This window comes from Rhinolophus sinicus, chromosome 12 (assembly GCF_057876585.1).
Source record: "Rhinolophus sinicus isolate RSI-liver-muscle chromosome 12, RSI-T2T, whole genome shotgun sequence".
In the NCBI taxonomy this organism is placed as follows: Eukaryota; Metazoa; Chordata; class Mammalia; order Chiroptera; family Rhinolophidae; genus Rhinolophus; species Rhinolophus sinicus.
In genome coordinates, this window is record NC_142512.1 from 25,880,215 (window position 1) to 26,162,826 (window position 282,612).

At 44.1% G+C, this 282,612-nt stretch overlaps 14 protein-coding genes and 1 long non-coding RNA gene across 15 annotated transcripts; 6 read left to right on the top strand and 9 right to left on the bottom strand.

Annotated features, from left to right (window-relative positions):
* Nucleotides 1–3,031: 3,031 nt before the first annotated feature.
* On the bottom strand, nucleotides 3,032–17,166 carry HEATR9 (HEAT repeat containing 9). Its single transcript, XM_074320015.2, has 16 exons — nucleotides 15,914–17,166; nucleotides 15,563–15,678; nucleotides 14,274–14,323; nucleotides 12,888–13,069; nucleotides 12,510–12,636; nucleotides 12,244–12,300; nucleotides 11,997–12,053; nucleotides 11,271–11,328; nucleotides 10,782–10,912; nucleotides 7,507–7,689; nucleotides 6,791–6,883; nucleotides 6,570–6,689; nucleotides 5,442–5,515; nucleotides 4,942–4,993; nucleotides 4,414–4,500; nucleotides 3,032–4,186 (listed from the first exon to the last, which is right to left on the bottom strand). The coding sequence occupies exons 2-16, from the start codon at nucleotides 15,648–15,650 to the stop codon at nucleotides 3,803–3,805; spliced, it is 1,743 nt and encodes a 580-aa protein (XP_074176116.2). The 5' UTR covers nucleotides 15,651–15,678; nucleotides 15,914–17,166; the 3' UTR covers nucleotides 3,032–3,802.
* An 842-nt stretch (nucleotides 17,167–18,008) lies between these two features.
* CCL5 (C-C motif chemokine ligand 5) lies at nucleotides 18,009–23,897 on the bottom strand. The gene is made up of 3 exons (XM_019732476.3): nucleotides 23,641–23,897; nucleotides 22,311–22,422; nucleotides 18,009–18,518 (listed from the first exon to the last, which is right to left on the bottom strand). Exons 1-3 carry the CDS (start codon nucleotides 23,714–23,716, stop codon nucleotides 18,431–18,433), a joined length of 276 nt encoding a protein of 91 aa, XP_019588035.3. The 5' UTR covers nucleotides 23,717–23,897; the 3' UTR covers nucleotides 18,009–18,430.
* A 21,259-nt stretch (nucleotides 23,898–45,156) lies between these two features.
* Nucleotides 45,157–47,995, bottom strand: CCL16 (C-C motif chemokine ligand 16). Its single transcript, XM_019732472.3, has 3 exons — nucleotides 47,807–47,995; nucleotides 46,442–46,562; nucleotides 45,157–46,030 (listed from the first exon to the last, which is right to left on the bottom strand). Exons 1-3 carry the CDS (start codon nucleotides 47,880–47,882, stop codon nucleotides 45,898–45,900), a joined length of 330 nt encoding a protein of 109 aa, XP_019588031.3. The 5' UTR covers nucleotides 47,883–47,995; the 3' UTR covers nucleotides 45,157–45,897.
* Nucleotides 47,996–49,651: 1,656 nt separating this feature from the next.
* LOC141568794 (C-C motif chemokine 14-like) lies at nucleotides 49,652–52,788 on the bottom strand. Its single transcript, XM_074319416.2, has 3 exons — nucleotides 52,596–52,788; nucleotides 50,563–50,677; nucleotides 49,652–50,118 (listed from the first exon to the last, which is right to left on the bottom strand). The coding sequence occupies exons 1-3, from the start codon at nucleotides 52,669–52,671 to the stop codon at nucleotides 49,989–49,991; spliced, it is 321 nt and encodes a 106-aa protein (XP_074175517.1). The 5' UTR covers nucleotides 52,672–52,788; the 3' UTR covers nucleotides 49,652–49,988.
* A 1,647-nt stretch (nucleotides 52,789–54,435) lies between these two features.
* Nucleotides 54,436–60,825, bottom strand: LOC109447854 (C-C motif chemokine 14-like). Its single transcript, XM_088802079.1, has 4 exons — nucleotides 60,671–60,825; nucleotides 57,204–57,345; nucleotides 55,345–55,459; nucleotides 54,436–54,900 (listed from the first exon to the last, which is right to left on the bottom strand). Exons 1-4 carry the CDS (start codon nucleotides 60,671–60,673, stop codon nucleotides 54,771–54,773), a joined length of 390 nt encoding a protein of 129 aa, XP_088658205.1. The 5' UTR covers nucleotides 60,674–60,825; the 3' UTR covers nucleotides 54,436–54,770.
* A 374-nt stretch (nucleotides 60,826–61,199) lies between these two features.
* LOC109447853 (C-C motif chemokine 4) lies at nucleotides 61,200–150,455 on the top strand. Its single transcript, XM_088802080.1, has 10 exons — nucleotides 61,200–61,279; nucleotides 72,480–72,556; nucleotides 72,719–72,847; nucleotides 124,136–124,260; nucleotides 128,091–128,192; nucleotides 128,401–128,455; nucleotides 131,427–131,610; nucleotides 147,835–148,888; nucleotides 149,370–149,484; nucleotides 150,030–150,455. Exons 8-10 carry the CDS (start codon nucleotides 148,813–148,815, stop codon nucleotides 150,115–150,117), a joined length of 279 nt encoding a protein of 92 aa, XP_088658206.1. The 5' UTR covers nucleotides 61,200–61,279; nucleotides 72,480–72,556; nucleotides 72,719–72,847; nucleotides 124,136–124,260; nucleotides 128,091–128,192; nucleotides 128,401–128,455; nucleotides 131,427–131,610; nucleotides 147,835–148,812; the 3' UTR covers nucleotides 150,118–150,455.
* Nucleotides 64,985–69,851, bottom strand: CCL15 (C-C motif chemokine ligand 15). Its single transcript, XM_019732544.3, has 4 exons — nucleotides 69,501–69,851; nucleotides 67,036–67,083; nucleotides 65,661–65,772; nucleotides 64,985–65,305 (listed from the first exon to the last, which is right to left on the bottom strand). The coding sequence occupies exons 1-4, from the start codon at nucleotides 69,595–69,597 to the stop codon at nucleotides 65,218–65,220; spliced, it is 345 nt and encodes a 114-aa protein (XP_019588103.3). The 5' UTR covers nucleotides 69,598–69,851; the 3' UTR covers nucleotides 64,985–65,217.
* LOC109447851 (regakine-1-like) lies at nucleotides 92,227–95,020 on the bottom strand. Its single transcript, XM_088788990.1, has 3 exons — nucleotides 94,865–95,020; nucleotides 93,002–93,116; nucleotides 92,227–92,564 (listed from the first exon to the last, which is right to left on the bottom strand). Exons 1-3 carry the CDS (start codon nucleotides 94,932–94,934, stop codon nucleotides 92,471–92,473), a joined length of 279 nt encoding a protein of 92 aa, XP_088645116.1. The 5' UTR covers nucleotides 94,935–95,020; the 3' UTR covers nucleotides 92,227–92,470.
* LOC109447847 (C-C motif chemokine 3-like) lies at nucleotides 108,093–111,652 on the bottom strand. The gene is made up of 4 exons (XM_019732546.3): nucleotides 111,375–111,652; nucleotides 110,352–110,557; nucleotides 109,004–109,118; nucleotides 108,093–108,541 (listed from the first exon to the last, which is right to left on the bottom strand). The coding sequence occupies exons 2-4, from the start codon at nucleotides 110,416–110,418 to the stop codon at nucleotides 108,409–108,411; spliced, it is 315 nt and encodes a 104-aa protein (XP_019588105.3). The 5' UTR covers nucleotides 110,419–110,557; nucleotides 111,375–111,652; the 3' UTR covers nucleotides 108,093–108,408.
* On the bottom strand, nucleotides 130,580–132,765 carry LOC109447849 (C-C motif chemokine 3-like). The gene is made up of 3 exons (XM_019732548.3): nucleotides 132,245–132,765; nucleotides 131,453–131,567; nucleotides 130,580–131,031 (listed from the first exon to the last, which is right to left on the bottom strand). The coding sequence occupies exons 1-3, from the start codon at nucleotides 132,318–132,320 to the stop codon at nucleotides 130,941–130,943; spliced, it is 282 nt and encodes a 93-aa protein (XP_019588107.2). The 5' UTR covers nucleotides 132,321–132,765; the 3' UTR covers nucleotides 130,580–130,940.
* A 2,133-nt stretch (nucleotides 150,456–152,588) lies between the features above and the next one.
* Nucleotides 152,589–154,336, top strand: LOC109439840 (C-C motif chemokine 4-like). The gene is made up of 3 exons (XM_019720059.3): nucleotides 152,589–152,762; nucleotides 153,246–153,360; nucleotides 153,963–154,336. The coding sequence occupies exons 1-3, from the start codon at nucleotides 152,687–152,689 to the stop codon at nucleotides 154,048–154,050; spliced, it is 279 nt and encodes a 92-aa protein (XP_019575618.3). The 5' UTR covers nucleotides 152,589–152,686; the 3' UTR covers nucleotides 154,051–154,336.
* A 2,109-nt stretch (nucleotides 154,337–156,445) lies between these two features.
* On the top strand, nucleotides 156,446–158,203 carry LOC141568909 (C-C motif chemokine 4-like). Its single transcript, XM_074320077.2, has 3 exons — nucleotides 156,446–156,625; nucleotides 157,109–157,223; nucleotides 157,830–158,203. The coding sequence occupies exons 1-3, from the start codon at nucleotides 156,550–156,552 to the stop codon at nucleotides 157,915–157,917; spliced, it is 279 nt and encodes a 92-aa protein (XP_074176178.2). The 5' UTR covers nucleotides 156,446–156,549; the 3' UTR covers nucleotides 157,918–158,203.
* Nucleotides 158,204–168,093: 9,890 nt separating this feature from the next.
* Nucleotides 168,094–170,241, top strand: LOC109447850 (C-C motif chemokine 4). Its single transcript, XM_019732549.3, has 3 exons — nucleotides 168,094–168,852; nucleotides 169,337–169,451; nucleotides 169,995–170,241. Exons 1-3 carry the CDS (start codon nucleotides 168,777–168,779, stop codon nucleotides 170,080–170,082), a joined length of 279 nt encoding a protein of 92 aa, XP_019588108.3. The 5' UTR covers nucleotides 168,094–168,776; the 3' UTR covers nucleotides 170,083–170,241.
* Nucleotides 170,242–194,608: 24,367 nt separating this feature from the next.
* Nucleotides 194,609–197,932, top strand: LOC109447852 (uncharacterized). The gene is made up of 3 exons (XR_002137424.3): nucleotides 194,609–194,747; nucleotides 196,601–196,701; nucleotides 197,786–197,932. It is a non-coding gene; the product is annotated as an uncharacterized LOC109447852 (long non-coding RNA).
* A 1,868-nt stretch (nucleotides 197,933–199,800) lies between these two features.
* On the top strand, nucleotides 199,801–230,505 carry HEATR6 (HEAT repeat containing 6). The gene is made up of 20 exons (XM_019732543.3): nucleotides 199,801–200,041; nucleotides 202,253–202,360; nucleotides 204,506–204,646; nucleotides 205,105–205,220; nucleotides 206,036–206,150; nucleotides 207,611–207,712; nucleotides 208,886–209,023; nucleotides 210,950–211,248; nucleotides 212,052–212,229; nucleotides 217,258–217,464; nucleotides 217,847–217,946; nucleotides 219,728–220,083; nucleotides 220,940–221,062; nucleotides 221,410–221,496; nucleotides 223,796–223,930; nucleotides 224,662–224,784; nucleotides 225,534–225,658; nucleotides 226,058–226,154; nucleotides 227,216–227,420; nucleotides 229,119–230,505. Exons 1-20 carry the CDS (start codon nucleotides 199,823–199,825, stop codon nucleotides 229,658–229,660), a joined length of 3,516 nt encoding a protein of 1,171 aa, XP_019588102.3. The 5' UTR covers nucleotides 199,801–199,822; the 3' UTR covers nucleotides 229,661–230,505.
* Nucleotides 230,506–282,612: the final 52,107 nt, after the last annotated feature.

Consider the following 282,612-nt stretch of genomic DNA (forward strand, 5'->3'; position numbering starts at 1 on the left):
TGGTTGAGAGCCCACTGGCCCTTGTGGGAATTGAACCGGCAGCCTTCGGAGTTAGGAGCTTGGAGCTCTAACCACTTGAGCCACCGGGCCGGCCCATCATTTTAATTTTTTAATTCAAATTTTTATTTGTTTACATTTAGGTACTTGTTTTTTGTATTATAAAGGAATTTTAACATTTATTTTGTAACATCATAGTACAAGAAATTTTATGTAACAAATAATTACAGAACACAAGAACAGATACAAGGTACAAGAAATTTTATGTACCAGTAACAAATTTACGATATTTACACATAGAAAGCCAAGAACTCTTTGCCATTACAAGTTTGTCATAAGTTCAACAAAACCGATTATCATATTCCAGGGTATTTTGTATTTGGATATCGTTATTGATTTCTAGAGTTACACTTTTAACTCATAAACATAAGTAAAAGAATTAAAAAACATTTATATAGATATGGAATTAGTACTACCATGTTTCCCTGAAAATAAGCCCTAGTCAGACAATCAGCTCTAATGTGTCTTTTGGAGCAAAAATTAATATGACTATAATATAAGACCCAATCTTATATAAGACCGGGTCTTATATTAATTTTTGCTCTAAAAGACGCATTAGAGCTGATTGTCCAGCTAGGTCTTATTTTGGGAGAAACATGGTACCCATGTATAAAGCGCATCCTTATTTTCCCCTCAAAAATTTGGGCAAAAAAAATGTGCATTATACTCAGCAAAATACGGTACTACTTGAAGTTGGGATAATTGATGTTCAAATGCCTTGCAGGAATGGCATCCAGAACTGTGGTGGAAGATTTGCCTTAGAGGAGAATGCCTCTGGCATTGTAATTGGAGGTGAGGATAGGTGCTGATGCTGATGATAATAGTTACAAATGACTTAACATTTATTGGGAGCTTACTGTATGCCAGGCACTGTTATAAGCAATCTATGACTGTATTAACTCTAATTCCACAACAGGTGGTATAGGGAACACTTCACAGAAGAGGTGAAGAGAGGAAATGATTTTGATTGCCACTGGGAAGGGGCTTTCCAGAGGGTACAGTGAGGAACAGAGGCATTGAGGTAAAGCAACTTGCTCAAGATCACATCTCTTAAATGAGATCATATAGCAGAGGTGGCAGGAAGTTGAGGTAATTTCATCTGATGCCTTTTTTTTTTCTTAAGAGAAAATATAATGGTTATTAAGAGTTGGGGAAGTAATATGATGGAAAATTTGAAGAGACTTTAGGAAATGTGAGAATAGTGAGAATAGTGAGGATAGTGGTTGATGGATGGAGTCCAGGCTGAGTAGGAAGAAAAGTAAGAGGCGGCTAATAGGGAGAATGTGGGGAAGTCAAGGGCTTAGTGTTATTGATGAGATTCAAAGACTGGTAGTGGAGATAAAAAGAGCAGGATAGATTGAATGTTTGGATCAGAAAGTATATGTTCACGATTTTGGAGATGGAGCAGTTCCTGGGGTGACAGGGTAGGTGTGGCCATGGAAGTGGGTAGCTACAAAGAATGGAAGCCTTTTAGTTGAGATCAAAGACTTGAGGAGCGGGGTGTTGGAAGGGACACCATCAGGGTAACAGTAAGCCCAAGGTTTAGGGGTTTAGGCAATGAATGAGAGACAATGGGGAAGCTGGTTGGAGAGCCAAGACCCTCAGAAAAACGATTTTTATATGAAGGTGAGGGACAGTGGTGACACTGGTAGGGAATGTAGGAGGATGAGCAACACGAGTTTTCAGGAAGAGGCCAGTTCAAGGGAGCCAAATTTCAGTTACAACAGAGATCGATGAGAATGTTTGAAGAAGAGGAGGGAGGGTATAGAGGACCTTCCTTCTTTTTTTCCTTCCTCCCTTCCTCCCTTCCTCCTCTCCCTCTGTCTCTCTCTCTCTCTCTCTCTCTCTCTCTCTCTCTGTCTCTCTCTGTCTCTCTCTGTTTCTCTCTCCCCCTCTCTCCCTCTCTCCCTCTCTCCCTCTCTCCCTCTCTCCCTCTCTCCCTTTCTCCCACTCTCCCACTCTCCCATCAGAGGGAGTATCCAGAGATTCCATTAGAGAGGAGAGAGAAGAGGGCTGACTTACATTTTGGGTGGTGTCCAAAGATCATTTCCAGCAGATCGTGATGGCTGAGAGGAGTGGGCGTTTCAGAGCTCCAAGAGAAGCTGGCCACAGCTTGGCTTAAGCATGTTTCTAAGAGTATTGGATCTAGGTGGCTTTAGTACTGGGCAGGCTCTGGTACACTGGTGGCGTACCAGATGGTGAGTGCTCTGTGCAGACCTTTATGCTCAGTGCTCTTAGATCTGGTGAGGATTGGTGAAATTAGGATGGAGGTGCTGCCGAGCAAAGACTGATATTGGCCAAATAATAAGACGTCCCCTGGAGAGACCCAGAAATAAGGAGGACGAAGGGTTGGAGATCTGTGGGCAGGATTTTGCAGGAGTTGAGAGTCTGAATTATGTAGTTAATAAGGCCATGTTTGTGCCCACAGGCTGTTAAGGCCCAGGGAAACGGGTTAAATTGCTTACTGGCCCTAAGGTGCAGAGTGGGCAAGAGAGGAAGATTGCTTTCCTATCTTTGGTCTTTGTGCCACGCTGTTAGAGGCAGTGTGCTTATACTCCAGACTAGGGAAACTACTCTTTCGATTTTTCTTGCAACTCTCAGTGAGACAAAACATGAATCTGGAAGTGGTGGGGAGATAAATCTGAGTGACACACTGTGCTGGATTCACATGAGCTGTTTGGACTACTCTAAAGCCTGGAGTTTGGGGAAGTGGAAGGGAGCATCTGCTTAACCTTTCTTTGCTTGGGAAGAACTTGATCTCCCATTAGATCACTTCAATAAGATTGGGGCGTAGTTGGGGGTGGCAGGACTTTTTAAATCTCTGGTTTTCACAGACTTACAGACAACACTAAAGAGAGGAAAAGAGAAAAGTTCCCATTTGAGTGCTTACTGTGTAATGCCAGGCACTCTTATTTTATGCTTTGTATTTTTGTTTAATCCTCATATGATCTCTCTGAAACAGTACATGTTATCCTCTTCATTTTGTGGATGAGGAACAGTCAGAAAGGTTAAATAACTTACCAAGTCAATGATGGACCCTAGCATTAGATTTCAGATTGCTGACTCCAAAGTCTGGGCTTTTTTGTTTTCCTTGGTGGAGGACATAGCTTGTTGCGATTGGTGTGGCAGGTGCTATTGGCAAAGGGAAACTGAAGCCTTCAGTAAACAGAAGGGAGAAACTAAGGCAGTTTGGGAGAATAAATAGGGTCTGTCAAAGGGAATGGCCCTGAGGTAGGTGGAAAGCAGGTGTCGGAGAAGAGACAGCAGAGAGGGTGGTTGGTGTTAGACTACAGCCTAATTATCTCCTGACCACTTATAGGGAGGTGGGGGCGGAGGGGGGGTTGGGCAAGTTAGCGAGAGGAAATGGCCCGAGTCAAGCTTTCCAGGATTTTGTCCTGTTTTCCCTTCAGCAGCTGCCCCTGGGCAGAGACTCAACTCTGTAGCTTTGTCTCTCCGTTCTGGGCAGAGACAAGGGCTTGATTTCGGGAGGCAGGCTTGCCATCCAGACCAGCTCTGGTTCTGTCCCCGTCTCTCTTCCTCATGAAAAGGACATGTGACTTGAGTGGAAGGAACACTTAACCAAGAGTGAGGAGACCTGTGGCAGTGCAGCTTCTGATGAAGTGAACAGTAGTGGTCGGCGGAGTGATACTCGTTTATTCGTGGAAGAGAAGCATAGGTTATTTCTACAGGGGAGCCTGGAGCATCCTTAGGGAGTGAGTGTGGGGGCCAGGCCCAAAGAACTGACCTACTTGGGGGTTTGGGCAAGGATCTGGAGTGGTTTCCTGATCCCTGGCGCCCAGGACCCTGTGGCCTGTGAGTTGTGTTCTAGTGGTTTAGAGAAACAGGATGGGAAGGCCGCGGTGAGGTAGCAGGCAGACCCTTTCTGGGCACTCAGCATTTTCTGTTGTTCCAAGGAGGCACTGGCCTTTGCAACAAAAAAGGGGTTCAGCTGTGCGAGTCGAAAATCTTGGATAGTTAACTCTTCTGGGTTCTCAGGCTTGTTCTGGAATCTCGTAGGCTCTGCCTTCTCCTGGGTCTTAGGTGCCTCGAATACCAAGAGAGCCTTGTTTTTCAGCTTCTTTTGGATCCAGGGATTAATTGAAGCCAAAAGGAGGAGTGTTTCTTGTAGCTGCATTGAAAAAAAGGCCCTATGCTGGCTCAGGCTGGGAGGAGAGTGGATACCCAAGGGAGGGGGGGCTCTGGCCACATGCCACTGTGGCCCCAAGGAACGGGGTCAAGGGACAGTGTCTGAGGGCTCATTCTCCTCTCCTCCCTCCTGACAGAGCAACTATGGTTGGGTAGCAAAGGCTTGGAAGAGGGGTTGAGAGGAGGCAGAGGAGTGCAGGAATGACTTACAGTCTTCTTCACAGACTGGTTCTTTTCCTCGTCTAGCATGTCCAGGAGCAAATGGAACACTTGTGGACTGCGGATGCCCAGGGCGCCCTGGCAGACGCAGGAGACTGCTAAGGAGCCAGCCCCAGGAAGGTGCTCCCTCTGTGCTCTTGTCCCTTCTAGTGCCCCTGTGATGACCCTGTGGTCTGGAGAGAGGGGGAGATAGGCTTCCCAGCTGAGGTGTCCCTTTCCTGGTCTGTTGGGGCCACTGCTTTGGGTACCAGTGTACATTATGCACCAGCAAGAGTCAAGAGACTTTCTGCAATATCTGAGCAACGCCCCTCACACCCATCTCCTGTCCCTTATCCCACCCCACCTCCAATCCTGAAGAAAAGGTTACTTTGAACTCATGGTAGGGCTGGAATTGTAAAATAAGCAAGTGAGCAAACAGCCTCCCCAAACTTGACAGCCCTTTCTTCCCTCAGGAACTCCGCGCAGTTGCCTGCTGCCCCTGCCATCAGCACACCTGGTCAGAAGCAGAGCTGGCCTTACCAGAGAGACGACTGCTTCCTGGCGTGCAATGGCATTTGAGTTCATCAGTTGCCTGTGTAGAAGGGAGTGAGTGTGTTGTGCTCCAGTTAAGGGGCAGGGAGAGGAAGGCTGGTTATTTCTTACAGCCCACAGCGAGTTGGGCGTAAGGCTGATGAGTGGTGCTAATGACATTCATTTCTCCCTCTTGTTTCTTGGGTTGGGAGGGGAAAGGCAGGTACTATAATTTGCTAAATGACAGACCTCACATCTGTCCAGAACTTGACCTTTTACAAGTCTCTTTCATGTCCTCATCTTAATTTGAGCTTTAGAGCAACCCTGAGTGGTAGGTGTTACCAGCCCCATTTTACAGGTGAAGAAAAGCCCAGGGGTCAGAGTGGCTTGGCCAGGGGCCTAGGCAAGTGAGCGCTGAGAACTGGCATCAGGTTTTCAGCTCCCTGACCCTCTGCCCCCTTCCCTCAGGCTAGGGTTTGGCTCTGGCAGCTCCTAGTCAAGCCACTCACTCCTCCACCAGGTTCATCATCGTAGGCTTCATCTTGAGCTCTTCCACAGTGTCAGCCACAGCCTGCCTCACAGCCTGAAGAGGGATGAAGGGTGGGTAGCAGAAGGAATGCAGGGCAGTGCCCTTACGTGCTTTACAAAACTTCATTGAACGTGTACTTTGTGCTACATACAGTTCTTGCCCTGAACTCATGGTCTGGTAGGCGAAGCAGACAAGTGAATAGGCCATTACTCTACTGTTAAGTGTTACAACAGAACTAAGTGTTGGGTGCACGTTGGAGGGTCTCCTAACTCAGTCTGGGAAGATCTGGAGGTAAAGGCTTAGCAGAAACCTGAAGGGTGAGTGGGAGTGAACCAGGCAGAAGGCTGAGGGCGGGGGGGTGATTTTCCAGGAAGCAGGGGAGAACATGTACAAAAACCTGGAGGCAAGAGAGAGCACAGAGTTTAGGGAACAGAAAAGAGTTCATTTTAGCTAGGTGCCCAAACTGGGACTCCTCAGAGTGGGGCACTCTGGGACAACAGGTATACATCAGGACAGGGTCATCTAAGCATCGCTGGTGTGGCTCTGGGGCAGAGTGGGGAGAGGTGAGTCGGCCCTGGCAATGTCAGCCATCCTGAGGGCGTTGGGGAGCTACTGAAAAGTTTTGTGCAGACGTGAGACAATTTGATGTACATGTTAGAAAAATGTCTTTAGAAGTTCTGTGGCTGCGTTTCTAGTAGCTGTTATAAAGACAAAAGCAAGGGAACACAGCGGAAGGCAGATGCTGTTTGTGGTGATTTCGGAAAGCTTCCCGTAGGAGGGGTTGTTTGGACTGGTCTCAAAGGAGCCATCGGAGTTGACTAGGCAGGAGGTGAGAGGAGTGACTTACAGTGGGGGTGCATAGCATGCGGCAGTTTCCACCTGCAGAGGAGGGAGGGATGACTCGGGGGCATTTTAAGCTGAGAGAACTGCCTGTGCAAAGGCAAGGTGGCTTGAAAACGGGGGGTTGCATTAGGGAAATGGGGAGTGGGTTAGGACGATTGTGATACTTTGGGGGGCAGTGTGGTGGGAGCCATAGCAGGGGAGGTCTTCAGAGAAGATAACCGACAGCTTTGGGCTGCCTGGACTTTGGAACTTGGGTCTCACTTACTGGGAAGGGCTCGTTATAGGTCTTCACCCTGAGCAGGTCAAATAGGAGTCCCTCCAGCCCGTGTGCCTGGATCTTTTCCAGCCCGATGCTCTTGAGCATCTGGGTGGCTTCAAAGCGGTGCTGAGGTGGGGGTGGGGGGAGGCGGCATGAAGGACAGCCTTCCTTCCTCCTCCCCCTGCCCTGCCCTAGTGCTGGAGAAGGAGGGGTGCTGGACAGCTTACCTCCATGACGCTGGAACGGCACAGCTGGTCTAGGGTCGCCCTGATGACCGCAGCTGAGTGCACGCACATCACCGTGACCAGCATCCTAAGTGCCTGTGGGGGCGGGCAGGACAGGTGGGCTGTGCAGGGTCAAGAAGCATCCGACTGGCTGCGCAGATAAGGGCTGAGACCAGAACTGGTGGGGCAGGTGGGGTCCTGTCCCTCGCCTCGGCCTCTTGAGTGAGCACATGTTTATGTGTACGCATACAGAGGGTGCCAAAAAATGTACACGTTTGAAGAAAGGAAAACTATTAAAATTGTAATACTCAATATACACCAATAACAGAAGATGGATACAAGTCACGTTTGATTTCTGCAATGACAAGAGGTGCTCAAAGTGGTTACCATCAGCGTCCAGACACTGCTGATGATGGCCAACTACTGCTTGAGCAGCGCTGACCAAAGTGTCCACTTGCGTACATTTTTTGGCACCCCCGGTATATGCACATACATAAATGAACACTCGTACAAATCAAATATACACAGACACGTGTACACTTAGTCCCCATGACCCCATAGTCATGCATATACACGTTCACAAACACACAGGACCCTGCGGTGCTCCCTGCGGAAGTTCCTTTTCTCTGGGATGAGCACAGCGTCCAGACCCCCTGGAAGTCAGCGCTGGCCTGTTTCCCCGGTGCTCCCCAGGGAGTGCAGCCTCCTGCCCCTCACACCTTCATCCTCTGGGTCATGGGCCCTTGGCACAGGCCCTGCAGCAAGAACTGCCGGGCTGCGTTGCTGCAGGGCCTCAGGAAACCCAAGCACAGGGCTGCCTCCACGGCTGTGGCCCTCGATGACTTCTGCATCAGCAGCTGCAGCACAGCTACCAGCTTCTCTTCTTCCCCGACTGGCGTCCTCTGAGGAAGACAGCAGGAAGACAGTACGTCTTTAGCCGGGCTTGGTTAAGAGGGCGATTCATTGCTGCTTCCAGACCATTCTCCCTGCTCCCTAAAGTGAATCTCACGTCATTAGATTATTTTACCCACTTCCCCTTCGTTTTGCTACTTGCTCCTAGGCCGTATCCTCTCATTTTTCTAGGCCTTCATCTTGTGGCTGGATCAATGGTACTCTTTCGTACTTCTGCTGTCTTAATTACTGGCGTTAAAAAAAAAATACAAGTACATGTCATTGATCCAGCTCCTCTCCTCTAGTAACCTTGTCTTCCACTCTGTCAGCCACTAATTCCCAGAGAGACCTCGTCATTACCCATTACTGTAACTTCTCCATGATCTCCGTTTCATGGATCCCGCTCTCTGACCACCATCTCCTGTCTTTCCAGCTCACTTCCCAGTATCAACTATCGTTGGACTCCACAAAGACTACCAACCATAGAGCACTTGCCTCTGCTCCTCACCTTCCCTCTTTACCCAGCTTAAATTCCACGGTCCTGCTGTAGTAGCTTCCCTGCCTCACTCAATTCCTTTACCCCCCTTCTTGCTTCATTGTGTTCAACTCTCCACTTAACTCTGTGCCTGGAATAAAACACAGCCATGATGACTGACCTTGCTTTAAATGTATGAACACAAACCTCACGCAGACCCTTAATGCTGCCTGCTAAGCATCCTGTTTTTATCTGGGCAACTCTCTTTTCCCACCTTCCCATTCACACCCTTTCCCCTGGTACCGCTAACACTTCTTCTCCATTCTCACTCTCAGCCGATGACCTTGCTTCCTACATTACTGAGCAAATAAAAACAACTAGAAAAGTAGTTCCACAGACACTTAGCACCACTTCTATCCAGCTTTCAACACTTGCACTCATGTTCTTCCTTTCCACTTGTTACTATGGACTGGGGCCATCTAAAGTCAGTCTTTCCACTTGTGTGTTAGATGTCATCCCTTCTCACCTACTCAAGAGCATGGCTGCACAACTCTTCCCATTCTTTTCAAAATTATCATTTTTCTAACTACTGGATCATTACCCCATAGCATAGAAACACGCTGTTATTTTTCTTTTTTTCTAGAATCTCCCCACCGTGCCAACTACAACTTTCCAGCCAACTTGGAAAGTTGCGTCTTCTTGCCATATCTAATTTCTTTCCTCCCATTTTCTCGTAAACCCACTCCAGTCAGGCCTTCATCCTCACACTGTACCAAGATAGTTCTTGTTAAGAGAGTCAGTGATTCCCACATTGTTGAATCCATGTATCAATTCTCAGTCCTTATTTTATACAGTTGATTTGTCTCCTTCCCTTGATAAAAGTTCTTCGCTTGATTTTCAGAATACTACACTCTTCGTTGTCGTCCTACTTATTGGTCACTTCTCGATACTTACTGATTCTTCCTCTTCTCCCTGACTGCTTAACATTGGGGCGTCCCACGGCTTGATTCCTGGTTCTTTGCTTAGCGATCTCATCTGGTTGAATGACATTAAATGCTATCTACATGCTGACAACTCATAATTTTTTTTTTCTCTAGTTCAGACTTCTTTTTTAAAGTCCAAATTGTATATCCAACTGTTTCCTTGCTGTCTCCCTTGGAGGTCCAACAGACATCTCAAACATAACTTGTCCAAAACTGGACTTCGGATATTACCTCCACACCTGCTCACCTGCAGCTTTCTCCATCTTACTCGATGACTGCATCCTTTAGTTGCTAGACCAGAAACCTTGGCTTCATCCTTGTTCCTCACTTTTATAGCTCACATTCAACCTGTCAGCTTTACTTTTAAAATATATCCAGAATTTAATAACGTCTTACCAACTCCACTGCAACCCCCACGGTCCAAGCTGCCACTATATCTCACCAGGATTGCTTCAGTATTCCCTGCTTTGGTCTCTGCTTCCACTCATGCCCACCCCTCACTCCCAGCTGCCTCCCATCTTTTCTCAACATAGCTGTCAGGGGGAAACTTTTGAAATACAAACTTGATCATGTTACTGCCTTGTTTAAAAACCTCTAATGGCTCCCTATTCCACTCAGAGTAAAAGTTCAAGTACTTACAGTTGCCCACAAGGCCACATGTGATCCAGTTTCCTGATTCCTTCTTTGACCTAACTTCATTCCCTGCTGCTTTCTCTGTTCCCACTCCACTTCGGCCACACTGACCTTGCTGTTGCTTGACATGCCAAGCATGCTCCTGCCTTAGGGCATCTGCACTGATTGGTCCTCGTGCGGGAGTGCCTTCTCTCATCTATCTGCAAGGCCAACCCCGTCCGCTTCATGTCTTTGCTCAAAGGACACCTTCTAAATGAGGTCGTCCCTCTCTTCCATGTTTAAAATGGCAACCCATCCCCATCCCCACTCGGCATTTCTGATCACACACATCTACGTCATTTTTCTATTGTACTTGTTACCTCTAACATACTATATAATTAAGTTGATTGGTTTTTACGTGTCTCCCCCCACTAGAATGTAAGCTAGCAGGGAGCTGGTAACTTGTTTGCCTGTTTGGTTCACTGATGTATGCCAAGGGCCTAGGAAAGTGCCTGGCACATGATAGCTGTTTAATTCCTATTTGTTGGGTAAATGAATAAATGAAGAATTCTGTTTCATTTGGAGCAGTGATAGGGTCAGAGTAAGAGGAACCCAAAAGGCAAAAATCTTGAGTCATTAGTGTCAGCGGACTCTCTTGGTCCCTGTCCCCTCTTGACAGAGGTTTTCCTTTAATAGGTTATTTTAGGGATGATAATGATGATGGGTACCACTTAAAGAGCACAGGCATTGAACTATGTATTTTACATACATTATTTCATTTAATCTCAACAGTGCTGTAAGATAATTATGATCTCTGTTTTAGAGATGGACAAACTGTGGCTCTGAGAGCTGGCTTTTCAGAGGTTGTATGATTGGTTAGTGGCTACGCCAGTGCTTCTGTTCAGGGAACTCCACAGGAAAATGTCTTTCCCATCCAAGCCAGGAGCTCGGCTACTTTGCCCCCGACCTTGCCCCAGCCAGCACCATCAGTTACCGCGTCCTGCCTTGCCCCGATTTTTGATCTCCCAATCACCTTGTCTTTGGGAACAGCAGCCCAGGAGTTCAGAGCCACTCGGAGCCCCATCAGAGTATCCATCCTCTGCCTCTCATTTTGCCCCTTCAACTGCTTGATGAGAGACTGGATCACGTGCTCATTCAGGCAACCTGGACAGGGAGGGTCCCCAAGTCAGGGCAGAGCTTCAGGGCAGAGCCCGCTCCCTTCTGCCAGGATCCATTCGAGTCCACTGCCCTCAAGATAGAAGTTCCAAGTACTAGGTCCCTAGGTGTTGACTGTCTTCCCAGGATACCAGCGCAGCTGGCTGAGCACGACTGCAATTCCAGGAGTCCCCTCTTCCTCCCTCCCTCACTCTTCTTTTTCACTTCACCTTCCTCTCTCTGCCAAATGCTAGGTTGGAGTAGGTATCCTCTCCACTCCCTCTGTCCTTACCCCAAGGGGAAAGTGACTGCACTGCCTCCTGTCTCACCTCCCCTAACTGCCCACCCACGGAGCAGTTCTACTCACCCAGGATGGCCAAGGTGCGACAGGCCTCAGACTTCACTTTCTCTGGACCAGTTTGGGCCTGATTTAAGAGGCAGGTGGTGGAAGTATGCCGTCACGTGATAGAATGTTAGAGCTTTAAGAACCTCAGCTTTTCATTTTACAAATGAGGAAACTGAGGCCCAGAGAGTGACCCGTCTCTGCTCAGACACAGAGTATAGCCAGGATGGTGCAATGGAAGGAACACAACTTGGAGGTAAGACTTTTGTTCACATACCTATGTGGTATCTAGTAGCCACATGGCCTTGGGCAAGTCACTTGGCCTCTCAGAGCTTCCATTTTCTCATTAGAAAAATGCAGATACCACTACCTATTCATAGTATTGCAAGATTTCAATGAGATTACGGAAAAGGGTGCGTGCTCTCCATTATAAATTGGCACATAAACATCAGTCATTGATTGAGTTGAGGTAGAGAATGAACTCAGTCCCAGGTCTCTCTGGCTTTTCAGTTGGGTGTCTTTTCTGTTAGACGGGATCTTCAGATTTCCCCTGCCCCATCCTTTTAGATCAAGCTGCCCTTCTGAGAAGCCAAGGGCATGATGGCAGCATGCTGAACACTGGCGGCTCTGTCCGCCGGACCTGACCCACCGTCCTTACACCCTGGTCAGCCTTGTCTGCGCATGTGCCCACGCTCTGGACACCTCGGACCCTGTTCCCTCCTCTTAAACTCCATGTAGCCGCAGACTCACCACCTGCAATAGTGCCTCCATGACAAACTTGTCACCGATGCCCAGGCACCCCAGGGCCTGCAGAACGGATAGAAGAAGAGGAAGAGATCTTGCACACGACTTCAGGAGTTAGCATCCTCTGGACATAGCTGGAGTTTGTTCTTGGAACACCACCCCATCCCCACCCTCCACCTCAAGCATCTTTCTACTCTCCAGCTCAAACAACTGCTCCCTGTAACCGTGCTCCTCCTCCCTTGCCACTTCTCACCTGTGCTGCATAGAACTGCTCATCCTCTCTGGGAGAGGTCAGGCTTTTTGTGAGTTCCTGTCCATCCAAGGGAGCCCGTGGAAAGGAAGAAAGAGATAAGCATAGCTGTGAAACTTCAAACTGAAAGGAGCTCATCCAGTCCAATCCCTTTTCCTTCCCTCCATTTCACAAGCTAAGATTGAGGGCTGAAGGATGGTGAGAGCCCACAGTAAGGGCACCCACAGGAAGGGAGTCTCCCCATCTTCCCTCCAATCATGGTCCCTGACCTTTAATCTTAGCCACTTCAGGGGGTCTCCAGTAGCGTGTAAAGGCTCGGATGTTGTCTGAGATTTTATAGTCAACTTGATCTTGGGAAGATGAACCTTTTGGATGGGGGTAACCTCTTTGAGGTGCCTGTGTGAGAAATTGCACAGGCAGCCTTGGTCCTCGTGTTCCCTCTCCCTCTTTACTTCACAAATCCTTTTCTGCCCCTGGTCCTCAATCCAGCTCAGAGATGGGACCAGAGGAAGACAGATGAGCCTCCTCCTACCTGAGGGTCCTCTCTGGCATTTGTGGGCTGACTTGCTCTACTTCCTGCCCCACACCCCTTCCTTCTCTTTCCTCTCTCCTAGAAGGTGAGGAGAATAGGGAGGGGCAAAGCACACCTAGGGTGATCTCTCGCTCTCTGCAACATCTTCTGGGCCTCCCGTTCCTGTCGCTGATCATACAGTGTGTGCCAGTGTGTGTAGAGCTCAGGCTTCTTGAAATAGCAGGACGGTACTGCATTGGGCGTGCTCGGATGCTGCCTCCAGTACTCTGGACTTGGGGGAAACTCTTCCTTTGGTATCTGGTGGGGTGTGAGTGGCAGAGTAGTCATAAGGGTCTTACTCAGACAGGAAAAGAGTCAGGGTGAGGGGACCAGGTGAGAGAGATGCCCTCCAGGCTCTTATCTAAGCTGGTGTCACGGCGACCTCCCACCCCACTGTGTGACTCAGGCAGGTTACTTCACCTCACCAAGATCTCAGGCTTCTCATCTGCAAAGGGAGCTAATAATCCCTGTTCTGTACCCCTCCCGAGGTTGGTGGGAAAAACCAGTGAGATACAGATTGTGCAGCCATTGTTGGTCTGTAAGTCAATCTGAGGACACAATTTGGTTAGTTGAGGATCTCGAAGCACTTTGAAAAGGTCACCTGGGCAAGGAGATGAAAAGGCAAGGGGTGAGTGAGATGTGGAGTAAAGGGGGGGTAAAAGGCTACTGCTCATTCATTCAGGTATTCAGGAGATGTTTATTGAGTATCTACTGTGTGCCAACCACTGTGCTAGGTGTTGGGGATGCGGTTATCATCCCTGCCCTCAAAGAACTTAACAGTACAGTTGGAAAAACAGGATTTCTTCTAATAATGTCTCGTACGCATTTGTGAACCTGCAGTTCTGATTGTGCGGAGGGCTGTGAGTGGTCGGGCTTTCTCTGGAAATTTGCTTAGGACCCATTCCTGTCTTTACACAGGCCTCTGAGTGAGAAGCGTCAGCCAGTGGGCCCCGTTTGGTGATGGAGATCATAATAAGTTCTCAAGTGATTGTCAACGATTTTAGAAAATTTAGCGTTAGCTCGCAGTGAGTAGAGTTGTCAGAGTTAGTAAACACCAAGCAAATGAAAAACAGGATGTGCAGTTAAATTCGGATTTCAAGTAATGGATGCAATATTTGGGACATATTTATACAAACATCATTCATGGTTTATCTGAATTTTAAATTGAATTTTATCTGACACTTATGAGGATCCCTATGTTAATAAAAGTGACGCATTATTAAGCACTGCCTGCAAAGCCCAGGCTTTGTGGTGTTATAGCAACTGTACACAGCGAGCTGGGCAGGGGAAGCTCCTGAGGCTCAGGGAGGGAAATGACTTGTTCAAGGTCACACAGAGTTAGTGGCAGCCCCAGGGTGAGTGTCAGGGCCAGTTCTGTGAACTGGCCCTAATGGGAAGGGGCAGTCTGCTGCCCCTCCTACTTTAGCAAAGCTCCCAGGGTGGCACAAGGTAGGGGTCTTACTTGGTGGCAGGACAAGGACAGATAAACAGGAGCCGAGGCTTTTCTGAGTTCTGTGGTACAAATGAGACAGCAGTTACAAAGGTGGGTTAAAGAATCATCCATTCAGGCATTTATTTATTCAGCATGTAGTGACCACTCGTACCAGGCACCAGGGAGGTAAATAAGGCATAATTCCTGTCCTGAAGGGGCTCATTGTTTTCTGGGACCGTGCTGCTCAAAACGGGGTCTGCAGAACAGCAGGATTGCATAGACTGGGAGCTTCTTAGAAATGCAGAATCTCAGGCTCCCCCCCAGTCCACCCCAGGCTGACTGAGTCAGGATCTGCATTTTAACAAGATTTCTGTGCACTCTGAAGTTTGGGGAACACCGGTCTAGCAGAGTGGTTCCCAGCGTTGGCTGCGTTAGGATTTGGGGTGGGCACTTTTACTATGCCTTGGCCCTACGTAAGACTAATTGAGTCAGGGGCCTAGGTATTTTAGAAAGCTCCCCAGAGGACTCGAATGTGTAGTGAATGGTGAAAATTCTAATGTGCATCGGTCTCGTTTAGTGGTTCTCTAACTTGAATGGGAGTGAGACTCACCAGGAGAGCTTACTAAGTCAAGTACACAGTAACAGATGGCTACTAGACTTGGTGTGGGGATCTCATTGTCAGACATATAAACGTCGAGTCGCTGTGATGTACAGCTGAAACTAATACAAAATTGTACACCAGCTTAAATGAAAAAAACAACACAACCCCACAGATTTCTGGGACTCACCCGCAGAGGATTGATTCAGTAGATGGGGGGTGGGGTCGTCTGAGAACTTGCATTTCTAACAAGGTACTGCTTGAGAGCCACTGGACTAGCAGGTGAGACAGAACTGTTCTGTTACTGATTAACAAAGGGAAAGCAATGTGAAAACAGATAAAGGCACAGGTGGTATAGGTGAGGGGCCCCTCACCTGGCTGGGAGGATCCGGCAAGGTTTCCCTGAGCCTCCAGTCCAAGTAGGGGGTTAGCCAGATAGATAAGGGAGGAAAGAGCCGTAGGCTCATGAACAACGTGTGCAGAGCCGTGGCAGTGAGAATTGAGTCGAGAGCAGGGAAACACAGATACCCCACCTTAGAGGGCCCTATCCTGAGACTTACCTTGAGGGCTGTAGGGAGCCATTAAAGTGTCCACGGGCCTGCCCTGACCCTTCCCATGGGTTTGCTGAATTCCCCCAGGCCCCTGCCTGGAAGTAGGACTCAGGGAGCTTTCCTTTTCTGGCCCCAGCCCCTGATTCCGTTCCTGTCCATTCCAACCTCACCTTTGTTCCTTCCTGGATATTCCAGCCATGGGTACTTGAGCATTGACCTGGAGATATCAAAGATATCGACTGAAGGTTTGTAGTCCATCCTCTTCTCCTGGTGGGGCCAGAGGGACCTTGGGCGGGGTGAGGGTGGTAGTGAGATACACGGCCTTTGGGGGAGTGGTCGCACAGCTAGGGAGACCTGTCTGTGCGACCACAGGAGGGACGGGTGAGGAGTCTGGGCTTTTGGAGATAGAAGCTTCCAAGTGCTGAGCAACCAGATCTCCTAGGTAAATAGAACCCTCTAGTTCTGTTCCTGAGCCCCAGCCCTGGCATTGACTGGCCCGTGGATTTAGCTAGTTATTTTACCTCCGGGAACGTCAGTTTCCTCATCTAAAAAGTGGGAAAGTTATGCCTGTCTGGCTGACCAGATGGGATAGGGTGAGGCATAACTTCAAATAGAAAGTCAAAGCATTTGATGAACTGACAAGCTCCTGCAAGCCCGTGGTAGGAGGAGGGGTGGTTCTTATGATTGGTGGGTCGTTAGGAACATGTCAGAGATGGGAAGGGCCCTCTTATACACACACTTCCCCCCTGGGCAGCAAGAGACAACTCTTAACTGTGGTAAAGAGCTGCCGTTCACACCTCCTACTTTTGCATATGCTGTTTCCTCTGCCTGTCCGGCCTTTTCCACCTGTTAAATACTTTCTCAAATCTTTCAAACTCTATTTAAATGTTACCTCGTTTCTTCGCTCTCCTTTCTCCCCCAGGCACCCTGCCTCCCCACATTCAGGCATAGTTCCCCTAACCCCCAATGCACCTACAGCCTTTTGTATACTTGCTTTTCTTTTAAGTGTTGATAATATGTTAAATCTGCTCATAGGTCCATCCATCGTCCTCACTTGACTGTGAACGGCCTAAAAGTAAAGATTGTGGCTGGTAGCTCATTCACTCTTTATTCCACTCCCACCCACTTCCCACTGCCTAGCATAGCGCCTGGCACATAGCAGGCAGCTCACTGTAGCAAGAAAATGGGGGCCACCAGTCATCAGATACAACGTCACCACCAGGAAACTGGCATCTCGTAGGACGTCCTGATGTGCTGCACTGGGAAAGACAGCCTCGCTCCTGTGATATTCCTGCCAAAAAGGTTTATCCTGAATATAGTTATGAGGAAACAATCAGGCAAATTCAAATGAAAAAATAGTCTACAAAAGTCTGATTTGAACTCCTAAAAAGCATCAATGTACTTAAAGACAAAAAAGTCTGTTAAAGGACACTAAAAAGAAATGGCAGCTAAATTCAATTTGTGTACTTAGTTGTATCCTGGATAAAAAAAAAAAAGCTATAAAGGACATTGGGACAATTGTGGAGATTTGATCATGGACTGTTTATTAGAAAATAATGTGTCAATGGTAAGTTTCCCGGGTATGTGATATGTACTGAAACTCTTAGGGGTGAAGTGATATCTCATGTGCAATTTACTCTCAGATTAAGAAAAAACTGCATATACCAACCATACATGCACACACATGTGCGCACACACACATGCACGTAGGTAAATCAAATGATGTAAAATGTTAATATTTGAATCCAGATGGGTATATGGATGTATTCTGACAAACTTCTGTAGGTGTTAAATTTTGCAAATTAAAGATGAAAAAAAAGGGTGGGCTTTGGCATTAGACCTGGTGGGTTTAAATGTCTATTGTAACCTCCCCACCCCACCCCACCACCTTTTATTTATTTATTTTTTACTTTGGGGCTTTAGGTAAGTTATTTCCTTCTCTTGCCAGGGTTTTCCCAACTGTAAACAGCGCTACTGATACTGCCTACCCCAAAGGGTTGTCATGATGGAAGATGATGTGTGCAAGGGGCTGACAGTGCCTGGCACATAAGGACCTCCCCGCTGTGCGGGCTGTAAATACCTATTGTCAATACCTATTCAGGTGAAGGGACACATAGAGGGGAAGGTGGGAGTGCTCCTAGTTTCTCCCCTCCCTCCCCTCCCGTCCTCTCCCCCTCCCTTCCCTTCCCTTCTTTCTTTTCTTTATTTGAAAGAACTGAAGTGTTTTGGGATAGCCATTCAATCTCATTCCAGGAGCAGGAATGTAGTGTGTCTCCCACTGGGGATAAGGTGTAGAGTAGACTAGGGTGGAAGGGGAGCAGAGTGGGTGGCAGGGCCAACCGCTGTCTAAGGAACAGGAAGGTACTGTGGCAGGGAGTGAGGGAAATTCTTGAGGACTTGGGGGTGGGGATGTGGTGACTGTTGGTTCCCCCAGAGTGGATAAGCCACTGGTCACTTTACCTGCACTCATCCCTGTGGTCCCTGTGCTCCCAGCCTTGCTCACTGTGCAGGGCCATGGCCGCCAAATCTAGGGTGGATACCAGCCCTGGACCCCTGCATGCTGAGCACTCATGAGGAAGGAGGGTTCCCGAGAAGGAAATCAAACCAGGAGCCAGCTTTGTAATTGCTTGGAGAATTTTAATAGAAAGCTGATTTTTCACCTTTGCCAGTCAGCCTATCCCAGTGAGGGGCCGACGTGGGAGCTTTGGCCATGGCACTTGACCACAGAAGCCCCGTGTTCCTCCCTGTGCCTCCAGAGGCACGCTGACTTCCTTCCTGATCGCAGAGCCATGGCTGAGCTGAGGAGCCTGACGCTCAGAGCCTCCGCACTTCCTGTGCACAAGGACGAGCCTCAGGAGCTCTTGGCGGCTTCGGATGGGGGAGGCTTTTAGAACTGCCGCTGTGTGGTGGAATCCAGCCCTCTAAGGAGCGGGTGGGAGTAGGCGATTGGGGAGAAGCATCCTACGCTGGCCGGTTAGGACGAGAGCAAGAAGCAATAGGGAACCTTGCAGGAGTTCAGCGTCAAGGTGCCCTCCATCCTAGTTCATCTCCAAAGAGTTGATGTACTCCCTCACCCATTTCTTGTCTGGGTTGGCACACACCTGGCGATTTTTCCGGGTGATAAAGCTGTGAGAGAGGAGAAGAAGAGAGTGAGACCCGGTCGACACTAGTCCTCCCAATTTTGGTAACGAGACTGATTGAGGCATAAGGGGGATGGTGGTACGGGGTGGGTCGTTTTTGGAACTCCATAAGGTTGTATCTGTGGCTTTTATAGGAACGGGCATTTCTTTTTCTATTGGTTCAACGGGCTCCAAGCCAAAAGCAGCCTTGTGTGTATTAACCCACACACAAACATACAGCCTAGAGAGCTCAGGGGCTACGGGGCCTTAGCGATACAGGAGCTCAGGGTTGAGTTGGTTAACCAACCAGCCTTTTCTCAGCCCTTCCTCTGTTTCAGACCTGGTGCTGGGTGCTCACGATGCAGAGAAAAAGAGGGGTCCTCCAGAAACTGAGTCATGGCTAAATAAGTGGGAGACAAGAAGTGGTAAAACAAACCTGTCCTTTGGCTTTAGCTAACCCAGTGCCTGGCATGGGGTAGACACTCAACAAATCAATACACCTATGCACGCATGGGTGAGGGAAAGAAGCCCATGAACTTGGGTCTTGATCTCACCACTGACTAGTTGGATTACGTTGGGCAAATCACTTAGGGCCTTTGAGTCTATTCACTTACCTCTAAAATGTGAATAGAAATAATTCCTGCTGTGCACAATTATTGTGAAGGTCAGTTGAGATAGTGTGTGTGCAGTAGTTTTGGAAAATACCATACATGTGTTGTTATTGGAATGCGGTGGGACCTCTGCTTTAGGGTGGCTCGGAGACCAAAGGTCCTGGTACGGGACACGATGGCTCAGAGAGGGTGAGGGCCCTGAGACAGTGGCAGTGTCAGAGCACGTGGAAGCACAAGGAACCTATGAGAGCCAGCGGCCTTATTTCTACAGCTGTTGATGCTATGAGTTGGAGGTTTAAAAGGTTGGGGATCAGGGGCTCAGTTTAGCTGCCTGCCTCACCTATTACTGGGAGTCTGCTTCTATTTGGGGGAGATCTTGGGCCTGGAAAGCAGTGCTTCCAGTTAACATGTTACTTTGGGGCTAGTCCTGCCTACTTGGTCCTTTCTCAGTTTGGCTTCTCCAGGATGTTTTCAGACAGAGTGAAGGCTCAGGTTGTCTGGTGAGAATGAGGGTTTCTTGGTCCCTTTTTGTGCTCTATCATGGATAGTGTTTGCTCTCAGGGAAGCTGCTTCCCCTTTTCTGAGCCTGACTCAGAGCCACTTGACCATGTCTTGCTCCCTCCCTGGCGTGTACAGAAGAGAAAGGGAATAGAACGGGTATTCTGGGCCCCTGTGCCTCCTAGGGTTTGTTTTCTTACTTGGGGTGGTGAGACCTATAGACCCAGCCCTTGCCCTTGTTAAACCCAGTGTCATACAGGAAATCCTGAAGACGCACTATTTCTTTCCTCAGCCGCCGTGGCCTGTGGTCAGGAAATGAAAAGGCCCGGAAACCAACATCTGGGGTTAGAGTTGCTCAGGCCTCCATTTTCTCCTCCTCCCTGTAGAATATGACCCTGGAGAGTTGTCCTTCCTTGCCAAGCCTTCTCTCCCTGCCCCCACTGTGGGGACCTTGTACTTGCCTGACTTCCCTCCTACTTCTCTTCCTGCTCAGTCTCTTTGGGAGCCTCTGCCTTCACCTGCCCCTTGAGAGCTGCTCAACATTGCTGCCCTCGTCTGTGTGCTTTCCCAAGTCTCTGGCCCTGGGTCTAGCACACAGTGGGTGCTTAATGGATGTTTATTGAATGAGTTAGTGCATGAATGAATTGCATTCACTCATCAAGCTGCACTTGTCACTTCTATGTATATAATAATACATTTAGAGGAGAAGGACGGAGATGATAAATTAACGCTTATCAGGCACCTACTGTGTGCCAGGATAAAGATAAAATATTCTAATTTTATCTTGCATGTTGTTATTCTCACTTTGACCCAGTGGGGGAAATAATCTTATTTGACTCCGCTTTACAAATGAATAAATTGAGGCTCAGAGATGTTACGTGAGGGGCCCAAACCCACACAGCTACCAGTTGGCAGAGCTGGGACTCGAACAAAGGCAGACTGGCTCTGGAGCCAGCCCAGGCTGTACTATATTGCCACTCTTACATTGAGAGACCCCTTCCTCCTACTAAAGAATGTCATCTCTCTAGCCCCAACGCTCTTTCCTCAGCTCCCAGCCCTCTGTCTCTCACTCCCTGCTGGGCATTTCCACAGGGTCATCATTCTGGTTCCTTGGCTCTTTCCTCTTGAAACAGCTCCAGCCATCTAGGTTGAAACCTCAGCGTCACCCTCCACCCCTTTCTCTTCCTTGCTTCTGACTTCACATCACCTGCCGGGCTGGCGGATGCCACCTCTGAAGGCTCCTCGCCCCATCTCTCCTTCTCTTCCCTTCCCTTCAGTTACTGTTCAGCCTTCAAGACCACTCGCGTGGATAACAACAGGACCCCTGTTTACTCAGCTTGCCCTTTTCCAGCTCACGCCACACTGGATGGCACTGACGCTTTTGCTTCATTGTGCCAACACTCAAGGCCCTCAGTGCTTTACTATGCGGAGGCTCCATGTAAACCAGAGGAGAGCCCTGGGGACGTTTCCTCTGCCTGAGGGACCCAGTCCCTCAAGCTTTTCTCTGCCAGTCTGTTTCCAACTCCAGTAGCACACTTTGCAGCATACGTCCCCTGAATCCCTTCTCTTAACCCCAGAGCCGGGTGTATTCCCTTTCTCCTTTTGTAATGTTCTTATGCAGGATGTCCTTGTCACTGTGTCTGTCTTCTCCTCTTATTAGACTCTGAGCCCCTTAAGGGCAGAGATGGTGGTTTCCTAACATCTGCCTGCCCATAATTGGTGCTCAAAGAAGGACTTTTTTTCTTTTCAAGAATAATTTGTTTTCAGAAATAAAATTAGTAATGTTCAACATTACCAATTACACTTTGAAGGATTCGTCAGAACCAAAAGCCCCCTCTGAATACCTATAACTTTGCCTGAGTCACAGGAATGTTTGGATGGAAAAAACTTCACAATTCTATAAGAAACTCCATGATTGCCCCATTTAAATTCTTTAAGTCTCTATTGTCTTAAATTTCTTAAGCAACTATCACTAATGATCTTGCAATTGTAGCAAGTAGAGGCTTCAGAGAGAGGCTCTATCTCTCACTTACTGTGCATCTTTGGGCAAGTCGCTAAACCTCTCTGGGCCTCAGTTTCATTATCTGAAACGTGGTGGAATTATGCATACCTGTCAGGGTTATTATGATGACATATAGAGAGAATGCATGTAAGACATTTGACACATAGTAGGCATTTCCTAGTTAGTAGGGAGTGTTGTATTAGCTTGCATAGTTAAAGGAGCATCTCATTTCAGTATTCCCCAATCGCTGTCTTTTTTTACACACTTGACTACAACTAAAGCCATGACTTCTAACCTCTCCTCCCTAGTTCCAGAGATTATAGGTGGATTTAATTGGTTATGGGATATGGGGGACTGTGGCATTCTTAACTGGAAGGGATGAGTCAATCTTCTTCATGCAGGGGAATTGCAGACAAAATTCGAGTAAGAGCCACATCCGTAAAGCTCGGAGACATAACCTAGTTCATCCGAGTGGGGAGGATCCTACAGGAACACCTTATCTAATCCTTTTACAAGATGGCAGGGGAATGGGAAACTAGAGAGGGAGGAGCTGTGGCTATCTGAGCGGCTGGAGGATGGGTGGGAGTGGATAGGGCACCCTCTCAGAGGGCTGCTGGGGGGACTGGCTCTGCAACAGAAGGCGTCCCTTCCTCACCCCCCTGAAGGGTTCCACAGGTCTGATACTTACACGACTGCTGGCAGGGAGCACTTGCTGCTGGTGTAGAAATACTCCCGGAGGTGGGCACGGGGCAGTGTGCGGGAGATGTAGGCAAAGCAGCAGGGTGTGGTGTCTGAGGCATCTGGGAGAAGGAAGGAAGGAGACCCATGTATTTATTGCCAGTGCACACTGGCTACTTTACATGATTTATCTTGAAGAGACGATTTATCTCCCTGTGGCTGAAACTGAGGCTCAGAGAGGTAAAGTCACTTTGCCGTGGACACACAGTGACAGAGTGGGGAGTCCAACAAAGGACTGAGAGGATCTCCCCAATCCCTCGTTTAATCCTTGAGCCTAGCTCGTAGCCTTCCCTCTACACCATCACCCCATGCCTTTGGCTCTCCGGACACGTGGGGCCTCCTCCTCACTTGTCTTTGGCCCTCTGCCTTTAGTCTTGCTCGCCTAAGATCCTCAGTGGATTCAGAACTTAGTTTCTTTGAGACCAAGGGTCTGGGGAAAAGCTTCCAAAACTCAGACTTCGTGGCTCAGGCAGGACTTCTAAGAGGGGCCTCAAGATGCATATTGGATCTTGGGAGCCTCTAGCTGAGGCATAGTAGGAAGCACTGTAACAGAGAAGGAGGACGTGCTGTTGGTCAGTTAATTTAGGATGACCTTGGGAAGCGTCAGTTGCCGTTTCCCAGCAGAGCAGGAGTGTTTAAGAGCCAGACAGAACTGGGTTTGAACAGCAGTTGCCCCACTTCCTAGCTGTGTGACCTTGGCAATTTACTTAATCTCTTTAGGTCTCTGTTTCTCCATCTGTAAATCAAGGACAGCTACTCCAACAATAGTTGTAAGTATTAGATAAGATGATACATATAAAGCAATTAGCATAATACTTGACCCATAGTAGGTGTTTAATTAGCTTTCATTATTCTCTCCCAGGTCCCCTTTATTTTCCATCTATGAAATGGGGGGAAATATGACTGTCCCAGAAGGGTTTTAGTTAAGTGCTTATAAGTTTCTTAGAAACCCTGCTGGTGTTAGGCATGAATTAGTCATGTTTTGAGGTCAGCTTGAGCTGCCCCTGCCTACTAATATCCCTAGCATCTGTCCACAGTCCGTGAGCACCTGCCAGCTTGGGGTGTAGACCCTGAAGATACAGAAAAGTTAATCAGAGGTTCCCTGCCATGAAGTGGGTTAGGGATCTATCAGGGACAACTGGACATCTGGGAAAAGCAATAAGTAAGCATGTAAAAGTCATAGGGTTCAGACAGCATAAATGCTAGCGTTGAAAAGAGGGCAAGGTCTGGGCTAGCCAGAGGGTCTGACTCTGGGCCTGGTGGCCAGGACCTGGACTTACATGGGGAGGCAGATGCAGGAGCGCAGAAGGCAGCAGCGGCAAGGACGACAGCAAGGGCAGCTGCGGACACCTTCATGGTACCTGTGGACAGAAGCTGTGGGAGATCCTGTGCTGTCTCAGGATCCTCTGCAAGGATTTTCTGCAGCTCGGGCCGGCACTTTATAGGGAGGCCAGCAGAGCGGGGGCGCCCCCAAGGGGAGTTTCCAAAACAGCAGCCATGCACTGGCTGATATCATAAGTGAAATTGCATTAAACAGAAAAGAAAACTGAAATAGCCTCCGGAAATTTGAGTCTCCCTTTGTCATTCTCTGTCTCTTCTCCCTCACCCCACCCTTCCAGAATGAGCTCATGAGTTCCCCCTTTGCCCTCAGCAAGAGCTAGAACAGTGCTGGTGGTTGAAAACCTCTTCCTCTGCTGGCATTCTCAGCTTCATCTTCCCAGGCAGGGGTCCTCCCCAGAGGTCAGGAAGCTGCTTCCTTGGGAGCGGGAGGAAGTACAGTAAGGACAGGACCAGGAACAACTGGTGTTTACTTGGTTGCTTTCAAAGTTCTTTCTGATGAATTACAGGTCTGTATCTTCTCTCTTTTATCTATGGAAGGATGTTATTTATGAGGTATTTTATTGAGAAAGGGAGGGTCCTCCGACATATAGTCCCCAAAGGAGGTGAGAGCACCCATCCTATGATTGGGGCAGTGGGTCTGAAGTGGGCATTGATGACCTTTTCACCAGGTATGAATTGGAGTGGGTCTTGCTTTCATAACCCCTGCATGGTCACCTCCATTTACTTGTTGAGCAATCCTTGGGAAAATTTCTTAATGTCTTTAAGCATCTATTTCCTTGTTTATAAAATGGGATAATTGGTTACATGTTTGTTGAGAAGGGGGCAGGAGAGAGAGAAAGAGAGAGAGAGAGAGAGAGAGAAGAGAAGAGAGAGCTTATGCTACACACTATAATTATTAGCCATTTGCTGAAGGCTTACTGTGTGCCAGCCACTATTCTAATGGTTTTGCATGTGTCAGCTGTTATTATGCCCATTTTCCCATTTTAAAAGAATGTAATCTTATACCAAGAACATTTTCTTCTTTTTTTAAATTGATTTTTTAAATTAGTTTCAGGTGTACAAAGCAACATAATAGTTAGACATTTAAACCCCTCATAAAGTGATAACCCACCCCAAGCTACTACCCCTCTGACACCTTATATAGCTGTTACAATATCATTGACTATCTTCCCTATGTTGTACTCTACATCCCGTGACTATATATTCCTACATATTTAGTTATAGTTGACATTCAATATTCTCCTACTTCAGCTTCAGGGGTGTAAAGCACATTGGTCAGGCATCTACACAGTCTATGACGTGATCCCCCTGATAAGTCCAGTGCCCATCTGGCACACACATGATCTTTACAACGTTGTTGATTACATTCCCCATACTGTATCAGTTATCAATTTGTATTTCTTTTCTTTTTTTTTAAAGATTTGATTGGGGAAGGGGAACAGGACTTTATTGGGGAACAGTATGTACTTCCAGGACTTTTTTCCCAAGTCATGTTGTTGTCCTTTCAATCCTAGTTGTGGAGGGTGCTGTTCAGCTTCAAGTTGTTGTCCCTTCAGTCTTAGCTGTGGCAGGCGCAGCTCAGCTCCAAGTCCAGTTGCCGTCGCTAGTTGCAGGGGGCACAGCCCACCATCCCTTGCGGGAGTCGAACCGGCAACCTTGTGGTTGAGAGGACGCGCTCCAACCAATTGAGCCATCCAGGAGTTCAGCGGCAGCTCAGCTCAAGGTGCCGTGTTCAATCTTAGTTGCAGGGGGCGGAGCCCACCATCCCTTGTGGGACTCAAGGAATCGAACTGGCAACCTTGTGGTTGAGAGCCCACTGGCCCATGTGGGAATCGAACTGGCAGCCTTCGGAGTTAGGAGCATGGAGCTCCAACTGCCTAAGCCACCGGGCTGGCCCCAATTTGTATTTCTTAATACCTTCACCTTTTTCACCCTGCCCTCAACCCTGTTCCCATCTATTACCCTGATAGATCTAGTACCTATCTGGCACCACACCTAGTTATTACAATATTGTTGACTGTATTCCTTATGCTATACCCTACATCCCTCTGACTACTGTATAACTGCCAATTTGTACTTCTTAATCCCTTCCCCTTTCACCCATCCTTAACCCCTCTCCCATCTTAAAGAAGTCCCTCTAAGATTCTTTGTAATACTGGTTTGGTGGTGATGAACTCCTTCAGTTTTTTCTTGTCTGGGAAGCTCCTTATCTGTCTTTCAATTCTAAATGACAGCCTTGCTGGGTAGAGCAATCCTGGTTGTATGTTGTTGCTTTTCATTACTTGGAATATTTCCTGCCACTCCCTTCTTGTCTGCAAAGTTTCTGTTGAGAAATCAGCTGACAGGTTTATGGGGGCTTCCTTGGAGGTAACTAACTGCTTTTCTCTTGCTGCTTTTAAGATTCTCTCTTTGTATTTAACCTTTGGCATTTTGATTATGCTGTGTCTTGGTGTGGGCCTCTTTGGGTTTATCTTGTTTGGGACTCTTTGTGCTTCCCGGGCTTATATGTGTATTTCCTTCAGCAGGTTAGGGAAGTTTTCTGTCATTATTTCTTCAGATAGGTTTTCAATTCCTTGCTCTCTTCTCCTTCTGGTACCCTTATAATGATAATGTTGGTACACTTAATATTGCTTCAGAGGCCCCTTAAAGTCTCCTCAATTTTTTGGATTCTTTTTTCTTTTTGCTGTTCTGATTGGGTGTTTTCTGCTACCTTATCTTGTACATCACTGGTTGGAGCCTCTGCTTCATCTAATCTGTTGATTACCTGTAATATATTTTTCTTTTCCATTATTGTATCCTTTATTTCTGACTGGTTCTTCTTTATGGTTTCCATCTCCATTTTTATGCTTCCTATCTCTCTGTTGAAGTTCTTCCTGAGATCATTGAGCATTCTTATAAACAGTGTTTGGAACTCTGCATCTGATAGATTGCTTCTCTCCGTTTCACTTAGTTCTTTTCCTGGAGATTTGTTCTGTTCTTTTATTTGGGATATGTTTCTTTGTCTCCCCATTTTGGCGGCCTCCCTATGTTTATTTCTATGTGTTAGGTAGGACTGCTATGTCTTCCAGTCTTTGTAGAGTGGCCTTATATAGTAGGTGTGCTGTGGGGTTCAGTGGTATGATCTTTCTGGTCACCTGAGCCACGCACTCCAGGTGCGTCTCTTGTGTGGGTTGTGTGTGCCCTCCTCTTGTAGTTGAGCCTTGGTTGATAATTGCACATCAGTGTGAGGGACTGACCCTTGGGCTCACTGGTTGTGAGGACTGGCCTTGACTACAGTGGAAGAGTTGTTGTGCAGGAGCTGAACCTACGGAGCAGGATCTGCCTCAGCAGGACTCTGGTGCCTGCCCAATTTGCCCCTTAGGTGTGTTGTACTTGGAGGCAGTTGGGTGATTTTCAAAATGAGGCAGCTCATTTTGAAGCTGGCTACTGGGGGCTTAGCCCCAGGACCACCTTGGAGGGGATCCACTGTAGGTCTACTTCAGCCACAGCCTGTGTTCCACCCGGGGCCAACCAGAGGGAACCAGAAAGAAATACGATGGCTGCTGCCCATGCTGTGCTTGGAAGAGCCTTGAGAGGCCAAGCCGTGAAGCAAGGCCAGCTGCCAAGAACATTTTCTTGTTAGCTACATACGTAGTGGTGGCTGAGGGTGGCTGAATCACTCAGAATGAGAAGACCTTTTTTTTCCCCTTTTTTCCTCACAATGACTTTATGGCAAGGTGGTTATTAATCTCATTTTGCAGAAGCGGAAGCTTAGCTTCTGCAAAAGTGGTTAAGATCCTTAAGGTCACACATCCAATATGGTGTTTCTGATGACCAGGCTCAAGTTCTTTCCACTTACTCACATCAGTCAGGCAGTTAACAGTTATTACATCCTCTCTAGGTGCCAAGTGCTGTTCTAAGCTTGTCCCAAGAATCCTCTCATTCCCTCCTCATTTACCGATTAACAATAGAAACACAGTTTGGGAAGGTATGGCCATCTCATTTGAAGAAATAAATTGCATACACCTCAGAAACATGCATCTATCCATGTAACAATGTTGTGCCTGTTTTAACTGTTCCCTTTACATAACCCCCTTAGTTACCAAACATGTGGGAGGCTGTGTAGCCTGGTGGGTAAGAGCAGGGACTTTGGTGTGTCTCTCACTTGCTAGCTAAGTGCCCTTGGGCAAGTTACTTAATCTCTCTTGCCTCAGTTTCCTTATCTATAAATCAGGGATAATAATAAGGGCCTCTCCAGTACTTTTGAGACAACTAAGTCTCCATAAATGTGCTCATGCTTGTAAGCTCTTAGTACAATGCCTGACACATGTTAAGTACTTAATAATATTAGCTATTATTATCATAGATAATTATTAAGACTAATAAAATGGCAATCCCTTTAAGGATATTCTATAGGCTTTTCAGCAATGCAGACCAGACTCTAATTAACAGGGATTAGTGAACTCCATTACAAAGTATTTTTAAGCAAATTTGTCAGTTGAGGCTCAGAAAGGTTAAGTGCCTTGCTTAGGGTCCCGTAGCCCTAATGTGTTAGAACTCAACACTGAATCCGAGTCTGGGTTCATGGACTTTCTACCACACCACGTTGTTTTTAGAGAAATCCTGAAACTTTTGCTAAGGTTCAGTTTTTCCACGTGAGCTCTATTTCCGTTTCCTTTTCTTGATATCAGTTTTCCTCTTTGAGGAAGAAAGGAAAGCATTTTCCTGGATACTAAATTTGCTGAGTTGGGACACTAGCTAAGGAGAGAGGTGAGCGGACCAGCCCACAGATGGACTAACATAGTCCTCATCTGTAAATCCGTGAACCTTTCTGCAGGGAGTCAGAAAGGTTCTGTTGGGTAGGATGGTGGGGTTGCTGAGCAGGAATAGACAATGGGTACATCAGGAGTATTTTTCTTCCTTTTGGGTGGTTCCAGTGGATTTTGGGAGGGGGGTGCAGAGGAGGGAGAAGAACCTAATTGTAATTCCATTTCTGTCACTCACTTTATCCTGCACAAAATTCTCCGGCTCTAATGTACCGATTCCACGAGGAAATCAAAGATCTGTGTAAATTAAGCAGTACGGTACTTAGTACAGGGGTGTTCAATGAACGACAACTACCGTTATGATTCAACCAGCATTTTATGTTCCTGAAAGCTAGAAACACCTGCCTCTCTGACCTTCCGCACTTGTGGTTGAGAGGATCAAAGGAAGTCACGACGGTGGCCATGCTTAGGAGACTGTAAGATGCGGTACAGACGTCAGGAAGCCGTCTCTGCCCTCCCTGTCTGCCAGCGTGCTTGGTTTCCACCCCTCTCTTGTTGCTTACTCACTGCACAAGTTGTTGCTCGGCGTTACTGTGAGCCAGGCACTAAGTCTCTTCCCCTATAAAGTGAGACATTGCTTCCAACGTGTTTTGGGTAATGCAGCCCTTTAAGAATCGAATGAAAGCTGTGAACACTTCCCACAAACATGTGGAGTCCTACACAGACACACGCATGTCATTTGGCATATAAGAGGTTCATAAACCCTGCAGGCTCATTGATGGACCTCTCAAGTTCAGAGGGCAGGTTCTCATCCACCTTTATGCCTCCTGCACCCTCTTTCCTAGCATATTCCTCGCTAAAACCAAACACACTTTCCAGCCTAGTGCAGCCCCTCCCCTCCCCTCCTGGCCGAGTCTTCCTGTTTCCTCTTTCATTCACTCTTCCTAAGCTAAGCTGGCTGCTTGCCCAGCCCCACACTGTGACATTGGGAAACCGAAGGCAGACAAAGAAAGTGAAACCTCATACCAACTGGATTCCAGGCTTTGCTCAGACCTGGAATTCCCCCTAAGCCCATGTGGGGAGCAGTTCTGGCTTCTCTGGCTGCTTAAAATAAATGTCCAAAGCTGGGGCAAGTCCCTCCATCCTCTAGGAATCCCAGCGTGGGCTCCAAGAGCAAAGCCTGAGGCAAAGGCATTGCCACCTTTGAGCCTTCATTTCTCCCATCTGAAAACTGGACAGTTGCTCCTTGGTTGTGTTGCCCCTGCCCCAGCCCCCCTTGTTTACAAGTATAAATATTTCCCACTTGTGTCAGTGATCTGCTGTCTCACCCTTCCGTGTTTCTGTGGACCGGGCTTGGGGTGGGTGCTCCATTAATGCTATGGGAGGAGCTGTAGGAGGCAGCAGTGTGGACATGACACTGGCCTCCCAGCAGGCTCTGGGGACTCGCTCCGGTCAAGGCAGGATTTGAACCCCTATCCAGGACTCTTTCTGCCACATGCTGCCCTTGCCTTTTGGTCCAGCTCTAGATTGTTCTTTCGATGGCATTCTGTCCTGCGCCTCTCCTCCCACCCATCACCTCGTGTGCATTTCTCTAGGTCAGGGGTTCTAACTGTGACAACTGTTCTCATCCTTCTAACCAGATTCAGGCTGGAGGGTTGCAGCTCAGCCTCCCCCACTCTTCTCACCTTTACCACACGGGACATTGGCTGGGTGCCTCTGCTTGTTTTCTGCAGCTGAGACCACACGTAGCATGTTTGTTGTTGTGCTCACTGGCCTTGGGTTAATGGAGAAGCCTGCCACACGGTGCCTTGGGGTGCGGGTCGGGTAAGGCAGCCCTGGGAGCGAGGCCTGGGGGAAGCATCAGTTCTTCCAAAATTCCTGGGTGATAGATGATTCCAGGTCCTACTCTTTCCTCCTGACACTTTGGAGTCTGTTTTTTGTTTTTGTTTTCTTCTGCACAGTTGTCAGAAGTGTCCTTTTTCTTTGTTCATATGCCCAGAGCATCACTCACCTCCCTTCTGCTGCCCTCAGACCCCAGGAGAAAGCCTGGTGAAGAGGGTCAAACTTGGGGTTGAAATCACACAGATCACTGACTCTTTGTCTGTCTTTGGACAACTGACTAGGTAACTATTCTACACTTTGGTTTCCTTTCTGGAAATGGGACAAAGAGCACCTAGCTCCTAGGACCCCTCACAGAATTAAATGAGGCACCATTCCTGGCAAAAGTAAATGATGGGAAAACCATTTTTTCCCTACCTTTGCTCAAATGTCCAGGCTCTAGCATTTCTTTTTCTTTTTTTTTTTTCACATTACATTTTGGGGGTAACACTGGTTCATAACATTATATAAGTTTGAGGCGTACACTTCTATAATATATCATCTCAGCGTTTCTTCCCTCCATGTTTTCCTCTCCCGATACACCTCAGCTCAGTGTTAGGAGGCATGAGGAGCAGGTGCGCGGGAAATGACGGGGATTTTCCGTTAGCTATTAGGCAACGTGGTAGACACTCTAGGCACTATTTCTCTTATTAGGAAGAAAACACATAGGAAACGGTGATGACTCAGGCCTGTCCTGAGCCCTTCCATCCTCTGTGCAGCAGACTTCAGAGACTCGGCTCCCATGTTCTGTCCTTCATTGGATTTCCCTGTCGCTGAGCCTGGCCATGGAGTGAGACAGAGTCCCACCTTCTCCTCTCTGGCTGTCCCTGCAGGCCAACATAGATCCTTTCAAAGAGTTTCAACATAGACCCTAAAAAGGAAGTGACACAATTTCAGAATCTTACAGGATTCTTGAGGTTGTGATCTGGATTCTGCCCCCTTTTGTGAGCTAGGTCTGGGAAGCCCCTTGGTTTCTTGCCCATTGCACCCATTGTCAAGGATGTGCGTCCCCAGCTTCTTGCATCTCCTCTGTGCTGCCTCCCCCAGCTCTTAGGCCAGCAGAGCACTCAGACTATAACAATAGGGACCTTAGAACCTCTCAGAGGCACCTGCATTGTTGATGACTTTCACCCTACGTGAGGAAGTCCCCTTGGAGAACTTCAGTCCCCCTGGAGAATTTCCTCAAAATGGGATTTGGAAATTCTGTGCCTTAGTCATTCTTTACAGAGGCAGCTTTTGGCAGTGAACAGGAGAAAGGACTGGGAATTAGGAGACCTGAGTTCTAGTCCCAGATCAGCTTCAAACCTGGTTGTGAGGTTGTGGCAAACCTCTTGCCCTTTGGGGAGCTCAGTTTCCCCATCTAGGAAATGCAGTTTTGACAGTATTATTTCTGAGGCCTTTCTCAGTTAAACGATACAAAACTGAAGGATTTCTAGTATACTGAAGGAGATTTGGGGCGCAGGTGTCCCATTGCTCCTAAATTGGTTTACATCACTCCTACGGCTAAGGCTGAGGGGTTATCATTATCATCCCTTCTCTCCCTCCTGTCCTTCCAAGGCCCTGGACTCACCTGACCACTTAGTTCATGAAGTCCATCCATTTGCCGTCTGCTCTGCCCTTTCCTCCACTCACTCCTTCATTCCTTCCATTCCTCCACTCATCCATTCATTGATCTACCCATTCACCTCTCCATTTGTGTCATTCAAAATTCTTTGTTTAGAAGCACAGGAAACTTCGGCTAACTTAACAGGGAGGTAATGTACTGGGGGTAGTGTTGAGTAGCTCATAGAATGGATAGAGTATTGGAGAATCGGACTTTGGAAAAAGGACAGGTGAGAAACCAGGGAAGCTCTGGCCTTTGGGCAGCACGTTCTACTTGACTGTGTACCCTGGGGGAGAAGTGATTCCACAAAAGGATGTCAAGGTGATATATGAAAGGGGAATGGATGCTGTGTAGAGAAATAAAAAAAAAAAAAAGCAAAATCCAAATTAAACCAATACTCCACCCTTTCATCCGCCCATCTATCCATATACCTGCCCATCCATCCATCCATCCATCCATCCATCCATCCATCCATCCACCCACCCATCCACCCACCCACCCACCTGCCCATCCATCTGCCCATCCATCCATCCATCCATCCATGCATCCATCCATCCTCTCAGCCAGCCAAGCAATATGCTTTTATCAAGCATCTGTCATGTTCCAGAGGCCATGCCAACCACCCATTAGAAACCTCCCAAGAATCTCCTCACAAAGGACGTATCTATGGATCTAAAACAAAGATGAGGACCCAGGGAAAAGAATTCATGTATATCCATGTATTGGAGGGTACCACACAACATTGCTAGGGACATGGTGACTCATTCTGGATGTGGGCAGATGAGGGATGGTTTCTGTGGGCCTCTCACATCGCCAGGAGGTCGCTAATCAGGGTGCAGAACAGAATGTGGCCAGGATTAGGCACCAGAGACTCTGGGTCTGCCTCTAGTCTCTGTTCCTCTCTAGCAGAAGACAGACAAGCCACACCTCGTTTTTCTTACCTGTAAAATGGGAAGAATGAATCTGAGAGACCCTGTGGTATTTAACTCAGAGAAGTGCTGTGGGGGTGAAATAAGTTAGTGAATGTAAAGGCACTTTCCAGGTACAAAGAAAGACAACTGTTTTCACGTCTTACTTGTGTTTCTGGAGTGGCTTATACGCCCTCACTGCCCAGTAACCAGTGGTAACCATGGAGAGGATCTGTTGAGGCTTTCAGTTCCTGAGGCTGGGGGAGGAATTTCCAGAGCAATCACTGCTACCCACCTCAGAGAAGTGGATGGCCAAGGCTCTGTGGGCCCCAAGTGGGCTGGAAAGAGTCGCTGGGTGAGTGTGTATGTGTGGGAGCAGGTCCTGGTTTCCTGTGGGTGGGAACGAAGTGACGAGAGGCAGCCCTAAGCCATGTGGGTGGCCCCACTATTTTCAGTTCACAGTAGAACGGAGCTGGGTTCTGTGAGATGTGGCTGAGCAACACAGGAGACCACAACTGAGGTCAGAGGTCAAAGCACATATCATCTGGAGGGATTAGCTCTGGACTTGGGGGTTACAGGTCGTGATCCTGGGTGAGGTGTGTCAACTCTCGGAGTCTGTTTCCTCATCCGTGAAGTGGGTGTCGTGCCTGTAGGATGCAGCCTGTTGGTGGTGCTGGCTCCTCTTTGTCAGTTGTCCTAGGACGAATGTCTGGGCCAGGCACCGGCCTGCCTGTCGGCCCCTTGACTACGGTAGTCTTTCCAGCGAAAGATCTTTTCCTCATATGCACTCCTTTGCTGCCTTTCATTGTTGGTGAGCTACACATAGCTGCATCCTCTCTGGAGGGCAGTTTGGCAAAAATCTATTAAAATTTTAAAAGCACATATTGTATTTAACAAGCACAAGAAATCCTACTTCTAGGGATTTATCTTCTACACATACACACGTACAACATGATAAATACAAGATATTCATACTTTGTAATAATGAAGATTGGAAACAGCCTAATTGTCCATCCATAAAGGACTGATTAATTCTGGCTCTTCCATTTAATGGAATGTAAGGCAGCTACTAAAAAGAGTGAGGTAGTTTCTACATGCAGATCTGGAATGATCTCTGAGATACAAGCAGAGGGGCAAGGGACGGAATGGCTTATGTAGGATGCTACATGTGTGTGAAAAAAAAGTAGACTCATCTATTCTTGTAAACGCATAGATTCTCTTTTGGAGGCTCGTAAGAAACTGGTAACAGTTACCTTCCCTTCTCATCAGAAAGGGTGATGGGATGGAGCCCTGGGGACCGAGGTAGGAAGGAAACCTCCTTTTCACTGTACACTGTTTTATGTTTTTAGAATTTTGTATCCTGTGCATGAGTCTGGTCTGTTTATAAAAAGTCATCTGGCAGGATGTACCCACGTATCTGGGAAAATTCCCATGGAGTTTTGGTCCCAGTCTTAGAGCCTCTTTTTTCCCACAGTCCAGTGAAAGATCCAGGTCCTCTCAGCGGGGTTCTCTGAGGTGGCATGACGGACCCAGTGACTTATTCTTGCTTTAGCCCCCTCACCCCACCCGTCACTCCATCAGGGGAGTGGGCTTTTAGAACCACACTTGGACACCAAACATACAGCCTTACGTGCCTTCTCCCCAAAGAAGAAGAGTGACATTTGATCCCCCAGGAAGGAGGGGCAGATCATTATCTCCTCTGACAGAGGGTGTTGCACGTAGTGGAAACAGCACAGGCTTTGGAGTTGCACAAGCTTTGGTTCAAATTCCCGCTTCTGTTGCTTACGCAGTGAAAGCTTAAGAAACGGCCATGATCTTGCTTGACAGTTTCCTCATCTCTAAAATGGGCTGACTTCTACTGAACTCAGACGAGTGGGCAGGCGAGGTGAGGTCACTGTATACAATGCCTGGCACGTAGCAGGTGCTCAGTGGATGGTTGCAGTTGTGCACACTGTCACTGACCTGTGCCACCTGCTGGGGTCCTTTATCATGAAAGAGGGAAGAAACAGTAGTGGCTGGAACATTCAGCACACACTGATGGTCCTCCTGACACCTCCCGGCCTGGCTTGGCCCCTTGCCCAGTAAAGGTGAGAAAGGCACAGTGCCTGCCTTTCAGGGGTGCATGTTCATTAGATGGTCTGAGAGAGCCTCACACATGCAGTGGCCTCTATAGCTGTGAGATCTGGAGGCAGTGGGGTTTGCCCCAAGGTGCCTGTTTGCAGATGGGTCTTGGCGCTGGTATTCCCAGTGGGGCGCTCGGGAAGAGGCTGACTCAGGAGGGAGCAGGGGTTCTGGAGGCTGCTCAGTGAGAATGGGACTTTGGACAAGTGGGAACCTTGGGAGCAGCCTCCCCCATCCTCAGGGATTCTTGCATCCTGGCTGCACTGATGACCCTGCAGCACACCGGTCTTTCCTGCTACATGGGAATTGTTCCAAAAACACGTTCGCCTCCCAGTTGCAGATACATAGCTCCTTCTCCCAGGATGGGCGGTGGTGCAGAGCATGGGTGTTCCCAGTAAGGCAGACCTGGGTTTGAGCTTTTGCTGGGCTGTTGATTTGCTCAGTTGCTATGTTATTTATTTTTGCTGAGCCTCGGTTTCCTTGTCTGTCAAATGGGGATAAAATACTACCTACTGTTCACTATGAGGATTGAAAGAATTGTATGAGGCATTATAAAAATGTTGTTTTAGTAGAGCTGGCTAAAGTTGTGCTGGTTGCTCTAAAATGAGGGGAAAAAATCTTCTTAGGGAAGGAATTACTCTTTGGCTTAGGGAAAAATGCTTAATGGTCATGTTTGATTATAAAAGGGAGACTCCCTACTTCATCCCATTCCTACCTGTATTGTCTAGAGAGGGCTAGATTGTTCTGCATAAGGAAGAAATAGGACTGGGAGTTGTTCATGATCAGTGTAAGCGTTGGCCTGGGGTTGCAAGGGGGAAGAGAGGAGATGTCCCAGGTCTTGGGAAGGAAATCAGGTCAGGGAGAGATTAATTTCTTCAGGCAAGGACTGGCCAGTGTTTTTTGTTTTTTGTTTCTTAAATTTATTTTAAATGTGCTTTTCCAGGATCCATCAGCTCCAAGTGAGTTGTGGAGGGCACAGCTCACAGTGGCCCATGCGGGGATCGAACCGGCAACCTTGTTGTTAAGAGCACTGCATTCTAACGAACTGAGCTAACCTGGCCAGTGGATTTTTAAGGCAGGGATTTTTATGGGTAATATCCAATTTCAAATTCTTGCCTGAATTATTGTGTACTTCATTCAGAACCTATCTTATGCCCAATTTCCAGTAAACATCGATTGACACCCCGTAGCTTACATCAGTGTTGTTTTGGGCAATGAAGGAATGAGGGCCCTGACCACATGGGGTGAAGCAGCATGTGAAGAAATAGAGAATTCAGTGGAAGCTGGGAATTGGAGGAAGAGGTGCCAGGATACAACACGAGGCTTTAGTTCTCCTTGGGGAACTTGTGGATGGGGGTGAGACTCGTGACTGCTTGTAGTATCTGAGATAGGGAAAGGAGTGAGTTTTGGGAAATTCTGGTGAGGCTTCAGATGACCCCATAGCAATGGCTGCCAAGTGGGTTGCTTAAAAAGGATTGAAGGTCTAACTAGTACATTGTTTTGTACACCTGAAACTAATAGAAAAAAAAAGATGGAGGACGTAGTGAGACTCAGGTCAGTGAGAAGTGGGTGGGGTGGAGGCAGCAAGTGGGGGACCAGGGGCCCTGGCCACACCCAGAGGACACACCACAAATTTCCCCAGCTGTGGCACTGTGGCAGTTAGAGGCTAGGTGAGATGAGCCACAGCTGAACACGACATGACCTGAAGCCAGCGGGTGGGGAGCCCTGCTCTTACCCTAGCCTGGACCACAAGGCTGCTTAAGTGCTCTCTGCATCCTGAAGCCATTTTGGGAGGTAAGAAACAGCCCCGACAGGGAGTCTAAACTTCACATTGGCCGTGAATACTTACCTGAGGCGCTTTATTTCAGAGGAGATGGTTTCCCAGTGTTTCTTCCACCATTGGTGGGAATTGATATTCCAGTATGAGACCAGTTACTGAAAATAAAGAGAACTTTTTTTTGTATATCTAAGTTGTAACTTGTACATTTTTGACACTGCCATGTGATTAATGCTGAAGAACCACCCACATTGTTACTTATACATACAATCCTCCAGCCACAAAACCACCCGCTTATATTGCAGTCACACTAGCCTACGTGCTGCAGACACTCAGACCACCAGCATTTCTCTCTTCAAAGCTTTGTCAGTGCTTCTGAAAACAGAAGGGAAGCCTGACAGCTGGGAACCCTCCCTTTTATGTCATGCAGCTGTCCTTTGATGGCTTCCATCTTTAATGAGACCAGGCTGGAGATTCTCAGAAAGTAGGATGGGGAACTGTTTTGTTAAAGAAAAAAAGGAGAGAAGGGAAGGGAAAGGAAAGGAAGGGAAGGGAAAAAGAAATGGAAAACACAGGGGCTGAAGGTGACTCACAGTGAGGTGGGGCTGGACCCAGGCTCATGGGGTATCAGGCTCGATTTTCTGCTCACTGTTCTGTAGAACATGTCTTCCTCTCCCCCCACCCCTTTCTGTTACATGGGGCATAATGTTAAATGATACTGTGGGGACAGAGCCACAGAAAGCAGTTTCCAGGCTCTTGGCCTCACATAGAAAGCTGCTGGCTCAGGTAGTAAATGGCCATCAACTGTGATTGGATGGCCATCAGCTGTGGCTAGTTGGCCATTAGCTGTAACCAGTGAGCCATTGGCCACTAATATAACTGCTGTGGCTACGCTAGCAGCAAATGGGGGGCTAGCAAGAAGATGGTGGCTGAGCTAACTGTCGTGTGGGGTACAAACCTGCTGCAGGCTGAGGTAAGTCTGAGCCTCAGCCTCAGACTTACCTCAAGGCTTATTGGGAAGATTGAGATGATAAGGAATTTAACAGTCCTGGCACCTTGTAAGTACTCAGTACGAAATAGCTGTTATTATTTTGATTAGTCTCTCCCATCCACTTTACTTTTGGTTTCTCTTTTTTTCAAATCTCTCTCTTACCTCCACTTTCTCCATCAGTGAAAAAGTGAATGATAGTACCATTAAGAATCTCTACTGTGAGGAAATGGGAACTTTCCAGGTGGGAGTGAGGGGCTGGCCATAGGGATTGTCATGACCCCACATTTTGGGCAGCCAAGGCAAAGCAGTGTGGACTTTCTACCTCCCTCACCTCCTGCTCCTGAAAACTGGCTCCACCACTTACTAGCTGTCTAACCTTGAGCAAATAAATGGCTTAACGTTTTTTGAGCCTGTTTCCTTGTTGGTCACATGGGGGTGATACTATACCTGACGTAATGTGGCTGGGCTAATTAATCGGCATCCTCTATGTCACGGGCCCAGGAGAGCGCTTGCTTGGCACACGGCCAGTATCAGCTCGTGCAGCTGCTTACATTGAAATGATGGCGCTCGACTGGTTCGGCCAACGACCCGGGAGTCATCCTTGACTTTTCTTTCTCTCACCCCTTTCCTAGATTGGGATCCCCGAGAAGCAGACCGCGAGATAAAGATTTGAGTGCAAGTAGTTTATTGGCAGGGGACCTGGAAGTTCCAGTAGGGAAACCGAGAAATGAAACATAAAAGGGAAGGAAGCCACCGCAGGGTTCTTTAGGGAGCAGATTACCATGTATTGGGACAAGCCTGCTGCAGCCTCAGAGCAGTCCCCCCGCTCCCTCCCACCCCAGGGGCCAGAAGCTGAGTGATTTGCCCACCAATGCTTGTAGGATTCTAGAGCTTGACTGGAGAGGAAAAGCTGCCTCCTCAGGCCCCTCCTTCCGCCAGCTGTCAGGGCCTCTGTTATGCCAGAAGGCAAGAAATAAGGCAAGAAAGGAAACCAAAAGGCAAGAAATAAGGCGAGAAAGGAAGCCGGTGGGCACCCTGCCAGTCCCGTGGCCAGCAGCCACTGGCTGCTCTCCAAGCCCAGGAGGGAGGCGGCTAGAGGTTGCTCTGTTGTTCCCCTTCAGGATTGGGTTAAGGCATTCTGTGGTCAGATAAGAATCATATGAAAACCACAGTGGAAAAGTGGTTTGTTCCATATCTACTCTTGTGTCAGCTCCAAGTACAGCTGCATCTCCGTCCTCTTGGCAGTGCCAAGGCCACCATTCACTTTGCTGCTGGTCAGGCCTGTGGTTCTGGCCTCCTTCTCTCTCATCAGTATCCTGTTACCTCCACCTGGGCATCGGAGGAAGGGCTTTCTATTTTTGGTTGAAAGAGGCAGAAATCTGATTTAAATGAGCTTAATCAAAAAGGAAACGTAATGGCTCATGTGACTGCAAAGTGTACAAAGTTCCAGGCTTGCTTCAAGTCTGGCTTGATCCAGAGGCTCAAACAATGTCATCAGAGGTTTCTTGTACTCCACTTTAAATCTCTGCTCCTTGAGTATGTCGCTCCATTTTCTCCTAAAAAAACAAGCTTCCTTTATTCAGAAGTGGGAGAAAGGGACAAAGCTGTAGGTTGGTTGCAGCTTTCATCATTGTAGCTCAGCTAACCCCCTCAGCTAAGTAAAGAGCAAGCTTCTTGCTCTAAGTGTTCATTGCCAACCTTAGAGAGGTACTTGGTCTGGCCCTTGGTTGGGACTTTATGGGTTGTGTACCCAGTCTCTACAGTTAGGTGTGGGAGTGGCCCTGGCGACAGACAGTGCCATCAGGGCCACGTTATGGTCAGAACAAAGCTGTGCATGTTCGCTGTGAGGGGCGAATGTGGGGTAGGGTGCCCTCACCTCTGCTCCCCGGACTCCTTATTTCCCATAACACTGCCAACAGGGGTGTAAGGACATATCAGACTACCCTGAAAATTTTGGGGAGATGTGGGGTGGTTTATACTGCAGCAATGCCAATAACCTAGAATGAAATACGAGGTCTGACAATTAAGTTGGTGAACTTGTTGTATTACCGGAGAGTGGGCCTTCCTCGGCATGGTGTCCAGGTTCTTGGTGTCTTGAGCAAAGAATTGAATGAGATACAGAAATAAAGTGGTGAAAGAGCAGTTTATTAGAAGAAAGAGTACACTTCAAAGAGGTTGAAGCGGGCCCAAGCAGTAGAGGGTGGCTCAAGGGCTCATGATTAAAAGAATAAGTACACTCCAAAGGGTTTGGAGTGGGCCTGAGCAAAGGCAAGGCTCAAAGGGCTCAGACTGGGGAGGACTTGGAGTTTTTATCCCTTTTTTCTCTAGAATGGGCTGTTCCTTTCCAGGCTTGGGACCACTTGATTGACACCTGTGATTGACAAGAGGCTATTACCTCATCTTTTTAAACTGTGCATGTTCCTTCCCAGAATTCAGTCTGTTATAATATTAATGAACGCCCGGGCGTGTGCATGATATTATAATGATGGTATAATGAGGCCCAGGTGAAATGAAGGTCGTTGTGGCCTTTACTGAGCAGGTGTGAGTGAGCAGTTTAATCCAGTTGGGTATTTTGCACCCGTTTGTTTCCTCAGGGGTAGATAATTATAGTGAGAAGGGGAAGTTTTGGGTGGAGAGGGGAGGTCTTTTGGGTGGTCGCATTCTGTGGGTGATGGACGTGCAGGAATGCAGAGACCTGATGTCTATCTCTAACTGTCTGCCTTGTTTCCCGCTTGAGAGACGTGATCCCCATAAAATCTCTGGGAATTTGAGGGACAGGAGGTCTTTCCTTCTGTATCTGCTTCCTGCTGGGCAGAGGTGTAGAGCTGTCCCTACCTATTGGGGGATTCATGGAACTGTCACCCTATCTGATCTCAGATGAGAGGAAGGGTCTCAAGATCTGCCTGGAAGACCGTGTTGACTTCTTTGGTGGGGACTGGTAATCTCGCTGGGGTATCCTCTGGCCCCTGAATGAGGAAAAATAGATTTTGGTTAAACAGAGTCAAAATGTGGGCCCAAGAAGCAAGACCCAAAGCCATCCATGCAAGGTGGCTGTGTGACAGAAATTCTATTTAGCTTCGTGGAGCCTGTGGTCTTGTCCTCTGGTTAATCCAGTCATTTAGGTGGTGGTGTTCACCCAGGAGCTGGGTCTGGAATGGCCTGGAGCAGGGGCAGGGGACTTCCTATGATTCAGGCTAGGAACAATCATCTGTTTAAAATTAAAAAGCTGATTTGAAAGGTGATTAAGATCCGGAACCAGGGAGCTAAGAAACTGGGGGAAAGGGAAACTTAAAATCCCTATAGGAAAGAAAACTTAAAGGGTTTTCAGTGGGGGCTACTAGTTGGCCCGTATCAGTTGCAACACTTGCTAACCTGTTTTGATATCAGAGGGATTGTTCATTATGAATTTGTACCAAGTGGGCAAACGGCTAACCAAGTTTACTATTTGGAAGCGCTGAAAAGGCTGCGTGAAAACGTTAGATGACCTGAACTTTTTGCCAACAATTCATGGCTCTTGCATCACGACAATGCACCAGCTCACACGGCACTGTCTGTGAGGGAGTTTTTAGCCAGTAAACAAATAACTATTGGAACACCCTCTCTATTCACCTGATCTGGCCCCCAATGACTTCTTTCTTTACCCGAAGACAAAGGAGATAATGAAAGGAAGACGTTTTGATGACATTCAGGACATCAAGGGTAATACAATGACAGCTCTGATGGCCATTCCAGAAAAAGAGTTCCAAAATTGCTTTGAAGGATGGACTAGGCGCTGGCGTCGGTGCATAGCTTTCCAAGGGGAGTACTTCGAACGTGACCATAGTGATATTCAGCAATGAGGTATGTAGCACTTTTTCTAGGATGAGTTCAAGAACTTAATTGTCAGACCTCGTATTAGATATCTTCTGGTCTCCCTGTCACTTGGAGTTTCTTTCTGTTGATCAGTCTCCTTCCATGTTTCCTGATTTTTTTCTCTTGTTCTCCAGCCATCTCTCCTCTTTTCTCTGCTTTCCTTTCTCTCACTTCCTGTCCAGTTTGTATGCCGAATACTTTAGCTTTTTGCTTTTGTTTCTTTTCTCCCTTCCAACCCATGTCTTAAATTGCCATGTTCCATTCACTCCTAAACAAAAGCAATTCCTTTTTGAAGAACAACTTTTGGTGCCAGCTGCTAGGGTAATTGGCGTTTTCATCTAACTATATCACCTTCAGATGAGGTCAGCCCTGGGCCAGAAACTGGATCAATGGGAATTCTGTGGGCAGACTTATTGTGATATAATGGAATTCACTGGGGAGCAGGGGCTGGCTGCATTTTAGTTTATTATTATGTGTCGAAACTATAGCAGCTCCAGATAGAGGAATTGGCAGAATTTCATCACTGCTTGTATCCAAATTGAAGATCTTTTTGTCAGATAACAGACAATGTGCTATTGGTGCAACTGGAGTTTAAATTCTACCCATCTTGATGGTGAAGGTTATTAGATTTCTCAACACCTGAGTGATCAGCAAATGTAAGTTGGAGATGACACCATGACAGATTTTGTTGTATGTTTTCATTATAGACATAGCCCCTGTGGAGATTCAAAGTCACAGCCAAATATGTCGTATGGTACGAGGGGCAGTGAGACGCACCCTGCCCTGCCCCACTCAGCTAGACTTGCTGATTCCCGCCTGCAGGCTCAGGTGCTCCGTGGTGAGCAAATCCAGGCTGACTTAAGGTTACCCAGGGGCTAAGAGGCCTTTTTAAAGTTAGATCCTGGATGCAGTGCCCTGTCACTGGTCCCTGGGCCCCAAGTCACACGGCTCACTCCCAGGTACCTAGTGTCACAGTTGCCACATAAAAGGGGCTCAATAAATAGCAATGATTACTATGCCCTGTGTCTTCCTTTTTCTTGTCATGGGTTCCAGTTAAAAGGACATGGCTCCTACTTTGACTTTGGTTTTGAGTTCCTGTTACTTGTTCTCCAGTGTTCTGGGAGGACCGAGATCCTGTCTTGCCCTGAATTCCAAGCCTGAGTCTTTCCCCGGTGTCTCTCCATCCGTCTACCAAGGGTGTGTACCATTTTGCAGGATCGGGCTTCTGTTCTCATTTCAGTTATAAGATCCTAGTCGCTGAGTGGTTCCCAAAACTTTCTTAAAGACCAAGAACTGGTCTTGCTCTTGACACCTCTTTCCAGGAGCTTGGACCCCAGACTCTGAGGGTCCCCCTCTGCCTCCCCACTTCCCCGTCCAGGCAAGTGTGCCTGGTATTGTTGGTCTGTCTGTCTGGGTATTGCCTGCCCAGAAATTCTGTGGGGCTGTGCTCAGCTTGGCCCCCGGGGCTCGCTGTTTGCCTGAACAAAGGCTCAGCCTTGTCAATCCCTAGGCAGGATCCTTTGGTAGCCCAACAACGCTCTGCCTTTGGCCTGTGAGGCAGGACCTGGTCCCAGTGCCCGTCTCACCTTGTAGGGCAGGGCATAGGTAGGGTGTCGGGGGGAGGACTTGGTCTCTGACCTTCCTCATACTTACCTGCCTGAGAATTGGCTGAGAACCATCAGCTGTCCACGCATTTATAATTCGTATCAGTCCCATCCTCCTCTTTGGTGAAGTCATTGGAAACTCTTGATGATGATAAAAACAACTCAAATAATCGTTAGTCAAAACAATCATTGATATTTATTGAGCTTTCGTTTCCTCGGTGGCAGGCCCTAAGCTAAGTGCTTTAACTGCATCATCTCATTTAATTCCCATAGCAGCTGTATGGTTCTGGTCCAATTACTGGTTCCATTTTATAGGTAAGGACACTAGGGCACAGTGAGGTTAGTCGCGTTGCCTGATGTCATGTAGAGCTGGAGTTACAATAACATGTCGTGTGCCAGGTATACTTTATCTTATTGAAGCTTCACACCAACTCTCCTGAGAAAGGTATTATTCTTCCTCTTCTACAGAGACCCCGAAGGCCGCCTTGCATAACAGACAGATAGATGATAGAGAAAATGAATGGATGAATCTGATTGCAACCACATGAGAGACCCCAAATCATAGCCTTCCTGCCAAGCCTTTCCTGATTTCCTGTGTTTCTCTGATCCAAATTTCATCTCTCGGAGATCAAGTCCCATTCTTGTACTTCTGATTCCAGCATCGAAGGCTCTGATTTATCAGGCATCCCTTATTTTACTTGTGGTGACATTTTCTTTCAGGACTTTAAAGATGTTGTTTCATTGTGATCGCTCTGGTTTCTGATAAGAGTCTTAGGCCCTCACTGCCTAGACAAGGGGGTGATTGATGAGGCATGGGACAAGTGAAAGTGCTGTTGGCATAAGTGACAGAAGCCAAGATCTGCTAACTCCGGCTCACGTAAACAAAAGGGGGATACCCAGATGTTCATGGATAGATGAATAGAAAACCAAAATGTGGTACTATGGAATGTTATTCAGCCCTAAGGGAATTTTGACTCATGATACAACATGGATAAACCTTAAAGACATTATGCTAAGAGAAATAAGACACAGAAGGACAAATACTGTATGATTCCACTTATATTAGGTACCTGGAGTAGTCAAATCCAAAGAGACAGAAAATGGAATAGTAGTTACTACGGGCTGGGGAAGGGAGGAATAGGAATATTATTTAATGGGTACAGAGTTTGAGTTTGGGACGATGAAAAAGTTCTGGAGATGGATAGTGGTGATGGTGAAATGTGAAAGTACTTAATGCCACTGAATTGTACACTTAAAAATGGTATATATTTTTTACCAGACACAAACTAGTACTGACCTAAACCAACAAAAAGTTATTCCAGAGGTGCTAAATGCCACCGTGGCCTTTCGGGAATTATAAAAAAAAATAAAAAAATAGAATAATGGGAAGAATGCTAGGTCATCTCCTGGAACTGAAAGACTAGCTAAACCTCCAAACCTCCAGTGGGGACAGGAAACAGGGCAGCTACAGGGACTTGAGTGCAAGAGTTCGTAGACTTCTTCCTTTGGGAAACTGCTCCAACAACAACCAGCAACCAGTTTCTCTGGTCCAAATGCCATCTCTGAGAAAGACTCTGATTGGCCAGCTGTGGTCAGGTGGCCATCAGGGTACTTTAGCTTCAGTCTGAATCCAAGTCATTGAATGGCTTGGGTGGTTTTCAGAATGATCGCTTCTCCAAATTTATTTGTTTCTCTTAATTATATAACTTTAATTGCCTGATTTTTGTTTTGCTTTCACCACAGCATTTTGGGGGAATGTTGAATTTTGTTCTGAGTCAGCTTCCTGCTGTTGAGCTGGAGGCTGAGGGGTAATGAGAAGGGGAGATTGAGTATGTACATCTGGCCTTGGTGCCATGTAAACTCTCCAGCCCCCAACTTTGACAAAATTCTCAGGTGAATATTGAGAAGCCCCTGTAAAAACTGAGATTAAGTTTCTTCCATTTTAGCAGGAAGGAGGCAGGAAGTTAGGAATCAAGTTGGCATAAAGGAAATTTTCTTTATTGAATGGTTGAGTTTTGGACCAAGATTTTTACCCCCAACCTAGTCCAATGCCCTTTCCCTGCCCTGAAAAGCTTAGTGTAGCAACTAGAGCGCTCACCTCTTCTTTTGTTTTTGAACTCTCTGGGGGATGTTCAATGTCACCAAGGTTGGGGGGTGGGGTGGGCGTTGGGGAGACCAAATCTCGGAGTGGGTGGAAGTGGGGATCTAGCAAAGCCTCAGGCAAAAGGGACAAAAATCATTAGTATATGAACTTTCCCACCCTGGTCTGCTAAGAAAAAGTTGTTTTAAGAGAAAAGAATGATAGAAGAAAAAAGAGATCTAGAAAAAGGATAAAGATGGACAGGACAAGCCAGGAGTTCTGTGGGGCTCTTAATGAGTCAGAGGTCAGAGATGGCTGGTCCTAGTTGTGTAGATGGCTGGTGGATTGGTGTGAGGGGAGGAATTGAAAGCAGAGCAAGGAGAAGGGTATGAAAGATGTTTTTCTGTGTATTAAGAATGTAGGTCTGCTCACCTCCCTTAACTGGCTGGCATTTCCTCCAGAGATTGAAAAAATATTTGAAATAACTTTGTTTTTGGATCACTGGCTTGTTTCTCTGAATGTGACTGTTATTCATTCACAAGGCTGCCTGCGTTTTCGTTACACTTTTCTTTCCTGAACCTGGGCTTCTCCTGAGGCCCGATCATCGTGGGGAGTTGAGGAGCTGGGCTTGGCCTTTCTATGATCTAATAGATTTAAACTGGGCCACATTCTTGGGGGGTAGCAAAGGTAGGCTGGGATCTTCAAGGATATCTTTCACCCATTCCTTTTCGGGATCGACGCAGATCTCTCGGTTCTTTTTGGTGACGAGGCTGTGGAGGCAGAGTTAGAGTGTCATGGGTCATGGAGGAGAATGGGGGTCCAGTCCACACTCCCCCACTTCTACCTCACCTGGGGCTTACCTAGGCCTCCCCCATCTGGTCTCCTCAGAGGGCCACCCTCTCCGGCCTCTTGACTTCATCAACCCTTCTTTTGGCCTCTTCCCCACTCAGCCTAGACCCTCAGGCTTGCGTTTCATTATACCCACCATTTATGGGGCAACAGAGCTATAAGTAGCAAAATCAGGAATTAAACCCAGGCCTGTCCTGTGAGATTCAAAAGCTGAAGCCTTTAATCACTAACTCTTCTGCTTCCAGCACGGAGACTTCTTGGTTGTGTGCAGCCCATTCTGGCCCCAAATTCCCCTTCCTTCTCCACAGAAATACCTGGAGGGAAGTGCTTACATGATGGCTGGCAGGTAACAGTTGAGGGTCTTTCTGTAGCCCACCACCAGTTTCCTTGGTAATACTCTCTCATGATACTTCACGCAGCATTTGGGTGGAAGGTTCACTGACTCGGGAATTTCTGAGGGAATCACATTGAAAGCTGAGCCAAGGAGGCAGAGAGGGAGCCCATGGCGGCCCACCTCCACCTCCCGTCCACCACACCCCACTCTGCTGATGGCAAAACCATCTGTCAGCAGGGACTGATCACAGCTGGTGGCAGAGCTTGGAGTATCTCGAGAGCACCATTTGGCTGATCCATGCTTTGGGTGAGCCATTTTCTCTTCCAGGAAGCCTGAACCCATTGCATTGCACAGGCCTGCTTGAACTTCCCAAAGGGTATTGTTGCCCCCCCCCCCGCCCACCCCCCCGCCTCCCCAGGTGCACCTCTGCACAAAGTGCCCTTCATGGCCTTGGTTCTCAAAGCAATGTTTACAAAGACCAGCGGTAGCCCGAGAGTGTGTGGGCACATTACATGGTGTGCACAACCCTTGCTCCCCCCGAATATTTATACAGGCGGAGTTGGGCCAGACAGCACGCCAAGTGTAGGCTTAGGGAGAAAAGAAGGACTGGGGCAGCTGAAGGTGGGTAGGTGGAGGGACTGAGTGTCTCAGTCCTTTCCCTGTCACCAGGTCTTCATAAATGATGGTAGGGCCAGGGCGTGGGCAAACCTTACTCTCCATAGCTCCCAAGCATCCTGTATCCAAAACCTTTTAACCCCTTTCCTCTTTTGCACAGACTTTACTTAGACCTAGGCTGGGGGATGGAGATGGGGGCTATGAAACCCTAAATGGCCACTTAGGCATTCCACTGGGACTCCTGTTGGCTGCCTCAGTCTCAGCAATCTGTGCCTGGCACTGGGAGGAAGGGGTGTCTAGGGTCAGACTCCTTTTTCCCGTGCTTCGCCCCAAACGTCACGTCAGCCTGCCTCCCCAGCACCCTTCGTCCTGCTCTCCCAGACAGCAGCCTTTCCTCATCCACTTGCCTTGCCTGCCTCTTCATTGCATACGTTCACTATTCTCTCTTCTGTTACTTCCTTGGCTTCTCCTCGTAAAGGCTTGATGTAACCTTCAAGTAACCTTACATCAGAGTTACTGCTGACGTAACCTTGACTCAGCTTCCTGGAACCGCCCAACCCCGGAAGGACCTGGACCACACCCCAGCTCTACTTCCAAAAGGTAGTTTGAGGACAGCAGCCCCACATGCAGAGGAGGAAAGGCCCCCAGGGATGATGACAGACACCCGACAGCACTCTTGGTGTCACCTCGATGCCAGCTTTCCTGTTCCCTTTTCTCATTGCTGCCCTACAGGGACAGGTGGACTCACTTGACTGAGAAGCAGAAGTGGTGGTGAGGGTGAGGGTGAGCGTGAGGAGGAGGAGGGCAGCCACAGAAAACCTCATCCTTGTGGTGGGGCCGTTCAGCTTCAGGGGAGAGCCGGGCAGGGATGTTCCTTCTTGCTGCTGGTTGTTCTGTCTCTGACCTCTCAGGTCTCTGGACTCTGACCACTTCAAAGCAAGTGGAGGAGGAGAAACCACGGGCCTCCCTCAGTGTTTGTGGAAGGGAGGGCGATGGAGGGCGGGACCTGGGGCAAAGGTGAATTCAGTAAGATTCAAATTCATGTGAAAGAAAGGACAGAGAGGGAAGAGGTGGCAAATGTGTGCCGTGTGCCAGCTACCCTGCATACCCTGTTTTACTTATTCCTCACAGTTTTGACGTAGAGATTATTTCCATTTTACAAATGAGCCCATTGAGGCTTGGAGAGGTTAAATTGTCCAAGGTCACCTGGGTAGGAGGCAGATCGGCAGTACTGAAAACCAGGTCTGTGTGATTTCACCACTTAACCTGCCACTGTCTATATGTTGGGGAAGAAGGAAGGAGGGTCGAAGTGCCCATTTCCCCAGGTGATCAGTTTTTGGGAGGGTGAACATAAAGCAGGATTAGAGAGCACAGACTGAGGCAAGGGTAGGGTTTAGTGGCCTCGGAGAGTGATGTCCCCCCATCCCCTGTCTAAGGACACGTCACAAACTATGCTACTACTACTCCAACAAGACAATGTGCCTGGTCCTTGGGTTTCTGTTTTTTGCTGAGGTGTGTGGCTAATTTGTCCGTATTCTCATTAATCTCTTTGGACCTTGGACCCTAAACCAGCTTTAGGTCTAGTTGGTTGATCCCTCCTGGTGTCCTTAGTATGGGTTTGTCCGGCTTGCCACCATGGCCAATGATGGCCAGCAGAGGGCGCTACTACACCATGAGTCTGACAACCTGCGCCTTTCTCCGCGAGTCCCAGCTGGGCCCTGTGGCTTTGGCTAAGGCTGCCCCTGCCCCTCAGCATCTTCTCTCTGCAGGTGCCCATTCCAGGAACCAGCTCCATATTGAAGGCAGCATTCAGAGGAGAGATGGAAGATATAGCGGATTTTGCTGTTGATGGACCGTGAGCTTTAGAGGGACGGGGGTGTGTTTCAGGAGAGGAGAGGGGAGGGAGGCAGGGGCAGAACACGGAATATGAAGATCCTTATGGGGCTTGCTGTTTGGCGTGACTGCTCACAAACAGGGAAAAACATATAATGCATTTAGTCCTGGTGGGTCGAAGGCAGTTAGTGGTAGTGAAACTGGCTTTTCGTGAGGATAAGGAGGGTGTGTATGTGGGCTACTCCCTTGACCTCTGTTTTTATGGCGGCAAGGAGGTCTGAGGAAACCTGCTTGTACCTTTAGCATGCAGGCCCCTCTTGGCCCTTGTCTGTGGAGGGCTGGGAGGAAGAGTGGCGGTTGCTCCTACCCTGGGCACGTTCTTACTCCAAGTATGTAGAGCTCCTCATTGATCCCTGAAGATGGGTCCGAGAGCCTTTGGGAGCAGCTGGGTGTTATTCTTGGAGCGTAAGCCTCCTCTTCATTCCTGTCTCATTCCATCCGTCCGTCCGTCTGTCCGTCCGTCCATCCATCCATCCATCCATCCATCCATCCATTCGTCCGTACATCCATCCATCCATTTTCTGAGCACCTGATATGAACCAGGCCTTGGGGGGGATACAAAAATGAGTCAAACAATATAGTTCAACCTAATATATGTAAGCGGACAGGGAAGAATAAAATATGTCCATGAATCATTCTTAAGCTTTATACTTGTAAAGCTTAAATAAGATAATGTACATAGAAGGCACTGAAAAAGTGGTGTCTGCTATTATTGCACTTATTTATTGTGCAAAGGTGGCCCTTTCCCTGAGTGTCTTTATCATATTCTGCTCAGCTTCCCACTACGCACATTGCAGGCCTGACCCCTTTTTCTCACCGGGTTCTGGCCAAACTTCTGCAGAGCGAGGCTTGATGCTGAGGGCGCCACCCTGGGTTGGGCTCACCAGTGTCTCAGTTCACCGCCAATGGGTAAATTCAGCAGAAATGAATGAGGGCAGGGGGGCATGATTGGTCTTTAATTCAAGGCAGGGCAGCTCCCAAGAGGTCGCTGGGGCTGAGAGTTGTGGGGGGTGGGAGGGTGGCTTGGCCTCTTCTCTTTAAGATTCTGAGTTGTGCTCTTGTCCACTACGTCCGGGTCCCTCAGAGCTCCTCAGCTCCTTGATGTAGTCTTGGACCCAGGCATCACTGGGGTTGGCACAGATGGAGTAGCCCTTGATGGTGATGAAGCTGTGGAGAAAGGGAGACGGATACAAACCAGAGGTCCAGCCGCTGGGAAGCGAGAGCTTGTTCTCCTTTCCTCACAGCCCCTTACCTGACCTAGGCTGGTTCTCCTTCCTTTGTTAGAGGCGGCCCAGGGCCATTCTCCTTTCTGAGACCTGCCCCTCAGGGCCCCTAGACCCTTCTAGTCTTGCTGTCCCCGTCCAGGAAGTCCCTTCTGCCTTCTGTTCCCCTCCCTTGAGGCCTCCCCAGCTGTAGGGTCAGCTTCTTCCTGGCTCCCCGCAGGCCCCAGATAGGCCAGAAGGCCCCCAGGTTGCCCCTCAGCTTCCTTTCCCTGTGTCTGCACACCCGAGAGGCACCCTGCGGAGTCCCCATTCTGCATCCTCCCTGCCCGCTTTTGCCCCAGACCCTGCAGGCTCCATCTCCCCAGGGTGGTGTGTGGGTGCCACCTACACAACTCCAGGCTTGAAGCACTGGCTGCTGGTCTCATAATAATCTGTAATCCGTTGACGCGGGATTTTGTTGGTAACGTATTTGGAGCAGCACTTTGTGGGGTGGTAAGGTCCTCCTGTGGAGAAAGCATGGAGGGAAGCTGAGGTTGGGCCCTTTGTTCAGGGCAATTCCTGCTGCTGCTTCTGTGCCCCGAGGGGTGGGAGAGGGCTGGCCCTGCAGAATTTGGAGAGGGGGCCCTGGAGGAAGTCAGTCCTCTCGTCTCCCTCTCCCTCTCTGTTCTATGACTCTGGGTCCTCTTGTGTTCCTCCTCCATCAGCAGCCACCCTGCTTCCCATTCTTCAACCCTCCCGGAAAGACTGGCTGATGACTCAGCTCCAGGACTGAAGGGCAGCCCAGCCCTGACCTTGTCAGCCAGCACGCGCGATCCCTGTGGGCACACTTGCAGAGACACTCCACATAGGAGGGATACTTGGAAGAATTCCCAACAGGGATTGGGACATATACCATTTGGGAATGCAGACCCAGCCCCTCCACGTCCCTCCAGGAGGGGAGGAGGCCCACACCAAGCCCCAAGGACAACGGCCGGGGAGTCAGGACCCCCAGATTCTAAGCCCACCTTGCGTTTGCTGCTTTTGTGCCCATCACCCCTTCCTTCCCTTCTGTCTCCTCATCTGCCAAGAAGTCTGTTGGAGTGGATTGGGGTTTTCTTACACGGAGTTCTCTGGGGCTCTGGGAGCTTCAGGGACTGTTTTGGAGGTACTGATACATTTGAGAGGGAGTAGGACCCCATTCAACCCTTTTATCTGCTTTACATATTGGATCCCGGTGTAAGCTTTTGCTTGAAGGAAAGGTTTCATGGTCTAACATTTTTTTTAAAAAAATCACTGGATTAGGTGATATTTCACTTATTTTCTCATTCTGAAATTTCATGACTATATAGGAGGTGCGAGGTGACAGCAAAGCCACACCAAACTTAAATGATAGACATAACAGGAAAGATGTTTTAGACCCAGGGCTCTGTACAAACAAGCACCTGCTATGGTTACGGGTGGGGTGATTGGGACGTGCATGATGTGTGACCAACCTGGACAGTAATGCGAGTGGCCTCAGGGGTCACCGAGGGTAGCTGGATGCTGGGGTGGAAAGGGAAAGGCATGGTCCTCCATTCCAGGCAGTGTCCTCACTCTCTGAAGAATGAATAAGGGGTGACCTGGTCCAGAGACCCACTCCCACTGCATTCCTCTGAGCTGACCAATGACTTTTCAGAGAGGCAAATCAAACTGTCCACATTCCCATTAATGTTAGACTAACTTTATTTCAACAACCTTCTGTGTTTCCCCTTAGTTTGCAAAAAGGAAACGAGGTGAAATTGAAGGGTGAGGAATAGTTTGGTTTGTAAAGGCAGATCATCCTAAGAAATAAGCTGAAAAATAAGCTGCACAGACTTTACTTAGACCTAGGCTGGGGGATGGAGATGAGGGCTATGAAACCCTAAATGGCCTCTTAGGCATTCCACTGGGACTCCTGTTGGCTGCCTCAGTCTCAGCAATCTGTGCCTGGCACTGGGAGGAAGGGGTGTCTAGGGTCAGACTCCTTATTCCCGTGCTTCGCCCCAAACGTCACGTCAGCCTGCCTCCCCAGCACCCTTCGTCCTGCTCTCCCAGACAGCAGCCTTTTCTCATCCACTTGCCTTGCCTGCCTCTTCATTGCATACGTTCATTATCGTCTCTTCTGTTACTTCCTTGGCTTCTCCTTGTAAAGGCTTGATGTGACCTTGAAGTAACCTTACATCAGAGTTACTGCTGACGTAACCTTGACTCAGCTTCCCCGAACTGCCCAACCCCGGAAGGACCTGGACCACACCCCAGCTCTACTTCCAAAAGGTAGAGTTTGAGGACAGCAGCCCCACATGCAGAGGAGGAAAGGCCCCCAGGGATGATGACAGACACCCGACAGCACTCTTGGTGTCACCTCGATGCCAGCTTTCCTGTTCCCCTTTCTCATTGCTGCCCTACAGGGACAGGTGGACTCACTTGACTGAGAAGCAGAAGTGGTGGTGAGGGTGAGGGTGAGCGTGAGGAGGAGGAGGGCAGCCACAGAAAACCTCATCCTTGTGGTGGGGCCGTTCAGCTTCAGGGGAGAGCCGGGCAGGGATGTTCCTTCTTGCTGCTGGTTGTTCTGTCTCTGACCTCTCAGGTCTCTGGACTCTGACCACTTCAAAGCAAGCGGAGGAGGAGAAACCACGGGCCTCCCTCAGTGTTTGTGGAAGGGAGGGCGATGGAGGGCGGGACCTGGGGCAAAGGTGAATTCAGTAAGATTCAAATTCATGTGAAAGAAAGGACAGAGAGGGAAGAGGTGGCAAATGTGTGCCGTGTGCCAGCTACCCTGCATACCCTGTTTTACTTATTCCTCACAGTTTTGACGTAGAGATTATTTCCATTTTACAAATGAGCCCATTGAGGCTTGGAGAGGTTAAATTGTCCAAGGTCACCTGGGTAGGAGGCAGATCGGCAGTACTGAAAACCAGGTCTGTGTGATTTCACCACTTAGCCTGCCACTGTCTATATGATGGGGAGGAAGGAAGGAGGGTCGAAGTGCCCGTTTCCCCAGGTGACCAGTTTTTGGGAGGGTGAACATAAAGCAGGATTAGAGAGCACAGACTGAGGCAAGGGTAGGGTTTAGTGGCCTCGGAGAGTGATGTCCCCCCATCCCCAGTCTAAGGACACGTCACAAACTATGCTACTACTACTCCAACAAGACAATGTGCCTGGTCCTTGGGTTTCTGTTTTTTGCTGAGGTGTGTGGCTAATTTGTCCGTATTCTCATTAATCTCTTTGGACCTTGGACCCTAAACCAGCTTTAGGTCTAGTTGGTTGATCCCTCCTGGTGTCCTTAGTATGGGTTTGTCCGGCTTGCCACCATGGCCAATCATGGCCAGCAGAGGGCGCCACTACACCATGAGTCTGACAACCTGCGCCTTTCTCCGCGAGTCCCAGCTGGGCCCTGTGGCTTTGGCTAAGGCTGCCCCTGCCCCTCAGCATCTTCTCTCTGCAGGTGCCCATTCCAGGAACCAGCTCCATATTGAAGGCAGCATTCCGAGAAGAGATGGAAGATATAGCGGATTTTGCTGTTGATGGACAGTGAGCTTTAGAGGGACGGGGGTGTGTTTCATAGGAGAGGGGAGGGAGGCAGGGGCAGAACACGGAATATGAAGATCCTTATGGGGCTTGCTGTTTGGCGTGACTGCTCACAAACAGGGAAAAACATATAATGCATTTAGTCCTGGTGGGTCGAAGGCAGTTAGTGGTAGTGAAACTGGCTTTTCGTGAGGATAAGGAGGGTGTGTATGTGGGCTACTCCCTTGACCTCTGTTTTTATGGCGGCAAGGAGGTCTGAGGAAACCTGCTTGTACCTTTAGCATGCAGGCCCCTCTTGGCCCTTGTCTGTGGAGGGCTGGGAGGAAGAGTGGCGGTTGCTCCTACCCTGGGCACGCTCTTACTCCAAGTATGTAGAGCTCCTCATTGATCCCTGAAGATGGGTCCGAGAGCCTTTGGGAGCAGCTGGGTGCTATTCTGGGAGCGTAAGCCTCCTCTTCATTCCTGTCTCATTCCATCCGTCCGTCCGTCTGTCCGTCCGTCCATCCATCCATCCATCCATCCATCCATTCGTCCGTACATCCATCCATCCATTTTCTGAGCACCTGATATGAACCAGGCCTTGGGGGGGATACAAACATGAGTCAAACAGTATAGTTCAACCTAATATATGTAAGCGGACAGGGAAGAATAAAATATGTCCATGAATCATTCTTAAGCTTTATACTTGTAAAGCTTAAATAAGATAATGTACACAGAAGGCACTGAAAAAGTGGTGTGTGTTATTATTGCAGTTATTTATTGTGCAAAGGTGGCCCTTTCCCTGAGTGTCTTTATCATATTCTGCTCAGCTTCCCACTACGCACATTGCAGGCCTGACCCCTTTTTCGCACCGGGTTCTGGCCAAACTTCTGCAGAGCGAGGCTTGATGCTGAGGGCGCCACCCTGGGTTGGGCTCACCAGTGTCTCAGTTCACCGCCAATGGGTAAATTCAGCAGAAATGAATGAGGGCAGGGGGGCATGATTGGTCTTTAATTCAAGGCAGGGCAGCTCCCAAGAGGTCGCTGGGGCTGAGAGTTGTGAGGGGTGGGAGGGTGGCTTGGCCTCTTCTCTTTAAGATTCTGAGTTGTGCTCTTGTCCACTACGTCCGGGTCCCTCAGAGCTCCTCAGCTCCTTGATGTAGTCTTGGACCCAGGCATCACTGGGGTTGGCACAGATGGAGTAGCCCTTGATGGTGATGAAGCTGTGGAGAAAGGGAGACGGATACAAACCAGAGGTCCAGCCGCTGGGAAGCGAGAGCTTGTTCTCCTTTCCTCACAGCCCCTTACCTGACCTAGGCTGGTTCTCCTTCCTTTGTTAGAGGCGGCCCAGGGCCATTCTCCTTTCTGAGACCTGCCCCTCAGGGCCCCTAGACCCTTCTAGTCTTGCTGTCCCCGTCCAGGAAGTCCCTTCTGCCTTCTGTTCCCCTCCCTTGAGGCCTCCCCAGCTGTAGGGCCAGCTTCTTCCTGGCTCCCCGCAGGCCCCAGATAGGCCAGAAGGCCCCCAGGTTGCCCCTCAGCTTCCTTTCCCTGTGTCTGCACACCCGAGAGGCACCCTGCGGAGTCCCCATTCTGCATCCTCCCTGCCCGCTTTTGCCCCAGACCCTGCAGGCTCCATCTCCCCAGGGTGGTGTGTGGGTGCCACCTACACAACTCCAGGCTTGAAGCACTGGCTGCTGGTCTCATAATAATCTGTAATCCGTTGACGCGGGATTTTGTTGGTAACGTATTTGGAGCAGCACTTTGTGGGGTGGTAAGGTCCTCCTGTGGAGAAAGCATGGAGGGAAGCTGAGGTTGGGCCCTTTGTTCAGGGCAATTCCTGCTGCTGCTTCTGTGCCCCGAGGGGTGGGAGAGGGCTGGCCCTGCAGAATTTGGAGAGGGGGCCCTGGAGGAAGTCAGTCCTCTCGTCTCCTTCTCCCTCTCTGTTCTATGACTCTGGGTCCTCTTGTGTTCGTCCTCCATCAGCAGCCACCCTGCTTCCTATTCTTCATCCCTCCCGGAAAGACTGGCTGATGACTCAGCTCCAGGACTGAAGGGCAGCCCAGCCCTGACCTTGTCAGCCAGCACGCGCGATCCCTGTGGGCACACTTGCAGAGACACTCCACATAGGAGGGATACTTGGAAGAATTCCCAACAGGGATTGGGACAGATACCATTTGGGAATGTAGACCCAGCCCCTCCACGTTCCTCCAAGAGGGGAGGAGGCCCACACCAAGCCCCAAGGACAACGGCCGGGGAGTCAGGACCCCCAGATTCTAAGCCCACCTTGCGTTTGCTGCCTTTGTGCCCATCATCCCTTTCGTCCTTTGTGTCTCCTCATCTGCCAAGAAGTCTGTTGGAGTGCATTGGGGTTTTCTTACACGGAGTTCTCTGGGGCTCTGGGAGCTTCAGGGACTGTTTTGGAGGTACTGATACATTTGAGAGGGAGTCTTGGGTATAGGACCCCATTCAACCCTTTTATCTGCTTTACATATTGGATCTCGGTGTAAGCTTTTGCTTGAAGGAAAGGTTTCATGGAAAGGTTTTTTTTTTTTTAAATCACTGGATCAGGTGATATTTCACTTATTTTCTCATTCTGTAATTTCATGACTGTATAGGAGGTGCGAGGTGACAGCAAAGCCACACCAAACTTAAATGATAGACATAACAGGAAAGATGTTTTAGACCCAGGGCTCTGTACAAACAAGCACCTGCTATGGTTACGGGTGGGGTGATTGGGACGTGCATGATGTGTGACCAACCTGGACAGTAATGCGAGTGGCCTCAGGGGTCAACGAGGGTAGCTGGATGCTGGGGTGGAAAGAGAAAGGCATGGTCCTCCATTCCAGGCAGTGTCCTCACTCTCTGAAGAATGAATAAGGGGTGACCTGGTCCAGAGACCCACTCCCACTGCATTCCTCTGAGCTGACCAATGACTTTTCAGAGAGGCAAATCAAACTGTCCACATTCCCATTAATGTTAGACTAACTTTATTTCAACAACCTTCTGTGTTTCCCCTTAGTTTGCAAAAAGGAAACGAGGTGAAATTGAAGGGTGAGGAAGTTTGGTTTGTAAAGGCAGATCATCCTAAGAAATAAGCTGAAACAAGGTGGCTTAGATGCCCCCCCCCCCCCCACACACACACACACTGTTGCATTTCCCCTCGGGCCATACCTTAGCAATGCTGCTTGTGTAAGGCTGACCCTGGAAGCAGGCAGGGCCCGCATCTCAGGAGACAAATAGACAAAACACTATTTCCCAGTCTCCCTCGGGATAATGTCCCCCAAATGAGGTGGGCCAGTTTTATGCTTAATGGCAAAGAGAAATGAATTGAGGGAGTAGAAAAGCAAGCTGGCCTCACTCCATGGTGGGGAGGGGGACTGGTCCTGAGGAGGGTGGGGATGAAATCAGTTTAAGAAAACACCAGAGCTCCTCCTAGAGCCCCTCCTCCTCATCTTCCCAGCAGCCTTATCTCTGCTTGTTTCCCCACAAGGACCAGGTTGGAAGGAAATCAAGGCATTGCACTCACTTGGGGTAAGTTCACTTTTGGACCCTTGGGGGATGGTGATGATGATGACGAGGACGCAGGAGATGGCAGCTGTAGAGACCTTCATTCTTCTGTGGAGGGAGCCGCTGCAGGAGAGCTGGCCTGGTAGGCACTTCTGAGGCTCCTGGGCAGAAGAAGTGTAGAAAAATGATCCTTGAGGCAAAATATTTTTATAAATAAGGGAACTGAAATGTCAAAGGGAAGTAGAAGGCAGTGGATGCCTCAGCGATGTCATATCCTGCACGTTTGTTGAGGGTGGAGTCAAAACTTGGGCAAGTGATGCATGCTCTCGCTGCCTCAGTTTCCTCAACTGCTGATACAAAGATGAAATGGGCTAATATTCATGAAGCATTTGGGACAGTGGCTAGTGTGTAACGCAACCATGATATAATGTTTGCTACATAAATTATCTACTGAGCATTTCCTCACCCCAGAGTATGGTGAGGGGCTGGTGATGAGACTGGGAGCTGAAGGTTCTGCTTAAGAGTTGAAGTGAGGATTTCCTAGACCTGACATGGGGGGGCTCAAGACCTTATCCTGTTACCCCAAACCCCACCCTGATCTCCAGACAAACAGATCCTGAGTCTTCAGCCCCGATGTGGCTTTGTTCTGAGGCCTGGAAAGGGACACTGGACACATCCCAGCCTTGAGATCTTTGCTAAATCTGAGACATTGGCCCCCACTCCCCATGCTTGTAGTCTATGCCTAAGGAAGGGCTTATATCAAAGGGTTAAACTTATTCCCGCTAGGGATGGGAGGCAGTTTCCTCCCTGAGAGCCACCTCTGCAGACTCGCGCTCCAGACTCTGAGGCCTTCACCATGCTCTTCTTGAGGGCACACGCCCCATTCTAGTTGCTGCTGTGGTTAGAGAGCTGATTACAGCCTCTCTCCTTGACTCTTCAAAGCAGGGAGCATCTGTTCTTTATTTTTGTCCATTCACGCAGAGCCTAGTGATTTACATAGCAGGTGATTTATAAATATGTGTTGTAGGAGAAGGGTGAATAAATAAATCGAGCTGGTCTAAGTATGTATATCTCACAGGAAGTAGATGAATTCTCATGCTTAGGTGCTACGACACGAATTTATTAGGAATTTTCTGTACTTGGTGTCATCAATAATAACTCTATTTAAACACCTAAAATCAAATGATAACAATTGTCATTAGGAACACTTTAAGGAAACAAGTTGTTTCTGAGAAAAATATGAGTTGGAAAGAAATACTGTTCACTATTTTATTTTTGTGGATGCTAGCCTACCTGCCAAGTTGTTGCTAGGAGCTTTATAAGAAATTCCTTTATTTTTCCAAGCTGTTATTGAGTTCCTGTCTACATTAGTCTGGATATGCTAATTGCTATAACAAACAACCTCTAAATCTCAGGGGATTAATTAAATATAGTTTATTTTTTTGCTCATGTCACAGTCCAGAGTGGGCCAGCAGTGAGATAAGGGTGTGTGTGTGTTGGGGAAGGCTGTTTCATGCACCCATTTAGGGACAAACCTTCTTCTATCTTGTGATGCCACCATTTTCAACGTAAGTCCTCTAGGTTTCTTACCAAAGGGGACAAGCAGAAAGGGATTGGAAGTTTTCTATGGGCCAGTTCTGGAAATGGTATAAATTACTTTCACTTATATTCTATGGCCAAAGTGAAGTCACCTGGCTCCAACTTAATGACAAATGTATGAAAATATAGCTCATCTGGGTGCCCATAAGGAAAAGGGAGTAGGGTGTAGTGACCACATCACTTCTTTGTCACAATATCAAATGCCAGGTACTGGGCTAGCTTGGAGGGTGGAAATGAAGATGACCCTGTTCTTAGAGGACTCGTAGCTTAAAGAGGGACTCAAAAAGGTAAATGAAAATTGCAATCCAGTGGGATGAATGGAATTTGGTAGCAACATAATTAATTAGAGACCTTAAATGTTCTTCTGTTGCCCACTGATGAGCATGCAGTGCCTCTTTAAAAAAATGTTAAAAATGTTTTTTAAAGCAACAACTATACATTGATTTAAAAAATTTAATAATACAGAAAGCGTATATGGGACATAAACTTTTCTGAGTTCTTGTTTGCCTGAGAAGTCATTACTCATTCTTCACACTTGACTAGTATTTTTTGCTGGGTATAGAATTCTATGTTGAGAATATTGAGAATATTTTGGGGGGAACTTTTGTTTGCACTGATTTGATTTTTTCCTTTTTTTTTAAGGAAAATTTGAGTACTTATTATGTATCCTTGTTTTTCCTCTTTTTAGAAGATTTTAGTATTATTTATCCTCGTTTTCTTACTTATTGGCATGAAAAGGTGATCCAGGCTTATCTTATACTTTGCCCCCACTCTGGAATCAGCCATTTCTCTAATGAGTCCTGCTTCCTGTTAGTGGAGAATGGTTTTGAGAAACCAAGATCTGGGTGCTTAAGACACTCATGCTTTGGGAGTGGCATTACTTTTAGGTCTGAGCTCTCAGTGGAGAGAACTAGGAACTATATTGAGGCATATATGCATAAGTGTGTGTATAAATGTGTATCTATTTCTGGTATATCGATTTCAGACATTTATAGCAATTTCTATATCATCTGTCTAGCTATATGAAAAACCGAAAGTTTATACCAGTACATTCAATTCCAAATCAACACCACAGAGTTTATTTTTGTCTTTTCTTTCTGTATGTTTTCCTCCCTACTCTCGCAGTGAGAAACCGGGCTCCCATTAATCTCAATGTGTTTACTTCTTTTCTCTATCCCCTGTATGTAACAAATCTTCTGGCCACACTGGCTATATTCTCAGTCCCAGCCCCACTGGCCTGAACCATGTGGGTCCAGCCCTGGTGGAGTCTTGGCCCACACCAAGAGAAAAGAGAATGAGCTGTATTACTTTTTCAATCTTGTTTGTTGTTCTAAAAGAGAATTAGTAAAAATATGGCTGCTTCCATTCAACCTTTTATGCCTTGATTTCTGTGCAGCTCTATTATAAAACTTCTATACAACTTTTAAACACATTTGTTTTCTAGCTATTTTGCACAACTTCCAAGATTTTTACGTTTAAAAATTCAATTTTGATTGTCAGACTTATTTAACCATGTTTACACTTTTGCCAGTTGTATATTTCTTTTATAATTAAGCAGCTTTGAAAGGTAAGTGTGGGGACAGAGCCCCAGAAAGCAGTTTCCAGGCTCTTGGCCTCACATAGAAAGGTGCTGGCTTAGGTAATAAATGGCCATCAACTGTGATTGGATGGCCATCAGCTGTGGCCAGTTGGCTGTCAGCTGTAACCAGTGAGCCATTGGCCACTAATATAACTGCCATGGCTATGCTAGTAGAAAAATGGGGGCTAGCAAGAAGATGGTGGCTGAGCTAGCAAGAGCAGATTGCAGAGAGGCGGATGCTGCAAGCGAGAATATAGTGATATGACTCCCCCATCTATGGCTCCGTGGGTGTTCCTTTTTGGCCTCACCATGTCCTGCGTTCTTATGTGGGGAGCGGGAGCAGAGACTCCACAGGCCGTCCCACATGACACATGGCACAGCGAGCAGGGTCTCCCTCATGACAGTAAGCTTCATCATGAAAAAGTCAAGTGTCAACACAAGTCAAGAATTGGTCTCTGTTGTTCGTCCTTGAAAAGACAAAGAAGATTCATTTTATGAATTATTTGAATTTATTTTTTGGTTACTAAAGAACTATGTGCTTTTTATAAAAATGGCAACAATGCTGCAGTTACAAAGTCAATAGTGAGAGCTCCTTTTTAAATTTCCACTTCACTAAGAAGCATCCACATTACCTGGGAACTTGTTAGAAACGCTGATCCTTTAGCCTCAGACCTACTGAATTAAAATTTCTGGGGCTGGGAACCAGCAATCTTAGTTTGGCTAGTTTTAACAAGCCCGCCAGGTCATTCTAATGCATGCTAACGCTACAGAAGCCCTGATCTGTGAGACATACGTAGTTTTATTGTTCTTCATGTTACGTGTATTATGTTTCACAGATGTTGCGTTTTTCACAAATTGAAAGCAAGACCTCCACCAGCGTTGCAGTGGTCTGGAACCAAACCCACAATATCTCTGAGGTATGTATGCCAGTAGTACGGCTTCCTAACTGGTGTGCTTCAGTACAGTGGTGTCATCAGCCCTTGGGGAGCCTGACTGGAGCCTAAGGAGGCCTATGTCCCAGGCTGGTTGATCTCAGTACAAACAACCTCATTGTTCTAATCCAGTGTTGCACAATTTGGCTATTTCGTGATGAATTAGATATGATTCTTGCATACAGATGTCATATCTTCTTATTTTCAGTCTTCTCTATGCACTGAAATATTCTTGAAGGGCAGGGATCTAGTTTGTTTTGTTGTCATGGTTTTCTAAGGCCCACAATGTATAACATACAGTAGTCACTCAATAATTATCTGTTTGAGTGACAATAAATACCTGTTTCAGGATTTCAGGAAAAAGGAGATAGGTTCTCTGACTGGGATAGTGAGGGAAAATTTTATGGTGGCACCTGAATTGAACCTTGCAGGATGGGTCGAGTTTTGCTGGGAAAAGTTGGGATGAGGGGCGTTTCTGTCAGAGGCACCACAGAAAAGAAGGAAGCAATAAAAACATTCTGTTTTTGAGGACTAGGATGTAAGAATATTTAGAGTATGTGGGTCTCACACAACTGACCCAGATGTAACATGCCATTATCTCCTCTAAGACCTCAAAGACCTTCTGTGATTGACAGATGCTTGGTCAGAAAGGAGACTCTCAGTTTCCATCCTTCATTTCTTGTCAGCTGCCATTGTCATGACCCAAAGGCTTGACTAGGAGACACCTGGTTCTCTGCCATTCGTGCTGCTCAGGTGGTCTGTGCTCTCCATTTCATTCTAGTGAGCTAACAACTTGACCAGCCAGAGAACCCAATGAAACTACACACATTCCCCTTAGGTCTAGCACAGTTTAAACCCAACAATTTTCACCAAGGCTCTGAAACAGAATCTCTACCGTGTTTCCCTGAAAATGAGACCTAGCTGAACAATCAGCTCTAATGCATCTTTTGGAGCAAAAACTAATATAAGACCTGGTCTTATTTTGCTATAATATAAGACCAGATCTCTAATAATAATATAATATAATATAATATAATATAATATAATATAATATAATATAATATAATTAATATAATATAATATATAATGTAATACATATAATAAATATAATAAATAAATATAATATAATAAATGTAATAAATATAATATAATTAATATAATACAATAGTATAAATATAATATAATAGTATAAATATAATATAATAGTATAGTATAAATGTAATATAATAGTATAAATATAATATAATACAATAGTATAAATATAATATAATAGTATAAATATAATATAATAGTATAGTATAAATGTAATATAATATAATAGTATAAATATAATATAATACAATAGTATAAATATAATATAATAGTATAAATATAATAGTATAATATAATAGTATAATATAATATAGTATAAGACCCGGTCTTATATTAATTTTTCTCCAAAAGACGCATTAGAGCTGATTGTCTGCCTAGGTCTTATTTTCGGGGAAACATGGTACAGAGAAGCCAAAAGCTGCTGTTGCCATCACTTAATCCTGTATTCCAGGGCTCAGTGGGCTGGTGTTACAATCCAAGTTTTTTGAATTCAACAGAATACAGTGAAGTAATGAGAACAACAGGAAAGATCAAAACATAGGCCAGAACCCTGAGCATCTGTGTTTGCCTCTTTCACCTCCCCAACGCCCATTGAAATGACAGAATCAATAGGAAAACAAAAATAAATTCATAGTAGCAGCAGGGGATCAGAAAAGATGACATCAGCTGACCGTAAGGTGAGAACTTCCTGTTCTATATAAAGGCATCAGCTTGATGGCAAAACACAAGGAGGCTGAACAAACTTACATCCTCATATAGGTAAAGGAGAAGGTTATTGAAAAAACAGGGTAACACAAAGATCAGAGTCAGTGGGTGTTAGGAGAAGATTAGGCTGAGAGAAGCTATAACCTTGCCAGTCCCCATTTCAGGACAGCCAGGTGCAGGGTTGGCCCTAGGATAAATTATAAGCACAGTTCTCTCTATAAAGAAGGATATCTGTCTGCTGTGGGAGCCCTTCAGAGGGGACAAGGGGCCAGACAGAATCGGGCAGTACCCTGGATAATTTCTCGTCAAAGACAAGAAGGCCCATGTCTCTCCACGCCTTAAAAATGAAGCTCTCTGACAACCTCAGTGAAAGCCTGACCAGTCCCTCTCCTTCCTCTTCACCTACCAGAGCCAGGGTCCCTATAATCAGCTTCTGCACTTACAACCAAGGAACTAGGGATTTCCACTTACGCTGTGAAAAAAGGAAGGCATCCATGAGGGAGTGAAATACACTAAGACACTCTTCCCCTTCACCTGTCCATCACCAGCGAGTACGCCTACCTATTTACCCACGCCTCCTAAAATGGTATCTCTAAGTGAGGTCCTAGGACCACCTGCATAAATATCACCTGAATGCTTGTTATGTACATCTGTGCTTTAACTGTTATCCCCAGCCATCTCCTGCTTATCTCTCTCCTCCCAGATGATGGAGTAAAATAAACGTTTCCAAACTATAGTCAAACCTTCAAAGATTAGCTATTTTAGTAGGAAGGATGAGTTATGTTGTGAATTTGAGTTGAATCTTTCTGACATTATAGTAATTTCCAGCTTTAATCATTGTCTCAGGATTTTTTTCTAGTAGTAATTTATTATTATAAAGGATATTTGGTTATCAATAAGTTTTCTTTTCCTGTTGATTTCTTATGGCAAATCACCCAAAAAGTAAGCATAGGTTCTAAACATTTTTTTGAATAAAAATTTTGTTGTTGTTCAGAATTCAGTGCTTCTGAACTTTAGGAGACAGTTGACCAAGATTTACTAATTATAAATGTAAGTGTATAGGCTTTAATAGATATGAATATAAAATTGTGTTAACTCCACCTTTAAATGTTTTTCTTGATGTTTTTGAACTTTAAAGAAGACATCTTTTAGGAAGTTATATCTATTAAGGAGAAACATCCAGAACAGAAATAAGGCAACAGGATGACTGCATGCCTTTCAATGCGACATTGGAACATCGTTTAAAAGACCCACCCCAGGATTTTTTTAATTAGTTTCAGGTGTATAAAGCAATATAATAGTTAGACATTTATACCCCTCACAAAGTGGTAACCCTCCCCCACAGTCTGTTACCCTTCTGACAGTGTGTATAGCTGTTACTATACCATTGACTATCTTCCCTATGTTGTGCTCCACCTCCCGTGACTGTGTGTGAATTTAATTATAGTTAGTTATAGTTGACATTCAATATTTTTCAACTTTAGCTTCAGTCCCAGGATTTTTTACATCTGTGAGGGAAATAAACTTTTGACTGATGTTCTATTTACTATTGATCAGGGCCCAGACTATGTGAAAATACATGTTAACTTATAGTTTTGTCCAGTGCAGATGCAAATGGTTTTTATCCAGTAAAAAGATCCTAAAAGTTATAGTTATATTGCCCTATTAGATATTAATCTGTTTTTCTCTAAGTTAAACATTTCAGAATGCCATCCCTAACCAACTCTGTAAATCTCTGTTCCTCAGATGACCTTTGGATCAGTTTTATGGTTCCCTCATTAATGGGCTAAGTACATCTTTGATGATATTCAATCTGTACTTGAATGAGTCATGTTTTTAGCTTAAAAAAAATTATGCGATGGTGTCTCATTTTGGAAAAAATCCCCACAAATCCAAAATTCAGCAATTTTTACATTTCTTTTTCCTCTTAAAGTTCAAGCAAAATTAAATTGGATATGTTCTATTCATGAATAGTTTTTTTATAACCAGAACAGAAGAGTAATTGTTGCTTTTAAAAAAATAATTTGTCCAAGAAACTCCTAGGAGGTGTGGTAGGAGAGATGGACTTGGGTGGCTGGCACCTAGTATCTCTTCTCCTTAAGCAGTATTTTCCCCAGGCTCTTTTCTCAGAGCTGGTTCAGGCTCTTCAAGCATTTCTGAACTTCTTCATCTCCGGGGTTAGCACAGACCTTCTGCTGCCCCTTGGTAATGAAGCTGGGGAGCAAGCGGGAGAAAGGTGACACAGTGAGGGGGAGGGGTATGCAAATGGGGAGGGGGAGCCCCATTTTCTCGGCCCGCTGATTCCCCATTCAGCCCTTCTTGTTCCTTCCTTTCTCTGCTGTAGGAGTGCAGGGTATCCCTTCGCTGAGACCCTCCCTCAATCTGAGACTCCCTTCGTGACTTCCAGGAGTTGCCTTGGGCAGACCATCTCATAGCTGATGCTCTATAGGAGCCCAGTGAGGACAGAAGCCTAACCCTTGACCTGGCAGGATCCAGAGGGTGGGACTTTTCCTATATCCATCCATCAGGTCCCCCCTCCCAAGACATGGCTGGTGAGCTTGGCACTTACATGACAGCAGGCTGGGAGCACCTACTGGATGTTTCAAAATAACTTTCCATGAATACGCATCGGATTTTTCGTGAGGTGTAGACATTGCAGCAATCAGCAGGACGGTGCATGCCTGCAGCGAGAGAAGGGCCATTTAAGGACTGAATCTCTTTTTGAAGAAAACTAGATCCTTCCCCCCCTTTACTCCAAAGTACTGGAGAGGGTGAGAAGGCACAGGATTCAAAGGGGATATTTTTCTCCTCTACCAGCACTTGCTGGCATCTTCTTGCTTCACTCTCCCCAGGCTTGAGCTGTGTGTCTGAGGGCACTCAGGCAGGGCCACAACAGGTCCAAGACCATTTCTCCCAGAAGAGGAAGGGTTTGGCCTGTCCGGTGGCTCAGGCAGTTGGAGCTCCGTGCTCCTAACTCCGAAGGCTGCCGGTTCGATTCCCACATGGGCCAGTGGGCTCTCAACCACAAGGTTGCCAGTTCAATTCCTTGAGTCCCGCAAGGGATGGTGGGCAGCGCCCCCTGCAACTAAGATTGAACACGGCACCTTGAGCTAAGCTGCCTCCCGGATGGCTCAGTTGGTTGGAGTGCATCCTCTCAACCACAAGGTTGACAGTTCAACTCCTCGAGTACCCCAAGGGATGGTGGGCTCTGCCCCCTACAACTAAGATTGAACATGGCACCTTGAGATGAGCTGCCGCTGAGCTCCTGCTAAGCTTGCACTCCCAGATGGCTCAGTTGGTTGGAGTGTGTCCTCTCAACCACAAGGTTGCCAGCTCCATTCCTTGACTCCCGCAAGGGATGGTGGGCAGCGCCCCCTGCAACTAAGATTGAACACGGCACCTTGAGCTGAGCTGCCACTGAGCTCCCAGATGCCTCACTCGGTTGGAGTGTGTCCTCTCGACCACAGGGTTGCCAGTTCGATTCCTCGACTCATGCAAGGGATGGTGGGCAGCGCCCCTTGCATCTAGCAATGGCAACTGGACCTGGAGCTGAGCTGCGCCCTCCACAACTAAGATTGAAAGGACAACAACTTGACTTGGAAAAAAGTCCTGGAAGTGCACACTGTTCCCCAATAAAGTCCTGTACCCCTTCCCCAATAAAATCTTTAAAAAAACAAAAAAAAGAAAAGGAAGGGTTTGAGCACCCTCTTCCCAAGGTGAGCCGATTCCCAGACCAGCCAGGTGGAATAGAGGTCATTTGTGGAGTAGGGACCTACAGCCCATTCTGATCTCCCTTGGAGTTGTTCACCGCCCTCAGGACACCTCCCCTCCCACCCTGCCCCCGTTTCACCATGCCCTGTAAACGAGGTGGATTGAAGCCACTGAGCAGATCTATACCCACCGGCTGCTTTTAAATATTATATATGTCATAACTAAACATTTACCTTGTTGATGTATTGAGGGTTCCAGCCGATCTATCACCATTTTGAGTTCTATTTGGGAGGAACAGACAAGGAAGGAAGAGAAATCAATGAGAGGTAGCATTGCCTCAGTATCTCTACCTGTTTCATTCCTGAGCCCCATTCTCTGATAAGGAGCAATGATGGTGGAACATTGGATGCCTGTCTAGTTTATAGACCCGCCTCCAGACCCGTTTTCTCCATTAGAGCCCTGAGATTTTTCAGGGAACTTTTGAAAATGTTTGAGGCATGAAAACATTCTATTGACTTTAAATACAAAAAGCAAACTGCAAACCATGAATAAATCAATAACATCATTATATGCTACAGTCTATAATGCTTTCTGCACATTTCTGGAATCCACAGGGCTCTGGAAACAGAAAAAGTTTTCATTAACTGATTTGGTGGCACAATGTCACCCAAAGTGAAGTGAGGCTATTGACAGTCTTTATCCTATTAGCATAAATATTTGCATGTGTTTGCTGCAGAAATATGACTGTTTGATTAAAGTATGCCTCCCAGACTCTGCCAGGAGTGTTAAGTAATGTGTTACCTCTTTAAAAGTATTTTTTATTTTTTTGAATATGTAGTAAAATGTCCATAATATAAAATTTATGATTTACAATTTTAACTGTTTTTTTTTTCCCTTGGAAGCTCTGACCTTGTACCCTATACACGCAGTGATCTAGACCTGCTAAATTAGTATAAATATTTGTATGTGTTTGTTGCAGAAACATTGTTGTGTTTGATTAAAATATGCTTCCTAGACTCTGCCAGGAATGTTAAGTAATGTCCAGTTATGTGTTACCCTTTAAAAAATAGTTTTGAAATTTTGTTAGGTAAATTAATGGAAAATAGACCTGGCAGGGATTATCAAAGAGTTTAAACTTTAGTTATCAGATAAGATAAGGAGGAATGTGATCAAAGCTATAAGAACAAAATTAATTGCTATTGAGTTGTGAGGAAGAACAAAAGATGTGTACTTTAGACCGAGCTGGTCAGATTTTAACCATTTTTAAATGTACAGTTCAGCAGCATTAAGGACATTCACATATTGCACAGCCATCACCACAGTCAATCCCTGGAACTTTTTTCATCTTCCCAAACTGCAACTCTGTACCCATTAAGCAATAACTCCCCATTTCCTTTTACTCCAACCCCCAAGCCACCACCATTCTACTTTCTGTCTCTGAATTTGACTACTGTGAGTTATATTAGTGGAATCATACAGCATTTGTCCTTTTGTTACTGGCTTATCTCACTTAGGATGTCTTCAGTGTTCATCCACATGGTAGTATACGGCTGAATTTCTGTCTTTTTAAAGGCTGAATAGTATTCCATTGTATGCATATACTTTGTTTTTTTCTCTCATTCCATTCCTTTGTCGATGGGCACTTGGGTTGCTTCTACCTTTTGGCTATTATGAATAATGTTGCTATTAGCATGAGTATACAGATATTTCTTCATGGACCTGCTTTCAGTTCTTTTGGGTATATATCCAGAAGTGGAATTGCTGGATCATATTGTATTACCTTTTTAAAACCTGAAAAATTCTGCATTCCAAAATACATCTAGCCCCAATGTTTGGGTAAGGATTGTGGACCAGCATTATGCTAAGTAGTCAAATACAACGAAATTTTTAGCTCATTTCTTATATAGGTACATATGAATTATGTTTAATGAGGCATGTATGTACACTTCAATATGCTTGGTATGATGTGTTTGGGGCTTGCAAAATAAACTCTTAAATGGTCTTGTCTTTCTATAACAGCTTCCTATCTGGTGCATATCCTAAGTCCACCACTTACTAGTTGTGTGATCTTGAGCAAGTCATCTAAGGTTTCTATGCCGCAGTTTTCTCATTTGTACAATTAGAATAATATAATAATAATCAAAACTATATAAATTGCTGATGGTCTGTTTCAAGTGTTGTTAGGAAGGGCCAATGTTTTAATGTCTATAAGACACTCAGAACAGTGCCTGCTTGCACAGGCAGTATTAGATAATTATTTGTTAAATAAATGAATAGAATGGTTAGGTGGACTTGGTGAGTCCCTTGCCCAGCGTGTCCCATTTCCTCTCCAAAATGGTCATTTTACACTAGATGATACATGATAGTTCTAACATCGTAGGGATTCTACGCTTCTTTTACAAATTTGCAATTTCACTACAATTCTTTTGAATCCAGCACATAGTAGTCCAATATCAGCTAAGAGAAGGTATCAAATATTTCTGACCATGAAAAGGAAGAACACTGTATACAGTTTTCCCCAGGGATCAAAGACTGCAGAGAGAGGTCTACACCCTACTGCTGCTGCTTGTAAACAAGTACTAAATTCATATCCTTATCTGGACTGGGGAGTAGTCATAGGAGGACAAAGGTGTCGCTCCTCCATGGATTTCAAGTTATCATGGACCTGACCACCAGTGAGAAGGCTCACTGAACTCACCATGGTCCAAGGATCCGTGGACCGGGGATCCATGGGCTGGGGATCCGAGGGCAATAGCAAGGACGAGGAAGGAGAGGGCAGCTGCAGAGATCTTCATCTTCCAGGTGTGCAGGCAGAGCTGGCTGGAGGACTCCTGGGCTCCCTGGAACCGCAGCTCTGCTCTTGTATTTATAGGAAAGGAAGGATCAGGAAGTCACCAGGCGAGGTCAGAATGCGATATAATCAGCAACGTGCTAGTTCTAAAAAAGGGAACGAGGCTAGGAATGCAACAGGAAGTAGAGGGCAATGATGACTTGAGGCTTTCCCAACTGCCCAATGGATACAGGCAGAAGAAGGTCAAAATTTATGACAGAGACCTTAGCCAAGGCAGGAATCAGAAGACCCTGCGGGAGGAGCTCTCACATCCGATGTGGGTCATGAAAGCCCTTGCAGGAAGAATTCTGTGTTTATAACAGAGCTCTCTGGTTACAACAGCCCCTCCCCTTAACTTTTTCTTCCTCTATGTCAAAGAACTACCTTCTTCTTGCTCTCTCTTCATAAACCTCAAGTCTGCACGTGCCAGGTTGGAATCCTTTCTTTCCTCACCAATAAATCTTCTTTTGTGGAGGGGACTCCCAGTCAACTTTCTGTTTACGGTGGACAAAAGTGACTATTTCGGTAAGGATCCTTCCTCTAGGAGATTCATGTCATCCTCTAATCAGTTTTTCCCTCAGGGGTTAACCACCTTCAGTTACGAACATAGCCCATTATCAGAGGTGACCACTGTTGGGAATGCTCTGACTTGTAAATCCCGTCATGTGATTCCTCACATAGAATCTTTTATTTTTATTTTTTTTATTTGGGGAAGGGGAACAAGACTTTATTGGGGAATAGTGTATACTTCCAGGACTCTTTCCAAGTCAAGTTGTCCTTCCAGTCTTAGTTGTGGAGGGCGCAGCTCAGCTCCAGGTCCAGTTGCCAGTTGTTAGTTGCAGGGGGCACAGCCCACCATCCCTTGCGGGAGTCGAGGAATCGAACTGGCAACCTTGTGGTTGAGAGGATGCGCTCCAACCTACGGAGCCATCCGGGAGCTCAGCGGCAGCTCAGCTTAAGGTGCCGTGTTCAATCTTAGTTGCAGGGGGCACAGCCCACCATCCCTTGCGGGAATGGAGGGGTCGAACCAGCAACCTTAGGGTTGAGAGCCCAAGCTCCAACCAACTGAGTCATCTGGCACTGGCCCATGTGGGAATTGAACCGGCAGCCTTCAGCGTTAGGAGCATGGAGCTCCAACCGCCTGAGCCACCGGGCCGGCCCCCTCGCATAGAATCTTGATCCTTGACTCCTCTCTTTGTTTCACATCCCACATCCAATTTATTAATAAACAATGTTGGCTCTACTTTCAAAAATATGTCCAGAACCTTATTATTCCTCACCACCTCCAGTCTCTCCACTTGGTCCAAGCCACCCTTGTCTCTCTCATTGCAATTCTTGCAAAAGCCTCTAACTTGACTCCTTGGTCTGCCCTTGCCTTTCTTCAATTTATTCTCCACATTGCAGCCATAGTGATCCTGTTAAAAAAGAAATGAGATCAATTCAATCATCTTTGAAACCCTCCAATGGCTTTTTAATCCCACTCAATGTAAAGCCCAATCCTCATAATAAATTACAAGCTCCTGTGTGATCTGGTCCCTGTTTGCCCTCTGTTTTCATGTCCTACTAGTTTTCCCCTTACTCATTCTGCTTCGGTTAGGCAGATTGAATCAGAGATTTCTGTTCCCTCTGCCTGGATCATTCTTCCCTCAAACATCTGTATTATCTTCTCCCAACCTCCTTCAGATATTTACTCAAATGATATCTTTTCAGTCAGTCTTTCTGGGACACTGCATCTAAAATTATAACTTCCCCCTGCCCAAATTTCTTTGATTTTTTTCCTCCTGAGCACTTAACAGCTATCTAAAATATTACATATTTTACTTCTAAATCTTTCAGCGTCTGTCTCTTCTTCTGGTACATAAACTTCGTGAGAGCAGGGATTTTGGTATCTTCGTTCCCTGTTGTTTTCCTAGTGACTGGTATATGGTAGGGTCTTATCTTAGTCTAGGTTCCCCTGAAAGCAGAGCATGAGAATAATTGGGTGAGGCTAGGTAATTTGGGGTCTTCCCAGGAGCAGGAGTGAGGGACTGGACCCATTGGGGGGATTAATGCTTGATGCTGTTGGGATGTTTTTGAAGAGCCTTATAAATGCATCTCAGAATATTTTGCCCCAGAGGAAGAAACAGGAAGCATTTGTCTCTTGGCTTTCATCCTTGTGGCATTAAAAAAAAAAAAGGCCACTTTGACAGTCCTCTCATCAAACAGTGGGGTCTATGTTCTCTCTCATTGAAATGGACAGGGTTTGTGACTATTGTTCGTTCAATCGATAGAGTATGCCATGTGACCTCTGCGACTAGGTTGTGAAAAGCCATGGAGCTGCAAGGTCATTCACTGAGACACTCACTGTTGGAGCGCTGCGCTGATGAGCTGGAGGCTGCCATGCTGTGAGGAAGTGCCGGCCACATGCAGGTGTTCTGGTCGACAGTCCCAGAGGAGCATAGCCTTCAGGTCCTCCCAGCCTAGGTGCCAGACATGGGAGTGAGAAGCCCCTAGATCTGCTGTTGAATATAGCAACTACCCTCCACATGTGGCTACTGAGCTGTTTAAATGGGGCTAGTCTAAGTTGAGATGTTCTGAAAGATTTCAAAGATTTGGTGCCTCTGCCCATGAAACACATCTTAATAATTTTTTATGTTGATTACATATTAAAACAATGTTTTGGATGTATTATGTTAAAGAAAATATGTTATCGAAATGAATTTCATCTGTTTCTTTTTGCCTTTCTAATATGGCTACTGGAAAGTTCAAAATTACATATGTGACTTGCAATATGTTTCTTTTGGACAGAACTGTTCTAGGTGACTCCCCGTCCACTGGAGTCACTCCTTGCCATCTGTGTCTTCCCAGGTGAGGCGCCAGGCATCGTGGAGCAGAGACAAGCCATCCCTGCTATGCCCTGTGTGAATTTCCGACCCATAGAATTTGTGAGTAGAATCAAATAGTTGTCATTTTATACATTAAGCTTTGGGTGGTTTGTCACACAGCAGTAGATCATGGGAACAACCCTTCAAGGCCAACAGTGGATCAGGGGCATTCATTCACTCACACTTCTGGTTTGCTCATGCACGTGTGTTGTGTTCTTGCAGGTGTTCCGCACCTTAGGATCAGAGAAGCTGCAGGGCAGGAAGCTCGAGTTATGAAGTGCAGGCTGAGGCAGGACACTCACAAGAAACTTATGTAAATCTAAGAAAAGTGACGACTGAGCTGTGGCTGAGGTAAGGGGTATGGTCAAAAGGATACGAAGTGGTACACAACACAACCCACCTCCTGCTTCCCTCCAATACGTTCGTGCCTTTATTATGTCTCATCCATGACAAAGCCCCCTTCAAGATGGTTGTATTACTTCTTTCAGGTTCAGTGGTACCTATGCTGTGTCCCCATACTAGTGCGTCTCCACCACCCCCATCCTTCCCAGGAATCCAGCAGAGCCTAATGTTGCAGGGATAGGAACCACAGATAGATCACTGAGAATCATGGAGAGAGGGGCCAATCCTACATCAACTCCTTGGTTTTTGTGTGTTTTAGCCATTAGGGGTATAGCATCAGTTACTGGCTTCTGGATCAGTACATACTCTGTATTCTGGAGAGGTCCCAACCCTAAAGTTTGCTGTTCCCGTAGCTAATTTTTTAACAGCCCCCCATTCTCTTGGTCTGGATGCTTCTGGGTGATTAAGTATGTGGTAATATCAGTGGATCTCGTATGCCCAACTGACTCCCATCATTTGCTATGAAATGGATCCCTTTGCCTGAGGCAATGTACAAATACCATACTGTCTGATCAGATATTTTGTAAGTCCTTAGATGGTTGGGTTGGCAAAGGCACTGCTGGTAGAGAAAGAAAACCCGTGTCTGCAGTGTCAATTCTGCTAAGGTTGGATTGTTCTCCCAGGCAGGGTGTGGCAGGGGTCCAAGATAGTCAACGTGTCAGTGCATGGCTGTATTTTCTCCTTGAGGGTAGGTGCCGTGTTCAGACTTGACATCTGCCTCTGCTGCTGGAAGCTTAGGCATTTAGCAGTGGCAATAATTCAGTTGGCTTTGATGAGAGAGAGCCCATGCTGTTGGGCCCATGCGTAGCCTCCATCCTTGCTGCTCTGTCCATGGACTCAGTGCACTTAGCACTGCTGTAGCTGAGCGGAGAGGCTGGCTGACATCCACAGACAGGACAAGTCATTCTATCCATATGCTCCCTGACTTTCTCCTTGGCCGTGAATGCTCTCCATTGGCTTCCAAGCCCCTTTAGTCATGAGTCCTTGCCCAGTACTTCCAGGTTGCACATGTGTGAGTATTGAGCGGCCTCCCATATGTCAGCATCAGAGAAGGTCGGATACAGGAAAAGAGGGGTGTGCATGACGGCCAAGGTGAGGTGCTGTCAGATTCTACTCACGCAGAGCTGGACAGAGCCTGCGCAGAACTGGCTGTAGTGGTGGCCAGAGTAAGCGATGGGGCAGATAGAATGGAAGAGGCATCCAGAGGTGTCTGACACAGCACCAGATACATGTTTGTTCAGTGAAATAAAAAATGAAGGAACAAATGTCTGATTTCACAATATACTGCCGCAATGTAGAGAACATTTTGTAAGTGGTTTTCGTGCACTTCCTGAGTCTCTGATTACCCCCACCCCACCCCTTCAAGCCTCACTGATGACATGTAAGAATTAGATCAGCTCTGTGGCTTAGCGTGGCCTAACCAAGGGAGCAGGCCGTGATACTCCGCGTGTGCTGCTCAAGGCTCAGAGGTCTCGCAGGCTAATAGTGACAACAGCCAGTGCTTACTGAGCACTTATCACACTCCAGGAACTTTACCATGGAGCTTGCTGGCATCACTTCACCTTGTGAGATGAGGTGTCTACTATATGAGGTGCTTATTATAATTATTTCATAATATTGCGTAGCACACACCACAGCTTCTTCTGTTTCAGAAATACCCAATATCCTGTTATCTTGGCCTGTATATACCACTCTTACCACATCTTATGACGTGTGCTTGCACAACATGTTTGTCTAGTATAAGCTGAGGGGAAGTGGACATCAAGGGTCAGCATATTGGTGCTGAAAGTTCCCCTCCAGAAGTAGCCCACCTTCTTTCTCAGACCCACACTTAGTCAATGGACATTTTCTGCTGTCACCTTCAACTTCCCATCTCACAGCTTTCTTATAGGTCCAATTTGTCATGTGTTTATATACTGGGCTTGTCATGAAATTTCAGAATAGCTGTTTTGTGCCCAGGTCCCTTTTGAGGAAAGAGGCCTGAAGTTGTGGTTCTTGCCTGCGTGGTCATTGTTCCTTGAGTTTCTAAGTGAAAACCATCCCAGGTGCCTGACCTCTTCCGACAGATGCATGGTGACGAAAGGAGGTCCCTCGAGCTCAGGTTGTTGCCCCAAACAAAGGAGAGGTCATGTTCTAGTTCTCTCTCAGACCAGCTGCGCATCCTGTTGGGAAAGGCAGTTCGGTGCGTGCCGTCTTTCAATCCCTCCCAGGTCACATAAGCGTGGCCTTGGGGATGGAATACTTCCTTCCCCAAAGATGAAGAGCTGCACAGCTGTGCTGGGCTTATCATCTTGTGTGGAAATATCTTTGTTCTGGACTCAATGCGTGCTCCTTTTTTTTGCGGAAGTGTGTGCGATAGATGGCACCAGGCCAACCGCAGTACACGATCTGTTCCCGGCAGGGAGGGAATGGAGTGCTTCTCTTACAGCATAAGAGGGATGCTTGCAGATTATTGCCCTACGCTGGCCGTAGGGTGGTACCCGCTGGCCATGGGGGACTGACACTCACTCTGGGAGCTGATCTTGCTCTGTAAGTGAAGTGTTGTTCCGTCCAGTGCCTGTGTAAGTCAGTCTTTCGTGGCAACTCCGACCCCCACAAATCATGCAGTAGGTTGACGTCCTGGGACGACTGCTCCTGGAGATGGACAAGAGGTGGCACGTGCTTCACACATCCCGACTTTCAAAGCACCAGGACTACTACTATATTGAGATCCTGGCAAGAAAGGACTGTGCCCTGGCCCGCATGCTTTGGAGAGCGCTTCATAGCGCAGACATACACAAAACAAGCGTTATCAGGGAACACAGAGGCTCCTCCGTGTTTGGGGATGTGGTACTCAGGGCTGGCCCAGCATGACCTGTAACTCGAAACGTCCACTCTTGTTACAAACACAAATTCATGCCTCAAGGAAAAATGCTTCTCCAGCTCCCCTGTCCGGTCCTTGAAACGAATCACACCTGAATCCAAATGCTGTGAAGGGTGGAGCGGCTGCCAGCACTGGAGACAGATGCTCCTTTGTACTACAGGGAAGATTGGAGAGGCAGAAGCCTTGAGATAAGAGAAAAGATGAACCAGTGAACTTGTCACCGTCTTTCCTCTCAGACAACACGAATGCTATACATTTTTTTTTTTTTCCACACTCAGAGTTTATAGACATTGTAATTTCATTAATTACACCTCCGGGGAGTGTTATGCAGTGCCTCATGCTAACCTGACCCAGGATTGTTGGAAGAAGTGACATTTAGCTGGGAATTGAAGTTGAGAGATTAGCCAAGTGAGGGGGGCAGAGGAAGAGGGGAGTTCCAGGAAGAGGGAACAGCATGTGGGAAATGCTAGATGCAAATGAGGGCTTGCTGAGTCTGAGATGCTGTGAAGGCAATTCGGGGCAGCTGGGCAGACAGCAGCAATGGGCCAACAGCAGGAGAAGAGGCTGACATGTTAGGTAAGGGGGGCCATGCGTGCCAAGGTCAGGCTTTGAACTTGATTTGCAGTGCAATGGGAAACCATCGCAGAGTTTTAAGCCAGAGGGTGGCACATTCCAATTTTGGATTTAGAAAGTTCCCTCTGGCATCAGGAATAGGAGGTTTTGTTCAAAGCCTACAGCTGTTGTCTAGGAGAAAGGAGAACAGCTTGTACCATGGTTGTGGCAGTGTGTCGGAGAGAAGGGGTGGGGCAGAGAGACATTTTGGAGGTGGATCTGACAGAACTCACTGATAAAGATGTGAAAAAGAGGAACATGTCAAATGTGGTGAACAGGTTTTGGGTTTAGGCCACTGGATGGCTGGTGGTGCCTCTTCTCTCCACAGGAGGGGACACAGGATGAAGACGTTTGTAAGAAAGATGATTTCAGTTTGAGTCAAATGTGACTTACTTTGGTAAATGGGACAATAGAAAATGTGACGCAAACAGAAACTTGAAAGGTGTTGGCCCATTGAGACATGCTATTTTTCTCCTTAGAACATTTCTGCCATTTTGTGTACCAGCCCATGCTAGCCTCTTGAAGGGTGAGAGACCACATGGAGAGAAAGATCCCCAGAAATTCCTGCTGTCCCTGCCAGGAGGTCATGCTAGACCATGAAACCCCAGCTAAGTTGGCCCAGATCAGGACAACCATCGATCCAGCCCATAGAATTGTGAGAAACAATACATGTTAGCTTTTAAACAATATTAGTTTTTTAATTGTCTTTGTTTTTAAAAAGCAGTTTTAGATTTACAACCAAATTGAGGGAAGGCATATAGATGTACCATATACCTGCTGCCCCTGCACGTACACAGCCTCTCCCCACTATCCGCATCCCCCTCCAGAGGGGTGCATTTGTTACAGTTGATGAATCTGCATTGACACGTCATTATTACCCAGAGTCCATAGTTTACATTGTGGTTCACTCTTGGTGGTGTACATTCTATAGGTTTGGATAAATGTATAATGACATGTTTCCATCATTATAGTATCATACAGAGTATTTTCACTGCCCTATAAATTCTATGTGCTCTGCCTGTCATGTCCCACTGTCCTCCACCCCCAGCAACCACTAATCTTTTTACTGTCTCCAAAGGTTTGTCTTTTCCAGAATGTCGTATAGTTGATATCATACAGTATGTAGTGTTTTCAGATTGGCTTATTTCACGGAGTAATATGCACTTAAGATATCGCCATGTTTTTTTCATGGCTTTGAGAGCTCATTTATTTTTAGCACTGAATATTCCATTGTCTGGATGTGCCATAGTTTATTTATCCATTTACCTACTGAAGAACATTGTGGTTGCTTCTAAGTGTTGGCAATTATGGATAAAGCTGTTATAAATATCCATGTGCAGGTTGTTGTGTGGACATAAGTTTTCAACTTCTTTGGGTAACTACTAAGAAGCATGACTGCTGGATTGTATGATAAGAGTATGTTTAGTTTTGTAAGAAACTGCCAAACTATCTTGCAAAGTGGTCGTACCATTTTGCATTTCCACCAGCAATGAATGAGAGTTTCTGTTGTTCCACATCCTCGTCAGCATTTGGTGTTGTCAGTACTCTGGATTTTGGCCATTCTAATAGGTGTGTAGTGGTATCTCATTGTTAACGATTATTTTAATTGACTAAATTTTAGGGTGATTTGTTATGCAGCAAGAGCTAATTGATAGTTTCCTCTTTGGGCCATGAAGTTGCCTAATCTTCTTTATCAGTTTGCCGAAAGTGCAAGTAACAGTTCCTTATTCAAGAGGAAGCTTATCGCTTTTTGTTGTTATTGAAGTAAAATTTACATAGCATAATATACACCATTAACCATTTTAAAGTGTGCAATTTAGTGGCATTTACTCCATTCACAATTTGTGTAGCCATCACCTCTATCTAGTTCCAGGACATTTTCATCACCCCGAAAGGATTCCTTGTACCCAGTCATTCTAATTACCCTCTCCTCCAATCCCTGGCAATCACTAATCTGCAGTGTGCCTCTATGGATTTGCCTATTCTGGATGCTTCCTATAAGAGGACTCGTACTACATGTTGCCTTTTATGTCTGGCTTCTTTCACTTAACATAATGTTTTCAAGGTTTATCCATGTGTCAGTACTTCAATCCTTTTTATGGCTGAATAATACTCCCTTGTATGACAATACCACTTATTGTTTATCCATTTATCACTTGTTTGGTCATTTGGGTTGTTTCCTGTTTGTAGATATTATGAATAATGCTACTATGTACATTCATGCATAAGTGTTTGTGTGAGCATATAGTCACGTGTCTGGGTAAGGTTGGCCTGGTAGAATGAGTTAGGAAACATTTCTTCCTCTTTCATTTTTGGGAAGAGTTTGATGTGTTAATTCTTCTTTGTGTTTGGTAGATTTCACCAGGGAAGCTATCTGGTCCAGAGCTTTTCTTTGTTAGGAGATTTAAGCTTATTGCCTTTAGTTAAGCTACTACTTGTTAAGGACTCCTGTAAATATTAGTAAAGATGCTTTTATTCTAGTTGGGGTGGAAGTGGAGAGGACTGAGAAAGTCCCTGCCACTGAGAGCTGTGGAGCCTTAGTGCCCAATGAGGATTTCAGAGGAAGAAGAGAGAGATCCCTTTAGGTTAGTGTGATGAGAAAAATTCATGAAAAGGGATAGCATTTGAACTGGGTCTCAAAAATGGGGCCGAGACTGTAAACCATTTCAAAATGCAGAGAAATGAGGAAGAACATTCTAGTTAGAGGTGACTACAAAAAGGGTAATAAATGCAGAGGGTGCCAAAAATATATATACACATTTTGAGAAAGGCAAAAACTGTATTAAAATTGTAATACTCAATATATACTGATAAAAAAGGTGACTACAAGTCATGTGTATACATTTATTTGGCACCCATGGTGGTTGTAATAAGACCTGAACCATTAACTGTTTTAAGTGTTTTACAAATATTTTATAATTATATCCTTACTACAGTCCTGTGAAGTAGATAACAATTGCCGTCCCCTTCTACAGATGAGAATATAGGGGCACGCAGTAGTGAAGTAATTTGCCCACACAGCTAGAAAGGAGCAAAGCTGGGATTCAAACCAACGTCTTCTGATACTAGAGCTCACCCTTTAAGACAAAGGCATGGAAGTGATAAAATTTGAGGCATGTGTTGGACCTGTCTGTACCACACACATAATGTATAAACAAGCGCAAACATTTAGCAGGGTAATCAATACTTTAAGACACTTCCTTAAAGTACATAAATATTCTAAGATCACGAGGCTTTTTTTTTTTTTTTTTTGAAAAAGTAAAGTAGGGGGCTTTACGTATGCTTATTTTTTCCCAGCATCTCTTTTTCTTCGGAAAACTCTGTCCTCTTATTTGAGGGAACTTCTCTGCCCATGTAGCTATTAGGTTCTATGGGCCTCTGTCAATCCTTTGTCACAGGAGTGTAGCCACCTCCCAAGCTCAGCAGTTAGGGTCCTTCCCCTTCTGATGAAGGGGAGAGGCAGTTCCCTTGAGGTCCTCTGGGTAAAGCTGCAGAAAAGCAAGGGAAGTCAACACCAGAGTGTCTGGAGTCCTTTGCCCTGGGGCCAGTGTCCTTGAGTCATGTCTCTGGCATTGGTTCTTTTTGGGAACATAAACCAATAAACTACAGAGGGTGCCAAAAAATATATGCACATGTTAAGCAAAGAAAAAAATATTAAAATTGTAATACTCAATATATACCGATAACAAAAGATGAAAACAAGTCATGTTTGACTTCTGCAATTACAAGAGTTGCTCAATGTCCATCAGCGTCCAGACACTTCTGATTACGGCGAACCACTGCTTGAGCAACGTTGGCCAAAGTGGCCGCTTGTATACATTTTTTTGGCACCCCTGGTATTTTTGTTTTTCTCTAGGACATTCTGTCACATGGAGCTAAAAGTAAAAGAGCTCCCGTTCCCCACTCCTGGACTCTTTCTTATTTCCTGGTAAGGGTTCTGACTTTCCCTCCTTCGGTTCTCAGATCCTGACCTGTCAGAGGCCCAAACAAAACCACATGAATTCTTGATGTGTCCAGCGTGGTTTTAATGGAATAACCCTGTCTGTGTTTCTTGCAAGGCTGTGCTACCAAATCTACACTAAGCACTAGAGCCCCATGGCTTCCTTGGGCCCCAGAGAGCTGGGAATCAGGGCAAAGCTTTGAGCCTCTTCCTGCATCTGTACACCTGACAGGTGTTCAGAACTCTGGAAAGTGCTCATCTTCACTTCTTCCTCTCAAAAAAAAAAATAAATAAATTATTGAATACATGTATAAATAAGTGAATAATCAATGAATGAGCCAGGTTGGAACCTAAGTTTGTGTGATTCTAAAGCCTTTGATTGTCCTATTATGTCTTATCTATGTACCAATTATTTTAACAATAGTTACCATTTATTAATTCCTTACTATGGGTGGGACCAGGACTTGGGTGTGGTGAGTGAGATTGGCCTTGGACCCAGTAATTAAGATAAATAATATTTTAATAAAAAACATTTAAAAATCAAAATTAATTCCAAAAAATCCATAATGCACAAAATATCAAAATTTTAAACAAAGACAGGATCTGTAACAGTGCTATGGGAAGCCATATTGGAGCCGAAGGCAAAAGGAAAAATCAGTGGTGGGAACTTCCCGTTAGAACATCCACCCACCTGTCCGTCTGTCTATCTGCCCACCCATATACCTATATATAATACATATTTCTTGAGCACCTACCATTTGCCAGGCCTTCTGCTTGTCACCAAGACTACCACGGAGAGCCAAAGGAATGTGTCCCTTTTTTGGAGACAAACATTAAATAAATAATCACACAAGTAGATATATACTTGCATATTATAATAAATAATACAATGGAAAGGAATACGTGGAGAGCTCAGAGAATGCCTCTCTGGGAAGAGAACATCTGTGCTAACTATTACTAGGTTGGTGCAAAAGTAATTGCAGTTTAAAAGGTTAAAAAGAAAAATGGCAAAAACCACAATTACTTTTGCACCAGCCTAATATAAAATGAGCAATGTTAGGTAGGTTGAAAAGCAAGGCAAAAATAAATATAGGTAAGTTAAATAGCTTGGTCAAAGGTCCTGAGGCAGGAAGTCCTAGCACATGTCAGGCACTGAGTGTGGCTGGAATCCTGAGAGCAGGGGAAGGGAGAGACAGACAGGGGTGGAATTGCACAGGGCATACACGGGCCATGCTGTGGGCCTGAGGTTTATCACGAGGACAACAGGAAGCCTTTGATGTGTTTTCAGCAGGGAAAGCACGATCAGCTTTACATTTCCGTAAATTCCCTCTGAGTAATGTGTGAAGAATGGATCCAGGAGGCCAGGGGTGGAGAAATCAGGGAGGAGGCTACTGCTGTCCTCCCGATGGAAAAGACCAGGGCTGGGCTCAGCTGTAGCCACGCGAATGAAGAGGAGAGGCTCTCTGAATGAGGGGGCGACCGGCTGGGACCTCCAGCTCATTTGCCAAAGTGGAGTGGGGAGGGGGCTGAGAACCAGGTGCTACTTACTGCGATGAAGACACCTGGAGGAGGAGCAGTGCCACATTCCCACACAGGCGGATCCATGTCTCAGTTCCCTCAGTTCCCTTGGATCACTCAGCTACCAAGTGGGAGCAGCCTCCCCCAGCTGCGGCCTGGTGCTCAGTGGGCAGCCAGTCCTCTGTGGAGTATGTCCAATAAGACACAGTACTTCAAAGACCCAGCCTCACTGAGTCTGAATGCCCTCATCCCTAAGTGGGAACCTGCGCCAGAGGATTATGGGGGGAATCAAATGAGATGTTGTCTGTAGAGCGCCTCACAAAATACCTGGCATGTGGTAGGCGCTCCACAAATCTAAGCACCTTTTCTCCCTCCTGTGACCCAGATGTCTCCGCTCCCTGGTGGGCCAGTTGGCAATGGGCTGTCTGTAGGATTACAAGTCTCAGGTTTGTGTTAGTACCCCTGGCAGCAATCCTCTCTTCCCAAGCCCTGTCTAATACTGTTTGGCTCTTACCTGTGCCTAAGAACTCACGGCACCATTCATTCTTCCCTGACCTCGCTTTTATCCTTCCTGGAAGGCTTGGGGGCCCCAAAGCACAGGCGCCACCAGACGTTCCCCAGCTCATGGCTGATTCCTGACTTTCAGTTTCGGCCTTTCAAAGACTGTTTAAAAAAAATGCTCTGGTCAGTCACTCACACTTTAGTATGAAAAGAGGCTCAGAGAGCTGATTTTAGGATGGTGTCGAAGTGAGAAGAAAATGGAGTGTACCGGGCAATGAAGGATTGAGGCTGTGGAGATGCCCTAAAGAGGCATTGTAAGAGAAAAGGTCAGCTTTAAATACCTGCCACACCCAGAGAGCGCTGGTGCTAGTTATCAGGACAGACCTGTCAAATAGGAACTTTCTGGTTTCCTTCACCTTTTATTTCTTTCTTTTTAAATTTTTTATTAGGGACTATTGGGGAACAGTGTGTTTCTCCAAGGCCCATCAGCTCCAAGTCATTGGACTTCAATTAGTTGGGGAGGGAGCAGCTCAGCTCCAAGTCCAGTTGCCGTTTTCAGTCTTTAGTTGCAGGGGGGCGCAGCCCACCATCCCATGCGGGAATTGAACTGGCAACCTTGTTGTTGAGAGCTCTGTGTTTTAACCAACTGAGCCATCCGGCTGCCCTTCTGGAAGCTCAGCGGCAGCTCATTGTCTTCCAAGTAGTTGTGGAGGGCGCAGCTCGCTGGCCCATGTGGGAATTGAACCTGCGATCCCATTGTTCAGAGCTCACCCTCTAACCAACTGAGCCGTTTGGCTGCTCCCACCTTTTATTTCTATTGAGATGAAATTCACACACACAAAATTCACCCTTTTAAAGTAGACAATTCAGTGGTTTTTATATGCTAACAAGGTTGTGCAGCGATCACCATGATCTATTAATAATTTCAGGACATTTTAAAATCACTCGTATTGGGAGGAAAAGCTTTTCTTTTCTACCGACATAGTTCCTAGAGGTCAGGAGCCTGCAAATTAATTGACAACATACAGATTAATGTTTATTATTCATGTGGGAATACCCTATAAAGAAAGTAGTTCCCTGAAAAACTGTGGGGTAAAGGTTTATATACCAGTTTAATGGGGGTTGGGGGAGGTTAGGGTTTCAAAGGATGGAAGGTTCTGATGAGGTTGGTTTATCCAGTTTTACTGGAATGTCCCTGGATGTGGGATTTGTGTCATCTGACTATGGTAAAGCTCTGCTTTAGTCAGTAAAGGAAGTTCAGATAAGATTTCTTTCTACATCTGTTGTAGCACAGATATTTTCACTTTAAAGTATTCTTGGTGGGTCATTGGTCCCTTCACCCAGCCAAAAGAAATCCTGTACTCGTTAGCAGTCACTTCCATTTTCTTCTCCCCCCTGCCCTTGACAACTACTCATTATTTTCTGTGTCTATGTATTTGCCTGATCTGGACATTTCACATAAATGCACTCATACAAAGCCTCACCTTTTCTATCTTCCAGATCTCCAAACCTGAAAGGGTCAGAAATGTAAGGAAGTATGAAGGTTGAGTGGGGGAAGCCCTCCTTCCCTGACTGCAGGCTTTCTACCTGCAGGAGGTCCAATGTAGGGAGTGAAGGAAACCTTGTCATTGAAGCAAGGTGGAAATCAGAATTTCACATGGGATTGTAAGTTTTCTTTGTTTATTTTTATTGACACTGTGTTTTGTGACTTAGGTGACTGCAGAATGGTTGGTATTATTTGAGAGCAACTAAGAAAATCATGGGGGTCTGCATTGAGTTTTATCCAGAGGTAGAGGGAAAACTAGCTCTCAGAATTCAAAACATAGCAGGTGACCAAAACTAAAGTTGCTGTGTAGTTTGCTCCCAAAGTTGTTCCTGTTCAAGATATCAGTGACACATACACAGGGCCTCTGTTATATGACGTCTGACAATTAAGTTTGCGAACTCATCCTAGAAAAAGTGCTACACACCTCACTGCTGGATGGTCACTTTTGAAGTACTCCCCTTGGGAAGCTATACACCCACACCAGAGCCTAGTCCACCCTTCAAAGCACTTTCGGAACTCTTTTTCTGGAATGGCCATCAGAGCTGTCCTTGTATTACCCTTGATGTCCTGAATATCATTAAAATGTCTTCCTTTCAATATTTCCTTTATCTTCGGGTAAAGAAAGGAGTCATTGGGGGCCAGATCAGGTGAGTAGGGCGGGTGTTCCAATACAGTAATTTGTTTACTGGCTAAAAACTCCCTCACAGACAGTGCTGTATGAGCTGGTGCATTGTCGTGATGCAAGAGCCATGAATTGTTGGCGAAAAGTTCAGATCGTTTTCGTCTAACTTTTTCATGCAGCCTTTTTCAGCACTTGCATATAGTAAACTTGGTTAGCTGTTTGTCCAGTTGGTACAAATTCATGATGGATGATCCCTCTGATATCAAAAAAGATTAGCAGCATCGTTACAATTCGCGAACATAATTGTCAGACTTCGTACATACATCACAGGACGTCTCTCTTCCTGGGAGTGAGACTGATGGCAAGTGCTTACCAGTGGTCTGCAGCTGGCCTTCTCGAGGGCTGCTCCTGGGCATGCGCTGGACAGAGAAGCTCCGTAAAGTTCCCTGAGACCCTTCTTTGGGCCCATTTCTTCTTCTTTTTTTTAATTTAAATTTGTATGTCTTTCTTTATTTTTTAAATTAAAGTTTATTGGGGTGACAATTGTTAGTAAAGTTACATAGATTTCAGGTGTACAATTCTGTATTACATCATCTATATATCACATTGTGTGTTCACCACCCAGAGTCAGTTCTTCCATCACCATATATTTGATCCCCTTTACGCTCATCTACCACCCCATTTCTTAAAAAGCACGGCCAGGCTGGCTTCAAGCTTCAGCATCAACTACGGCAGCCCCTCCCTTCCCAACTTGATACCAAAGCGCTTCCTGGCTTTGGGCTTCTAGAAGTTCAAAGAGGAATGCAGCAGAGTTCCTGACACACCCAGCCCCTTCCCTGTCCTAGAATTGGCTTTCTCCAAGCCTTTGGTAATCGTGTCTTTCCAAAGTAACAAACATCTCTGTCAAGTAGACACATGACTGGATGATTGCTCCCGTTTTTCGCAAAGCTGTACAGTAAAAGTCAAGTCCCAGGGTCTGAAGGGGTGGGCGGATGAAGTTGAATTTTATGATTTGCGCCCCTTTTCCTTGGCAGCAAGGCAGGATTTAGGTGAGGAGAACCCCGTTCAGTACTTTTCCACTAGCATGCCCCAGCACTTAAAAATCACCCTGCCTTGGGGCGGACTGGTGGCTCAGTTGGTTGGAGTGTGTCCTCTCAATCACAGGTTGCGGGTTCGACTCCCTCAAGGGATGGTGGGCTGCGCCCCCTGCAACAGCGACTGTATTTGGAGCTGACCTGCGCCCTCCACAACTAAGACTGAAAGGACAACAACTTGACTTGGAAAAAGTCCCAGAAGTACACACTGTTCCCCAATAAAGTCTTGTTCCCCTTCCCCAATAAAGTCTTAAAAAACAAACAAAAAACAAACAAACAAACAAAAACCATCCTGCCTTTTGTTTCAGTGGAGCTGAGTTCATTCTCTCTCCTATTGCAATAGTCTTGAATACAGTCTTGCTTGCATAGTTATCTTGTGCTATATTTTACTTTGCTGCTGCAAGTCCCAGTGGTGGGGATGGGTGGGACCGGGCATCTGTCTCATAGCTGCTTGCCCACCGATCTCCGTAACTCCCACCCACTTCTCCCTCTTGCTTTCCCCAACTGCCACCCAGATCTCAGCGCCTCCACTGCTACTTCCTCCTATACATGTCCTGGATTCTGGCCTCCTAAGCTATGTTTGATCTGTTTATTTTCCATCTCCCCGAAATTTGATGAAAACTCTAGATTATAAATCTTCCCTCCTGCCATGCATTCCTTATCTTGGGTTTCTTCAAAAGGTTTTGGGCGTAAGGAGTTCTAAATATGGGAGATCTATCTGCCACCTTGAATTGAACAAATCATTAATTACCAACCTGGCCCTAAGTGTTCTTTCTCTTTGTGAAGAGATCTTTGAGCCCACATTTCTGGCCAATGAATAAGAGCCTATCAAAAATATCAGAACAAGCAAAGACTCACCTACCCCTACAAGTAATGAAATAAACTAATAGCAAAGGAAAAGAATCACGGGAAATTCAGTTTGTAGTGCTTTTCTCTAACAGTAGAGATGTATTAACTTCCATAAAGCAAAAAGTAGTCCAAAACTCTCCATGCAGTCTCAGTTTGTCCCCATTTGATGACTCACTGGTGAAATACTAGAGCCCCTCGCAGGTCATTTATCCACTTACTCATTTCTTCCTTCTTTCATTATTAGTTGTTGAGTAAGAGGGTGGGAAGACACACCACAAAGTAACACAGTGTGCAGGCACAAAGCTAGCTTATGGAGGAAAGGAGGCTTATGGACAAAGCAAGGCTCTGTCCCCCAGAGGCAACATTATTCATCCAGGCACCCTTCATGCACTGTGGGGAAGGCTTCTGGAGAGACATCCTGCTCCTGACTTGCTTCACAAATCTATAGGGAAGTTCGGATGGGGCGGGAGAACCAGCTGGTCCTGTAGTAACGGGAGCTTTCTGGACTCGTCTTGCCGGGAAGAGAAATGTATGGAGCTTAGATGCCAGTTGCCCAGGGATGTTTGCCTACCAGTGTAGGTATCACCTTGTCTTAGATAGTATTTTAAGCTTTGTGCGTTATACAAAGTCTTTGTCACACCTGCTCAACTCTGTACTTATAGAACAAAAGCAGCCATGGGCGACATGTGTTCCAATGAATGGGCATGGCTGTGTGCCAATAAAACTTTATTTACAAACATAGGCACCTTGCTGGATTTGGCCCCCAGGCCATAGTTTGCCAACCCCTAACCTAGAAGCCTGGTACAATCCTGCTGATCCAGCTCATTTTTAGGTTAAGGTCAGGGTGGGAGATGCTGCCTGGGCCATCAACAAAGGGTTTGCCTTTCCTAATTCACCCGTCTAATACTACTCGGCCTCATGGAACTGACAGTCTTGTGAGGGACAAACACTTTAAAGAAATAATTACATATAATATATAGGATTACAAAGTGTGATAAGAGCTATGAAGGATTTTGTTAAACAGTATGATTGGAGACCAAACTTACACTAGGGGTTAAAGCAGATCCGCTCTAAGAAAAGATCATTTAACTGAAACCTAAAGGGTGGGTGGGTGTTGGCCAGCTGAGAGTGGGTGGAATTGAAACCCGAGGAGAGAGAATAACATATGCAAAGGCCCTGAGGCAAAAATTAGGATAGTTCATTTGAGGTAGTAAAAGAAGGTCAGTGTGGCTGGCGTACCAAGACAGGAGATAGGGTGGGGCAGGGTGAGCCTCAGGAGACAGGCAGGGGCCCAATGATGGGGCATCTGGCAGGACATGTGATAAGGATTTTGGATTTTATTCTAGGTACAATGGGAAGCTCTTGGAAGATTTTTGGGTAGTTGCAGTGGAGAATAGAGGGGATGAGGGAAGAGTGGGGCATATTGTGGTCATCAAGGTGAGTGATGAGGATGACCTTTGTCGGTGTGAGTTTTTTCAGGTCTGTAGTAACGTTTTGTGTGTAGGAAGCTCTTTGCAGTTACTTTGATTTTGAAATGAACACTAGCTTAGTAGGGCAATAAATATAAAAATTAGCTTCCCATAAGCCTTCTGCTTTACCCGTCTTAACCTAAAGCAAAATTTAAAAAGTCTCGATTGATGCTTAATCATGTGGAATAGACTGCCCTTAAACAACCAGTACTGTTTATGACTTTGTGGATTAAAATTTTGTGAACAATTTAAGCTGCTTTTATTAGTTTAACATATTGAATTTTTAAAAGTACTCCACATGTCTGATCTAACACTCAGAACCTTCCAAGGTGCTTCACTCTTGTAAATATAACAAATTAAACTTAGAAAGAAATCAAGTTGTGTTAAACATTCCCATATTCTCTGTTAACTTAGCCAAGTTCTCTTACATCTTTCCATTTAAAATCACCAGTACAAAATAAATTATTACACATTTTTATTGGAATCACAGGATAATCTGTTATATATACTCTGATTTGCCATATTAAAAATCTATTATAAGTGCTTTAAATTCCAAATCATATAGATGATTCTAATGATTAAAAACTTATTCCTAATCTTTGCATGTGAGTATTAATATTCTGGGCCTGATCTACATCTTTTTATCTATGTTTAATTATGGCCTATCTGAGGCTTACGCTCTAGGATACAGTGTTATTATCTTAAAGAAATTGAGATTACTGGGCCAATTATTTATGGTCTCCTCCAGATCACCCTCCCAGCAGCAGAGGTTGCTTATTGGCCAAAAGGGACTTGAGACCTGGGCCCGTGCACTTCAAGGGTGATTCCTCTCCACTGTGACTGGGTCCTTGGAGCTCTATCTTAAGAATTGAAGTGACAACAGGAAGCTTGGAGTTCACTTCTTGTAAAAAATGTAGGTGTTGTATAGGTTCTAATTATACCCTTGAGCGATTCTTCTGTGTGAAATGTGTAGACAGAAGCCGGCATCTTCACTGAGGATGGAGAAAACATGGCTAGGCTAGATTTTTTTTTTTCATTTCTTTAGTTGTTTAGGGCATTTATTACCTTCCCCTCTGGTACTAAAGACATTTGGATGCCAATCCATTAGTCCTTTAGATCTTTCTATAATTCTTCTCTTGGATCTGTGTGGTTGGAATTTTGCATTCCCTACTGAGGTTATAGCGAACTTCCTTCAGCCGTTTCTTTCTGCATAATTGAATTCTGAATTTTCACGGTCTTCCTGAGTGCCTGGGCACCATTCTCAGATGCCTGATTGGAAACTGTGTACCTGGCAAATCCTCGTTCTGTTCTGAGGCACATCGTGAGGTCAGGCAGATGGGAGCTTGGATTGGGGTGTGGTGAAGAAACCAAAGCGGATGGATTTGAGAGAGATTTTGGCAGAACTGACAGGATTTGTTGATGGATTGGATGGGGGATGAGAGAGAAGAGTTGCAAGGATGACTTCCTGTTTTCAGCTCGAACAGCTTGGAGAATGGAAATTCTATTTCCTGAAAAGGGTGGTTTGGAGAAGAAGCACAGCCCATGGCAGTTACAGTTTCGCATTAACAGGACACTCAGTATTCGTTCAGCTTTTCACAGGGCCAAGCACCCCAGATAACTGAGGGGAAGAGCCACACCTGAGTGGCAGCGTGAGTGAACTGCCATTGTACTCTACTCTCTGGAACCTGTCCTGCAAAATTCATTAGTGGCTATACCCCAGCTGGGAAGAAGCACTCTACAAGACAGAGTTGTTCCAAAAATTCTCTCCTGGAAGTCCCCTCCTTTTTAGACTTGTTTCTGAGCCTATGTGACCTCATTCATTCATTCATTCATTCATTCAATAGTTTCCAGTGTCTACTCTATACCAGGTACTCTTGAGGCACTGAGGGTAGAGCAATCAACAAATATTTAAAAATCTCTACCCTCATGAAGCTTACATTCTAATTGCAAGGAGACAGATAAACATAAATAAGTTAATATGCCATACAATACAAATTGATAAGTGCTATGGAGTTAAAAAAAAAAAAACAACAAGTGGGGAAGGAGGATGAGGAATCGCGGGGAGAGGGAGGTGCTATAGCATATAGGGTGTTCAAAGAAGGCCTTCCTGATAAGGTGGCATTTGAACAGAGACCTGAAGGAAGCTGACCAGATGTGGAGAAGGAGTATCCCAGCAGAAGGAACAGGCGCAAAACCTTGGGGCTGGGTCCTGCCTGTCTGGGGAGCAGCAAGCCAGGCATTGAACTGGAACGGAGGAAGCTAGGGAAGAAGTAGGAGATGAGGTCAGATGGTATGGGGGCTGGTGGGCAGAATCTTGCAGACATTGTGAGGACTCTGCCTCTGAGATAGGAAGCCATTGGGGGTTTTTGAGCAGGAGAATGGAAAGACCTGACTTATGTTTGAAAAGTATCATTGGCTGTTCTGTTGAGATTACAAGCATGGAGACCCTTAGGAGGCTATTTCAGTCATCTTGGTGAGAGACAATGGGTGGTGGAAGAGCAGCGAAGGTGCCAATGAGTGCTCAGGTTTTGGATGTAATGAAGTAGATCTGTGAGGTGCTAAAGAAAGCAGAATCGTGGACGTTCTTGGCTTCTCACAGGGCCAAGCACAAAATCATAGATTTTGTTCTAAGCAGCTGGAAGGATGGAACTGCCATTTACTGAGACGGGGAAGATAAAGGAGAAATAGATTTGAGGACATTCAGGACTTCAGTTTTGGACTAGATAATTTTGAGAAACTGTTAGACACCTTAGTGGAGATGTCTGGGCTGGAGAGGTATAATTTTGGAAGTTGTTAGCATAGAGGGGAGTCTGGCTGAGATCACCTGGGGAGTGGGATTGACAGAGACCAGTTAGGAGGAACTATGTGGCCTTTATAGTAAAATGGGAGTAATGAGCTCTACGGCATAGGAATGAGGGGACGGTTAAATGATATTGTGTATGTAGAGCACTTTGCACAATTCTTAACACACAGTAGGTACTTCTTTAAGCTCCTTCCTTCCCTCTGTAGGTGGACATGTTTACCTTGCTGGTGGCCAGGTGGCTGTGGGTTACCTGTATGACATGAGTCTCACATGTTTGTGTCCCTGCTGCTCAATCTCTGTCTGCAGCCATATTGACCAAGCTCCAGCTTTAGGGAAACTTCTGTGCCCAGCAGTTCACTGCCCCTTCACCCCTGTGCTCTCTCCCATCTTTCCCAGAGGCCCCAGGCTTTCTCCACCCTCCTCATTGATTCTTGTCCCTTTGGCTTTGGGATTTGAGCTCCTCAGAAGCTTCAACCACATTTTAGTGTGAATGGAAGTGCGAAATTTGTTTTTCAGTTCTCTGGGATTTGAGTGAGGGAATGAGCCCAAGAGCATTATGGCTGGAAGGACTGGAGTTGGGCCTCAATGGGGGAATGTGAGGACACCAAAGATAGACTTTGCTAATTTCCTAACTTTGTCCCTGACAGTAGATTGTACCACTAAACTCACAGATGTACTGAGATCGCTGACCGATAGTATCAAACAGCATCCCTCTTACACAGGGCTTAGGATTGAAGCAGAAAGTCATGATTTGTCTTCCCCAAGGCCTGAGTTGGAGGGCAGGACCACACCAGAGTCCCCGAGTCCCCTCTCCAGTATTCAGCAAGTCATGTCTCAACATCCAAGAGCAGAGTATAGCACCTTCTGCCTACCTCCCTTTCCCTCGTACCCCACAGACTTCTGCCTTGTGCCTGGCTCTGTCTTTAGTTGGGGTAGTGGTAGGGGTTGGTCAAATTTCCAAAGTCACGGTCACACCAGGAAGCAGGGAAAAGGGCCAAGGAAGCATCTGAAGAGACTGCAGGACTTTAGTAGTTGGGGCCAGAGGCTTTGGACAGGGAGGGCAAGGAGGTGCTATTTATACTTGGTCTTAAAGGGTGGACAGAGAAGAAAATATTTTAAATGGCTGAGAAGGGGGGAAGAGCTTTCAAGAAAGGGTGAGCTGCAGCCCCTTTGAGGACAAAAGGAATATGGAGGTGTGTTAGGTGTGTGCCTCAGATATCTACTTCACATGCAAACAAACAATATTTAACATGGTTTCTGTATTTTCACACTGTTCCCATCATCTAAGGCCCTAAATAAGGAGTTACTTGTTTTCCATACTCTTGAATCTAACTCTGCCCCCATCATTCCACTGTTTAAATTAGTTGATACTGAAATGTTTAGAATAGCACGTGATGCATAATAAATACCATGGAGGTGCCTGTACAATAAAAGAAATAACCAGGTCGTCTTGCAAGAGAACAAATTCAAACAACCAAGTTCCCTTTCTCTAGCACAATTTTATTTCAGCTGGGTGGCTGCAAAGGGAAGACAGGTGCTATCCTTAGGCCCCAGAGGTGGGGTATCATGGCAAAGCTTCAGGAGAAAGCAGAATTCATCAGAGCATGAGAGCACAGAAAAGCAAGAATGGGCCTCAGTTCATTCCAGGACAATGCCTGGGACCATCTGGGGCTGAGAGAGTTGGTTGGGGCGGGGAGGGAGCTCTGTGCCCTGTTCTCCTGTTCCCTAGGCTGTGATGGCCCCACGGCTCCCCGATCACTTTGACTTCTGGTCCAGGTGTCTGATGTGCCTCTGCACCCAGGAATTCCTGGGGTTGGCACAGAACTTACGCCCACCTTTGGTAAGAAAGCTGTGGAGCAACAAGATGAAGGATGAGACAGTGAGGGTCAGCAGCTGGAAGAGGAGCCCACTCCACTACCCCATTCTCTTCCCAGTTTGAAACTCCTCACCCCTCTCTCTGCCAGACATGGCCCCTTGCAGAGCTAGTCCCCACCCTTACTGCCCACTGCCCACTCTACTGCCACCCAATCTCTGTTGTTTCCCAGGGAATCAGTGAAGGCCCCACCAGGCAGCCCCACTTCCCTTCTTCCCTCCTCTTTCTCAACCCTTCTCTAATCATGGGGACCAACTCCCATCACCTCCCTGCAGGCCCAGCTCAGGCAGGGAAGTCCCCAGGCCACCCCTTAGCAGCCTCTGCCTAGAGTCCCCACCCCCTCTTGTCTCTCCCAGGCCTCACTGGTGCTCATCATTTGCACCCCCTTCCATTGTTGGCTGGGTTGTACTTACATGACCCCTTCTGTGGGGCACGCGACACCAGTCCTCTCATAACCTGTCACTGCACGGAGTGGGAGTCTCTGAGAGTTGTAGGAGAAACAGCAGCGAGGCATGTTGTCAGCTAGTTCTGTAAGGTAGAGAGGACTGTATGATGCTGAAACCTTCTGTACAGGGAAGCTTGGACTTGTATCGCTATTCTGGAGAGAGAGATTGGGGAGGAGTGAAGTGGGAGGAAGAGACAAGACAGGAGCCCCCAGGAGGGAGCGTGGCCTGGCCCCTTCCTGGAAGCTTTTCCTTCCCATCTCTTAAATTACCTTCCTCTAATATCTCTTCTCCCTCCCCACTGCCAGCCCCTTTTGACCTCTCCTTCTCTCAGACCCTCCCCAGGGCTGGGATGTGCCTCTGTGGCTATAGTGTTTCAAATTTCTGGCAGTCTTCATGCTTTGGGAGTAAGAAATCAGAATTCCTTGGAATTCTCAAAAATCATAAATTATTCTCTATTTTCATAATACTTTATTTTCATGTTTTTAAATACATTTTTAAATGAGTGATGATATAGTAAACAGTGAATCACTTTTGCACAATAAGGTTGTACTAAAAGTTTCAGAGGTTTTCTGTAAAAAAGATGCAAGGTTTATTATTATTATAATAAATGTGACAACATTTATATTCAATAACGTGCTGAAGGTTCTCCAGCACATATAGATATTTAGTAATGGAAAACATGACAGAAGGGAACATGAAAACAGAATAAGTGGCCAATAAAAGTCATTTCAAAATGGCAAAAATACTACAACTATCTAATAATTAAAATATTTAAAAGTTGGAGATCCAAGATGGTGGAGTAGGTAAACACTGTGCTTGTCTTCTCCTGTGATCACATTAAAAGTACAACTAAACTGTAGAACAATTGACCTGGAGAACCACCTGAAGTCTAGCCGAACAGAAGTTTTATAACTAAGGATATAAAGAAGAAGCTATGCAGAGACTGGTAGGACGGATGGAGACGCAGAATGGGCCAGCCCCAAACCTCCATGTAGCGGTTTAGAATTGGGAGGGACATATGGGGAGAGACTGAGTTGTGTGGCTATAGAGAGAGGACTGGAGGGACAGTCGCCATTTTCCCTGTGTGGGGTCCCTCTCCTGTGCAGCTGGCAGGCACGTGCTGTCTTTCCTGAGTTGAGCCCTCCCCCTATGCCCATGGCCAAATCTGAGTTTGAATTGGTCTAGTGAGCTCTGCTTGCTCCACCCTGGTACATAAAAATGGCAAATAATATCAATGGGGCAAGTACTGTGCATATTGATTTATATGCCAATGATTGTTTTGTCTAATAAAGGCCTTATTATCCCCACGTAGCATATGAAGAACTTAAGGTTCAGGAAGCCTAAATGAGGCAGGGCAGGGCACACGCTGGCCGGTGTAGAGCTTCCAGACTGAGGTTCCCTGCAGCAGAAGTGTCTGTTTCTGCCCACCACTGTTTTCTAGCATGTTGATTGAATGGGTGACACAGAGTAGGCTTTTAATGTATATTTGTTTAATAAATGAGTGAATTCAGTTTAAATCTATGTCTTTCTGACGTAAGCCAGTTTTTCTTCTATTCTGTTTTGCTGTTCTCTGGAGAAAGAATACCAAACCAAACAATACTTCCATCTGCTACTACTATAGGTTTCTACTGCGGGTCCGCTGTATGGCTTACTCCCTGATGTGGCCTATCGCCATTCCTACAACAATGCTTTGAGAAAGTATTACTTACTGTTTTCCAAGGACCCCTCAGGCCGCTTTTTCTGGACCACCCACACCTCTTCCCTGCAGCTCTCTGCCTCTCGCCACTGTGTGCTCTTTGTTCAGAGGGATGAAAGAGCCATGGGTCTCACCTTTCTTGGCCTCCGAGTGGAGAGTGGCAACAGTGAGGAGGACGGCCAGGAGAACTAGGCTGACCCTCATCCTTCTGGCGGGCGACTGGCTGCAGGAACAGGCTGGACTGAGGACTCCTGGGCTCTCTGACTGTTTGAAGTCTAGGCTGTGAACCTCTTTTATAAGAGGTAGCTGATCAGGAAGTCACAAGATAGAGAAATCCAAGGCTGCACGAGAGTTTTGTTTCTTCAGAATTGTGACTGTTGACATATCTAAAATATGAGAACTGAGTCAATTTATTAAAAGAAAAGAAGAAGGCAGAGAATGACCTAAGTTTCACATTTGGCTGGCATCTTGAAGGTGGTAGTTGGGGAAGCCCAGAGGCCAAGGGCTTTGGGGTCGAAACTGCCCTTCTCTCCTGTCCCTCCCCCAGGAACCTGGTTAAGCCTCCTCCGTGAGCCCATCCTCAGGTGTGGACCATGAGTTCAGAGGCCTGGGTGACTGTCTCAGGTTCAGCAACTCCAGGGCCCAATAGGACAGGGATGTTGGGGTACTATGCTATGTCCACCCCTAGCACAAGGCCTGGACTCAGGCCTAGTGGGGGCTGGGAGTAGGGAGAATGGACCGGAGGGGATCCTGTGATGGCTGGGCCTCACCAGCCAGGATTGGACTGGAACCCCTCCCCCAGGCTGGGCTGGAGGCCCCTGCCCCCTGCCCAGCACAGGGAGCTTGGTCTGATCCTTAGCACCCACGGACGGTGTACAGGGCTCTCCACTCAGCCATGATGGCTTTGGAGACGGGAGCCCAGGGACAAGTTCCCTCTCCCTTGAGCTGAAGGAGCCAGAGGCAGGGCAATGAGGCTGTGCCCTGTGGTTTGGGCTAGGGCAGGATGCAGGTGTTTTCATCCCTTCCCTTCCCTGGAGGTGACTCAGGGGCAGTACCCATTGGCACAGCTCCTGGGAGGCATCATTCACAGTGCCGTGATCAGATTTGTGCCACCTGGAATGCAGTTCTATAGAATACACAACTTCCCACCCTCAAATGTGTGCTGCAAGGTCTCTGCACAAATGGTTTGGTGACTGGGAGGTACTGCAACCAACCATCCTGGGGGTTCCTAGGACGTGGGACTTTCAGTGCTAACACAGACATGAATTGGTCACACAACCTCTCCCCAAATTCAGATTAAGCACTTGTGTTTTTTTCCCCAATATTTTTTTTATTGTGGTAAAGTACACATAATATAAAATTTACCATTGTAATCATTTTTAAGTGTACAGTTCAGTGGTACTAAGCACATTCATATATTTGCATCCATCACCATCATCCATCCACAGAACTTGGTTCATCTTGTAGAACTGAAACTCTATATCCATTAAAAACAACTCCCTAATCCCCACTCCTGCCAGACAGTGGAAATCATCATTCTACTTTCTGTCTCTATGAAATTGACTATTCTAGGTACCTCATATGTGAGTGGAGTCATACAGTATTTGTCTTTTGGTGACTGGCTTATTTCACTCAGCATAACGTCCTCAAGTTTCACCCATGTTGTAGCATATGTCATAATCTCTTTAGCTTTTAAGACTGAATAATATACTATTGTATGTATTATATATACTTATTTTGCTTATCCATTCATCTGTTGATGGACACTTGGGTTGCTTCCACATTTTAGCTATTCTGAATAATGCTGCTATGAACATGGGTGTACAAATATCTCTTTGAGACCCTGCTTTCTGTTCTTTTGGGTATATACATATACTCAGAAGTGGGATTGCTGGATCATATAGTAAATCTGTTTTAAATTTTTTGAGGAACTGTCATACTGTTTTCCACAGCAGCTGCACCATGAACAGTGCACAAGAGTTCCAATTTCTCCACGTCTGTTTTTGTTTAGTGTTTGGTAGTAACTATTTAATGGGTATGAGGTGGTATGTCGTTGTGGTTTTGATTTAAGCACCTGTGTTTTTATCAGTTTTATATAATGGGGTTCCAGGTGAGTTAGCTTGCAAAGAAAATGTTCTACTAAAGAGAAAAAAATTAAACCCCTGTTCTAAGGGAAAGAGTAGAAACTTTTGAGCTAGTCAGAGGCATTGGTTTTAGTTCTGAAATCTACCACTTACGAGCTATGGGACCATTTGAGTAACATAATTAAGCTTTTAAAGTTAGACATGGCGACTGAAAGGAATACGTAACATAAACGATCTACGTGAGTGAAGTCTTCCTTACATGTCCATATCGAGGCCTTCCTTGCGGCTGCTATTCATTCATTCATTAGATGTTTATTGAGCTTTCACTGTATGCCAGGCACTTTCTAGGCCCTGGGGATGCAGAGACAGATAAGAAAGGCAAGGCCCCTGCTCTTCAGGTGCCCAAATTCTAGTGGGGGAGACAGACAAATAAGGCAGGAGGAGATGGAGTTAAAAGTTAGGAAGGAGATAAATGAGGGTGATGTAATAGAGCCTAAGGGTTGGGTGGAAGATGTTTAATACGCTAGTCAGGGGAGCCCATTCGGAGAGAGTGTCATTTCAGCTGGAACCTGCTTGTTGAGAAGGAGCCTGACTTGCACAGATCAGGGAAAAGTGTGTCCCAAGTGGAGGGAACAGCCAGGGCAAAGGGAATGGGCCTGGTGCATTAAAGGAACGGACAGAAGAGTATGTGCCTGGAGAGAAGAGTATGAGGGTGAGAGTGACTGGAGCTGAGGTCCATCGTCCAGGTCCTTGGGGTCTGCTGACTCAACAGTTTGCCTCACATTTCACCACCATCTCATTCACATGGGCACTGCAGGTGGTGGCAAAGCAAGCCAGTGTGGCTCATATTCCAGTGGGGCCCTGGGTAGCAGGTGGGTGGATTTGACATGAACACTTGTCAGTTTCTTTAAGGGAAAGCAAGGAAGAGAAGACCCTGAATTCCTCCCCGCTACTAGGTTGATGGAGAGGGTCTAAGCTGCCTGCTTGCTCCCAAAAAATCAAGAGCATAAGGGAGAGAAATTGGCACCTAGATGGATGTCTCTGATGGCTGTCTTTCTCTTCCCTGCAGACAGTGGGCTAGTGAGTGCTCACTGGAAGGGGAGAGTGGCAGACAGTGGCCTTTGTCCCCTTGGCTGGCAGAACATTAGATGTGGGGGTGCAGGGGACACATAGGGGCAGGAGGATGGAAGAAGCTGACTGTGGCTGACTTGTACCATTGCTTGGGTCTCTCTGCCAACTCCTGGGCTCCTTAGTCAGTTATTGATGATACAGAGTCATCTGTCTTCGAAGCAACATGCACCCTCCTTCTGCAGCTTGACTGACTCGACTTCCCCTGTTCAAAGAAGGGCTGGAGTGGGGGAGGGCGACTTGGGGGAAGATTAAAGCTCAAAGTTTCTTTTAGTTTCTGCACACTGGTGCATACAACAATGGTGCCGGCTCACAATCGATTGTAGGTTTAGTTTCCTCAATTTTACTCTCTCTTGGCTGATCCTCGGGTCCTTTTGTTAAATGCTGAAGATCAGATACTTTGTCTAGAGCCCTTTCCAGCCCACCCTTCCTCAGATAGATGTCTGTGCTCCCAGAGAGGGAAGTAGATCAGTCCAGCCTGACGTGTGGTAGTTGCAACCATGCTGACTTGCAGTGGCCACTTCCTTTTAAAAGTGCCAACAAAGGGTTTCTTACCAAGAATTGCATAGGTAGAGAATCTTGCCCAGAAGAGAGATGGCTGACCACTCTCAAGTTTATGGGCTCCGTCTTCTTTCCCCCTCTTTTCTGTAAAGCTTGTTGCTGTTTGCTTATCTTCAATATGCCACAACCTCTCTGCCTCCCAAGAATCCAAGATTATCTGGATTCTACTGTAGCTCTACTGTACGTTGTCTCAACTGCTACAAAGGTCTTCATCCAAGCAAGGAATGAAATATCATACAATTTACCTACCCATGTCGGGCTGCAATTTCTTTTTAACTATGGGAATTAATGACCTTTCTAGACTGTAATGGACAGACAAGGGACAAATATAAATAGGAGACCAAGTGTTCTGCTTGTCTCACTTCAGTTAACACTATTCAGTTAACACTCTTTGTTTATTCATTAATTCACTCATTTACTCATTCATTTATTCCATAAATATTTACTGAACTCATGCTATGAGCTGAACACTGGCCAGGCACCCGAGATTTAGCCATGAACAAGATGCATAGGATTTTCTGTGAATTTAAGCAAGCAATGAGCCTTTGGCACTTTCTTTTAAAAACAAAACAAGGCAAAACAAAAGGTGTCATGATTTATTACTTAAAAAACAATACTATGGAGAAATTTAGAAATACTTAAGCAAAAAGAAGTCCACAGAAATCCCCTGTGATCTCACAGTAACATTTTGAAATGTATCTTTGTCTTTTTGCTATGCATGCTTTCTCCCTAGATGGGATCATACCAAAATACAAAAACAAAAACAAAAACGTTCAGAAGGTCACTTTTTTAAGTTTAGTACATTTTGCTTTTTTTTTTTTTTCATTTGTAGCCTTCGTATGGGTGTGTGTGTGTGTTTGGGGGGGTCATGTTTACTAAGGTATAGTTTAAATACATACAAAATTGACCATTCTAAGTATACAGTTTGATGAGTTTTGGCAAATGTATAAAGTCATGTAACCATCATCACAATCAAAATTTAGAATATTTCCATTACTCCAGAAAATGCCCTTGTCCCCCTTTTGCTGTCAACACCTGTCCTCATCCCGACTCCTTGTCAACCACTGATCAGATTTCTGTCCCTATAGTTTTATCTTTTAAATAATATGATGTAAGTGGATTTATTCAATATGTAGCCTTTCAGTCTAGATTCTTTTGCTTAAGACTATGCTTGTGAGATGTATGCATGTGTCAGTAGTTGGCTTCTTTTTGTTGCTGGGTAATATTCCATTGCATGGATGTATAGTCAGCTCTGCTGTAATGCTTATTTAGAAAACATGAATTTATTCCAATATGATCACTATATTAGGAAGCAATTTGAGCATAATATAAATTCTTCCATTGGCTTACGTTAGATTCTATCTGTGAAAAACACTGGATGAACAAGGCTCACGGGAGTACAGAAAACACACACATTTCACATGCCTACCAGCTATTTCAGTTCACCACACATGTTAGGAGCCACATCCATTTACAAGTGAAGGTACAACTTTCTGATTTCGGATTACCCTCCTTCTACCACTTCACAGTAACTCACAAGCTGCAACCCTTCTGGCTCTCACGTCCACAAGCAAGCTTCAGGTCCTTTTCAAAGTAAAGTGCCATATTTTTGGTAGCATTTATGTTAACTATATAACGTGTAAAACTATGCTACCATGGTTATTAGGTTCCTATTTTGTAATGCGTTCCTGATGAAGTGTGAGTGTGGTGCCTAATCCCGTCTTCCCCTTAGCCCTGTGGTTTTTATTGCACCATTTTGCATTGTACAGTGATTTTTAGTAACGCATGTGTCATGTTATAGCAGAACTGACTTACCACAATTTGTTGATCCATTTAACTCTTGATGGGCTTTTGAGTTTTCTTTTGAATAAAATTTTGGGGATGTGTTGAACAAAACTGTTATAAACATTTGTATATAAGTCTTTGGACATAGAGGTGAAAATAGTGGGAAGTCAGAGGGGGCAAATGTAAAAGTCCCGATGAGCATGGAGCTTGACCATGGACTTGGCATGGCATTCACGCTTCATTTGTACCCCAACCTCCCAGCGACCTGTTGTGTTCAGTGACACCAGGACATTTATTTTGAATTCTAATAGTAGTAAAAAAGGATAATGGAGAAAGGGAGAACATTCATTTCTTTTAAAGCAAAATTGTAATGTTCAATGTACTTAGGTATGTAATATAGCTGTTATTTTCTTATTAATGTGCTCTTGATGTTTAAAAAACACTAATCCTTATACAAGCTGTGTATATCTTTTCTAAAATTGGGGAAGTAGTTGAGAATTTCCTATCTAAGTTGCAGAGTTCTGGTGTAATCTTATGAGTGATTATTCTCCTTCACTTTCTATTTGAAATTTTCTGCGTAATTTACCAACATGCTGACTGGACTTTATCTTGTTGTGTCAAAAAACTCCATGGCACAGGCCCCCTCCAGAGAGGCCATTCCCTGGAGATGGGTGGCCTATACTTCTCCCCATCCCTCCAGTCTATCGAAGCAGGATATTGAAGAGAGGGGAGAGGAGAGTAGGGCAGGGAATATTATAGCTTCACCACTCCCATAAAGGCAGTTTTATTTGTGGAGAGTGGAGAGAAAAGAGGAAGTCTTCTCAATATCTAGTTAGATTCTACATAGACACTGTATTTGTTGCTATACCGTGAGTGTATCTGAGTAGGGGTGAAGGGAAGGGGGAGAGATGGCAAGCAGAGAGACTTTGCCTGCACTTTGACTTTTGGCTTGATGAGCTTAAGCAAAGTGAAGGTGGGGGTAACAGGTAGAGGAACTTGGGTCATCTTGCTTTTGCCCACCCAAGAGGATGATCTCTTGGTTAGCTGGAAGCAGCATGCCCACATCCCAGGACTGGGAATGTCGGGTTAAATCTGTTGCAGATGGGACAACACTTTGGGAGTTAGGGATCTGATGGTTAAGAGCATAGGACATGAACCCACATAGCCATGGGGAAGTTAACCTAAACTCTCTGAACTTGCGTTTCCTCACCTATCAACTGGGGCAATAACAGTATATGTATCATAGTAATATTTTGAGGACAACATGAGCCAATGCATGAAAGTTCTTAATTCATATTAAACTTAATAAATGTTAGGTCATGATCTTTAAGAAAGCTTGATTTATTTTAAAAATGCGAAGATGCACATGAAGGGACATCTTGCTTTTTTTGTTCATGTAAATTGTTGATTTTATTTTAGGGACTATAAATTATGGTTTAATTTATAACATATTATTTCAGCTTTGGCTTTCCAGGATGCTATTTCCATTGTGAGGTGTATTTCATGACAGTGGCACATCCTCTCTTTTTTCTGTCTTTTCTCACTTCTGCAATTTTTTTAAACTTCCCCTTTCATCCCTCCTAATCAGGATTGTCAATGTTCAAGAAAACAACTAACACAATGGCCAGAAGTTCAAGGCTTTCTTTTCAACAAATGAAAGCACTTATATTATTAAAAAGGTTATAACATAGTGCAAAGATCAAATATTTGTTGTAAAATGAATATTTATATATTCTTATTTGTTGATGAATTTGGTCCAATATCTAGAGAGAACATTTAGCACAATCATTCAATGTCACCTTGAAGCACTATGTGATTTCTATGTACTATGTGATTTCTTAGAGGAACCCTTCAATAGAAAACAATTCAAAACTACAAACATATAATAAAGATGAAATAACTCAAATAAATAAAAATTTAAGTATGGAAGGCTCCAAAGTTTGATTAGTGGGAGGTAAGGATTACACCCATAAAAGAGGTAGCTTCTGGCGTTGTGGATGCCATTCTTCTTGCTCTAATCCCTGCTCTCCAATCTACTGAATGGATTTGGCTCTTTCTTTCTGGACGCTTCAGATTCCTGATGTACTCCTTGACCCAGGTGTCACTAGGGTTAGCACAGGCCAGCTAACCTTTTTTAGTTTGGAAGCTATGGAGAGGGGCATAAAGATTAAGAAGGACCTAGCCAACAGGGAAACTTCTGGGCCCTTGGTGGCCCCTCCATCCCTCTTTCTGATTTAACATCTCAGGGTCTGCATTTTCTCAGGAATCAGCACCCCTACCTCAGGGTCCCCAATTTCTCTGAATATCTCACGGGTATCTCTTCATACATCTTCCCTCCTGCCATCACTTCTTACCCTCTTCTGTAGTTGGCCAGCTTCTCCTGGCTCCTTGCTGGCCCTAGACTGGCTCAGAAGATACCCGAAGGTCTCTTCTGTACCTGTGATGGGTGCAGAGATCTGGGTATTCCCAGGATGGTGCCCAATCCACCTCCCTATACTCATGGGGGCTGCTCCCCTCCTTGGGGTTTCCCAGTATCTCATCCAGGAACAGGAAGGACGAATGATCCTTACACAACACTGGGCACAGAGCTCTGGCTGCTGGTCTCATAAGAATATGCTAAAAAATCTTGAGGGATCTTCTGGGGGGTTTAAGACGAGCATCAGGAGGCTGGGGAGTCAACACCGACTGTAGGAGAAGGTGCAGAAAGAGACTGAGTCATTGAAAGCTAAAGAAAAATCAACTTCTTTTCCCTGCTCTCCACCCCCAAAAAGATCAGAAGGAACTAGAAAGACAAAACATTTCTTAAAGTTGGGGAACTCAAATGAACTGGGGCATGTGCTTTTTTCCTAGAAATTACCCCCTCCCCCGCCATTTTCATTCTTACTTTTTAAGGAACTTAACTCACTAAAATGTCTTATTTGGCCTCTGATATATACATGGTGTGTGTGTGTGTGTGTGTGTGTGTGTGTGTGTGTGTGTGTATGTGGAAATGCATCTAGTACATGATGTCACAACACAACAGAGATGAAGCTGGGATATCTCTTATGTCACTCAAACAACAGGATTTTGGGGAATAGCTGACATAAATCTAAACTTACCTGCACCAATGGGAAATAAATAGACCTGGAGCATGCCTCTTGCCAATCATTCAGGGAATTTGGCCTAAATTATCTTATCTACAAAGTGGAATTAACCTCTCCTGCTCTCTCTCTCTCTGAACCACTTGATAGAATATGATAATCTGGACCCTTTTGCAAAGATAAACCAGGGTGCTTCAAACCCCCACGTTGAAGTGCTCTGTTTTCACTCACGTGATCTTTGTCATCAGGGCATGTTTGATATAGTTTTTCCCCAGGGCCAGGGAGGGTGCCACCTGGCAAAGGCAGGGTGAGTGACAGGCTCCCATGGTATGGAGGAGGTCTGGGAGCAGAGAACCATGGTGGATCTCAAATGCCTTTAGGATGCTGGGCAGACAGGATTCTGAGCATGAGCATCAGCACAGCTAACGCGAGGGGTGGGCATTTGTACCTGGCACCTCCTTCTTGGGTTGAAGCCATTAGCCCTTCTCTTTATGGAGAGCCTCGTGGTGTGGGAAGATGGAAACGGGTGATTGTAGAGGGAGATTTTAATCACAGTGTTGGTGTCATGCTGTGAGTTGCACAATCCAAGGGTTGTCAAAATCCTTTGCTTAGCACAGAGTAGTACCTACAAGCTAACTCAATTTCTCCATTCATTGGGGGCACGTCTGAGGAAAATATTTGCTCAGTTCATTGAAGTTGTTATGAAGAAATGATTTCCCTAGTTAGTGGGTGATCAGGAGTGGGTATTGCCCCAGGCCTCTGCAAGAACAGATATGTCTGTGAACTCTGGGCCGACTGTTTCTCTCCCATAGATGGGAATGTGCTGTTCCTTCCCAAGTGCCCTGACCACATTGATGTGATATAAATAATGATGTCACAGGCCGTCCAAGTCATAAATAACCCGCACCATCTGGGCTGGAAGAACCACTTCTAAGATGGCTTCCTTAGTCACATGTCTGGCGCCTGGGCTGGGATGGTTGAAGGTTGGCTCAGCTGGAGCTGTCAACTGGAACATTCCACATGTGGGCCTTCCGGGATGGCAGTCTTAGGGTTCACAGGCAACACTTGCCTGTGAATCAAGGTGGAAGCTGCACGGCCTTTTATGACCTAGACATAGAAGTCACATCACGTCTGTTCCACCAGAATCTACTGATCAAAGCCGCCACAAGCTTGTCTAGATTCAAGGAGAGGGAACCTGGATTCCACTTCTCTATGGGAGGCATGTCAAGGAAATAGTGGCTATGTTTGCAAATCACTACAGTATCATTTTACCAGTGTCTGTAAATATTTGTATCAGTTACTTATTGCTGCTATAAAAAGTCACCACAAATGTAGTGGCTTAAAACAACATACATTTATTCTTTTGTGGTTCTGGTGGTCAGAAGTCTGAAATGGATCTCACTGGGTTAAAAGCAAGGTGCCTGCTGACCTGCATTCCTTTTTGGAGGCTCTATGGCAGAATTAATTTTCTTGTCTTTTTTGGCTTCTAGAAGCTGCCCACATTCCTTGGCTGCACCAACCTTGTGATTGCATTGGACCCACTCAGATAATCCAGGATACTCTTTCCATCGCAAAGTCAATTGGTTAGCAAGCTTGATTCTTCCTTGCTGTGTAACATAGCATGTTCACAGGTTCCAGGGCTTGGCCCACGGGCATCTTTGGCAGGGATGGGGGGCCAGGTATTATTCTGCCTACCACATTTCAGTCTACATCTTTAAAATAAAGATTAAAAAGCATAATCACAATACCATTGCTTATTTTCCATCTGTATATCCTCCTCAGTGAAATGTCTCTTTGTGACTTTTGCCCTTTTTTTTTTCCTTTCCTCTTCTTCCGCCTCGCCCACCCCACTCCAGTTGCCTCCCCCGCTCCACTCCAGTTCAAGCTGTTACTTCTCAGTCTAGTTGTGTGGAGAGCTGTCATTCACAATCTTAGCTGTAGAGGGCGCAGCTCACTGGCCCATGTGGGAATTGAACCAGCGACCTCCGTGTTGGGAACACAGCACTCCATCCACCTGAGCCACCGGGCTGGCTCCCATTTTCTAATTGGATTGTTTGGTTTTACTGCTGAGTTTTGAGAGTTCTTTATATGTTCTAAATACAAGTCCTCTGTCAAATATATAGTTTGCAGATATTTTCTCCCATTCTGTAGTTTGTCTTTTCATCTTCTTGACAGGGCCTTTTGAAGAGCCAAACAAAAATTTTGACGAAGTCCAGTTTATCATTTTTTTCTTTTATGGATTATGCTTTTGGTGTCAAATCTGAGAACTCTAGGTCCTAAAGATTTTTTCCATTTTTTCCCCTAAAAGTTTTATAGTTTTATGTTTTACATTTAAGAGCATGATCCATTTTGAGTTAATTTTTGTGTAAGGTGTGACCTTGAGGTCAAGGTTCCCCTCCTCCTCCCGCCTCCTCTCTCCCCTTTCTCCCCCTCTCCCTCCCCCTGCTTCTCCTGCTTCTCCTCTTCCTCCTTCTCCTCCTCCACCCTCTTCTACTTCTTCTTTGCCTATGGATGTTCAATTGCCCCAGCACCATTTGTTAAAGAGGCTATCCTTTTGCCATTATTTCTTCCAAAATGTTTGGTAGAATTTGCTTATGAAGCCAGCAAGATATGAATATTTTTTTTTTTTGGCAAAGAATTTTAATTACTGATTTAATTCCTCAATAGAACTAGGACCATTCATATTTTCCATATCTTCTTGTTACATGGTCTTCTTGTGTCCATAAATTATATTCCTGATGTGGGAGAAAAGAGATGACACTCCAAAGGAACAGCAAAATTTAGCAAGCGTATACCAGCCTGAGCTGGGAGAGTAGCTTGGGTTTCGATTTTGAGGGTGCTTCATCAACAAAGGCAGAACACAAGGCTGGATAGGGGTTGCTTATTGACTTGGGGGTCCTCTTTCTGGATAAAGGCTATAACTTCCTAACAAGGATCTCAGGGGTTGGTGCAAATTTGCTGCCAGGGAAGCTCCAGAAGCCCGGAGAAAGCAATGGCTCTTGCTGAATGAAGTTAAAATACCTGAATTGCCATGAGACATGGGAGAGGAAGGGATGAAAAAAGTTCATGGAAGTGGGCATGCTTGAGTAGACATAGTATGTGAGGCTGGAAGACCCACCAGATTGTGTTACATGGAAAGGCCCAGAGGACACACTATTCACCAAAGGCATCAAGATTCACTGGTGAGAGGGATACTGGCGTCTCTAACGAGTTCAGTGATGATCTCTCCTCTGTAGGTTAGGCCTGATGGGAGTGGTGGTGTCACAAAACTTGGCCCATTGATGGCAACAGGAATGATGCCCTCCCTCCTTGCCTCTTCAAAATCACATCTTTCATCAGTTTTGTAAAAATTTTAGTCATTATCTCTTCAGATACATCTGCTGTCTCATTCTCTCCTCTCATTTTGAGATTCCAATGAACTGCATAACAGATACCCTAGTCTGTCCTCTGTGTCTTCTTATCCTCTCTCTTGTATTTTCTGTTCACTGTTTCCCTTTGCTTCACTTTGATGCGCTTTAACGTCACACAACATTTCTTCAGTTGTGTTTTAATCTGTTGTGAGTTTTTATTTCAGTGATTGCATTTTTCAGTTCTGGAATTTATTTTTAACTTTTTCAAATCTGCAATGATACTCACGGTAGTTTCTAGTTTCTTGCCGAAGAGTTTCAGTTTCTTTTGTGAGGGATTTGTTGCATTCACATCAGGGATCATGTTAAAAAAAACTTTCAGGGTTTTAGATTTTCTAGACCGTGCAGCTGTCTGAAGCTGGCCTCCTGTCTGTTCACGGCTTGGTTCACTTCTAATTTACTTTTACTCCTAGGGCATCAGCCCATACAGAGGATGATTTCTTAAGGTCCCATCACTTGGGCAGCCCTGGACTTTCAGTTTTCCTCCAACCTGCCGAGACTGTGACAGGTTCAGCTCACCGTCTTAGCCACCTCTTCCAAACTGCGAACAACCTCAGTCTAGAAGAGGTCTCTAATACCAGGCTCACATCTATGGATCTGTCCTCTCTGAGATCTTAAACCGATAGTTCCTTACTCCTTGTTTGCCTAAGTAGGTTCTCCCTTATCAGGGCATTGTGCATTCCTGGTAAATTTGTTTCAGGTGGAGCATGGCACCTTGAGACTACGTATTTCCTAGTGGTTCATTAAGTGTGTGGGACTTGCTCTAGTCTGCAGTTTTGATCCCAACATTACTAGCTGTGTGACCTTAGGCAAGTGCCATAAGGACACTGAAACTCTGTTTAATTATGTGTCAAAGGGGGATAATCAGTATATACAACACAATGATATTTTGAAGATTAGACATTGCATATAAATCCCTTAGTATTGGTTCATTGTAAGTCCTCAGAAACTGTTAGTCTTCATTCTTAAGAAAGAAGACTTACGAAATTTAGGAAAATCCATAAATATGTATGATGCCTTGCTTTGGTGTTTATTTAAGTGGCGGATTTTCTGGTGCATATGAATTGCATTTGTTTTTAATACTATGCTTCTTTTTCAGCCTATGAGCAGTGTGTGACCGGGTAAAGCATGGGGTTACTGGAATGATGGCCATCCCCTTTCTCTTGTCTGCCCTTCCTACTTGGATGTCTCTAATCATTCTATCTCATTCCTTCCAATCAATAAAACTGGTTTATCGGGGGGAAAAAAACACGAAAAAAATAGCCAGAAGTCCAAGATATTCTTAAGAAACCAAAAAGGATCTTTTTTTTATTCTGACAATTATAACAGAGTAAAGGGCTCGTATGAAGTCAATAAGCATCTGTTGATAGGTTTGGTCCAATGTCCACCCAGAGGCAGGCGCGCAATCATTCACCGTCACTCTGAATGTGAGTCAACCACTGTGTGACTGAGAAAGGGTTTGGGGATAAGAGGGGGTTACATGATTTCTCAGAGGAAGCAACAAATGAACACAACGATTTACAATACTTAAGACACTTTACGATTAAAGGAAGATTTCAGAACGTGCTTAGGGGAGGGGGGAAGGACTCATGGGAAAGGGGACTTCTGGGGTTACGGGGGGCATCCCCGTATTTCAGGTCTTGCTGCCCACTGGAGTACTGAGCTGCTGGTCCACTTGGGGATTCTCCTTCATGTTGCTGATGTATTCCTGAACCCAGGCGTCGCTGGGATTGGCACAGAGATGCCGGCCCTTTTTGGTGAGAAAGCTGTGCAGAGGGCAGAAGGATTATACAGAGGGTGAGTAAGGGCATAGTTGATCACCTGTGTCCCCTTCATCCTCCTCCCTGCGGGCAGCTCAGGGCTAGTCCGCCTTATCAAGGAACCATTCCCCAAACCTCAGGGACTTTCAGTCCTTCTCTGAGTGGTTTATGGAGATAACCTAAGACCACCTCCTTTCTGCTGTCTCTTTCTCTCCTCTCTTCCCTCTACTTCTGGGCATGTCTTCCCTGGCTTTCTGCAGGCCCCATTTCATGGCAGGAAACACAGCCCCAGCGGTGTCTGTGTCCTTCATACACAAAAGGCCCCCGGAGGGTTGGGCTGTCCCAGGATGGCTCCTTATTCACCAGCCGGGGCCCTTGTGAACTGCTCCCCACTCAGACTCCTGTGGACACTCCCCTGTTCCCATGTCGTGTGTCTCCCCAGGGGTGGGCAAGGGGACTGCCACTTACATAACACCATGTTTGGAACACTGGCTGCTGGTCTTAAAATAGGCAACCACAAATGTGCGGGGGATCTTCTGGGACACGTAGGAGAAGCAGCAGGTGGGTATGATGTACGTTTTATCTGTGGGGGAACAAGGACAACAGGAGTTGCTCAGAAGCACAGGCAAGCCCGAGAGGCTCAGGAAGACGTAGAGAGAGAGCACCACTCAGCCATAAGGCGTAGAAGGAAAGGAAACTGGAAATAATTTGACTTTTGTTTGTTTCTCATTAATTTCCTTTGTCTTGTCTGTGGATTTGTCTCTTCATTTTGGTGTCCGTCTTACTCTACAGGGAACCAAACTCCAGATAGTCTACTCCCTTTTCCTTACTCTCTTTGGGGAAAATTTGTTTTCTAATCCATTAAATCATAAGATATGAAATCAGACAATTAAGTTGGTGAACTCATCCTAGAAAAAGTGCTACATACCTCATTGCTGAGTATCACTACAGTCACCTTCAAAGTACTCCCCTGGGGAAGCTATGCATTGATTTGAACACCTAGTCCACCCTTCAAAGCAATTTTTGGAACTCTTTCTAGAATGGCCATCAGAGCTGTCGTTGTATTACCCTTGATGTCCTGAATATCATCAAAATGTCTTCCTTTCAATATTTCCTTTATCTTTGGGTAAAAAAAGAAGTCATCGGGGGCCAGATTAGGTGAGTAGGGAGGGTGCTCCAATACAGTTATTTGTTTACTGGCTAAAAACTCCCTCACAGACAGTGCCGTGTGAGCTGGTGCATTGTCGTGATGCAAGAGCCATGAATTGTTGTCGAAAAGTTCAGGTCGTCTAACTTTTTCACGCAGCCTTTTCAGCACTTCCAAATAGTAAACTTGGTGAACTGTTTGTCCAGTTGGTACAAATATAATGAATAATCCCTCCGATATAAAAAAAAGGTTATAACATTGTTGCAACAAGTTTGCGAACTTAATTGTCAGATCTCGTAGCTGAGGGAAAGTAGGGACAATTCTTGCAACTCTTAGAAATAGCTAAGGTGATTCTAAAATTTGCTACCACCAATAGGATCTAAATAGACCTAGATTCTACCTCATGCTAATAACCCAATAAATTAGACTTTAGTGATCTCATCCAAAAAGTAGAATAAAACCTCTCCTAACTCCCATCCCGCAGCCCAGATCAATAGACTTCTTTTGAACCCTCTTGAAGAAAACAAGTGTCATTTTGAAACCCCATTCGAGGTTCTCTAATTTCACTTAAGGGCGGTCTCAGGCCAGAGCGCTAGGAAGCTGTGGTCTGACTTCTGGCCAGAGTGTGGGGAGCAACTGTTGTTAAAGGAAAGTGGACAGCAGACTCACCTCTTTGATAGGAGCAGAGGGCCACGGTGCAGAGAAGGATAAGAACGGTGGCCCCGAGGACCTTCATGACACTGGGCAGGCAGAGGACTGAGGGCAGAACTGAGGTGGGGCTTTGGAATTCACTACTGCTGGCCTCCTTCTGAGATCTGCTCTGTCTTCCCTCCGATAGGCAGCCCCGGGCAGCGGGGAATAGGAATCTGAGGTGCCTAAGCAAGAAACTTTAAGTATAGTGGTGTCATGTGAGTTGTACAACCCAGGTTGCCTGTGGTTACTAGAGAGGTTTAGGGAACATACAGGAACGGTTCAATTGCTCATTTAATTGGAGTGCTTATGAAGAAGTTGTCTCTCCAGATGAGTGACCAGCAGTTGGCACCGTCCGGAGATCATGCTTAGCTGTTTCCTCTTCACATGACAGATATCTGTCTGATATGAGTGGTCACAGCTTTGTTCCATAGAGTAGAGTACTCTAACTCTAATGGACTTCCACAATTGTTCCATGTAAATGTGACATGTGTAATAAGCCAAGCTAGCCACACCATAGATGCAAGAACAAAACTGGAAAGCCCGGAGGTATAAGAATAATAAAAGTAAGGATTCACTTTCCATTAATTGGTCTATTTATCAAATATTCACCATAGGCTTCCAGTGAAGTCTGGATAGAACACTGGATGTGGGTCAGCAATCTTAAAAATGTCCACACTCTTTGACCCAGAAACTCTACTTCTCATAGTCTAGCCTATGGAAATGAACTCACAAATGGGGATCATTTAAGGGACAATGTTGTTTGGTGCAGCTTATCGATAATCAAATAATTGACACTAAAGTACCTACTCTACACTGTTGGAATGATAAAGTGAATCCACGGATGGACCATTAGCCAGCCTCTTGAATAGCATGCCATGAAAATACTTGATTTTTAGTATTAAATATTAACAAGCAAGATACAAAATTTCATATGTAATTTTATTTCAAAAATCCTGGGGAGAGAAAAAGAAAAAAACAGAAAGAAATAAAGCCTCCCACCTGTGCCTATCTGTTCCAGGTTGTCTCTCCTCCACATCCCCACTTCTCTCCAGGAAGGAGGAATGACTGACATTACACGCAGATGGGAACGCTGGCTCTTAGTATCACCGTGACCAACAAATTTGTGATAGATCTGGAGAGAAGTCAGGGAAGCAGCAGGCAGTGGGTTGTCTGCCCTAACCGTGAGGGTGGGCAGTCAAGAAGCTGAGAAAAGCCAAGCCAACTTGTTCCACCCTCTGAGGGGGCCGGCGAAAAGTTGATGTTGATGTCACAGCTCATGGCTGCAGAGGAGGGCACAGAGGGAGCCAAGGAAGCTAAGTGTTGCTTCTCTCCCTTGAATTTTTGTTTTGAATCTCTGCCTCTGTTCTTATTCTCGGTCTCTAGCTCCCTCTTCAGGGAATACAGCTATGAGAACAGTTGAGTCTTGTTCCATCTCTTTTGGAGAACTTCATCTGGTCCGCCTATGATTCTGTAAATCACTCAGAAGGTGGAGAACTGAGAGGCATCTGCCATGTGGCTCATCCTAGGAACCAGCGGGACCTGGCATTTTCATCTTGTTAATGACTGAGTTCGGCCTCAGTTTCCCAACATAAAATGGGTCCTAGCCCTCTTCTGCCTGTCAGACCCAGAGACCAGGATAGATAAAACTCCCTGGGAAATAGCCCAGGACATTTTGAAACCTTCTGTGAAGTTCTTTTTTTTACTTTCACCTAGGGAGTCTGAAGCTATAGGACTTAAGTGATATGGTTTAGACATCTGTCCAGAGCATGGAGACACAACTCTAAGAGGAAGAGAGGATGAGGGTTGAGAGAGTCTGTGGTACATACCATAAGACTTGTGAACTGAGGGCTGTGGTGAGAACATGTCGGCAAGGCAGCCATGGAGACCTCAATAACATTGGGCAGGCAGAAGAATGTGGGCAAAGCCAAGACAGGACTGGACATTCACTGCTGACTCTGTCCTTCTGGGGTCCAACCTATGTCCCTACCTATTTTTTTTAAATTTATTGGGGTGACAATTGTTAGTAAAATTACATAGATTTCAGGTGTACAATTCTGTATTACATCATCTATAAATCCCATTGTGTGTTCACCACCCAGAGTCAGTTCTCCTTCCATCACCATATAATATATGTCCCTACCTATTTATAAGTGACTCTAGACCATGAGGAACTAGAGCCTGGGGATGGCCAGAGGGGAAGTTGTTGCATGGTGTCATGTTATGAGTTGCACATGCCAGGATCCCTGAGTCACACTAAGTTTCAGGGTATGCAAGAATTGCTCAATTGCTCATTTCTTGGGGCTGATTGTGTGGAAACATTTGGATAGTGAGAAGATGTTAATGTCAGAGCTGTAAGTACATGGAGACATCTACAGATTGATTCCTCCCGCAGAGCAGATAGGCTCACTTCAGCTCTCTGACCATGTAGGGTGACATCTGTGGTGATGTCACAGCATCCTGGGCACAAAGTCACACTTAAACCACACCGTGGGTAAAAAAGACCATTATACCATGTTTATGTATCAGAATGCTTCTAAGGAAATGATTAGCCAATGAGGGGAAAGCCAGGAGTTGTTATCACCGGGGTGCCAAGCTTAGCTGGTTCCTTCTACCACGAACAGCTCTCTCTATGAACTTCACCATTTCCTTCCCCCTTCTTCAGAGCAGACACGTCTAATGTTCTTCACAGCTGTTTCGTCTGCACAGATGTGACATATATAATGATGCCACAGCGTCTTAAGTAGCCTGAGCCATGTTTGATCCAGACCCAGATGGACAGAATGGAATTGGGAAGCCTGGGCTGCAGGCATCACAGGAGAGATGAGGTCAGCTTTTTCATCGCTGTTTCAGTCATTAAACATTCACCAAGTCCCTATAATATGCCATCACTAGATTTAACAGTAGGACAAAGAAATGAACGCTCATATATATGGGGTGTCTATATAGATCAGGAGCCTTAAATGTCCTTAGTTTTTGACCCAGAAAGTCTACTGCTAGGAAAATAGCGTATAGAAATGACATCATTTATGGAGAAAGATTTATGCACATCAATATTTGGTACAGTTTATTTATAACAATCAACATTTGGAGCAGGTCCAAATGTGCTACAATAATGCATGGTAATATTAATGCACCGGGATGAGTAAATCAGGCAGCTCTTAAGAATACTGGAATGGTTTAGAAAAGCTTTGTAATGTTAAGTATAAATAAGAAAGCTACAAAATTACATCCCTATTGTGATTACAATAATGACCCTCCCCCTCAACACACAGTAAAAAAAGAAGTAAAAAAGGGGAAGTAAGCAAACAGAACTAAAATAAGCCTAGAAAAAAATGCACTTGAAAGAAATCCAACATGTTATAGTGGTTAGGTTTGAGTAATAATTTTTCCTACCTTCAAGGAAAGAAGTTCTACTCAGAGTATGTCTCAGAATTCGTAGATGCCACCCTAAGACAAGAAGACTGTAGTGGGAAACCTCCCACGTCCTTATTTGCACTTGCCTTGCTGTTTATCCAGCTTTCAGAAACAAATTAAGTGTTTATTCTTTTCTTTATTTTATTAACTCTTACTACTTCTGGGGGGTGATCTGCAGTTCACATTACACGTCATGTGAAAACAACAATTTGAATTAAAGACATTAGTAACATTGCTTTGTCTCTACTCCTATGAGATTTCCTCCTGTGCCTGTATATGAGACTTTGTGAAGATGTGATGCCTGAGCAGTAGCAGCCATTTTGTAACCATGAGGCGATAAGCCCAAAGAAGAAAAGCCAGGAAAATGATGGGGAAGGGGAGATATTTTAAGAGTTCTTGGTGACATCATTGAACTGCCCGCCAAACCCTGGGAATGCTATCTTGACTTTGCCATTAGAAAATAAAATGTTCTAGGATTTTTGAGGAATGAGGACTTCCTTTTTTAAATTTATTTACTTTCACAGTTTTTCTTTCTTTCTTTCTTTCTTTTTTTTAAAGATTTCATTGGGGAAGGGGAACAGGACTTTATTGGGGAACAGTATGTACTTTCAGGACTTTTTTCCAAGTCAAGTTGTTGTCCTTTCAGTCTTAGTTGTGGAGGGCGCAGCTCAGCACCAGGTCCAGTTGCCATTGCTAGTTGCAGGGAGCACAGCCCACCATCCCTTGCAGGAGTCGAACTGGCAACCCTGTGGTTGAGAGGATGTGCTCCAACCAACTGAGCCATCCGGGAGGCAGCTCAGCTCAAGGTGCCATGTTCAATCTTAGTTGCAGGGGGCAGAGCCCACCATCCCTGCAGGACTTGAAGAATTGAACTGTCAACCTTGTGGTTGAGAGCCCACTGGCCCATGTGGGAATCAAACCGGCAGCCTTCGGAGTTAGGAGCATGGAACTCTAACCGCCTGAGCCACCGGGCCGGCCCCTACTTTCTCAGTTTTTAAGGGCTAATTATTATTACAAGAGGTAATATGCCAAAATTTATTTAATTGGGGGTGGCCAGTTAGCTCAGTTGGTTAGAGCGCGGTGCTCTTAACAGCAAGGTCGCCTGTTCGATTCCCACATGGGCCACTGTGAGCTGCGCCCTCCACAACTAGAGTGAAACAACTACTTGACTTGGAGCTGATGGGTCCTGGAAAAGCACACTTAAAATAAATACAAGTTTAAAAACAATTTATTTAATTGTAGGCCATTTTTAAATTGTTTCGAACAAGCTGTGACAAACATCATTACACATACAACTTTCTTCATCTTTGTGTTTGTATCCATAGGCTAGATCCCAGGCCGAGTGCTTTGCTGGTCAAAGGGTAAAAGCATTTTGAGGCTCGTCATTCATAGTATTAGTTCCCAGTTAGCCCAGCTAACCCAGGGACCAGCTGTTTTGTGTAGGTCTCCCCTTATCCATAGTGATGCTAGATATGCCTAGGGGGCACTCACCTGGGCCTGTCCTAGTACTTGTGGCCGAGCCCGTACAGACATTTCCTCCACTGGAGGCAATGTGTGGCTGGACCAGCCCTTGTGGTCCTTATTATGATTGCAATATGCCCTTCAGCAATAACCATTAGGGAACTTTGAAAATACAAGGTTTATTACTCCCAAGTTCTGAGGCCACACTCCAAGATGATAGAATGTGGACCTGGAGTTCTGCCATTATTGGATCAAGGTGGGAAGCTTCAGGTTTTATAGGGTCACTCTTTATTGGTGAATTTGAAACAAAGTGGAATTGAAGGGAAAAACAGGGCCAATCAAGTGGTCAGTTATCTAAAACACCCAGGGCTTTGTAACAGGGGAAATTCATAGGTAGGGCAGCCTTCCTTTTTTTCTAGTTGTGCAGCTGGCAATATGTTGATTCAAGGTGGCTATCTTTGAAATGGATGCCTCAGCAATCAAAAGCTTAATGTCAGGCACTTATATTACAACCAGAAAAGCGAATTGTCAGGTTTACACCGCACAGACCTATTTTGAGATTCAGTGAATGTCTGATGAGTAAGCCACAGTCTGAAAGGTCGGCCTCCATCTTGCCCCTTCAGTAGCTGAGGCTTCCCCAGCTCTGCGGGGTTGTCCTTCTCAAGACTCTATAGCATTATCATCTATGTCCCACGTCGGCCATTGGAACTGCTGGGGTGGATATCAGAAGGTTCAACTCTTTGGGAGAATTGCTTGATCTAAGATCTGCTCTTGTGAGAAGGCTCCAGCTAACCGGGTCTCAGGGTCACACCAGCATCTCACCTCCTCTCACGGTGGAAACCATTTCCTTATCAAGTAAGCAACCAAACCATTTTTGCAAATAACTTGAGCTCTTGTGGTCACCCAAAGCTCTCTCTTGGCTTATGCAATTCACAGCATGACACCAACCCCATAATTAAAATCCCTCCCGTCAGTCTCCCCAAGTTTCCATCTTTTAATGCCTCAAAACTGCCTTAAAGAGAAGGCATGGCTTAGAGCCCGGAAGGAGGCAGCAGCTGCATGTCCCCTAGTCCCAGCTGTATTTGGCCACCACGTGAGGTCACACTCGGCTGCCCAGCATCGTGGAGCTCCCCGTGGCTGTCCTCGCTGCCCTGCTTCTCACCATGGCCCTCTGTTCCCAGACCTGCTCTGCCTCTTCTGAGTCTGTCCTCCCTTATAGTTTTGCCCTGTCCCCCCACTCTTAGGCCATGACATGGATCATTGAGACCCTCTAAATAGAGAACTTCTGAGGGGTTTCAGAGACTACTAGTTCCTGAGGATAATTTTCTTTCCCAGGGGGCTTTAGCAATTCTGTCTGCTCTGGGAGACAGAATGGGGGTAAGCCCCATTTTATGGATGGGAAAGTGGAGGCCCAACTGGGGTTTTGACAAGAGATAAAAATCTGTGTTCTGCTGGCTCCCAGTGGTATGTCCTTGGCTCGCCTCATGAATTCTAGATGGAACTCCCCAGTGAGAGACAGAACAAAGAAATAGTTTTTTCGGAAAATTAAATTCCCTGTAGAGAGACAGAGAGACCCAACACCAAAACAGAGAAAGAGAAACACTGAAAGAAAGAGAGACACGTAAATAAAAATGTCAAGGAAAACAAAAAATGCCAACTTCCTCCTGGATCCCTTTGTCCCCACGTCCCCACCCCCAGCAGTGCTGTCTCCTCCCAGTTCTTCCTGACCCTCAAGGAGCAGCTGGCTTGCCTTTTCTTCTGAACAATGACTCAGGATCTTTCTGTCCTGAATCATTGTTGGCGCCGACATGCCAACCAACCGCCTGCTGTTTCTCTTATGTCTCCTGGTAGATTCTGCACAAATTTGTGGACTCTTATGAGACCAACAGTCCGTGTTCTAAGGGCCAGTCTTCCTGTGCACCCCTGGGGAAAGAGACAGGGAGGTGACTCGGTCCTCTGAGACCCATCAGAGTGCAGGACCCCTGCCATGTTTTCTGACCTGGTCTGGGTCCTGCCCCTGGGCAGAGGGAAGAGAGGGGAAGAGTGACAACAGGAAGTTGGCTTTCTGAGGGAACTGTCATATGAGACACAGGGAAGGTCTGTGAACCCAAAGGTTAAGAGGAAATTTTATGAGTATGTAGACAGTCTCTGGGATGTCTGGGTCACAGAAGGAGGGAGGGGTCATGGAGGGCACAGGGTTCCCCTGCTGCATTCCTCAGTGTGTAAGCCTTCCACCTTGTCCACAGCTTCCAAACCAAAGGACAGCGGCAGGTCTGTGCAACCCCAGGGAGGCCTGGGTCCAGGAATACATCACTGACCTGGAGCTGAATGCCTGAGTGGCCTACAAGCAACAAGGAAGGTGTTACATCTCTGGGTAGGTTTGGGAGCAGGCACTTGAGGCAGGACAACGACCCTGGAGCTCTGGAAGCCGTTTCTTCTACAGTCACACCCTCACCCCCGCCATAATCCGGGGCCCTCCTTAACCTTGATTTTAGTTTATGTATCTTATTTAACGGTTGTCATTTATTTCTACTGTTGAATCGTGGGATGTAACAAATATTTTCTCTGACATCTCATGGTATCCTCTTCACCATCCCTCCTCCTTCCTCTTCAGTTCTCCTCACACTCAATATGTGGGTCAATCACTGTGATTAGTGCTCTCCTGGCAGGAATGGAATCCTCTAGATAAAATAGCAAATGCTTTATTGAATGGTTTTTCCCAGCACTGCACTTCAAGAGGTGGAAGGCACTTATATAAATGGTAAACCAGCGTTTTCCTTGCGATGACTCTACTGGTTTTCTTTTCCCAACTGAACAGAATCACAGGTTGAGGGAAATACTGAAGGGAAGAGTAGGGAAATATGAAAAGGGGAAGACACCACAAGAAAGGGATGAGGTACTGGTACAGCGACACGGAACGTTGCCCTGGAGATTCTTTCCTGGAAAGTTGAAACGGACATATTATTTACAACCAAATCATAATGGATATTGTCTAGGAATTGTGAATACCAAGGTGGTACATTCTGTGCATATTTGTGCACACAAGTTCATTTTCACATATGAAGCTGTCCTTAGAATGATGGCTAGCATTTGTTGAGGGCTTACTGAGTGCTGGATTCTGTGTGACGTACTTCCATTAATGATAATCTAGCAAATTCTGCTTGCAGTCTAGCAAGGACTGCCTCCTACTAGCCAGGTGGCTGACAGCCTGGTCATCTTCATAGGAAAGGTCTGAGAAGGGGGCATATCAGGCTATTTATGGACCCCCGAACCCCACTTTTTTTGTTTTTCCTAGTCTCCCACTTCCCCTTTTCTGCTTATACTAACATTGGCTGGGAGTGGAGAATTCTACTTTTCCGGAGCACTGATTCTCAATCAGCTTGGTTTGCAGGCAATGAGCAGGAAGGGCCTCTCTTAAACATTTTTTTCCCTTTTCTTCTATCAGAGGAGCTGACTTCAAAGTAAGTTAATCTCTTTCTCAGTGGGCTTTACTGATATATGCAAGAAGTCATCAGTCTCCAAGATCTTGAATTTTCCTTTCTGATGTAACCTTGGTAGGCAGATGGCCTTGGTAAGACTATAACAGGCCATGGGGGTAACCAGCTGTGGTGCTGGCTGGAGGTGTCCTCGCTGACTTCGACCTCAGCTCCTGCCCTCAGCCAATTCCACTGCATTCTGTTGGTTTGAGTTACTGTATCAAAAAAGCTGGTGCAATCCAGCTGAAACAATTCAGGGAACTTGTTAGTTCACATAACAGAAACTTCACGAAGGAACATTAGCTTCAGGCAAAGCTTGATCCAGTGATCTTTAAGTATTACCATAAACCACGTTTCTCTCTGAATTTCTGATCTCCCTTCAATTTGTCCTTCATCCTAGGACATCCAACTGTAGAGTGAGTCGCTTTGCTTGCAGACACTTCCAGGCTTTACAAGTTACCCTCTCGAGCCCTCTTCTCTAGGCTTCAAGAGGAGGAGAAGCAATGACCTCTCCTCCACAAAGGTGGAACCCACTAGGCTGGGCTGGTCACTCTCCTTCCTCTTCATATACTTTCACTCCACATCACCCTACATGGACCACCTCCTCCCTGCAATACCAGAAGAGAGAGACCTTGAAAAGAGAGTATGGGGGTGGAGAGGTATCCAGAACCAAACTAAAGCCTCATCACCTTCCAATACCTCTGAGCCTGTGTTGCACTGGCAGGAGCTGTAGAGGGTGGGAGAGGAGCAGCTGAGATTAAATTTGAGATTGGAGTTTTAAACTGAACAAGTTTTAATGACTGAATGTGACCAGAAAGTTATGGGATCTATCCAAGCCAATGGTGGGAGAGAAGTTCAGCATTTTATGTTTATAGGATAGGCTGTACCTAGGTAACACACAAACCCCCAATGGATTAAGATGAAAGTTTCTTGCTGGCACATAATCTGATATAGGTTAGACCCCTGGTTGTCAAAATTTACTCTGCATCAGAATCCCCTGGAGGGTTCATTTAAGCAGAGATTCCTGGGCCTTTCCAAAGAGACTCTGCTTGTGTATGTCTGGGATATGGCTCAAATTCTTCTTTTCTAGTGAGCTCTCAGGTGACGCTGATGCTGCTGGGCCACAAACTATACTTTGAGTAGTACTGATCCCAGAGCAACTCTCTTCCAAGTGGTGACTCAGAAATCCAGGACGCTTCCATCCTGTAGCTATGATTCTGAAACGAGAAAGAAGGAGATAGAAAAGGCATACTGCTTTTAATTGTCGTGGCCCTGAAATGACACACATCACTTCTGTTTATCTATTGACCAGAATTAGTCACATGAGCCCAATCTTTCTGCAGTGGAGTGAAACATACACACAATAATTTAGTGAGCACAAACTTTCCTGCCACTAACTCTCAAACAGGAGGCTTATCAATGAAAGAGGCCCAACAATGTGAGCTTGCAGTCGATGAGAATCTTTTGCTTTTGCTTTTCCTTTCCGTCTGATTATTGTAAGATGTGTGTCACTTTAGTATTAATCCTACACATTAAATATTCATGCTGTCAAGATGTAGACTACATTAATTCATGTGCCAATATCTATTGGGAAACATTTCCAAGTTCATGGGCCAGGTGTGTAAGTCATCAGATGTTAAGAGCCCAGAAGAAGAAAAGGCGAAACTATGGCTTCACCAAGGGCAGAGGTTACTCCTGTCATCACGCCTAATAATGCCCCACACTTGTCATGGGGGGTTTGCTATAGTGTTGGGCAGAGGAGGAATATTTTGAGATCAAAATGGGAAGGAATTATACAATGTTGCATGAGACAAGCCCTGTGTTTTGTGTGTGTGTGTTGTGTGTGTGTAGAAAGAGAGAGAGAGAGAGAGAGAGAGAGAGAGAGAGAGAGAGAGAGAGAGAGAATCCTGAGTCAAAATGTACCCCTTGGAGCTAGACAGGATATGTTTGTGGCCTTGATCTCTTGATACAGTGGGTAACATGACATTAATGAACATCCAAAAGTTCTTTGAGTCAGAATGAAATCTAAAAGACTCATTCCCTCAGGTGGGCAGATCTTGAGCAAGTGGTTCAAATATCTGGGATACCACGTATCATAGTTGGGAGTGGGTTGTAGGAGGATGAGGTGAGAATAAGGAGAGCTAACAAGGAGAAAGTTTGTAGAGTAGGCTCCCAACTTTTAAAATCTTGTCTTTGGAATTAAAAAATAACTTAATCATATGTATAAAAATCAAAGGACAAAGAATGGAAAGTGAAATATGGAGATCTCCATTTCTTGCCAGAGGAAATCACATGTAACAGGTTGAGCTGTATCACATCAAATATCTTATGTTTATGTAAATATATATAGTACTTACCAAAGCAAATATTATTATATGTATTCTGAAACAAATATGTGATAATATTTATATTTATATGATTATCGATACACAAACAATGTATATTCTACATACATAGTTTTACATTAGTATCATCTATATCTTTTCAACTCAGTACATCTATATGTACTTCATCCTGTTCAGTGGTTTCATATTTATTATGTGACTATACTATGATGTTTCAAACTATTCCTCTTTTGATGAATTTGTTTCTTTTTCATTGCTGTTACAAACAGGGCCACAGAGCACATCCGTATACCTCTGTGTCTTTAGATAGAGTGTCTCAAAATAGATTCCTAGAAATAAGATTGAGGAATATGTATATTTTACAATTTGCTAGAAACCATGTCATTGCTCTTCAGAAACCCTGACTACCAAAATTCTACTTTTTGATACTAAATAATAGTTTAAAATAAAACGAAGTAGGGCTCATCAAGAAGTTACCATGTGCACTTTATTAAGAAAAGAGTGGTACATCTTTATTGATTAATTCGGTGGTTTTTGGTGTTCTGTCAACATGGAAATCACATGATGGTTTGGTCAAAATCTAGATCCCCAGATCCAAACCCAAGAGATTCTATTGTGAGCATTTTAAACAACCATCCTAGGGTGCTCTGAAAAAACAATAGCATAGGATTGCATCTTGTTATATTACTTATCAGCTGCATGACAGTGTGAAAGTTGTTTCAACTCTCTGAGCCAGTATTTCCTCTCCTACCAAATGGGGCGAGTAACACACATGGTCCTTGGTGAAACTGTTAGGATTTAAAGGACACTGCATAATTCTTAAGAAAGCTCGATTTATGAGAAAATTAACTTAAATGCATGAATATTTATCCAGAATGAATTTACCTAGTACACATACATTATACACTAGGTATATAATATTCTATAGGATCATTATTTTGTAAAACAATGTTTTGTTTTTAACTTCCAGGGATATGTAGACACAGGTATTATTGTCACTTCCTTTCTGCTGACTTCCCCTCTTTAGATTTTCCTACTCTTTGTCCCCCATCATTATTTTCCAACCAGAGAGCCTGACTGTTTCACAAAAACAAAACCAATAGAATCACTATTGGTGATTCTATAAAATCAGATATTTTGATAAAACAAAAACTTTAAGACTAGTTTACTTTTTAAAAATTCTATTATTTCACACAGCTGAACACAGAAATTGTAAATAACATTCTATAAATATTTGTTGGTTGATGGTTTTGGAACAATTTCCCCTAGAAAAAGTTAAACATAACCACTCACCTCCACACCCAGTATGTGTCAACCACTGTATGATTGGAGGGGCTGTGGAGGGTGTCTAAGCAGCCTGATTTATTTTTATTGATTTATTTTTACTTTTATTTATTTATTTATTTATTTATTTATTTATTTATTTATTTTTAAGTTGATTGGGGTGACAGTGGTTAGTAAAGTTACATAGATTTCAGGTGTACAATTCTGTAATACATCATCTATATATCACATTGTGTGTTCACCACCCAGAGTCAGTTCTCCTTTCATCACCATATATTTGATCCCTTTTACCCTCATCTACCACCTTCCCCCCACCCTCTGGTAACCACTAAACTATTGTCTATGTCTATCGGTTTTTGTTTCTTTGTTTGTTCGTCTTGTTCCTTTGTTGCTTTCAGTTTTATATCCCACGTGTCAGTTGTTCAGGGTGTGCGAAAGGGGTAAATTTCTCAGCACTGAGGTTCAGGCTGACTGGAAGCCAAACCCTCAGACAGCAGCTTTTAAATAATGCAAATATACACAGTCCAGTGGGACCTCAAGCGTAAGAACTGCTGGCTACCAGACCAGGTGATCTGGAGGTGTCCCAGGGGGTGATAGTCACATAAATTGGGGCTCCAGATGGGTGTATAAGCTCCTTCCTGGAGATAATCAGTCAGGTAGAGGGAGAGTGCAAAGATGGCCTACATTCCCTGAGAGTACCTATAGCTTCTAGATGTGTGCCAGACCTGAAGCCTGCCCCTCACGCTAAAGCATCATGGTAGGCAAATAGGCCTCTGTCATAGAGAGACTGAGTGTATTTCAGTCTGCTGTTTGTGCGGTGCCCTGGGAGTGGTGGCCAGCTGTCCCCATTGTTACAGTCTCTGATTGTTACAGTCCCATGGGACACAAAAACTCAAGCCCCCCCCTCCCCACCCCCGGCCACTAGAGCCAGGTGTTTAAGGGGCAGCCCCTGGGTGGCAGCTGCAAAAATCCTGGGCACACATGTTAGTAAAAGTGCTCCTCTGGGAGATACTTGTGCTGTGGAGCGTGGCAGAGGGAGAGAATAAAGATGGTGCCCGCCGGTTGGAGGGTAAAGATGGCACCTACTGTGAGAAAAAAAGTCTAGAATAGAAAAAAAAAAAAAAGAGAGAGAGAAAAAACACAAAAAACAAAAACGTCACCTGCCAGCTTTAGTAAGGCAGAGGGAGAGTGTGAAAATGGTACCCACCAGTGTCTCTGTCCCAACGAGAGTATCCCAGCAGGCCCAGCCCCTCAGGCCAGTGCTCTAAGATGAGCAGATGAATCTCTTTGATGTAAAATTGGGGCTCTTTTCAAAAGGCTGCTTCTGTGCTGGGCCCTGGGGTGAGTGAGTCTGCATGCTTTCTGGTGCCTCACAGGCCTTTGGGTCTCTTGGATGCAGCCCGTTGTTTTTCAAAGCCAGGTGTTTGGGGAGCTTGTCTCTCAGGTGCAGGTCTTAAAAGCTGGGTGCCTGATGTGAGACACGAACCTTTCACGCCTCAGGGAGAAGCTCTGGGTTTGTGAGCTCCCTCCTGATTGTGGAGCTGCGTCTCAGCCTCTCCTACCCTCCTCAGTGTGGCCCTTTTCTCATTTGCTGATGTGAACAGCTGCTCAGCTATTTTTCAGGCCTTCTTCAGGGGACATTGTTCCACATGTAGTTGTAGATCTGGTGTGCCTGCGGGAGGAGGTAAATTCAGGATCTTTTTACATCACCATCTTGGACTGCTTCCTCTATCTCTTATTTTTGCTTAATCTTAGTTTTGGTCTCTATCTCTTTCTGCAGGGAATGCAGCTAATTGAACCGTCTGCCTCTTGTTCCAGTTCTATTTGGGAAACTGAATCTGGTCTAAGAAGAGATTTTTCCAGCAAGAGACTGTCTCTGAAAATCACCTATAAGGGGGAACTGACGTGAGTTTACGTGTATTACTCAGCTGATCCCTGAGAAGCAAGTGAAAGTGGATTCTGTCTCTTGCTGAAAACCCACTCGATTTTCCCATCCCCCCAATAGAACAGGCCCCTACCCTGCCTTCCCGGTATATAGAGTAAAAAGGTCAAGCTCCTTTGGAAAAAAAAGCCCCCTGAACATATAGCCCAGGGAATTTTGAAAACCCCTCGGGAAGTTCTCAATTTCACTTGAATGCCTCTGGACTTTGGTGATATGATCTGACCTTAGCCAAAGAGGAGGGACAACAGCAAATGGCAGTGGGAGGACACTCATGAGACGAGGCCTGGGAACCGAGGGCCATGGTGAGGAGGACAGTGAGGGTGCAAGACTCACTAAAGCCAGCCTCCTTCTGGGGTCCAAGCTGTGTCCCCTGCTCTTAACAGGGAAGCCCTGGACCGTGGGGAGATGGAAACGGGGTGATGATAAGGGAATTTTTAAGCATAGGGGTGCCTGTTGACTTGTACATGCAAGAGGGGTCTTGGGTAACCACAGGGCTCATGGTATTTGCAAGAAAAGTTCCAAGTACTCACTTGACTGGGGCTATTTATGGGGAAGTGGTTTCCACAACGAGAGGAGGTGAGAAGCTGGTGTCACCTGGGATAACACTTAGCTGGTTGCTTCTTACTCAAGCTCTCTAGTCATAGTTTCCCCCAGCAGAACAGAAACATCTCTGTTATTCCACAGCTGTTCTAACCGTGTAGTTGTTACATATGGAACGATGACATGAGTCACACAACCCAACTCAAACTGCACCCAGGTGGAAAGAGCTATATGAGCAAAGCCTGGGCTTCAGAAGCCATGAGCGCGGAGGCAACCTTTCAAACACCCTGTCATTCAAGATTCATCGAGGGCCCCCATCGGCACAAAGCAAAGGGCATAAAGATGTGTTAGATGCAGGTACTAATGTGTATGAGGAATCTTGAGATGCTCTTAGCCTTTGACCAAGATAACCCATGTTTAGGAATCTATTTCCTATGTAAGTAACTTTAAATATGAAAGAAAATGTGTAGGCATAAGAATATTTGGTCCCCTGCACATTGATAGCAATTTAATATTGGATTCAATTGAAATCATCCACAATACAGAAATGGCGAAGAAAATTATGGCATCAGCAGTGGGTTGGCTATTAGGGAGCCTTTACAAACAATGTAATGACATGGGAAATGCTTAGGTTATGATGATAAGTTTAAAAAAACCCAAGACACAAGTCGGCTTATTTTCATCAGGACCCACCCAGTGTCTGCAGATGTGGTCAATTCCATATAATATTTTTTGTGGATGCTGTTCCCCGGAAAGAAGGAAAATAGAAGCAGCAAAGCAAGTAGGAGGTATCCCCTGTCATCTACCCCTTTGGTCATCTAATATTAAAGGACGTCTCTCTCTTCTTCAATACTGGCAATTTCAGTAATGATGACTCATTAGTCTGAGAGTTCTTTTATTTTCCCTGTCCCCTGTCTTCTGCTGATACGAAGCAAGGTAGGCGGTGCTTGTGGCAGGCCCCGTTCCACCCTACTGTATATGTCCTGGAGCAGACATGTAGTTTCATTTCCTGGTGGTTACCTTGGCACCACAAGGAGCTTAATGGCTTTTTAACCTCAGATTTGGGCAATAGTCATTTATAGGGCAACAGGAAATACACAAGTCAGCACCTTCTTAAAAATAAAGTAATTCAGGAAGGTGGAAGATTGTTTCTAATCTAGAGAGCAAAGGAGAAGAAATGTCCATCACATACAAAGTGTCAGTGTCCTTATAGCAAGAAAAAGAAATCCACAGGAAAAAGACAAACACAGTATAAGGAAAACGTGTTTTTCCTGACCAGCATTTATTCTACATTCCTTCCTGATGCCAGAAACCCATAGTTCCTTTGGGAAGCCACTCTTCCCCATAATTTTCAGACTTTATGTGAAATTCATCCAACCCACAATCCAGGAATGTGCTTTAATTAGCTTAAAAAAGTCAATGAAACCTATCCCCATAGCTATAGCAATTGGTTATGAATTGGGTTTCTGACCTAAGTCTGTCAAATCTAAAAGAACCTAGTGATTTTTTTCTCAAAGGGGACACAGTCCCTCTCTTCCCTGAAGAAAATGAACAAGGATTCATGTAACACTGAAAGGTACTGGCAGCTATCCTGGGACTCTCACCTGGGAGGGGGATCAGAAAGAGAAGAAACTAGGACGCGTGGGGGTATCACAGGGCTGCCTGCCTCATCCAGCCTTGTCTGGAGCAAGAGCCACCATGCACCCTTCCGTCTTGGGGGCGACAAGGATCATTTAGTCAAGCCTCTTTGAGTTAGGTTTGTTTGCTGCTTCTTTTCCTCCTTGAAACTACCAGCATCCTGAGAAATACAGAGTCCTGTATCTGTGCAGAGATACGGGGTCTGTTAAAAGCAACAGTCCCTGACTGAAGTGTGGGATTGGTTGAACTGAAAAAGTCGGAGGGAATTTGGTGAGGACCTTATTAAATGGAAGGGGTTTTTAAAGTTTGCTGTGCATGGGAATTACCTGGAGGTTTGTTAAAACACAAGTGGCTCTGCCACACCTTCTAAAGAGGGGAGGAGGGCTTGGAATTTGCATTTCTAATGAGTTCCCAGGTGTTGCTCTTGCTGTGGTCTGGGCACCACCTTTTGAGAACTGCTCTAATGTGGTATTGCCACTGTTGGATAAACTGCGGTCTGTCGGGTGTCAGTGTTAAGGTCCTGTGCCAAATACTAAGGCTGCAACATTGAGGAATTTGATAGGTAAGATTCTGAAGGTCGGAATACAACAGCTACTTCTTGCATCCATGAGTAAGGTCCTTAAGAAAGAGTTTAGACTGCTTTGAAATGGGCTCATCTGAAACCAGAAGAGGAACAAAACCAGCTTTGCTAAGAAAAGCCTTTCCAACTTGTCAACTGTCACCAGTAATCTGGAATCTAGAAGGGCTGCAAATGCAGAAATGTTTACTCCAAGCTAAACGTTAGTGCGAGTAGAGGCAGGAAGGTGTGAGACTTAATAGGAGAGAAGCCTGGGGTCCAACTGTGGCCCTAACTCCCCCACCCCCCACCCTCTCCTATGAAATATGTGTCTTTCTTACGTAAAGTGGACAATCAGCTCCTTGTCCTGTCAAATCTAAGTGCTGGGAGAAATGGCTTTTTATTGGGCTCAAATATTTATCACTTCCCCACATTGTCCCACCTCTGCAGGGGCCGAAATGGAGGCAGCGGTCTCTCCCCAGAGGGCTAGGAGGTGGGGATGTTGGGGTGACTAGCATGGAGGCCTGTGCTAGGAAGCGCACATTCCCAACCCCAGTTAAAATGCAAGATGTAGGACTGGACAAGTGCTCTGCTTCTGGTTGTCTAGCCCATGGAATTGATCAGAAGCAAAGATCAGAAGCCTGCTATTATTAGAAGACTTCTCATTGCCAAGGAAACCACAAGACCCAAATGGCCATTGATTGCTCAACACCTAAGGCAAACCCCAGGCTCCTAGCTCACATGGACAGGAGGTAGACAGCCCCCCAAAAAGGGCTCTTGCCCAGCACACATATGTGTCCACAGAGGACAGTCTCCAGGGGGGCCAACCAGAGAGGCTGACCAGGACCTCAGGCATGTCTCAGACTCTGGAAGGCCCTATAAACTGGTTAACAATGCGATCCCCATTCTCCCTTTTCTCTCAGAGGAGTCTTTGTTCCATTACTCTGTTCACAACACTTGTACTTGGGGAGTTGAGCTGGTTAAGCTTCTCATTTGGTTTGGGGTTGCTGGACCTTGGGAAACAGGTGAATGTAAATGAGCAGGTTTTGTTTTTCCCAGGATGTTGGAAGCCAAAAGAGAAGAAATGGGGACACCTCACTGCTGCTCTGGAGACAAAGGCTATTCCTTCCATTCTCCTGACAGTGCCTCCACTTATCACAGGTGTGGATGGTAATGGTGGTAGGGAATGGGACATTCCTAATGGAAGGGGAATACAAAATGTTGCCTGGGAGGAGATTTGTGTGTGCGTGTTTGAGATATGAAAGCTTTGGGCAAAAGGACTTGTTTGTTGCACTGCCCTCATTATATAAAAGCCATTATGGCTTCAAGACTGGCCAAGCTGAACTCTGTCTTCTTTCTGTCAACTCAGAATCCCAATCAGAAAATGATTCCGACGGGTAGAATATCACCCATCCAGAGATAAGGTAAGATAAGACCTGAGAGGCAAGCAATACATACTCACTGAAAAATAAGTCAAAATGAAAAAGAAGAGCAGAAAATAAAAAGGATAAGTACCCATTAACAAAATATATTAATACCATTTGCTCTAAGAAACCGCAGTTAGCTATTTGATATGTATCTTTCCAAATATTTACCTTTGCAAATATATATATGTATGTTGCTTTAAAAATAAAAACAAAAATAATATTTTATACATATAGTTCTGTAGCATACATGTAGAGTATATAAGCATAAACTAGATGTAAACAGATATACCTTTTGCATATAATATTATGGACACTTTCCATAGACATAGATGTATTAACCTTTTTACTGACTGCGGAATATTCCATTGGTGGGCAGCTCAATCCTCTATGATTTAATCTTTTATTGATGGTTGTTTCCATTTGTTTGCCATTTAAAAATCATGCTGCGAAGAATATCCTTGTGCCTATATATTCCTGTTCTTTGGCATTGTTGCTACAAAATAGATTCCTAGAAATGGAATCAGGGCAAACGATACCTAGGCCAAATCGTATGGATATCTTAATGTTTGTTCACTAGGAGTGTTTAATTGTACTGTAAAGAGTTTGAGCACTACAATTCTCAACTAATTTTGGATATAAAAATTAGATTAATTTAATCAAAATGAAATAATCATGACTTATAAAAAGTTTGGTTTTTCACACAAGTCTTTTAAATTTCTCCTTCTTTGGCAAAAAGGACTCTAGCTCAGCGTACATTTCTTGTAGTTAAACTGTAACACAGGCAATCTGTCTAATAAATAACAGCTTTCTCAGTAAACCTGTAAATATAATCCTATTCCACACGTAGGCTGGTTGTCTTTCCCTTGAACACCAGCCATTTATTTTGTGGAGCCTGGATTCAAGGAAAATAATGTACAATACACCTGTTACCATAAGCAGACATGCACCACATTTGGAAAAGAATGGCAAATCCTATTGACTCTTTCAGTAGTTCTTAGCTGTTAACATGTATGTGGAAAATCTGATAAGCTTGGTACAAATATCAATTTCAGGTTCACATCTAATTCTGATCATTGCTTGTGATTTGTGTGTAGATGGATTGCATTTTGGGAAATAACTTGGCTAGCAGTTAAGAGCATAATGTATAGTTATATCAAAGTCTAGAACTTAATTGTATCATTTACTTGCTGTGTGATCTTGGCTAAGTTACTTAACCTCTCTGAGCCCCAGCCCCAGTTTACTCTTCTGTCAAATGAGGATATTAATAGTACTTAAGCTATACTGTTTCATTGTGAGGATCAAGTGGCCACTGCATAAAAAGCACTCAGCTTAGAGTAAGTGTCAATATGTTAATAATTATTATTAAGAAAGCTTGATTTATCATAAATATGTACTACGAGTATGGTTCTCAATGTTATCCATTCTAGTAGTGAATTTTCCTAGAGCATGTACATCAGGATTTGATTAAAAATATTCATAATTTCAATGTTCCGGAAATGTGGCTGTAGTGTAAAGCAGAGTAACTATGTGGTGGCCCCCCTTCCATTTCTCCCAATTTCTCTCCATTTCACATCTTCCTATTCTTTGCCTCTTGTTTCTTTCAACCAGTGCTTCTTTTTTGTTTTTTAATTAGTTTCAGGTGTACAAAACAATGTAATAGTTAGATATTTATATCTCTCACAAAGTGATAACCCCTCCCCCAATCTACTACCCCTATGACATCATATATAACTGTTACAATTCCATTGATTCTATTCCCTATGCTGTACTCCATGTCCTGTGATTATATACATATGTGTGTGTGTGTATGTGTGTATATATATATATATATGTATATAACATTATGGTTGACATTCTATATTATTCAGCTTCAGCTTCAGGTGTACAGTGCAGTGGTCAGGCATCTATACCGTCCATGAAGGGGTCTCCCTCATAAGACAAGTGCTCATCTGACACCCTACCAAAAGCTTTACGATGTTATTGATTATATCCCCCAAACTGTCTTTCATATTAGCTAGTGATTCTGATTTGGTATATAAACAAAACCAAACTCAATGCCAGTTTACTTTTTTAAAATAGCATCTTTATTATTTCTCTGGGCTGAACACAGCACCGAATAGAAACATTCAATACATATTTCTCAGTCTGGTGGCTTTGGCACCACCTCTGCCTAGAATAAGCTTATGACAGTCACTGAATCACAGTGCAAGTGAAGGAGAAGGGGAGGGGTGGTGAAAAAGGAATCCTGAGACCTCTTGGAGCAAACAGTCCCAAATACAGTGTGACATTTAAAATAAATTATGAAAATTAAATAACATAAATAAATTAAATTTTAAGTTAGGAAGAATCCCAGAGTATGGGCGTTTGGCAACAAGCCCACAAGAGAGGTAGCTGTGGAGGTTACAGGGTGTTGCCAAGACCCAGGCCCCTGCTCCCCATTGGCCCACCAAGGTGACTGGGTTCCTCAAAGTGTCCAGGGCACTCAGGCGTTTCGTTTCAGGTCAGTGATGTATTCCTGGACCCAGGCCTCCCTGGGGTCGGCACAGACCTGCCGCTGTCTTTTGGTTTGGAATCTGTGGAGAAGGTGGAAGGCTTACACACTGAGGAATGCAGCAGGGGAACCCTGGGCCCTCCATGACCCCTCCCTCCTTCTCTGCCCCAGACATCCCAGGGCCAGCCCACTCTCTCAGGGACCCTCTGCCTATCTCAATGCAGAGAGTTGCTCTCACTGACTCAGGGGACCCCTCAGAGGATCCTGCTGTCTCCTTCTTCCCCTCCCTTCCCTCTGCGCTGGGCCAGCCCTCCTTGGCTCTGCAAGCCCCTGGCCAGATCAGGTCACACCTCAGAGACCTGGGTCCTGCATACTCAATAGGATGTCCTGGAGGATGGGGCCTTTCCAGGATGGCACCCCTGGCCCGTCTGTGCCCTTGGGCACTGCCTCCACCCCACACCCTCTCTATCTCCCCAGAGGTGGGCGGGAAGACTGACACTTACATGACACCGGGCTTGGAGCACTGGCTGCTGGTCTCATAATAGTCGGCTATGAATTTGCGTGGAAACTGCCGGGCAATATAGGAGAAGCAGCACGCGGTCGGGGTGTCAGCAGCAACTGTAGAGGAAGGGACAGAATGAGCCTGAGTCAAGAAGAAAAGGTAAGATCTGAGACCTAATCCCTGGGAGAATGAGTGTTCAGGGCGTCGGCTGGGAGACAAGGTCACTAGAAGTCATGGGGCATTTTTGCCTAGAAATATCCCTATCTCTGTCCTTGTTTCTGTCTGTGTCCTTTTTTCTCTTGGACTCTTTGTTGTGGGCTCTGTCTTTCTCTTTGTGAGCCAGACATCCAAGCAGACTGTTCTCTTATCTCATCTCCCTTCAGGAAATTTTGTCTGGTTCAAGAAGCCATACCCCAGCAAAAGATATCTCTCCTAAGATATCCAAGGGACAGCGCTCTTGGGGGGACCTAAAGTAAATTAGTAGAAGAATGACACCAGTGGGAAGTAACCAGACTTGGATTCTGCCTCGTGCACACTCATTTCCTTAGGTCCCTATTTTGCCACCCATAAAATGGCACTGTTATTCTCCTACTCTACCCAGATATGGGGACGAGGTTAGTTCAGAACCCCTTATAAGATGAAAATAAAAGCCTTGCGGAAAAAGCAAAGCTGTTTTGTAACCCTTTAAGAAGGTCTCTATTTTGTCTTGGGGGCTCTCAAGACCACAAGAAAAGATAGATGTGGTCTGACCGTGGCCAGAGAGGGGGGACACCAACTGCAACAATAGACTCACGTGGTACAGAGAAGACCTGGCTGCACAGGGCCATGGTGCAGAGAAGGACGGCAAGGGCAGCCCCGGGAACCTTCATGCTGCTGAGCAGAGGGAGCGTGGGCTCGAGTAGCAGGAGAACAGAGACGGGAGTGGGCACTCACTGCTGGCTGCGCCCTTCTGGAGTGCACAGCCATCTCCTCTGCCCTTTATATGCAGCCCCGCCGATAATGGGGAAATGGAATCTGGGGGTGAAGAGGGAAATTTTTAAGCATAGCGGTGTTGTCACGCTGAGTGTTGTGCAACTCAGGGTCCCAGGAGACCACAGGAGTTCAGGATATCTAAGAATAGCTTCTCTGAGCTATAAGTTTCAGCCCACAACTCATGAGTTGTTCTGGTTTTTTGTGAGGAAATTGTTTCCCCCGAGAAGAGGATGAGAGAAGAGTATGTGTCGCCCCAGGGCTATTCTTAGCTGGTCCCTTTCCACAGAAACTGATCTATAGGTGAACTCTCCAGCCCCGTCCTTTCCACAGAGCTGAAACTGCTGTGCTTCTTCAGCTGCTCTCACCACACGGATGTGGTACATGCTATGATGCCACAGCCTTTCTTGGAGGCAAGAAGCTGAATTAAAGAATCCCGGCTAGAGGACTAGGAAGCATGAGGTCACGGTTCTGTCATTTGTCCATTGGTCAAATAGTCACCGGGTTAAGCACCAGTTGAGGATCATAAAGATGCATTTGATGTGGGTATTAATATGTCAGGAGCCTAAAAATATTTATACCCATTAATCTAAAGGGCACATTTCTAGGGGAGAGTTCTAAAGGAAGAAACCCAAATATGGAGGCATCTTCAAACATAACCCAGCATCACTTTAGCTCTAAAATTAGGAAACCTAAATTTTCCTCTATCGGGGAACGATAAAGTAAATTATGGTATGTGCACTGGCTTGCTTATTATTAGGCCTTTAAACTGAAGGAGCTAAATATAATAAAAATATCAGTTGTAAAAATGTAAGATGAAAAATTGTACAAATTGTACAAGATGAAGAATTGTGCAAATATATATATATGTATATATGTATACACACATATATGACAAATATTGTAGCCATATATATGTGTGTGTGTATATATATATATATTCAAATATATATATATTTCTATGTATGTAAATGCTAGGCCTGAAAAAAATAAAAAGCATTGGAAATAAATGCCCCAAAGCATCAATAGTACTTACGTATGTGTGATAGATCTATGAGTGATTAATTTTCTTGTTTTCCACTTTTTCTGGAGTTTTCTCATTTGTTTAAAGTGAGAGTGTATTACCTTTCTTGTCAGCCCACAAATTTACAAACACATTTTGTTTTAAAACATTTACAGCAGCATTGGGTGGAAAGCAGGTTGTTGTCAATTCTTTAATTTTAACGTGAAAGAAATTTTTGAGAAATTAACTAAAGTTTCTCTCCAAAGGTCTTTGCAGAAATGAAGTCTTGATTCCCATTTTTCTAAACTGTTTTAAGGACCCTGTATGGTATTTGCATAAACAGTGCCAAATTCAAAGCCATTTCCTACTCTTTTGAATTCATAATTTCAGTGGTGTGAAAGGGTCTACTTTCTTAGTCAGAACCATATGTTTCTTTTCCTTTTTCCATTCTTTATTATTTTGTTGTTCCATAATTAGTGAGCATAAATCACATTTAGTTCTTTTTAACGGTCTTTGTCCTCTAGATGCCCCTGGTCTAGTACGGGCAGGTAAAGTATATAAACAGGTAACCACAGCACTTAAAAAGTGCTAAGATTTCAGGAAAAAAAGAAATGAAAGCTCAGAACGCCAGGGGGAGGGAGCAAGGACCTCCCTCAGGAGGGTTGAGGAAGGCTTCATGGAAGGGATGTAACTTTGGCTGGGTATTGAAAGTTACACAGGAGTTGAACATACACAGGTGGGGTGGTAATGGAGGTCCGGTGAGGTGTGAATATTGCTGGCTCAGAAGGAGGAGGGAGCAGTTCAGTGCAGCTGCAGCATGGTGGAGCAAATACGGATGGTGAAGCTAACCGGGGGCCAAACCAGGAGGGCTTTCACTAGCCCCCAAAGGGGTTAGAATAATGGAGGAAACAAGACATAAGCACAGTGAGACCACACGATTGCAATTCTGTCCTTCCTGTATCTGGAGAGTTACTTCTCTTAAAACACACGGGCTGTGTTTCTGTCCCATCCCGATGATGGCTAATGGTGGTTGTGAGAGATGGAAAGCAAAGACGAGACCAGGGGCAATGACAGGTTTCTCTGAGGCTTTAGCATCCATGTGTCTTGCTTTGTTACTGTCAATTCCAAATAAGGAATCACTTGTTTCATTGGAAACTCTAGATCACAATCAATGCCTCCACCACACCCACCTCCTCTACCCCAGCCCTCGACTGATACCCTGAATTGCATTCCCTCATTTACCTCTTGAGGGAAACCCCTATCATACTCGTGATTCAGTTTCTGAGAGCTGGCTTCTATGGGTTGGGGAGGGCAAGAAGAAGGAAATGGAAACTGCTGAATCAATCACTTTCTAATAATGGACCTTATTATCAACCTCCATGATTACAGCACTTACTACATTGTGTTAGAGTGAGTTATTTATGTCATTTTCTCTTCAAAAAATTTAGACCATGTCCTATTGAAATTAAACCAAATTCATACTATGTCTAGTTGGTGGATTTTACCAAATCCTAGCACCTGATGATAATAACATGATGAATTTTCTGATATGGTATCTATTTATTATAATTTTGTTCTTTATAATGAATATAAAATTTTATGTCAGTTATTACACATGTAAGATTTTCCATATCCATCCTAAAATCAGGAAATAGCCATTTGTCATATGTGTTTTTACTTGATTGGAAAATGACGTACTTGTATGCAGAGTAGGTGCTACTAGGCATGTGTTGAATGTATAACATGAGGGAGCTTTAAGATGATTGAATTGGTTTTGAAGGGTTTTAGAAATTTCCCAGGTGGTAAATTGCTGTCCCAGGTGAATGATTTACACATATAGATGGAATCTATCACACAGATAGCATTGGTCAGGTTTGTATTTCACCGTGTGCCTTATTTAGCAGTGACTCTCCAGTCATAACCAGAATGCCTGACACGTAGTGGAGCTTAATAATATTTCGTGAGTGAATGAATAACTCAGTGATTGGACGAGCAGTATGGCTCTGCCCAAGTCCCATAATGGAGCTGGAAGATGAACAGGAAGGTAAGGATCAGAAAACCATGGTGTCAAGGTCGGGATCTCTGGGGATCACCAAAGATCTCTCAGGCGGTGGTGACAGAAGTAGCCAGCAGTCAACATGGTGCATCCGTCCGCGCAGAGGGCCGTGGTTTGTGTCCTTGCTCTGCGGCTCAGCCCAGCCTCTTTGAGGCCCCACCTCCGTCCAGCAGAGGGTCCCAGCCATGAGTACAGTGAGTTCTGGCTGAACAGTTCATGCTCTGCAACATCACCGCCTGGTCCTGCTGTGCTCGCCTCCTCGTCGCTGGATTGGTTTCCTTTCAGTTTCTGGGCCCGCAGTTCCACGTCCCCAGGCATCAGTCTCAGTCTCTCCTTTTGGCAACAGTGGCTCCAGGGATGGGTTCATTGATGACGATGCCCTTTTGGCCCAGTCTCCGCCTCCTTTCTGCAGGTGTGGCCCAAGGTCAGGTAGCACAGGCTTGGCCCCAGCTTTCATGTGGGTAGAAACAATATCCTCGGGCCTCTTTCTAGCATCCTCCAGAGACAATGTCTCCACGCAGACCCTACTCTTTGCTTTTCCTTTTTGAGTTCTTATCATTCTCTCTGACTCTTTGTGTGTGTGTGTAGTAGGTCAAGGTGTACATCTTGGTATTGGAGTAGATTCTCTCCCCTGTTCCCCCTTCTGTAGTCTCTATTCAGTAAAAGCATCCCCTCCTACCCAACTTCTAAGCCGGAAAGCTGGATCACCCTTGGCTTGTCCCGCCCCTTCACCTCCTACGTCTACAGTTTTCCTGCCTTATTGGTGGTTTCACTTTCTTTGGTTTCAGTTCCCTGCAGTCAATGGTCCAAAACTATATATTGGAAAATGCAGATATAAACAATCCGTAAGTCTTAAACTATGTACCGCCTGCTCCATCTCACTGGGGACGTGAATTGTGTCTTGGTCCAGTGTATCCACGCTGTATACACCACCTGCCAGTTAGTCACTTGGTAGCCATCGCGGTTATCAGACTGACTTGGTATCACAGTGCTTGTGTTCACGGATCACTTATTCTACCCAATGGTGACGCCAAAGCTCCAGGGCAGGAATGCTGGAACCTTGGATGTGCCAAAGAGAAGCCGTAAAGTGTCTCCTTTAAGTGAAAAGGTGTGTATGTCATATAGGAAAAAACAGGATATGTATGGTTCAGGACTATCTGAGGTGTTAGGTATACACTGGTGGTCTTTGAATGTATCCCTTGTAGATAAAGGGAGGGAGGGTGTTGCTGTCTTCACCTATTGTGTTTTGAAATGAGGTGTATCTGCTTCTCACCATTCCCATTGCCACTGTCTTAGCTCAGGCCCTCAGCATCTGACCATGACAGCTGTGTTTCCTCTCAGCTGATTTTTCTTCCAGTTTGCCTCTCTTCAATCTGTCCCATCATCACACAGCATCCAAAGTGATTTTGCAAATCAGTCTCCGTCTCTTTCTCTTGAACATTCTTTCAATACTCTGCACTGTTTCCAGCATGAGATGGAAGCTTCTCCTCTGTGACCTGGTCCCTGCTATTCTTTGGCCATGAATCTTGGTACATCCCAACTTCCTGGAAACCCAGACTCAGCCCTCTGAACTACATGTAATTCCTTACAAGTGCAGGTTTTCTTTCTGCTTTTCAGAAATGAAGTATCACTTTGCAAAGCACAATTTTCCCTTCTTGAAAATCACAGGGAAGAGTGAGGTACTTTAAGCATGGGTACGCCCCATGACAGCTGCAGAGATTAACATTTAGAACAAATAAGGAAAACCTCTATTTAATTCCCAGAGTTTTGCAAGGAAAAGAGAAATCCATGGATTCCACTGTTCAAAGACATGCCAAATGTAAATCTGAAAGGCATTTTATTAGGTTGGTGCCAAAGTAATTATGGCTTTTGCAATTATTTTTAACCTTTTAAACCGCTATTACCTTTGCACCAACCTCATACATCAGGATTACAGACTTTGGCTGTTACGGTTTAACATAAATTCACAGTACGCACATTTTGCTTTCTTGGTTTACTTACTTACACTCTGGAACCAGACCCCCTTGGTGTCATTTCCAAATCTATGAGCTGTGTGTTCTTCCATAGATTACTTAACTCTCTGGCCTCATTTTGTTCCTATGTGAAAGGGGATAATAGTACTGTGTTTCCCCAAAAATAAGACCGAGCCGGACCATCAGCTCTAGTGCGTCTTTTGGAACAAAAATTTATATAAGACCTGATCTTATCTAACATAATATAAGACTGAGACTTATATTAATTTTTGTTCCAAAAGATGCATTAGAGCTCATGGTCCGGCTCAGTCTTATTTTCGGGGAAACACGGTCCCTGCCTCGGAGGATTGAATACCTTAGTGTCTATGAAAGGATTAGAACATCACTGGCTCAAAGTGCTATGTGTTAGTTACTTTCATTATTACTAAAGTATTTCATTTAATCTATTTTATATATTTGAAATGTGCAGGTCTCATGGTCTTTGACGGAGTAACCCCTCCCCCACACTCTGCCTGGCTAATCATCCTTCAAGTCTCAGCTCAACTTGTAAAAGAGAAAAGTGAGAACAACCTGAACGAAATGCCTAAATATCAATTTTGATATATTACTTTGGTATTTCAATGCAGTGAAATGGCATGCATGCTAATTTTGAATAATTTTTGAATTTTTAACGACATGGAAGAATATAAGTAACAATCCTAAGACATATGAGCAAAAGAAAGACTATTAAGTAACAATAGGGAAATGGAAAACTAAGTACAGAATGCTGGTTATTTATTTATTTATTTATTTATTTATTTATTTATGATTTCCTATATTTTATAAATTTTGTGTGTGACCATGTATATTTTCCACTAAATACAAAGGAAACTAATATAAGTACTTACAAAAATCAGGCATATTTTGGAAGCCTTTCTTTTTTTTTTTTTTTTGATTTCTTTTTTTTTTTTTTTTTTTTTTTTTTTTATTTATTAAATTTATTGAGGTGACAGTTGTTAGTAAAATTACATAATTTCAGGTGTACAATTCTGTATTACATCATCTATAAATCCCGTTGTGTGTTCATCACCCAGAGTCAGTTCTCCTTCCATCACCATATATTCGATCCCCCTTACCCACATCTCCCACCCCCCACCCCCCACCCCCCACCCCCCTTACCCTCTGGCAACCACCAAACCATTGTCTGTGTCTATGAGTTTCTGTTTCTCATTTGTTTGTCTTGTTCCTTTGTTGTTTTGGTTTATATACCACATATCAGTGAAATCACATGGTTCTCTGCTTTTTCTGTCTGACTTATTTCGCTCAGCATTACACTCTCAAGATCCATCCATGTTGTCACAAATGTTCCTATATCATCTTTTCTTACTGCCGAATAGTATTCCATTGTGTATATATACCACAACTTCTTCATCCATTCATCTATCGAAGGACATTTTGGTTGTTTCCATGTCTTGGCCACTGTAAACAAAGCTGCAATGAACATTGGAGCACACGTGTCTTTATCTCTAAATGTTTTCAGATTTTTTGGGTAGATACCCAGGAGAGGGATTGCTGGGTCATATGGCAATTCTATTCGTAATTTTTTGAGGAACCTCCACACCGCCTTCCATAACGGCTGCACCAGTCTGCATTCCCACCAACAGTGTATGAGGGTTCCTTTTTCTCCACAGCCTCTCCAACATTTGTTACTATTTGTCTTGTTGATGATGGCCATTCTGACTGGGGTGAGGTGATATCTCATTGTGGTTTTGATTTGCATTTCTCTGATGATTAGTGATGTTGAGCATTTTTTCATATGTCTATTTGCCATTTGTATGTCCTCTTTGGAGAAATGTCTCTTCAAGTCCTCTGCCCATTTTTCAATTGGGTTGTTTGTTTTTTTGTTGTTCAGTTGCATGAGTTCCTTGTATATTCTGGATACTAGCCCCTTATCGGAGGCACTGTTTGCAAAAATCTTCTCCCATTCAGTTGGTGGCCTCTTTATTTTGTCAATGGTTTCTTTTGCTGTGCAGAAGCTTTTAAGTTTCATATAGTCCCATTTGTTTATTTTAGCTTTTACTTCCATTGCCTTTGGAGTCAAATTCATAAAATGCTCTTTGAACCCAAGGTCCATAAGTTTAGTACCTATGTTTTCTTCTATGCAGTTTATTGTGTCAGGTCTTATGCTTAAGTCTTTGATCCATTTTGAATTAATTTTGGTACATGGTGACAAATAGCAGTCCAGTTTCATTCTTTTGCACGTGGCTATCCAATTCTCCCAGCTCCATTTATTGAAGAGGCTGTCTTTGCTCCATTGTATGTTTTTAGCTTCTTTGTCAAAAATTATCTGTCCATATTTATGTGGTTTTATTTCTGGGTTCTCAATTCTATTCCATTGGTCTATATGTCTGTTTTTCTGCCAATACCATGCTGTTTTGATTATTGTGGCCCTGTAGTACAAGCTAAAGTCAGGGAGTGTGATACCTCCATTATAGTTCTTTTTTCTTAAGATTGCTTTGGCTATTCGGGGTCTTTTGTGGTTCCAAACAAATCTGATGATTTTTTGTTCTATTTCTTTAAAATATGCCATTGGGATTTTGATGGGGATTGCATTGAATCTGTATATTGCTTTGGGTAATATGGCCATTTTAACTATGTTGATTCTTCCAATCCATGAGCACGGAATGTCTTTCCATTTCTTTGTGTCTTCTTCAATTTCTTTCAGAAAAGTCTTATAGTTTTCAGCATATAGGTCTTTCACATCCTTGGTTAAGTTTATTCCTAGGTATTTTATTCTTTTTGATGCAATTGTAAAAGGAATTGTTTTTTGTATTTCTTTTTCTGAGATTTCATTGTTGGTATATAGGAAGGCAATGGACTTTTGTGCGTTGATTTTGTAGCCAGCAACTTTACTGTATTCGTTGATTGTTTCTAATAGCTTTTTGGTGGAGTCTTTAGGGTTTTCTATATATAGCATCATGTCATCTGCAAAGAGTGATAATTTAACTTCTTCATTCCCAATTTGGATGCCTTTGATTTCTTTCTCTTGCCTGATTGCTCTGGCAAGGACTTCCAACACGATGTTGAAAAGCAGAGGTGATAGGGGACATCCCTGTCGTGTTCCTGAACGTAGAGCAAAGGGCTTCAGTCTTTCTCCATTAATTATGAGATTAGCAGAGGGCTTGTCATATATGGCTTTTATTATGTTAAGGTATTTTCCTTCTATACCTATTTTATTAAGTGTTTTAATCATAAATGGATGTTGTATCTTGTCAAATGCTTTTTCTGCATCAATTGATATAATCATATGATTTTTGTCCTTTATTTTGTTTATATGATGTATCACATTGATGGATTTGCGTATGTTGAACCATCCTTGTGCCCCGGGGATGAACCCCACTTGGTCGTGATGAATAATCTTTTTAATGCATTGTTGTATTCGATTTGCTAGAATTTTATTTAGGATTTTTGCATCGGTATTCATCAGAGATATTGGTCTGTAGTTTTCTTTTTTTGTGCTGTCTTTACCAGGTTTTGGTATCAGGGTAATGTTGGCCTCATAAAATGTGTTGGGGAGTACTGTTTCTTCTTCAATTTTTTGGAAGAGTTTGTGCAGAATTGGTATTAGATCCTCTTTGAAGGTTTGGTAGAATTCACTAGTGAAGCCATCTGGTCCCGGACTTTTGCTTTTGGGAAGGTTTTGGATGACTGATTCAATTTCGTTACTGGTGATCGGTCTGTTTAGATTTTCCAGTTCTTCATGGTTCAGCCTTGGAAGGCTATATGTTTCTAAGAACTTATCCATTTCTTCTAGGTTGTTGAATTTGGTGGCATATAGTCCTTCATAGTATTCTTGGATGATCCTTTGTATTTCTGTGGTGTCCGTGATAACTTCCCCTTTTACGTTTCTGATTTTGTTAATCAGTGTCTTCTCTCTTTTTATCTTAGTAAGTCTAGCCAAGGGTTTGTCAATTTTGTTAATCTTCTCAAAGAACCAGCTCTTTGTCACATTAATTTTTTCTATTGTCTTTCTGTTCTCTATTTCATTTATTTCTGCTCTAATTTTTGTTATTTCCTTTCTTCTGCTGACCTTGGGTTTTACCTGTTCTTCTTTTTCTAGTTCTTTAAGGTGTAACATGAGGTTATTTATTTGGGAATTTTCCTGTTTCTTGAGATAGGCCTGTAATGAGATAAATTTCCCCCTTAAAACTGCTTTCGCTGCATCCCAAAAATTTTGGTAGGATGTATTTTCATTGTCATTTGTTTCTATGTATCTTTTGATCTCTCCTCTAATTTCTTCTTTGACCCAGTCCTTCTTTAAAAGTATGTTGTTTAGTCTCCATGTATTTGTGTTTTTTCCCGCTTTCTTTTTACAGTTGATATCCAATTTCAAAGCCTTGTGATCAGAGAATATGCATGGTATGATTTCAATCTTTTTAAATTTGTTGAGACTGATTTTATGTCCCAATATATGGTCTATCCTTGAGAATGTTCCATGTACACTAGAAAAGAATGTGTAGTCTGATGTTTTAGGATGAAGTGCTCTATAAATGTCAATTATGTCCATTTCATCTAATGTGTCATTTAGGGCTACTATGTCGTTATTTATTTTCTGTTTGGATGATCTATCCATAGCTGTCAATGATGTATTTAAGTCCCCTAGTATAATTGTGTTTTGGTCAATTTCTCCCTTTAGTTCTGTTAGTAGTTGCTTGGTGTATTTCGGTGCTCCCTGACTGGGGGCATAAATATTGATGACTGTTATGTCTTCTTGTTTTACAGTCCCCTTCACCATTATGAAATGTCCATCTTTGTCTCTTGTTATCTTTTTCACCTTGAAGTCTGTTTCATCTGATATCATTATGGCTACACCTGATTTTCTCTGGGCACCATTTGCTTGGAGTGTCAATTTCCACCCTTTCACTTTGAGTCTATGCTTGTCCTTGTAGCTGAGATGTGTCTCTTGGAGACAGCATATGGTTGGGTTTAGTTTTTTGATCCAATCTGCTACTCTGTGCCTTTTTATTGGTGAGTTCAGTCCATTTACATTTAGGGTGATTATTGATATGTGAGAATTTCCTGTCATTCTATCTTTAGTTTTCTGGTAAGGCTGTGTCTCCATTGTTTCTTTGCCTTTTTGTTGTTGTCTATTATTTCTGTGTGGTGGTATTCTATGATGTTTCCCTCTGTTTCTTCTTTTATTTCAGTATATATTTCAGTTCTGGATTTTTTTTGAGTGGTTACCCTTAAGTTTATGTAAAAGTAAGTTTGATATTTAGAGTATTCCATTTTCTTCAGCACGCTTACTTTCTCCATTCCCATATTCCGGTTCAGGCCTTTATTCTCCCCCTTTTTGAGTTTTGGTTGCCACAAATTGTCCCTGTTGATGGTGGTCGAATAGCCTCCTTTAGTATTTCTTGTAGTGCAGGTCGTGTATTAGAAAATTCCCTCAGCTTCTGTATGTCTGGAAAGGTCTTTATTCCTCCTTCATATCTAAAGGATATCTTTGCTGGATATATTATTCTTGGCTCATGATTTCTCTCTTTCAATAGTTTGAATATTTGGTTCCACTCCCTCCTGGCTTGTAGAGTTTCTGCTGAAAAATCTGATGATAATCTAATGGGCTTTCCTTTGTAAGTTACCGTCTTCTTTTCCCTGGTTGCCTTGAGGATTCTTTCTTTGTCGTTGATTTTAGACAGCTTCAGTACAATGTGCCTTGGAGAAGGCCTGTTGGGATTGAGGTAACTAGGTGTTCTATTTGCTTCTTGGATTCGAGGGTCCAGTTCTGTCCACAAATTTGGGAAGTTCTCATCGACGATTTGTTTGAATATATTCTCTGTTCCCTTCTCTCTTTCTTCTCCTTCTGGTATGCCCATTATTCTTATATTGCTCTTTCTGATGGAGTCAGAAAGTTCTTGTAGAGTTCTTTCATTTCTTTTAAGTCTCAAGTCTCTTTCTTCTTCTATCTGTGTCATTTCCAGGTTTCTATCTTCGATGTCACTGATTCTTTCCTCCATCTGGTCAACTCTACTACCTAAGCTGGTTATTTCATTCTTAATTTCTTCTATTGAGTTCTTAATCTCCAGAAATTCTATTTGGTTCTTTTTTAAAATTTCAATCTCTTTCGTAAAATGCTCATACTGTTCTTTAATTGAGTTTCTGAGTTCATTTAACTGCCTATCTGTGTTTTCTTGTATCTCGTTGAGTTTTTTCAGAACTGCAGCCTTGAATTCTCTGTCATTTAAGTCACATATTTCTGTATATTTAAGTGCCTTTTCTGGAGATTTTTCACTTTCTTTCTGAGCTATCTTGTTGCCTTGGTTACTCATGGCGATTACTGGTTTACTATTTCTTTTCCTAGACATCTACAGGAGTGACTTCTGCAACAAGTTGATAGGAAGAGGTCTTTCTTTTGTTCAGCAGTTCTGTTTACTCCTGCAGGGAACCGCCCAGATAGGTGGGGCCAGGGGCGGGGTGAGCTGTGAGAGGTGGCCCAGAGCAATGGCAGCGACCACCACCACAGCCTGTCCTGCTTCCACAGCTCTCTTCCCTTTGCCGGAACTAGTTGGGCTGTGGATTTGTGTTTGTGGGCCACAGTTCTCAAATATAGCAAATTTTCTGTTGTTTTGATCTGACACTGCTACTGTTTCGCTTCTAGCACCGGGCAGGTGGGGGCGGGGCGAGCTCTGAGAGGGGAGGGAGGGGGCGGCTAGTCTCAGTGCCTAAGGCTCCGTTCTCTGCTCGGCAGTGCGGGCTTAAACCACCGTTTTCAGCCTTTTTCCCTCAGTCTTTTCTCCGAGGTCTCTGCCGTGAGCGTTGGGTTCAGCCGTGTTATATGCTGTCCCCTCAGCCCTGTGGAGCCCTGGCGGAGCCCTAGCAGTCCGATCTCCCGCAGCTGCGGTAGTTCCGGGAAGCAGCGAGCTCGGCGCACTGAGCTGGGTCTGAGTCCTGCGCCCGCGGAGCTGCGTCTCCGCCCGCTTCTCACTTTCCTCCTCCCCCCGCTCGCGCGCGCGAATCTCCCACCTGTAGGTGATTTCAGTCGGTAGTGGGCCTCTTCGTCTTGCCTGTCTGCTGTGCAGGGAGTCCTTTGTGGAGTTTTTGTTGTTCGATTCTTTGTAAATTCCAGGGGAGCTTTACAGAGGCTCACCTCACTCCGCCATTTTTCCGGAACTCTCTGGAAGCCTTTCTTAACACTTCACCACAACTTTTCAAAATGTGTATCTCCAAATCTGTCAGATAGTAGGTATTCAGTAAAGTTTCACTGATTTATTTTCTTCTCTTCCTGGATACTCCAGCCTGGCAAGAGCTAAAAACAGGTATAAAAAGCACTGTTTGAAGGAAGAAAGTTGCTTCATAAGGAATACTGAAGGTTTTTTTGAACCTTCCAAACACAGGTGAGGCTTTAAGCTACTCTTAGGAATTTCACATCCCCTGAAGTCGCCGCCCTCCAACCTTGACTGCCAATAAGCAGGCTGTAGTGGGTGGTGAGGGCCCTTTAGAGAGTGGGGCTGGCTGGCTGAGGGGTGAAGTGTCGCCACCCTGATGAACTGCTTCAACCAGTTCACTGTCCTCCCGTCTCCATCCTGAACCCTGCACTTTGGATAATTGTCTGCTTGTTTCTTCTCGCTACAATCCCATTTCCCCCAAATGACTTAGCTACCATATTGGCAAAACCAAAGGATTTATGTCTTCTTGCTGTATTGCCTTGGCAAGTGACCATGTATTTCCAGCTCACCTGGATTTCCAGTCTCAAGGAATTGCTTGCAAGGAATTCTCTAGCTCTAGGTATTCTACCTCCTAGTGGCCAGTGCTGGCGGCCCCAACACCCCGGGGGCTCCCCAATACTCATGCATCTCAGCACTCTCCTTGTGGAGAACACAGAATGCTGGGATTGACTACCTCTACTTCTTGCTCCTCAGCAGCTTTGTAATCTCTTCTGAGTCTGGTAACTCCAGAGGTTCCCTACATGTGCTATCTCAGAGGATCACACCTATAAAGGAAGTTTGCTCATCTCTGACCAGGACGTGGAAACCCTTGGGTCTTGACATCCATCTTGTGTGACCTTGATCAAGTCTTTGAACTTCTCTAGGTTTTGTTTCCTAACCTGTACAATAGCAAAACAGATTGGGATCAGATAGAACCATGGACATGATATGCTGGGGGAAACCAAGGGTACCAGGGCGTTTGTAAGGTCATATTACTGCTGGGGTTGCCAGTCCTGCCTGCCGCTTACAGACGCCGGGAGAAGAAAATGAGAAAACAGTGCCCATAGTGGAGTTATGGGCACAGTGCCAGCAAGGGTGTAAGGGGAAACCAGTATATTACCACGAATGAGGGGAAGTGGAGTTTCCCTGGAGTGAGAGGGTGGGTGACCCCCAGAATGCATTGGGAGCTCCCTAAAACCGTGGTAGACTTCTGTTGTCACTTCTCACGCCGCTGAACTGGAAAGAGCTGAGTCCTAGAATAGTATCCCTTATGATAAACCACTCGTTATGTGGGTTGAGGGCAGGGCAATTATCACCTCATCAGAGCTGGGGAATTCACGTTTTGACTAGAGTCCAAACGCCCAGATCATTCTTATTTCATTTAGATAAGTGGAGTTCACATCCTGAATCCATTTTACCTACCACACCCTTCTAGCCCAACCCCCAGGAAAACTGGTAGTGCGGGCTGCCTCTGAGCACTTATGACACAAGTGTTTATTGAACACCTACTATGTTCATGGAGGTAAACATAACATGTTTTCTGCATCTAGGAACTCACTATTCAGTGGGGGAGGCAACCAACAAACAGTGACATGATAGAAGTAGCACAGAGGAAGATGCAGAATCAGTTGGAAGAAAGGACAGGAACGGTTCTCTAGAGAAGATGAGCACATTTATGTTGTGTATTCAAGAGGCATTTGTTATCATTCTGTCTAAACTACTACTTAGAAATGGCCTCAATGTGTAAACCTGGGAGGCCATTGATTCAGCAAAACATACTGGGACACATGCTTCTTATGCTCCATGTGGAATTTCACTAGTGTGAATACAGCATTATTGTTGGGACATTCATGACAAAACCTTTTGCCTCTATGACCAAAGATCAAAGCAAGGCTAGGAAGCAAAACTCAAGAGTCAAACTCATTGTGTGGCTCCAAGATGACCCATCTTATCCCTCATCACTCTCCTAATGCGCCAGAGCAGGTATCTTTAAAATCTCCGCAACTTGAAGGCCAGCACACCCTACTCATTTAGATGGACGTCCCCTTGTCAAGGCCTCCCCTTCAGCACATAGTGGGGTTTCAACTTCACTTAGAACTATCAGTCTACAGCCAAGGGATGGCCTTCTCCATCCTTTGAGCCTCTGACATTCTGTTTCTACTTCTGATGAGACACTTAATTTATTCCATCTCTTGGGATAGTAATTTCTATCACTGTCAACACCATGACTAGACTGAGACCTGTTTGAGGGGAGGGATGCAGCTTGATTTGGCTCTGCCTTCCCTGACAAAGAGCAGATGACTTCTAAATTGATTGGGTTGAATAGAAATGGCATGGATAACAAAGTCTGTGTAGATCTCACTGTACACAAGGTACACCCTCTTTCCCTGAAGCAAGGTCCTTGATACACGAAGAGGAAACTTCACCAACCGGGAAAGACCATGAGAGGCACTGGCATCTGTGATACGAGGCATCACAGAACTTTAGAGCTGGGCATAGGGGACTTGGTGGAGATCAGAACATTTGAAGCAAGTCTCGCACAAAGACAAGGGGAGGAGAGAAAAGATGGAGAGAAGAAGGACAGTTTGTGTGTGTGGGTGGTGATGGAGGGAGTGATAGGCGGTAGGATGACATTATACTTCATTTAGGGACCCTGGGGTACTCCAAGGTGCTGCTCTGCCCCCTCCTGTCCTACATCTCGATAGCACCCAGGGGGCCTGGTTTTCTGTTTTGCTCCTCATTCTTCCCTCTCTGAGCAGAGGCAGGGAGCAGTGTGGGGCTGGAGGTGAGCACCAGGGTCAGAGTGGCTGAGCTGCAGGTGGATACAGATCTTGATCCAATCACCTTGACCGCCGTCACCTGCCCACTTCCTCCACTACTGATTCCTGGCCTTTGTGAACTTCACCGAGTCACCTTCACTTCACCTTCAGGTCACCAGCAGCGGCCAAACCAGGCAGGGCTTCCAGTGAACACTAGGAATTCCCTGTGGAGGGCTGTAAACACTCACACATTTTCTCCATAATATCGACAAACTCACGATTAGGTATATCCAACCCCATTTTTATACTTGAGGAACATTCTTATTCTGGGTCTTCCAAACGGATATTTACTGACTTTATTCTCCTTCTCTAGTAGGGGGTCCACGTGGGCAAACTGAAACCTGCAGTTCTCTTGCCATCTGTTCTCTTCTTGTTCTAGGACAGACTGACGGAAACTCCTTCCCTCCTGACTGCAGCCCTAGGAAGATGGCTGTGTGGGGTATAACCCCTAGTGGTCACCAGTTTCTCTCTCTGTGGTCACATTCTATATTTGTGACAACAAGGAAGAAAGAATATAGATGTCACAGTCCAAAGACTCTCACTTCAAATTTTGACACTGCCACTTAGAATTGTCTTCGGTGATCAGTGAACTCTCCTCTACTTTCTGTTCTTCTTGTCTCAGGGGAATAATCACCCCACTGCTTAGGGTTTTGGTAGGATTTGCTGTTATGTGTATAAGCAGCTTATCCAGTGCGTGACACATAACAAACATTCAGTAAGTCAGAGGTAATTGTCCTGCTGGGTCCTTCTGCACGTGCAATGCTGGACTCTTTCTTTCAGCCCAACGAAATGTACAGTGACCTACGGTCACTCAACCCAGCAGAAGGAGGCCCAGAAATGGGACGTGGAGTCCAGTTCCTCCTTCCTTTTTGGGGCCAGGCATGTGGTAACCCTGGAAAGACTGTCATTAGTCCTCCAGCTTCTGGAGGTGCCAACCACCCATAGGAGCATGACTGTCATCAACAAGCCCCTTCGAGCAGGTGTGAATGGTTTATCTTTCCTGTGGGGTTTACAATTCTCTCCTCAGTGTCAGTCACTGCCTCTGGTGCACCACTTCCCTCTAGGGCCCAAACCACTTCTCTGCCTCCTTCTTTCCACTGTGATGACATCGTGCTGGGCAGAGAAGCTGTGCAGAGCTCCTCACTCTCAGCCAGATTCACTTTCCTCCTTGGTACCATGACATCATTGCTACCCTGGAAATTCCACTTGCCCTCCTGTGTCCCCACCTCTGTCCCAGTCGTCAGAGTTCCTATAAAGAAGGGATCCCAACTCAGTGTCAGCACAGAACACAGTCGGGTTCTGAAGCTCTTTGGTTCTGTGGTATCAGCTGTGGGAAAGCTTCTCCTCTGCCGAGACCATGAAGCTCTGCATGACTGTCCTCTCTGTCCTCGTGCTAGTGGCTGCCTTCTGCTCTCCAGCGCTCTCAGCACCAAGTAAGTTTGTTCTTTCAGCTACTACTTCTAGAGCCGTGGTGTAGGCAGCCTCCACTTTACTATATGGGAAGGTCCACCTGTGGCTTCTGGGGATGGGAAAAAGGGAGTGGGACAGTTAGGTAGCTGCTGTTAATGCAGAGTCTAGTACACATTCAGTAATATTCAAGTTCCTGTTTTCTTGAGAAATAGAATCAGTAGGCTTGTTTAAGAAAGTCCCTGTCTTACTCTGTGCCTTAGTTTCCCCACTTGTAAAATGAATGGAGTTAGGCGTGTGCTCTGAGACCCAATCTAGCTCTATTGTCGTCTTTCAGCATCTTGTATTCAGAATCAGATTCCTACTCAGGGTGGGTGGGATTAGATGTCAGGGACTGTAGTTGGGGATCTGGTAGCTCCACAGAGATGCCCACCGAATATCCATAACTAGAAGCCAAAACGAGCAGCTCCTTGCAGAGCTTTGATCTCACGTGGCCTTTCTTTCCAGTGGGTTCAGACCCTCCCACTGCGTGCTGCTTCACTTACACCCTGCGGAAGCTTCCTCGCAGCTTTGTGACCGATTACTATGAGACCAGCAGCCTCTGCTCCCAGCCAGCTGTGGTGTAAGTATCAACCTCTGGGCTCCTCTGGGAGGAAGGGCGAGGGCAGGATGGAAAACGGGCCTGTTTGGGGCTGGTGGAGGATCAAACAGTAGGGAGGCAGGTCTCAGGGCTGAAGCCCTCCCAGAAACCAGTGAGGTCATGATGTTACCCATTGGGTCCTGGAGGGGGTTGCGGGAGCCTAGGGAGAAGATGAAGGGTTTCTGGGGAGGAAGTTAGCCAGAGGCCAGGAAACCAGGGAAAGTGAAAGGAGAGGAAATATGGGCTGACTTCTTAAACGGTGCTTAGAACAGCGTATGAATAAGTTATTGCCAGGGGCGGTAGGGTATCATGGGGAGACGTAGACATATTGATTGTAAAACTCATTGGTTCCTTGTGTGGGCAACCAGAGCGGAATCCAGGGTGAAAGGTATAAAGAGTCTGGTTCTAGTACCACCCCAGGAAGGGTCTCCCTACCCACTAGAGGGTTCAACTTGAACCATAGTCAAACGGAGGGAGATAGCTACACAGGGAAGGTCCGATGGGATCTAATCACTCCTGTTCCACAGATTCCAGACCAAAAGGGGAAAACAAATCTGTGCCAACCCCAGTGAACCCTGGGTCCAGGAGTACATGGAAGACCTGGAACTGAACTGAGCCATCCGAGCACAGGGGCAGGAAATCTCCAGAGAAGGTCACCTGAGCCTGACGCTTCTCAGTGAGACGCACCCTCTCCGTGTTTAAAAGTCCTCTCTGTAGTCCCTGATCCTTCTCTTAATTTAATTTTTTTAATTTAATTTTTATTATGTGCTGTGTTATTGTATTTGGTGGTATTACCTTTATTTATGTTTTTTTTTGTGTGGTTTTTTTTTTTGCCGAAGGACACATGTCCCCCACGGGGATGGTCCACCATCACTGTTTCTCTGCTATTGTCAGCACTTGGATAATGCAGTTGATTCCATGTGTTTTCATAATAAAAGTTAAAAAAATGTGGACAGTTGCTTTGTTTTTTAATACGATTCGGAGTGAAGAGATTGCCTAGTAATATTTAGACAAACTACATATAGAGACAAACTACAGTTTCCAAACAGTAAGAATGAGAACTTCCTGAGTACTTCAGATGGGCTAAATGCTCTCAAGACACAACCTCACTTAATACTTTCAACACGGATTTTAACACCCTTATTAAGTAGGGACTCTTACCCCAGTTTTACAGACGAGGAAACAGAGGCACAGAGCTGGTGTGACTTGCTGAGGCGCGTAGGCCGGCTTGGAGAGCAGCATGAAGGGTGATCCCAAAGGAAAGCTGTGAGGCTAAGGGTATCATTTCAACAGCTTGTAGGGAACTGGTATAAGCAGCAAGAGCACAGTGTAGAGGGAAGGTGAGGTAGTTCAGAGTCAGAAAAGCGGGCTTCCATCTCTTATTATCAGTGTATCATTAGGAAAGGCATGTTGCCTCCCTGGACTTCAGTTTTCACACCAGTAAAGTGGCGTTAATATCATCCACTTTGAAGGGCTGTTACAAGGTGATGTGTGAAGCCGCCATCCCAGGGCCTGACATCTGGAAGATTTTCTCTTCCTCTCTGAGCCTTAGCTTTTCACTTAAAAGGGACATAGTGTCTCTCTTCCCAGGGTCATCATGCAGATTACATTAGAAGTGGGTCAGGTCTCTAAAGCCCAAAGCAACATGAAGTGTTATCATGTGGACAGAAGAGCTGGGGAATGCACATTTTGAATAGAGTTAGAATGCACAGTTCAGTCTTAATTCATTCAGATAAGTGGAGCTCACATCCTGAATCCACGTTATCTATCACACCCCTCTCCCCTCCCCCCCAGTTAAACTTCTAGTTTGGGCTGCCTCTGGGCACTTATGAAACAAGTGTTTATTGAACACGTACTATTTATACAGAGATAAACATAACATGGTATCCTGATCAAGGAGTTCACTCTCCAGTGGGGGAAGCCACCCAGTAGACAGCTATGTTACAGTTGACATGATAGAAGTAGCACAGAGGGAGAATCAGAGTTCAATTGGAAGAAAGGTCAAGAAAGGTTCTCTAGAGAAGATGAGCACCTTTTTGTCATGTATTTGAGAGACATTTATTATCATTTGCTCTATTCTATTACTTAGAAATGGTGTCAATGTATAAATAATGGAGGCCATTGGTTAAGGTACGCATACTGGCACAAGTCCTTTGTACTCTTTGTGTGGAATTTCACTCGTGTGAATACAACATTATTGTTGGGTTCTTCATGAACTAGACTGTTTACCTCCCTGACCTAAAGATCAAACGAAGGCGAGGAAGCAAAAGTCAACAAACTCATGTGTGTCATCAAGGAGACTCATCACCCATCTTATCCATCATTGGTCTCCTAATGCCCCAGAGCAGGTATCTTCTAATCTCTCCACAGATGGATTTTCGAGGCAGATGAATCTCACTTCAAACCTTGGCACTGCCACTTAAGATTATTGCCTTGAGGTGATCAGTGAACTCTCCCCTGCTCTCTGATCCTTCTGGCCTCAGGGGAATAATCACACCCCAGCTCAGGGTTGTGGTGGATTTGCTGTTATGTGTATAAGCAGCTCATCGGGTGTCTGGCACATAGCAAACATTCAGTAATTCAGAGGTAATTGTCGTGCTGGATCCTTCTGCATGTGCAATGCTGGATTCTTTCGTTCAGCCCAAGGAAATGTGCAGTGACCTACAGTCACTCAACCCAGCAGTAGGAGGCCCAGAAATGGGACATGGAGTCCAGTTCCTCCTTCCTTCTTAGGGCCAGGCGTGTGGTAACCCTGGAAAGACTGTCATTAGTCCTCCAGCTTCTGGAGGTGCCAACCACCCATAGGAGCATGACTGTCATCAACAAGCCCCTTCGAGCAGGTGTGAATGGTTTATCTTTCCTGTGTCTCAGTCACTGCCTTTCATGCACCTTTCCTTCTAGAGCTCAACCCACTTCTCCCCTCTACTTCCTTTCTCTTACTACCATGCTGACATCGTTCTGGGGAAGAGAAGCTGTGCGGAGCTCCTAGCTCAGCAAGATTCACTTCTCTTATTTGTACCAGGACATCATTGCTACCATGGAAATCCAACTCTGACCCTCCCAGTCGTCAGAGTTCCTATAAAGAAGGGATCACATCTCAGTGTCAGCACAGAACACAGTCGGGTTCTGAAGCTCTTTGGTTCTGAATTCTCAGCTGCGGCAAAGCTTCCCCTCTGCCGAGACCATGAAGCTCTGCATGACTGTCCTCTTTCTCCTCGTGCTAGTGGCTGCCTTCTGCTCTCCAGCGCAATTATCACAAAGTAAGTTTGTTCTTTCAGCTACTACTTTTAGAACCAGTGTAGGCAGCTCCCAGTTTTCTGTTTGGGAAGGTCCACCAGTGGCTTCTGGGGATGGGAGAAAAGGGACCTGTGAAGATTAAGTAGCTGCTGTTTAACGCAGAGTCTACTAAACAATCAGTAATATTCTGGTTCCTGTGTTCTTAAGAAATGGCAAACAGTAGACTTGTTTAAGCAAGTCCCTCTCTTTCTCTGTGCCTTGGTTTCTCCACTTGTAAAATGAACAGAGTTAGTCGTGTGCTCTGAGACCCAATCTAGCTCCACGGTCTTCCTTTAGAATCTTGTATTCAGAATCAGATTCCTACTCAGGGTGGGTGGGATTAGATATCAGGGACTGTAATTGGGGATCTGGTCGCTCCACAGAGATTCCCACGGAATATCCATAAGTAGAAGGCAAAACGAGCAGCTCATTGAAGAGCTTTGATCTCACTCGCCCTTTCTTTCCAGAGGACACAGACCCTCCCACTGCGTGCTGCTTCGCTTACACCCGGCGGAAGGTTCCTCGCAGCTTTGTGACCGATTACTATGAGACCAGCAGCCTCTGCTCCCAGCCAGCTGTGGTGTAAGTATCAACCTGTGGGCTCCTCTGGGAGGAAGGGCGAGGGCAGGATGACATTGGGGGTCTCTTTGGGGCAGGAGGAGGATCAAACAGTAGAGGCAGGTCTCAGGGCTGAAGCCCTCCCAGAAAGCAGTGAGGTCATGAAGTCGTCTGTTGAGTCCTGGAGGGGGCTGGGGTGTGGGGGAGCCGAGGGAGAAGATGAAGGGTTTCTGCGGAGGAAGTTAGCGGCAGTCTAGGAAACCAGGAGAAATGAAAGAGATGACAGGAAATATGGGCTGACTTCTTAAACTGTGCATAGAAAAGCATGTGAAAACGTTATTGCCAGGGCGGTAGGGTACCATGGGGAGAGGTAGGCATATTGATTGTAAAACTCATTGGTTCCTTGTGTGGGCAACCAGTGCTAAATCCAGGGTGAAAGGTACAAGGAGTCTGGTTCCAGTACCACCCCAGGAAGGGTGTTCTCACCCCTTAGAGGGTTCAACTTGGACCGTGATGAAGCCGAGAGAGAGAGAGAGAGAGAGAGAGAGAGAGAGAGAGAGAGAGAGAGAGAGAGAGAGAGCTACACAGGGAAGGTCCCATGGGATCTAATCACTCCTGTTCCACAGATTCCAGACCAAAAGGGGAAAACAAATCTGTGCCAACCCCAGTGAACCCTGGGTCCAGGAGTACATGGAAGACCTGGAACTGAACTGAGCCATCCGAGCACAGGGGCAGGAAATCTCCAGAGAAGGTCACCTGAGCCTGATGCTTCTCAGGGAGACGCACCCTCTCCGTGTTTACAGCTCCTCTCTGTAGTCCCTGATCCTTCTCTTAATCTTCACTATATGCTGTGTTAGTGTGTTCGGTGTTATTTCCTACATTATATTCTTTTTTTTCCCTTAAGGTCACTTGTCCCCATCTCTCTTTCTCTGCTATTGTGAGCACATGGATAATGCAGTTGATTCCATGTGTTTTCATAATAAAACTGATAAAATCTGGACGGTTTTTTGTGTTTTATTTGATTTGGAGTGAAGAGAATTGCCTAGTGTTATGAATAGAGACAAACTACAGTTTCCAAACAGTAAGAATGAGAACTTCCTGAGTACTTCAGATGGGCTAAATGCTCTAAAGACACAACCTCACTTAATACTTGCAACTAGTATTTCATCACCCTTAGTAAGTAGGGACTCTTACCCCAGTTTTACAGACGAGGAAACAGAGGCACAGAGCTGGTGTGACTTGCTGAGGCTCGTAGGCCTGCTTGGAGAGCAGCATGAAGGGTGATCCCAAAGGAAAGCTGTGAGGCTAAGGGTATCATTTCAACAGCTTGTAGGGAAGTGGTATAAGCAGCAAGAGCACAGTGTAGAGGGAAGGTGAGGTAGTTCAGAGTCAGAAAAGCGGGCCTCCATCTCTTATTATCAGCGTATCATTAGGAAAGGCATGTTGCCTCCCTGGACTTCAGTTTTCACACCAGTAAAGTGGCGTTAATATCATCCGCTGGAAGGGCTGTTACAAGGTGATGTGTGAAGCCGCCATCCCAGGGCCTGACATTGGAAGATTTTCTCTTCCTCTCTGAGCCTTAGCTTTTCACTTAAAAGGGACATAGTGTCTCTCTTCCCAGGGTCATCATGCAGATTACATTAGAAGTGGGTCAGGTCTCTAAAGCCCAAAGCAACATGAAGTGTTATCATGTGGACAGAGAGCTGGGAAATGCACATTTTGAATAGAGTTAGAATGCACAGTTCAGTCTTAATTCATTCAGATAAGTGGAGCTCACATCCTGAATCCACGTTATCTGTCACACCCCTCTCTCTTCCCCCCAGTTAAAATTGTAGTTTGGGCTGCCTCTGGGCACTTATGAAACAAGTGTTTATTGAACACGTACTATTTATACAGAGATAAACATAACATGGTATCCTGATCAAGGAGTTCACTCTCCAGTGGGGGAGGCCACCAAGTAGACAGCTATGTTACAGTTGACATGATAGAAGTAGCACAGAGGGAGAATCAGAGTTCAATTGGAAGAAAGGTCAAGAAAGGTTCTCTAGAGAAGATGAGCACCTTTTTGTCATGTATTTGAGAGACATTTATTATCATTTTCTCTATTCTATTACTTAGAAATGGCGTCAATGTATAAATAATGGAGGCCATTGGTTAAGGTACGCATACTGGCACAAGTCCTTTGTACTCTTTGTGTGGAATTTCACTCGTGTGAATACAACATTATTGTTGGGTTCTTCATGAACTAGACTGTTTACCTCCCTGACCTAAAGATCAAACGAAGGCGAGGAAGCAAAAGTCAACAAACTCATGTGTGTCATCAAGGAGACTCATCACCCATCTTATCCATCATTGGTCTCCTAATGCCCCAGAGCAGGTATCTTCTAATCTCTCCACAGATGGATTTTCGAGGCAGATGAATCTCACTTCAAACCTTGGCACTGCCACTTAAGATTATTGCCTTGAGGTGATCAGTGAACTCTCCCCTGCTCTCTGATCCTTCTGGCCTCAGGGGAATAATCACACCCCAGCTCAGGGTTGTGGTGGATTTGCTGTTATGTGTATAAGCAGCTCATCGGGTGCCTGGCACATAGCAAACATTCAGTAATTCAGAGGTAATTGTCGTGCTGGATCCTTCTGCACGTGCAATGCTGGACTCTTTCGTTCAGCCCAAGGAAATGTGCAGTGACCTACAGTCACTCAACCCAGCAGTAGGAGGCCCAGGAATGGGACGTGGAGTCCAGTTCCTCCTTCCTTCTTGGGGCCAGGCGTGTGGTAACCCTGGAAAGACTGTCATTAGTCCTCCAGCTTCTGGAGGTGCCAACCACCCATAGGAGCATGACTGTCATCAACAAGCCCCTTCGAGCAGGTGTGAATGGTTTATCTTTCCTGTGTCTCAGTCACTGCCTTTCGTGCACCTTTCCTTCTAGAGCTCAACCCACTTCTCCCCTCTACTTCCTTTCTCTTACTACCATGCTGACATCGTTCTGGGGAAGAGAAGCTGTGCGGAGCTCCTAGCTCAGCAAGATTCACTTCTCTTATTTGTACCAGGACATCATTGCTACCATGGAAATCCAACTCTGACCCTCCCAGTCGTCAGAGTTCCTATAAAGAAGGGATCACATCTCAGTGTCAGCACAGAACACAGTCGGGTTCTGAAGCTCTTTGGTTCTGAATTCTCAGCTGCGGCAAAGCTTCCCCTCTGCCGAGACCATGAAGCTCTGCATGACTGTCCTCTTTCTCCTCGTGCTAGTGGCTGCCTTCTGCTCTCCAGTGCAATTATCACAAAGTAAGTTTGTTCTTTCAGCTACTACTTTTAGAACCAGTGTAGGCAGCTCCCAGTTTTCTGTTTGGGAAGGTCCACCAGTGGCTTCTGGGGGTGGGAGAAAAGGGACCTGTGAAGATTAAGTAGCTGCTGTTTAACGCAGAGTCTACTAAACAATCAGTAATATTCTGGTTCCTGTGTTCTTAAGAAATGGCAAACAGTAGACTTGTTTAAGCAAGTCCCTCTCTTTCTCTGTGCCTTGGTTTCTCCACTTGTAAAATAAACGGAGTTAGTCGTGTGCTCTGAGACCCAATCTAGCTCCACAGTCTTCCTTTAGAATCTTGTATTCAGAATCAGATTCCTACTCAGGGTGGGTGGGATTAGATATCAGGGACTGTAATTGGGGATCTGGTCACTCCACAGAGATTCCCACGGAATATCCATAAGTAGAAGGCAAAACGAGCAGCTCATTGCAGAGCTTTGATCTCACTCGTCCTTTCTTTCCAGAGGACACAGACCCTCCCACTGCGTGCTGCTTCGCTTACACCCTGCGGAAGCTCCCTCGCAGCTTTGTGACCGATTACTATGAGACCAGCAGCCTCTGCTCCCAGCCAGGTGTGGTGTAAGTATCAACCTCTGGGCTCCTCTGGGAGGAAGGGCGAGGGCAGGATGACATTGGGGGTCTCTTTGGGGCAGGAGGAGGATCAAACAGTAGAGGCAGGTCTCAAGGCTGAAGCCCTCCCAGAAAGCAGTGAGGTCATGAAGTCGTCTGTTGAGTCTGGAGGGGGCTGGGGTGTGGGGGAGCCAACGGAGAAGATGAAGGGTTTCTGCGGAGGAAGTTAGCCGCAGTCTAGGAAACCAGGAGAAATGAACGAGATGACAGGAAATATGGGCTGACTTCTTAAACTGTGCATAGAAAAGCATGTGAAAACGGTATTGCCAGGGGCGGTAGGGTATCATGGGGAGACATAGACATATTGATTGTAAAACTCATTGGTTCCTTGTGTGGGCAACCAGAGCTGAATCCAGGGTGAAAGGTACAAGGAGTCTGGTTCCAGTACCACCCCAGGAAGGGTGTTCTCACCCCTTAGAGGGTTCAACTTGGACCGTGATGAAGCCGAGAGAGAGAGAGAGAGAGAGAGAGAGAGAGAGAGAGAGAGAGAGAGAGAGAGAGAGAGAGCGCTACACAGGGAAGGTCCCATGGGATCTAATCACTCCTGTTCCACAGATTCCAGACCAAAAGGGGAAAACAAATCTGTGCCAACCCCAGCGAACCCTGGGTCCAGGAGTACATGGAAGACCTGGAACTGAACTGAGCCATCCGAGCACAGGGGCAGGAAATCTCCAGAGAAGGTCACCTGAGCCTGATGCTTCTCAGGGAGACGCACCCTCTCCGTGTTTACAGCTCCTCTCTGTAGTCCCTGATCCTTCTCTTAATCTTCACTATATGCTGTGTTAGTGTGTTCGGTGTTATTTCCTACATTATATTCTTTTTTTTCCCTTAAGGTCACTTGTCCCCATCTCTCTTTCTCTGCTATTGTGAGCACATGGATAATGCAGTTGATTCCATGTGTTTTCATAATAAAACTGATAAAATCTGGACGGTTTTTTGTGTTTTATTTGATTTGGAGTGAAGAGAATTGCCTAGTGTTATGAATAGAGACAAACTACAGTTTCCAAACAGTAAGAATGAGAACTTCCTGAGTACTTCAGATGGGCTAAATGCTCTAAAGACACAACCTCACTTAATACTTGCAACTAGTATTTTAACACCCTTAGTAAGTAGGGACTCTTACCCCAGTTTTACAGACGAGGAAACAGAGGCACAGAGCTGGTGTGACTTGCCGAGGCGCGTAGGCCGGCTTGGAGAGCAGCATGAAGGGTGATCCCAAAGGAAAGCTGTGAGGCTAAGGGTATCATTTCAACAGCTTGTAGGGAAGTGGTATAAGCAGCAAGAGCACAGTGTAGAGGGAAGGTGAGGTAGTTCAGAGTCAGAAAAGCGGGCCTCCATCTCTTATTATCAGCGTATCATTAGGAAAGGCATGTTGCCTCCCTGGACTTCAGTTTTCCCACTAGTAAAGTGGCATTAATATCATCTACTTTGAAGGGCTGTTACAAGGTGATGGGTGAAGCCGCCATCCCAGGGCCTGACATCTGGAAGATTTTCTCTTCCTCTCTGAGCCTTAGCTTTTCACTTAAAAGGGACATAGTGTCTCTCTTCCCAGGGTCATCATGCGGATTACATTAGAGGTGGGTCAGGTCTCTAAAACCCAAAGCAACATGAAGTGTTATCATGAGGACAGAAGAACAAATGTCAGTTGTGGTTCTGGCGTGTTGTGGGATTTCCTAAAGCCAAGTCTCCCTCATAATTCTGCCAAATCCTAGCACCTGGTGCTTGTCACATGATGAGTTGTCTGCTGCAGTCTCTGTGTCTTATAGTTTAGTTCTCTTTAATGAAGGTGGCTAATTGAATATCAAATTTTATTTTAGTAATTATATATGTAAAATTTGCCGTATCGGTCCTAAAATCAGGAAATAGCCCTTTGTCATATGTGTTTTTACTTGATTGGAAAACGACGTACTTGTATGCAGAGTAGGTGCTACTAGGCATGTGTTGAATGTGTAACATGAGGGAGCTTTAAGATGATTGAATTGGTTTTGAAGGGTTTTAGAAATTTCCCAGGTGGTAAATTGCTGTCCCAGGTGAATGATTTACACATATAGATGGAATCTATCACACAGATAGCATTGGTCAGGTTTGTATTTCACCGTGTGCCTTATTTAGCAATGACTCTCCAGTCATAACCAGAATGCCTGACACGTAGTGAAGCTTAATAATATTTGGTGAGTGAATGAATAACTCAGTGATTGGACCAGCAGTATGGCTCTGCCCAAGTCCCATAATGGAGCTGGAAGATGTACAGGAAGGTAAGGATCAGAAAACCATGGTGTCAAGGTCAGGATCTCTGGGGATCACCAAAGATCTCTCAGGTGGTGGTGAAAGAAGTAGCCAGCAGTCAACATGGTGGATCCGTCCGCACAGAGGGCCATGATTTGTGTCCTTGCTCTGCGGCTCAGCCCAGCCTCTTTGAGGCCCCTCCTCCATCCAGCTGAGGGTCCCAGCCATGAGTACAGGGGGTTCTGGCTGAACAGTTCATGCTCTGCAGCATCACCGCCTGGTCCTGCTGTGCTCGCCTCCTGGTCGCTGGATTGGTTTCCTTTCAGTTTCTGGCCCTGCAGTTCCACGTCCCCAGGCATCAGTCTCAGTCTCTTCTTTTGGCAACAGTGGCTCCAGGGATGGGTTCACTGAGGACAATGCCCTTTGGCCCAGTCTCCGCCTCCTTTCTGCAGGTGTGGCCCAAGGTCAGGTAGCACAGGCTTGGCCCCAGCTTTCATGTGGGCAGAAACAATATCCTCGGGGCCTCTTTCTAGCATCCTCCAGAGACAATGTCTCCACGCAGCCCCTACTCTTTGCTTTTCCTTCTTGAGTTCTTATCATTTTCTCTGACTCCTTGTGTGTGTGTGTAGTAGGTCAAGGTGTACATCTTGGTATTGGAGTAGATTCTGTCCCCTCTTCCCCCTTCTGTATTCTCTACTCAGTAAAAGCATCCCCTCCTACCCAACTTCTAAGCCAGAAAACTGGGGTCACCCTTGGCTTGTCCCGCCCCTTCACCTCCTACGTCTACAGTTTTCCCGCCTTATTGGTGGTTTCACTTTTTTTGGTTTCAGTTCCCTGCAGTCAATGGTCCAAAAATATAAATTGGAAAATTCAGATATAAATAATCCATAAGTCTTAAACTATGCACCGCCTGCTCCATCTCACCAGGACGTGAATTGTGTCTTGCTCCAGTGTATCCACGCTGTATACACCACCTGCCAGTGAGTCACTTAGTAGCCATCGCAGTTATCAGACTGACTTGGTATCACAGTGCTTGTGTTCAAGTAACACTTATTTTACTTAATGTTGGCCCCAAAGCTCAAGAGCAGTGATGTTGGAAATTTGGACATGCTGAAGAGAATCCATTAGTTTCCTTCTTTAAGTGAAAAGGTGTGTATGTCATATAGGAAAAAACATAGTATATATGGTAAAGTATTATCTGAGGTGTTAAGCGTACACTGAGGGTTTTGGGACATATCCCCTGCAGATTAGGGGTGACGGAGCTACTGTAGTCAATCTGTTGTATCTTGAAATGAAGTATATCTGCTTCTCACCATTCCCATTGCCACTGTCTTAGCTCAGGCCCTCAGCATCTGACCATGACAGCTGTGTTTTCTCTCAGCTGTTTTTTCCAGTTTGCCTCTCTTCAATATTTCCCATCATCACACAGCATCCAGTGATTTTGCAAATCAGTCTCTGTCTCTTTTTCTTGAAAATCTTTCAATACAATGCTCTGTTTCCAGCAAGAAATGGAAGCTTCTCCTCTGTGACCTTGCCCGTGCTTTTCTTTTTGGTCATGGCTCTTGCTACATCCCAACTTCCTGGAAACCAAGACTCAACCCTCTGAACTACATGTAATTTCTTAAAAGTGCAGGTTTCCTCTCTGCTTTTCATGAATGAGGTGGAAACTTGCAAGGCACATTTTCCCTTCTTGAAAATCACAGGGAGAGAGAAAAACTAATAGTGCAACTGTTTTGATACTGAAAATTGACAAGTGTCTTTTTTTGGTTTGTTTGAGTTTTTTTAGTATCGGTGTACAAAGCAATGCAATAGTTAGACATTTAAGCCCCTCATAAAGTGATAACCCACCCCAAAGCTACTACCCCTCTGACATCTTATATAGCTGTTACAATATCATTGACTATCTTCTCTATGTTGCACTCCACATCCCATGATTATATATACCTACGTATTTAGTTATAGTTGACATTCAATATTCTCCTACTTCAGCTTCAGGTGTATAACACGTTGGTCAGGCATCTACACAGTCTATGACGTGATCCCCCTGATAAGTCCAGTGCCCATCTGGCACCTCATGTGATATTTATAGCATTGTTGATTATATTCCCCATACTGTATTAACTACCAATTTGCATTTCTTAATGCCTTCACCTTTTTCACCCTGCCCCCAGCCCCATTCCCATCTATTACCCTGGTAAATCTAGTACCTATCTGGCACCACACCTAGTCATACAATATTGTTGACTATATTTCTTAAGCTATACCCTATATCCCCATGACTACTGTATAACAACAAATTTGTACTTTTTAATCCCTTCCCCTTTCACCCGTCCTTAACACCCCTCCTTTCTTAAAGAAGTCTCTCTAAGATTCCTAGTAATACTGGTTTGGTGGGGATGAACTCCTTCAGGTTTTTCTTGTCGGGAAAGCTCCTTATCTGTCCTTCAATTCTAAATGACAGCCTTGCTGGGTAGAGCAATCTTGGTTGTATGTCATTGCTTTCCATTACATGGAATATTTCCTGTCACTCCCTTCTTGCCTGGAAAGTTTTTGTTGAGAAATCAGCTGACAGTCTTATGGGGGCTCCCTTTTAGGTAACTAACTCCTTTTCTCTTGCTGCTTTTAAGATTCTCTCTTTGTATTTAACCTTCGGCATTTTAATTATTATGTATCTTGGTGTTGGCCTCTTTGGGTTTATCTTATTTGGGACTCTTTGTGCTTCCTGGGCTTGAATGTCTATTTCCTTCCCGAGTCTAGGGAAGTTTTCTGTCATTATTTCTTCAAATACGTTTTCAATTCCTTGCGCTCTCTCTTCTCCTTCTGGTACCCTTATAATGATAATGTTGGTACAGTTAATATTGCTTCAGAGGCCCCTTAAACTCTCCTCAATTTTTTGTATTCTTTTTTCTTTTTGCTGTTCTGGTTGGGTATTTTCCACTACCTGACTTTCTACAGCACTGGTTGGATCCTTTGCTTCATCTAGTCTACTGTTGCTTCCCTGTAATATATTCTTCATTTCGTTATTATATCCTTTATTTCTGACTTGTTCTTTTTTATGGCTTTCATCTCCATTTTTATGCTTCCTGTCTCTCTGTTGAAGTTCTCCCTGAGATCATGGGGCATTCTTATAACCAGTGTTTGGAACTCTGCATCTGATAGATTGCTTCGCTCCGTTTTGCTTAATTCTTTTTCTGGAGCTTTGTTCTGTTCTTTTATTTGGGACATGTTTCTTTTTCTCCCCATTTTGGTGACCTCCCTGTGTTTGTTTCTATGTATTAGGTAGGGCTGTTATGTCTTCTGGTCTTAGTGGAATGGCCTTATGTAGTAGGTGGGCTGTGGGGTTCAGTGGTGCAATCTTTCTGGTCACCTGAGCCACACACTCCAGATGTGTCCCTTGTGTGGGTTGTGTGTTCTCCTCTTGTAGTTGAGCCTTGGTTGATAATTGCACATCAGTGTGAGGGACTGACCCTTGGGCTCAATCATTGTAAGGACTGGCATTGACTATAGTGGAGTTGTTGTGCCGGGCTGACCCTATGGAGCAGGATCTGCCTCGGCAGGACTCTGGTGCCTGCCCAAACCGCCCCTTGGGTGTGTTGTACTTGGAGGCAGCTGGGTGATGCCCCTGCTCATTTTGAAGCTGGTCACTGGGGGCTCCAGCCCCAGGACCACGCTGGAGGGGATCCGTTGTGGGTTAGTTCAGCACAGCACGTTCCCAACCTGGCGCCACCCAGCAGGAGCCAGAAAGAAATCCGCAGATGGCTGCCACCTATGCTGTGCTTAGAAATGCTTTGAGAGTCCAATCCATGAATCGAGGCCAGCTGCACCAAGTGCCGGCTTAGGGCTGCTCAGCCAGAGGCACAAGACATGCTCAAGCCAGATGCTGCTTGTCTGGGTTCCGCGAACCTTTGAGAGACCATAGGAAAGTCTGCAGCTTGAGCCAAGGCAGGTGGTCTGCACAAAAAAGCCACTGAAAGCAGCCTGGGTGTGCCCGAAAGTTGGGCAGGGCAGGGTCTCAAATTGCCAGGGTGAGGAGAATGAACTGCAGAGACTCAGAAATGGCGGCTGCCTGTGTTCGCACTCTAGGAAGAAGGAGGGCTCAACAAAGAAACAATGGCCTCTACCAGCTCCTCCATCCAGGGAAAAACTGCCTCTCTGGCCTCTTTCCCAAGCCAGACAACTTGGTTCCTCTCCATATGTCCCTGCGGCCTTTTCAGCTGCTGCACCAGCGCTGGAGCTCAGAACGAGTTATTCTGTTGGTGGGTAAGTCCGCACGCAGTTCCTTTAAGGGGAGCACCTGTGAGTGCAGCTGCATTCACTCTCAGTCACAATCTCCGCTGGTCTTCACAACCAGAAATTATGGGGACTTCTCTCCCCAGGACTGGAACCCTGGGCTGGCGAGGGGCTGGGATCCCTCAAACATTTAGGGGGTGGAGGGACCCCCACAGCAGAAATAGCCCTCTGAATCTTTAATGGTCACATGCGGCTGTGGGCCCAGCTCACTCCGCATCTCTGCCCTTCTTCCTACCAGGTCGGAGGTGGCTTCTTCTGCATGTCCTTAGTTGAAAGGTTTCAGTTCAGCTTGATTTTAGGCAATTCTCAATAATGGTTGTTTTCTACATCAGTTGTAATTTTGATGTGGTTGTGAGAGAAGGTAGGCACAGTGTTTACCTACTGCACCATCTTAGTTGTTCCTCCCGACAAGTGTCTTTTTAAAACGAAGATCCAGTCCCTCGAAAAATGAAACATACAATAGATTTTTGTATAATAGGTTGGTATTTCCATACAATAGAATAGTGTGCATGCTAATTTTGAATAATTTTTGAGTTTTAATGACATGGAAGAATTTTTGAGTTTTAATGACATGTAACAATAGTAAGATATATTAGCACGAGAAAGACTATTAAGTAACAATCGTGAAATGCAAAACTAAGTACAGAATGGTGGTTAATTTTTGTTTTCTTATTTATGATTTTCTATATTTTCTAAATTTTGTCTGTGATCATGTATATTTTCTATTAAAAAAAAGCAAACTAATAAAAGTTGTTACAAAAATCAGGCGTCACATTTTTTGGAAGCCATTCTTAACACTTTGCCACCACGTTCTAAAGCATGTATCCCCAACTCTGTCAGATTGTGGGTACTCAGTAAAGTTTTACTGAATTATTTTCCTCACTTCCTGGATACTCCAGCTCGGAAAGAGCTGGAAATAGGTATAAAAGCACTGTTTGAAGGAAGAAAGTTGCTTCATAAGGAATATTGAAGGTTTTCTTGAGCCCTCCAAACATGGGTGAGGCTTTGAGCTACTCTTAGGAATTTCACATCCCCTGAAGTCGCCGCCCTCCACCCTTGACTCCCAATAAACAGGCTGTAGTGGGTGGTGAAGGCCCTTTAGAGAGTGGGAATGGCTTGCTGAGGGGTGAAGTGTGGCCACCCCGATGAACTGCTTCAACCAGTTCACTGTCCTCCCGTCTCCATCCTGAACCCTGCACTTTGGATAATTGCGTACTTGTTTCTTCTCGCTACAATCCCATTTCCCCCAAATAACTTAGCTACCATATTGGTAAAACCAAAGGATTTATGTCTTCTTGTACTGTCTTGGCAAGTGACCATGTATTTCCAACTCACCTTGGATTTCCAGTCTCAAGGAATTGCTTGCAAGGAATTCTCTAGCTCTAGGTATTCTACCCACTAGTGGCCAGTGCTGGCGGCCCCAACACCCCAGGGGCTCCCCAATACTCATGCATCTCAGCACTCTCCTTGTGGAGAACACAGAATGCTGGGATTGACCACCTCTACTTCTTGCTCCTCAGCAGCTTTGTAATCTCTTCTGAGAGTCTGGTAACTCCAGAGGTTCCCTACATGTGCTATCTCAGAGGATCACACCTATAAAGGAAGTTTGCTCATCTCTGACCAGGACGTGGAAACCCTTGGGTCTTGACATGCACCTTGTGTGACCTTGATCAAGTCTTTGAACTTCTCTAGGTTTTGCTTCCTAACCTGTACAATAGCAAAACAGATTGGGATCAGATAGAACCATGGACGTGATATGTTGGGGGAAATCCAGGGTACCAGGGCGTTTGTAAGGTCATATTACTGCTGGGGTTGCCAGTCCTGCCTGCCGCTTACAGATGCTGGGAGGACAAAATGAGAAAACAGTGCCCATAGTGGAGTTATGGGCACAGTGCCAGCAAGGGTGTAAGGGGAAACCAGTATATTACCACGAATGAGGGGAAGTGGAGTTTCCCTGGAGTGAGAGGGTGGGTGACCCCCAGAATGCATTGGGAGCTCCCTGGAACCGTGGTCGACTTCTGTTGTCACAACACACACCGCTGAAGTGGAAAGAGTTGAGTCCTAGAATAGTATCCCTTATGATAAACCACTCGCTATGTGGGTTGAGGGCAGGGCAATTATCACCTCATCAGAGCTGGGGAATTCACGTTTTGACTAGAGTCCAAATGGCCAGATCATTCTTAATTCATTTAGATAAGTGGAGTTCACATCCTGAATCCATTTTACCTACCGCACCCTTCTAGCCCAACCCCCAGGAAAACTGGTAGTGCGGGCTGCCTCTGAGCACTTATGAAACAAGTGTTTATTGAACACCTAGTATGTACATGGAGAAAAGCACAACATGGTTTCTGCATCAAGGAACTCACTATCCAGTGGGGGAGGCCACCAGACACTGACATGATGGAATTAGCACAGAGGAAGCAACAGAATCAGTTGGAAGAAAGGTCAGGGAAAGTTCTCTAGAGAAGATAAGCACCTTTTTGTTGTGTATTTGAGAGGCATTTGTTATCATTCTGTGTACACTACTACTTAGAAATGGCCTCAATGTGTAAACTTGGAGGCCATTGATTCAGCGAAACATACTGGGACAAGTGCTTCGTATTCTCCATGTGGAATTTCACTAGCGTGAACACAGCATTATTGTTGGGACATTCATGACAAAACCTTTGGCCTCTATGACCAAAGATGAAAGCAAGGCTAGGAAGCAAAACTCAAGAGTCAAACTCATTGTGTGGCTCCAAGATGACTCATCACCATCTTATCCCTCATCACTCTCCTAATGCGCCAGAGCAGGTATCTTTAAAATCTCCGCAACTTGAAGGCCAGCACTCTACTCATTTAGACAGACGTCCCCTTGTCAAGGCCTCCCCTTCAGCACACAGTGGGGTTTCAACTTCACTTAGAACTATCAGTCTACAGCCAAGGGTTGGCCTTCTCCATCCTTTGAGCCTCTTATATTCTGTTTCTACCTCTGATGTGACACTTAATTTATTCCATCTCTTGGGGTAGTAATTTCTATCACTGTCAACACCATGACTAGACTGAGACCTGTTTGAGGAAGGGATGCGGCTTGATTTGACTCTGCCTTCCCTGACAAAGAGCAGATGACTTCTAAATTGATTGGGTTGAATAGAAATGGCATGGATAGCAAAGTCTGTGTAGATCTCACTGTACACAAGGTACACCCTCTTTCCCTGAAGCAAGGTCCTTGATACACGAAGAGGAAATTTCACCAACCGGGAAAGACCACGAGAGGCACTGGCATCTGTGATACGAGGCATCACAGAACTTTAGAGCTGGGCATAGGGGACTTGGTGGAGATCAGAACATTTGAAGCAAGTCTCACACAAAGACAAGGGGAGGAGAAAAAAGATGGAGGGAAGAACGACAGTTTGTGTGTGTGGGTGGTGATGGAGGGAGTGATAGGCGGTAGGATGACATTATACTTCATTTAGGGACCCTGGGGTATTCCCAGATGCTGCTCTGCCCCCTCCTGTCCTACATCTCGATAGCACCCAGGCGGCCTGGTTTTCTGTTTTGCTCCTCATTCTTCCCTCTCTGAGCAGAGGCAGGGAGCAGTGTGGGGCTGGAGGTGAGCACCAGGGTCAGAGTGGCTGAGCTGCAGGTGGATACAGATCTTGATCCAATCACCTTGACTGCCGTCACCTGCCCACTTCCTCCACTACTGATTCCTGGCCTTTGTGAACTTCACCGAGTCACCTTCACTTCACCTTCAGGTCACCAGCAGTGGCCAAACCAGCAGGGCTTTCAATGCACACTGGGAATTCCCTGTGGAGGGCTATAAACACTCACACATTTTCTCCATAATATCGACAAACTCACGATTAGGTATATCCAACCCCATTTTTATACTTGAGGAACATTCTTATTCTGGGTCTTCCAAACGGATTTTTACTGACTTTATTCTCCTTCTCTAGTAGGGGGTCCACCTGGGCAAACTGAAACCTGCAGTTCTCTTGCCATCTGTTCCCTTCTTGTTCTAGGACAGACTGACGGAAACTCCTTCCCTCCTGACTGTAGCCGTAGGAAGATGGCTGTGTGGGGTATAACCCCTAGTGGTCACCAGTTTCTCTCTCTGTGGTCACATTCTATATTTGTGACAACAAGGAAGAAAGAATATAGATGTCACAGTCCAAATACTCTCACTTCAAATTTTGACACTGCCACTTAGAATTGTTGTCTTGAGGTGATCAGTGTACTCTCCTCTACTTTCTGTTCTTCTTGTCTCAGGGGAATAATCACCCCACTGCTTAGGGTTTTGGTAGGATTTGCTGTTATGTGTATAAGCAGCTCATCCAGTGCGTGACACATAACAAACATTCAGTAAGTCAAAGGTAATTGTCCTGCTGGGTCCTTCTGCACGTGCAATGCTGGACTCTTTCTTTCAGCCCAAGGAAATGTACAGTGACCTACGGTCACTCAACCCAGCAGAAGGAGGCCCAGAAATGGGACATGGAGTCCAGTTCCTCCTTCCTTCTTGGGGCCAGGCGTGTGGTAACCCTGGAAAGACTGTCATTAGTCCTCCAGCTTCTGGAGGTGCCAACCACCCATAGGAGCATGACTGTCATCAACAAGCCCCTTCGAGCAGGTGTGAATGGTTTATCTTTCCTGTGGGGTTTACAATTCTCTCCTCAGTGTCAGTCACTGCCTCTGGTGCACCACTTCCCTCTAGGGCTCAACCCACTTCTCTGCCTCCTTCTTTCCACTGTGATGACATCGTGCTGGGCAGAGAAGCTGTGCAGAGCTCCTCACTCTCAGCCAGATTCACTTTCCTTCTTGGTACCATGACATCATTGCTACCCTGGAAATTCCACTTGCACTCCTGTGTCCCCACCTCTGTCCCAGTCGTCAGAGTTCCTATAAAGAAGGGATCCCAACTCAGTGTCAGCACAGAACACAGTCGGGTTCTGAAGCTCTTTGGTTCTGTGGTATCAGCTGCGGGAAAGCTTCTCCTCTGCCGAGACCATGAAGCTCTGCATGACTGTCCTCTCTGTCCTCGTGCTAGTGGCTGCCTTCTGCTCTCCAGCGCTCTCAGCACCAAGTAAGTTTGTTCTTTCAGCTACTACTTCTAGAGCTGTGGTGTAGGCAGCCTCCACTTTACTATATGGGAAGGTCCACCTGTGGCTTCTGGGGATGGGAGAAAAAGGAACTGTGAAGATTAAGTAGCTGCTATTTAATGCAGAGTCTAGTACACATTCAGTAATATTCAAGTTCCTGTGTTCTTGAGAAATAGAATCAGTAGGCTTGTTTAAACAAGTCTCTGTCTTTCTCTGTGCCTTGGTTTATCCACTTGTAAAATGAATGGAGTTAGGCATGTGCGCTGAGACCCATTCCAGCTCCATTGTCTTCTTTCAGCATCTTGTATTCAGAATCAGATTTCTACTCAGGGTGGGTGGGATTAGATGTCAGGGACTGTAGTTGGGGATCTGGTAGCGCCACAGAGATACCCACCGAAAATCCATAAGTAGAAGCCAAAATGAGCAGCTCCTTGCAGAGCTTTGATCTCACGTGGCCTTTCTTTCCAGTGGGTTCAGACCCTCCCACTGCGTGCTGCTTCACTTACACCCTGCGGAAGCTTCCTCGCAGCTTTGTGACCGATTACTATGAGACCAGCAGCCTCTGCTCCCAGCCAGCTGTGGTGTAAGTATCAACCTGTGGGCTCCTCTGGGAGGAAGGGCGAGGGCAGGATTAGATAAGGAGCGTGTTTGAGGCAAAAGGAAGATCAAACAGCAGAGAGGCAGGTCTCAGGGCTGAATCCCTCCCAGAAAGCAGTGAGATTATGTCATCCGTTGGGTCCTGGAGGGGGTTGCGGGAGCCTAGGGAGAAGATGAAGGGTTTCTGGGGAGGAAGTTAGCCAGAGGCCAGGAAACCAGGGAAAGTGAAAGGAGAGGAAATATGGGCTGACTTCTTAAACGGTGCTTAGAACAGCATATGAATAAGTTATTGCCAGGGGCCGTAGGGTACCATGGGGAGAGGTAGGCATATTGATTGTAAAACTCATTGGTTCCTTGTGTGGGCAACCAGAGCTGAATCCAGGGTGAAAGGTACAAAGAGTATTGTTCTAGTACCACCCCAGGAAGGGTCTCCCTACCCACTAGAGGGTTCAACTTGAACCATAGTCAAACGGAGGGAGAGAGCTACACAGGGAAGGTCCGATGGGATCTAATCACTCCTGTTCCACAGATTCCAGACCAAAAGGGGAAAACAAGTCTGTGCCAACCCCAACGAACCCTGGGTCCAGGAGTACATGGAATACCTGGAACTGAACTGAGACACTCTGAGGACAGGGGCAGGAAATCTCCAGAGAAGGTCACCGGAGCCTGACGCTTCTCAGGGAGACGCACCCTCTGCATGTTTACAACTCCTCTCCGTAGTCCCTGATCCTTCTCTTAATTTAATCTTTATTTTGTGCCATGTTATTTTATTTGGTGGTATTTCCTTTATTTATATGGGGTTTTTTTTGTTTTGTTTTTTGTTTGTTTGCCAGAGGACAGATGTCCCCCATGGGGATGGTCCACCATCACTGTTTGTCTGCTATTGTGAGCACATAGGTAATGCAGTTGTGTGCGTGTGTTTTAATAATAAAACTTTAAAAAAATGCGTACAGTTCCTTTGTGTTTTCATTTGATTTGCGGTTAAAGGAATTGTCTATTATGATTAATAGAGACAAATTACAGTTTCCAAACAGTAAGAATGAGATATTCCAGATACTTCATATGAGCTAAATACTCTGAAGACCATGAACTCACTTAATACTTTCAACACGGATTTTAACACCCTTAGTAAGTAGGGACTCTTACCCCAGTTTTACAGACGAGGAAACAGAGGCACAGAGCTGGTGTGACTTGCCGAGGCGCGTTGGCCGGCTTGGAGAGCAGCATGAAGGGTGATCCCAAAGGAAAGCTGTGAGGCTAAGGGTATCATTTCAACAGCTTGTAGGGAAGTGGTATAAGCAGCAAGAGCACAGTGTAGAGGGAAGGTGAGGTAGTTCAGAGTCAGAAAAGCGGGCCTCCATCTCTTATTATCAGTGTATCATTAGGAAAGGCATGTTGCCTCCCTGGACTTCAGTTTTCACACCAGTAAAGTGGCGTTAATATCATCCGCTTGAAGGGCTGTTACAAGGTGATGTGTGAAGCAGCCATCACAGGGCCTGACATTGGAAGATTTTCTCTTCCTCTCTGAGCCTTAGCTTTTCACTTAAAAGGGACATAGTGTCTCTCTTCCCAGGGTCATCACGCGGATTACATTAGAGGTGGGTCAGGTCTGTAAAGCCCAACGCAACATGAAGTGTTATCATGAGGACAGAAGAACAAATGTCAGATGTGGTTCTGGAGTGTTGTGGGAGTATCTTAAAGACATGTCTCCCTAAATAACCCTTCCATCAGAATTTCCTATTACACAGGTCAGAGACAACATGGCTCTGAGAGAATTGTGTGCACAATCAAGGCTTGATCCACAGGACATGGAAGTGTCCATTAAAGCTGGGAGGAACTTCTCAGACAATCCACCCAACCCTCTCATATTTTGAAAACTGAGAAACTGAGGGCCAGGGACTGAGAAGTCACTTGCTAAGGGCCACCTGACAAGTGTGTGACAGAGCAGTGCCAAATCCCAGGTTAGACCCCATTTCTGTGCTACTTGTAGTGTGACTCTATGGTTCCCACAAGGACAACCCATTGTTTAAGTAGGTTAAAGAGGGGGCAACCTTGAAAATCATTTGTGTATTCTTAGTTCAATGCAAAAGTAGAACTGGGACTCTGACGTCTCTGGGACCCACAGACACAATTCCCTTCCTTCCCTTGCCCTCGGCCACCTCATCATGCCAGATCCCTAGTAGAAACCTCCTTTAATTCCACAGGGACGAAGAGAAGGACTTTATGGGCAGAGCTGATCCAAATATGTGTAACAAGACACTTGCAGCAAGGAGTCTGACTGGTCTTGGTTTCTGCTTTTTATCTACCTATATCTGAACTGTGCAATACATTAGTCACCAGCCACCAGTGGTTATTTAAATTTCAATTAAGTTCAATTAAGCTTAAATGAAATTTACACTTCAGTTCTTTAGTTGCACTAGTCACATTTCAAGTGCTCACTGGCCACATGTGGTGACATAGTGCAGACATAGAACCTTTCCAACATGGCAGAAAGTCCCATTGGATGGCACTGTTCTAGAACATTCTCAGGGCCTAAAGGAAGTGAAAGGAGGGGGAGTTGGAGGTGGCATGGCTGGTTAGGGTGTGGTCTTTGCTAAAAAATGCACAAACCTATTCTGAGGGCAGTGTTTGGGAGAGAGAATGGATGATCCCCAGACCTGAGACATGGTATACATCACCATGGTAGGCTGAATAATGGCCCCCCCAAATGTCCACATCCTAATCTCCAGAACCTGTGAATATTACCTTCTATGGCAAAAAGAACTTTGCAAACATGATCAAGTTAAGGATTTTGAGAGGGAGAGATGATCCCGGATTATCAGGTTAGGCCCTAAATGTGGTCATAAGTGTCCTTGTTAGAGGGGGCAGAGGAAAATTGGATGACAGAAGACAAAAAGGCAATGTGGCAACTGAAGGAAGATGCTATGCTGCTGGCTTTGAAGATGGAGGAAGAGGCTAGGAGCCAAGGAATGAAAGAATGCAGCTCTAGAAGCTGGAAAGGCAACAAAATTGTGTCTCCTCTAGAGCCTCCAGAAGGAACTCAGTCCTATTGACATCTTTTTTCCAGCTCAGTGAAGCAGATTTTAGACTTCTAAAGTCTAGAACTTTAAGAGAATAAATGTATGCTGTTTTGGGGCACCAACGTTGTGGTAATTTGTTACAGGCAGCAATAGGAAGTGAATACAATCACCAACTGAAGAGTCACTGACACTGACCCCCTCCAGCTCAGGGTGAAAGGTGATGGAACATTCTACAAGATGAGACAAAGGGAGGAACTGGGTCCACAGAGTCTGCATCACAAAGGAAGGCTACAGAAGACCTGAAAAGCCTCATGAAGAAATGCTTCACTCGGGAATTACAAATGGAAGCACAGAATCCTCATGGTGGGGCAATGTGGGACTTCACCTGTTGCACAATATGAGACTTTGTTTTTTCCTTTATCCTCTCTTCATAAAACTTTCCTTTCTTACCCCGAGGCCAGGGAGCTGGAATCTGCTTACTTGCCTTTTCAGTTGAGGTTTCTCTGGGTTTCTGGGTTTGTGTGGAGGGGAGTGTCAGAGCCAGAACAAACGAGACAGGGTAGGGGATGGGGGCTACTGTTTGTGGAGCAACTTATGGAAGTCAGGCCTTCCCCATTTCCCTTTCCAGATAGAAGGGAATCTTTCTATCTGGTTTCCTCATGTTCTGGTTTATGCAAACTTTCTATCTTCTCCCTCTCTCACCCCAACCCAGAATCTTCTGTAATGCTCCCATGACATAAGCATTTCCCTCCTACCGGTAGGAGGCCAGGAGCTGAGCAAGCAGCAGGAGGGCCCACAAATGGGAGCTGAGCTGTGGATGGTGAATGAAACCACAGTTCTTCCTGACGACTGAGCCCAGTGGTCACAGGGCTGTCCTGAGGGGCTTTCCACACTCACCCTCACAGACCCAAGGGACTTGTCCTTTCTCTCTTTTCTACCTGTCTCTACCTGTTCTCCCTTCTTAACTGTTCTCCTCTTGGGTTCCACTGAGTTTAAGCCAATAGGAAAATGGAAAAAGATGTCCAAGGTGAGACAAAATGGTGACTGTATTTTTCTTCTTTTTAAATAGTGTGAGTGAGAAACGGGTCATAATACTAAACCTGATATGTTCAGGGGAGGCTTGTATAGCGGGTCTGACAAACACAGAGATCAAAAGTAGCCACGGACCATAGGGTGGTCTGAACATAAAAATTCCTAACTGAAAGCAAGTCAAGGTGGGGAGTCATGTCCTAAGCCAGTAGCATCCTTGAAAAAGGTGACTCTTTATCTTAAGTGAGCCTATCTGTTGTCTTTGTGCATCTAAGATAAGATACCCTTGAAATGTCTGAGTAATTGTCTTTTCCAGAACCCCTGAAGGCACAACTGCCATCACTAGACCATGAGACCACATTGTGATCTTATTGCTCACACACCATGTCTATGTGTTATAAATGTTAACTATCCTGTACCCACCCATGTAAAAGAAGTACGTGTCTCTCCGTTTTACTTTTTATCCAATCCAAGAGATTTCCCCACTTCGCTTTCTCTGGCCCCCTTAATCTACCAGCAATGAATTTCATGTAACCCTCCTTATGTCTCCTCCTGGGGTTCTAATGTATTTAAACAAGCTGTTAAACTGCCATTCTTCAGAGCATTTTCTCAATCCGTTGAGATTTGGCTTCCCAGCAATTCTCATCAGTTTTGCTCAAATAAACTCATAAAAATTCTCTATAGGTTTGGACATTTCTTACATTGACAATAGTTTCATTTTTAGATATACGATAATTGTGTAAAATACATATTCAGAAGAAAAGAGAAAATTATGGAATTTTTTTAGGGGAAGATAAATTTGATACTAACAGGATGGTCTGGGGGGGTCTTCCCTGATACCAAAGAATTTGATATCATGCACTCAATGGTCTGGAAATTAATAATTTTAAAATAGGTAACAATGGACATTGTATAAAATTTAAAAGGATATGCAACGACAAATAAATCTCCCTCCTAGTTCTATCACCCAAGTATCCAGTTCTCTTCCCTGGAATCAATGAGTGGCTGGTACCACTCTTTTATGAATTCATTCAGAGATTCAACAGCCTTTTAAATGTTTTAGGAAATGGAAGAGCAAAAGCAATAATAAGGAATGCCCAAACCATCAGTGCCTTAGGCTTCTAGACTTTATCCTGAAGGTGCTTTAAGCCTCTCCTGCTATGTGTCTAGATTTACAACGTTCTTGTCAATTGTGTTCTGGGACAAATTTAATTCTGACATCATTAAATTCCTGAAGCTTTGAAACTGAACTCTTCCCTTCACTCAATTCCTTACACAAGAGATTGCTAGAAATATCCTTGGTAAGTTTCGTAAGCTACCTATTTCATGTGATGCTTATCAATTTCAAAGTCACAGACTTTGAGCTGCAAAAATACGAGAACTATTTTTCCCCATAATTGAACCCAACTCTCCAGTTCTCCTTTTTTCAGGTGGTAGATAATTTAATCTGCCTACAAGATAGACATAATTGCTTCCTGATGTTTTTCTGCAGTTGAGAATGTTCCATCTGCCATCTTTCTTCCTTTTCTTCTTCTCCCATTTTTCCTAGGGTCTAGCTTCATCCTGGAGGGCACGTGTGTTATTAGGCTGTGGGGGTTTTAAAACTATTTGGTTTTTCTGCATGTTTCTTAAAGCAATATATTGCTTGATTTATTGTTCTCATTTTTATCCAATCTGAGAGGTCTTTTGATCAATAAATTTAACTCATTTATATTTATTACCCTCACTATTAAATTAAGACTTATTTCTGTTATCATATTTCATGTTTCTTGTCTACCATATTTTCTTTTTTTTTCACCATATTTTCTTACTGCTTTTTTTGTTTTTCTCCACTGTTTCCATTAGCTCGCTTAAATGTTCATCTGTTGATTTGAAAGTCATGCTTCTATTTTTATTCTTCTGGAATTTACCGCTGTGGATTTTTAAAGCTTATTAATATTTTCACCTTTTCCGGAGCAAGGCAATTACCTTAGCATGCCCTCATTTCTCTTTGGACGTGCATTCCCCTACCCTATTCCATTTGATAGCCAAGTAGATATCACATAGAATTTTATTTGTAGATTTTATGCTTGTACTTTTAAAACAATTGTTGCTTATTTTGATAATAGCCAAACTGAATAGGTTATATACTCATCTTTACTTCTCATATATTTGTAGCATCCTTCTGATTCCCCCCCCCCCCCTTTTTCTGCTGGAATATTTCATCCAAGAGTGTTTTTGAAAAAAGGTCTTTTTGAAAGGTCCTTTAGGCTTTGGATGTCTGAGTATATCTTTACTTTGTCCTCACATTTAAACATTTACCTGGATATAACATTCTAGGTTTAAATATCTTTTTTTTTTTAACACTTTGAAGAATACTTCTTCATTATCCTCCTGGTTAGAATTTTTCCTGAGAATTCTGAAATCAATCCAATTCTTTTATGAACAGTCTTATTTTTCTCTCTGAAAACTTATAAAATTTGCCATTTTTAAACTGTAATTATATTTCTCCGTATGTGTCCATGTGTGGTATTCATTCATTCACTCGTTCTACTGACACTTTACGAGTCTTCAAACTAGGATTTTCTTTTTTCTTGAATGCCGGGAAACGCTCGGCATCATACCTTTGAAACAACCCAGCTCCTCCTTACCCAGGCCTCTGCAATATGACAGGTACACCTGAGCTCTGCTGGGGCAGGGCAATTGAGGAAAAGGCAGGAAAGGTGGTGTGAAGGAAAGAGCATGAGCTGAGGAGTCAGAATAGGTTTATCGCCGACCCACCCCTACAACTAAGTTGTTCAATAAATATGAACAAGTTCAGCTGTGTCTGATTTCTCATCTGTGAATTGTACGATTTCTCATCTGTGCTCAGTACGATGCACCTCAGTATGCTGGGAGGGCACAGTGAGGGGACGCCCGTGAAGTTCTGGGCGTGGATAAGGTGATCACTAAACATTGGTGCTACTCTCCCCACCCTACTTTCTTTCATTTGCTCATGTGGCAGCCATTCATCTTTAGTGGTCTTGTCTGCTGAATGGGGAAGGCTGTTGCTGTTGGGGCAAAGAGCTTGTTTGGGAAAGCGCCGCACACATGTGTGTGTTATCCTTGGCCAGTTGCCTGAAGGGCTTAATCTTCTAGATACACAATCTGGCCCAGCTCGGTGGGTGTGAGGGAGGTCAGCCTCCCTCAGCCCTGCTTCACTTTCACAGAACCAAGGCTTCAAACAACGTAGCTTGCATGTCTTTTCGTGGCCCTCTCCTCTAAGTGTGGAACCCGAGACTTCCTAAGGCCTGAGACATCACAGGTAATAACTGCCCATTCATCTCAGGAGGATGGAAGTGAGAAAAGAGAAACCAGAGGCTCAATGTTTCATGTTGCTTTTTCCTTGCAGCCTGTGGGGACAGAGCCAGGAGTGCAGTTTCCAGGCTCTTGCCCTCACGTGGAAAGGTGCTGGCTCAGGTAGTAAATGGCCATCAACTGTGATTGGATGGCCATTAGCTGTGGCTAGTTGGCCGTCAGCTGTAACCAGTGAGCCATTGGCCACTAATACAACTGTTGGGGCTACACTAGTAGCAAATGGGGGCTAGCAAGAAGATGGTGGCTGAGCTAGCAAGCATGGATTGCAGTTAGCATGGCGGATTGCAGCTAGCAAGTGAGGTGGGTTGGCAGAGAAGTGGACGCAGGTTGCGGATTGTGTGGCTCCTGCTTCCTGTGTCTCCAACCCAGCCACCAGTGAGAATGTAGTGGTGTGACTCCCCTATCTATGGCTCCGTGGGTGTTCCTTTTTGGCCTCACCACATCCTGCGTTCTTATGTGGGGAGCGGGACCAGAGACCCCGCCTGACACCTCGCACGACACAGCCCCAGGGCCCCACTGGCTCAGGCGTAGACTGTGAGGACTGGAGACAAATCCAGGTTATAGTCACAGAGCCACATGGATCCCCATGCCCTCTGGCAACCACAACCTTGTTACTGGGCTGGATTCTTCTACTCCAGTCATGTGAGCCTGTCTCAGGCTTCTCACTCTCTCAAGGCTAAAGGACACCTGGCAGAGCCGACTGACCGCCTGGTCTGACAGGCTCAGCCAGTGCTCTCCTGTGAGTTAATTTACATGAATCGGGTGAGGAGAATGTGCCAGAAGGCTGCAATGTCCATGTCAGAGACAGAGCTGGAGGCACTGGCTTTCTGCCTGTCTTTAGTCAGTATCTCACGGTACTTCTAAGCCCTGTGAAGAGAGAGGCAGCCTCCTATAGCTGTCCAGGACATGGTGTGACCACGTGAGGACTAATGGAAGCATGGCACCATCTGGACACTTGGATGGACTCTGAGCTGTGGGATCACCTGTACATGGCAGCATGGCCATGAGGACACGGACAGCAGGGTCAGGGATGGGTCTCCAGGCTCAAGAGGCTTTGCAGGGAGCAGACCACACCACAGAGGCCGTATGAGAAGGACTGAGTGGATTGTTTGTGAGCACATGTGGACACCTCAGTGACTCCCAGAAGTGGGTGAGCAAGACGAGGGAGATGGGGTGGGAGTAAATGGTCATGAGATAGGAGCAGCAAGGCAGACAAATGTGGCTATAAATAGAATATGACCTCTTCCTCTTTCCAGGATGGTTGTCTTAGAACCTTGGGGTTAAAGTTATGTGACACATTAGGTGGAGGAGAGAAAGGAGAGACCTTTTGAAAAAAGCATTGCTGGTCACTATAGGACTGGAGGCCAGTATGGGTGGAACCCAGATGCATGCCTGGAATACCTTTTTAGGTCAGCACAAGTGAATAGAAATCCAATGCCTCTCCCCATAGGCAGACCTTATGCTATGACTCCTCACAACTGAAGTTTGGTTCACCTCACCTGGCAAAAATTCTGCCCCATTGAGATGCTTGCTTAAGGCCAGGAGAACTTGGACTGGATGTTGGAGGAAGCCTCAGAACTATTTGCAAAATATAATATTTGCAAAGGTGGCATCTTCCCTTTATATTTTTCTTCATAGTGCTAAGCTGTAATATATGAGATCCGACGATTAAGTCTGCGAACTTTCCACCGTGCACTTACATGTGCACATATTTTTTATTTTTAAATAGCATCTTTATTTTCAATAATATTTATTTTCTCTTTTCTTAACCCTCTAGAGTAGAAAGTCAACACTTTCTATTTTAATCTGAGATTATTTAATAGAGCTCTGTTTGTATAGGATTGTTGATCATGGAAAATTTTACCCTTTATTCTAAAGGTTGTAGATAGAATATCAAGATGGGATCAGGATGGAAAGACAAGAGTGATGAAAAATTTTCAGAGATCCTGGACTCAGAGAAAAGTGGCAACAGGACACCCACTACATACAGCAACTGTATATGTCTTTGGGTTGTTCTACTGGGGAGGATTGAGTGTATTGGTGGTGGTACATTGAAAGTGCATCCTATTAGAAGAGCACCTTAGGATATGTATAGAAACACGTATACGTATGAATATGTGAATGTGCTGGGTGGAATGTAGGAGAGCCCTCGTAAGCTGGTTCTAAGACTCACTATAATGCTCCCTCTTCTGGAAAAAGCCCTAGTGGCCATATTTTCACAAAGTGACACTGCCTCCTTGACATTAGCTGAGTGATCCAGATACAGACCTTTGAGTCAATCTGATTTTTTCCCCTCCTAGGAATTTGAAGTAGAATGGGGACACACAGAAACCAGAAGTCATTAAAGTTGAGTCACATTAGTGGCAGCCGCCTCAAGAGGAATTTCGTAATGTTAAAATACCTGTCACCTCGTCACGCTATAGACACTCTGTAGGCATACAGACTCCCCCAGATTTTGGAGTCGTATATGAGGGGAAGATAATTAACTCACCTTGCACAGGCGCTGTCACCTGTATCATCTCATGTTACACTCATTACAACTTTATAATATAATAACAGTATCACAACTTTATAGATTTCACAGATGAACAGGCCAAGGGGCCAAGAAGCTGGATGACTGACACTCTTAAAGAGGAGAGGGACCCGTCTTCTCCTCCAGGTCTGTTTGGCTTTTAGGTAAACGCTCCATGCCCTGTACCATGCTGACCTTCTCTCCCAAAGAGGGAAGATACTCGTTTCTCTGGAAGGGTTCTCCTGGTCAGGAGTGATGTGAAGGTCTCAACAGAAAGGCAGGTATGCATTATCTATAGTTCATATTTAACGCAAGGACACGAGGGTGGAGCAGAAGGGCATCCCCTGGATCTTTGCTCTTTCCACACTGTCATTTGTAATGGGCTTGATAAGCTTTGAAGCAAAGTTTGCTCAGAGCCCCTTGGAATGCCTGCCTGCTCACTCACCTGTATCCTTTTAGAAAGAAAGGATTACACTTTTTTTGTAGGCATTTTTCAGTCGGCCAAAGCTCTTCACCACTTCTGAGCTGGCTGCCTCACTCCCCAGTTCTGTGCTGTGAAGTAGAGTTGCCGCCTCCTTCCTAACAGAGCGGAAATGTACCTGTGTGTAACAGGCTCACAGAATTCTGAGACTCTTTGCAATTCTGGCCAGGAAGCTGTGAGTCTCTTTCCTCACCTTCTGCCCGTGCATCCTTTAGAAAAGAAAGTCATCTTAAAAAAAACACACCCATATTGGAAAGATTTTTTTCAAATGTTCTTTATTGTGTGATTATTTGATTTGCCTTTTTGAAATGCCAAGCTCCTGAGCACACTCAAAGCTTACCCCATGCGTGACGTGTGCTAACTTGAGCTGCTCCCCCTGCAGCTCAAGTCTTGGCTCTTCTGGAAGTCTGTGAACAGGTTGTTGTAGGAAGGTATCCCCAGGAAGCAGTACCTTTCAAAGTTTGTTTCTTTAATCACAAATGAGCCCTTGACTTGGAGAAAAAAAATCACAGATCCCAAAAGGACCTTGCAGTGCAATGAACCAAAAGCCCTTATTCTCTTGGAAGCCATATCCACTCGGTGCAAAGTGATTGAGACAACAAAAAATGATACCCATTGAACCAACAAACCAATAAAACCAGTTCACCATTAGGTTTAATAGCTTGCCCCAGTTTACACAGAAGAATGGCTTATGTTTAGCTTCTTTCTCCCCCACCCCCAAATAACCACTTAACCAGACCTCAGTGTGTAAGGCTTATGTGCCGCGTGAGCTGTTTGGATAGGGATGTGGAAATAGTGAGTAAATCAGAATGGGAGCATTGGAGATGGAGTTGGGAAACATATTGTTTCATTTCAGGACGACTTGCTCACCAAGGTGTACACTCTGAGGCACAGACCCTACAGGACCTGGGAGAAAGTTAACACTTTCTATTTTAATAAAGGATTATTTAATAGAGCTCTGTTTGTAAGGACAATTAGAATTTATAATTAATTAGCTCTTAGGTTTGATTACCTTCTACTTAAAAAGTACTCTTTAAATCTGTAAAGGTAGCCTAAGAAAAAAGGCTATATCCATAATTATGTAAATACATTAATTATGGCCAATGGACAAGCCATCCTAGGAACTCAAAATGGAAAAATCCAGTGTGTGTGTGTGCATTATTTATACAATGCTGAAACAGGCTCTTTGGGGATCGTAACACTATATAATAGCTTAGACCTTCATTTTTGACACTCATGAGAAATTCTTTAAGCGTAATTCTCAAAGGTATCAGGAAATTTTGTATCTGAGACAGTAAATTGAGAAGGATGTTAGCTGAAACCTTTCTCTAACTATAAATCAGTTTGCATTTTTATTTCTCCAAAAAGACATCTGAACCAGATAGAAAATTCTCCCTCCACAGTGATACAGAATTACCATGTGGATGTCAGAAGTTATTCAGTATCACTCCTACCCCCAGCCTAGCCCAGCTGCGTTCCCTTATGATGGAAGTTTATAAAACTGGCTGGTTCCTGTGTGTGTGCCTCATGCTGCCTGCCGACATGAGGCTAAGCACCACCTTCATCCTGGTGGCTTTCCTCGCCTGCGATGGAGGTGCCTGGGCTTTCAGACTTGGTACAGCAGGTCTGTCTGCTGAGGGCTTTCCAGCAGCCAGCCTTTGAGGAGATTAAAGACGGAAACCCATGCACCTCAGACTGATTTGTCCATGGGAATCCTGCAGGATTACGCAGTATCTCGACGGCAGATAATGAAAGGTTTTTAATTATGAGTTTCAGTTCCTTCGATTCAATATGAACATTGTCTTTCCAAGCCTCAGCGTAGGTTGAGTGGGATTTTGTTGCAGTTGGAATAGTTGGGGACAGAATGGGGGATCTCACGTGAGGAGCTATAGGTTGTTTTTTAAGCCTCGACTCACAAACAATTGTCGTGTATTATAGAGACACTAAGATCGAGACCTGCCCAGAAGAGCCAAACAGAATCTCTGGTGCTTGCTTCATAACATGCACCGAGGATAATGAATGTCCCACAGATCAGAACGGCTATGGCGGGGGGGGGGGGGGGGGGGGGGGGGCTGGTGACCTGCTGTGGGTGGAGGGAAAGCCCCCTGTCATCCTCCCAGAGCCAAAGGAACACCTCTGCCCTCTCTACACAGACGTCTGCTGAAGTTCTGGGGAAGGTATTTGGGTGGCGCAGTGCCAAGGAAACCAGATGTACAGCGACAGTGGGCGTGGCCAGGTCTGCTCACCAGCCCCAGAGAAAGGTAGGGGGAGAGCCCTATCTGATTTCCTCAGCCCAATGGGAGTATGTGCTTGGTCCTGCCCAACCTTCCCCAAAGTGTGTTAAATAGGAATGAACTCTTGAGTATGGTTTTAAAAGTTTTCATCATAAAATGTAAACTAAATGGGGTGCTTTGGACTCCTACATCCCTATTCCCCTTGCGTTCAGTGGTTCTCAACATTTTTTCAGTATGGAAACTTCTTTTTAAGAATCATTTTTACTGTTTTTATCCTCCCCAAATACATATTTATGGTTGAAAAACAAGACTCTACGGTCCAAACTATATAAACAAATAAATAAATGGCACCGCCAATCTCATCGCCCAGAGAAGCATCGTTAATCTTTCACTGTACGCATGTATCTTTCCGTATTTCTGTCTGTGTGTACGAACATGTTAGTAACTTCACATTTTTTACTCATTGAAATATTTTGAACGTCCTCAACGCATTATATTTTAAGACTTTTTATTATGGTAAATTTTAAACACACACAAAGAGGATAGAAAATAAAACGATAGACCACCTTCCCATCACCCAACTTCAACCATTATTAATATGTGATCATTCTTTTTTCATCTCTAATCCCATCCACTTCCCCTCATCCCGTGTTATTTTGAAGCAAATTCCAGACATAATTTCATTACATATTATTTCTATATTATCTCTAAATGAGAAGAACTCCTTTTAATTGTATGGTTTAGCCTACCTTTTTGTTTATATATTTACTGGTACAGTTTTATTCCCTCTTTATTAGATATATGATCTTTCACTGTGTAATCTTTTATTTGTGAAATCTCTCTGTCTCCGTTTCTCTCTCTCTTACTATAAGTTTTGTATTTAGAAAGGTTTACATTTTTAATACTTACCTTATAGTAAGACTTTTAAGTACCACCTTGGTCCCTTCTTTTTGTGGATTATTATCTATGAGGAATAGTCAGAATTAGCTAATTTCCTCTTTTCCTTCCTCCCTGCCTCGAACCTCCACCAACTTCGAGATTGTCTTGATTCGAGGTGAACACTTTGTAAGTTATATAAATGTTTAATCACTATGTTGTACACCTGAAACTAATATAATATTGTATGTCAACTGTGATTGGAAAATGAAAAAAAAGATTGTCTTGATTATTCTTGATTTTGGGGACTTTCATGTAAGTTTTAGAATCAGTTTATTAATTTTCATAAAAAATCCTTCTAATATTTTTATTGGAATTATATTAAATTTCAATTTGGGAAAAACTGACATCTTTATAGTCATGAGTCTTCTAATCCATGGCATATCATTCCATTTACTAAGATGTTAAAAATTTTTTTCTTAGTAATATCATGTAGTTTTCTGAACATAATTGGTTAGATTTATACTTAGGTAATTGATGGTTTTAGATGCTATTGTAAAGACATTTAAAGAATTTATTTTCTCATTGTAACTTTAAAGCTTTTAATAGAGTCTGTCCTCTCATCAGGCAGGTATGAGCCAATGCAGAGCGGTCAGGGACTGTGCAGAAGGCAAACAGTGCATCAGGAAGGGCTGTGGTCATGTCTGCTCCCCATCATTTAAGTAGGTAAGTCTTGACTTCCTTCCATCCTGGCCTGTCCAGGGAGAATTAAGAGTTTGGCACCATCTGAGTTTTCACAGTTGTATGCTCACCCAGAAAGGTGGCAGAATACACTTGAATGCCTGAGGTCTCCCTCCTGCCCTTTCTGAGGGAAAAGTTGGTCATAAGGCCCTTTCTCCCAACATTTTCAAATATGAGAATCCTGAAAAAAGTGTTCATTTCCTCTTTCTCAAGGAATATATACTCATTATAGAAACTACAGAAGAAATCAATGGCAAAATGTTCCTGTAATCCCATTGCCAGGAGATAAACATAGTTACATGTTTGTTCATATCTTTATACAGAGGGTGCCAAAAAAATGTATACACATTTAAAGAAAGGAAAACTGTATTAAAATTGTAACATTCAATATATACTGATAACAGAAGATGAATACAAGTCACATTTGACTTCTGCAATTACAAGAGGTGCTCAAAGTGGTTCCCATCAGCGTCCAGACACTTCTGATTATGGTGAACTACTGCTTGAGCAACACTGATCAAAGTGTCCACTTGTATACATTTTTTTTGGCACCACCGGTATATATGTATATATTCAGAGGGTGTGGTGCAAAAATAATCATTGCATCACACCCCACCAACAGTTTTAAACTTTTCTTTTGTTTTCTTTACCCTCAATAATAAGTAATGAACAGTTTTCCATGACTGTGGATGTATTTCTACAACTCTATTTTTCCCCAAAGCCTTCAAAGGATTTTCATTGTGGATATACCATATTTTGCTTACTAATTCTTGACCAATGGACATTTAGGCTTCTCTAACATTTTGCTATCAAACAATTCCCTTGAAACTAAATCTTTCCATGCACCCTTGATTATTACCTTAGGAAATGCTATTGCTGGCTCAAAGGGTATGTATTTTTTTCAATCCAAAGATACATTGGCAACTTGCTTTTGTGAGGATGTGTTTTTTTTTAATACCAAAAAGCTTAATAAACCTCAAAATGCTGGGTATATTTTAGTTTTTCACTATTTAACAATAATAATAATTTCATATACATTTTCAGTTTTAAATCATACATTTTAAAAACATCTTTAGCTGTGTTTATGAAATATTTACTTGATTTTAGGGAATGTTTCAATAATCCTTTGCAATGAGTTGGCATCCCTCAGAGTGGGAAGAGAGTGAAAAACACACATTTGGCAACCTCTCTGTGCCAGGCCTTTTCAAATACATTATTTTACTCAACTTTGAGAGCTTTAGTTATGAAAGATGTAGGTATTCATCTCATCTCTGTTTTACAGATGAGGAAACTGAGGGATGGATCAAATGCTTTTTTATTTTTCTCACCTTGCCATGATTCCTCTCTACCCTCTTCCTTAAGTCACTTGGATCACACTGTAAACAGTGACACCAGGAGCTATCTGACCTAACAGTGTTCCCAGTTTGCACTAAAGATTGGTGTCCTCTCTCCCTCCAGGGAAAGCAAAACCTGAGTGCCTGCCTGGCTCAGGAGCAAAGCCTGGGATGGCATTAGCCCCATTGCGCCATCTGCTGGCTATCACCATCCAGTGCATGACCTACGTGGCAGGACTACCTAGAGGTGATGAGGTAGCAATATCTGTAAATCTCACACTTTTGCTTTTAATCTCCGTAACACCTTCTCGAAGTAAATATTATTATTCTTACTGCAAGTGCTTTGAAACTGGGCCTCAAATAGATTATATGCTTATCTTGTATCAGGCAGTTAATAAATGGTTCTTCACGTCCAAAGCCAGAACACTTTCTTGCATGCTGCCTGCCTCCCTCGGTGAAGTAATTATGAAGGAATGCTATCCGCATCATTCTGCATTTTCCTCCAAACCATTCAAACTATAAGAAAGAAAAAATACCCCACCCAGCATCTTTGCATAGAATGACCACAAGTGTGTGTCTTGGTCTGATAGTTGCTGGCCATACTCAGACACATTCTCATGGTCAAGCTCTCCATTTGGGACCACTCCTTCCTGCTCACACCCGTTTTTTCCTGTTCTCTAAAAGGCCCAACTAGAGCAAGTAAGCTCTATCCCAGTGGGGTTTCCCTGATTCTGGCTGGCTGACTGGACTTCCTCCAAAACTCCCCTCCTTTTCCCTAGTCAGGACTCACACATCCCCATCCTGAGGAGCTAAGACAGGAAGCCACAGGGGCTTTTGACTGGGGACAGCTATTCCTAGGGCTGGTTCATATTGTCCTGGTTCATGGGTGCACCTGGCTGCTAGCTCCGCAGAGACTTGGCAGCAATATAGCAGAAGGATGCTTGAGGTCACACAGACGCGATTCAAACCCTGACCCCTCGTTTTCTTAGCTCTGTGGTTTGGTACAAGTTGCTCAAACCCCAGAGCCTCAATTTCTCATCCTAAAATGGGGATAATAGTTCCTGACTCACACAGTTGTTCTAAGGATTGCATGAGATTGTGCTAAACACTTAGCCCAATGCCTGGCACATAGCAAGTGCTCAATAAATGATAGCCAAGAAACAGGTGAGGGGCTGGTGCTAGATATACGTCTTTCCTGAAGTTCCCTTGGTCAGTAGAGAGCATTAGCATCGTGTGGAGGTGAAGATCCTGAGGCCTGCAGTCATGCAGACATCCTTCTGGTTTCAGGTATTGCCACTTCTTGGCTGTGGGACCATTTTGTGATCTTGTGTAGCCTCTCTGTAGGTCCATAGTCTTTATTAAAGCCCAGAGTCCTGCCTATTTTTAAGGCTTTAGACTCATATTTCCTACTGGCCTATAAATACCCTTCAAAAGTATCAGAAGCATGGAGCTATTTATAAGATACCTGACATGGCAGCTGCTGGCCATGCTCTGACTCACTCTGATGGCCAAGCTCCCCATTTGGGACCTCTCCTTTCTGCTCAGACCCATCTTTTCCTGTTCTCTGAAAAGCCCAACTGGAACAAACGATCTCTGTCCCAGGGGGTTCCCCCACCTCTGGGTGGCTGGCCAGGCTTTCTCCACAAATCCCCCTCATTTCCCCCAGTCAGGACTCACACAGCCCCATCCTGAGGAGGCCCTGGGGCCTCGGACTGGGGCAGCTACTCCTGGGATGTCATCATTGTCCTGGTTTGTGGGTGAACACGGCTGCAGCTCCACAGAGACTTGGCGGAGGTAGTGAGGAGACATCTCTTCCAATCTTCCTTTGGAAGTCAGACTTCCTACAGAGTCTATGTCCACCTTTCCCCTAGCTCTGTAGTCTCGTGTAAATTGCTAAGGCCCCCACAGCCTCAGTTTCTGTTTACTGGAATTAAGAATAACTACTTCACAGGGATCTGTGACAGATAAATGAGATCACAATGAGTCACTTTCCTAGAACTGGCACAATAACCAGTACTCGCTAAATGGCAGGAAAAAATGCTGGGAGCATGCGAGCCAGAGAGACTCCATTTCTAAAGATGGCCTTCATCAAGACAGAAGCATCACCCTCATGTGACGGTGAGAATCCAGAATGTCTGGAGTCCCACAAATCTCCAATTGAACCCCTGAGCTGCTGTAGACCTTCTCTTGTTATTACCTCAGTCTCTGTTTGGAGGCCTATTGACGAGCCTCTATTCAAACCCATGGCCATGGACACCTTTAAGTGTTTGGATTCTTATTTTCAAATTGCCCCCTGAGGACAATTATAACGTAAAAAATGTTAGGCAAGCCACATAATGGTTGCAGCATCCCACTGACCCAGTGATGCTGTTAAACTGCTTTGTATTTTATTGGATACAAGTTCCACATGTGTTTGAAAAACGTAGCTTGTACTTATTCTATATTTGGTACCTAGGAGGATTGACCAACCTCAGACAACTTCCTCCTTCCCCCAAAGACATACAATCACTGTGGGAAGAAACACCAAGGTCTGAGCTCTGGCCATTTGCCAAGCAAGTTCTAAGATTATTGCTTTTAAATCTCAGAGTTGCCCGGAAGAGTAGTTGATAGTATCACTGTTACACAGATGAAGAAACTGAGGCTACAGCAGTTAAATGGCTTACCCATGGCCACAGAGAGAATGAGTAGGAGAGCCCAGGTCTGCCTGTGAGTCATCGTGAAATTAGCACAGACCCTCCACTGTGGCCTCTATTTGCATAAACTGACATAGATCATATTCTCTCACATAAAGTATCCTATTGGGCATAATATGGTATGTCTTACAATTTAACATTAGCTGTGGACATCTTTCCATGTCCGCACAAATAGATCTCATTTCTTTTTGGTTATATGATTACTATTGAATGAATTTACTGTAATTCATTTAGCCAATACCATTTTGGGGACCATTTATGTGCTTGACATTTTGTGCTATTGTGCAGGTTGCTGTAATAAACATGAATTTATATTTTTCTCCACCTGTGTAACTGTTTCCTATAAAATAGGAAATGTTTCCTATAAAATTCCTGTGAGTAAGGTCAAAGGTTATGAATATTTTTTTTCATAAATATTCTCTCCCCCTTCCTCTCCTCTCCCTCTCTCTCTCTCTCCCTCCCCATCTCCTTCCTTCTTCCCTTCCTTCCTTCCTTCCTTCCTTCCTTCCTTCCTTCCTTCCTTCCCATCCATACCCCTTCTTTACCTCCTCTTCCTCATTAACCATGAACTTTCCCCTTCTCTCTGGGACAAGAATTCATATCATCCTGTGTCTACTCTATGCTCAGATCTCGAACCCTTGTTCTTATATATAATGTGGCGCTTCTGAAACTTAGAAAAACTTTTCTCTCAGCAGAGCCCATTGTTCCCTAATTCAACAGAGTCTAATTTGAAGTCACTGCTGAGCCCTGAGCCGGTTATTCCAGGCTGGTGTGCCCTCCCCACACAACAGGGGCTTGCTGTTGACTTGATGAGTGGGGGAGTCACTGGGCAGCCAGAAACTGGGAAGAATCAGGAACCAAAGATGCACGGGATGGACACCTCAGACAAATGTCATCTTCATTGTGTCAGGTCCATTGTGAAAGCATTTTATAAACTGCAAAGTTCTACATAGATAGTGAACTTTTTTGCAATGGTAGACATTTTAATAATTACAGAATTTGTTAAAGTTGTAAAATGCAGAAGCTACCTCTTAGGAGGAGCTCCATTCCATCTTTGCTTCATCCCCTTCCTGGCACCTGCTCCTGAGGTTTAAGTTTTTGATGCATCTTCTCTGTCAGGCATCTGTGAGCTCCAGGGTAGGAAAGACCGGGACTGTGAGGCCAGACGACGGTGCAGCAGGAAGGGCTGCAGCCAGGTCTGCTCCCCTCGTCCCTTGTCCCCGACGCAGCTAAGACCAGGAGCCCTGCCTAATTCCCCTGACCAGTTGTACCCAGGGTTCACCTCCCTGGTCTTTCCAAAACTGTGCTGATGCTCAGAAATGGGACAGAAACCTGTCGGTGTTCCTGGGGCCTGTGCCTCCACTCCTGCCCTTCCAGAGGGAAAACAGGTCACAGAGCTGTGTGCCCAGCATCTCATTGATAAAGACCCCATGAAAAGACCTTTCATCATTTCCCTTTTTCCCCCACAAGTAATGTTCATTATATAAAAATCAGAAACTACTGATGAACGTATATATGTATATATATGTACATATATATTATGATTCTGATATGATCATTATATACATGATATGATTTTATATAATCATCAACAGTTTGACTGTCTAGAAAACAATTAACCTTTCGACAGCATTATATTTATTATTTATTAATTTACTATTATTATATTTTTAACCAAAAATAGTCATTCCAGAAATACCTTTTTAGAACTCAAGTTCTATCGTGAGCATCTTTCACCATCAACACTTATTTGATATATTTAATGTAATATATGTAATTATTAAATTTAATACATTTATTTATTTACTTAATTGAGTTTAATGCATTCCGCCATATAGACTGTACCACATCACCTCAGTAAATCACCTTCTAGTGGACATTTTAGGTGTGATTTTGTTGATTGTTAGTGTCCTAACCAATGCCTGCGTGATGATTCTCCTCGCTAAGTCTTTCAGACCTCCTTATTATGCCCAGATAAAGAAACTGAGGATCCTTGGGCTTAAGTGACCCACAAATTGCTCATGGTTACAAAAACAGTGAGAGGCCTAGTCAGGATTTATCCCAGGCCTGCACTTGGCAACATGGGAGACATAGGGCTCCAGAGCCTTCAGTGCTCCCCCTGCAGCTCGTCAGTGTGGGGTTTAGGGCAAGATACTTTACCTTAGGTTCCTTATCTGCCAAGGCGGGTAGCATCTACCTCAGGGGTTATGGTGAGGACACAGTGAGCTAATATTTATCATGGATTTGGCCCTGAGCTTAGCACACAATTTAAAAAAAAAATTAACAGTAGGGAAAAGAATGAAGTAATAGGAAACCCTCTAAGTGGGTGGCAACCTCACACAGTATTAGGACTCAATTTCGAAACGTTGCTCTGAAGCTTGGGAAACATTTGATTTTTTTAAACTCTGTTTCCTCATCAGTGAAATCTAGAAAATGATATCTCTGTGACTGTGTTGCATGAAGATTAAATGAAATATATGAATGCGTGTAGTATAAACATCTGGTGAGGAATAAGTGCCCAGAAAAACAATGACTGTCATTGCCTGGGTTGCTCTGCAGCTGAGCTCATGGGAGCTGGGACGAGCAAGAAGAGTCTTAGGGTTCACTCCTCCTCGCTCCTCTTTTCCTCCAAATGAGGCTAATTTCATTTGTGTCACCCAGAAGCAGGAAATGAAACAAAAACTGGAAAGGAGCAGACAGACTCTGCTCTGACACATTGTTTGATGTGGATCAGCCTTGATTCTCTATTTACTTTATTTGTATAAGAAACTCCATGTTCCAAACAAGGAAACTGCCCTGGAGAAGTTGATGCTTCAGGAAGCCAATGTTTATATGGAGATGTAGCAGAGATTATTTCTTTCCCTCTTCCCTCAATGGTTGGCAAACTCTGGAATCACACAGGAGGTGAGCTCGTTTACCCAGCAATCTCTCCATGAGCCAGGAGCAGGAAACCTGGGATCTGAACTCCCCTCCCACCAGGCCTGGGAGCCTCAGACCAGACCCCAACCATAGGTCTCATAGCCCGGCTCACTGGGAGTGAGGTTGCGTCCATATTGGCCCAGTTTCCCAATGCCACAGGGATGCCAGTCTCACAGCTGGTCAACAGAATCAAGGGTGTTGATTTCCTCTGCAGATTGTCAGGATTTGACATAGTTTCCCTCTCCTGCACTTTACTACTAGGACACAAAACAGGATGGTTCACTCTCAGTTCCCTAAAAAGGCTCTGGTTGCACATTCTCTTTAATTTGGCTTACTCTTTCGGGGTACCCTACCCCCATTTCCCTAACAACCTTTCTGCTCAATCCTCTGCACAGCTAGATCAGAAGAACATTTGAGAGGTCCCTTAACAAGCTATACCCCAAATTGCCCCCCACTTTGCCCTCAACAGTGCCCCAGACCAAACCTTTTCTCCCTCAGAGTGATTTTCTTTCCTGCCAAATACGTTTTTTTAAATCTGTAAATTGGTGGTAACTGAGGTCTTGATCCTGATATGTGACTAAAAGCACAAGCAGCAAACTCAGCCAAGTCACTTAAACAAGAGGAGACATCCCTTTGACCCAAAAGGACACTGGTTACAATGGCCACGAGAGCCTCTGAAGCACAACGTTGGTCTCACTGCCACGGATGGGACGAGGCTGTACTTCTGCTAGGATGACATAGGGACCTTGTCTTAGATCTGGTGACTTTAATAGTTTCTTCGTGTCACACAGTTTCACAGCTTCAGTGGTACAAAGTACCCTGATACAGTTTTGCACAAGCTATCTATAAGTGCTCTGCTATAGGGAATAGAAAGACATCCATTCCCTTTCATAGACATTAATAATAATAGTACCAGCTAGTTTTGAGGACTCTGCCAGGAGTAAGTATGTAAAAATGTATGTTCTTTTAATCTGCCCAACAACCCTGCGAGATAGGAATTATGACACACACTTTACAGATGAGGAAGTGAGGCTCACAAAGGGAAATTAATTTTCTGAAGGTCACACAGCTAGCAAACAGTGGAACCAGGAGAAAATCAGATCTGTTGCACTCGAGTCTTCACACTTATGGACTATGCTATACTTTCATTGGTCTTATTTTTACAACCTTGGAATGGCTTTAGTAAACAGCAAGGAATAAGGGCCACATGCTGTTCCACAACTCTCTTAAAACCAGAGTTACAGTTTTAGGTGAATGAGTCCTAACTTTGATCTGATTGGGCAATCAGATTCTCTATAGCAAGCAGCTTAGCTCAATGCAGTGTGCTCTGCTAAAATTTTTTTAATTAGCACCATGCTAGATGAAGTAGAATTCTGTGTCCTCAGAAGCTCATTTATCTGTGTCCCAGAGAGGAGTCAAAATTATTTTCTAAGCATTTGGACCTAGCCTGACAGTAATGTGTACTAGTTAAGAGCACTGTCTTTGGAATTTGATCTTGGTTCTGCCCTTGAACTATTATTTGGGGTATGTTACCAAACCTCTCTGTGACTTAGTTTTTTCTACTGTAAAATAGCAATAATAATGGCTGGAAACCATGTAGGTTGTCTTCCTAATTACAATGGCTTCCTGAATGCTGCTCCCTTAACACACACACACACACACACACACACACACACACCCCTCAGCAGCTTTGTTTGTATCAGTCAGGAAGTGGGGTGGAGGATGTGACATCTGACTCAAGCCAGGTCAATCAAATTCTCTCCCCTAAGCATTCTAGATTTCAGAATGAGAAAATCTTGTACTTTCTGGATTGAGCTTGAATTTGGGGACTCAGGGATGGAGTCCTGACATATTCCCCCCAACATACGAGGATGGTCAGCAGAAAGAGACAGACGAAATAGGTAGGAAAGTGAAGCAGAGATGACACCCTTTCCTCTTCATACTAAATTCTCTCCTTTAGCAATCACAGTCCTAATTCTGACAAACCGCCTCACATCCTTGTTAGGATAAAATTAGGTGTTTGTAAAGAGCTTAGCCTTGAATAAAGCAAGCACTCAATAAATGGCATTTATGAATTGTTACACCCTTGGCTCACGTCTAAGGTAGGCTTCTATTCAGACACGGATGTGGTTGAGGTTTTTTGGGTTTTTTTTTGTCACCGGATAAATTAAGTTTCTTTAGACTTTATAGACCAACAAGGCTTAAATGTACAAAATAGCCACATGCCAAGTTAAATCCAGGAGCGTTTTGGAAGTGACATTTGTACGAGCCTTTTTAGATATGTCAGAGAAAGAAAGGGAAAAGGAATTCCAAGTTCAAGGAACAGCTTGAAGCAGTTTATAAAAGCATGGAGTACTTGGCGAGGGGAGGCAGCCAGAGCAAGTGGTTGGGGAGGGGACTGGGCATGAGGAGCGAGGGAGGAGGCAGGGAGTCAGGCGAGGGCCCTATTGCCAAGGTGCTGAAGGCCCCAGTTAGGTCGAGTAACCCAAAGGCCAAACTGAGCGTGTGCTGAGGGCACCAGCAAAACAGGCACTCAACGCAAAATCAGAAAAGAGGACATCTGAAAAGAAAGGAGTATAATTTCAACATACGTTTGAGTTTTGTGCAATTTCGAAAACTACTTTTCTTTCAAGTTTTAGCATTTTTTAAAATTTACACTTACATATGTAGACTATCACTATAATCTTTCAGTGCTTAGGTTTCTTTCTGGTCCTGACTCTGTTCCAGAAATTGGACACCAACCAATTTCAGTTTGGGGATAGGCAGGGTTGAGTTAAGGCAGTTTACAAAATTATTTTCTGACTTGCACCCACCCAGGGAAACTAATTTATGAGGTCAGTTGTTTGCCCGAAACACCTCCATTTGGTTGCATTTCAAAAACTGTGACAAATAAAGCATAACAGGGAGGGCCTCTTCCTGTAGCCCCAGAATTGGAACAAGGGTTCTTGGTGCAACATCAAGTACTCCACGTTCTAAAGAGAAGTCAGTCATCTCCCCAGGGTCTTATTAAGAGGCTGCAAACTGGTCCTGCCTTTCCCAGTCAGCCCTTATCTCACACATGTAAGTAAGACATTTCGTGGGATACAGTGTTCGCGGCCAAAAGTTACACATGCCTCTCCCCACCCCAACTGCCACTGGGGAGGGAAGAGGACATATTCTCCCCAAAACCAACTGTGTTTTAAAAAATCACTCATCTAGATCAGGAGTGCCCGCAAGGAGGAGACAAAAGAAATCTCACTTGCCAGCTGGTTGGTTCCTGCAGGCTCACCCCACCCCCCTCAGAATGCCTGATGACAGACATTCTGGAAGAGTTGAACATGTGTATCGGGAGTTTGGGTTCTCAGAAATGAAGGTGGACAAGATGAAGTGAAATTCTATGTTGAGAAAATGACATGTATGAGCTAGGCAAAGATACTACATCTGCCTAGGTATCCAGCAATGGAGAGAATCAGGCTGAAGCCAGAAGGACACTGAGGTCACCTTCTTACCACATGCAGGTGACCTAGGAGCACCCCTGCTGGCTCTCTTACTGCTTCTCCCTTCCATCAATACCAGAGGCACTAGGGTCCAGCGCCGGGAGGGGAGACGTGAAAGAACATACTGCATCCTCACTAGCTAGCACCCAGTTTCTAGGTTGTAATGTCTATATTCCTCATGCTTAGTACATCCTTGGCCCAGAAGAGACATCTGATACTTGTGTTGAAAAACGAGTGAATGAAAGTACATAATAAAAGTTATGACGCTCTCTGTTTTAGTCGCACTTTTCTTAGGAGTCTTACTTGTCGGTCAGAGAGGGTGTTCCCTTGGCTCAGAGACTTGCTTAGGTAACAATGTGGCACCGGCCAGGGTACACGTGGTTTGTGTTCTCCACAAATATTCAAGCAGGGTTCAGCCTCCCACAGTCCCTAGTCCCACCCCTGGCCTTACATTTCAACTCAGAGGGCGGAAGCGTATAAATTTCAGCTGTTCTCAGCCCTGCTGCCTTTTTACCAAAGACTTCCGACAGCACCATGAAGTCCGTAGGCTTCTTCCTCCTTGCACTGCTCCTCACCCTCAGCCTAGAGGGACAGGAGGTCCAGGCTGCCGTGAGACAGTTGCAACTTTTGGGTGAGTCCAGGAGGAAGGCAACTCCAGTCTTCTTTAAATGAGGGAGACAGAAAGTAGGACATCAGGGCCCAGTGTGTGCAGGGGGAGGAGGGAAAGAAACAAGAGAAGGAAAAAGAATTCTAGTCACTGCAGGGACCCACCTTAACTACAGAATCTCTCTTCTTCTGTCTTCATTTTCTCCCCCTCCTTTCTTTGGGTCACCCTTCCATCTGAACTCCCCTCCACTTCTCCCTTTCTACCCCCTCATCAGCCATCCTCTATCTCCGCAGCCTCTCTCTCTCTCTCTCTCTCTCTCTCTCTCTCTCTCTCTCTCTCTCTCTCTCTCTCTCTCTCTCTCTCTCTCTCTCTCGGTTTCTGCCTCTCTACAAACAGATTGGATTGTCTAGAGAAAATATTTTCTTAAACTTCTCTCCCGGGTCCTGTTCACAGATCTCATGATTTTTATCAGGAGCCAAAGTCTTTAACCTCTGCAACATCTGACATTTTTTTTGCCACTCCATCAATCCTCAAACTTTCTTTTCTCTTGGATTTTCTTCACTGTATCTCTTTCTTCTCCCTAAAGATTATTGGATGCAACTCTTACTCCTCTCTCTTCTTTGCTTTCCTCCCCGTACATGCAGCTGGTTGCCAAACACCATCCATTCTTTGAAATTGTCTCTTGCAGCTGTTCCTTCCTTTCCACCCACCATTGCCCCACTGCATTTCCAGCGCTGGTTACCCAACACGTGGACCAACACAATAACTTCCCAGCAGCTCTCCCTGCCTCTCTCTTCTTTCTGAAGTTTGCTTGCTTGTTGAATCATGGCTCTTTCTGTGCCCTCACAGCAGAATAATCTTTGTAAGTAAACAGCAATCGCGTCCCTCTCTTGGCCTACCAAACGAAACCCAAACGCCTCAGGTCAAGCTCCAGTCTCTGTAACTTTGTCCCCTGCCTACTTTTCCTGCTTTGCTTCCAACTGTTCCCTAATACTTACCCAGCCTTCCATTTGCCAGTGCTCCCATATTCCTTGTATTTCAGGTGTGGAGGCAGAGGAGGCACCGAGGGCACAAGATTTAGGGAGGTGCTCGCTCTTAGGGTAGTGCAAGGACCTCCTTAAATTTTGCTCCTAAGGCACCTTGTGTGCCTCTCCCTAGCCCAGCCCTGTTCGTGAACTTTTGCTAGTAATTCTTTACTCTTCTGTCAAAACTTTACTACCCTCCTCAGTTCTGCCTTAAGAAGATTTTTATACTTCAAGACTCGCCTTTTCTGATTAAACTAATTGAGAGTAATGTCTTCTTTCTTCTGAGCCCCTTTAATCCTTTGGATATACCTCTCTCGGGACACTTGTCACAAACTGCTTTGCTTTTAGTACTTAAAACTTAAGTCTTATTTGCATTGATAGACTTTAAGCTGCTTAAAGGTAATGAATGACCCTATCTTACATCTTTGCATTTCCTGAATAATGTATGTCTATGCTTTATACATAGTAAGACATGAACAGTATAATGAGTGACCCAACTGCCGTGAGTGGGGACAAGAAGTCTTTACCCTTCTCACCATGAGTTGACAACAGTTAATAGAAACATGGAGGCATGGCATTGATTTTCTCTGAGGTCTGCAAGTACATAGTATGAGACCTCCCACCAGGCCCCCTTCCTACACATCTTTAAAGCAGGGCTTGCTTTACTGGGATTATGGGCATGCATTGTTTTTAACAGATATATATAAGGTGTTAATGAGTATTCTGCCAGCAATCATTTACATTACATTATATATTGAACTAAAAGAAAAAAGTAGAGCTGGCTCCTTAATCAAGGGCTGCCCTCTCTGTGCCTAAAGCATGGCCGTCTTCAGTTGGTCTGTTCTCATGTAGGCACCTGCGTTGAGCTCTGCAGTAGTGACTGGGACTGTGATCCAGGGGAGCATTGTGTCAGCAATGGGTGCGGCCACGTCTGTGCTGCAGACTAAGGACAGGTAATAACATCAGGCCTTTTCGTGGTGCCTCAAACCTTGTCCACCCCAGGCAAGCTGTACCCTTGGCCCTGATGGGACTTTCCAGAAATGGGTAGGACAGAAGCCTCTCTCTGTGTGGTCTCTCCCTCTTCATTCACCCTTCCCAAGAAAAAGAAGCATCTGTCACAGGGTGGTGGTTTCCAAACCTTTAAAATAATTGAATTACCCAGTATATTGTAGAGAGAAATCAGGCTATTGGATCAAAAAGAAGATAAAAATCACTTATAATCCCCATTCCAAAATGATGTCTGCTTGATACTTTGGTGAATGTTTTAAACACACACCCAAATATATAATATAAAAATGAGATAATCTTGTATCTATTTTTATTTCTTGATTATTTCACTTAGAAATAGCTAGTAAACAACTTTTAATACCAACACTAATGCTTCTATACCATCAACTTTACTGGCCTTATTGAAGTCCATCATATATGCTCATATACTTAGCAACCTCCATTAATACATATTTAATATAGTTCTATTTTTATAGTATTAATATGGTGTAATGAATATTAAATTTGTATACATGACCTAATTAATTTTTGTTTGGATAAATTCTAAGAAGTGTAATTAATGACTAAAGAGTATGCTCATTTGAAGCCTTTGCACATTGCCATATTGACCTATGAAAATCTCTTTCCTGTAAAAATATTTCAGGGTCCTCACATGATAGCTTCTTTATCTTCAGTAGCTATTAAATGCAAAAAAAAAAAAGCATAATTAAAAGCTACTGTGATTCAGTTTTGATTACAAATTAAGTTGTATTAAACACAACAGAATCAACATATACTTTAAAAATAATCCATTTGTGTTCAGAATGTATTATTTGTCTAATCCACCTACAATCCTTGGGATGCTTTTGACCTTGCTGGCTCCTTGCAGGTGCTTATTGAGTCCCAGAACTGGGAACTTTTGCCTTTCAATTGTATTTTGACAATTCAAGTGGATTCAGGTCTCACATATGATTTTTTTTTGGTCCATTTCTCAGGGGAAGAGTTATTTTAAGTGTCATCCTTCTCTAATAATTGCTCATCCCTTCCTAGAGTTGCTGTCTTCAAAGATGTGACAGTTCGGAGCTCCTTGCCCAGGAAGACAGATGAAAATGGGGAACTGTGACTGGAGATGACAAGGGATGTGGTGGGGAAGGAAAAAGAGTTGTTTCTTTAAATAAACCATCATTGTGAAAAGTACCCACACTACTTGAGTTATTTGGGCAGCGGTGATGAAAAGGAGGAGGAGGAGGAAGTGGGGGATAGATGACATTTGTTGGGCACTTGCTATGCAACAAGGACTGTGTTATGTTCTCCACAAGCATCATCTAATTTATCCTTCAACAACCTGTGACTACACTTATTATCATTACTGTTTTATAAGGACACTGAGGTTTGGAGAAATTAAGTGATTTGTTCAAAGTCATGCAGGAGATAGGTGTCAGGGTCTTCACTATAATGTCATGCAACCTAAGATGAGCCACACCAAACTCAAATCCTTTTCATAGTCTCTTTCATGGCCACCTCTATGGTAGTGATGACCAGGCCTCATGTCCTTTTAGCCCAGTGTTTTGGACATCTCTTATGCACTGCTTTAAATACTCTTCACCTTGCACTTTAATTCTAACCAGTTTATCTCAGGCATCTATCTACTAGCTTAGCACAAGGTAACTTGTCAGTGTCTCACCCTCAAACTTGTACCCTATTATCCCACACCTCTCACTTTTGCCTCAGGGCTTCTTTGATTCTACAAGAGACTCACGCAGGAACCACCACATACTGATGCATACTCAACTTAGACGACTGGAGAATTCATGCTTGTTGGGGCAACGCTTGACGATAGAGGTCAAAGGCTGACAGATATATGCTTCCCCTTTCCTACCTCAGGAGAGAGGTTCTGGGAGCATTCAGTAAGGCTTATCAGAAATTCCTAGGGAGTGAGCAATCACTCACCCTTTGCAATGGCCAATTCGATAACACATACCTGTATTGATTCTCTTTTCTTCCCTGTTCATTCCTGAATAAGTCACTCACCTACTAACCTCATCTGAGGCTCTGCTTTAGAACTCAGACTAAAATATCAGTGACTAGGTCTTAGCTCCTGATCTGAGCAAATGCTTGAATATCAACAATACACACACATGCATAACCTACATATGCACATATCCCAAGAATAAACAATAATATACAAGCATAGTGAAATCTAAATTCAAACAAAAAATGTTTCTCCCCAAAGAAGCCCAGTCTTCAGAGAACTAGCTATCTAAAACAAACCCCCAATTGCCATTGCTAAACAGAAGTGTTTTATTCTCAGGATAAAACATGTGCATTCAGGTGACCTCAAGGTTTCCTTTAAGAGCCATGGGTGAGAACTTGCTTTATATTTGCGTAACGCAAAGGTTTTCTTAGTCTGCCCAAATGTTAATGTCAAGCCTTCACCTTTTGGGTGGATGAAAACTGTCCACAGCTATAAAAATGGCTCTTTTCCAGCATCTTGCTTTTCAAGTTTCAGGAAATCTTGGGGTGTCCAACCTCAACCAGGCTACCCTTAGGCAGGTTGTATGTTATATAGTTCAGTTTGAATTCCCAAATTACTTTTGTGTGGTGACCTGTCTCAAGATCCACAGGATTCACAGCCAGCTGCAGGGAACACTGGGGAATGTAACCTTTATCCAGCGTGGTTTTATGCCTGGGGATAAAAATCAGGGGCTGTCATAGGATGTACGAAGAGTAGAAGAATGTCATAGAACTAGCTGCTTCTGCCACTGCCATCCACAGCAGCCCCTTTCCAAGCCCAGCCCGAATCTGCAGGCTGGTACTAAACTGGAATGTCAGCCCTGCTCAGGAACAAAGGCTCTGGGAAGACAAATAGAATTGCCTCTTTATAGTCAGGGCTCAAGAAAAGGTGGGCTGCGAACAAGTCTCCAAGCCAATTCCTGACGAGTATTTGCAGGGCACCCGTCTGAGGACTTGGCCTCCTTGGTCTTGGAACCCTAGGGCATCAGCTTCTGGTTCAAGTAAGGTATTTCCGGGACTGGCGCGCGGAGACAGGGATGCCCCGGAAGTGTTTCCCTGGTCTACGTAGGAAAGATGGCGACGGTGCAAGTCGTCGGCTCCCTGCTGGGCGGGCCGCCGCGGGAGTTGCCGCTGGAGCTGCCTGGCGAGCAAGGCAGGGGGTTCCGCCGCCTGTCGGCCAGGCTCTGCGCCCTGCGGCCGGATGACAGTAGCTCCGCCCGCACCGAGATCCACCTGCTCTTAGACCAGCTCATCTCCGAGAACTACAGCGAGGGCGGCGGCGTGGCCCCGGAGGTAGGCGGCGGGCCGGGCCGGGAGGACCCCAGATGCGCCTGCTGGCCCGGTCCCCACCCTTCAGGGATCCTCGCTGGTACTTCCGCCTGCCTCTCCCGGCTTTTCTCACCTCCACTTCGCGTTACTTAGTTCCAGGCTCGTTTGCTACCTCCGACCGTGGCTCTTTCCTCTTCTATCTGGAAGACCCTGCAGTTCTTTGCAAACTCGCATCTTTCATAACCCAACTTGACTTCTGCTGTGATGTCAACACAGGTGTCATCTCTGGTACCACCTTCCTGCCCTCTTGCTCCACTCCATGCATCCAGAATACTTTGTATGTAAAATTCACTGCTACTATTGATTAAGTATATGGCACGCGGACCACGTACTGTACTTACCCGTTCACAGTTCCAGGAAACCTAGAACCCGGGTACTGTTAGGTCTGTTTTACTGATAAAAACACTGAGGCTCATAAAAATCCAATGTCATATTGCTGGCAAAAGGCATAGCTAGAATTGGAACTTAAGTCTGTCACAAAATTTGCTGTTTTCCGTTCCTCCATGCTAGCTCTGCCCACTGCCTCCTCTTTGGAAGTATTCTGACTTTGAGTAATATTATTCACACACATCAGGCCTTGGATACTACCTACTGAATTCCCTGAACTCTTGACCCAGTCATACCACTGCCGTCTGGTGCTCACAGGCACCTCAAACTTGACAGTTCCTAAAAATGAGTACATCACCTCCATATACACACACCATCCCCAACCCATTCTGTTCCCCTACACACACAAATGTGCACATGCAGTTTGCCAACTCACACAGGCACGAACTAGTTCTTCGCCTTTCCTTCCTTTCAGATCTTATCCAATCCGTATTCTTTAGCATCTATCTCATAAGTATTTCTCAGTCCATACTGTTGTCTCTGTTCCCATAGCCAATGCCTTAGAGCCTCAGGCAAGCTGAGTCTTTCTTGGACTATTCCACTGTTCTCTTCTAAATTATCTCCTGCCTCCAGTCCAGCCTTCTCCAAACCACCCTTTGCTCTGCTACTAGAGTTAATCTTTTCTTTAGTGGAAAAAAATGTGATTAGAAAAGTAAAACTTTGATTTGGGAAGAACTTCAAAACATATTGGTAAATGGTCAAAGCAAGTTACAGAACAATTCATACAGACCAATATAGGCTGAGGAGGTTTAAAAATTTGTGTATATTTATAGATACAAAGAGTGCACAACAAAATAATAGTGTGTGTCACTAGGGAGCGGAGTGGATTTGAGGGAGTAATTGGGGACTTTTGTTTTATTTGTATAATTTGATATTTTTTGCACCCAAAATATGTGCCTTTCTACTTTCCTGTCCTGAGACTTCTTTTGTGCCTTGTGTGCAGTCATTTAAAACTTACTGTTCCTCAAGCACCTACTGGTATTTTACACCTATTAGTATTCCAAGTCTTTGCACATTCCATTTCCTTTGCTTGCAATGTCTTTCAGTGCCTTGTCTATCTGCAGATTTTAACTCATCCTTCAAATAATTCCAGATTCTGCTTAAAAATCACCTTTATAAGACTTCCCTAATTACCATTCCCCCAGAGTTTATACTTAATTCTTTCAGCACTTAATTCACTTTAAGTATTTGTGAATATTTCTGTCTCTCTCACTAGATTGTGAGCTTTTGGAGGATCAGAAATAGGTTTGTTTACCTTTGGAGTACAAAGAACTAGCGTACTACCTGGCACATAGTAGGTGCTCAGAGCCTTTTCAGTCAATAAACATCAATGGATAAATGAATAGTATTATTTGCAAATAGGTTCCTTTTTTCCCCCAGAATTTTCTAATTTTACATTAAATTCATCCAAGCATCATTTCTGATTTTCCCACTAGCATTGAAAATCAAACCTGGTTTGCTACTTTTTGGTATTAACTAAAATGTATGCCTTAATATTATGGAATCCTTTCTTTGGTTATTTAATTGTACTGTCTCTGCATAGAGATTCTCGAGTCTTTCGCCTGACAAAAAGCATATTGATTCTTTTTCTTCTATTTTTTTGGCACATCCTATTTTTGTGCTGTCATTTCATTTTCCCCCCTACTGTCTCAAATTTCATCTTTTCCCAATTTGTGAACATTCACTTTTATTTTCCCATTTGGCTGTGCTTTTTTGGGGGGGGAGGGGTTTTCACTTTAACTAATAGGTATATCACCTTTCCATTGTCTTTTTTATTTTTTTTTGTAGGATGTCAGTACTCTTCTTGTCCAAGCTTGCCGACTGGTGCCTGTTAATCAGAATCATCTTGTCAGCAAAGTGTCTCAGCTTATCCACCATTTACTTAACACATTACAGGTAATCATTTTTGTAACTTTAGAATTCAGATCATGAAGTTTGAGAATAAGTACCTTTGAAATACTTCATCTGTGATAGGTATGGTAGGCTGGTCTTTTGAGAAGCTATAGAAAAAGCAAATGCCCACTAAGAATGATATTAAAAGAAACAGACCAAAAAAAAAAAAAAAATTCTGCACAATTCTAGAAGTTTCTCTATTAGAGGTATTTCTTTTTGTTTGGTTCAAGAAACCAGTATCATTTAGGCCCCCAACTCTTAGAATTTTTGTTGAAAAATGTATGTGGCCAACATATATCTAAGAATAAATTGAAATAATCCCCGACTTCTTTCCTACCAATATTGTTTCCTTCCTCTTTCCTAAAGCTACCATTTTTGTGGTCTACTTTTGGTTTTCAGAGAACATGAGAAGTAGCTTGGGAGCCAGAGGACCCTAGATAAAAAGACCCCTTTATTTGTATCAAGGTCTTACTATAGCTCCCTTCTCTCCAGAACCTTTTCCAACTTGCTAAATAAATCTGTTATCTTTTTAAGAATAGTTAAAAAAAATTAAGGCTGTTAACCATAGGCTACCACATGAGTAGGTGAATGCAGTTCGCAGAAAACTTATCAATTAGCATTACGTAATCTAGGGTGCTGCTGGCCGAAAGAAACAGAAAAAACAATCCAGAGTAGCGAAACAATATTTAAAAAAAAAAATTACGTCGCATTACAAGCCCTAAGGGAGGCAGCTCTAGGGACACTTAAAAATCAGAGGATTGCTGACATCTTTCCATTCTGCTATCTGCAGAATGGGGGTTATCCTTTGCCAGCATCTCTCACAGTCCTGAGGTGGCTGCTTCAATCCTAGGCATCCCATGCAAAATAAATAATACCCAGCAGAAGCAAAAGAACTGAGGATTTTGTGTCTTTTTATTTAAGAATGAGGAAATTTGTCCCATAGACTCTTCAGCAGACCTCCCCTGATATCTGGCTGGGGAGACCTAGGTCATCTCATAGCCCCTCTAGACCGGTTTGAGCATAGGCATGGTATTACCGTGAGTGGCTTAAACTGGAGGTTTCAACCGTGGCGGCACCGTGGAATCACCTGGAGGGCTTAAGCTTCCTAGATGATTCCAATGTGCAGCTCAAGCTGGGCACTATGGGTATTTTGGATTGGGTAATTCTTTGTGTGGGGTAGAGGGGGCTGTCCTGGGGATGTTTAGCAGGATCCTTGGCTTCTGTCCACTGCATACCAGTAGCGTCACTCCAATTGTGACAGTGAAAAATGTCTACAGACATTGCCACATGTTCCCTGGGGGACAAGATTACCCCTCGTAGAGAACTACTGTCTTAGACTAATTAGGATTTACCCTTAGGTCTCATGTGGGAGAGGAGGGCACCCAAATAAAATCTACCCTGCCAGCAAGAAAAGAGGAGGTAAATGCTGGTAGGGACCAACAGTGCCTGCTACGTGCGACTTCCTAAATGCAATAAGGCTATTTTCAAGTGTAGAATTTTTCAAATTGATGTGAATGCTTCTGAATGTTTACTATTCTCAGGTATATCATCTTTGTAACACTGGCAATTGGAATAGTTTCTAATCACCTATGGCATCTACAGCCCTTAACCAACTCTCTAGCATTTGATGACAGTTTATGTCAATTGTCTGTGAGTTGGTTAGCCCACTTTTTCCCAACAAGATTATAAACAACTTGAGGACAAGAATATGCCATCTCTCCCTTTTGTATTCACCCTATTATGTTAGAGACATAGTAGGAATTTAGTAGACATATTTATTTACAATGTATTTGTTGAGTGTTTACTATGGATAAGGCAATTTAGTTGAATTGAGAAATTTTAGTGGATTGAGTCTTACATATCCGTGTACTTACAGCTGCCAGTGTCTGGTTAGTTCAAGGAAAAGTTGCCATGGTTCTATTTTGAGTGAAGGAGTAAAGGGGAAGAAGTGAACGAGGCCCTGGGGCAAGAAGACATCTCTGTCTTGCTCGAACTTTCAAGGCCTTTAGAACTGATCTTTTTGACATAAAGAAGATGGGCACACAGGCACTCTCTTACACAGCTTGATTCAGATGAGCATACATGTCTGGAAAGAATAAGAAAATATTTTAGAAGTTAGATCACATGTATTTTTCCCTCTGTTGATAGGTAATTGTTGATGAACAGAACCTGGATTTCCTGTTGGCGTATACGATTTCCGCTCTTCAACAGTGCAGCTCCTGGACACACGTGAAAATTCTTCAAGCCCTGGCAGCTCTGGTTTACTGCAATGGCTCCAAATGTCAAAAGGTAGTTTAAAGCGTGTTGTCTTTCATTTAGGGGCACAGGCTCTGAACCAACTGGCCTGTGTTCAGGTTTCTGTCCTGTCATTAATTAGATGTGTCACCTTGAACAACCCTTACTCCCTCTAAGCATCGTTTTCTCATGTGTAAAATAGTTCCTCTGAGGATGAAGTGAGATAACACGTATAAAGTGTTTGGCACTCGGTAAATATTAACCATTATTATTATCATTATCACTACCCTTCAGCCAAGACTGAAGAGCTTCCCCACCTCCATAGGCTGGGAATGACGATCCTCACTGATGTTTTTTGGCATATCTTTGTGTGACTATCTGAAAGAGTTACCTAGCAGCTAGTTTTTTGGTACTTAACTGTCCTTTAGTTAAAAAAAAATGAAATCTGTCTAAAGAGTGGTTATTTTCCAGAAGCTGTTCTTTGACCAACATTGGCTGTTACTTTGTTTTAGTACCTCCCAGACTTATTAGGCAAGAGCGGACTCTTGATGAAGTTGAGTGACTCGACTCAGTCTGACCCAGAAGTTAGGAGAGCTGCAGTGCATTGTATGGCAAACTTATGTCTCAGGTATGTAGATCCAATCAGGTTTCCCAGGTGTCATGAGACAGGGCCTCTCCTGGGCCCTTTGGAGCTGGTTCGATCTGTCTGAACCCAGAGCCACCTCAGAAAAATAACCTACTTTGCATTTCCCATGTTCTTTGCTAATAAGATCATCTTATATTGTTTATTTTTAATTTTAATATTGCTTATAAAGAAAACTTGTAAAGAAATGAAGGAAAAATAGACTTGGACCTTATCCCTAAAGTACAGGAAAAGTGATATATGTGCAATATGCCAAGGTTTTGTTTTCTGTTGGTACGAATTCTAACCTTATTCGGTCTTTTAGAAGGATATATGCATAGGAATTTAAGCTTTGGTGAGATTTATGTGTCAAGGCCAATTTCTTCTAAGAAAATGAGCAGCACAAACTTGCACTGATGGATGATAATCTCGTCTCTACATTGCAGTGTTGTTCAGTGACTAGGAAGGCAGGTTCAGCTATGACTCTGGCTCGACAGGACCTGCCTGCGTTATTTCCCTCTGAGCACTGAAGAGTAGAACTAAATGAGGTTTCTCTTTCTCCATACTTCTTCCACTACAAAATTCTGTAACTTTTCCCTATGAAAACCATTTTTCCTTCTTCCTATTCACTCCAGTCTCAAGCCTGTCCCACAGCAGTAATTAATTAACCAAAGCGCACAGTCTCCCATAATGGCGTTTCATTCAAGGGTATATTCCAACTCCGTTAATCTATATTACTGCTACTTTTCATTCTTATTCTTTTGCAAGCCCCATTTCGAAGGAGACCAAGTCTGAGTTGCTTTCTCTGTTACATGTTTTAGTGTACCAGGACAGCCGTACTTGGAGGAGACCTACCAGAGTATCTGCTTCCAAACCTTCTTGACCACTTTGCAGTCTCCAAAATTGTCTGACATGGATGATATCACATATTGTATGGTAGGTGGGACCACCACTGATCTTGTGAATGTTAGAGATGTGTCTAGAAGCAGCAGTGCAACAGAAGCTGTTACCAAAGAGTTTAATTTGGTTGCTGTATTCGTTTTATCTAGAGATACAGGCAGAAGTGGAATGTTGATAACCTAAAAAGACTAAAGTCATGCCTTTGAGGTTTAAATTACAAGAAACTGTTTTGTTTGTTTGTTTTGTTTAGCCATTGTTTTTGTTTTGCAATTTTAGATTTTTAAAGAAAGTTTTTTCCTCCTCCTGACTATAAAAGCAATACAAATTTAGACTAGCGACTGTCTTTTAGATAGAAAGGTAAGGAGTGGATTCAACAATATCTGTAATATTTTATTTCATTTTTTATAACTCTGATGCAGATATGACAATTTATTAACATGTTTTAAATTCTGAGTAGCACATTTCAAATATTACAGATCTAAGATTGCACAAGTTCTTTATAGTTCTCTGCTCAGATATAAGCGTTGGAAATAATTTGTTCTACAAGCTCCCACATTTTTTTTCTATATATAAATGATCATATTTATAATTTTTAAATGGGATGATATTAAATACGCTGTTTTACCACTTTCCTTTTTAAGCTTAATACCTCTTAGACCTCTTTTCAATACCTGTTGTCATGCCTCATGTTTTCTAACTCTGTTGCTGGGAGACCTTGGGCCTTAACTTCCAATTTTAGTATATGTGCTGCTGAAGCGAGCACGAGCCTTAACTTCTTGAGCCTCCATATTCCTCTTCTCTGAAATGGGACAAATGATATACCTGCCTTGTAGAGGTCTTATGAGTAGTACATGAAATAAAACATGTAGAGAGCTTGCCAAAGTGCGTGCAATTATTATTGTTGAGTTTCACATGTAGCCGAGGTTTAGCTTCTTACATATTCTTTGTCATAATTGACAGAAATTGAAGTTTTTTTTTGTGTTCCCACTGTTTCAAACAAGGCTATAAGTTCACATCCTCTCTATCTGGGGAGTATTTCTTAAGGACAGAATCCTAGAAATGAGATTACTGAGTCAGAAAATCAATCTTGATCAGAATTGCCCTCCAGAAACCTGTTCCCACATATGTTTCTTTGCCTCTAAGAACTGCTCGGTTGTTGCATTATAGAGATTTCCCGCCTCTGATCTCTGCTGCCATTTTTTTCATTCCTGTTGCATTCTTCCTACTAAACATCTCTTCTTTGTTTCTTACTTGCCATTTGTACATGCTGGTTTATAAACATGTATGATAAGACCACTCTTATTCAATAATTAGTAGACGTTAGAAGAGAAGATCTCTTCTCTTGGACCTTCATCTCTGCTTCCCCACCCGTCTAAAGGTTTTTTTCATCATCATCTAAAAACTTTTTCTCCTCCATCCTAAATGGTGCTAGAAAGTTGATGCCTAGACAACCAAATTTCATTTACCTTTTAACTTGGTCTCCTTTTTCCCCCTAGTTGTTACAAAATGCATTAAAAGGTATACAATCTCTTCTAAATGGTGGGAAGATGAAACTGACAGAGACTGATGAACTTGGAGCTCTCCTAGCTGTGCTAAAGGTAAGGCATTGTCTGCTTAAACCCCACATCCTTATAATGGCTGGTGTCTTTCCTATTTAAACCCCAGGCATAAGGACCACTTTCCATGATCACTGCAAGGCTAGCTTTAGGATATTATATTTTAAGAGAGAAGACTAAAATGTTCACATTCCAGCATACTTAAAATGAATTGAAAACAATAAGCCTTGCTTTAGTAAATGTATCAAAATTCTAATATTTCATCTGTGAATTTTAACTTTGGAAGGGAATAGGTTATGAGGTAAGATCTGTAGATAATTTTTGATTACATTGAACCTTCTTGTACTTGAAAGAAGAACCAGGGTTTCTCCTTGGCTCTTGCCCCCGTGTGGTAGGCAGGCCAATGAAGATGTTTGTCAGATATAGTCACGGGATGTGGAGTACAGCATAGCGAATTGTCGATGGAATTGTAACAGCTATGTACGATGTCAGAGGGGCAAGAGATTGGGGGAGGGGAGGTTATCACTCTGTGAAGGGTGAAATGTCTTAACTATTACGTTGTTTTGTACACCTGAAACTAAAAAAAAAAAAAAAAGATTGAGGGAAGTTAACAGTAAAAAATAAAACAAAACAAAACAAAACAAAAGATGTGTGTCAGTAGGCTGCCAGTCAGTAGGAAAGTCAGGTCAGCCTCTCTGGGGCCCAGCTGTCTTCAGTTGAGCAAGGAAATAGTAAGAAGCTTTGTGCTGGCCTCAGATCAAAGCCATGTTTGATCATGACTAAAATTTTAATTCTTTCCCTGTGTCATTTCCTCTGTTCCTAAATAGAGAGATAGCTAGATGTGGACAGGGGTAAGCTGAAAAAATGATAGATTGGTAAAAAAAAACCACAAAAAACAGAGAGAGAGAGAGAGAGAGATATAATAATTGGATAAGACTGGTTGGATACATTTTTTAACTTAATAAATAAAAATAATCAGTAAATAAATAAACTGAAATCAAGCCTACCCTGATCTGGCCAAAGCAGACCCAGCTATAGGCTGAGGAGATTAGACTCTTAAGTCCTAAACTAGCTTCAAGCCATCTATTTTCTGTCTCATTTTTTATTTCATTAATTAAGTTTCTAAACATTAATCTGTTTGAGCTAGAACATGATGAATAATTCTGGTTTTTGATTTATGTTTTTTGTGTGTGTTTCCTTAATCATCGTCATTAGAAATCCATGTTTCATGGACTCCCTGGAGTAAACATAGAGATGCCCAAAGTGTTATACCCCACTCCGCTTCCTCAGTACGATGGGCGGCCACCTGTCAAACCGCAGCAATCGGAATCCAGCGCTTCTCGCCCAACTCTGGTACATTTATGTCTATTTAGATTTAAGCTGCAGATCGTTTTTAATTGTTTGCTATGTGTTTTCTGTGATATGCATCACTACTGTGCCAAAGGCTCACCTTGAATTGGATTCCATTTCGGGGTTTTAGCATAGTAAATTTAAATTCATCACAGTGCTGAAAATATCAGTTAGAGTATCTTACCCTCCTAAGATGTCCAGGCAGTATAGCAGCTATGAAAATAGGCATTCGCTTTACCCCCAAAGCCAAGCATCCTCATCCCTCAAATGCTCGAGACCACAGGTCAACAAACTTTTTCTGCGAAAGGCTAGCTGGTCTTTCAGATCTCTGTTTCAACTGCCAACTCTGATGTCCTAATGCCAAAGTAGCCATAGACACTATGTAATGAATGAGTGTGGCTGTGTTCCAGTAAAACTTACTACAGAAACAGGCTGTGCGCTGGGCTGGAGTTGGCCTTTGGACTGTAATTTGCCAACCCCTCTCTAGACCATTAGAACCCGTTGTCGGTCAGCTCACTATCTCCACACTCCTTACATTCACCAGATTGCCCAGCCTTTCCAGATAGCTGCCATCTCCCTCATGTTTCTGTTGGAGAAGCTAGAATATACAGATATATAGCCAAGGTATTGCATATAGAAGTGTAATACCTGATACAAATGCTTATGATTAGGAATTCTATCACTTATTCAACATTTACCATACATTTGCCAATCCCAGACATTGTGCCAAGCATTTAAGTAAATGGACTGTTTTTAGGAGTTTGGGGGAGCTACAATGCAATGTAATGATTTCTTTCATCAGAATGTTCACAGGGTACTTGGGAACACATTCAAGACACCTAATCCAATTGAGGAGTAAGAAGTCCTTTAAAAAGACGTGGTGGCTGAACTGAGTCTCAAGAATGAGTAGGCGTATAGAGAAGGAAGGAAAGTGTGTTATTCCAAGGGGACAAAAGGTGTATCAACGAAGAGAATGAGAATGCGTGCAGCCCACTGTCGTCCAGTAGGGCTAGAGTGTCAGGCGTGAGGAGGGGAGAGCTGGGGCAAGTATGTAGCAGAGGCCAAATTATAAGGGTCTTAGATAGTATGCCAAGGAATTTGGGCTTTTATCATATAGGTGGTGGGGATTCATTGAAAAATAATATATAGCGGAGTGATGTGATACGATTTGCATTTCAGAGAAATCACTGTGGTAACAAGTAAAAGGGTTTGAGTCTGGAGCCACATTAATAACCTAAGGTAGACGTGATGAGGACCTTCTGCCCCAACGTCAGGGACTTTGAGAATGGAGAGGCGGGCACCTATTCCAAAGATACTTGAATGTCAGAAAGAAAGAAGTAGGAGAAAAGCTGCCTTTTACTTGGTGTCTGCATCTATAGAGCCCCAATGTCTTAAAACATGCATTGTTGTAATGGATTTACGTCTTTCTTATGCATCTAGAGTGTTACTAACTATGTATCTTTTTTGGGAGAACCGAGAAAAATAGTCACTCAAGTCATTTCCTATAGATTAGATTCTCTTGCGGAACCCCAGTTGAGAAGGCCGAATGCTTTCGCAACAACTGTGCAAGGTAGCCGTGGTATTACCCTTACACTTACAGATGAGGAAGGGCAAGCCCAGCGAAGCTAAACAGTTTGCCCAGGGTCACAGAGGTAGAATGTAAACCCAGGCAAAAACCAAGTTTCGCTCTGTCCCACATTTTTCATTGTGGTACCTTGCTTCTTACAGTCTCACAGGGTATGTGTAAGCACTCAGAATAGTGCCTAACACATAGGGTACTAAGTAAGTGCCACTTTTCTCTCTTCTCTCTTCCAACTACATGTTGGGGACATACTTGGCAATTACCAAATGAGAAAGTACTAGTAAGTCAGTTAAAAGCTGTTTTGAAATAGCTATCATAAGTATGTTTTCATTTGCTCCTCACACCAGAATAAAAAGAAAAAATCAAAAGTAAAACCAAAGAAAATCCAGCAAGGTGAGGAGGAAGAGGAAGAATCCAGTGGTGAAAGAGAAGCAGCCCCAGTCACTGGCTTGGGCAGAGTGAACCTGTATGAAGGGAGTACTGAGGGTGCCTCCTCCTTGGGTGTCCAGAGTTTCCCATTGGATGGAAGTGGAGCGGTAGGAACAGATCGAGGCTCCCCAGCCTTCAGTTCTTCCAGCTGGAAAAGGGTCAGCAGCAGTGAGTCAGATTATTCTGATGCTGAAGGAGGCATGCAGAGCAAAATGAGGTAGTAGTATTTTGTTATATTTTTATGCCTTATATTCTAAGTTGCATGTACATTTTTATAACTTTGCTAAGTTATATGACTGCTGCATGTGACTTAAGTTGAAAAAGTCCCATTTATGTGGGACTTTGCATTACTCTGCGTTTTGCCTTGTTCTCTTGATCTGCTTTTGTACGTATCGTTCCTCTGCCTGGAATAGTCTTGCACTTTTTTTTTTTTTTTTTTGCCTTTTTGCCTCATTAATCACCACTCATCTTCAGTATGGGCTTAGCAGTCATATCTTCTGAGAAGCCTTTTTCGACCCCCTCATTCTGGCTTAGGTACCCCTTCTATGTGACCCTTCTACCTACTCCTGCCCTAGTGTTGATCATAATGTGTTGTTGTTTCTTCAACCGTCCATCTCTGCCATTAAAAGCTAGTCGTGTCTGCCACCCTGAGCACAATGCCTGGCACATACACGAGGATACTCGGTACATGTTTGTTGGATGGATGGCTACTCTGCAGTGTCTCATATCTATATCTAACACTCGTTTCCTGACATCAAAATGCTGCCCTCTTATTCTCTATCTAGTTGTGTTTTATTAATTGTCGACTTCATTAACTTGTTATGTAAACAAATTGCTTTAACGTATTCTGTATTTTGAAAAATAAGTTTTTGTAATATCATGTTGGTATCTTTAAGATTTATTCAGAATGTTGAATTTCTCAATGTATTATTTGAGTTGGCTGAAATAAATAGTATTTCCTGCTTATATTTTTAAAAACTATTAAAAGACTCTTTTTTTCCCTTCTCTTGGTTATTAAAGGTCTTACCAAGCCAAAGTTCGCCAAGGAGCATTAGCTTGTTTTCTTTCTACTATAAAATCAATAGAAAAAAAAGTTCTTTATGGCTACTGGTCAGCCTTTGTTCCTGATACACCTGAGCTCGGAAGCCCACAGTCTGTTTCCTTGATGACTCTTACGTTAAAAGATCCTTCCCCAAAGGTAAGAGCATTTAAATTCTAAGCATTATTCTAGGAAGAAAAACTACACATCTTTGTTGTTTTCTCACCCTATCCAATTTTATCTGAACACAGCTCTTACTGATACCACCCCAAGTCCTAACTTGAGAACCACTAGATGGGCAGGATAGGAAATGGGCTTATGTGAGCAACGGGTTGAGGAAGAGCCCACTGATGTCACCTCCTGCCCCAGGTCCTGCTTGAAGCTGAGCGCACTGAGTAATTGCTTTGTTGTCCCCTTTAAGCTGTCACGAAGCAGCTGTGTTTCTCTCTCTTTTATGAAAATGTTGATTACTATGGTATTTGTAGTAGGAAAAAAATAAGAAATGACTTAAACCTCAGTGGACTATCATGGTACATAATAGTTATGAAGGATGTGTGAGGCTTAGAAAAATCCTTACGATGTTCTATGAAAGTATAGGATATTGAATTCCTCTCAAAGTGGATAGTTTTATTTAGGCCAATGGTATTATTCCTTTATTTGTAAGATATTTCCCTTAAAAAGAAAGAGAAGGGCAGCAATACACTGGAACTCCCTATGATCAGCTCCTCAAATACTTAATTACTATATAAGAAAACTTCTATATGACCCTTCAAAAGATTTTACGGGGTCATATAGTTAAGTTAGCTTCAGTTATACACACACAAAAAAATGCCTTGTAGGTTATTTTAAATACCCAATATCCTAAGTAGTTAAACCCATAGAAATTTTTCAGATTGACTGAATCAATAGCAAATGAGAATCTGGGAGGACAGATACAAATCAGTCATGAAGCCATTCTAATAATTGAAAGGAAAACTGCTGTAAAGGTTAAAATACATGTGTATATATTTGTTGAAAGGCCCTCCAGCTGAGGGGAGCTGCCACACTAGCCAAGGAGATGGTGTCGTGGAGCAGTTAGCAGGCCACGTAAACCACCTGCACTGCAGCTGAGGGGATGTGGGACGTGTGAGTTTGGGATATGAGAGGTCGGAGGTCATTTCTGATGAAAGTGGATTGAAACAATGTTCATGATGTCTATATCTTTATATTTTTTAAATGTTTGCATTTGACTTAGAGTGCCATGAGAAATTTTACATACTGCAAAGTGGTCCTCCTTGATTTGAGTACCTTTCAGATATGTTTTTGCTGTTTAACTTCAGTGAATACAAGAAATGTGATGAGTGGAAAAAAAAAAAAAAATACAGAACTTCCTTTTGGGAGCTGTCCCAGGTCCAGTGAAGATCCTGGAGAACCAGTCATCATTCTTAAAGAGGATTTTAAAAAGATCATAATAGTGATTAAAATTCACCAGTTCAGTGTAATGGCAATGATTATACTCAGTCGATTTTTTAGCAGGTATTAAGTGTGGAAAGATGTAAATAAGTGTAGTGGTTATTGTACGCAATGAGGCTTGGAGCATACCTTTGCAAACTGTCCATAGCATAATGAATTGTGCCACATGTGAAGGTATTTTGGAAGATGATGTCATTGTGAGAGGCTTTTTATAAACACTTCTGGAAAGTTGTGCACAAACTTAAAAGTACCAGTTCATATAATTGGAATGGATTGATCAGAGCTAGATTAAAAGGTGCAGCCCTATGGAAAGGCTGTGTGGTTCTCTTCTTAGGCGCTCACTGAGGATGGAGCTGGGTGACTGAAGTTTCTCTTAGCCAGGATGAAACATGACAAGACAACAATAGTGTATCTTGTCATTGAAATGCACAGTGATGATCGTTTGAGGTTGTGGCAGCTCTGATATGACCTGTTGTAGGTCAACTGGAAGCGCGATTTTCACTGATACACTGAGAAATTTTCCAGAGAGAAATGGATAGAAGGAAAGATGATTGGACTCTTCCAATCAGAGCACCAACACTAACAGAGATTACTTTCAGGAAATTGGAATATGAAACTCTAGAATGACTCATTAAGAAGGAGAAAACTTAGAAATTTCCTTTAGGATTTGGCAATTTGGGAAGTTGTCACATGTTTACATGTTAGAAATGTGCTTCAGAAAGCATATCCTGTGTTTCCAGGCAGCATATTACAATCAGTAAAATAATGCAACTAATTTAAGAATTTCTTCTGTATGATTTCCTCAGGAGTTACAAAGGTAGATTATGTAGATACAGCAACAAGATTTGATCTAAGGAACAAACTAAACTATAGGGCAAACCTTCCTCTTGTTACTTTGAGAATTGTCCTGATTTTCAAATTCCATGATGATTATTTATTTCTCTTTTAGATAGCTATGAAATGTGGAAGCAAATCAAAATCTAGGTAATAGATAGCATAACTAGGAAAGAGGAAAAAGAGTTGGAATTTTTAACTGTCATGGAGTGCTAGATAATCAGGTTTTATCCCAATGGCCAACCAAGAACAGACGACCTTTGCTTGGATATCTCTGAAGTAGAGACCCTGACACAATGTTCCAATGCCTCCACTTAAAAGGCAACCAACTTTGGGAGCATGATCCAGTGAAATTAACCCTGAACATGAGTGAAGAACCATTAGTACTTGGACAAAGCCAAAGAAGAGAACAACCAGATGCCCTGCGTTGAAACCTCCCTGGTACCCATTCCCAGGAGTGACTTCTTTACCACCCTCTCAGAAATATTCTGAGACCAAATATACATAAAAGAGGAAAAAATAACACTGGACGGAGCTACCTTAGCAGACATTTCTGCTACATTCTTAAGTAAAAAAGGAGAAGTGCTTTCCTGTTTCTGTGCCTTTGAGCAAGACTTCGTGCCCAAGGTGGTGAAACTGAGCACCTGGTGTTTATAAGATTGAAAAGTCTTTCCTCCGTCATTTTAAATATTCAGACAATAAAAACTTAATCAAGAAAATGACCGCTCTGGAGATCTGCACCCCTAATGGTTTGCTTACACATCAGTAATTTCTGCTGAAAATGCTGATTAGAACTGGTAAACAGTATATTAAATATTGATATAAGAATAAATGAAGCTGCACTTGAACTGGATTCAGTGTCATAACTCGCATTTTATAACACAAAAGATAAAGAGGGTTTAAAAGAAATTACATCAGAGCTATGAGAAGTATAATTTGATATAGTATCACATTTCTGTATAGATTTTATACTGCAGTGGTGAAAAATACCCAATTTCAGTGACATTCCTTTTGTTTTCATCTGTCATAGTCATGATGAGAAGTATAATTCAATATAGTATCACATTTCTGTATAGATTTTATACCGCAGTGGTGAAAAATAACCAATTTCAGTGACATTCCTTTTGTTTTCATCTGTCATAGTCATGAATGCTTTTTCCTTCTTAGGGTACCAAAGTTAATTGACCTGAATAGTTTTGATTTTTAAGCACCAATTCATTTCTTTCACAGCTTGGTTTTTAATTTTACTTTGTGAGCTGTTGGAATTGTGATTTTTAAAAATTACCTTCTGAAGAAATGGAGGTTTAGCATAACATCTACCTTTTTCAGTTCAGACCAGCCAGCCATCTAATCGGGTTGGCAAACTATGGCCTGTGAACCAAACCTGGCTCACTACCTGTTTTTATATGACCCATGAGCTAAGAATGGTTTTGATGTTTTAAATTTTTTTTTAAATAAAAAGAAGGGTAATATTTCATGACATGTGGAAGTTATATGGAATTCAGTTTTCATTGTCCACAAGTAAAATTTTATTGAAACCTCTTCACATTTATTCCTTTACATAGTAACTGTGCTACCCTGGCAGAGTTGAGTGGTTGCTCCAGGGACTCTGGGGTCTACAAATTATAAAACATAAACTATGTACTGCTGGCCCTTTACTGTAGAAGTTTGCCCACCCCTAAGTTCTTCTTGCATCAGCTGACTTAAGCACGAGCCTGCTAGCGCTCGTGTGCTCTCTCACTCTCTCTCATGCTATTTCCTAATACATTATCAACTGCCTAAGTGATTATGCTTAATTCAGAAGAGTCATACTGCTTTGTTACAAATTTGTTCTTAAAGCAATAACTCTTTAGTTTTCTGTTTATGATTCCTCTCTACAAAAGGCATGCCGAAATTATTTATTCCTTGGTTACTTGGAAATAATATAATTGAAGATTTTCTGGTGTGAAGATTTTTCACACCAAATTCCGATATGCTTCATGTTGAGTAAATATTTAGATTCGATCCTAGAATTATAATGTTGATTCCCTCTTTTTTAAAAATTGGGCAGAATCATTTGTGGGTGAGCTGCCCAAAGAGGGGATGGTATTATTTTATATCACGGTCCCTTACATTTCACTTTAGTTAAATTGCCATTTTTTCTTTAAATTTCTTTTCTCTTTTCTGATTTTTGATGCTGCAAAATCATCACAGTATCAATTGAAAATAATATTTTAACCTTATGAAGAAAATGCATTGATGCAGTGACACTTTTCCTGACAAATACAGTAGTCCATTGACAAAGGTGTACATGTTTCCTTTTCACCCATAAGATCATATTCAGTGGTATTCTTTTCTTTGATTAGCAAAGACTCTTACTGCAGGCAATGTTATTTCCTGCACGTAAGGATGTTTATAAAAATTTTGATTACTAATGGTGCTTGCCAAGTTGAATTTACGCAATTCCTAATACTCTGTTGAAAGAACATTGAGCACTCCAAGATGCTTCAGGGTAAAATGTAAAGCAGAATATCATCAGGAACTTTGATATGAAACAAACTCTAGACATTTTTATTTTTGTCCTACCCCATGGACTGTCTCTTTTTGGTTGATCTTATGCTTGAATAAACGAGGCCTCTAATCTTTAAGTTATTCTCATGATTTGAGGTTTTTGTACTGTGGTGTATATCCTCACTGTAAGAAAACCTATAACAGCAATGTGATTCAAGATTTTTTTTTTTAAGTGTGGGGTGCAAGTGGCCTAGTTCCTGGCTACTTTTAGGATCTGATAGCTAATCCCATTGCTTTTATTCTTCTAATTAAAGTGATTCTAAATACTTGGAAAATCAAAATGTATATAGAAAGAAGGGGATCTGACTCCTGATTTTTAACTAACTGATGTATATCATCCTGAAATTTCAGACACGTGCCTGTGCTCTGCAAGTTTTATCTGCCATCTTGGAAGGCTCAAAGCAGTTTCTTTCTGTTGCTGAAGATACCAGTGACCACAGAAGGGCTTTTACTCCCTTCTCTGTAATGATTGCTTCCAGCATCAGAGAGTTGCACAGATGCCTTTTGTTAGCTTTGGTGGCCGAGTCATCCTCACAGACCCTCACTCAGATAATTAAGGTAAATGTGCCAAGTTATTGGTAGGTTTCAGAGGGAGTTTTTCTGTTTTGTATAATGTTTTACATTGCCCAAAAGTGACTTGACTTAAGAATATAACTAAGTAGTAATTTTATTTAAAGATGTCCTATTTGGACCTACTTGTTTGATCTTACCTACATCTCTGTATGTCCAAATAAATGATTTACTAAAACTACTCCTTTATTTTTAGTTTTAAGTTGTACCATTGAGAATACAAGTGCTATTCCCCATTTTAAAAATGGCATAAAAAAGAGTGATTTTCAGATAAGTGTGAAGACTTTCTTTTTAAATTAAATGCTATAAAAATTTTGTCTTTGTGCTGACTTAATCAGGCCTATTGATGAGCTTTCCTTTTATTTTGCAGTGCCTTGCAAATTTAGTATCAAATTCACCTTATAACCGGCTGAAACTCAGCCTGCTGACCAAAGTCTGGAACCAAATAAAGCCTTATATCTTCCACAAAGGTTGGTGGTAGTTTAAAACTCTTTGCTTCTGTGTATCAATCAAATCTAGATTATTAGTTTAAAAAATATTCACAGCAATTGTATATAGCCCTAAGATGTCTATTTACTCTCCTCTAGTTTTCAGGAGACAGCTATTGCTAGAATCCCACTTTTGACTCCTGAAGCACCACTGGAAGGAAGTGAGCTGGAGAATCAATTGTAAAGTTTAATGCCTCTTTGCTGCTTCAGTGAAGTAACCAGAGTATTCCTTTAGAATTAGGATTGAGCCAAGTTCATGGGGTTCCCCTCTAGTACGTAATGGTTTGTATCCTTTAGGCAGAAGTAGAGGCTGAATGGACAGTCAGATAGACCTTATCTTTTTGGAAAGGAAAACTGGAATTTGAAACCTAACTTCTTTAGCCTCCTTATCTCCTCTGAAGTTCAGATAAAATTCCAGAACCTCAAATCCCCACTAACTACAGAGTCTTATTCTTGGTATTTCCTGACTTATTCCCACACATAATATATTTGTGTTACATATATGTACTTGCCTTTACAACATTTGAGATCAAGCTTTAAGATCAGACCACATTCTGGTAAGTTGAGTTTTTCAGTCACAATTACAGGACTTGAAGGAGGTATGGATATTTTTTGTGACATCATGGGAGGGGTACTGGGCCTCTGCCATCTCAGAGTCATGGCTCTCACTGAACCCTAATTTCCTCCTAACAAGAAGAATTATACGTAACTCATAAGATTTTTATGAGGTTTAACTGAGATAATGATGCGTGTGCAAACTAAGTCTAATTCATTCCTTTTGCCAGTAAATAAAATGGGAACCAGAAAGATAAATCTTGCCTTAAGATCTCTTACCATGTTAATGGCAGAAGTAAGATGAAAACAACGCAAGTCTTCTGGCTCAGTCCCCTGCTTATTCCACAGCACCAACTTTTCTTCGTCTGTAAACAGGGGAGTGGACCATGTCTCAGAGGTCCCCTTCAAGTGTCTGGCTTTGTCCTCCGGCATCTTTTTATTATTAACATGTTCCAACCCACAGAAAATTTGAAAGACTAGTACATTGAACACCTGTATACCTCTACCTAGACTTAATAGTTATTAATATTTGTCATATTAGTTTTCTGTGTCTCTTTCTACATATATGTATCTGTGTATGTATGTATACATGTGTGGGTATATATGTATATTTTATATACATACATATTTATATAGACATTTTTCCTTGAACCATTTAAAAGTAAATTACAGACCTGATATTTCACCTCAGCATGTATTGCCTAAGAATAAAGACAACTTCCTAAAAAACATAAAACCATTCTTGTATCTAAGAAATTTACCTTGATTCTATAATATCATCTAATATCTAGTCTGCATTCAAATTTCCCCATGTGTACCAAAATATCTTTTACAGCTTTTTTTTTAAAAAAAACCTACGTTCATTCAAGGTTCATGCCTTGCATTTAATTTTTATGTCACTTAAGCCTTTTAAAATCTAGAATAGTTTCCACCTTTTTTTTCTTTTATGATACTGAGTTTTGGAAGTCGAAGCCAGTTGTCTTACAGAAGGTCTCACATTCTCAATTTGTCTGATTTGTTTCTTTATAATGTTATTTAACTTATATTTCTGTCCCTTGTATTTCCTATAAACTAGAAGTTAGGTCTAGAGGTTCAGTTAGATTCAGACTAAATAAGAACGCCATAATTCTTAACTGCCTGCAGGGATAACCATGGTCCTGATGCCACCTGTTCCCATGGTAATGGGTTCTTACTGTTTCTTTTGATAGACGTTAATGTTCGTGTGTCAAGTCTCACACTCTTGGGAGCTATAGTATCTACTCATGCACCTTTGCCTGAAGTCCAGCTGCTTTTACAGCAGCCCTGTTCTTCCGGACTCAGCAATAGCAATTCAGCAACTCCTCAACTCAGCCCTCCTGATTGGTGGAAGAAAGCTCCTTCAGGACCCTTTTTGGAAGAAGCATCCGTTAGCCCACCAAAGGGGTCTTCAGAGCCCTGCTGGCTCATTCGACTTTGCATTTCCACTGTTGTACTTCCCAAGGAGGACTGCTGCTTGGGTATTGATGCCGCCTGTGTAGCAGGAAGCGCCTATGTACCATCCCCCATGCGATTGGAGGCCTTGCAGGTAGGAGGTTTCCTTTCCTCAACTCTGAAATGGAAGCAGTTATTCTTCCTTCATAGGGTGTTGGTGAGGAGTGAGTCTGTGAAAGGAATGTAAAAGTGAGCCACCTGTCAGTGATGTTAGCGGGAGTTGTATTGTCAGTGTGAGTGCTTTGTTTGTCGTTGCTGCTTTGTTTTGGTGGGGATGGGGGCTTTGGTTGTAAAATGTCAGGTTCATTTCTTTTCATTGGAAGCCATTTTAGTCACCTCGGGTATTATATGGCAGGTGGATATAATTATTATATAGTAATTCTGAAAGAAATTGTATAGTTAATTTTTGATTTCTACAACTTAAAGTTAAATAAATGTTTCATTCTCTATAAACTTTTCTTTGGTCTTATATCTGCTTAGAGACAACAAAATATAACTTCTCCTTCAAAGGAAGAAAACAACCCTAGATGAAAGTATTGGCCTTTTCTGTACACAAATATGATCTAAGACATGGGTGTGGTTCTGGGGTCTCCTGCTACTTTTGGTTAATATTCAACATGTCCTTTAACCTTTTTAACCTTTAACTTTTCCAGCCTTAGTTTCTTCAGCAGAAATATCCAACGAACACCTACCTCAAAAATTTTTGCCCAGGCTTAAATAAGATAATATTGATAATCTTAATGAAACACGTTTTATAAATTATAAAGCACCATATAATTATATGATGTAGTTAATTGATTTTAGTCATAAAACGAAGATCATAGTTGTTCTTCATTTCATTCAACATCATATTCAGCTCTTTGTTAAGTGTGAGTGATTTCTGAAATACTTTTCTGGATACTGCAGCCCTACATTCAGGCCTTGGGGTTAATGCTCTATTCTCTTCGCAGGTGTTAGCTCATCTGGCAAGGGGCTACTTTTCAGTGGCTCAGGTCTACCTGATGGAGCTTAGAGAGGTGATTTGCAAGTGCATGGGGGAAGCAGATCCATCTATTCAGCTTCATGGAGCAAAGGTACTTGTCATTAAAAGCCACATGCTTCTCTTTTTTCCCCTTTATAGTCTTCCTGGTACTGCATGTGCATCAGTTCTGAGGTTTCTTCAGGAGGTTTCAGGCAGGGAGGTCATACACGCACCTAATCCCAAAGAATGGATTGGGTAAGAAAGTAACAGTATGGTATATAGCTGTTGATTTTGCTCCTGGAAAGAATGCCTCTGACATAGAAGTTACAGAGAAAAGAAAGAAAATCAGTTGGAAATTATTTTCACCCTTGATCTAAGATAATCTCCAAACTAAAGTGGTCATTTACCTCCATAGTTCTAATAATCTGCTTTGATAATCTGTTTCTTTTATCTCGACAGCTTCTGGAAGAACTGGGTACGGGCTTAATACAACAGTATAAACCCGATTCTACCACAGCACCTGATCAGCGAGTGCCAGTTGCCGTGGTAAGTAAATGTCAATTTATAGAGGACTCTTTTCTTAGTGCTTCAGTCAGTTTTATTTTGAGGCTCAGTGATTAAGTGGAGTAGACAGTATGGTGTCTTCCAATGTCAAAAATTACGGTTTGTAATCTATGATGATGAGATACTAGCACGGATAGGTTTTATTTGCAGTTCAGCATATGGTAGGATTATGTGGAACATACAACTGGCAGTGCAAAAAACATTTCTTTTGCATAAAACCTAATTTGGTTACTCAATTGGCCCAAGAGGCAGACTGGAATGGTGGAAAGAGCCAAGGGTTTAGCATCAGAAGGCATGAGACCAAATCTAGTGAGCACCATTTAATGCATCGCTGATTATAAGCACAATTTCCTCATTGTAAAGAGGAGTAAAAATCCTTAACTCATAGAGCTGTTGGAATATTGAATGAAACGTAAAGATGCTGACAGTTACTAGTTGTTCAATGAATGTTAATCCCCTTAACTCCCTCACCATCCACCCCTTTACATGAGTCCCTTGAAATTCATGTGCTCTTAGGTTGTTTCTGTTGCCCCCACACTTTGCCACTTCTTCATTGGAGGAGGAACACATGGCCTCACCAAAAAAGGCTTCTACTTAGTGCCAAGAACAAAATCCACTTAACATTAGTGATATTTTCTCTCTCTGTCCTCCTCGTCCTGCTTATTCTTTTCCCTATACAGTTTCCATCATTCTTTTAGTGAATTAAGAATGTGTAGCCCTAGTCCCTTCCTTAGTGTGCTACTAAAGCTGAAATGTCACCATTCCCAGGGAGATGAGTTGAGTTTTCAGACAGACCTAGGTTTGAATCCAAACTTCTTCCCTTGCTCGTCAAGTGACTTTGGGCAAGATTCTTAACTGTTCGCACTCAGGTATTGTTTCTTCTGTAAAAAAGGGATATACTTTCTGTATTATCTATCATTGAGTAAATTATCCTAAACGCTTAGCAGCTTGAAACAATATACATTTATTCTCTGACATAGTTTCTCTGGGAAAGGAGTTGAGAGCAGCTTAGCTGGGTGGTTCTGGCTCAGGTCCCCCAGAGAGGGAGAGGGAGAGGGAGAGGGAGAGGAAGTTTATGACCTAGCTTCAGAAGTTTCACAGTGTCATTACCACCCGTCCTATTGATTACACAGGCCAGCCCCGGTCAGGATAGAAGCAGACTGCCTCCTAAACATTAGGATGCCAGAATCATTGTGGGCCATCTTGGAGCCTGCCAACCACTGCTGTCCATATTCTTCTGGTTTGGGGCGAGGAGGGCCCAGACGGGGTTTCCAGGAGCTAGGATTGTGGGGAGGACTGAGCGGGTGCATTGGATACATGTAAAACTCAGGACTAGCTCCTGAGGCAGAGGAGTCACCAAAACTCCAGACAGACTTGCAAATGGACGTGAAATCCCAGGGTTGTTATAACTCCTGGGAAGGAAACTGGTGTAGGTACTCTTCAGATGCGTACCTTGAGGGGCTTTGAAGTGAGATGATTCTTCAAAGTGCTTCAAATAGAGCGTACTGCTCAATTTAAGAGTCTCCACTATGCACCAAGCTCTATGGTAGGAACTTTATACACAGTGCTACCTTTTATTATCACACAGGCTTTGCCTAGTAGATGTCTTTGCCCTGTTTTACTGAAGAGAAACCAAAGCGTAGAGAGGTTCAGTGATTCGAGCAAGATTGCAGAGACAGGAAGCGGCAGTGAAGGAGTCACCCCCAGCTCTGCCTCTGGATCCCATGCTCTCTGGGAGCCTGGTCTCTGTGCCCGTGAGGGATCAGGTGGAAAGAGCCCTAGTTGGGTGTCAGCAATCTGGCTTTTAGTCCAGCTCTGCTGCCCACTAGCAAGTTACATTATTTCTTTGTGTCTCCATTTCCTTGTGTGAATATGGGGATAGTGGTATATACTTCAGGTAGTTGTGCTGAGGATGATATGAGCTGATATGTGTAAAGCACTTAGAACAATGCCTGGCATATCATAAACTCTCTGGAGAACAGTAGCTGCTATGCTGTTATTGGTACTGTCATCATCTTCACCCTCCTCCCCATTGTTAAAACGATTACTGCTTAACAGTAGCTGACTGTAGTTTCCTAGTCAATAAAATGGAAGGATTCAGTTAGTTGTTTTCTAAAGGCCTCTCATTGCCGTGGAAGAAGAACTAGCAAAAGCATTTACAGGAAGTTCCCACTTGCTGTAAGGAAAAACTTGTCATGTACTACGGTCACTGGGGTAGTTTCAGCGTCACCTTGGTTCCACTGTTGCTCTTGGGCTGTGGTTTTAACTGGCTGTGTTGCAGGTGGTGCTGTTCTGGACTGTGATGCTGAACGGCCCTTTACCCAGAGCCCTGCAGGATTCCGAGCACCCAACTCTGCAGGCCAGCGCCTGTGACGCCCTGTCATCCATCTTGCCGGAAGCCTTCAGCAATCTGCCGGTAACTGGGAGGGTTTTCTCGTCTTTACATGGTGCCCTGAGCAGCAGAGATGGAGTTGGATTTTTATTTATTTATTGTCTTCATTTTAAACCAGTGTTCAACATTGTCTCTGAGGAAAAGGTGCTTATTCTACTTGAGTGTGGGGAGAAGGCAATGGGAAAACTTAAAATCTTCATGTCTCAGGAGAGCGTTTCCTCCCTGTGCTTAGCAGGCAGGTGGTAGAAGTGGGGGGAAGGGAGCTTTGAAGTCAGAGAGATTTCAGAACGATTTTGCCTCCAAAAGTTAGAAGGACTGGGGTTTAAATCCTGGCTCTTCTACGTTCTGGCTCCTTGATTATCTTAACTACTTGAAAACTGCTTTATCATCTATGAAATGGGAATCATGTGAGTAACAACATGGAGTATGTGAAAATACTTAGCTGGTACCCAACCCACATGGGATTCAAACTGCTCCATTCCTTTAGTCCTCGGTGGTTTTGCATCTGTTCTTATTTGTATAAATTAGCTTTCGTAAAGAAGGCAGCTTTACTGAAGTAGGAGAATAAAATGACCCAGTTCACACAGTTGTGCTCAGGTCTCACTGGATCTGAACTGAACCATTGGCTCCACCAAGGTCACCTTCAGGTCTCAGCTCCTGAACATGGACTCAAACACAGATATGTCAGTCACTTGTCAAAGACATCGACCCATACTTATTTCATTCTTGCTTTTCCTTTGCCCCTCTCATTGCAGAGCGACTGGCAGGTGCTGTGCATCACGATGCTGCTTGGGCTGAACGACAGCAAGAACCGTTTAGTGAAGGCTGCAGCCTCGCGGGCCCTTGGAGTCTATGTGCTTTTCCCCTGTCTCAGACAGGTCAGAGTGAGCCTACGTAGCTCTGCTGTGCCTCTTTTGTAGTCCATAGCGATCCTTGTTTTGGTGAATACAGAGCTTCTGAGTTGGACAGTAAAGGAAATTAAGTTGCTTTGCACTCTGGTTTCCTTAATTGCTGCTAAAATATGATAATATCTATAATTCATTTATTTTTAGTTGCTTAGCACAATATCTAGGACCCTACGTGCCCAGTAAATGTTTAATGAATAATTGGGGGAAAAAATGAGATGAGACGTTAAAAATGAGATAATAGTAATAATTTAGAAGGCTGATAGAGTTTTTACTAAGAAGGAAATAAATTTCTCCTTCACTCTTACTTGTGACATTTATCTCACTGAGAAGTGTGTAAAAAATAGGATGTGTTTTGGAAATGCATTTCATTGTCAACATCATTTCTCAAGATGGACATCAGTTCAAATACAGAATTCGTAGGTAATTGTCCCAGGCCAGGGCATAAGATGTTTACAAGAGCAAATCCATATGCTCCTCAGGTTGTGCATAGCACAAACCAAAATCATGGGCGACCTTCCCCTGGGATTTTAACATCCTGGGATTTTAATGTCCAAATTATATAAGAACAGTAAATTGATTGAGTAAATGAATTTTGATTTCCAAATAGAAATTTGTGGTAAAGGCTTATCGCGTTATCTGAAAATAAAATTTGAGAATTTCCAAGGTAGTGGTGTGAACTCCTAAAGTAACTATAGCATTTTGGTTTGTTTATCTTACAGGATGTCATATTTGTTGCAGACACAGCAAATGCTGTATTGATGTCACTTCAAGACAAGTCTCTGAATGTCCGGGCGAAAGCAGCCTGGTCCCTGGGCAACCTGACAGACACTCTGATTGTTAACATGTAGGTGACTGAGCTCATTTTCCTTGGGTGACTTTGGAGGCTGAGGTCTCAAGGGAAATCTTTGATCCCATTATAAAAGAATTAGCAGCAATCCCCCCATATTATGTAGTCAGTCTTCCTGCTTTATTTTGTTTTATAGTCCTTCAAGTAGTAAGATTAGTAAGCTGTTCTTTATGTGTGTGTATGTGTGTGTGTGTGCATATATATATATATATATATATAAATGTGGACCTATTAGGTCAAAAGGTATAAACTGTAAGGTCTTGGTATGAGCTGAACAGATTTATTAAACAGTTTTCCTAAAGTTTTTATAGTTATACTAAGTGACTATATCTGTATATACATATGCATTTTAAATGGGCTTTACCTTTAAACCTGTGCCTGCTTTGGATGCGACAGGGAAACACCAGACCCAAGTTTCCAAGAAGAGTTCTCTGGTCTCCTGCTCTTGAAGATGTTTCGATCAGCTATAGAAGCAACCAAGGATAAAGACAAGGTAAGCCCACAACACAATCGAGGATTTGTCAGGTAAGTACTTAGTGTATTATCGTTTCACTCCATCAGATTTATTCGTGTAAAGGAGGTGGAGCATGTACTCAGGTTATAAAGTGGCCCACTCCACACGTGTACAGTTTCTTTCCTATCTCCTGTCTCATGAACAATGTCACTGCCACTTGTAATACTACTACATGATATGTCCATGTTTGTTTAATATTAATCTGTTTTGTTTTTTTCAAAAAAATCTTGAAGTTGACTTGACAGGCCAGAAAGATGAGCAGCCCTTGGTTTTGAATATCCCATTACACTGATAAGTTTAAAAAGCATGGACCTGGGCTTTAGGGTCAGGCAGACATGGTTCAAATCCTAGCCTGCCCTTTAGTAGCTGGGTGACCTTTGGTGCATTATTTAACTTCTCTGAAGGTCAGTTTCCTTATTTATAACACGGAAATTGTTACCTATACCTCACTGGGCTCTGAGATACCTTTAAGCACCCGGCACAGTACCTGACCTATACCAAGTGCTTAATTTAGTACAGTGGTTCTGAAAATCTGGGAAGCCTGACTTTAGACTAATTCTATCAACATTTCTGGGGATAGAACCAGGGAATTGGTTTTAGAAATGAAACCCCCCAGATGATTCTAGTATGCTACAAAGCAAAAAAAAAAAAAAAATCTTTAATAGAAAAGTATTGGCCTGAATTATGAAACCCAGCTTCTCCTCCCAGCCTTGCTGCAAACCAGCAGTGTCCTGTTGCCCCTGGGCTTTACGTGCCATCTCTGTAACTCGAGGAAGATGGATCTTTTTGAAGTCCAATCTAGCACTAAAAATATCAGGGTGAGGAACTTGATGAAACCTCACCTTTCCGATGGCTCAGAACGTTAACCACGTAATACCTCGCAGAGATTTGAGAACTTGCACCCTTATAGGGTGCGTTTTTCATTAGCTCCCTTGCATCAAGATATCTAGGACCTCTTGGGTTTCTTAAAGCTGAAGTTGTATTTTCTGAAACTTCTCTTTGACAAAACAGATTTCTAATGCTTTTACATTTTATTCTAGGTAAAAAGTAATGCAGTTCGGGCCCTTGGAAATTTGCTTCATTTTCTGCAGCCATCTCATATAGAAAAACCCAGATTTGCTGAAATCATTGAGGAGTCTATCCAGGCCTTAATTTCTACTGTCCTAATTGAGGCTGCCATGAAAGTCCGATGGAATGCTTGTTATGCAATGGGAAATGTATTTAAAAATCCTGCTCTTCCGTTAGGTAAGGAAGTTTTCCTCTTTTCTCTAGTAGAGGGCTTCTTTGGGCAGCACACACCAGCCTATAGTGTTATTAAAGATGTTCATCACGATATTGTGTATCACTGTAACAAAAAAATGGAAACACACTGAACACCCAAGTTTAGGGGAATGGTCTGAGATAAGTCATGGTATATATATTCAGTGGGATATTTTGTTGCCATTTAAAATTACATAAAAAGTTTTTGATAATCTGGGAAGATATTTCTGATGTTAAGCAAATTAAAACAAGATGTGAAATTGTTTCTCCGGTATGATCTCAATAAATGGGTAGGGAGAAAACTGAAAGGAAATTTGCCTAATTATTAACAGTGGTTGCCTCTGGATGGGATGATGAGTAGGATTATTTTCTGCTTTCATTTTCTAAATTTTCTACAATGAGCATATACCGTTCTAAAAATCAGGACAAAAAAAAAAAATAAAGGAAAAACTGGCATGGGAGAAAGAGGCCACAAATTGGAAATCCCATATGAGCCCTTGGTACTAAAGTGAAATGCTGCATCTAGGGACGGCACCTGTCTCTAAGTGATGACATGCTGTGCCCCTCCACGTATCACCAGTGGCTAATAGCCACCTAGGCATATGGATCAGAGCCTCTAAATCCCATTCACACTGTAAATGCCAGCATTTGCCGTATACATTTGTCTCTGTGGCAAGATTTGGAGCATAAGGAAGGGGATGTTTCTGGAGAAGAAAAACCATTCTGGACCAGCAGAGCTTGCATCAAGTTAGGGAAATCTGGCTCTGCTCCCCTTTATTGCCAAGAGCATCCAGGCAGACCAGTCAGCTGGGAGCTGGTAGAGAAGCCAGCTCCTGTCTTTTTCCACTGAGGAAAGAAGAGCCTCAGGTGACTGTGAGGGTTGGCACTCGAGGTGGGTGTCTGCTTGGCTGTCTTCTCTGGCAACAGAGAAGTTGGAAGGGCTGGGAGTGTTAGGGAAGCTGCATTCTACTCTGCTGCCCATCTTGATGAATAAGAACCCCCCTCCCCAAATGGAATGGATAGTGGGAGTGGTAGCCGTGACCAGGAGGAAAGCAGGCTGATTTTCTGGGACCAACAGGAAGGGAAAGAAGACAGAAATCTGGGCATAATCATCTCAGAATTAGAAAATTGAGCCTTCCTTTAATCTGAATAGCCTCTTCCCCAGTCACTGCCTAGATACTATTTTCCTTTTCTTTGCGATAAAATGCATGGCTTGTTATGGCCAGAGCAGTGTCTGGCTGCTAATCTGCTAATAAAATACTCTTTTGCCAGCACTAACAGGACTAGGCATACAGTTGTGCAGTTTGCACACTGCTCAGGAGGACCCAACTGAGAGGGCACGTGGGGCTACAATTCAGTCCATGCTCCTCCCACCAAGCCTTACCCCCTCAGGAGAGCATCCTCCCAGAGAAGAAGTCTCTTTCAAAGTCACGAAAGTCCCTCTTTCAGTAGCAGGGGCCCCGAGCATGTGGCAGGCTTGTCTAGGGAAAGAGTCAGCACTCAGCCACTTACATAGGGTCTCACAGTTAATCACGCAGCAGCATCCTGATTCCATAGGATTATTATGGGAATTAAAACATAAACTAACTTAAGCACCTGTGTATGTATGTCTCCTTCTGCCCTTCTCCCTTTCCCCGTACTTGTAAGTCTCCGTGTATTTTAATGACTGTGGGTTCTTTCTAGGAACAGCCCCGTGGACCACCCGGGCCTACAACGCCCTGACGTCAGTCGTGACATCGTGCAAGAACTTCAAAGTGCGCATCAGATCTGCCACTGCCCTTTCCATCCCGGGCAAGAGAGAGCACTACGGGTCTGTTGACCAGTACGCCCAGATCTGGAATGCCTTGGTCACCGCCTTGCAGAAGAGCGAAGACACCACGGACTTCTTGGAATTCAAGTACTGTGCCAGTCTCCGGACCCAAATCTGCCAGGCGCTGCTTCACCTCTTGAGCTTGGCCAGTGCCTTAGACCTGCCCTGCATCAAAGAAACTCTTGAATTGAATGGAGACATGATTCAGTCCTATATTCTACAGTTTTTAAAATCAGGAGCAGAGGGAGATGACTCGGGAGCCTCCCACAGCCCGCAGGAAAGAGACCAGATGGTCAGAGCAGCCCTGGAGCACATAAGCAGCGTGCAGGCGCTGCCTGGTGACACCGCCCAAAGGGCCATCCTGGGCTTCTTAGGAGATATCCTGACTGTTTATTTTGATTCATCTGGATCATAAGTAGCACTCCTAGGATTAACAGATGGGTGACTCTTCCACCATGCTTTCCAGGGGTCAGGTGGTCACAGGAAGACATGAGTTTCAGAGGTCAAATGGTAATAGGAAGACAGAGTTTGAGAATCCAATATGTGGGGTTCAATCTTATGGGCAGAAATAATCCATCCACTATTTATTTAGAATGGGTTAGCAGCTATTTAAATTTTTCTACAAGAGCCCAACCATGTCAGAGAGTGGTTCTGCTGCACTGGCCATGGTCCAGGTTGTTGGAACCTCTGCCCTGTGTGCAGCCAGGAGCCAAGAAGTGTGCCCTGAGCAGACTAGGAGGTTGTGAAGGGTATTTAGTCTCAGAAGACTTAAAAAAAAGGAAGAAAAGAAAACAAGGTTTTAGGAATAAGAATGTTGCATATTGTGTCTGTGGGAATTGTTTTTCTTTTGTAATAAACTAATGGAAGACAGTCAGTCCATATCTCCTGTTACTATGAAACTGCATTTATAGAAAGCTGCAAGCAGTGCTGACATCCAGCCAGTGTGCACTGGTGCAGCCCCATCAATTGCTAAAATACCGGAACAGTTCCTTATAGGCTGGTAAATAGCTGTTGTGCTAAACTCCCCAAGTACCCACCCTGGAAGCCCCCTCCACACCTCTTGAAGGAAGTGGCTTGTTTACTTGTCTTTTTCATAAAAGTAAAAATGTGGTATATATAGCTTATTCCTGGTTCTTTGGGCTTTCACTGGTGGGTTCCTTGATTAAATATTTGTGAAATGACTTCAGATAGTTTCATTTGATGAATCACTTGTATCTTTTGCTTATCTTGAATAAAATCTAATTTTTTTTCTTTTTAAAACATTTGTTTCTGTGAAGGTTTCCAGGTCTCTGAAAACATCCGAATGTACGTATGCAGGGCAAGACCAGGGTAAGCGTTTCTAGAAATTCCAGTAGGATCCCATGAGTCCGAGGCGGGGGCTTCTGTCCTGATAGGATGTTGACTCTCTCCTCACTGAGGCGTCGTGGGCATACACCAGGGGCAGGAGGTCCCCTCAGATGCCCTAGGCTGGCGCCCCAGTAAAGCTGCCATCGGGAAAGAGGCCAGGCGGAGGACAGAGTGAACTTAATTTGATGCAGAAACAGTAGACAGTCTGACTCTGATTCAGAATTCTAATTCAGAATGCCAAATTCTGAACTTTCTTTTGATATTTAAAAGAAAAAATTTGGAGGAGGGGGTCATCCTGGCACAGCTAGCTAGGGCTTTTGTTCATTAAACTGGCATTTGAACTTTCCCACGACCACTAAAGGAAACAGTGATTCCTAACTGCTCTGAACTCGAAGGCATACACTGCAACCTCCTTTGTGGTATTAGTCAGTAGTAAAGGAGGAGTCTTAAGGTCATTATGGGACAGACAGAAACTTCTATAGCACACCTGGGGAACAACTCACTTGATTTCGATATTTGTACATGAATCTACACTGGGAGCAGAATCTTACCATCTTTCCAACATAAGAGTTAAGTGAGTTGTTATTCTGGTTCATTCGGCCTTTACTTCCTTAGTATAGTGTAGCGGTTAAGAGCCTAGGCTTAAATCCTGGCCCTGCTGCTCTATGTGAACGTCATTTAACCTCTCTTGTACCTTAGCTTTCTCATCTGTAAAATGGGGATGGTAGTACCTACCTCATAAGGATGTTATAATGATGAAAAGTGTTAATACATGGGAAATTCTTAGAACAGCTTCTGGTACTCAATGTTAGATGTTTATTTTCCTTGAATTTTCAGAGCACTAGGCAGAAATACTGTCAACACATCATGAGCTATCGTGATGACAAATAGCTGGATTCCCCTGACTGCACTTTTAGGTGACACGTTAGCTTGGATACCTCAGGAACTGGACCGAGCCATGTGGGGAGGCACCACCCCAGGACCTCTGCAGCCTGCCGGAGGCAGCCCTCCATCTTGATCCCACACATCCCTCACGGTGAGGGAAAGAACTACAAGTATGACAGGTCACACATTATCAGAGGAGTAGTATCTGCTTTCCTAGTTCTGCCTCATGAGTCATCCCTAAGGGCCAGTCTTTAGAAATTACAGATCAAGTTTATACAAGCTTTGGAATTACATCTGGTTTTTAAAGGACAACACTGCTACTTGGTAACTAAGTCCTTGGGCAAATTCCGTGGCCTTTTCTCTGTAAAATGAACATAACAGTACCTCATAAAGTTTCCGGAGTCGATCACATGTGTAAAGCATCTGGCTGAGCTGGCAAAGAGCAGATGCTCAGTAATAATGGTGCCTTCATTCCACTTTTCTTTCTGTCCTTGAGCTTGCATGTCCATCTCATTAGAATAAGATCGCTGGAGTGGGATCTTGGGGAAGGAGTGTCTGTCTGCTTCTAGTACAGACCTTGAGTCGTCAGGTCTAAGCTACAAGGATCCTTGGTGCTCTAGCAGACAAGGTCCGTATATTAGGTTTGGGAACAAAGTCTCAGACACTGAGCATTCACTTGCCTCTTCTGTCACACACCCAAGGACTAAAACCTGGCCACCAGTAACGGTAGCTCACTGGACTAATGGGGGCTAGGACGGAGGTGGTGGTGGCACAACCTCTCCAGGGACATAATTCAAAACGGGCAGCTGGTGTCATTTGTAAAAGTCCTTCCTTGAGACTTATTGCTCTGCAATCTATTTCATGGCTAACTAGGATTTACTGTAGGCCTGCAGGCATTTTTTTGAAGGAGAAGTTCTATGAACAAAATGTTTCCACATTAATAGGTCAAATAAGAAAGCCCAAATGGTCATTTTTAGGGATGCCAAAAGAGCATTTGATAAATCTCCTTTTTTGATCAAATTAGTTTGAAAAAGGAGTTTTTTAACGTACTTCATTAACATAAAATATAGTAACATTCCATTCATCCATAGTATAGGTCAGGTAGCTGATTACAAAGAAAGTACGTCAAAAATCAGCTCTTCTATATATCAGCAGTAACCAGTTCAATTTTATATGTTAAAAAAGATCCAATTCACAATAGTCGCAAAAATAATAAAATGTCTAGGAATAAATTTAACCCAAGCTTATGCAAGGATTTTATTAAAAAAAAACAAAAAATTTTTTTCAAAGATCATAAAAGAAGATGCCCCCGCAAAAAAATTGAGAGAGGACTCAATATTATAAAAAAAAGACGACTTTTCTCCAAATACATCAATTTAACTAAATTCCTGTCAAAATCAATATAAGATGTTTTTAAATGACAAAATGATTCTAAAGTTTATCTGGAAAAATGAGTGCAAAAATCCAAACCAAGGAATCAGGCTTTTAGCCACCATGCTGTGGGGGAAGAGAATTTCTCCCTAAATTAGTGTTCCCTAAGGGAGCATTTTTCAGCTTTTGTAAATCCGTGCTCCTGTTTGTCTCATTCTCAGTCCAGCCCTAAACCCACCCTGTTTCTCCTGCTGAATGCAGCTGCTGGGCCTGGATTAAACCTGCATGGAGCAGTTCTCTCTTGGAAAGGAAAAGAGTAACAGGAAGATGGGGGAAGGAAAGGAGAACTCAGCACCACCAAACTGGCAGTAAGTTTACCTTTGTTCCCCTCTGGTCTCTCCTGTCCTGAACGCTAAGGCAGACAGGAAACTTGGACCTGCATACCAGGGGCAGACAGAAAGAGCTCCCATGGAAACTATTTCTGATCCTAGGGAGGGGCAAGAGGGCCTGTCAGAGACAGTGAGGGATCCCTGCTGCTTCACTCGTCTCTCTTACTACGTAGCTCCTTGGCAATCCCACTGGAGCAGTGGCTGCTGCAGCCAGGCAGGTGCCTCAGACTTCAGGGAGGCACTCTTGTCTCTGAACAGAGGAGGTGTTCCAACAGCAAGGGGACGATGCCTCTCTCTCTCTCTCTCTCTCTCTCTCTCTCATTTGACCTCTTTGCTAACATTTTGTTAATAGAACTCTGACACCAGAGGAAACTTTAAAACTTTAGGAATAACGGAAGAGCACTAGAGATGGAAAATATATAGCTAAATATAATGCACTGCTTTTCTCATCTTAAGCTTTTTATAACATGGTATAATCAGTGAAAGCAAAACTTATAATATTGTCTGTGGGGATTTTCAGTGAATGCCGACATAATACATATGAAAATTACATTACCAGAGGGTGGGGGAAGGGGGTGGTAGATGAGGGTAAACAGGATCAAATATATGGTGATAGAAGAACTGACTCTGGGTGGTGAATACACAATAGATGATGTATTACAGAATTGTACACTTGAAACCTATGTAACTTGACTAACCATTGTCACCCGATAAATTTTAATTAAAAAAAGAAAAGAATTACATATGCTGACATTACATATGTTAAGAAGGGATCTATATGGTAGTAAGATTTGTACATACCACTTGAAATGATAAAATATTAATCCAAAACAGACTATGAAAAGTTAAGTATTCTGTAATCCCTAGGGCAACCACAAAAAATTTCACAAAAAAATATAGTAAAAAATTCAATAGATCCAGTAAAATGGAATACCAAAAATTATCCAAAGAATCCAAAAGAAGACAGGAAAGGGAAAACAGGAATGAAAAACATAGGGAACAAATAGGAAATAAATAATAAATTAGTAGACCTAAATCCAAATATATCAATAATTACATTCAATTTAAAAGGTCTCAATATAGTAATTAAAAGACAGATTGTCAGAATATAAAAACACACACACGCACACACAAATCCAAGACCCAACTATGCTGTTTATAAGAAACCCACTTTATTACTCTATTAATAAATAAATAGTATAGGTTAAAAATAAAAGGACAAAAAAAGAAACATATAGCATGCAAACAAGAATCAAAATAAAGATGGAGTAAGCTATATTAATATCAGACAAAATAGAGTTCAGAGCAAGGAAATTTAGCAGGGATAAAAGGGGACTTGCATAATGACAGGATCAGGTCACAAAGAAGACATAATAATCCTAAACAGCTATGTACCTAACAACAGATCTTGAAAATATGGGAAACAAAAACTGATAGAACTGAAAGAAGAAATGGTGAGTTAGCAATTATAGTTGGAGACTTCAATACTCACTCCTTTCTTACTAACTGATAGAACAAGTAGATTATATTCTGGATCATAAAACAAATCTCAACCATTTTAAAGGACTTGAAATACAAAGTATGATCTCTGCCCATAAAGCAACTAAATCAGAAATCAATAACCGGAAAACCTCTAAATACGTAGAAATTTAATAACATACTTCTAAGTAATCCCTGGGTGAAAGGGGAAGTCTCAAGGGATATTAGAAAATTAGAAAATATTATAAACTGAACAAAAATGAAAATACAACATCTTAAAATGTGTAGATGCAGCTGAAAACAGGACGTGGATGGAAATTTATAGCATTTGGTGATTTGGTGATTGTTTTAGAAAAGAAGAAGGGTCTCAAATCAACCATCCAAACCTCGAACTTTTAATTTTTTTTTGAATCTTTATTTTTTAATGTGATTTCTGTATATCTGGAGTTTACAAATGGAACTGATTACTAGAAGAAACAATGACAAAACCAAACTAGTATTTGATGTGAATCCATAGAAGTTTAAGCTTCAAATCCAGCCAAGAAGTTTGTTACAATCTCTTTTAGTTTTGCATCTAACTGTTCTGAGATTTTCCATCACCCCTGATTACTGCCCAGCAGGGCTTGGTGTTGCCTGATAACATGAGACAAGAAAGCATTCTCAAACTTTGTGATCTTGCTGGGCTCCCGTTTATCAAGACATCCCTTTACATCGGCATAAATAACAGCCACTTGTTCTTCCATAGTCGTGGGAGAATACTGTCCTTGCTTCAGCGGCTCAGATGCACCATAAAATACACCTAAAGCAAACAGAAGGAGGAAAGTTAGACTGAGTGAAAGAAGCAACTCTCCAAAAAGTTCCATACTGTAGGATTCCCTTTACATGCCATTATGGAAAAGGCAAAACTTCTAGGAACGAAAAATAAATCAGTGGTTGCCAGGAATTGGGATGAGGAAAAGATTTGACTCAGGGGAAACATGAGGGAGTTTTGGGGGGATGATGGAAGTGTTTGGAATCGAATTGTGGTGGTGGCTACATAAATCTATGCATGTGACAAAACTCATGGAACGAGTATTTTGCTGTATTAAAATAATACTGTAAATAATTTTTAAAATCATACACACATACACACACACACACAATCTCTCAATATCTCTTTCTTACTGTACAAACTGTTTTCTGTTGCATACTCATAGCCGACAATGTGCCAAGTATAGTATCACTAAATATAATGTTTTTAATGGATGAAAGCCATTCATTCAGAATGACTCACTGGTACTCAAAAGATGGGGTCTATCTTGTGCCTAACGATATGGTAATAACTAACTTTTATTGGCTGCCTTTTATTTTCCAAGCACCGTAAAGATCCTAGATGCATTATCTTAATGCATTTATAACTTTTAGACCATCCTATTACATACAAGAGTATGTTTTGTAGCTATTTTTATTACTTACAAATTTAATTTCTTTTTGGTTGTCTTTGATTCTTTTGGCAAGCATTCTGAAAAGTACAAGCAGCAGCCCTTCTGGATATCTAAATTGTGTAAGTAAGTTACAGCAATGTCGAATAATGGCCAGCAGATGGAGACAGAGAACATAAAACCATTCAGACTCAGGTCATTTACCGAAGGTGCTTTGTCTCAGGAGCTGTAGTACCTGGTTATCAGGTTGTATTCATTATAATATTGGTTCTCTAAACTGGCTGCACATTGGAATTACCTGGGGAGCTTTAAAAAATACAAAATCTGAGTTTAGTGGTATGGGGTGTGGTCTTGCCATTGGGACGTTTAAAACCCGCACAAGTGATAGTAATTACAACAAAGTTTGAGACTCACTACTTGAGGCAACAACAGTGGTTCTCAAGCTGGTGTGTTGCAGAATCACCTGGAGAACTTAGCAACAGAGACCCAGGCTGTTGTAGTCTTCATCCTCTTGAGAACCAGTGCATACTGAAACGGTAATGTATTAAACTTAATAAGAGTTAAATACATAATCAGGACTAAGTCTGACACGGTGTCATACTAGACTCTAATGGCTCTCCAGGAATCAAATGTTTAAGAAAATTTTACAGGAGTAAAATTTTAATGACTGAAATGCTAACCGTGAACTTAAGTTTTTCTCCTGGAAATGGAAAGAAAAGCAGCGGGGCCACCCCTGCACTGTCTTGTGGAACACGGGTGGTTCCCAACGCTGGGCCAGCGGGTTTTCCTCTCCAGAGAAGTACAGCCTACACATGGTGTCAGATGCCAGAAGTTTACAGTCATGTTTGGTCGTTCCGTGGCAAGGCCTAAGGAAAAAGTAGAGCTGCTCAGACAACTGGACTCCCGGCCTTGATGGGGTATGTTCCCCAAGTTTGTTTTCACTTTTGTTCACCAAAGGGTTTAAATGATTAGAGCCAGCATAATTATTTGGACATGTGATATGCAGAGCAGAGATGTAACTTTGTCTTTCCAAGCAGGTAGCCAATTGTCTCTGCGCACTGATTTAATAATCAAACCATCCTCTCCCTGGATTTGACATTCTTCCTTGTTCAGATACCACATTTGTTTATTCCTGCAGGACCCTGTGGGGTTCCTAGTCTGTTCTTCCCACTGCTCATCTATCCTCATGCTCATCCCAAATGTCTTTAACTATTGGGCTTTATAACAAAGTACAGTTATACCAACCAGATGACCAACCAGACAAAGCAGGTTCTTTCATAGACAGGGCTTGACTCCACATTTTGCTTGGGAATCTGAGCTACAGCTAATTGCTACTGAACGTGTAGTATTGACATTTAAAACAAATACTTTCTATTCAAGAGGAAATGAATATAAGCTGTAAGAGGAAGAAAATAGGTTTGTTTGTTTTTTGTATTTTTTTTCCATTTAACCAGTGTCCATAAAGTAGTTTTTCTAGAAAGCCATAGGACTTCCTCCTCAGTCCTGGCCTCTGGCCATCCTCTTTCTTCGGAGTCCTTGCCTGGCCAGGAAGGCCTGGTCCTCTACTCCACCGCTGGGTCGTTCACAATGTGTTGGCAGCTGTGATAATAGACAGTCTGCAGTCGCTCTGGGAATGAGGCTGAGGCTCCCTGGGCTGACACTAGAATGCAGGACGACCGGCAGGGCTACGTTTCCAGGAGGCTGCCTAGATACACCATCTCATTGCCTTTGATTGCCCCCGTCCCCAATGACCCACAATTGCAAGCTCTGGCCGTCATTCCCCTCTGATCTCCAGTCCCTAATCCCAGGCCCTCACCTCTTCCTTGTACTACAACAGTCTCCAAGAGGGCACTCCAGTCACTACAGATCTGAGGGTCTCCTATCTCCTTCCTCACCCAGCTCAACACGCATTCTCCACACTGCTGCTGGCCACTGACCAGATTCCCTGTGGCTGCTCATTAACCCCTTCACGCGGCTTACAAGACCCTCGTCATCTACCAGCCCTCTCCCCACTCCAACTCCCACATGGGCTGCACCTTGTGGGCTCACGCATTTGTTCATGCTGTCAGTTCCTCCTGGCTCTTCAGGCCTTGTCTGACAAGCTCCTGTACAGAATTCAGGTCTCAACAGACACACATACCATTTCCTCTGGGACGCCTACCCTGAACATCTGTGAAATGGGGATATTTGGGGTGCTCAGTTCATACGGTCATTACAGGCCTGAATGAATTGATCAAGCCCCTAGCAGAGGGGCTGATATAAGACCTGATATAAATGCTAGTTATTATCATTATTTTTATTATGATCCTTATATCACTTGCCACCCTGTTGCAGTTGCCCGTTTACTTGGCTGTCTTCCTACCAGACTGTGTGCTCCTTGAGAGGTAGCATCGTGTCTTACTCACCTTTCTATTCTCCCCCACTTAGCACTGGGCCAGGCTTACAGAAGGCTTCTAGCAAGTGTCTGTTGAATGAATTGTGAAGGGATTAAATATCCCCGTTTTACAGATGAGCAAACAGAGGCCTTACAAGGTAAAAATGACTTGCCCCAAATGATACTGCTAGTCAGGGGCAGAGCAGGAATTGAATTCAGGTCTTGGACTCCTTTGTCTAGTGCTGTTTCCTCTACAGTGCCAATTACTTTGAGTATGTTGAGGCCAGATATAGAAGGAATCAAAGTATAAAGAAGAGTTATTGTCTTTATTTTTATTTTTTATTAAATGTATTGGGGCGACATTGGTTAAAAAAATTATAGAGACTTCCGGAAAAATGGCGGCGTGAGGTGAAGGAAGGGCAGCTTCCACGCCGTTTTCTGTCTTCCAGCTTAGTCTCCTCAGAAGTGGCTGGGTCATTGAGTTCGCAACTTTCTGAAAACACCACAGAATCAAGATGTATTTAACACCATTAAATACGTATTTGTGAACAAGAAAAAAAAAATTATATAGGTTTCAAGTGCACAATTCTATAATATATCATCTATATATTGGGTGTTCACCACCCCCAAAGTCAAATCTCCTTCTGTCACCGTGTATTTGACCCTTTTATCCTCTTATACCAACCTCCTCCCCACTTGCTCTCTGGTAACCACTAAACCCGTGTCTGTGTCTATGAGTTTTTGCTTGTTTGTTTGTCATGTGCGTTTGTTGGTTTCACTTTTATATCTCACATCTGAGTGAAATCACACTGTTCAGAGGAGCTATTTTCATGTTCGTTATTTTTTGCTATGTTTGACTCTGGTTTTCCCAACTCTGGTTTTCCTGATAATTCAGGGCCTGAGGGGAAGACCTTCCTACCAGCTTGCTCTCGGGTGGGGCAGGCAGTGACGCAAGCTGACAGCAGCCTTCAGGATCATCCAGGCCTCCCCTTCCTACCCTTTACCTCCAGGGAAACCAAGAACCCTAGAGGGGGAGGGAGTCAAGTACGGTCACGGTCACGCCACTCACAGCGGAGCTGGACTCCCTTGACAGTGCTCCTCTTATCCACAGGAGATTAAATGGCATCAGTGTGGGCAGAGCAGCAGAGAGGAGCCAGTTATTTACAGGACAGATGCTTCATGGAAGCCTCCAGCACAAGCAGTCGAGCCCGGAAGCCTCCAACAGGTACCCCCAGAGGCAGCAAGCCCATGTGGGTGGTGGGGGGAGGCAGGGCAAGGAAGCTCAGTGGGCAGAGGATGTGCGGTCTGGGCCCCACCAGAGAGGCAGTTTATCCTCTGTGCCCTTTGCCAACTGTTGCTGTGCCATGCTCTTGATAGCTTTTTTAAGAGGAGGGCAATTACCTTCCCCAGCCTGGAGATTTATGGCTAAAGAAGGAACAACGGACGTTTCACCCCACTCGGGCCCTTTGAACATGGATTTATTTGAATGATCGCTGGGTTAGTGCACTTGCCTGTAGCTGCGCAAGGACTACCCCATCTGGTCCCCTCGTTTCTGCCAACGCCTGCTGGCACCAGGGCCATATAGAGAAATGAAACACGTAAGGCCTGACTGAAATGGGGACATGCAGTTGGGTGTCAGCGTGGTATGGAGGTGTGTATGAAACTCACTGGTCCAGCAGGGGTGGTGAGCAGGGCCCGCTGCTGCCCCAGGATATTGTGGCGACTCAGGAGAGTATAGGTAGGCAGTTGGTAGGATTGCCGGCCTGGTCCCCGCCCCTACACAGACCAGTAGGCTTTCACTCCTTCACACCTTCATTCATCACCCTTCCCACCAAAACAAACAAACACCACCTAGTATGTGTCAGGCAGTTACGCATTAAGAATACAAGAATAATAATATACTGATTGGCCATGGCCTTGAGGAGCTCACAGATGAGAGGCCAGTAACACAGTGTTAAAGTGCAGCGTGATAAGGGTCCCAAAAGGGGTTTGCTCAATGCTGTGGGGCAAGGGTCCCAGCCAGCCCCCCAGGAGGAGCAGTCAGGGAAGACTTCCCAGAGGAGGCGGAAAAGATGGGAAAAAGCACTCGGGAAGAGGCAGGGAGGTGTGGTGAGCAGCTGCATGAGTCAGGGCGGGAAAGGAAGCCAGACCGGAAGGTGGATGGACGGAGTTGGGATTTTATTGTAAAGGCTGCAGGGAGCCAGAGAGGGGTTTCAAGAAGAGTGAGGGTAATGCAATCAGATTGCTTTAGAGAAAGCACTCAGGTGGCAGAGTGACGCATGGATTAGAAGGAAGGAGGCGCAGCGGTTCTCATACTTGGCTGTCCATTCACCTGGGAAGCTTTAGAAAGGCTGGTGCCTGGTTCCCGCTCCAGAGAGGCTGTGGGAACCCTAGGCAGTGGGATACATCAGTGAATGAAACAAAAATTCCTTCTCGGTGGATTTTACAGTCTACTGGGAAGACAACAATACAATAAATAAAGTAGTGTTGTACGGTGATCGCTGCAGTGGGGAAACATACAGCAAGGAAAGAGGATAGAGGACGCTGGGCTAGAGCAGGTGAGGCAGCCCCCAAGGCCTCTTGCAAAGGTGACATGTGAGCAAAAACTTGAAAATGATGAGGGGTAAACATCCCGGACATTGAGAGAAGCATACCAGCCAATGGGAGAGAGCACTCAAGGCCAAGGGGGAGTTCACCTGGTGTGTGGGGAACAGCAGGAGGCAGAGCAGGTGAGTAAGGTGGGAGTGAGGAGGAGGGCGAGCGGGGGACAGCGGGAGCGGAAACTGCAGGCCTGGTCCTCCCCTGGAGGACTGGATTTCACTCTGAGAAAGATGGGGGCCTTGGGAGGGTTGTGAGCAGGGTGGTGCCACGACCTCACCTCTCATTTATAAGACTCCCTCTGGTTCTAGTTTCTCAGCCTCAGCCTCTGGATATTTGGGGCTGGATAATCTCTTGTGATGGAGACTGTCCTCTGCATATGGGATGTTTAGCAGCATCCCTGACCTCTACCTACGAGATACCAATAGGACCACCTCCATGCCAGTGTGAGAACCAAAACTATCTAGACACTGCTAAGCATCCCCTGGGAGCAGAAGCACCCCGGCCGAGAACCCGTGCCGTAGGCTATCGGGGCGGAGTGCACAGGGAGTTCAGGATATCTGTGAGAGCTGTAAGTTGAGAGGTCTGTTAGCAGTTAGACAGGTGAGGCTGGAGCACCCAGAAAGGCCCGGTGGCTTTGCCAGCTTCAGAGTCAGAGGTCACTGGAATGAATGTCACAGAAAAAAACTGAGCAATACCCAAAGGTCTGTTCAGTATAATTTGTGTTTTTGAGAAGTGTTATTCTGAAGGCATCAGGGAAGATACCGAGATGAGTAAAAGGAGCTTGTGACCCCACTTCACAAACATAGAAACCTCTAACTCAAGTGAGGTACAGAATATTCTAGAACTATAGAAAAGGGAGAATAAATCCAACCTGTCTGGGAGGGAAATTCCATCAATAATCGAAACATTTCTTGACTGTCTCCTATATACGAGGCAGTTTCACTCTCATTGTCTCATTTAAACTTTAGAAAATAAAGCAAACCGGAAAACTATCCTTCCCTTCCTTACATTTTTACAGAATAGGAAACTAGGGCTCAAAAAGGCTGAATAACATACTCACGGTCATCCTATCAGTGGCAGGGCTGGGGTTTGAACAGAAGCTATTATATTTAAAGCAAAGCCCAGTGCTGGCTTCTGGAAGCTTCTAGGAGGGAAGACTTGAACTCAGCATTGAAAACTTTGTCAGCCAGTGTGGAGGTGAAATAGGGCAGTGAAGCATACATGGCAGAGGCAACTGCTTGGGCAAGGCTTGGAAGGGGACTGAGGTGCAGGGATTTGGGGACAGGACATTTTCTTGGAACACAGAGCTTGTTTTAGTGGAAAGGTGTCCCAGAACAGAGCATGGGAAAGCTAGGAGACAGCCAGTTGAAAGGGGGGCTCTGATAATGTGGTGAGCAGTTTTGCATTTTATTCTATTGGCACTGAAATGAGAACAAAAAATAAGAACTTCGACTTAGGAAAAAGATTCAAGACCAATTTATCTCAAATGTCTTGATCCTCAGTTTGAGGACTGCTATGTCCCCTGTTACCTGCAAGGCACAAACACACCTCCCCAAGTCAGGCACAGAGACCCCTGGTATCTGTTACCTGGTATCAGAAGAGTTACCTGGTATCAATAAGTACATCCCCATGGTGACTGGTGCTATATTTCTCTAAGGGTTTTCATCAAACTATATTCCTTATGTAGTGACAAGCATCATGACTAAACCACATCCCAGAAGGCATCTGAGTGTAATCATGAGGTACTCCCTGGTACATTTATAAAAATCTAGAAAACAAATCTAGATCTTCATAGAAGCTAGACCTTTAATTTCATCTGAATTTTTATAATAAATCATGAGCTGCCTGTTGTGCTTATTCCTGAGGTTCTGCAAAGAAGTGGTTGCTGTTTGTTTCACACACACACACACACACACACACACACACACACACACACACACGCACACGCACACAATGTACAGCCCCACTACACAGGGCATTTCTCAGCCTCCCTGACAGCTCAAGAGCCACCTCCTCCAGGAAGCCTTCCTTAACCTGTCCTGCACGCTGCCCCTCAAGGCCCACGTGGAAGCTGGGCCTGGGATAGCTGTATCACTGCAGGTCTGTCCCCCCATCTCACTCTGCACACGTACACACGCATGCAAGAACGTGACCCTTCCCAAGAAGACACTGGGGCATTTTACTCACCTTCATATTCCCACTACCTAGCACAATGTCCGGCACATGGTAGATAATCAATAAACACATACTAAGTTGAACTGGACCTTGCAAAAGCCTCCATATATCAGAACTATCAAGAGTTGAAGGTTCTGTTTATTCCTGCAGGTTCCTTCTCAGGTGCTACACTGTGTCCCCGAAAGTAAGACCCAGCCAGGCCGTCAGCTCTAATGCGTCTTTTGGAGCAAAAATTAATATAAGACCTGGTCTTATATTAAAATAAGACTGGGTATAATATAATATAATATAATATAATATAATATAATATAATATAATATAATATAATATAATATAAAATACTGGGTCTTATTTTAATATAAGACCAGGTCTTGTATTAATTTTTGTTCCAAAAGACTCATTAGAGCTGATGGTCCAGCTAGGTCTTATTTTCGGGGTACTAGATCACCAACAGCATCCACCCTGCCAGTCTGTCTCAGTGCAATGGGAAGTGAAACAGAAACACCCCACCCCACGGTCAGCCTGAAATGAGCTGCTGACACTGGGCAAAGCCAGAGCTAAGCATCTGCGGGCGGCCCTGCCTCTGGCCGGGTCCACCCCGCCCTGCAGTTCCAGCTGGCATGGACCCTCCCGTACCTCCGCAGGCTGGCCTAATGCTCTGTACGCACACCCTTGCCTCTGCAGGGTGGTAGAAGCCGTGGGTTCCACCGCAGAGTGTGGCTTAGAAAGGAGACCAACAGAGCAGTGCTTCTCAAACTTGAACACGCGCAGGACTGCCTGGGACCCTGTTACGATGCAAATTCTGACCCAGTAGGTCTGGGGTGAGGCCAAGGTTGTGCTCATCTAACAGTGTCCATGTGGTGGTCTCCCGCCCATCCTTTGGCTACAAGGGGTTAGAATGCTGTCCGTCTCCACTCAGTTGGCCAAGACAGCAACGCCGTGCAAATATGGTAAATAACTGAGTTATTTAGTCACTGTCCCTTCTTGTTAAGTCAGCTTCTGTAATTTCATGTGCCTAGACACTCCTGACAAGCCCAAGTTTTCTACGTATTTCTTTTTGTACCCCAGCAAGGTACAAAGAACAGTGCCTTCATGTGTTACCCTGGATGGTATATTGAAGTGGAAAGGAAACTGGAATAGGCAGTAGGTGACATTCATCCCAGTCCCAGCTCTGCCAGGTCCCTGAGGCTCTCTGGGCCTCTGTTTTCTTGTCTGTAAAGTGGGGTGAATGGTACTTGGACCGGTCAACTTTCAGGAAGAGAGTGCGTCAGAACTGATTTCTGACTCTGGCTCTTCCATACTCTGGTTGAGTGACCTAAGAAAAATGACTTGGCTTCTCTGACCTTGACTTTACCCATCTATGATTGCGAAAGGAAAAAATTATATATGGGCTACATAACTACGCAATGATGGCATCGACTAGACGTGCAGCAAATGTTGGGTCCCTTCTCTGGTCAAAGGGCTGTTGTGGGGATTTAAAAGCCCTTTCTCAGTAAGGCCTACTTGGCCATCCCACTCCAAAATGTGAGCCCCCAACATTCCATTCACCCCCTTGTCTATGTCCCACATTTTTTCCTTATCACTGTCTAACATTTTACTTATTTCTCTGGTTTATTGTCTCTCTCCCCCACCAGAATGACTAGGCTGCAAAGCAGGGGATTTGTGTCCAGATGGTTCACTAATATATGCCCAGTGCCTGGCACGTGAATCTTTGTCGGATGCATGGATTGGCAGCGCTTTGGATAGTCTGCTAGTGTGTTGACAGGGTCCGTTTCTTCCACTCCTCTGAAGCCAGTGTCATCTACATGTATGAAGCTGTTGGAGAGCAGAACCCCAGCAGGAAATAGTCCAAGCCTAGGCCATGGGGGAGACAGGAGACAAGGGAATAGCTTATAGTGAGAGACATGGAGCAATTAACATCGTTCAGAGCTTCTGGGTAATAAGGGGAAGTCGTCTGGGTGGCCGTCAGATAGAACATTATTCCCTTCTCACTTTCCATTTTCCCCGGGCACAATAAGTGAATCCTCCTCCATCATCAATCCACTGAGTCCTTAAGAAAGCAATCCAAAAGGTGTTAACACTCAGCCTGCAGAATTCGCCTCCTGCCTTCCCCTGCGTCCTCAGCTTTCTGGGTTCTTCACTTCCTTGGTTTGTTAGGGCTGCATAGGTTTCCATTGGGCCAGTCTTCATGACCAATGTAGTCTGTGTGAGATTCTCTCTCCCAGCTCTGATCATGATTTAATATTCACCCTCTAGTTTCATGCACCCAACACTTGGGTAGGAGGTACCCTGCACTCTGAGCCCCATCCCAAGCCCCACAGGGGATAGTGGAACAGAGCACAGGCTCAAGGTCAGGTGGCTCTGGGTTCAAATCCTGAGTCCACAAATGACTAGCTGTGCAACTCTAGTCAACTTAAGTGAGTCTCAGTTTTCCCATTTGTAAATTGTAAGATTAACATTATCTTGCAAGGTTGTTGTCAGCTGTGATTCTCAAAGTGTGTTCTTTGGAACATCAACCCATGAGATGTGGGAGAAACAGTTTCACTGTCAAGTGAGTTGGTCAAATACTGAATATCACATCCCCATTTTGGAGGTTCTCAAATAACACGAGACTAAGCAAACTCTGAGAAACCTGTAGAAGAATTTGTTTAACTCTGATTCGCACAGCTTTTTTGAAGCAACAGAATCCTGTTTGAAAGGCACTGACTGGCATCCTGTGGAGCGAGTGTTCTGTGTCACACACTTTAGAAGAAGCTGTTTGGGAGGATTAAGTGAGATGCTAAGCACATTACTCTCAGCACAGCTCCCGGCATGGGCATCATCAGCCAGCACACGTGAGTACCTTTTGCACTTTTTCCTTACAGTCAGCAACGTTTATTCAAACGTTTCCTAGCTCAGAAGCAAAAAAAAAAACATGTTAGGCTGTTGCGACAAGAAATCTTCCAGAAAACTGTTGTTGAGGCCTTTACGTGAAAGGAGGATCACGTAAGGTAAAGTTAAAGACTTGTGTACATCTGAAGCTAAAATATGCACCCTTGCGAGCCTAGACATGGAGAACACTCACTCCTGGGTCAGTGGGAAGTGACTGGTCAGACCTGCACCAGCAGGAGGTATGAAGTTGTGTAACCTGCCCAAAATGGCCGAGTCTGTGCTTGCAGGAAAAGGTGAGCATTTATTTAAAAAAAAAAAAAAAAAAAGCCCAAAGCTGAGTTAGTCAGAGGTACCCAGGACCCAGTAGATCTAAGTGGCATTACAAGCACTTGTGGTGTCCAGAGTAATCTCCCCTAGCCGAACGGTGCCAGTTGGTTTTAGGGAATGCCATTCCCCAATGGTTCCCAACCCCCAGGAACCCTCTGCTCTTCGTGATCACATCCGTGTAGAACATACACTATTATTTAATATTTTTATAGAAATCAACTCAGCTTTTTTAAAACTTAAATACATGTGTTTTAAGATAAAATTTGAACTATTCAAAATGGAAAAAATAATACTCCTTTCCATTAATGGAAAGTAACCACAAAACTAAATGCAATAATGCAAAACAAATTCTATTATCAAATTCTAGACTGGTAAAAGTTCTGAGCTTGAGCTCTGCTTTCGCTCTGAGCAATAAAAAGTGGGGGCCAGATGGGGGAGAAAGTATTGTCAAGGAGAAAGGGTCAGCTTAGCAAAGATTGGAGAGCTATTAAACCATTCCAGTCCAACAGCAGACCCCTTAAAGGAATCGGGAAGATAATTGAAGATGATTTTCACTAGAGATTTTATGTTTAATGATTTGCCCATGTAGCCCCACACTGCCTTCTATACCGTGCACTGGGGGAAAGGACCACAGAGTACTTCTAGCACCTGTGGGTGTCCCGCAGTCTGTGGTCACTTGCCCAGCTGGTTTTAACCTCAAGGACAGGTTTTCCTACCGTCAATGTCTTTCCATTCCTTTTACAATTCCAAAGCCTTGCTTTTGTTTCAGACCTTGGTGTTTCCAGGCAATATTCCTAATGCCTTTATCATTGATTTATTTACAAAGCATGTCTCAGGACTTGTAAAACCATAAAGTTGCCGATGCTGGGCCAGTTCTGATCGGAAACAGGCCAGGCAAGGTGAAAATGGCAAAACGATGCCACCAGTGTTTGGAAATGGCGGAACCAGGTAAGGGCTTACTGAACTTAAACTCACTCATTATACAGATGAGGAAACTAAGGCCTGAGAGGAGGGAGGGGCTGATGACCAGTGGTAGAGCTGGGTCCCCGAATCCCAATCCAACGCTCTCTCTCTACTACACTCCATCTGCAGTTTGCTCAGAGCAAGGTCACCGTTAGCTCTTAGTGTGATAGGGTTGCCTACTTTGGAATCTTTTTCTAGCTGCAGGACCAGACCATGAAACCAGAGACCAATTAAGAGGAGAAGGGGTCCTCCTGTGTTTCTCACTGCGTGTGACCTCACTTCTCTCTCTCCTGTCGCTCTCCTGAGCGACACCCAGCTGTGGGCTTGCTTGGCTCAAGGAAGAATTACATATCTGTGAACTTTAGCAGAAGGTAGGGACCTCATATCACTCATTCACCCAACATCTAGAGAGACTCCCATCTGCTAGTGTTCTTGGTCCAGCTGCCTCATTTTATAGAAGAGAGTGAGTCCCAGACAGAAAGCGTGGCTCGCTTTGGATCACCCAGCTCGTAAGCAGCAGTGCTGGGACTTGGATTCAAGTCTTCCGGACCCCAGGCCAGTGCTCATTAAAAAATAATAATAATAATAATAATAAAAATGAAAAGTTTTTAAAATAAAATTCACTTTTAAACTTGGACAAGCAGGACTATAGCATCAATGGGACCCTAATTAAAATTCATTTATTTACTTCATGCATTCAACAAATACTAACTGAGTAGGATATGCCAATATATACTGACTGGGGATGCATCGTACAATTGCCTGGCAGTATGAAGGGGCCAGTTGAGGTTTGAGGCTGTGAATTTAAGGTGTGGACACAGCATGGTTGTGCATTTTTCTCGAACCTCATGCAGCTACACAGGGTCAGGCGCTAAGGGAGTGGAGACTGAGATCTAACCAGGGTTGTGGTTTTGCCAAAGGCCTCTGATGAAGTGAAGGGGGAGAGAGAGTTGAGGGTATGCAAGAAAGTGATTGAGTAGGATTTAGTCATAGGATTTAATCATAGGATTTAGAAATGGATTTTATTTTTAAAATTTTTTATTTTTTATCTTCACAAAATGAATTTTGAAATGGAGTTGTGATGCCCATTCAGGTTGCAATGATAATATTGCCATCTTTGTTCAGAAGCGGCCTGGAAGGTGTTTGCCTGGGCTCATTCAACTTGTAGACGGAGGAGGTTCTACTTGATTTAAATTGTTGTTTGAGTCAGTGCTCAACCTGAGAGCTTCAGGACTTTCCTTCCTCCGGAAGGAGCCTTTTGAGACAAATCTAGGGGTCAGTCCACAGCTCAGGAGCTGCAACTCAACTTATAAAGCCCTTTTATAGCATTACTTGCATAAGTAAGTAGTTGGCTTCCTATTTCGAGAAAGGACACATTTGGACGCATTTGTTCTCAAGGCTGCCTCGTCCTGGGCACCCACTGGGGTGCTGGAAAACAATCACTCCTCTCCTGACGTTGTTTGGAAATAGCCAGGTCAGTTTGGACCCTTCAACCACAAAAACAATCATACCCTGAAGCTGAGGTACAGGCCACACTGCTTCGCCTCTCAGCTTTGTGCTCTGTCTGTCCCCTACCTCATCATAATACTGAGAATCTGGCCTCCTTTCCACTCATTGGAAGTGCCCATGCAGACAATACGCGTTACTTGGTGTTTTCATTGATGTCAGCAGTGGTAATGATTAAGTGGAAACACCCCACCCCATACAAACATCTCCCTTTTTCCTGCAGATCTCTATTGTGAGCAAGAGTGCAGTGTGTGTGCCAGCATCTCTCCCAGAACCTGTGGCTAGAGTGCAAGGGAGGTAAAACAGTACAAAGTAAATCCTTTTGGCTTGAATCATGCCACCACCCTTCCAGCACTCCAAACGTCAGCCTCTCGCCCATTCGGACGTGGCACTCCTTGGAAAGACTCAGAGCAGATATTTCACTGCCACCTGGTACTAACAATAACTAAAGAAATGAGCAAAGCAGAAGTGTATGTATAATATAAAAATTTATCAAGATGCCCACTTTACTGGATGTAAATTATAAGCCAGGAGAAAATTTTTTCATAAAGCCAAATTCTAGATCATGTGCTAACTAGCTAGCATAGGATTTAGGGGTGGGGGCAAGCAAGAATGCTGCTTCCACCTACTTGTAGGTCCCATGTTCTGGCTTACCTTTGACAAGAGGACACCAAAACAATGAAGAGTGATCGCCAATTGTTTCAGAAAGAGAATAATAAAAGGTAAGGCACACCACCCCTCGCTCTTGCCCTCACATTCTCAATCCCTACAAGAGATTTAAAAAGAAAAGCCCCAGAAATTCCAAGCATGCATACCTCCCCAGATAAGACAGAAATGGAAGAAAACCAAACTTTTTAAAGTAAGCATTTTGATCTTCATGCAAACATGGAGTTAATCTTGGGACAGCTAAGCACAATTACACAGATGAATTCATTGTGTGAAATGGTCATTGAGCGTAGAGAATGTCAGTGTCAGTTCAGAGTCCAAGCTCTGCAGGGGTCATACCTGAATCTGCTGAGTTGAGCACATGGAAACCTCAGTGTGCATTCAGGCTTGACCATTCTTTTTAATTAATTTCAGAGTTTTTCACTGGGGTGGTTTCAGGAAATGCAAATCAAACGTCCGTAGTGGTGTTTAAAGACATGCAAGGTTTTGATGCATGTTAAACTGAAAATAAAAATAAAAATCTCTGGGCCTGTATTTACATGTATTCAAGTTGCTCTTAAGATAATGGTAACATTTTTATAATCTTTTGCCCTTCACATCAGCTTCTATTCATACAGAGAGGACACAAGCGTTAGACTGGGCAGCCAGGTTCTAGCTCCTGTTCCATCTCAAATGCTCTGGGAGTCCTGGGTTCCTTCCTTCCTTGACTCTGGGTCTCCATACCTGTAAGTTAAGAAGCTTGGACCACACGGTGTAGCTCTCTAGTTCTGAGACAGCAATGCAGTGAAGTTTGGAAACACCACTTCACCTCCAGGAGTTTATTTTAAGCAAATGGAAAATATTTTTACAGTGTAAAATGCATACGACTCTACAGCCTGTTTGGCCTACCAAACCCACAAACTGAGGGCCACAGTTGGAAAGAACTCAAGTCTTTGTTTTAAACAGCTGTCACTGTTCCAACCAAGAGAAAAATACAAACTCATCAAGCATAACTGGCCATGGTGAATGTGTGAAATTCAGCACTGCAAAGGAACTATGTTATTGAGAGGAGTCTCTCCGTGTTGATAACCACAAAATATTTGCACTAAAAAGGAGTCCTTAGCAGTCGTGGAGGCCCAGAGAGGTTAAGCAACTTGCCCAAGATCACATAGACAGCAGGAGGGAATCAGCAACAAGATGTAGGTCTCCTCACTCCTAGCCTGGTCAGGACTCCGGCATGTGCCTTTCAGAGTTAGAAAAGCTCACCTTTTGAATTTGTCTTTCTGTTTTCACCTACACCCTTCACAGGGAATGGAAATGTTGAATTTTATTTTTTAGAGTTAGATCTTGTTGAAATTCACCAGAGACATGAATATTGATGAAAAACTCATGGTTGCCTAATCTGTAAGACAGTTTCACAAAAGAAATGATAAAGATCTTTGTTCGAAACTGTTCCTGTCTCTTCACCAGAAGCAGAGTCACCAGGAGGCAAGAGAAGGAAAGAGGGTCGCAGAATCCTTAGGAACCCAGCAGGAGCAGACTCAGCCAGAGAAGTCTGTGCTGACTTTCTAAGTTTGAATCAGAGCAGGGTCCTGGCGCACTGATGGAGCTTAGGACTATGGAAAACAAGTTGGTCTTGGAGTGATAAACAAACAAATCTGAGTATGTCCCACAATGCCCCCTGATCTTGCATCTTTCAGAAAGGGACTCTCATTTCTAGCACTCGCAAATGTTTGGACCACCAACACTTGTTTCCCAAAGTCCGAGCTTATGTACAAGGTGCCACACCTCTACTCGAAATGCACTCAAATTTGGGGATCATGTCGCTACATGTCCTCTAGGGAGGGAAGGCAGGGCCTGGGGGACCCAGAAAGAAGTGTCAGCTGAAACTAAGAGAAGCCAGCCTGGCATGGTGGAAATGGCACAAAACCAGAAGAGCCGAGTTTCACTGCTATCAAACTATATGACTTTGAACAGGAAACTTCTCTTCTCTGTTTCCTCATCTGTGAGATGGGGAGAGTCACATCTCCGGAAAGCGTTGTTGAGGGGGTTGAAGGAGAAAACACATACATAGTTCCCTTTCTCTGCCCTTTTCTGTAGCAAAATACCTATTGAGAGATGCCGCCATTTGCTGAGCACCCACTAAGTGCCAGGCACCTGTTAGCTTATCTTTTCCTCACAACTGAAAGTGTTTTCACAAATGTCAGACACGGAGAGATATGGTACCCAAGGTAGGATGTCACTTTGACACCCAATTCTCACCCACCTCAACCCGCTTGTGACAGTCCTTTGTGAAACGGTGATACGGCATCTGGTTCATTTCTGTATTCTACAGTGTCTTCCACGGGAGATGGAAGAGCTTCCATCTTCCCTTTCTTCCACTCCCAGTTCCCACTCTATTTCTAGTGCCACGTCCTTTAGATGACACGTATTCCTAACCCCCCTTAAGTACGAAAAGCAGCTCCCATATCTGGAAGAGGAGGGGCCACACTGGTGTTGGCGAGACATCCTGTCTTCCAGGCCTGCTTGTCCCCTTGTCACCTTCCCCCTACACACAGCCACCCGTTTACCTCACACCATCCTCATACTGGACACTGTTGGCCATGCACAAGGCTCAGACGCAGCAGAAAGTGCCTGTCAGGTATCATCCTGGCTCTGCCACTCACTGTGTGACCGAAGCCAACCCACTTTCTCTCTCTCAGCCTCAGTGTCCCCACTGGTGAAAGGAAGGATCTGGGTGAGGTGCGTCCCAGGGGCCACTCCAGCTTGGCTGGCATGTGGTGAGTCATCTTCCATCCGAAAAGGCTTCTTTTTCTAGCTCTCACATGTAGCAAGGACTCCTCCACCCATTCGAGGTAGTTCAGACTTTCTTGTTTTACCAGGTTTTTGAGGCCTGCTGCTGCTCAGAGGCCAAACTGATCCCAATGTCAGCAGCTAAAAGCAAATTAGATCAAAAAACGTCCCTGTGCCTCGTCGGAACACAATTTCTGCTTTGAACCTTGTGCCAAGTCTAGGCTTATCAGCCAGAGTGTGTGTGAATTACCATATGAAAGAACTCTCCTGGATCATATTTAAAAGAATCCTCTTTTCAATTTAGATAAGAAAAACACCCAGTTCTCCAGAAAACACATACAAATTCCTCTGTAAATGTCCAAACAGATTTATGCGCATAGAAGATGTAATTATCTCCTTCTAGGATAAAGAAATCTTCCAGCTATGAGGAAGAGCCAAGAAACCAGCAGGTTGTGCTCGAGACTGCCGCAGGGCCACCATAGACAGTTGTTCAAGTTGTTCACTGCACAAGGGTGCCCGGCTGGTTGGCGTGGGGCTGGGGATTGGAGGCAGGTGGCTTAAATCCAGCCTGCACTCCACTAGCCAAGCCATGTGCTCAGTGTGAGACTATGTCTGTTCAAAGGGAGGTGCACCTTTTTGTAATTCAGCGAAGGAACTGTATGTGCTTGCAGGCAGCCCCCAGCAGGGACAAATAAGTCTTTCCTTTGCTTACAAATACATCATCTCCCAACGGCTCATGGCAGGAGTAGATAGCAGAAAAGCAGAAATGAAAGCTGGGTTGTGGGCAGGTGTGAGGAGAGGCTCCCCTTGGAGACCATCTGGGTGTCAGGAGGGGCTTACAACCCCAATGGCTCCCAGCTGGCTCCCAAAACAGCACAGTTCTGAGAAGAACCCAGTAACAGTCTGCTCCCCGCCCCTCCTCGGCCTTCACTACCCTTCATTGGGGCTCGGCTCAGCCGTCCTTCATCTCCCAGCCTATGCCAGAGTCCCTGTTACAGATTCTCAGAGCAGCTTTGTTTTTCCTTTATGACTCTCACGTTGTACTTTTCTCAATAATGTGTGTGTAGGTAATTTGATTTCCTTCCATCTCCCCCACTAGACTGTAAGCTGTGTTAGAGCCGACTCAGTTCGGTTTTGCTCTTATATCCCCAACACAGGGTCTGGGACATGAATGAATGGAAATGGTGTGAATTAAAGGGCATGGGTCTTACACTTCTGCATTGCTTCCTGCCAGGCCTAGGAGACTGGGCACAGTAACATATGGCCTCCATGACCTATGTTCTGTCTCCAGACCCAGGGGACATAGACTAGAAAAGATATACCCAACCCTGGCCTGGCATTCAAAACACACTAATAGAAACACAGCTTCCCAAACCTCAACATAGGAGATTTGGGCATCTAGGCTTTATATTTTTAACAAGGTTCCCTAGGTGAGGCTAAACCACATATCAGGGTGGAGAATCCATGGAGATGCTGTTGCAATAGATATAAGGAAACTTAGAGACCAAACAGAAGGCACCCGAGGTCCAACCTGAAGTTTCGTGGGAGGCTTTCTGGTGGGAATGACACCTCAGCCAGGTCTTCATGGTTGGTAAATGTGAGTGAAGGAGAGAAAGGATAGAAGGGCTTTCTGGATCAAAGGAACAGTATGAACCAAAACAGAGACACAGGACACTGCATGGGGTGCATTTATGGGGCAAGGCAGTGGGGTTGAACCAAAATGACAAGAATCGGACTCCTGGTAGAAAATTAAGCTTAATTCACCCACCATTCCACTGGGCTCCCAGAACCCTTCTGGGTAGGAAGCCCACGTTTCAGCACCTCACAGCAGAGTTCCTTTGTACCCTCCATTTGCAATGCAAGCCTCTTTCCTATTTTGGGTTAATTTTACCTTGCTCTTCCTTATCTTCTTTCACTAGTGAGCCTGTGGCTTCCTGAATAGCCTTCCGAGACCAATGCCATCAGGCCAGTAGTGCCAAGGGCTTCCTTGAATACTAGGCTGGACTTAAGAATTGTCCTGGCTGGAAAGACGAGACGGCTGAAGCTGGCACAATGGCAGCACTCACAGCCAACGTCCATTGCCATGTTCATCAACATGGCAGGAAAGGGTCATTTTATTAGATACAAAAGCAACATCTGAAGCATAAAGATCAGGCCCCAGAGGGGACTGCTCATCACCTTTCACTTCTATCTTTTTGGTGCCCAGAATTGGGGTGGGGACTAAGGTCGGGAATGACAGAGGGGATGCATGTGGGACGGGAGGGCAGATGCTCAGAAACCTGCCTTCACTCAGGAGGGAGCCATCCATGGCGGGTGCGTCAGGCTGTGGGGATGACCTCTCACCTCCCAGCTTCTGGCCCTCCTTCTCCATCTTTCTATTGCCTTCTCTGACCAGGCTTCCTCCCTCCTCTTCTCCCCTCCTGCGTAGTTGCTCTGGGGGACCCCAGCTGGGTTGGCAGGCCAATACTCCCTCTTAACTGGCCTTTTTAAACTGGGCTTTTCAAATGAGCCTGGCAGTTGCCTGGGCAGGTTTTCTAAGACCAGTGACCATGCCGTAGAGAAGAAGGGAGAGTCCTCGGCATATTTTCCCTCTCTGGACCAGGTGGCATCTAGGGCTAAATGTGGACCTGACGTTCTCAGCCTCTGCACCAAGCTGCAGACCCAGGCGTCTTCTGAGCAATGCCCCATGCCACAGTTCAGTGCCACCCCATCGAAGCCTGAATTATCTTGTCTGCTGTCCAGTTATAAATTAATCTCTTGTCATCAGTGATTAACTTATTCGAGCCACAGGAGCTGCTGAACCAAAACAGCCCGTTGGGGTGAAAGAGTCTCCAGTACCATGCGGTGTGTGGATGTGCCTGTGACCCTCATCACGCTGACCTTGTGCTGTGTCAGCAGGGGAGCAGGGACAGCCGGGACAGGGGTCTGAAAGGCTCCTCAAAGTGGAGATCCACATGGCAAAGGTCTAGGATTTGTTTTCTGAGTGTGTTTATCTGCAAGGAAGGTTTTAAAAGTGGAATTGGGGTGGGCATATTCTTTGGAGACATGTATCAACTCAAACTAATAGCCTAGGATTGACATGGGAGAAAGGGGAGCCAAACTTTGCAATTTGCTGGATGTTGAGGGGACTGAGGATCATCTCTTCAAGCATAAACCATCGCAGTGGGGAGAGGCCTTGGAGAGCATCAGCTCCAACTTTTATGGGCACCAAGAGAGAGGGCCTGTCTCACCCAAGGTCACGCTCTGGAACCCATGGAGAGAGAAAGAACAAATGTCCGGTTATATTTATATGTCAGATGAAGGCTCATTGCTTCACCACCATGAAGCTAGGCGACATACAACGGTCTTTGGGGGAAAAAAATGATTCGGGGGATCCTTCCATACACCATTTCTACCATTTGAAGTTCTCAGAAGTAAAATTTCTCTGATTTTTCTGAAAACTCCTGGCAGATTTGGTCTCACTTCTTGGTTGCGGGGCTCCTCACAGCCCTTTTAAAGTGGTATCTTTATTCAGTTCTAGGGTCATCCCCTGGAAACCCATAACCCCAGTCTAACCATGAGAAAAATATCAGGCAAACCCCAACTGAAGGACATTCTGCAAAGAAACAGACCAGGATTCCTCAAGGTTTTCAAAAATAAGGGAAGTCTGAGACATTGTCACACAGCAGAGGAGACTAAGGAGACAAGGTGACTAAATGCGACATATCCTAGATGGGCTCCTGGGACAGGAAAAGGCAATTAGGGAAAAACTAGTGAAATGTTAATACAATGCAGAGTCTGGTTAATAGTAATGAAATAAGGCTCGTTCCTTAGTTGGAATGAATGCATCATGGTACATACGATTTTAACAATAGGGGAAACTGGGTGATGGGTATACAGGAGTTCTGCACTGTCTTTGCAACTTTTCGGTAAATCTACAACTTTTAAAATACAGCATTTACTTAAAAATGTTTAAAATGCTGCCTTTCAATTTTCTCAGACTGGAACCTTTATCACATGTTTAATTACCGTGCTCATAACATGCTGGGTGTGGAATAATAAGTATTTGAAGGTAAGAGGGAGGGAGGAAGACACTGAAATACAGAATACGAAAGTAAATATAACTATCCAGCAACTGATGACTGCATAAACGAAATGTGGTATATATATCCACATGATGGAATATTATTGGCCATAAAAAAGAGCGAAACACTGATGCATGCTACAACGTGGCTGAACCTGGGAAACAGTGCGCTAAGTGAAAGAAGTCAGACACAAAAGACCACATATGGCATGATTCCATTTACGTGAAATGCCTAGAAAAGGCCAACCCACAGAACAGATAGCAGACTAGTGCTTGCCAGGGACTGGGGGTGGGAGGAATGGGGAGTGACTACTAATGGATACAGGGTTTTTTTTTTGGGGGGGGGATGTTCTGCTGTTAGATAATAGTGATAGCTGCACAACCTTGTGAATAGACTAAAATCACCGAATTGTCCACTTTAAAAGGGTGCATTTTATTGTGTATGAATTACATAATAAACTAGAAATCTGTACCTTCAAGGAGCTCAGAGTGTACTGGGGGAGAGAATTTCAGTCCAGGTGGTTGTAAGCCTTTCCTCTTGTCTGTAAGCTCCATGGGGGCGGGAGCCGTGATCGTGTTGTTCGCTGTTGTATTCCTGGCACCCACCACAGTGCCTGGCCCCTCACTGGCTCTCAGGAAGTACTCGATGAATGAGAGAATGAGTGTGTTAAGTCCTGTGACAGCTATGGAGTCACAGAAGAGAGGCTGAAGGAGTTCAGAAATACCACAGGCTGTGGCGTGGACAAGATTTATTGTGCCACACCACCATCAAGATTGTCAAAGCCCTCTGGAGTGATGAAGCCATGCAATCTTGGGTCCTCAAACAAGGCCCTGCAAAGGCACCTCCTTCCAGCTTACTGCCCACCCCACATGCCCTGGGACCCTAGAGCAGCTCTGCTCTGCCAGGAAGCCCACAGTCTAGAGAAAGGGACGTGCATACACACACCCCACAGCCTACTGCTTCTGATACAGTGCGTTGAGAGTGAGAACAGAGGCATGTGCAAAGGTAGTGGGAGCCCGGAGGGTTCATGGGCCTGGGCAGAGCAGGTCACCAAGGGCTTCCCGGAAGAGGTGACATCATTTCAGCATGAGGGAACTTGAAGCACGAGGAATGGATTGATTCTGAAATGGATTGTTTCTGAGTTGGTATATCTATCTTTTTTATACACCTATCCTTTTCATAAATGGTTGCTTGTTCCCTTGTTCCTCCTTCCAAGGGAGTCTCCACAGAGCCTTAGATCTGGCATACCTTGTTTTATTTTATTTTATTTTTTTTACAAACTGAAGGCAAGACCCTCCACCAACAAAATGATTATGACCCACTTAATTGCAATACTCACTTTGTAGTGGTGGTCGGAATGGAACCCACCATATATGCGAGAGATGACTGTTCAGCTTTTAATGTCATCGCCAAAACCCAGGAAGACCCCCAAAGGGGACTGAGCTACTCAGAGGTGAAGTGCCGTACAAATGAAAACTGCTTTTGACTTCTAGAGCCAGCCAAAAGGAAGAGAATTTTTAAAAATCTGGTTTCAAGGACTTCACAATACTGGGAGGTGTGGCTGGAAATTGAGTGTCATTGACATGTGAGGGACTTGGCTCTCTATCACAGGAAGGCACTTAGAGGGGAAAGAAATCTGCAAAACTTTGCACTATAGCCTTGGCAGAACATCAGAGCAGGGAGAGCAAAGGATTTGCAGTCAGACAAAGTTGGGTGTGAAAAACAGCCCTGCCACTTACCAGCTGTGTCATTTTAGGAAATACAAAATCCGAGCCTCAGTCTCCTCGTGTGTAACATGGGGATACAGTCTCTAGCCCGCTGGGTTGCTTTGAGAATTCAAAAAGATAATGTGTGTGAAGCATCTGATTAATGTCTGGCAAATAAGAGACCCTCGATACATTGCAGATATTATTTGTCATCATTGTTATGACTGTTATAATTACATAGAGACACCTTGTCAATTTGGAGGGTATTGGAAAATAAATTTCCATCCCAAAACTCCCTTTCACCCTCCAGATTATTTTAAAACCTACTCAAAGAACAAATTGAACTCTGGGTTTTTATCTTGGTTAAATTTCAAAGGGAGTTTCTATACCATTTCATAACGAGTGTGATGAAGTCACAGACCACAGAAACTGAAGACAGGGAAGCGCCTATGCCTTTCAGCCTGGTCTATGGAACAAAACAAAATAAAACAAAGAGTCTATCTCAGTCATGTCTCAGTGGACATGCTGAGGATGAGAGATTTTTATCCCTAAAATATCTCAAGCTTTAAAGTGAAATCTTCTGATTTCATTGTCTATCTCTTATTAAGTCTTCAGCATTGCATAATGCACTACTTTAAAGTAACACCAGGTAGATGTATAAACTCACTTCATTTAAACAGAAGGAAAAGAAGGAGGAGGAAGGGAAGGAGGAGAGTGGAAGGCACAGACATTGGTATTTTTAAAACTACCCAGGTGATACCAGTGTGTAGACAGAGGCCCATTGGATGGTGCCAATTCCCTTTGGCACTTAACCTTACAGCCCTTTGGTAAAATAGGAAATAGGAAATACTTGCTTTCTTGTGTCTCCCACTCAACAGGCCAGTTGAGTTTAACAAAATTGCACCCGCCAAAGTTTATCGTACTTGATAGATATTGCTGGTGCCACGTGCTTATTGTAAAACAATCACTAGATCACTAGGAATGATGGGAACCACCATAGATCAAGGACAGGGCTGTGTATTCACATTTACATGTTAACGCAGGAGCCCAAGGCCTCAACCTGGTGAGTGTTGCTGTTTAAACACTGGATGGCTTACAAGGGATTTCAGATATTCACTGGACTCTCTAAGCTGTTGATCTAATCACAGACGCCACACCTAAAGCAGTAAGTTACATTTAAAGAATTTCTTAAATTAACGTATAGTTGTTCCTTTACAACTTTGTCCCAATGCTGTTTTCCAGTTGTCTTATTTAGATAGTTCTTGATTTCCTCCTTGTTCCTGTTACCACTAGATGGTGCACATTACAAAACATTAGCCCTGAAGTGGGCCTGCGTTTATCATTCTGCAATGACTAGAAGGGAATCAGAGGTAGGGTTGCTAGATTTAGCAAATAAAAAGAGAAGACTTCCAGTTAAATATGAATTTCAGAGAAACAAATACTACATGGGACACACTTAAACTGAAAAAAAAAAGTACTTTTTGTTTATCTGAAATTCAAATTTAACTAGGCGTCCTGTATTTTACCTGGGTCCCAAAATAGCACCATGTTTAGACAGCCTCGTAAGAATGGTCAGACAATGTCATGTGTTAGAAATTTTTGCTCTATGACATATCCTGAATTCCTTAGGTCAATACATGGCTAAACATGGAAAGGAAACGAGCCTGCATGTCTCAGATTTTCCTTACATTTCTCAAGGCATGACGGTCCTGGAGAGGAAGCTGAGCTGTCTTCCTTGGGAGGGAAGGGAGGAATCAAGATGGATTGACATGAGTCACCCTTAATCCCCTGCTGAGAGGTTCCCTCCCTGGGAACTCTGCCCATCCGCATGGATTCATTCCACACATTTTACAGAGCCCCTTCTGTGTGCCAGCTGCTGCAGATAAAAACACCACATCACTTTGCAAGTGAGGAACTGAGACTCGGCCTTCCCAAGATAACATAGCAAATGATGCAGCTGAGATTTTAACCTAAGCCATCTGACTATAGAGAAGCCTTTTTAGAAACAGCTCCAATGATTAAAATGCAGTCCTTCCTCTCAAGGAGATTATAATCTAGTGAGGCAAACAGAGAAAAATACATTAAAAATTATATAGAGACAGAATGGTACTAGAAGTGAGTAACACAGAGAAATCATGCGGTAAAACTACGGGGAATTAAACCAGTGGTGGGTAGGAAAAGAGCACCAGAGGTAGTCAAGGAAAGTTTCCCCAAGATAATGAAGTTTGAAAAACAAGGAAGAATCTGCCCGAGAAAGGAGGGGAAGGAGGGTTTCCTTGCTGAGAGAGAACAGCAGATACAGAGGCTCCCATGTGGCAAATAGCTTTAAGAAATCTGTAACAAGATCAATGATTAGAGCAGAGGGACCGAGTGGCCATCCAGAGTGGTGCGAGAAGGGCAGAGGTCAATAACAAAGGGCCTTTTATATCACAATGCAAGTTGGATTTTATTGTGAAACCTGGGGAGCGATTAAAGGATTTTCAACTGAGGGGGAAGGTAATCGAAAACTTTATCAAGTTTCCTTGAGCAACATTGTGGAAAATGCATTGGAAGGGGCACCAGCAGAAATTCAAACTACTCAACACATCTTCCCAACCTGCTCCAGTTTGACCCCGTTGCTCTCCCAGGAAGATGCCCTGCTCTCATTTCCCTTCATTGTCTTCCTATCAGGGCAGCCGCCTACCTTCTTCTCCTCCTCACCTTGTTGGAGTAGATTGCCTTGTAAATATCCGAAGAAACGTTGCTTTATAGGTAGAAGTTCTGAGTTCTTGTAAGTCTGAAATGGCTTTATAGAGAGAATCCTAGGTCGAAAACCTTTTTCCCTCAGAACTTTGTAGGTACCGCTCCCTTGTCTGTGGTGACACCAATCTGGTCCTCTTCCCTTTGATCTCACATTCGGAAGGATTCTCTTGGGCTCCACATCCTCTTGAACATTGCACTTCCGCTGCACTGGTGTTCTTGTTGTTCCTTGAACATGGCAAGCTTCCATCTACTTACTTCTCCCCTCTTCCTGGAATTTTCTTCCCCAACTCCACTCATGGCTGTTTCACTAATCAGGTTTGAGCTCAAATGTCAGCTCTCAGAGAGGCCTTCCCTTACCAATCTAGGCTAAACTAGCAAACACTAAATGTGCAAAAAATGTCTATTGAATTAATTAGAAATAATTGATGAGTTAATTCTAAGTAGGATTCTGTGGGACTATTTCACAGAGGAGCTGTTCTTTGGCCAAATTCTCGATCTTATCTATTTTCAGTTGGCTATCCGTATGGAAAAAAATGAATCTCAAATCCCTACTTCATCCAATACATAAAAACCTATTCAGATGCCTTATAAATCTAAATGCAAAAGAAAAACTGATAAACATTCTAGAGTAAAATATAAAATGTCTTCATGACCTTGGAAAATGGCAGACTCTGAAACAGAACACAAAAAGTTTAACCATTAAAATGAAACAATAAACTGGACAAGATTAAAATTTAAAACTTCTGTTCATCAAAAGACACAATTAAGAGAGTGAAAAGGCAAGTGAGAAAAGATATTTGCAGTATACAACACACAAAGGACTCACTTGTAGAATATATAAAGAACTTTCATATTTAATGAGAAAAAAAGAAAACAACCCCCAAAAAAGAAAAACAGGCAAAAGACTTGAATAGGCACGGCACAAAAGAAGATACTCTAGTGGCTATTAAATATATGAAAATAGTGCTCAATTTCACTATTCATTAAAGAAATACAAATTGAAAGCACAATGCAATACAAGTACACGTTCATTGTCTTCAGTCTCCTAGAACAAAATACCATGGACTGAGTGGATTATAAACAACAGAAATTTATTTCTCACAGTTCTGGAGGCTGGGAAATCCCATAATCTAGGCACAGATTTGGTATTTGATGAGGACCCACTTTCTGGTTCATAGAATATGCTTTGTAGCTGTAACTTCACATGTTGGAAAAGATCTCTCTGGAGCCTCTTTTACCAGGGCACTAATCCCATTCATAAGGGCTCTGCCCTCAGGACCTAATTACCTACTAAAGACTCCACCACTACAAACCATCACATTGGGGATTAGGTTTCAACATATGCATTTCGGTGAGACACGAAGATTCAGACCATAGCAGCTACCAAAATGGAAAAGAGAAACCATACCAAATGTGGGCCTATGTTTAGAGCTTCTAGGACTCATATTCTGTGGTGGGTATGTGTATTTATCAACCCCTTTGGAAATAGCCATTAAAGCTACACATAGGCGTGTCCTATGACTTAGCAATTCCACTCCTGGGTAAATACCAATAGAATTGTGTACATATATTCACCAAAAGATATTTACCCAAAGAATGTTAACAGCAGAACTATTAGTAGTAGCCTAAAATGGGAAACTACCATAATCAAAGTTCCCTCAACAGAATGGAGAAACAAATTGTGGTATAGTCATAAAATGGAATATTATTTAGCAATGAGAATAAATGAACTATCGTTACATGTGAAATCATGGGTGAACCTCATAAACATATACTTAGTAAAAGAAGCAATACACAAAAGATTTTATATTCTATGATTCCATTTATATAAAATTCAAAATCAGGCAAAATTAATCTATGGGTTTAAAGTCAAGATATTAGTTATCATTTCTTTCTATTGGGGGTGGGTGGATAGTGGGAGACTGGGTAGAACTGGAGAAGGCACCAGGGGGATTTCTGGGAATTGCTGGTAACGTTTTAGCTTTTGATCTAAGTGGTATATTCACTTCGTGAAAACTCATCAATCTATACATTTATGACATGTTTGCTTTCTTGTATGTATGTTATATTTCACTTAAAAGTTTGCCAAAAATTATTGTTGTGAGCATTAAATAACATAAGTTAAAGAACTTAGTTCAGTTCCTGTTATATGCCAAACACCCATTAAATATTAATCGTTCAATTCATAGTATTAATAGTGATTAGTGACCACGATGAGCCAAAGTGAGACACTTATATAGCAGTACAAAGAGTAAATTTAAAAACTGATTCACACCCATTAGGAAGGCTATCATCAAAAACAAAAACCAACCAATCAAACAAAAAACATCCTAGAAAATAAGTGTTGGCAAGGATGTGGAGAAATTGGAAAACTTGTGCAATGCTGATGGAAATATAAAATGGTGTGGCCCCTGTAGAAAATGGATGGCAGTTCCTCAAAAAATTAAACATGGAATTAGTATATGATCCAGCAATTCCACTTCTGAGTATATATTCAAAAGAATTAAAAACAGGAACTTGAACAGATATCGATACAACAAAATTAAAAGCAGTACTGTTCACAATAGCCAAAAGATGGAAACAATGCAAATGTTCCTGAATGGATGGATGGATAAACAAAATGTGGTATATACATACAATGGAATATTATTCAGCCTTAAGAAGGAATGAAATTCTGACATATGTTACTGTATGGATGAACCTCGAAGACATTATGCTGAGTGAAATAAGCAAAAGAACAAATATTGTAACAACAAAAAATATCTTTTCCCCACTGCTCTGCAATATTATCTTTGTAAAAAAAATAATAAATTAAATGACCTATACGTATTGGTCTGTTTGTAGACTGTTCTATTCTATTAGTCTATTTGTCTATCCTTGTGCCAAAATATCACTCTGTCTTAGTTACTGTAGCTTTACAATAAGGTGAGTTATATGGTAGTGTGATCGTTCCTGCTCTGTTCTTCTTCAAGATTTTCTTGGCTATTCTTGGCCCTTGGTATTTCCATATATAGTTTAGATTTAGTCTGCTTATCAACTTCCATTTAAAAATATACTAGGATTTTGAGTGGGATTACATTGACTCTATTAATCAATTTGAGGACAGTCGGAATTCTTTGAATTAGAAAGTGTTATTATCGCTGGTATTGCGATGAGAAAACTGAGCTTTGGGGAGCTTAAGTAACTTGCTGAAGGTCCCATGGACAGGATTGAAATAAACCCAACACAGCACTTTTCTGTCTGACTTCAGAACCTTCCTTCCTAGCAGACTGAAATATTTCTATTACTTCGGTCACCACATAGATCTTAGACTTCTGCGGACAAAGAGTCTGTCATCCATGTTTGTATCCCCTTACCTCCTAGACAGTGCCCAGGACTAAAACCTGTTTATATATATTCATTAAGTGATTTGCTAAATGAGTGAATGAGTAAGCGAGTGAATCACTAGCTTCTGAGAGCATAAGCACATGCTGACAGCCAAATGCGTTTGCATTTTCCCCATAGACACAAACACCCCAAACAAACGAAACAAACATCAATTAAAGCAAAATTATGTTGTTACATTTTAACCCCTAAGAGTCTAAGTCTTACCGCAGTAAATCAGATCCAATGTAGAACTTTGTCCCTGAAGATGCCATCAAAGGACAAGTGTTCATTGGAAACACTCAATCGTCCTTGACATTCACCTAACTGCTATTTGATTTTTTCTAGCCCTCTATCCAACTTGTTCTCCTTTTGATCCAATTGCCATGACTGAATTGGAATAATGACTAGAGTGCCATATGCTCACTGTCTCCAGGTGCAAGGGGAGTTTGTTGTGTTTGGACTGCTCCACATCCACTTCTCCCTAACAGCACCCTCCTTTCCTTTATTGGAGTTATTGCTTCTGCACCAAGCATGGTCTGCTGGCTCCTACCTACTCCTAGCCACAAAGTGACCAGATGACCCAAGCCTGACCCATCTGATGTCCCTTCCTTGAGACTGGAATCTTGATCAGAGTACAAATAAGCAGGGATTGGCTGCAGCACCATCCCAAGGGTCAGCACTGACCGGGCGGCTCCTCCAAGAGGATCACTGATGAGGTTTCCTAATCATGATCCCCAGCCTCCGTCAATTCTCTGAGCCCCCAGTAGCCTTCCAATAAATTTATGTTCTGCTTAAGTTAGTTTAAATTGAAACCAAAAGTTCCTAACCAAAACATAATCTAATACCAGAAGTGGGATTTTGCAAGGCTAAGCAGAGACATTTTGGTGAACGGAAAGAATTGATATGGAAATTTAGTAATGTTTTAAAAAAATATATATTGGGGAATATTGGGGAACAGTGTGTTTCTTCAGGGCCCATCAGCTCCAAGTCATTGTCCTTCAATCTAGTTGTGGAAGGCGCAGCTCAGCTCCAAGTTCAGTCACTGTTTTCAATCTTTAGTTGCAGGGGGCACAGCCCACCATCCCACGTGGGAATTGAACCGGCAACCTTGGTGCTGAGAGTTTGGGCTCTAGCCAACTGAGCCATCCGGCCGCCCCAGTAATTCTTTTTTATATTGTAGTAAATGGTAGGTGAACCTGATGCCTATTAAACCCTGAGATTCAGATGGTGTCCTTCCTGAGGTTTTAACATTAAAAGATATTATAAGAGAATCTCACATTTTAGAGTGTGCTGATAACTTCTTCAGCAAGGTCTCCCAAGAAAGAAAGAAATTGAACTCACTCTATTCAAAAGTGAGAGGGAAGAAAGTACAGATTTGCTAAGAGTTGTCTTTTTGCCAATGGCCTGCAGTTAACAGTTGTCTGGGAATCCAATCAAATCTCAGTTCTCTACCCTCAAGACAGAGTTAGCATAAGAAAGGTGAGAGGTGACATAGGAACCGAAACGGGAACAAAGATTAAGGCCTGGGAGAGACCCCTCCAAAGCACCTCCTCTTACGCCTTGAGCAAAGGAGTCAATACTCCCCCAGGGAAGATGCAGCAGAATATAGTCCGGGAGCAGCACAGAGCTGTGGTTAGAGCCACAGGGACTGTGGAGCCAGGCTCCTGGGTGGGAATTGGTTCTTTACTGCTCCCTGATGAGTTTCTGCAAAAGGGCAATAATAACAGTTCCTGTCTCATAGGGTCTCTGAAAATTAAACAAGTTAATACACATAAAACCTTTAAAACAGTACCTGCCCCATAGTAAGCAATCAATAAATGTTACTCTTCATGTTTTTGTTGGTATTGTGAGGAAGCAGTAGTTTTGTGAGTGATCCCCACTTAGCCTGTTGTTTTAGATGATTCTCAGGTAGAGGCCACTTTTCTTTTGATAAAAGAACTCCTCTAAGTGTGATTTATTTCTTATGGTGATTCTGCCCCCCCAGATCTGGGGATGGGCCTTGATTCTCTTCAGCCAATCAACATGTCTTATCCCCTGGCTCTGTAAAGAAAGCCAATGAAATTTGATACATATCCTAAATCTGGAGAAAGAAGAATTCTTCACTCTTCTCTCTCCATCTCTCTTCTATAGAAGTTACTGGAAAGCGTACCACCCTTCCCCTGGATGGCATATTGTTAAGCTGTGAGAATTATAGTCACTGTGGGGGATGGGGAGGGGCTGGCCCTTGGTGACGTTGTTTGAATCTAGTCCTCACCTGAATCCGTCCCACCTCTGCCCTTTTTCCTTAAATAAGTCAAACTGTCCCCATGTGGTTTAAGCCTGTTTGAGTTAGGTTCTCTGTCACTTACAGCATGAGAAGTTCTAACAGGTACATTAGCAAGATTGGTGCTTTTACCTTTTAATAATAACACCTGTTATTTATCAAGAGTTTTATGGCTTATGAAGCATTTGCCTGGACAGATCTCATGACCTTGTCACCTCCCCTACAGGGCAGGCTGCTTTTGCATTAGCATCCTCCATTTACTAGATGAGGAAACTGGGATGGAGAGGTTCTATTCTTCCCACACACCCAGTCAGTTATTAGAGGAGCGAGAGCTTGAATCCAGGTGTGACTCCAGGAAAAAGTTGCAGCAGGAGTCGCACAGAAGCCATCACAAAATGTAGCAAGTAAAATGAGACAGACACGCACCCAACCCATCTATTTTCCTCTTAGCCTCAAATTCTCAACAGCGATTCCAGGATTTCCAATCCTGAACGCCAGTACAGTTGCTTTTATGGGAGGGGAAACGACTCTGTTTGAGATATCTCTGGTGCAGTGAAGCAGGAGGTCATTTTCCTCTGTGGTTTCATTGATTTTATGATGAGGGAGTCTGTAATCTTAGTTGGAAATATTTGTACTTTAAAGAGAGAAACTTGGGGGACTCTGTCATGTCTGTAGGCCAGTCACTCCCAGGGACCTTCTTAATTTAGTGATTCCTCCCCTGCGGCCCCCCTTCTTCTGTCAGTCTTCCTTAATACAGGACAGGGCTGAGTGGGTGATGTATTTATGAGACTGGAGCTCCAGAGCCCACGTGGAGGAGTAAATTACAAGTGACTGTACCTCCAGGATGGGGCAGCCCCCTTTGTCCTGACGGTACTTCAAAGCTTCCTGAAAATTCCCCAAGGAGAACTGCCAGTGTCCGCGGGGCTCTGTGCAGGCCTCTGATGGCTCTGTCAGACACCTGTCCAAGTATTCTCCAAGGTCTGCGGGCTTTCGTTCACTTGTTTTCCACACCCCTCTCTGGCAGTTAGCCATGCCCCTTGGCAGAAGGAGACACCGAGGCACAGGGCGGCCAAGGCTATAAACCCAGAAGGCTTGAGAGCAGAACCCATCCTCCATCTACCTGCCCTGCATACCTGAAGGGCCAGGGTCATGCTTGTCTATCCTTGAATCCTCATTTATAGCACAAATTACCATAGTAGCTAGAACTCAAACCTTGTTGTGGAAAGAGGGGACAATTTTGCTGTCCTGTTCTTTATGGCAAATTCCATTAAAGTCCAATTTAACTTCTGACCCTTTAGGCCACGGAGAACAAAGAAGTTAAAATGTTCATAGATACTGGATGGTGAACAAACTGATTCCTCAGTAGCTTCCAGACACCAAAATAAAAACACTTTAGTAAAAGTGCTGTACAAATCACAAAGCATTTTTACTTATATCCTACTATTATTTTTACAGCACTCATGAGGCTGCATAGCTGTGTACATCTCAGAGATGAGGAAACAGACACAGAGAGGTTGGGTAATTTTCCAAAGTCACACAGCTGATAAGTGACAAAGCCAGGATTCAAACTCAGGTCTTTCCATTCGGAGTCCAACGTTCTTTCTACTGTATCATACCAAGGGTTATATTTTTGTCCCTGCCTTCTGCGGGGCCTTGGAAGGGCTACTGGAAATGAAGGAAGATGAAATCGAGTTTGGGAAATCCCCGTCATTGCCCCAGGCAAGGAGCAGGAAGATGAGGGTTGTCTCCATGTTTCTCCCATTTCCTAAGTACCTAGTACATACCAGGCTCCATGATACACACATACCTGCTTCCAGGGGAAGATTTACAACAAAGCTGAAGCTTTGAGCCCCTCCCTTATGCAGTCCCTTTCAATGGCCTTGGGTAATGGAGGCCATCCACTGCCTACACAGGAACACTTTGAAATATCCTGAGCTCATATCTAAAAGAAACCTGATAGAGTTTTTCCAAATTTGACAACAACCCTGAAAAAGTGCCTGACATTGTGAATAATGAGTTTTAAAGCTGAATAATAAGTTCTCATTAATAAAAACCAAATTTTACTCAGTCATACTGTGTTTCCCCGAAATTAAGACCAGGTGTTATATTAATTATTGCTCCAAAAGACGCATGAAGACTTATGTTCAGGGGATGTCATCCTGAAAAATCATGCTAGGGCTTCTTTTCCGGGTAGGTCTTATTTTCGGGGAAAGAGGGTACTAAGGAAAGACTGGATTATCTTTCTCTTTTGACTGTGGAAAATATTACAAAAGTTTTGTCATGTTGACGAGTGATCCAAAAGTATTCAAAATGTAGGAAAGAAGGTATTTTAAAGAGGTATGTTTAGGTAGTTAATTCTTTTAATTGTCATTTTAATGTTTTTATTTTGTGGTATATATGGTATTTGTCATTATTTAAAATGTGTTATTTTTGTCATTTCTAATTCTAAATAAATGTTCATTTTTTACCTAACTTGTAATTTTGCCTTCTTTTTTCTTAAAGAGGGCCCTGTCAAAATGAAAAGCATCAGGCCCCATATAATTTGGGTCTGTCCCTGCATAGGTCATCTTATTTGAATAGTATAATAACTCTGTGGAAGAATTACTATTGTTATCTTCATGTTACAGATGAAGAAACTAAAGTTTAGAGATGATCCTTTTGCCCCAGATCCCCCAAACTAGAAAGGAGCAAAGCCTGATTTCAAATTCAGATTTGACTCAAAGCCTGTGCTTTTCCCACTATGTTACTATCAGAACCAACCTTTGTGGAAATTCATCCATGGTCCAGTCACTTAATGTTTTAGGAAACCGTGGTTTAAAAATATGTTCACAAATCCTTTGATGCTCTTCCTTCTGTATTTCCACTCCCCTTGAGTACAGACTGGACTTTCTTCTAACAAATAGAATATGGAGGAAATGATGGTATGTGATTGGGTCTTAAAAGGCATCATGGCTTCCTTCTTGCTTGCTCTCTCTTAGACGACTCATTTCAGGGTAGCTGACTCTCATGTCATGAAGACACTCAAGCAGCCCTATGTGGAGGTCCTCATGATGAGGAACTGAGGCCTCGAGCCAACAGCCATGTGATGAGCTATCTTGAAAGCAGACCCTCTGGCCCCACTCAAGCCTTCAGATGACTGCAGCCTGACCAATATCTTGACTGCAACATCATGAGAGACCTTGACCCATAGAAGGAGCACTGCGGCTTCTGGAATTCAACCTCAAAGCCGAATGTCCACAGTCCTGATGGGCCTTTCCTTTCACCCATGTGGTACAGAAATAGGCTTTGCCACATTCTCTGTGACCAGAAACTCAATCTATCTGCATGCAATGGGCCAGTTTTGTGAGGTCTGAGGACACTACAAAAACAGTGAAAGACACTTGGTCTGAGGGAAAGGGATGCATACAGAGGCTTCAGGTGGGCACTCCCTGGAGGCTTCAGGGACCTCCATCCCTGTGCTGCTCCATTGCCTGGGGACAAACCACAGGGCTCTGCACAAGCAGGCAGACTTGATGGTGACACAGAGACACGGGAACTGCCCTGTGCAGCAGCTGGGATTTTTGGGGGGGGTCCAGAGCCTGACCAAAAGTGAGGGACTTTATGGGAAGGATGCCAAGACAAGGATTTGCAGGCTTGTCTGGTGGCCCTACTTGAAACAGCCTTCTCTCTGCCCTCCCATTTCCTCATTATCAAATCAGGTGTTTCCAGGCAGGGTGCATCTCTCTCTGCAGGTTCTTCAGGCTTGCCAGTACCACGAAGAATGGAAAGAGCCCCAGGGAGGTCAGTTTTATTTTCGCCCCATAAGAGATGAACTCTTCTGATTTCGAAAGAGTACATTTTCTTGCTCAGTTAAAAAAAAAAGAAAAAGAAAAAAAGAAAATCTCCAAATGTTCCTTTGGGCTGACAAATCTACTATACTTGATTTGTCATTGGCGTTTAGGGTTTGTCCAGGACATTCAGGGTATTTTTGTTTGTCTGGGACTGAGAGGTTTCCCGGGGTGTGGAGCTTTCAATGCTAAAATGGAGACAATCCTGGGCACATAGGACAGTTGGTCACCTTTGGCATTTACGTAAGTAGGAAGCCAGGTAAATTCAGTGGTTGTTTTTTAAATAAAAACTTAATGCTACTATTTATCATTCACCCTCAGGAGAGCATATATTAACAAGAAATAAAACCTTCTGTACTGAATTTCTTCAGGAAAGCCCAGAGCTCTTTTGGGAGGAGGAAGTGGACGGAAGAGGGAAGGACATAGTTCTGTTTCCTAGATTTGTCCTCTTTGCCTTAACGTTGAGTTCTATGAGTACTATTCACAAGTGATAACTCACCTGGAAGGTTGTGTTTTTCTAGAAAGACAAGTAAGGTGAGAAGTATGTAGATCTGTGAGCAAACATGCTTAATGTAAAATGCTGGCAAGGGTCTCCAAGGCACACCTAATTCTCTCAGGCTCGCACTCTTCTTGAATATGAATATCAGCCGACAAAATCCATTGTGCAAGAAAAGCAACTTTTTTTTTCCAAGCACTTCATTTCTATTAGAGTCTCCATCGTATTGTCATGGTGGGAACTTGATCTTAGCCAACTCTGGAGTCCTCATCTTTTCTTCAAGGTTGTGTCTAAGTTCAGGGAGGGGGCCACTTATGAAAAATCTATTGCTAAGGTCAGGGCAAGGGTGGGGACAGTGGCATCTACTAATCACTGCGAGCAAAATACTAATTGAGCACGTGTGCTGTGTCAGACATGAAGCGCTTTACATACGGTCTCTCTTTTTATCTCAGATCAGTACTGATCTGCACGATTATCAACCCCATTTTACACACTCGGCATGGAGAAGGAAAGAGATTTACCCTGATTACACTCCAGTAAGAGGCAGAGCTGAAGTTTGAAACCCAACAGCCCGAGTCTACAGGCAGCACCCCTTAAGGCATTCATTCAATAAATATTGATCGATCACCTGTTACCGGACCAAGGCTCACAGGATGGAGCAGTGAACAAAGCAGACAGAGACCCCTGCCCCCAAGGAGCTCCCATCCTGGCTTCCACGCCCCTCTGCCAATTTGCAGCAGCCAGGAGACATCCACTCCCATTCTGGGCCTGGGCCATCATTTCCCCTGGGTAGCATTTTTCTTGTTTCCATTCTAGAGAACTCTTCAGACTCAACAACCAACCCTCTTGATGTCTACACTTCTAGGAAGATGGACATTCATTCTGCTGTGTGCACTGTGCTGGCTAAAGGGAAGCTTAGCAGTGCTAAGACCCCTTCTCCTACTTCCATTGGCTCTCAATCCAGGGCACGTTTGTTCTCTCACCATGTTCGTGTCCTGAGAACAATTCGGCAGGGTCGCGTCAGGCACATCTAACACACAGCAGCCGTTCCTGTGCTGAATTCTAATCTCCAGGACTCCCAGACATCTAGCTCAATTGGGGAGAAGGGTCTACTGCTCCATTTCTCAGGGGATCTATGCATGCTTCTTTTCCCCCTCACTCTCCTGGTCCCTGAGGACAGGAAAACTGGCTCTAACTCACCAGGTTTGTTTATGTCCCGAGTTACTTCACAGCCCAGGTTTTGAGTTTCAAAACTCTAAAGCCTTCTCTGCTCTTTACAGAAAATCCCTTCCCTCCAACTGGGCGTGTGGGGCTGATCCTAAGTGGCAGAAGGGTCAAGTAAAGAATAACAGAAATATCAGGGGAATGAAACCACCAGTTAACATTGCACAATACTCTCTCACTCCAACGTTACCTTCATTATTTCTACATCTCAAGCCCTGTGAATAAACACTTTTCATGCATTATTAACGTTCACAATACCTCTTTGACACACACACATAGGAATAATGACATACACAGCAATAATAGTAACACCCACCTCGTGGATGGTTGGGAAGATTAAAATGAATTAAAAGGTTTCAAGTGCTCAGAAAAATTTCTGGCAAAGCATAAGTGCCACGTAAAACGTTAGCTACTATTACGATGATTATTGTAATCATTTCCTGTCATATTTGTCTTTCCCTTTACACAGATCACAGGGTAAAGACAATGTTTTAAAAGTTTATTTCTGTATCCTCAGCACAGGCCGGGGTCTGGCGCACAGTAGCTCTTCAGTATATGTTGAACTTGAATTGAATGAACAAACTTTTTTTTTTTTTTTAACAAACTTTTTATTCTCTGTCTCTCAATCAAAAATCAGATTTGATGCCGTGAAGTCAGTTGACTTCTCCCCACCCTTCACCTGCCCCCATCCCTTGCAGAAGGTTATAGTCTTTAGGATGTTAGAGCTGGAAAAGACCTGGGAGATCATCGGGTCTCAGCTCAGTCTACAGGATGGGCAAGTGAAGTGCCTGCGGCCACCGGTTAGTAGCAAAGGAAGCATTTATAATGGGGGGAGTGTAATCACTTCTTTTGCATGGCCGTTCTCTGAGAAATAGAGCTCATCGCTTCCTTGTACTCATCACTCACTGACAACACTTCACCCTCTGTGCTCTGGAGTGGGAAGAGTACAGGCTACGATGCGAATAGATCAGGGTTCAAGTCCCAGGTCCACCACTTGGCAGTTGTGTGCCTGTGGATAAATTAAGCCTCACTTTCCTTGTTTATAAAATGGCAACAGTAAGACAGAATCCGCAGGAGTTTTGTGAGGATTAGATGACGAATGTGTTAATGTTGCTAGCACATAGTAGAAACGCTTGTTTCTTCCCTACCTCTCCCACCCCCTGCTCTGTTAGCAAACCAAAGAAACAGAAGACAGGATCCTTATTCTCCAGGAGATTATAATCAAACATGTAGCCATATATCTTTCCAAGAATAAAGAAGCTTGAGCAGAGATGAGCTAAAGGGAATGTCAATGGAGGGAAAGTTAATTGGGGGTGTTTTACGAAAGAGGCAATCCCAGTTTTGAAGGAGAGAAAGAAGATAGATTGCTAGAGTGGATCACAAAGGTTTTCCAGTGTGCTTTTCAGGGAGACCACCCGTATAAAGTAGCCCTCCCTCACTCTCTATGGGCCTTACCCAGCTTGGTTTCTTCATAGTGCTTACACCGCTCACATTTGTCTTTTCATAGTTGTCTGTATCCCCAACGAGAATGTATGTTCCATGAGGGTAGAGACTTCATCTGTTTATGTGCCTTGCTATAGCTCCTGTTCCTAAAACAATGTCTAGCACATAATAGCTGTTCACAAAATATGTGTGGAATGAATAGGAGTGACAAGTTACAAACGTAGCAACTGAGTTCTCTTGGGAAGAAAAGAATGATGGATTGGAAAGAGAGTCTATATTTAAAATATTGAAAAATACAATGGGTGGTACTAAGGTACCAAAGGCTGAGATTTGCCATTTCCAATGGCAGAAAGAAGGCGTCTGCTCTGGAGCTGGTGAGGCAGCTTCCCTGTCTAGAAGGCAACATTCCTGACCTTTGGCCAGCTTCTTTCACTCTCCTACCAGCTGGCGAACCTAGAGAGATAACCTCCACCCACTCAAGACCTCAGTGCCTTTAGGTCAGCCTTTTACACGAGACTCATCTGTAGTCACAAGTAATTTTCAACTGCATTTGCCTTTGTTGAGTATTGGTCCAGTTAGAAAGACCAGACACTCAGAGTCCTCAAAGAACATGGTTGAATCACCAAGCGTCTTGTTTGTGTTGGAGGGTGAGGTAAACTCCAGGAGCCTTCACCCATAAAACTGTCTGCAGTATTGAAAACATGCTTCATAAAAACTCCCTGGTGACCAGGAATGTACCGTTCTAACGTGGGATGTGACTGAAAACACTTTGAAATCCTGAATTACCACTGGTTGCCTCGTTTCGCGGTGAACAGTAGGGGGCGCCATTGGTACAAATTATGTCAGTTATACATTGATTCCATTATCCTGATTACAGTTTCACTGTGTTTACAGCTTTGCGTAGACACTTGGCCCTGATTCTTAACACTGAATAGTTAACAAGTGTGCCAGGAGAAAACCGTGGCTTACTCAAACAGTTTGAAGGATAACATTTTCCTGGTTGGCATCCTATTAACTGTAATTAATTCACCTTTTACAAAACTTCTGTCTTTTTCAGTTTTCACCATGTAAGACTGACTTTTCTCCTAAAGAGGGTATTTATGTTATACATCCCAAGGATCAATGTTTGGCATCCCGAGAATCCTTGTATTAGAAGAAGGTTGAACTGTTCAAAATGGGGGAACCCAAGTCTTACCCACTGACTTGAAGAAAATCCAGACAATATTTATAGGTTAATCCCAATTCTCCCCAAAAATGAAACTATTAAGGCTGCGAGAGTAGTTGTTTGGGAAACTGCTCTTGGGTTCCCCTGGAAGCAATACATAGCCATTAGAAGAAGAAAGTTGCACCCTGGAAGTCCCCAAAAGAGTGTGCATGAGAGCTTCCGACGCCAGATATTGTAAGGATTGTTCACACACTTAGGGATGGGCACTAGATTTGTATTTCTGAAAGTTCGGAGCTTTTAGAATAAGGGATGAATAAAGGGTGCCCTCCTTCCCTCCAACCCTTCACCCTCTCCTAAGCAACAAGCCCCCCAGGCTGGCTCAGCTTCACCAGGTCCTGCTGGGACTGCCTTAGTCACCATGTGGAAAGTTAGGGAAAATTAGGAAAGTACCAAGACTGTTAGGGACTTGTGGATACTTTGATCTTTTCTGGAGTCTCGGACCTTCACTGTCCTCGACCAGCTTGCTTCTAGTTCTTCGAGCAAAGGAGGGTTCCCAAGGAGTTCCAGTCTTCCTCATGGCTCAAGGACTGTGAATGGGCATCCAGGCCAGGCCGACCTGGTGTCTGAGGACCAAGCAAAGGGAGCAGCCAGGAAGTCCCGTCAGGCCCCTCAGCTCCCTCACCCTCCCTCCACACAACTCCAGTGGATGGAGGTGCCAGAGAGAGGCTGGGAAACAAAGGTGGCTTTCACCCAGAGCCAGCTGAGAGGGGACGACTGTGGCGGGGTCTGCAGCCCTGAAGCAGGGAGCCGTCCTGTGACTCTGAGCTCAAAAATGTGTGAAATTTCTTTTTGCTGGGTATTCTACATCAAGCGGAACCTGTTCTCAGAGAAACATTCCATTTCACAGACCCTAATGGCTTTCCTCTGTGCTGATGCATTAATGAGACTCAGGCTCATTCTAATCAGAAGGAAGCCATGCAGATAATTGCCTGAATTTTTAATTCAGGGTTATGATAGGGGAATCAAAGTCACACTGCAGTTGCTGAGGCTGCCTCTAGTTCCAGGCCATTGACTTTTGCAATTTTCTTTGATTCCCCCCTCCGTCTCTTTCTCCCCACCCCCACTTCTCTCTCTCTGTCTCTCTCTCTCTCTGAGGCTTAGTGGAGGCTGACAGTTTCGGGTTGGGGGTGGAGTGGAGGAATAGGGGCAGCCCTTGGGGTCTTCTACAGTCTTTCTTCCTCCTCCTCCTCTTTTGAAATCTTCACCACCATCCCCACCCCCCGTGAAAGAGTGGATGCTGCACCTGTCACCCCAGGGCTGGTTCTGGGAGAGTGCCCCTTAACTGGCCTCCTAACTCAGGGTCTCCGTGCCCATAAGCAAAGACAGGAAATTTGCCCAGGGAGAGGCTCTCCCTTGGCAATTTACTTCTCATTTCATCTCAGTTCTTTGGGGCAGGGGAGAGAAATGGAAAGGCAAAGGGGAAAGAAATCAGGTGACCAGAGCAGCCCAGTGTCTTCCAATCTCCTGCAAAGGTGATTTGCTCCAGATTAGTGCTGAGACCAAGAGCCGGTGGGAAGCTGCAGGAATCCAGGCCCAAGGTCTTTCCTGAAGAAGGAACTGATCTCCTGGCATAACAATCACAAAGTGCTAGAATTTTAAAGCATTTACAGAACTGTGAGAACTGACAGGTGGTGGAGAGAGGTGAATGCAGACTGGCTATATTGTATGCCACCAGCCAGCAAGTGAACCAGAACCCACAGGGGCTAGTACAGAAGAAAGCTCTCTGATGTTGCCCAGTTTTTCCAGAGTATCCAGGACCTTGGAGTGACAGAGAATCTGCTACAGTGAGAGTCTGCTGTTCTGGCTCAGATCCCAGCAGGCAAGCTGACTTTTCCAAAAGAGTGACTGTTCCTGCAAAAGGAAGTTTCTTCTCCCAGCATCCTCCAGTACTGGGTATAGCAACACTCCAGGCAAATGTTTCTACTTTAAAGCCAGTAGTCAGCAGTGATTCTTTTCCTTCCAGACTGGACTGCTGAATCACTGAGCACCAGTCACATGGCCTCTAAGAGCATATCTCTAGTTCTATATAGGTTCAGGATTCTTACGTTCAAGAGAGAGAGAAGATATTTGCACCATGATTGAACATCTTCTCGGTACCAAGGACTTTATACCATCATTTTGATGAATCCTGACCAGTGCCTTGTGAAGAAGCGATTACTACCTCTACTTTACAGATCAGGAAAATCAGGTTCACCAGGAAAAAAATCAGAAATTGTAATACCACCTGCAGCTCACCTTCCAGTGGAGGTTTTCTTCTATGGAATCCAGAAGTCCCTTCAAAGTTGCATGCTTAGGGCTTGGTAATGCCACTGCTAATGCAATCTTTCCGAGTGCAGACTGCAGCTTTCAGAAATTATAAGGAGCAGTTACTTTTATTATGCTGGTGGAATTTGCCCTCCACAGGGCTTTTGTTTCCTCAATAAAATGTTGCCTCATGCTTGAATAGCACCCCTCTCCCAAGAATTCCAAAACAACCTTAGATATGCTCTGCAGTCATCCAAACAGCGAGGGATAAAGGTAGAAGACTAAACTCCTTAAGAACATTCCATATCTTTTAGACCAGTGCACCTCATCTTGTCTCTGTGATATTTTAAGATACCACAGAGTATCTCAAGAGATATTTGTGAACCTCTGTTAACTTTTTATGCAAAATCACTCTCCATTTCTTTTAATTAAAAATAAAAATCATGTGCTTTGAAACAACTTTAGGGAGTTAGGGTCTCATTTATTCAGCCAGTCAGCAAATATGTAATGGGCACCTACTATGTGCCAGGCTGTGCTGAGATAAAAGAGCGAGTCCTGCCCTCCAGGAGGTCACCGTTTAGTAGGATAGGTGGGTGAGTGAAGACTTAACCATGCAAGGTAAGGGCTGTGGCAGAGGGAAGTACACTACACTCTGAGTACTGAAAAAGAATCCTGAAATCAAGCTAACAAGATGATGGGTGAATGCCAACAAAACCAAGAGAAACAGCAAGAGCCCATTTTCCTGAGCCCAGAGTAGAGGTCCACGGAAGACCCCATTCTAAATTTTGGTTCCCTCCCATCTCAAGAGCCATCTTTCTCTTAGCTCCCTGGAGACCCAGCTGCTCCCCAGATACTGTGCATTTCAGCTGCAGCCCTGTGAACTTGAAGTTAATGATTAAACTGGGCATCAGTGCCATGGCTTCCTTGGGGTGAGCTGGGCGGCTCAGCCCTGGAAACTGCCAAGTTCCTGGCTCTGCTCCAGCCCAGGATAGGCCAGAGACAGAACCAGCCCCCATACCCAGATGCAGCTCATTTTCAAAGTTGGCTGGAGTCTCAACCACATGCAGTCATCAAACCTCCTGCTACAAACCGAAGGCAACTGTGGTAGAGTAGAAAAGGGAGTGTAAAAAGAGATGGGAGTCTTGAGTACAGATCCTGGTTCTGTTATTAATTAGCTGGGTGACCTTGGGACAGTCTCCTTACCTTTTCTGGGCTTCTAGTTCCTCAACCATAACAAAAGTAGGTTTGACCATAACGTGCCATGTTTTCTCACACTTTCGTGCCTTTGCACATGCTGTTACCTTTTCCGGGTACACTCTTTCTATCCCCTTTGCCTTCTAACTCATCCTTCAGGATTCAGCTGAAGGGTCACATCTTCAGAAAGCTTTCCCAAACTCTCTCTCTAGAGGCTGAGTTAGGTGTCCCCTTTTTTTCTTTTTAGCCCCATAGCACTCTCTGCCCACCCTTTATCATAACACTTAGCCTATTGCTATTATTGCCTTCCCCCCCCCCCCCCCGCAACCCTTTCCCACCCCCACTCCCACCATGAGCTTCTTAAAGACAGAAGGTGTAGTTTAACCATTTTTGTATCCCCAGCGCGTAGTACAGTGTCTGGCATCAAATGTGTGTTCAGAAATTTTAAGTTTCATTCAATTGGAGACATTGTGATCACTGACATTTGTAAACTTATTTCTGCCATTTTGTTTTATGTTTTCTTTCTATCCTTAGTTCTTTTTTCCTCTCCCTTGGTCTCTTTCTCTCTCTTTCTGTCTGCATTCTACCAAATTGACTATATTTTCTCTGTTTTCCTTTGGTTTGGAAGTTTTACATTTCATTTCCATTCTTTTAGTGGGAACACAAAATTGTAACTAATGCTTGTCTTACTGATTATAAAGTTAATCAATATCTACAACCCGCCACCCCCCCCCGATATAAAAACCTTAGGACAGTTTAAAATTATCCTTCTAGAATCCCTATTGTGTCTTAGTACTTTAGTTTCATTTTATTTCAAACCCACCAAAATTACTCTTTTTAAAAAACTTATAGTCAGTGATTTAGCAGTGTGCTTGCATATGTATTTTATTTTATTTTAGTTCATATTGTTTCTTGCAATACCACTCCTACCATCTGGGCTCAAATCTCTTCTTCTTGAAATGCATCCTTTAGTAATCTTTTCAGTGAGGGTTTGTGACAGATAAACTCTCTGTCTTTTCCTAAAAATATTATTTGCCATCTTAAATAATACTTTAATATAAATTTCTACATTGATGTTTATTCTTCCTTTGCACTTTGAAGATTATTTCCACTGTATTCTGGCACCTTTGGTTGCTGACGAGGTCTTGTTTCAGTTTAGCTGACATTCACATATAGGAAAATGTGTTTTTATTTATCTCTGGTAGCTTTTAATTTTGGAGGGTTTTTTTGTGTATATTTTGGTCTGTATAATTTCTGTAGCTTCATTATGCTGATATGTCTAAGTGTATAGTTGTTTTTATTTATTCTACATGGGACTCAGTATACTCATATCTTTTCTCAATTTTGGAAGCCAGGATCTCTTTAAATATTGCCATTTCTACATTTTCTCTAGGCTCTCTTTTAGAATCCCTATTAAATGTATGTTGAACCTTCCCATTTTATATTTCATATTTCCTAACCTTCTTCCATAATTTATATCTCTACTTATCCATATTTCATTTTGGGTGACTTCCTTAGATCCATATTTTATATCGAGAATTCTCTCTTCACTTGTAGCTATTGTATCGTCTAGCCAGTCCATTAAGTTTTAGTTATTATATTTTTCACTTTTTAAAATTTCACTTTTTCCCATTTATTTATTCTTTTTTTAGTATCCCATTTTGACCTTTTACGTCTTTAAATATTTTAAACATACACATTTTGTAATCTCTTTCAGAATGTTCTATTATTTGCAGTTTTGTGGATGCTAATACTCCTAATTTTTGTCTGTTAACTCTCCCGCATGGTGCTTCGTTTCCTAGTGTAGTTTGTAACTTTTTATTGTGGGCTCATCTTCAGCTGGGTTTATCTTTTGTACAGTTTCACATATGCCTGTCAGGGCCCTAGGCTTTTACTGGTTTGAACAGGTTCTCATACTGCCCCACCTGGACATTAGAAATTCAAACTCTACACTGACATATGACACAGTCTTGGGGTTACAATATTTCACGGGTGTCTATTCTTCCGCCTATAGTCCCAGGTGGGTATTAAGAGTCCTTGTAAATTTTCTAGGCTGGTGAGCAGTTTTCCATTTCCCATTCGTGTACAAGAGAACCCTTAGAATTTAATTCCTCACCTCTTCCCATCCTCAGAGTTTCTGTGCCTTCATGTAGTATTGTAACTTAGCCTCTATAGCACCTAAAACCTATCTATGAATCTGAACCCCATGTCAACCACCATGGTCTCAGCACTTACTACTCTGGTTTTGAACCCTTCTCTTTATTTTTCTTACAAACTCAACAATGTATGTGGAAAAAAAAATTTTTGTTCTACTTAATCCACATTTTCTATGAATGTATAGAGAAATAAGCCCACATTAGTCTTTCATTAACTTGAAGTCTCAGAAATTTCTTTATGATGAATAAATTAATTAATTAATAATATTCAAGATTCCTTCAGGTTCTAAAGCCTATAATTTTAAACGTACTCAAAGGAGAAGCTTAATATCAAAAATAGAAATCCAAGAATGCTGTTCATCTTTTCATAGCTCTTGTGACTCCAGTGGACACATGCTCTAGCACACAGACTAAGGTTCTCTCCCAGTTACATTTGGTGACAATGAACAGAAACGATGCCTCGCTTTTTTGTTCTTCAAAATGGAAGCAATTCTCTTGACCTAACTTGTGGAATGTTAGAACACCTAAAGTATTGTTTTGAAGAGCTTTGCATACAAAGATTCTGTGTAGTGTAGTTTATTCCCAACAAAGCTAACAATCAAATGTCAAGTTTCCTCATTGATAAGCTCTTCTTCATGGACATTAGAAATGACCAAGGCTTACTGGAGGGAGATTGCAACATGGTCCTCAAAACATTCTCATTCATGCCTGAAACACTGAAGGAAATACTTTCTAGGATATGCCTTTCTAGAAAGAAGACAGGATAATAATTTGCTACATTGTAGGATTTTGTTCATACCACCTTGAAACTGCCCAAGACAAGGCTATGTTCCTCCATCCCTAGGGGATGCTTGTCTTGCCCATGAAAACCAATTTAGTTTGGTTCAGTCCTACAAATGATTACTTGCTGTGGACCCTGTACTGTGCCACGCTCTGAGAACACAGAGATGTACAGGATGAGCACACACACACACACATACACACACACACACACACTCATACCAATACTAACAGTCTGGATGATATAGAACATGTATGGGAAATAGGAAATTTTCTGTAATTTTTTGTCACTTTATTTTCATTTATTTACCTATGTTGAATCTTTGACATTCCTCCTAAACTATTTCCCTTCCTCCTGAACAGTGGCAGCTTTGCAGGTCACGGTGGCTTGTAGAGTGTGGGGATGTCTCAACCAGCCCCTCCACATGAAATTCATTTCTCCTTTGGAGCCAAAGAAGGGCAGAATTTTACAATAAGTTAGCAAGAGCTTTCTCTTTCTCCAAAGGCCCAGAGCCTCTTGTCTGCACTTTTGGGGGCACATACAACTTTTCACCCTGTATAGTATATTTGTCTTATCTCCATCACTGGAGTCTAAACCCCTTGGCAGCAGGGTTCATGCCTGGTTCATCTTTTTATAGTTCCCTGTAAAGAGCTGCTTAAAAATTACTCTCTTGTGTGATTTGATCCTGTCCAAAAGCCATTGAGACCCATGGCTGTTAAATTGCTTGCTAAAAGTTGCACACTAAGAGTGGCAAAGGGAATGACAGCAACACTGGGATGCATGTCTCTTGATTCTCCCTGTCATTATACACTCACCAAACATCTGTTCTCTAACACAGGGCTTCGTGGAATTGAATGTACCACCAGCTACTCAGGGAGCTTTTTAAAATGCAGATCCTGACTAGGTGGTCTGGGGTGAGGCCTGAGGTTCTGCATTTCTAACAAGCTCCCAGGTGACGTCAGAGCTGCTGGTCCACTGACCACACTTTGACTACACGGGTCCAACACATGGCAGATACTGTGCTATGTACACAAGCCATGGAAATTGGAGGTGATGAGTTGGAAAAGAGCAACAAAGTTTAAGAAAGACCCAAGACTCTCAAAGTTAGAGCTCAGAGGCTACAGGGAGATAATGCGTGGTTATGGTGAAGCTCTGTCTGTATGTAGTATTCTAGGGGCACCAGAAAAAGAAGAACCAATTATTTCCCTGGGTTAACCACAGAAAACGAACTTTAGTTCCTTGCAGGACAGTCATTTCCCTCTCTAGTAACTAATGCCAACAATATTTTGTTCTGAGTCTTCGAGAAACACTGTAACAAGGCAGTCTCTTTTGGTCATGCTCACTCGTGAGCTCAGAGACCCCATCTTCTCACGTACCTCAAATGCCCCTGCAGCGTTTGGGGCTATAACTAGACCAGGTCATTTCATCAGATTACATTGCAGCCTCTTTGGGTCCTCGGAGCCCACCTGCTTTTTAGAAACTGTCCTCG

What these genes read in the sequence shown, in the direction of transcription:
- HEATR9 (XM_074320015.2), bottom strand. Translation starts at nt 15,650, where the DNA reads ATGGACTACAAACCTTCAGTCGATATCTTTGATATCTCCAGGTCAATG. An exon ending in CCATGACCCAGAGGATGAAG is followed by an intron (nt 6,884 to 7,506) that starts GTGTGAGGGGCA and finishes CCGCCCCCACAG; the next exon opens with GCACTTAGGATGCTGGTCAC. An exon ending in ACCAGTCTGTGAAGAAGACT is followed by an intron (nt 4,187 to 4,413) that starts GTAAGTCATTCC and finishes TTTTCAATGCAG; the next exon opens with CTACAAGAAACACTCCTCCT.
- CCL5 (XM_019732476.3), bottom strand. Translation starts at nt 23,716, where the DNA reads ATGAAGGTGTCCGCAGCTGCCCTTGCTGTCGTCCTTGCCGCTGCTGCC. An exon ending in TCCTGCATCTGCCTCCCCAT is followed by an intron (nt 22,423 to 23,640) that starts GTAAGTCCAGGT and finishes TCCTTCTCCCAG; the next exon opens with ATGCCTCAGACACCACACCC. An exon ending in TGCTCCCTGCCAGCAGTCGT is followed by an intron (nt 18,519 to 22,310) that starts GTAAGTATCAGA and finishes CCTCTCTCACAG; the next exon opens with CTTTATCACCCGGAAAAATC.
- CCL16 (XM_019732472.3), bottom strand. Translation starts at nt 47,882, where the DNA reads ATGAGGTTTTCTGTGGCTGCCCTCCTCCTCCTCACGCTCACCCTCACC. An exon ending in CACTTCTGCTTCTCAGTCAA is followed by an intron (nt 46,563 to 47,806) that starts GTGAGTCCACCT and finishes TGATTCCCTCAG; the next exon opens with AAATTCCCGAGTCAGTGAAC. An exon ending in TGTTACCTGCCAGCCATCAT is followed by an intron (nt 46,031 to 46,441) that starts GTAAGCACTTCC and finishes CTGCCTCCACAG; the next exon opens with CCTCGTCACCAAAAAGAACC.
- LOC141568794 (XM_074319416.2), bottom strand. Translation starts at nt 52,671, where the DNA reads ATGAGGTTTTCTGTGGCTGCCCTCCTCCTCCTCACGCTCACCCTCACC. An exon ending in CACTTCTGCTTCTCAGTCAA is followed by an intron (nt 50,678 to 52,595) that starts GTGAGTCCACCT and finishes CTTTCTCCACAG; the next exon opens with GAGGACCTTACCACCCCACA. An exon ending in TGCTTCAAGCCTGGAGTTGT is followed by an intron (nt 50,119 to 50,562) that starts GTAGGTGGCACC and finishes CTTTCTCCACAG; the next exon opens with CTTCATCACCATCAAGGGCT.
- LOC109447854 (XM_088802079.1), bottom strand. An exon ending in CAAAAGTGAACTTACCCCAA is followed by an intron (nt 55,460 to 57,203) that starts GTGAGTGCAATG and finishes CTTTCTCCACAG; the next exon opens with GAGGACCTTACCACCCCACA. An exon ending in TGCTTCAAGCCTGGAGTTGT is followed by an intron (nt 54,901 to 55,344) that starts GTAGGTGGCACC and finishes CTTTCTCCACAG; the next exon opens with CTTCATCACCATCAAGGGCT.
- CCL15 (XM_019732544.3), bottom strand. Translation starts at nt 69,597, where the DNA reads ATGAAGATCTCTGCAGCTGCCCTCTCCTTCCTCGTCCTTGCTATTGCC. An exon ending in ACCCTCAATACATCAACAAG is followed by an intron (nt 65,773 to 67,035) that starts GTAAATGTTTAG and finishes CTCTCGCTGCAG; the next exon opens with GCATGCACCGTCCTGCTGAT. An exon ending in TGCTCCCAGCCTGCTGTCAT is followed by an intron (nt 65,306 to 65,660) that starts GTAAGTGCCAAG and finishes CTTGCTCCCCAG; the next exon opens with CTTCATTACCAAGGGGCAGC.
- LOC109447851 (XM_088788990.1), bottom strand. Translation starts at nt 94,934, where the DNA reads ATGAGGGTCAGCCTAGTTCTCCTGGCCGTCCTCCTCACTGTTGCCACT. An exon ending in CCACTCGGAGGCCAAGAAAG is followed by an intron (nt 93,117 to 94,864) that starts GTGAGACCCATG and finishes TCTACCTTACAG; the next exon opens with AACTAGCTGACAACATGCCT. An exon ending in TGCCCCACAGAAGGGGTCAT is followed by an intron (nt 92,565 to 93,001) that starts GTAAGTACAACC and finishes GTTGCTCCACAG; the next exon opens with CTTTCTTACCAAAGGTGGGC.
- LOC109447847 (XM_019732546.3), bottom strand. Translation starts at nt 110,418, where the DNA reads ATGAAGGTCCTCGGGGCCACCGTTCTTATCCTTCTCTGCACCGTGGCC. An exon ending in CCTCTGCTCCTATCAAAGAG is followed by an intron (nt 109,119 to 110,351) that starts GTGAGTCTGCTG and finishes GTTCCCCCACAG; the next exon opens with ATAAAACGTACATCATACCC. An exon ending in TGTTCCAAACATGGTGTTAT is followed by an intron (nt 108,542 to 109,003) that starts GTAAGTGGCAGT and finishes CCCTCTGCACAG; the next exon opens with CTTTCTCACCAAAAAGGGCC.
- LOC109447849 (XM_019732548.3), bottom strand. Translation starts at nt 132,320, where the DNA reads ATGAAGGTTCCCGGGGCTGCCCTTGCCGTCCTTCTCTGCACCATGGCC. An exon ending in CCAGGTCTTCTCTGTACCAC is followed by an intron (nt 131,568 to 132,244) that starts GTGAGTCTATTG and finishes CTTCCTCTACAG; the next exon opens with TTGCTGCTGACACCCCGACC. An exon ending in TGCTCCAAGCCCGGTGTCAT is followed by an intron (nt 131,032 to 131,452) that starts GTAAGTGTCAGT and finishes CCTTCTCCACAG; the next exon opens with ATTCCAAACCAAAAGACAGC.
- LOC109447853 (XM_088802080.1), top strand. Translation starts at nt 148,813, where the DNA reads ATGAAGCTCTGCATGACTGTCCTCTCTGTCCTCGTGCTAGTGGCTGCC. An exon ending in TCCAGCGCTCTCAGCACCAA is followed by an intron (nt 148,889 to 149,369) that starts GTAAGTTTGTTC and finishes CTTTCTTTCCAG; the next exon opens with TGGGTTCAGACCCTCCCACT. An exon ending in TGCTCCCAGCCAGCTGTGGT is followed by an intron (nt 149,485 to 150,029) that starts GTAAGTATCAAC and finishes CCTGTTCCACAG; the next exon opens with ATTCCAGACCAAAAGGGGAA.
- LOC109439840 (XM_019720059.3), top strand. Translation starts at nt 152,687, where the DNA reads ATGAAGCTCTGCATGACTGTCCTCTTTCTCCTCGTGCTAGTGGCTGCC. An exon ending in TCCAGCGCAATTATCACAAA is followed by an intron (nt 152,763 to 153,245) that starts GTAAGTTTGTTC and finishes CTTTCTTTCCAG; the next exon opens with AGGACACAGACCCTCCCACT. An exon ending in TGCTCCCAGCCAGCTGTGGT is followed by an intron (nt 153,361 to 153,962) that starts GTAAGTATCAAC and finishes CCTGTTCCACAG; the next exon opens with ATTCCAGACCAAAAGGGGAA.
- LOC141568909 (XM_074320077.2), top strand. Translation starts at nt 156,550, where the DNA reads ATGAAGCTCTGCATGACTGTCCTCTTTCTCCTCGTGCTAGTGGCTGCC. An exon ending in TCCAGTGCAATTATCACAAA is followed by an intron (nt 156,626 to 157,108) that starts GTAAGTTTGTTC and finishes CTTTCTTTCCAG; the next exon opens with AGGACACAGACCCTCCCACT. An exon ending in TGCTCCCAGCCAGGTGTGGT is followed by an intron (nt 157,224 to 157,829) that starts GTAAGTATCAAC and finishes CCTGTTCCACAG; the next exon opens with ATTCCAGACCAAAAGGGGAA.
- LOC109447850 (XM_019732549.3), top strand. Translation starts at nt 168,777, where the DNA reads ATGAAGCTCTGCATGACTGTCCTCTCTGTCCTCGTGCTAGTGGCTGCC. An exon ending in TCCAGCGCTCTCAGCACCAA is followed by an intron (nt 168,853 to 169,336) that starts GTAAGTTTGTTC and finishes CTTTCTTTCCAG; the next exon opens with TGGGTTCAGACCCTCCCACT. An exon ending in TGCTCCCAGCCAGCTGTGGT is followed by an intron (nt 169,452 to 169,994) that starts GTAAGTATCAAC and finishes CCTGTTCCACAG; the next exon opens with ATTCCAGACCAAAAGGGGAA.
- HEATR6 (XM_019732543.3), top strand. Translation starts at nt 199,823, where the DNA reads ATGGCGACGGTGCAAGTCGTCGGCTCCCTGCTGGGCGGGCCGCCGCGG. An exon ending in ATTTACTTAACACATTACAG is followed by an intron (nt 202,361 to 204,505) that starts GTAATCATTTTT and finishes CTCTGTTGATAG; the next exon opens with GTAATTGTTGATGAACAGAA. An exon ending in GGCATGCAGAGCAAAATGAG is followed by an intron (nt 211,249 to 212,051) that starts GTAGTAGTATTT and finishes TGGTTATTAAAG; the next exon opens with GTCTTACCAAGCCAAAGTTC.